Source organism: Oryctolagus cuniculus, chromosome 11 (assembly GCF_051225735.1).
Source record: "Oryctolagus cuniculus isolate XC-2025 breed Fujian yellow rabbit chromosome 11, ASM5122573v1, whole genome shotgun sequence".
NCBI classification, from domain to species: Eukaryota; Metazoa; Chordata; class Mammalia; order Lagomorpha; family Leporidae; genus Oryctolagus; species Oryctolagus cuniculus.
Genome location: NC_142877.1, coordinates 11,402,214 through 11,616,850, shown reverse-complemented (window position 1 = coordinate 11,616,850; position 214,637 = coordinate 11,402,214). Strand labels below are relative to the sequence as shown.

The 214,637-nt window shown below is 51.5% G+C and overlaps 2 protein-coding genes, 1 long non-coding RNA gene and 1 other non-coding gene across 11 annotated transcripts; 2 read left to right on the top strand and 2 right to left on the bottom strand.

Moving 5' to 3' along the window:
* Positions 1-40,580: 40,580 nt before the first annotated feature.
* On the bottom strand, positions 40,581-44,474 carry LOC127490935 (uncharacterized). 2 transcript variants are annotated; one of them, XR_011379846.2, is made up of 2 exons: positions 44,224-44,474; positions 40,581-41,157 (listed from the first exon to the last, which is right to left on the bottom strand). It is a non-coding gene; the product is annotated as an uncharacterized LOC127490935 (long non-coding RNA). The 2 variants fall into 2 exon arrangements; XR_011379847.2 differs by lacking the exon at positions 44,224-44,474 and adding an exon at positions 43,396-43,490.
* On the top strand, positions 43,607-159,917 carry ARFGEF2 (ARF guanine nucleotide exchange factor 2). Of its 6 annotated transcripts, XM_051844941.3 has the most exons (40): positions 43,607-43,914; positions 63,690-63,720; positions 65,040-65,163; positions 73,720-73,866; positions 75,909-76,088; positions 76,445-76,679; positions 86,954-87,022; positions 89,904-90,055; positions 92,315-92,445; positions 93,571-93,805; positions 94,353-94,452; positions 95,684-95,823; positions 96,978-97,086; positions 98,103-98,286; positions 99,718-99,829; positions 100,293-100,498; positions 102,188-102,272; positions 102,373-102,544; positions 103,155-103,306; positions 104,452-104,580; positions 107,555-107,713; positions 112,747-112,894; positions 113,868-113,967; positions 118,123-118,163; positions 118,264-118,433; positions 122,902-123,053; positions 129,347-129,519; positions 131,677-131,837; positions 133,918-134,048; positions 134,192-134,321; positions 137,105-137,240; positions 140,118-140,256; positions 140,343-140,397; positions 143,971-144,085; positions 145,577-145,615; positions 148,026-148,156; positions 152,123-152,291; positions 153,734-153,872; positions 154,936-155,053; positions 156,578-159,917. In XM_051844941.3, the coding sequence occupies exons 1-40, from the start codon at positions 43,794-43,796 to the stop codon at positions 156,752-156,754; spliced, it is 5,397 nt and encodes a 1,798-aa protein (XP_051700901.2). In that variant the 5' UTR covers positions 43,607-43,793; the 3' UTR covers positions 156,755-159,917. The 6 variants fall into 6 exon arrangements, 4 of the variants coding, with proteins under 4 accessions (XP_051700901.2, XP_051700902.2, XP_089163191.1 ...); XM_051844942.3 differs by lacking the exon at positions 145,577-145,615; XM_051844943.3 differs by lacking the exon at positions 86,954-87,022 and having other exon boundaries at positions 43,623-43,914.
* Positions 106,155-106,257, bottom strand: LOC127491204 (U6 spliceosomal RNA). The gene has a single exon (XR_007919793.1). It is a non-coding gene; the product is annotated as a U6 spliceosomal RNA (small nuclear RNA).
* A 5,861-nt stretch (positions 159,918-165,778) lies between the features above and the next one.
* On the top strand, positions 165,779-208,358 carry CSE1L (chromosome segregation 1 like). Of its 2 annotated transcripts, XM_008274808.5 has the most exons (25): positions 165,779-165,893; positions 176,039-176,134; positions 180,526-180,668; positions 185,756-185,857; positions 185,929-186,074; positions 186,389-186,479; positions 189,138-189,245; positions 190,862-190,954; positions 192,807-192,974; positions 193,083-193,212; positions 194,162-194,227; positions 194,587-194,789; positions 195,762-195,846; positions 196,659-196,720; positions 200,140-200,276; positions 201,694-201,797; positions 203,108-203,205; positions 204,545-204,695; positions 204,798-205,006; positions 205,291-205,388; positions 205,477-205,562; positions 206,226-206,307; positions 207,067-207,213; positions 207,621-207,852; positions 208,167-208,358. In XM_008274808.5, the coding sequence occupies exons 2-25, from the start codon at positions 176,050-176,052 to the stop codon at positions 208,254-208,256; spliced, it is 2,916 nt and encodes a 971-aa protein (XP_008273030.1). In that variant the 5' UTR covers positions 165,779-165,893; positions 176,039-176,049; the 3' UTR covers positions 208,257-208,358. The 2 variants fall into 2 exon arrangements, with proteins under 2 accessions (XP_008273030.1, XP_008273031.1); XM_008274809.5 differs by lacking the exon at positions 176,039-176,134.
* The last annotated feature ends 6,279 nt before the right edge of the window (positions 208,359-214,637 follow it).

Sequence of the window (214,637 nt, the reverse complement as noted above, 5' to 3'; positions counted from 1 at the left end):
GACTCGTGCCCCTGCCGTTCTCGGGAACGTGCGTGCAAGGCAGGACTCGTGCCCCTGTCATTCTCGGGAACGTGCGTGCAAGGCGGGACTCGTGCCCCTGCCGTTCTGCACCGTCTCTCTTCTCTTTCACAAGCAGAACTCGCAGCCCGCTGCACAGCCAGCAGCCCCGACAGCTGCGCAGCCCCCGTATTCTGCGCCCTGGGTGCGTATCCTTGCTGTCGCTCCTCTGTCCGTGTGCGCTGTTTTTCCCTCTGGGCACTGCTGCTGCCAACGTCCCGGGTTTGCCTCCTTGGTTCCCTGGGGTAGCCCAGAGGGAAGCAGCTGGCTTAGAGTCTGAACGGCGGCTTTCATAAAATGGGAAAGCCATAATGGTGACCGGGACAGTCTGATTTGCTAACCCAGTCTGATTGGAGCCCAAAGCCCTGGATTCCAATCCTGACTGCCCCCCAACGAGCGATGTGGCCGCACAGGTGGGTTCCCTGACCTCCCAGGGCCTCCGTTCCCCGTCTGAGAAGCGTGGAACAGCCACAGTAGCACCTGCGGGGGTCATCGGGAGATTTGACATCCAGGCAAAGTGCTGGACAGTGTCAGCGTTTAACAACCTGAAGATGGGGCTCAGCTCGCTTCTTTACCTTCCTGGCCCTGGAGGCCCCGGCTTTTCTACCCTCTGACTTGTCGCGGCTCAGGCAGGGAGGAGAGCCCCCGGCGAGGCTGAGCGGGGAGGGGATGGGGAGAGGCAGCTCGGTGTTAAGGGAACCCAGTGAGGACGGACTTTCCAGAAGCGAGGGCCAGGAAGCAGCTACAAAAGCCCCGTGCTTGCCGGCGCCCAGCGGGGCCCTCAGAGAGCCTGCGGCCGCTCGGCTGCCAGGAAGTCCCCGTGACCTTTGGCAGGAGCCCGGGATCAAGGAGGCCTCCGGGAGCCACCCTTCAGAGACCTGGCCAGAGCGGGCTCTGTCTGGAAGGGGAGGAAACACGGGGGTTTTCTGTGTTGTGTTTTGTTTTTTGAGGATGAAAAGCTCTGAGCAGGTTCGAGGGGAAGCGGCTTCCCAGTGCTGTGACTGTGGGGTCCGAGGGGCACGGGGCTGGGCCAGAATGGGGGCCAAGAGCCCGGCCGCGACCCCAGCTCTCTTCCCCTGCACCTGCCAGAGACACCCCCTCCCAGGCTGCCTGGGAATCAGGGGTCGGCAGACTCCCGCCCCAGCCAAGTCCCGCCCCACCGCCGGCTTCTGGGCAGCCTGTGAGCTGAGAATGGTTTTCTCATCTTTAAATGCTGGAGGAAAAATCCAAAGAAGACTACTTTTGACACGTGCCCGTTATATGAAATTCAAATTCCAGAGTCCATAAATAGTTTTATTGGCACCGGCCTCACCTCTTTCTCTGCCTGTTGGCTCTGGCCGCCTTCGGGCTACAGGGGCGGAGCTGAGCCATCCCAGCTGGGTCTCAAAGATTTGCCATGTGGCTGCCGGACCAGCCCAGCCATTGAAGCCATCTGGGTGGTAGACCAGTGGATGGAAGGTTCTCTCTCTCTCCCTCTCCCTGCCTTTCAGATAAAACAAATCTTAAAAAAAAAACAAACAAACAAACAAAAACACACACACAAGTTTATTTTGGTGCGAAACAATTGAACTCCCTGTGGATTTTTCCCAGGGTGCACTTTCCTGCACCTTTTGCAGCCCCTCGTGTTAGGACGTGGTGCACACCTGTTGGCCATCACTCGTCTGTCACCGTCTGTCCCCGTCTTCCTCCGCGTCCCACACCTTGCCCCAGCATTGAGCGCCTTGCCTGAGAGGCAGCAAGTGTTCCTGTAAGTATTTTGGATATTTCAAGCTACCCATTCTCTGCTCTGGGCTCAGTTTTCTCACCTGTAAAATGGGAGCTCTGACTGCTAAGGTCTCTAACATTTAAAGAGGCAGCGTAGCCAAGGCCTCCCCGGCAGTCTGGGCTTTTTTGCCAAAACACAGAAAGTGGCATTTTGATGGGCAGTCATCTGGCCCGGTGGTGACACCACCAGCTGGACTCCCTCATCACACACCGCAGTGCTGGGTTCCACACCCAGCTCTGGCTCCTGACCCAGCCTCCTGTTACCTGGCTCCTGGGAGGCGGCAGTGGCGGCTCAAGAGCCGGATTCCTGCCATTCACTCAGGAGACCTGGACTGAGCTCCTGGCTCCAAGCTCTGGCCCTGGCCCAGTCCTAGCTGCTGTGGGTGTTTGGGAGGTGAACCAGTGGATGGAGGCTCACTCACTCGCTAGCGCTCTCGCTCTCTCTCTTCCTCTCAAATTAACTAATTAATTAGTAATGTTAATGGAATTTTAGGTTCACAATAAGTCACAAACACACAGATTATAGGCCTAATTTCAGCCCCCATTTCCTTAAAATATAAGCTGAGAGGGGCGGGCGCTGTGGCGTAGTGGGTAAAGCCACCGCCCACAGTCCCGGCATCCCATATGGGCACCGGTTTGAGTCCCGGCTGCTCCATTTCCGATCCAGTTCTCTGCTGTGGCCTGGGAAAGCAGTAGAAGATGACCCAAGTTCTTGGGCCCCTGCACCCACATGGGAGACCTGGAAGAAGCTCCTGGCTCCTGGCTTCAGATTGACCCAGATCTGGCTGTTATGGCGAACTTGGAGAGTGAGCCAGTGGATGGAAGACCTCTCTCTCTGTCTCTGTCTGTCTGTCTGTCTGCCTTCCTTCTCTCTGTATGTAACTCTGGCTTTCAAATAAATAAATAAATCATATATATATATGTGTGTGTGTGTATATATATATATATAGAGAGAGAGAGAGAGAGGGCATCTAAGCCCTACCAGCCCACTTGGCACACAAGGTCTATCTCTCTGGCCCTCGTGGCCACTGGGGGTTGCCATGCAGAGCCCTTGGAGAGTCACAGATCATCACGGCCAGGCCACTCAGGAGCCCAGATGAAGTCCCTGGAGTCAAAGGTCAAAGGCCAGGGCTGCCTGTGGGCCGATTGTCCCCAAACCTGGTTGACCACCATAATCACCCAGGGTGCATGCGTGTGTGCGTGCGTGTGTGCGTGTGCATGTGTAAAATGTAGATTCCGAGCCCCTGCTTCGCCCTGTGACTCCCACACTCCGTAAGATGCAGCTCCGAATGCGGGTTTGCTTTTTCAAGAGTCTCCCGAGTGCTTCCGCATGACAGGTGGGGAAATGCATTAGCTCAGGCTCTGCAAATGTCAGCTTGGCTGCACCTGTCAACATCACAGGCGCACCCGTCACATGACCCGGCAACTCCATTTCCAGGTCAGTGCGTCTTAAACTTTAATGAGTGCACAAATCCCTGGGCCAAAGTGCAGATCGCGGCACAGCCCGTCGGGAGTGGAGCCGGTAACGCTGCGGTTTCACCGCCTCCCTCACCCGGTGCCGCACCGCTGGTCCCGGACATGCGCAGGAGTAAGGCTCTCAGTCCTGCACGTACCTGCCTGGTGATGTGTGTATCAGATGGTTCATTGTATCACCGTCTGTGATCACAGGAATTGGAAATAACCTAAATGGCCATCAGTAGGGAGCCAATGAAACGCATTACAGTGCATCCCTGCAGCGGAGGGCATCACCCAGCCTCGCCAAGTGCCAGGGCAGCGCTCTGTGTGCTCGCAGGGAATAAGCTCCAGGACATAGTTCTTAACTTTTCACTTATTTATTTGAAAGGCAAAGAGAAAGACAGGGTTTTCATTTACTGGTTCATTCCCCCCAATGCCTGCAATGGGCAGGACTGAGCCTGGCCAAAACCAGGAGCTGGGAACTCAGTTCCGGTCTCCGACATGGGTGGCAGGGACCCAGAACCTGAGCCATCACTGGTGCCATCAGAGGTCTGTGTTAACAGGAAGTCACGGTCAGGAGCCAGGGGTGGGATTTGAACGCAGACACTGCAATGTGGCTGCCGTCGGCTAACCAGTGCTGGATTGGGGGAGGGGCATTCTTATCGGATTGATTTGACAAGACCATCGGAAAAGCCTAGCAGGTGCCGTGGGGCGGGTTGCCTCCCACCTCTGCACACCATGCCTGTGCACAGGCACACGTGTGCACACACACACATGCACACACTTGTGTCCAGCTTTGAGGACAGTCTGTGCAGAGCGCTGGCAAGCGTGCTCAGCTTAAACTCTGCAAACCTCAGCTGGAGGCCAGCTCCATCGGCCGAGGGACATTGGGCGAGACCCTTGGGGCCACTGCAGTACCTTCAGCTGCCCTGTGAACCTCGGGAGTAGGAAGCCTCTCAGGGACGCTGTCAAGGGCATGCGTGAACCCGGATGATGAGCAGGGCACGGGGCTGTCCCCGCCCGGCCTCCGTGGGGTGCTGCACCCGGGATAAGGATGCAAGGTGGAAACGCAATATCCTGACCTTCGCAGGCAGGCGGCGGCCCCGGGAGCCCCTGGCGGTGCTAATCTCCCACTCTCCTCCCCCCTCTTTCTGGCGCAGCTGCCAGGCTGAGTCACACGCACATGACCTGTGTGTGGGGCTGGGGTGAGTGTGGCTGGGGGAGGGCGGTGGAGGCCGCCCTGGCGGTCACTGCCCCTCGGTGCGCAGCTGCCCGCCAGAGGAGATCCAGGCCTGAGCCTGAGCCACAGATGGTGGCTGCTCGAGCTTTCTGAGAGAATTCCTCCTCCAGGAAGCCCACCAGAGTGTGTGAAAGGCAGAGTGACGGAAAGAGAGGTCTTCCATTGGCTGGTTTTCTCCCCAAATGGCTGCAATGTCTGGGGCTTGTCCAGGTTGAAGCCAGGAGTCTGGAGCTCCGTCAGGGTTTCCCATGTAGATGGCAGGGGCCCAACATCCACTGCTTTCCCAGGAACAACAGCAGGGAGCTGGATCTCTGTCTCTCTGTCTCTCTCACTCCCTCTTTCAAATAAATCAATCAGCCTCAAAAAACAAGAAAGCCCTCACAGGGCCTTGTTATTATCAGGACGATTACTCTCCAGTACTGTTGTACAAGGTATTAAAAAAAAAAAAAAAAAAAGCAGCTGGCGCTGCGGCTCACTAGGCTAATCCTCTACCTTGTGGCACCGGCACACCGGGTTCTAGTCACGGTCAGGGCGCCGGTTTTGTCCCAGTTGCTCCTCTTCCAGGCCAGCTCTCTGCTGTGGCCCGGGAGTACAGTGGAGGATGGCCCAGGTGCTTGGGCCCTGCACCCCATGGGAGACCAGGAGAAGCACCTGGCTCCTGCCATCGGATCAGCGCGGTGCGCCAGCCGCAGTGTGCCGGCCGCGGCAGCCATTGGAGGGTGAACCAACAGTAAAGGAAGACCTTTCTCTCTGTCTCTCTCTCTCACTGTCCACTCTGCCTGTCAAAAAAAAAAAAAAAAAAAAAAAAAAAAAAAAAAAGGCAGCAAGGGGGCCGGCGCTGTGGCGTAGCAGGTAATGCCGCTGCCAGCAGTGCCAGCATCCCATATGAATGCCAGTTTGAGTCCCGGCTGCTCCACTTCTGATCCAGCTCTCTGCTATGGCCTGGGAAAGCAGTAGAAGATGGCCCAAGTGCTTGGATCCCTACCCTCGCCTGGGAGACCTGGAAGAGGCTCCTGGCTCCTGGCTTCTAATCAGCGCAGCTCTGGCCATTGCAGCCATCTGGGGAGTGAACCAGCGGATGGAAAACTCTCTCTCTCTCTCTCTCTCTCTCTCTCTGCCTCTGCCTCTCTGTACTCTGCCTTTCAAATAAATAAATAAATAAATAAATCTAAAAAAAAAGCAGCGAGGAAAGCCATCGTTGTGGACAGCGAGGACTCAGATGCCTTGGTTTTAGGGGTTTGTCCGTCCCATTTCTCGAGGGCTCGCCCGCTTCCCTGTTTCTGTCAACCCCTCTAGGAAAGCGAGGCGGGGGAGGAAAGAGAGGGCGTGGATCTCGGTCGTGATTAAAACCCCTGTTGTCTGTTTGAGGTCTTGACTTCTGTAGAGACTGGCAGGGAAGAGACCCGGCGGCCATCAAGGCCAGCCTGGTGGCAGGGGGCAGCCGACACGCATCTCTCCAGGATGCTTCCTCCTTGGCCTCCCCAGACGGACTCAGCGGAGTTACCAGTTATTTAGTGAGCGTGCACGTGGTCCTGGGCATCTCGTGGGGACTGGGCAAGACAGGCGGCAGAGTGACGCTTCTGGGGAGGAGACGTGGCTCCACCACGCACAGAGACTGCCAACTGTCAAGTGCCAAGAAACGCTGCGGGGGCCGGCGCTGTGGCGCAGTGGGTTAACGCCCTGGCCTGGAGCACCGGCATCCCATATGGGCGCCTGTTCTAGTCCGGTTGCTCCACTTCCCATCTGGCTCTCTGCTATGGCCTGGGAAAGCAGTAGAAGATGGCCCAAGTGCTTGAGCCCCTGCACCCACGTGGGAGACCTGGAAGAAACTCCTGGCTCCTGGCTTTGGATCAGCACAGCTCCAGCTGTTGCGGCCAATTGGGGAGTGAACCAGCAGATGGAAGACCTCTCTCTCTCTCTCTCTCTCTCTGCCTCTCCTCTCTCTGTGTAACTCTTTCAAATAAATAAATAAATCTTTAAAAAAAAAAAAACACTGTGAAGGAAAGTCAACACAGAGAAGGAGAGTGATGAGGGGCAGTTATTTTAAATTAGGTGATCAAGCCCTGGGCTGTGGCGCAGCAGGTTGAGCCACTGCCCTTATCAGAGCACTGGTTCAAGTCTTGGCTGCTCTGCTTTCAATCCAGCTCCCTGCTAAGGCACCCGGGAAAGCAGTGGAGGACGGCCCAAGTGCTTGGGCTCCTGCCCCCCATGAGGGAGACCTGGATGGAGTTCCAGGCTCCTAGCTGCCGCCTGGTGCGGCCGTGGCCATTGCAACCATCTGAGGAGTGAACCAGTGGATGGATGGTCTCTCTCTCTCTCTCTGTCTCTCTCCCTCTCTCTGTAAGTCTGCCTTTCAGATAAATAAATCTTTAAAAACAAATAAGCAATCAGAAAAGGCCTTTGGAGACATTGGAGAGGAGAGCTGATGAGTGAGGGCTTCTGGGGAAGAATGCCAGGTTGAGGGGATGGAAGTCGTGTGCAAAGGCCCTGGGACAGAGCCACGGGAATGAAGGGACAATGATGATTTTGGAGCAGCAGGCACGGCCTTGCCTCTCTCCTCCCTTCTTCTCTGCCTGCTGCCCCGCCTCCCTCCCAGAGATGCAGGGAGCTAATGGATGGGCTGGTGGTTTGGGAGTCCGAGCAGGGGCCAGCAGGAGTATTACTAATGGACTCGCTGGACGAAGCCCATGCCCGGGGCACTCTGGGACAGCGTGCGGCTTCTCCCCTCTCCCGGGCAGTGCGTGCTCTCCTAAATGCCAGAGCAGAGAGAGCCCGAGCTTCAAACCTCCCCACACGCCCACCCTCTCGTCTAAGGCGTGGGAAGAGGGGAGGAGAACTGACTGCGGTCACGGTCACGGTCACGCAGCCCGTTCCTGACAGAGCCCCCGTGTGCAGGATCTGGCTCTGTACTGTGACAAACACTGGAGGCCTCCTGCCCGGCTGAGGGTGAGACAAACCAGCTCGGTGGCCCCTGCTTAAGCAGGGGGGAAGGGCGTGGCACGGGAGGTCTCTCCCTGTCTCTCTGCCTTTACTCTCAGCAGGCGACTCCTCGGCCTTTGTGCTTTTCGAAACACCTGCTAACGTCCTTGGAGAAGATGCCCCTGGCCCCTTCCCACAGATGGGGAAACTGAGGTCCGGGGCAGGAGAATTGCTCGTGTAAGGCCTACTGACCCCGCTCGGCAGAGCTGAGGCTCTCTCCAGGAGCAAAGACGATAAACACGTGATGAACAAGAGAATTGCAGGGGACACCCAGAGCTGCGGTGACAGGAGACAGATGGCTTGGCAGGACTGATTTAGTGGTGGGCCGAGAAGGGCCACAGGGAGGTGACCGGGGAGCAATCGGAGCCCAGGCAGAAGAGGGTTCAGGACGGGCAGATGCAAAGGGCCTGTGGCTGCGCGTGTCGGAGGGACAGATGCGAGGGAGGGTAGCAGAGAGGCAGGGGCCGCTGAGGGGGATGTGGACTCTGCCCAAGGGCTCTCCGGGTGGGGGCAGAGCTGAACTTCGCGTCCAGACCGCCTTTCCCGAAGCCAATGCGCGCTCTTCCTCAGCTCCCTTGGGGCTTCTGGGCACTTCTGTGGGCACCTGGAAGTTCCTGCTCTGGGTCCCCCCCGTGTCTCTGCCTTGCTTCCCTGGGCTGCCAGGTGACTGCCAGGGCCCTGCGTGCCTGCAGTGCTGGCAGCTCCCAACTGCAGGAGGCGGGGCTTCTTCAAGTTCACACCCCCTGGAGCCTCCCACCCACAGAGGAAGTAGAGCAAGCATCTCCCTCCCTGCTGTACGGCAGCTGGAATTGAGAATGGAGGAGAGACAGAGGAGGAGAGAGAGAGAGAGAGAGAGAGAGAGAGAGAGAGAGAGAGAGAGAGAGACCAGAGAAGTCCTCCATCCTTGACTCTATCTGCAAACTGGGTAGAAAGGCAGAGAGACGGCCAAGCAGGCCAGGCACGGGGACTGGCCCCGGCCTCGCCCTGGTGTGAGGAGGTGGCGGAGAGGACAAAGGGGTGGGGCCGGCCCCAAAGAGCCCAGCAGCAGCGCCTGCCTCTGGGGTGCTCCTGGGGGTCCAGCTCCCCCTACCAAGTTGCCATCAGAGCCACAAAGCCTCCTTGGGTGTCGTCCGCCGTAACGATGGCTCACGTGTACCAAGCGCTCACCGTGTGCTACGCGCTGGACTGACACACGCCCGTGTTAACTCACTTCAGCATGCATGTCATGTGGGGATAAAAGGAAACTTGGGGATTTTTAGCAATCCTGCTAAGTGGTGACAATGACAGAAACAAAACCAGCGAACTCATTCTGCCTCCGAGGCTTCCACGTGGGGCCAGTCCCACAGCCCCAGGCCCAGGTGAGGCCTTGCTGGGACTACCCTGGGGCCATCCTAGGGGAAGACCTTCCAGATACAAGTCAGGAGGCCTTGGCCCTGCCTCATACCCGTCAAGAAGACAGCTGTCAAAAACCTACCATAGGGGTGGCGCTGTGGTACAGCAGCTTAAGCCACTGCCCACATGCCTGCATCCCATATGGGCGCCGGTTCCAGTCCCAGCTTCTCCACTTATGATCCAGCTCCCTAGTAATACACCTGGGAAGGCAGCGAAGATGGCCCCGGTGCGTGGGCCCCTGCTGCCCACGTGGGAGACCTGGATGGAGTTCCTGGCTCCTGGCTTCTGCCTGGCGCAGCCCCAGCTGTTGTGGATTTTGAGGGAGTGAACCAGCGGATGGAAGAGCTCTCCCTCTCTCTCTTTCACTCTGCCTTTTAAATAAATAAAATAAATCTTAAAGAAAGAAAGAAAGAAAGATGGGGCCGGTGCTGTGGTGCAGTGGGTTAATGCCTGACCTGCAGTGCCAGCATCCCATATGGGCGCCAGTTCGAGACCTGGCTGCTCCACTTCCGATCCAGCTCTCTGCTATGGCCTGGGAAAGCAGTAAAAGATGGCCCAAGTGCTTGGGCCCCTGCACACGCATGGGAGACCAGGAGAAGCACCTGGCTCCTGCCTTCGGATTGGCGCAGCGTGTGAACCAGCTGGAGAGTGACCCAGTGATGGAAGACCTGTCTCTCTGTCTCTCTCTTTCTCACTGTCTGTAACTCTATCTGTCAAATAAATAAAATCTTTAAAAAAAAAAAAAAAAAAAAAGGAGGCGCCGCTGCTCACTAGGCTAATCCTCTGCCTGCGGCGCCGGCACACAGGGTTCTAGTCCCGGTCGGGGCGCCAGATTCTGTCCCGGTTGCCCCTCTTCCAGGCCAGCTCTCTGCTGCGGCCAGGGAAGGCAGTGGAGGATGGCCCAAGTGCTTGGGCCCTGCACCCCATGGGAGACCAGGAGAAGCACCTGGCTCCTGCCTTCAGATTGGCGCAGCGCCAGCCACAATGCGTCGGCCGTAGCGGCCATTTGGGGGGTGGGCCAATGGAAAAAGGAAGACTTTTCTCTCTATCTCTTTCTCTCACTGTCTAACTCTGCCTTTAAAAAAAAAAAAAAAAAAACTCTCTCTCTCTCTCTGCCTCTCCTCTCTCTGTGTAACTCTGACGTTCAAATAAATAAATAAATCTTAAAAAAAAAGAAAGAGCACAGGAATGGGTGGGGATATGGAGAAGGTGGCGCCACATGCATTGCTGGTGGGGGTGGAAGACGGTGCAGCCGCAGTGGCAAACGGTGTGCAGTTCCGCAAGAGTCCAGAACTAGCAGTCCCAGAGGGTCCAGCAGGTGCACTTCAGGGTGCATACCCAGAGGGATGCAAGCAGGGGCCTGAACAGATAGCTGTGCACACACATCTAATGCAGCGTTAGTCACAACAGCCAAAGCCGGGGCGAGCGCGCATCCAGAGATAGAGGAGCAGACAAAGTGTGGTCTGTCCACACACAAAATATTACTGACTGTTGAAAGTGAAGGGCATCCTGGAGTGGGCGTGTGGTCCAATGGTTAAGCCACTGGCTAGGATGCTCGTATCCCACATCAGAGAATCTGGATTCAACGCCAGCTCCGGTTAATGCCCGCCCTGGAAGGCAGCAGTGACGGCTCAAGTGTGTGGGTTCCTCACACCCATGCCAGAGACCCGGCTTGCGTTCCTGGCTCCCACCCCCACCGCCCACCAGCTGCTGAGGCAGGTGGGGAGTGAGCCAACAGGTGGGAGGTCTGTCTGCCTCTCAAATACATACTTACCTTTTTAAAAAAGAGGGAAATCCTGACCCATGCGACAGCACGGATGAACCTGGGGGACACTGTGCTGAGTGAAACGAGCCAGGCATGCAGAGGAGACTGCTGTAGGATTCCACCTGCCCTAGGTCCCTGGAGGACTCACATCCACAGAGACGGGCGCTACGGGATGCAGGAGCGGGTCTTCCATCCGCTGGTTCACTCCCCAGCTGACCGTAACAGCCGGAGCTGCGCTGATCCAAAGCCAGGAGCTTCTTCTGGGTCTCCCACATGCGTGCAGGAGCCCAAGCACTTGAGCCATCTTCTCCTGCTTTCCAGGCCATAGCAGAGAGCTGGATCCGAAGAGGAGCAGCCGGGACTCGAACCGGCGCCCATATGGGATGCCGGCGCTTCAGGCCAGGGCTTTAACCCCCTGTGCCACAGTGCTGGCCCCTGGAAACCCTTTTTTTAAATGCAGAAGAAAAGCAAAGCAGCCCTGCCTCCTCACTGGGGCCAGAGACACCGCATTTCTTCTGGGAAGGGCAGGGTTTGGCTGTGCCCCGGCCCCCGCGGTGTCCTCCCAGCCTCCAGAGCTGGCCTGTGGCTGAGAGACGCCGTCTCAGACTTCCAGTGACACCTGTGGCTCCAGAACAGCACCGCGGGGTGAGCAGGGTGGGGACCGTGGATCGGGAGCGCTGCCCTTGACCTCGGGGGAGTCCTGGGCTGTTCATGCAGCTCTGGGGCCTCAGTTTCCCCATCTCACCAAGTCAGGGCTTCAGAAGCTGCCGCAGAATCCTCTGCACTCCCAGATGTGTCCGTTTGGCTAGCGTGACATTTAGAGATTTGGAGGTGGCCCACTAGAAGGTCCAGCCCGCTGGGGTCTGTGTTCCTCCAGTGGCCCCTTGGGTGGGATCAGAGCTCCCCAGGCTCCTCCAAAGGGTCCCCCTGCCCACCAGAGCTCCCCCCCCCAGACCCGGGGTCCTACGGTGGCCGAGAATGCAAACCCTGAACGGAAGGACACGGAGGGGGAGCCCACATCTGCGACAGCTGCGTTGGGGTTTCGTGCGCAACAGTTTCTTTGAAAACAGCTCTGGGGGATTTTTGCTCATGGGTGGACTGTCCCGAGACTGCACCTTTATCAACCCCCACCCTCAGGTTGGACACCTGTTTTCCGAATAGAGGGCCTCCCTGAAGAGGGTCTGAAGACCCCACTCTCACGCCACGCTCGACACCGGCTGGCTGGGATTCCCAGCAGGAAGGAAGAGGCCTCAGGGCACCCTGGAACCTTGCTTGAGGGGCCTTCACACAACAGGCCCCCCCCACTCCCCCAAAGCGTGCAGTAAAGGAAGAAGCAAAACCAACACCCGGCCTCAGTGGAGGTTGGCGACTCCTGCGACCACAGACAGCAGAGTGGGCGACGGCGCCCCTCCTCCGTGTGACTTGATGACGGAATGAGGGGTAACGTTTACTGAGGGTTTGCTACACACCGGCCTTCGCCTGAGTGCTGGGCATATGATTTCATTTCACTCCCACCACAGTCCGAGGAGGTAGACGCCGTTAGAACCCCACGTAATAGAGGAGGAGACCGCGGCAGGCCCTGACCGTGGCCATGAGACGGCCTTGGGCGGACTGCAGCTCACTCACCTCTGACCAGGTGGCCCTGGACAGGTCACTGTCCCTCTCTGGGCCTCCATTTTCTGGGAAATCTCCAAATTATATGAGCTTATTGTTGGGATCTGAGCATTCATTCCTCTGAACACGTCTCCTAAAAATCCAAGCACCCATAAAAATAAATTGAAAGCCACACTCCCTGTGTAGGGAATACGTGTGTGTGTTTCAAAAGCCAGTTAATGAAACTTTTGAGTGGACTTGTGAGTGGACTTTTTTGGTAACATTGATTTTATTTTGCACATGGGAACACTGAGGTTCAGCCAGGTCAAAGCACCAAACTGGCCGGTGCCGCGGCTCACTAGGCTAATCCTCTGCCTGTGGTGTCAGCATCCTTGGTTCTAGTCCCGGTCGGGGCACTGGATTCTGTCCCGGTTGCTCCTCTTCCAGTCCAAGGCCCAGGAGGGGAGTGGAGGATGGTCCAAGTCCTTGGGCCCTGCACCCGCATGGGAGACCAGGAGGAAGTACCTGGCTCCTGGCTTCGGATCAGTGCAGCGCACTGGCCATAGAGCCATTTGGGAGGTGAACCAACAGAAAAAGGAAGACCTTTCTCTCTGTCTCTCTGTCTCTCTCACTGTCTAACTCTGCTTGTCAAAAAAAAAAAAAAAAAAAACCAACCAAACAAACAAACAAAAAAACACCAAACTAAAGTCACAGCTTGAAAGGGGAGGAAGTAGGACTTGAACCCAGGTCATGGGGCTTCCGAGTCCATGCACTTAACCACTGCTCTAAGATAAATGGAGAGGGGCTGGTACTGTGGTGTAGCAGGTTAAGCCTCTGCCTGAGACACTGGCATCTCATCTGGGCGCCAGTTTCAAATGGTTTCCAGTCCCGGCTGCTCCACTTCCAATCCAGCTCTCTGCTGTGACCTGGGAAAGCAGTGGAGGAAGGCCCAAGTGCTTGGGCCCCTGCACCCACATGGGAGACCCGGAGGAAGCTCCTGGCTGTTGCAGTCATTTGGGGAATGAACCAGCAGATGGAGGATCTCTCCCTCTCTCTGTCTGGGGAGAGGGGCAGGTGTCATGGTGCTGTGGATCACACTGCATCTCTGGGCATATCAGAGCATCTGGGTTCGAGTGCCACCTCTTCTTGTGATCCAGGAGCTACTAACGCATCCTGGGAGAAGCAGGTGATGGCTCAAGTGCGGGGGCCCCTGCCACCCACATGGGACACCTGGATGGAGCTATGGTCTCCAGGCCCAGTGCTGGCTCTTGTGGGCATTCAGGGAGTAAGATGATGAGTGAAAGATCTCTCTAAGCGCTCTTTCTCTCTCTCTCTCTCTCTCATACGGGATGTTGGTGCCACAGGCGGCTCCCAGCCACTGGTTCACTCCCCAGATGCCCTCCATCAGGCCTGGGCCCGACCGAAGCCAGAAGCCCAGGACTCAGTCTGGTCACAGGGAGCCGTCACCCGCCGCCTCCCAGGGTGCACGTTAGCAGGAGGCCAGAAGCAAGAACTCTCAACAGCAAGGGTGAGGGAAATCAGAGGATACAAAACCAGGAATAGCCGTAAGATCGAGCCAGTTAGAGGCCCTGTGGACAAGAACCCATGGCGGTGGATTGATGTGCTGGCTGGCTGTTGTAGTCCTTTGTGTAAGAATTCGGGTGTCTTTGCACTTGCGCTGTGGCCTGGGGAGAATGGGAGTGGTAGCCAGGGGTTTCTGTGAGAGACCTTTCACGTGCGAACCCCACCTGCATTCTCATTGCTCCCTCAAGAACTGCTCATCATAAGACTCGCAAAAACCCTTTTAAGGGGATGCTTGTAGCGCCGTAAAACACGGTGATTCAGTAGCAATGCCTGGGTGTAGCTCTCGGTAGGGGCAGGCGGGAGGCGCTAAATGGTATTGCACTGAATCTAAAAGCCGACCACCTGGCGGCTATTTGGCGAAGTAGTTAAGCTGCTGCTTGGGACACCCGCGTCCTATATTGCAGTGCCTGGTTCAGGTTCTGCCCCGCTCCCAACTCCAGCTTCCTGTTAGCGCACACCGCGGGAAGCAGCAGATGATGGCTCCAGTACCTGGCTTCCTGCCACCCACGGGAGAGATCCAGATCCGTTCCCGGCTCCTGTCTTCAGCCTTGCACAGCCCCGGCCCTTGCAGGCATTTGGGGGAGTGAATCAATGGACAGATCTCTCTCTCTCTCTCTCTCTCTCTCTCTCTCTCTCTCCATTTTTAATAAGTAAAATAAATAAATAAAAATTAGCAATAGAAATGAAAGCTGAGTGCTGAACGAGCGCTCCCCAGGGGCTGGCGTCTCTGCTCAGGCTCTGGAGAGAACACAGATCTTAGACATGCACGGGGTGTCAGGACGGGAGAGAGAGGGAGTCTGGGCTTGATGCACACGGGGAGGCACTCAGCATGGGCACCGTGTGTGTGTGTGTGTGTGTGTGAGAGAGAGAGAGAGAGAGAGAGAGAGAGAGAGAGAGAGAGAGAGAGAGAGAACTGTTACCGGAGAATGGCAGGGTTCTTGTCTTCGAGCAAGAAAGAATTCAGGCATGAGAAAGAAAGTAGTGGGAGGTAAAATAGCAAGGTTTATTAAGGCAGGGACATCCGCAGGAATGGATGGGCACCTCTCCAGACAGGACCTGAGAGAGAGTGTGCAGTCGCTCAGACTGGGGGAAGGAGCAAAGTTACATGGTTGAGTGGAGAGAGTACACCTGGGCAGGCCCGGCGGGCGGCTCAGCAGAGAGGCAGAGGGCTGAGCGCGCAGTCCGGTTGAGGCCAGGGGTTTTTAAGGAGATGGGTCTTTGTCTTCACACATCTCCTCCTGAAACAAAGGATTTTATGGCTGTAAATATTAAGAAGCTCCTGTCTGAGCTTTCCCCTGAAGGTATCAGACAAGAGGAAGCCTAGCTGGCGCAGCCGTCCTAACCCAGGATCCGGAGCAGGTCCCAAGCAGGGTATTTGAAATGCGGATACTGGGCTGCATCTGGAAGGTTGTCAGGCAGAAGGGGCGGGGACCCCCACCTGGCAGGTTATCGGGTAGGAGGGGGCAGGGCAGGATGCGAATACCGGGCTGCCCCTGAAACGTTATTGGGATGACTTTGAGATGCAGACGCAGATGCTGGACATAGACGTCTTCTCTTTAGGCCTTTGTCACACACACATAAGCTCATATCTGACTTCCTACCTAACAAGATCACGGGGTGTTGATTTAGGGAGGAATCAGGGAGGGCTTCTCGAGGAAGAGGCATTCCAGCTGAAGAAGCGGGGAGGAGATGCTGGCTGGGAGCAGAGTACAGAGTACGAGGAGTCAGAGAGGGCTGGGCATTGCGGCAAGAGAGGGGCTGGAGGTGGGGGTGCGGAGGAGGGGGCTGGGGGTGGCAGGGGCTGCAGCTGGGGGCCGGGTGAGGGCACAGCGGCCTCCTGAGTGCGTAAGAGGCCAGACCAGAGCAGCCGCCGGTCCTCGGGCAGGGCTGAGCGGTGCTGGGCTGATCCAGGCATGACTCGGTGTGATCGCGCCTGCTCGGGTCTGTGGGATTCAAAGGTGCCTCCAAGTAGCAAAACCCGAGAGGCCTTTTCTTTCTGCGGAGTCTGAGCAGAGAGCAGGAGGGAAGTTAGATGGGCTCAGGGTGAGGGGAGGGGCAGGAGGGGGGAGGGGTTGGTCTGCAAGGATCATAGGTGACAGATGCATCTTCAGGAGCCAACAGGACAGGAGGAGGGGCACGACCCGCAGGGGGCCCAGCAATGGCCCCGGAAGGGGGTTGAGAAGTGCCTGGCAGGGGCAGGGAGCCGGCTCCAGCCTTGGTCCCTGGAGCGCAGGTCCCAGGGAAAGCTGACGGTTCATCTGGGGACAGAGCCTTGATGCCAGACGTGGGACCTGGGCAGCAGCAGGTGCAGATGGTTCATAATAAGATGGCGGCCTCCCCTCCCGTGCCCTCTCACCCCAGGGACCAGGGCCAGTCACCTGGGCCCTTCCCCCCTCTACCTCCATACAAAGAGGCACCTTTTGGGGAGGTCCCCATGGCAGATGGGGGTGACAGATCCTGTAACCCTATCCCAATCCCGGAGTCAGAAAGCCTCCTTCCCCGCGGGCACCAGCCCAGGCCTGCTATGAAGACGGAGGTTGGAAAACTGTTTTTCTCACCCACTGGTCTCAGGTGAGCGGGAGGGCAGCCAGCCGCGGGGAGCCCTTGAGAGGGTTCGAGTGAAGGCCGATGCAGCAGGAGAGGTAGCAGGAGGCAGCGAGCGCCTATCTCCCCAACCAGCTCCCGCCTGGCATCAGAGGGAGGGAACACAGCTTCCCTGGTTTCTCTCCTTTCACTTCCTGAGTGATCCCGGGCCAGGGGCCGCGGTGGGTGCCGCCCGGGCTGGGCGGTCCCGCCTGGGAAGCAGGCAGCTTTCCCAGTCGCCCTGGACTTAGAACATTTTCTTGTTGGAAGTCACATCACTCGAGCAAGCTGTGGAGCACTGTGTGGGGAGAGTGAGAGCGCGCCACGGCGTATTTTACGCCCCAAGGACAGCGCAGCTAGAGGGGGGCTTTCCAGAAGCTACATCGGAGCAGCCACTCCCCTGCCGTCCGAGCAGAAGCCCAGGTCCTTACAGTGGCCCACAGCGCCATCCCCCCTCGCCCACTCAGCCCCAGCCACAGGTGACACTGAGAAGGACACTCGCGGCAGGCGCCTGACGCCCTGACTGCCCAGTGTCCCCCTTTTCCTGAAGCTCAGGGACATCCTCCCGGTCCCACCCCCTCCGTGCATGGTAGGAAGTGTTGACCCCCCCCAGACCCAGAGACGGACACTGGGGGCATCCAGAACTTTCCCGGTCTTAGGTCCAGGGACAGGCGTGCAACTCAGTCCTAACTTTCATTGGAATGGCTGTAAGTCAAAAGCTCTCTTTTTGTTGATATTATTAGAAAGGTAAGGTAAGCCTTGGGCTGCCAGAGAAAGCCGAGCCGTGAGGCAGGAGGGGGACGGTGGGTTCTGGGGTGGCTGTCGCCCTTCTGGGTTCAGCCATGCCTGAATCCCACGGGACTGTTCAGGTGCCTATCTTGGTTGGGCCCCTTCCTTGCTCAAGCCAGTTTGAGCTGGATTTCAGCCACTTGAAATCAAAGAAGCCACGCTGAGAGCTGCCGGGTTGTAGGAATGAGCTGAGACGGTGGGTTATAGAGCACTCGCCCAGAAAGTGCTTCCTCCCGGAAAGGAGTCGTCGTCATTGTTACTGCTTTAGGATTTCATCTTCCACACGACTAGGTTTAAATCCTTTCCTGCTTTAAGAAATTCTGCATATAAAACACGTTTCGACTTCTGTGTAACTGGGCTGATCTGCACTGGGGACCAGTTGGTAAAAACCTGCGTTCCTCTCCTGGGCTCCCTGACTCTCCGCACCCGCCCCCTCCCTCCCTGGGGAGCTTCCTGCCTGTCCTGCAGTCCAGCACCTACAAGGTTAACCCGGGGCCCAGCAAGGGCCTTGGGGACCCTGTCTATGATGACAGCCTCATCCGTGCTGTGTGTTTTTAATGTCACCTCTGGGTGCCTCTATCAACTCTTCAGTACGCATGCATTAAATGGAAACACTAAATTATCAACAGCTCCGTGAAATCACCACCTCACCTCTGCCAAGTCGTCCATTACTGTGCCTTTTCTGACCTTAGAAATACCAGAGCCGGAATCCGGCACAGTGGTGACTCAGCAGGTGTGGCGCACAGCCAAGTCCCGTCTTCCTCCCTGTGGGTTACCCGGCAGCGCCCCTGCCTCATTTCTACCTCCTGGTCATCGTCATCATCCCCAGTGGCCATCCCATAGTCCTTTGTGGTAACGTGCTGAGGCTGGCCCGCCCTTCCTCCGCGCTGGGACATATGTTCCGTTTTTGTTCAGCTTTTCAAATCTTAAAAACTCGCTGTGTTGGAAATTGCATTTCCATGTGGTACCCATCTTTCTGGTAATAAGCAACGGATTTCCTTCCTGATGCAAACTTCAGTTTTGCAAATCACAAGACACAGATCAACTTAGCGTCTGCAAATGTTTTCATTGCTCTTTGAAATAGGAATCCACGGGCTTGATTGTGTAATGCTGTCGTTTGATAAATAATTTATTTTGACTCTAAGTCCATAAAGGATTTAAAGTGGTTTATAAAAATATATACAAAAATGAATCAATGCATGAGGGGCCCAGAGGGAAAGAAAAATAAGGTGTCTATCTGGTCGGTACTATTTTCAACCAGTGGTGAGAGAGACCAGGAATACCGATGGCCTAAACCCCATCGATGTTTATTTGTCTGTTGCCTAAGTGAAATCTGGAAGGAGGAAGTCCGCGGGTGTTGCGGAACCGCCACCAAATCAAGGGCTCGGGTTCCTTCCGGTGCCCGCAAGACTTCTCCCATCTGCCCGTTCACTCTCCAAATGCCTGCCCGAGCTGGGGCTGGGCCAGGCTGAAGCCGGAAGTGAGGAACTCAATCCGAGGTCCCCGCTACCTGAGCCGTCCCTGCTGCCTCCCAGGGTGCACATTCACAGGAAGCTGGAATCGGAAGTGGAGCAGGGACCCAAACCCAGGCACTCCAAAGTGGGATGCAGGCATCTTGATCGCTGAGCCAAACTCCTGCCCCTTAATGTTATTTTATGTGTGTGTGTGTGTGTGTGTATATATATATATACACTATTATACTTATATATACTTATGTATTTATTTATTATACTTATATATACTTATTTATTTATTATTATACTTATATATATACTTTTTTAATTTATTTGAAAGACAGAGTTACAGAGAGGCAGGGGCAGAAAGACAGTGAGGTCTTCTATCTACCAGTTCACTCCTCAATTGGCTGCAACGGCCGGAGCTGCGCCAATCTGGAGCCAGGAGCCAGGAGCTTCTTCTGGGTCTCCCACGTGGGTGCAGGGGCCCAAGCACTTGAGCCATCTTCCACTGCTTTCCCAGGCCACAGCAGAGAGCTGGATCGGAAGAGGAGCAGCCGGGAGAATGGGTGTCCATATGAGATCCCAGCGCTGTATGCTGGGTCTTTAACCTGCTGCAGCACAGCACCAGCCCCCATATCAATTTTTAAAAATAGTGTGAGGGGCCAGCGCTGTGGCATAATGGGTAAAGCCACTGGCATCCCATATGGGTGCTGGTTTGAGTCCTGGCTACTCCACCTTCTGGAGTGGAGACCCAGAAGAAGCTCCTGGCTCCTGGCTTCGGATCAGCGCAGCTCTGGCTGTTGCAGCCACCTGGAGAGTGAACCAGCGGATGGAAGACCTCTCTCTCTCTCTCTCTCTCTCTGCCTCTGCTTTCTGTACCTCTGCCTTTCAAATAAATAAATAAATCTTAAAAAAAAATACTGGTATGGGGGAGGGCATTTGGCCCAGAAGTTAAGATGCCCACATACCATATCAAGAGAAAAAAAATTAAAAAATAAATAAAATTAGTATGAGGCCAAACAGCCACCCTGTAAGGGCCTCTAAAGGGCCCAGCCACCAGCTTGTCCCTGGGTTTCCGAGTGAAACGGTTGGAAGGGAACCCATGACTGAACATGAGTGCATCTCCCAAGCAGACGGTGAACCCTGGGCGGGTGTCTGGGTGGTGGTTAGGACGCCATTTGGGGGGCCCACAGCCGGTACTGACGCGTCTGGGTTCAAGTCTCCTCTATGCTTCAATACCAGCTAACGCACGTCCTGGGATGCAGCCGATGACGGACCCTGCACCCTCATGGGAGACCCCGATGGAGTTCTGGGCTCCTGCCTTCCTCCCGGCCACCCTTCCCTGGCTGTCGTGGGCCTTTGGGGAGAGAGCCAGCAGATGAAAGAACTCTCTCTCTCTCTCTCTCTCTCTTTCTTTACCTTTCAAATAAAAATAAGCAAATAAATAAAACTTAAAAAAGAGAGATAGCAAACCCATGGCTCATGGGGAGAAAAAAATCAACTTTGTCTTTTCCCAGCGCAGTTATTACAAAAGCAAGCGTGCCCACAGGTCTGGATGAGGAAGACCCGGGGCGTGGCTGACAGCATCCTCCCCACGTTTTTGGGATAGTGAATGACGTGATTCTGGGATGAGCTTCAAAAATTCCACGCGGGGGAATGGGTGGGCGTGACAATGAAGCCAGATGGGCCGGGAGGTGGTCACTGCTGGGCTGGGTGTTGAAAACGAGGAGGTTTGGTTTCCTTTGGTGCACATTTCAGTTTTTTCTAGAATAAAAGAAGAATTTAAACTCCATAATAAATCCTTTCCTGCAATTGCCTTTTTGAATGTTCCTTTCATACATTTGCTCTTGATGGGTGGTTTCTATCATAGCCTCCCATACTTTGGAGCCTGTTAATCCTCTGTGCTTACTTATTGAAGTCAGCGTAACGGTTGTGTGGGATGATAACGCATGTATCACGCAGTTCACCCTGGGAACGTGTGCCGTGCAAGATTCCTCGGTGGTGCGACCATCACTGAATAATTTAGAACCCTTTGCTCAGGCCCAAAAGCAACGTCATACCTGTTAGCAGTCACCCCCACTTGCAGCCCAGCCAGCAATTTCAGCCATTCATCTGCTGTGTGTCTCCAGGCGTTTGCGTAGGCTGAGGACGCCCTATAACTGGAATCGCACAGCACGTCTCTTGTGACTGGCTTCTTCCGTAAGCACAATGTCTTCCAGGTTCTTCCTTGTTGTCCCATGTTAGCAGCACCCCGTACCTTTGTACAGCCAAGACAAGTCCACTTTGCTGATGTGCACTCTGGCCCACCATCCACCATGGGCGGCAGTGTTGGTGGCTGTGAGTACCACCTCAGTGAGCCTCCAGGCACAAGTTCCTTTGTGGATGCATCTTGTTCCTTCCTCTGGAGTAGCTCTACCTAGGAGTGGAGTTTCTGCTTACTCCATCTTCAATATTTTGAGGGTTGCCACACTGTTTTCCAAAGTTGCTGCACCATTTTGCTTTTCAATGCAACGTGTAAGGTTCCAACTTCTGCCTAGCCTCGTCAACACTTGTTATTATCTCTGTTTTGTTTTAGCCAGTGGGCGTGAAGAGCTATCTCCTTGTGATTTTGATTTGCTTTTCCCCAGTGACTAAAACTGATGACTTCTGCCATCTTGGAATATGCTTACTGGCCATTTGGGTATCATCTCTAGAGAAATATCTATTCAAAACTTCCACCCACTCTTCAGTTGGGTTGTCTTTTTATTTTTAATTTTTTTATTTTTATAATGATTTATTTATTTGAAAGGCAGAGTTAGAGAGAGAGAGAGAGAGAGAGATCTTCCATCTGCTGGTTCACTCCCCAAATGGCCACAATGGCCAGTGCTGGGCCAGGCTGAAACCAGGAGCCAGGAGCTTAATCCAGATCTCCCACGTGGGCAGAAGAGGCCAAGAACTTGGGCCATCTTCTTCTTCTGCCTTCCCAGGCAGCTGGATCAGAAGTGGAGCAGTCAGGACTCAAACCAGAGACCATATGGGTTGCTGGCATTGCAGGCAGCGGCTTAACCAGTCACACGACAATGCCGGCCCTTTGGTTGCCTTTTTATTATTGGATTGTACATGGTTGTAATATATTCTGGACACAATTCTCTTATCATGTATATGATTTATAAATGCTTTCTCCCATTCTGTAGCTTCTCTTTTTTATTTTTATTTATTTATTTTTTTTATTTTTGACAGGCAGAGTGGACAGTGAGAGAGAGAGAGACAGAGAGAAAGGTCTTCCTTTCTGCCGTTGGTTCACCCTCCAGTGGCTGCCACGGCCGGCGCATCGCGCTGATCCAAAGCCAGGAGCCAGGTGCTTCTCCTGGTCTCCCATGGGGTGCAGGGCCCAAGCACTTGGGCCATCCTCCACTGCCCTCCCGGGCCACAGCAGAGAGCTGGCCTGGAAGAGGAGCAACCGGGACAGAATCTGGCACCCTGACCGGAACTAGAACCCGGTGTGCCGGCGCCGCTAGGTGGAGGATTAGCCTATTGAGTCGCGGCGCTGGCCTGTAGCTTCTCTTTTAACTCTCTTGTTGGTATCCTTTGGAACACAAAACATTTTAATTTTCATGAAATCCAGTTTATCTGTTTTTCCCCTTTATCACTTGTGCTTTTCAGAGTCACAGCTAAGAAAGCTTTGCTTTACCCAAAGTAACAAAGATTTGCTACAGTGTTTTCTTCTAAGAAATCATTCAGTCCTTTAACTGGGATCCATGTTCTTTGCGTATGGTGTGATGAAGAACCCCAAATTCATTCTTTTGCCTGTGAATTCATTTGTCCCAGCACTATTTGTTGATGACATTATATTTCCTTTTTTAAAAAATATTTATTTATTTGAGAGGTAGAGTTATAGACAGTGAGAGGGAGAGACAGAGAGAAAGGTCTTCCATCTGCAGGTTCACTCCCCAAATGGCTGCAATGGCCGGCGCTGTGTAATCCGAAGCCAGGAGCTTGACCCACTGCGCCACAATCCCAGCCCCAGCACAGAGGATTTTTAAATCAGCGAAACCATTCTGTGCGAGGCTGCCGTGGTGGATGTGAGTCCCTGTACAGCTGTCCAGGCCCACAGAGTGAACAGCAAGAGTGACGCTGAACGCGAGCCATGGCCTTTGGTTGCCACTGGTGTGTCAAGGCAGGGCACCCAGATCCAGCACACACGGCACCGTGGTACAAGATGGGCATGGGGAGCAGACTGTGGGTGCAGGGACAGCAGTGTGTGTGAACTCTCTGTCCTTACTCCTCGACTTTGCTGTGACCCTAAGAAGCCTCTCAAAAATAAAGTTTATTAATTAAAAAGTACGCATTGTGGGGTGGGCATTTGGAGAGGCTGTTCAGACATTGCATGGGATGCCCACATCCTGTATCAGAGGGCCTGGGTTCAAGTCCCCACTCTGCTTCCAATTCCAGCTTCCTGCTGATGCCCAACTTGGGAGGCAGTGGTGATTGTTCAGGTCCTTGGGTCCTGGCCACCCAGGTGGGAGACCCGCATTCAGTTCCAGGTTCCTGGCTTTGAGGTAGCCCAGCTTCAGCTATTGCAGGCATCTGAGGAGTGAACCAGCAGGTGGAAGGTCTCTTGTTTCTTTCTCTATCTGCAAATAAAAGTGAATGAATGAGTGAATGAATGAATGAATAAAAACTTATATATATATATATATAGAGAGAGAGAGAGGCAGACATCCCAGAAGCTGCCATGGTCCTGGCTGATGTCCCCAGAGCCTGGTCATCCCGAGACTGGGCCTCTCACTTCCTTCCGCCTCCCAGGAGGCCACTCGCACAACCCAAGTGAGGAACAGCAGCCTGGTGTGGTTCCTGCACCAACCCGGCTGCATGCGCTCAGGACCCACCATGGGAGCACCCGTGCCACCCTTCCCCAAGCCACCGCTCGGCTGGCGCTGGTCCCCAGCAGTGCTCCCCGAACTCTGTGTGTGAGCAGAACCCCAGTTCTCCAGGCCTCGCTGTGGCGCTTGCTAGGGAAGTCCCAGGAGCTAGGCCCTGACCAAATCAGTGCCCAGAAGGCCAGGGTCTGGCACTGAGCTGCACCCTGCACCCAGCTGCCCTGCCCCCGGTTCAGCGCAGCCCCCTGATCATCTACGGGGACCCAGGTAATGAGAGGGCAGAAACAGGAGAGGTTCACACAGCACGGAGCCAGCGCCCGGGGCCCTGCAGAGTTTTATAAACCAAAACTCATTTGCTTCTCACCACAGTCCCATGAGGTTGGTCCTATTTATAGATGAGAGAATTTTTTATGTCTATTTATTTTCATCACTTGAAAGACAAAGTGACAGAGAAGGACAGAGGGAGGGAAGGAGATATCCCTCTTAGTAGTTTTTTTTGTCTATTCTACTTAATATGACTGGTTTAATTCTGTAATTAATACACAGTTATTCTTAAGTGTTGAAATTTAACTGAAATGTGATCCCTGTTAAACATAAGAGTGGGAATAAGAGAGGGAAGAGATGTACAATTTGGGACATGCTCAAGCTGACTTGCCCCAAATGGTAGAGTTAGAAACATACCAGGGGACTCCAGTTTAATCCCATCAAGGTGGCATGTACCAATGCCATCTCACTAGTCCAAGTGATCAATTTCAGTTCACAATTGATCATAATGAAAGGACTAAGAGTCAAAGGGAGCACATAAACAAGTCTAGTACCTGCTAATACTAACCAATAGAATAAATAAAGGGGAGAGTGATCCAACATGGGAAGCGAGATACTCAGCAGACTCATAGAATGGCAGATGTCCTAAACAGCACTCTGGCCTCAGAATCAGCCCTAAAGGCATTCGGATCTGGCTGAAAAGCCCATGAGAGTATTTCAGGCATGGAAAGCCAAGACACTCTGGCAAAAAACAAAAACAAAAACAAACAAAAAACAAACAAACAAAAAAACAAAAAACCTAAATGAAAGATCTCTGTGAGTGAGATCTCAGTGGAAAGAACAGGTCTTCAAAGAAGGAGGTACCTTTCTCTGAAGGGAGGAGAGAACCTCCACTTTGACTATGACCTTGTCTAAACAAGATAAGAGTCAGAGAACTCAAGGAGCTTCCATAGCCTTGAAAACTCATGACTGGAGCATAGGGAGATTACTGATGCCATAAACAGGGGTGTCAATTTGTAAAGTCAACAACAGGAGTCACTGTGCACTTACTCCTCATGTAGGATCTCTGTCCTTAATGTGCTGTACATTGAGACTTAATGCTGTAACGAGTACTGAAACAGTATATTTCACTTTGTGTTTCTATGTGGGTGCAAACTGTTGAAATCTTTACTTAATGTATACTAAACTGATCTTCTGTAAAAAAAAAAAAAAAGAAGAAGAAGAAGAAATTATCAATTCCCAACTTGACTCTCACTGGGATTAAACATGACAATAGGTCTGATCTGATTTAATCATCATTTAAAAAATCATCTATTATTTTTCACTTTATGTTTCTGTGTGGGAGCAAACTGTTGAAATCTTTACTTAATGTATGCTAAACTGATCTTCTGTATATAAAGAGAATCGAAAATGTATCCTCATGTGAATGGAAGGGGAGAGGGATTGGGAAAGAGGAGGGTTGCGGGTGGGAGGGACATTATAGGGGGGAAGCCATTGTAATCCATAAGCTGTACTTTGGAAATTTATACTCATTAAATAAAAGTTAAAAAAAAAAAGACATTATAATATAGCTGTGCTCTTGATCATGCAAGAAAATAAAAATTGCTAAAGAAAAAAAAAAAAAATCCCTGCAACAGCCACGGCTGGGTCAGCCAGAAGTCAGGAGCCAGGAACTCCATCCAGGCCTCCCACACTGGTGCAGGGGCCCAAGGACTTGGGCCATCTTCCACTGCTTTCCCAGGCCATAGTAGAGCGCTGGATCGGAAGTGGAGTAGCCAGGACTTGAACCGGTGTCCGTGTGGGATGCTGGCACTGCAGGTGGAGGCTTAGCCCGCTATGCCACAGTGCCGGCCCCCAAAGATGATCTTGATTACTGAGTTTTTTGGCATCTCCTTAAATCATGTCTTGCCTCACCCTCATCCTGAGCCTGCTTTGCAAACAGGAGGCGCCCAATCCATGTTAGCTATTATTGCTACTATTTATTGAACGCTAACTGCGTACCAGGAATTGCTGTTAAGAGTTTTATAAATACATACCACCTCAGTAATAACAAGAAGAGAAACCAGAAACTAATTTGAAAGGCAAGTGACAGGACTGGAGAAAATATTTGTAAGCTCATCCAGGCAAAAGATTAGTGCCCAAAATACATAAAGAACCCCGGAGCCGTTTTTCCGAAGACAAACCTCCCAATACAACAGCAGGCAAGTGATAAAATGGGCAGCTCCCCAAAGCGGAGAAGCAGATGGCGGGCAAACACGAGAACACATCCACCTCGCTGGTTATGAAATACGCATTTTGATGTCCAATATTGCGATATTGTTGAGTCCTGGCAAAGGCATAAGGAAACAGGATTAGAAACTGATGAGAAACTGATACAGCCTTTTGGAGGGAAACTTGGCGTATCTGCTAAATGCAAATCTCACACACCCTCCCGCCGAGCTGTTCCGCTTCCTGTCCACCCCCAGGGAAAAGTGCACTCGGACGCTTCTTGGTCCTTGCTCTAAAGGGCAGCACACATGGGAAACACGGGGAGTGCCCCCCAGCCCCCGCCGAGGGAACTGATGAACAAACCACGTGACACGTGTCAGCTGTGGGGTTGCAGCAGACACGGTGCTGGGTGCAGGGGGAGGGACGCTGGAGAGCCATGTGGATGCTGTGTGGCCTCTCGAAATGCAGGGGAGAACCCGGCACTGCGGGGGTCCCTGCGGGCTCACCCCCCAGCAGCCACTGCTCTCTTCTTCTTTTTTTTTTCTTCTATGATTTATCTAACAATTATTGATTGATTTGAAAGGCAGAGTGACACAGAGAGAAAGAGAAATCAAAAGAGATCCCGGGGGGCTGGTGCCGCGGCTCACTAGGCTAATCCTCCGCCTTGCGGCGCCGGCACACCGGGTTCTCGTCCCGGTCAGGGCGCTGGATTCTGTCCCGGTTGCCCTTCTTCCAGGCCAGCTCTCTGCTGTGGCCAGGGAGTGCAGTGGAGGATGGCCCAGGTGCTTGGGCCCTGCACCCCATGGGAGACCAGGAAAAGCACCTGGCTCCTGCCATCGGATCAGCGCGGTGCGGCGGCCATTGGAGGGTGACCCAACGGCAAAGGAAGACCTTTCTCTCTGTCTCTCTCTCACTGTCCACTCTGCCTGTCAATAAATAAATAAATAAAATAAAATAAAAAATAAAAAAGAGCCTGGTAGAGGCCAGAGTTGTGGCTGCAGTGCCGGCATCCCATATGAGTGCCAGTTTGAGTCCTGGCTGCTCCACTTCCAATCCAGCTCCCTCCTAATGCACCTGGGAATGCATGAGAATGGCCCAAGAATCTGGGCCCTGGTACCCACATGGGAGACTCAGAGGGAGTCCCAGGCCCCCAACTTTGGCCTGGCCCAGCCCTGGCAGTTGCGGCCATTTGGGGAGAGAACGAGCAGATGGAAGATCTCCCCTCCTGAGTCTCTCCCTCTCCCTCTGTAACTGTCTTTCAAATAAATGAATCTTAAAAAAAAAAAAAAAAAAAAAAAAAAAAAAAAGTTAGGTAAACGGTGTGTTGTGTGGCCTTTTTGGCAGCAGGGACCTGCTGGGCTGGGTGGATTTTCTGAGCTCACACCTGCACCCTCGAGTGCCCGCCCCTCTGGGTCTTGGCCCCCACCCCCGGGGCCATGCTGGGTCTGGGCCAGTGTCTTTCCAAGCTGCCCTCCGAGGAAGAGCACGGGCGCCTCATCTCCTGTGGAAATGTCAGGATGTTACGTGCCGTCTTCTGGGAATGTCCCCCCAAGTGACCCACTCTCCCTTATCCCTTATCCAATACCAGCTTCCTGCATGACCTTGAACCCCTTGATGCAGCACCCTCTGCACCGCCCCATTCCCCCCCCCCCCCGGCTCCTGTTGCACCTTTGGAACTGACTCTGCAGCCCCCGCCCCCTGAGCAGCCCCCGACATCCCCGCGTCGGGGCACTGGGATCTGACTCTTGTTATTAGTGGTCTGGTGCCCAGTTCGGGACGTGGGGGTAGGTCCCCTCCGCGGGTCCCCATTTTCTGCAAGGCTTCGGAGAGGTTGGGAGGGTGCTTGACAAGCTGAGTTTTGACCCTGGAGTCAGGCCCTGGGTTTGCGTCCCTACGGAAGCCAGCAGGTGCAGCTCTCTGCTGGACCGTGGAGATTTGCTTGTCCTCCATGATGCCTGCAGTGGCCAGACAAGGAGGGAGGGGAGGGAGGAAGAGCCCACCAGGGCGTTGCAAGGACAAGTGACAGTGCACCCTAAAAGCTCCGCACAGAGGGCCTGGCTGGCCGGGCTAAGCCACCTGGAGAGGTCTTGCCCAACCTGGGGCTTTATAAATGGGAAGAAAGCCTTCTCAGAAACCAGAGGGGAACTGAAAGCAGCGCTCGGAGTTGGGTGAGGGAAGCACAGCGCTGTAGGGGAAAAGGAGACGCCAAGGGCCTGCAGCTGGGCAGGGTGCACGGGGCCCTCCCCAGGGAGGGCGCCCGCCTGCTGGGAACCAAGCGCCTCCACGGGGACACACGGTCCTGCCACTGCCGAGTGCCGCAGTGCGGGGCCGTGGGAAGGGCATGGGCTGCAGTGCAGGCAGAGCTGGGTCAGCTTAAGTCCCTTATGAACGTGAATGTGGGGCTTGGGGCAAGTCCAAGGAGAGCTTCTCAGACATGGCATGCTCTTTTCTTTTTAAAGACTTATTGGCCGGCGCCATGGCTCACTTGGCTAATCCTCCGCCTGCGGCACCGGCACCCCAGGTTCTAGTCCCGGTTGGGGCGCTGGTCCTGCCCTTGTTTCTCCTCTTCCAGTCCAGCTCTCTGCTGTGGCCCGGGAGTACAGTGGAGGATGGCCCAAGTGCTTGGGCCCTGCACCCCATGGGAGACCATGGGGAAGCACCTGGCTCCTGGCTTCGGATTGGCGCAGCGCACTGGTCGTTGCGGCCATTTGGGGGGTGAACCAATGGAAAAGGAAGACCTTTCTCTCTGTCTCTCTCTCACTGTCTAATTCTGCCTGTCAAAAAAAAAAAAAAAGACTTATTTATTTGAAAGGCAGAGTGACAGAGAGAGAATGGAAAGAGAGAGAGAGAGAGAGAGAGAGAGAGAGAGAGAGAGAGAGAGAATCGATCTTCCATTCTCTGGTTCACTCCCCAAATGGCTGCAAGAGCTAGGCTGGGCCAGGCTGAAGCCAGGAGCCTGGCACTCCATCCGGGTCTCCTACGTAGGTGGCAGGAACTCAGAGACATGAGCCCTGTTCCGCTGTTTTCCCAGGCGCATTAGCAGGGAGCTGGGTGGGAAGCAGAGCAGATGTCACTACCACTGTGGGATGCTGGCGTCACAGATGGCGGCTTAACCTGCGCTGCTCCACAGCGCCGGCCCTGTGCCACGTCGCCCTCGACGTGCAGAGCCAGAGACGGCTTTGCTCCTGGGCTTCGGATTAGCAGATCCTGACCTCTGCCCCCTGGGTGCCGGGAGCAGCCCAACCCCTGGTTCTGACAGCCCAAAGCGTCCCCAGACGCTGTCCCCTGGAGGACAGAATTTTCCCCAGCTGAGAATCATTGCTGTGAAACCCACGGAGCTTCGCGGTAGAACTGGGATGGTGACGGTCGCAGCCCCGCCTTGTCTGGCCGCTGCGGGCACTGTGGTTTTTAGCACCCGTACCGAGCAGTCACGGTGTGCCACGGCTGAGCCGGTCCTGGCGTGCGTCAGCTCGTGTGGCCCATAGCCCACCCGGCGCTGCTGTCTTTATCCTCGCCACACAGCTGGAGAAATTAGAAACACCTCTCTGCTCTTCAAGTTCAAACTCAAACACCTCCCAGGAGTGACGCGCCGAGCCTCGGGGAGGGACGGTTCTTACACAAACTCCCTGCGTCCCAGGTGGCTTTGGGAGAGGAAGGAAGAACCGGGGACGTTTTCCTCCTCTCCTCGTTCGTACCATGGCATCTTTAACGACCGCCGTGTCTGATCCGTGGCCCCGGATTCCACGTGCAGCCCCAATCTGCGGTCCTGGCTCCAGCGGGCAGACCTCCAAAGGCTCTGGCTTCCACCAAGCAGCCCTTGGCTTTGAACACGGTGGTACCAACTTCTGCCTTTGCTGCCCGCACCCCTAAGGGGGCAACATTTCCCTTGCCTCACCCGTGCAACCAGTTCCCCGCGGTACGTTGCCAGGTTTGAACACCTTGTGTAGCTTCTGCGTCCCTGGTTGGAAGAGCTTCCTGAACCTGGGCCTTCCGTCGAGTAGCCTCACACCTGAAACAGATGCCAGGCACACATCTCATCTGTCAGCTGAATTAGGGACAGCACTTTCAATCCCAAATGGCCAAAGAGCCAAATGGTTAATAGATCTGAAAGAGGCTGGGGCCGGGATAGCTTCAGGCAAGGCTGGATCCAGGAGCTCGATAGCACTAGGGCTCACTCTTGGCATCTCTTGGCTCAGCTCTCCTCTGGGTTAAGGCACTCACAGGCAGCTCCCGGCTAATTCTCCAGGTGCGGCAGCTGCAGGTTCTCTTCCCTGGGGTTCCTCCTGGACTTGAGTCTCATTGGACATTCCTGGGTCATGTGATCACTCCTCCTCTGTGCCCCTACACCAGCAAGCACTGAAGGATGGAGTGACAGAGTGGCAGCCAGCACAGTGTGAACTTTCTAGAAGCTTCTCTGTGGGGCCCGCCCAGCGACTCTGCCTCCAGCTCACTGGCCAGGACTGGGCCAGGCAGGCATTCCCAGGCTGTAGCCTGGCAGCCATAAGGAGAAAGAGCGTCCTGCGCAGAGTGGCTGTGAGCGGCCAGTGGGCAAGTGGTGCCCGCACAGTCCCCTGCACCCTCACAGACGAGGGGAAGGGGAGGAGAGGGCAGGGACCCGCGTCGTGCCCCAGCTGCAGCTTCAGGTCCGTGGAATCTCCAGCTCCTCGCGGGGGTTCCCTGCGGGTCCCTCCACCAAGGCCCTGCGCACCAGGTTGTCCGGCAACATCCCTGCAGGCTGCTCAGCCCCGCTGGCCGTGCTCACTGAGCCACGGCCTCTGTGGCCCAAAAGCCCCCCATAGAGGACCAGGCGTGGCTGGAACACGAGGTCCCCGAGAGCAGAGTTCGTCTGTCGTCATCACTGCTGAGTCCCCGGCACGTCCTCTGTGCTCAATAAAAGTTCCTGGGCCGGCGCCGCAGCTCACTTGGCTAATCCTCCGCCTGCGGCGCCGGCACCCCGGGTTCTAGTCCTGGTCGGGACGCCGGATTCTGTCCCGGTTGCCCCTCTTCCAGGCCAGCTCTCTGCTGTGGCCCGGGAGTGCAGTGGAGGATGGCCCAAGTGCTTGGGCCCTGCACCCCATGGGAGACCAGGAGAAGCACCTGGCTCCTGGCTTCGGATTGGCGCAGCGCCGGCCGTGGCAGCCATTTGGGGGGTGAACCAGCGGAAGGGAAGAAAGACCTTCCTCTCTGTCTCTCTGTCTATAACTGTACCTGTCAAATAAATTTTTAAAAAGTTTAAAAAAAAAAGGTTTAATGGAAGCTCCTGAGTCTTTCAAAAAAAAAAAAAAAAAAAACTAGAAACAGGAACCTCCTGCTCCCCCTGCTCCCCCTCAGCAGCAAGTACCAGGGACTCACAAGTCGGCACGCGGGAGGTCACGCCACCGAGCCACAGCGTGGCCTCAGAGAGACCGGCCACGGCGCAGGGCGACAGTCACCAAGTGGACGGGGCGCGAGGCCAGCCTGACGGCGAGACCGCTGGGCAACCTTATGTAAATAATTCAAAGGCTGCAGAAACCTGTGAGTAACAATGCAATGTTTGTGGAATTTTTTTTCAGATGTAACTCAAAGGTTAAAATTCACCTTTAAAAAAAAAAAAAAGAGTGAGAGATTTGTCATCCACTGGTTCACTCCCTTGATGGCCTCAACAGACGGGATGGGCCAGGCTCAAACCAGAAGTCTGGAACTCCAATCGGGCCTCCCACGCTTTCCCAGGCACATGAGCAGGGAGCTGGGTGGGAAGTGGAGCAGCCAGGACTTGAACGGGTGTGCCTACGGGATTCCAGCGTTGCCATGGCAGTTTAAACCACTCTACATGTACTACACGGGTCCCCAAAAGTCACCTTTTAAAACGTACATTTGAGTGGTTTCTAGCATATTCACAGAAGTACGGCAGCATCGCCGCATGGGGACCTTCTCACCACCCCACAAAGACACTGTGCCATGAGCAGTCACCTCCAGTTCCCTGCGTCCCCCCTCTGCCCCGCCCAGCCCCTGGCAGCCTCTCTGCTCTCCGTCGGGGCAGATTTGCTGAGGCTGGGCATGTCCCACGAAGGGACTCTCATCGTGGGGCCGCTGGTGTGTGGCTGCTTTCACCCAGCACAGCGCCCCGAGGCTGACCCACACTACCGCAGGGTGGGTGCTCCCTGCCTTTCCACGCCGAGTGCTGGCGCACTGTACGCTGGGCCACGCTTTGTTTCCCTTTGCCTGATCCCTGGCACCTGGGCTGGGGCTGGCATTTGCTGCCATGAACACTCATCTGCGAGGTTTGACTACCTTGGTTTCACTTCTCTTGGGTGCGGTCCTGGGAGTGGAGTTGCTGTGTCGGACGGGAATTCGGAGTTTTCTCGTGTCTGTTCTGCTTTGGGGGTGGTGCTGGGCGTGGCGGGATGACGGTTTCCAGCCTTTTGAACTTTTCAGGGCCAGAAAAATTATTAAAAACAAAACAGGGGCCAGCAATTGGGTTCTGGTTCGAGTCCCAGCTGCTCCACTTCTGCTCCAGCTCCCTGCTAATGGTCCAGGAAAGCAGCAGAAGATGGCCCGAGTGTTGGGGCTCTGCCACGCCCATGGGGGCCTGGGTGATGCCCCTGGCTCCTGGCTCCTGGCTCCTGGCTTTGGCCAGGCCCAACCCTGGCTGTTGCGGCCATCTGGGGAGTAAACCAGCAGATGGAAGATCTCTCTGTCTCTCTGAAACTCAAATAAATAAATAAATCTTAAAAAAACAAAAAAAACAAAACAAATGATTGGACAATCAGCATAAAATTACTTTTTCTATTGCCAAGGGAAGACTTCAGGCTAAAATAAAGTTAAAGAAGTATTTCTACTATTACTCCACAAAGAACATCTTAACCCACACCTCTGCCTCGCCCCCTGCAAAAGAAGGGCAGGGGACTAGAACACTGGAATACACAGCAGTGAAGTGTCATTTTATGAAAATGTGAGTGCATTGCTGTGTTCCCCAGTGTTCCTCAAGTTGAGGGGAAAAAAGGCAAAAACAAAACACATAACCTCTCCTCGCACAGTCTGGCCAAGCCCTGTGTGTGTGTGTGTGTGTATGTATATGTATCTGTGTATATTTGTGTGTTGTGTATATGTGTGTACCTGTGTGTATGTGTTCATATGTATACACGCATATGTGTATATGTGCTGTGTGCATGTGTGTTGTGTGTATTGTGTATATGTTTATTGTGCTATGTGTTTGTGTGTGTATATGTGTGTGCATGTATGTACATCTGTGTGTATGTGCATGTGTGTATATGTGTGTATGTGTGTTGCATGCATGTATATATGTGTGCTGTGTGTATTGTGTGCCTGTGTGTTCATGTGTATATATGTGTATGTGTATATGTGCTGTGTGCATGTGTGTTGTGCTATGTGTACATATATGTGTGCATGTATGTACGTGTGTGTTGTATGTATACGTGTGTTGTATATGTGTTGTGTTTGTGTGTGTATATGTGTGTGCATGTATGTACATCTGTCTGTATGTGCATGTATGTGTGTTGTATGTATACGTGTATTGTATATATGTGTTGTGTTTGTGTGTGCGTATATGTGTGTGCATGTATGTACATATGTCTGTATGTGCGTGTGTGTACACGTGTGTTGTATGTATATGTGTATTATGTGTATGTGTTGTGTTTGTGTGTGCATACATGTGCGCATCTGTGTGTATGTGTTGTGTGTATGTGTGTTGTATGTATATGTGAATTGTGTATATGTGTGTTGCATTGCGTTTGTGTGTGCATATATGTGTGTGCATGTGTGTAAATGTGTGTTGTGTGTACGTGTGTGTTGTGGATATGTGCATCGTGTGTGTGTTGTGTGGGATGCACCGCTCACACAGCTCTAAGGAACACCGGGCTCTGTAAAGAATGCTCTTGCCCTCCGGAGCCTGGCCGGATCTGAGAATAAAAGGCCGGGGTAACGGCTTTAATCAAGGCGCAAACAACAAGAGAACTCGGAGACAGAAATTAGGTCCCGACCGTGGGAAAGCCGGGGGGGGGCTAAGATGGGGCAGGCTGGGACGACTTCTCCGCGCCCCCCAGTCTGGGAAATAATTCTTACCAGACCAGACAGCATCTGCGATTGCTGGAGTCCCGGCGCCTCCAGGAGCAGAGAGACTCCTGTCCAGTAATCTCTTCCAGTTGGGGCATTCAGGAAAGCAGGGGGCGTTTGGACACCTCCCCTCCCGGCCCTTGGAGCTCTGGGCTTAGGAGCAGCCGTGGTTGGGGCAGGTGGAGGAGGGGCGCAGCAGCCCCCAGGAGGTCAGGAGATGAGGGGGTCCTGGAGTCGTGGTCTTGGAGAACAAAGGGAGACAGCAGGCTGGGGGTCTGGGGGACCCTGAGACCCACCGCCCCCCACCCCCCGCTGCTCGGATCCCCTGGGGGGTGCGGTGGGTGGCACCCGGGAAGGAATGGCCAGGCATGGCCTTCCTTGGTCTGCAGCTGGGCAGCCCGCTCATGCCCATCCCCACCCTGCTACAGGAACGGGCAGAGGGAAGAGAGAGAGCACGGACGATGGAGAGCACTAACAGGCCTGTGGGCGCACCCGACAGAGCTGCCTGGGTTTTCCCTAGGGCTGGCACCGCAGAATCGGAAAGGAAGGCCCTGGACGGGGTCAGGGGGGCTCCATCCAGCACCCATGGGCCATCATTTCTGATCAGCCCAGGGGGATTCCATACGCCATGATCAAACCTGCGCTCACACAGTCACCGCTGTCAGGTGTCACTCTGGGGCCAGGGTAGCTGGGGAGAAGGATCCTGGGCCAAGCTGAGGGAGCGAACCTCCCTTCTCCCGGCTTACTATTGTTATTTAACAGAATGAAACAAGACACCCGGGGCCAGTTTGTGGAACCGGCCTGACCATTGGCGCCCTCTGCTGACTACGATGGAACAGCATTAAGGTTGAGGGACCAAGTGCCGGGGCAAAATCTTTCCATTTGGGGAAAAGAGAAAAGTCACACGCACTGAAGAGTCTCAGAGCTCGGCCTTGACTAACAGGAAAGTCCAAGGGGGCCGGGGGCTGGGGCTCAGCGACTTAAGCTCCTGCCTTCAGCGCCAGCATCCCATATTGGCGCCAGTTTAAGTCCCAGCTGCTCCGTTTCCGCTCCAGCTCCCTGCTAATGCTCCTAGGAAAGCAGAAGAAGATGGCCCAAGTGTGTGTGCCCCGGCTCCCACATGGGAGATGCCGGTAGAGTGCCAGGCTCCCGACTTCAGCCTGGCCCAGTCCTGACCATTTGGGGAGTGAACCAGCGGATGGAAGACCTCTCTCTCCCCTCTCTCTCTCTCTCTCTCTCTGCCTCTGCCTCTGCCTCTCTGTAACTCTGCCTTTCAAATAATTAAATAAATCTTAAAAAAAAAAAAGTACCCAACCAGTGTGTGGCAAACACTGCCAGTGCCCCCCAGACCCCTGCCCGTGGCACTCAGCTCTACTCTCTGGAGGAGTGTTAAGGCCGGGGTGGGGGTGGGGGGAGGCAGCCTGTGCGCGGGGCAGTGTCAGGATCTATGTCCCCAGAAGCAGCCCCAAGGCAGCAACAGAAGGGAACTCAGAGAAAAGACGCCTGCCTCCCTTACCCTCCCCAGTCCAGTCCACACCGGCTCCCAGTGTTCCGCCCTGGGGTAACCGGCTGGCTCCCCTGACCCTGATGGCCTTTGCTGCCAGGCCTTCACCCCTACCCATGCCGAGGAGTCCTGGGGTCACCTTCCCACGACACAAAACCTTGTCACTGGATCATCTGCAGGAGCCCAAACCAAGACACAGAAACAAAACTAAACGCAAAGGCACAGCAGTGGAGTCTTTTTTTTTTTCCAAAGAAACCTTTTCTTTTTCTTTTTTTCTTTTCTTTTTTTTTTTTTTTTTTTTTGACAGGCAGAGTGGACAGTGAGAGAGAGAGAGACAGAAAGGTCTTCCTTTGCCATTGGTTCACCCTCCAATGGCCGCGCTGATCCGATGTCAGGAGCCAGGTGCTTATCCTGGTCTCCCATGGGGTGCAGGGCCCAAGTACTTGGGCCATCTTCCCCTGTACTCCCTGGCTACAGCAGAGAGCTGGCCTGGAAGAGGGGCAACCGGGACAGAATCCGGCACCCCGACCGGGACTAGAACCCGGTGTGCCGGCGCCGCAAGGCGGAGGATTAGCCTAGTTAGCCGCGGCGCCGGCCAGAAACCTTTTATTTCATGAGTACAAATTTCATAAGTACAACTTTAGGAATATCGTGATTCTCCCCACCATACCCGCCCTCCCACCCCACCTCCTCCTCCCTCTCCCATCCCCAGTCCCATTCTCCCTTAAGATTCATTTCAATTATGTTTATACACAGAAGACAACTCTATACTAAGTAAAGATTTCAACAATTTGCACAAACATGCACAAAAAACTGTTTGAGAACAAGTTTTATAGCTAATTCTCATAATACAATTCATTGAGGACAGAGATCCTACATGGGGAGTAAGTGCACAGTGTCTCCTGTTGTTAATTTAACAATTAACACACTTCTGGATGATGTCAGTGATCCCCTGAGGCTCTTGACATGAGCTGCCACGGCTATGGAAGTCTTTTGAAATCACAAACTCCATCAGTTTTTGACAAGGCCATAAGCCAAGTGGAAGTTCTCTCCTCCCTTCCGAGAAAAGTACCTCCTTCTTTGATGGCCTCTTCTTTCCAACAGTGGAGTCTTAAGCGAGAGGCATCTTTGAAAAGTTTATGGAAAACCTGTATTGTGAAAAAACCATGCATGCACTCCCAAAATGGGCTTTCTTTTCAAAAATATTTATTTCCACCCTTTTAAACTGTTTATTTGATAAGAAGAGAGAAAGAGAGAGAGAGAGAGAGAGCACGCACCCCATCCACTGGTTCATCCCCCAAATGCCTGCAACAAAGCTGGGAGCTGAGAACTCCATCCAGGTCTCCCACATGGGTGGCAGGGACCCAACCCCTGAGCCATCCCTGCTGCCTCCCAGGGTCCGCATTAGCAGGAAGCTGGAATGGGAAGTTGGAGGCAGGGGTCAGACGCAGGTACTCTGACAGGGTCATGAGTATCTTAACTGGTAGGCCCCTAAACTTATCTTTCACTTCTGTTTTTCCACGGAGGCAGCAGTGCAGCTGGACACACACAGACACAACTGAGGTGCACCTGCTGTGGCTCGCCGACACAGTCCGTCCTTCCTGCTTACCTGCAGGCTTGGCGTCCCGAAGTCAACTGATTCCAGATGGAAAATATTGAGGAAGAATCACCCCTGTACGGAATATGCAGACACACCCCCTTCTCATGACTCCAACAGCTGTTGGCGCAGCATTGGCACTGTACTGGGCGTGGTGAGCGATCCAGAGACAGACACAGGAAGCTGCACACAGGCTCTGCGCCAGGGACGTGAGCATCCACGGGTTTTGGCATCCTGGGAGGGGAGGGTCCTGGATATGAGGCACGCTCTGCACATCCTCCTCTGGAGAGAACCTCAAATGCCTACGACTGAAGTCCCGCTTAACATGAGGCCCAGCCAGCTGCTGCTGCTTCCTCACCGCCCCCCCTCCCCTGGCCCTGACTTGAGGACTGGAGCTGCTGCATTTGCGATTGCCCTTAAACGTGGAAAATGCAGGTGTCCACGGGCTGGGACCAGACTGGCAGCTGGGCAGCTGGACCATGCGGTCGCCACGGTGAGACAGCACTGGGGGAAAGCAGGGAGTTGGAACAGACACCACTGGCTGCCGACTTGGTTAGGACTAGGGTCAGCTGTGCAAGGTGGAAAACCAGCAATAAAAGGTTATTTTGACATTCTGTAGAAGTCACCAGGTAAATGTCCGAGGATGGGCATGGCTCTCCAGAATGCCAGGGACCCAGGCGCCTCCTCTGGTGTCACTCTGGTGACAGCAACTTGTGTTTTGTATTTTTTTTTTTTTTTGACAGGCAGAGTTAGACAGAGAGAGAGAGAAAGGTCTTCCTTCCATTGGTTTACCCCCCAAATGGCCACTATAGCTGGTGCTGCGCCAATCTGAAGCCAGGAGCCAGATGCTTCCTCCTGGTCTCCCATGCAGGTGCAGGGCCCAAGCACTTGGGCCATTCTCCACTGCCCTCCTGGCCCACAGCAGAGAGCTGGACTGGAAGAGGAGCAACCGGGACAAAACCAGCACCCCAACCGGGACTAGAACCCACAGTGCCGGCGCCACAGGCAGAGGATTAGCCTAGTGAGCCGAGGCACTGGCCAGCAACTTGTATTTTGAAGATTTCTTCAGGGGACCCACATGGCTGCTGGACAAGAGTGGCTGGGAATTGGACTGCCAGGTAAACACACGTATCCTGTGATACCTGATGCAGGTAAATGTCGCTCCCCCTCTTCGTGGAGGAACGACACAGGACCCTGCGCTGTTCTTTCGTCTGCTCGGCCCTCCCCGGGTTTGCTGCTGGTTCTTCCCGGGTTGGCTACCGACCCTTCCACCTCCGTGGAAGGGCGGTTCCCCCTGCCACATTCCCCACTTCCGCGGGGGAGCGGCACACCGCCGGCCGGCCGGCTCTCTCGGGGGCTGCACAGGTGTTCCCCTTAGATGTTCCTGGTGCATGCCGTCTCTCTCCTCCTTTATAGTCCTCTTCCACCAATCCCAACTCTGCTACCCACACGCCGAGTACGCTGCTCTCCTCCAATCAGGAGCAGGTCCCACAGTTTATTGGTTGAACTGGAGGCAGCTGTGTAGAAGCTGTTTCCCTTCTCAGCGCCATATTGTGGGAAAGCAGGTGCATAGAATAAGTCTTAGTTCCAGTAACAGTATAGTCCCAGTTGCTCCCAGTTGCTCCCCACAGGTAAACAACAAGTCGTTCTTTGGAATAACCATGTCCCAGTTATTGGATGGGACTTACTTATATTAAAAAAAAAAAAAAACACTGGTTGTTTACCTAAAATTCAGATTTAACTGGCATCTTTTATCTTCTACATCTGACCTCTGTAACTGGGTGAGAAACAGACGAGTTACAGACATGGAGACACAGGACCACGGAGGAGAGAGAACACGGACCAACAGGCACACCAAAGGAGAGAGGGACAGATACAGAGATGTGGTCATGGGGTAGATATGGAAGGGACAGAGAAGAGGCAAAGGGGGCAGCAGGACCAGAGGCCACCCCCTAGACGGGGGACAGCGCCAGGAAAAGAGCAGCCGCTGTTTGGGAGCCTGCAGCCCACAGTAGCGCCTGGTTCTAGGCTGCGCCAGTCCAGCTTCCTGCTAAGGCACTGGAGAAGCAGCAAGTGATGGTCCAGTCCCTGCATCCCTGCCCCCGCGTGGGAGACCCAGATGCGGTCCAGGCTCCTGGCTTCAGCCTGGCCCAGCCCTGGCTGTTGTGAGGATTTGGGGCAGTGAACCAGTGGATGGAAGATCTCTCTCAGTCTGTCTCTCTCTGCCTCTCAAATGAAATAAAAATAAAGAAAAGAAAATATCAAAGGAGATCAGTCTAGCCAGGACAGAGACTCAGGAAACCCAGTCGTAGTTCCAGCCCCAGGGCAGACAGGAGCAGGCCACCTGAAGCAGAGGTCATTTTATCTACGCACAGTCCGAAGTCCAGCCCAAGCTGGCAAGGGGAGGACTGACCGGAGGGCAGAGTAGGAAAACACACACACACACACACACACACATACACACAAAACAACAACAAAACAACGGTGCTGGAGCACCAGCCATCAAGTCTGCGTTCCAGGCAGCAGAAGCAAGAAGAGTGTGAGAAAGGCACTTGCTGAGAGTTACCTCCAGTCAGTCAGACGTCCTCTTTCACCCGGCTCCGGGGTCTGTGTGGTGCCTCCGTGTCTCTTGCCCCACCACGCTCCTCCTCTCAGAACGAATCCACAGCAACAGTAGGAAGCCAAACATGCAAGAGAAGCTGAGAAGTGTGGTTCTTTTTTTTTTTTTTTTTTTTTTTTGTGACAGGCAGAGTGGACAGTGAGATAGAGAGACAGAGAGAAAGGTCTTCCTTTGCCGTTGGTTCACCCTCCAATGGCCACCGCGGCTGGCGCGCTGCGGCCGGCGCACCGCGCTGATCCGATGGCAGGAGCCAGGAGCCAGGTGCTTCTCCTGGTCTCCCATGGGGTGCAGGGCCCAAGCACCTGGGCCATCCTCCACTGCACTCCCTGGCCACAGCAGAGGGCTGGCCTGGAAGAGGGGCAACCGGGACAGAATCCGGCGCCCCGACCGGGACTAGAACCCGGTGTGCCGGCGCCGCAAGGCGGAGGATTAGCCTAGTGAGCCGCGGCGCCGGCCAGAAGTGTGGTTCTTATTCCAAGCGATAGTGGATGGTCAGAATCCGCATTGCCGTCATTCAGAAAGAGAACGGATACGGGCCCCGTCTCCATCTTGCTTGTTGATGGGGCTACATTGCCTGGACAGTGACATGCCTGGGGACCGTATTGTGCCTTTCATGGAAACACAGAGGTTCCCTCCTGCCACTGCTGGTAGAAGGACCCCAGTTGAGCCCCCTCCTTCTGTCCTAGAGGGCTGTGCAACCCCAGTAGACACCACATGTTAAGGGTTCTGAAAGGAAATTCATAGAAGATAAAATCTTCCTACACACAGTTTTGATAAAAGAATGACCTGAAAAGGTGAAACAAAGGGACTGAAATGTATAATTTTTCAGGTTTTATTTCAATACATAAATGCTCAGGTGCAATTACATGAGAAGATGTGAAGAAGTGAGTAGAAGCCAGGAGGCAGAGAGAAAGAGAGAGAGGTCTTCCATCCGCTGGTTCACTCCCCAGATGGCCACAACGGCCGGAGCTTCGCCGATCCAAAGCTAGGAGCCAGGAGCTTCCTCTGGGTCTCCCACATGGGTGCAGGGGTCCAAGCACTTGGGCCATCTTCCACTGCTTTCCCAGGCCATAGCAGAGAGCTGGATCGGAAGTGGAGCAGCCGGGACTCTAATCGGTGCCCATATGGGATGCCGACACTGCAGGCAGCGGCTTTACCCGCTACGCGACAGCACCGGTCCCAGACAAACATGGTTTTAAAGCTGTGCAAAGAACACCGAGTTTATGTGTAAGGCAGAGCGGGGTCCTGAGTGCAAAGTGTTGTTGTCCCCAGGAACGCCGACTTCCGGGTGTCAGCGTGGGTTCCTTGGGCTTCTCTGGCTCTCTGCAGGGCCTTGTCCAACCTCCCTGACCTCTTCTCTTCTGAGAATGAAGACGCCCCTGGGGGTGGCACTGCCTTCGGGTAGAAGCAGACAGGGACGGACGTGAATGGACCAAACCCTGGTGAGACCAGGAGGAATCCCAAGTAGCTGGAGGACAATGAGGGCAGAGAAGTCGGCAGGGCCCCGTCACCCTTGGTCACAGGGCGACACGCAGAGCATCCTCCTGGGTGGACGAGGTCCGCTGGCGAGTTTTCAGCAGGGCGGGGACCTGGTCTGGCCTCGCTGCCGGGCGTGAAACTCGTTCATTCCCTGTCCCCCAGAAAACAGCTGGGGGGTGGAGGGTGGGAGCAGGCATTCGGCCAAGTGGTTAGGACACCCATGGCAGCACCTGTGCCCCACGTCAGACTGCCCCGGTTCCACTTCCTCTCCTGGCTCCTGACTCCAGCTTCCTGCCGCTGCAGGCCCTGGGTGGCTGGGTTCTGAATCCAGTTCCTGGCTCAAAGGAGCGCTTCCGCCCAGCCCCTGCCATTGTGGGCCGTCGAGGAGTGAGCCAGCCAGCGGGAGTTCTCCCTATCCATCCTCTCCCTATCCATCTCTCTCTCTCGCTCGCTCGCTCGCTCTCGCTCTAACAGAAACTTACTACTCAGCAGACTGCACCTTTGCACTTTTCTGGGAATTTCACACATTTGTTCATTCGCTCCTTTGCTCGTTCATCACACAAGGGTCGAAGGTGTCCCAGGGCCCTATTACCCCCCGCTGCACTGGTTCAAAATAATGATTCATTCCTCCCCCTCTCCCGGGGGCTGGCCGAGCAGCTCTTCTGGGGGCTGGCCCAGTTCACTCCAGCTGGTGAGCTGCTGGGGACCGCGCACTCTCCCCTGCTCTTTCCTGCGAGGCAGCTTCTGAGGACTGCACAGCACCCAGGGAGCACAGGGAGCGCTGGGCCGGGCCTCTTGACGCCGAGGCTCTGGGACTTGTGCAGCTTCAGGGCCGTCACATTCTGTGGGCAAGGTGAGGCCAGGGCCAGCCCAGATTCAAGGGGGTGAAGTGGACGCCGCCTCTTGCTGGGAGGAGCTACAAAGTCACCTTCGGAGTCGTGGAACTTCTGGGATTCATGGCCATGAACCAGTCTGCCTGGCTCTGGACAGGGCCCTGGGGGTGCAGCCTGCCCCTCCAAGACCTCACTCTAGTGAAGCCACAACATGCCAGGAAGTGCTGTGGACAAGGTGGTCAGGCAGGGCCTCCCTGGCACGTTGGGCTGGACCGGAGCAAGTCAGCATGGATCACGGACGCTCCTGAGGCTGCCAGGAAAGACAGCCGTCCTGGAGCGAGCCCCGGGCCCCATGGCTCCCGGGAGGAGGCGGCAGCATGGGAGGAGGTGGGCCCGGGGACATCAGTAATGGCTGTTGCATCGTCATCTTCTTACGTGGGGTGGAATGTTAGCCCACCTGGGGCCGGAGGGTCTGACTTCTCGCCTCCGGCACAGACCGAGTGACACTGGCCATCTCCGACTCCTCCCCTGTCCGACAGCCCCTTAACCCGCCTGGCCCGGTGCACTGCACTGTGGGGAAGCCCAGGGTTATGAAGCGGAGTGGGTTAAGTTCCAGAGCAAGGCAGCACTGGCACAGCCGTGGCTCTGCACAGGCAGGGGTCAGGGACGGGGCAGCCCGTGCCATCGGCTGCACTGCGGTGCAGGAGGGCGGTGTGGGTGGGGCTGGGCGTGGAAAGTGCTGCCACCTCCATCTCCCCTCCTCCTCCTCCCCATCCTCTTTCTCCACTCCTGAACTCCCCACCCCCTGCCCTCTCTTCCTCCCCACCTCCTGACTCCTCCCCCTTCACCTGTCCTAAGTCTTCACTCACTTCCTCCCTAACTACCTCACCCGCTCCGTAAGAAAAGGAGAGGCAGAGAGGCACAGACCTTCCCTCTGCGGGTGCACTCCCCAGATTCCCGCCGCAGCCTGCGCTGGGCCAGGCCGGAGCCAGGAGCCAGGAACCGCATCCTGGTCTCCCATGGGGGTGGCAGGGCCCCCAAGTGTTTCACCGCCGGCTGCCCCCGAGGCGCAGGAGCGGGAAGCTGGCTCCGAAGCGGAGCCAGGACTCCACGCCAGGCACTCCGATGTGGGGTGTGGGCGTCCCACGCAGCCGCTTAGCCACTGCCCTAAAGCACGGGCCCTAACATCTTCTAAGCCGCTCGCTTCCCCTTTCCCCACACCTGCTCTCACGCCCCAGCTCGCTTCCACCCTCCGCTCTCGCCCTCACCCCTCCTCTGGCTGCTCTGCCATCTCGCACCAACTCTTCCCCTTCCTCCTTACCTCTGACCCCACCACCTCCACGCTCAGGTGCCTGCCAGCCCCTTCCGACCTCACCTCTCACCCGCATCTCCGCCTCCCTTTCTCTCCGGCTCCCCTCCCGCCCTCGCCCCGCCCCTGGTCGCCCACCTGGCCCCGCCCAAGGCCCCGCCCAGCCCCCCGCCCCTGCGGGTCACGGGGTCGACGGACGTGCGGCGGCCGTAGCGGCCCTGCCAGTCACGTGGTCACGTGACGCGCTCCAACATGGCGGCGCCGTGGAGCCGCGGCGTCGCTTCCTGACGGGGCGGCGCGCACGGACGCGGCCAGTGCCGGCTGGGACGCCGGGCCCGTAGCTTCGCTTGCCCGTCCTCTCGCTCGTGCCGCGCGCCCGCGGGGCTGCCAGCCCCCGCCGGGCCGGGGCCATGCAGGAGAGCCAGACCAAGAGCATGTTCGTGTCCCGGGCCCTGGAGAAGATCCTAGCCGACAAGGAGGTGAAGCGGCCCCAGCACTCCCAGCTGCGCAGGGCCTGCCAGGTGGCGCTCGGTGGGTGAGCCGCCCCGCGCCGGCCTCCCTACGCCGGCCGTTACCCTGCCCGGCCTCCCGGCCTCCGCGTCCCCTGACCCCGAATCCCACCCTCCCGGCCTGCTCCTGGGGATCCCCCCGGGGGAGCTGACGCCGGGCTGCTCGGGACTGGCCCAAGGTCACCTAGCAAGTTGGTGACAGCCGAGCCTGTTTCTCCAGCCTCCCCGCTCAGGGCTCTTGCCACGACTCCGCGTCCTGCTTCCTGGTTCCTCCCCGCGCCACCTCCAAGCCCTCAGAGCCGGTGGCCCCTGCCCTAAGAGCTTGCTTTACCTGGGCTCTGCTGGTTGGGGTGCCCCCAGGTGAGCAGGGCAGGTGTCGGGAGACCCCTGAGGCTGGCTTTGGGAGAGGCTGCCGGAGGACGTCTGCTTTTCCTTGGGGGCGTCCCGTCGCGCTCTCCAGCAAGGAAGGAATGCAGACGGTGACCCGGCTGTCCCGGGCGTCCTAATGCCTTGTGGTGGACGAGACCTCTGCTTTTTCCGGGCTGTCCCGTGGGCTACGGGGGCTACAGAGCAAACGTACTCGTCTGATTCATCCCCTGTTGTCCCTTGTAGCTGCAGCAGTGCCTGGCGCATAGCAGATGTTCAGTAAATATTTGCTGGTTGAACAGGACCCACGATGACAGGAAGAGACGCCTGGCTTATAGGTCGCCAAAGGCTTTGGTAGTTGATGCCAGCAGCAGTGCCCTGGCTTTCAGTTTTAACCATTCAACAAATATGTATCGAATGGCTGCTGTGTCTGGCAGTGGGTTGTGAATAGGACGGACAAAACTCTGCCAGAGCAGACAGCATAGGTAGATAAGAGAATAAGCGAACACCAGTAAATCCTGGTGCGAAAACAGAAGGGCCGGAGCTGGCAGAGGTGCTTTAGGGGGGTGGTCAGGACAGTGACCCCCTTCTGCGGAGGTGGCATTTGAGCTGAGTACTGAGAGGAGGAGGTGTCTACCGTGGAAGTCCAGCAGGAGCTGGGCGGAGAGGGTCAGTACCCTGGACCAGAGCTGGCCCCAGGGCCTTTGCTGTGGAGTCAGTAAGAAGGCCCGTTTCCCCTGACAGCCGAGCCGTGGGAAGTTTTTGGGATTGCCATTCCCTTTCTCCCTGCTCTGGGGACCCAGCTGTGTGCTTGTGCGCCTTGCACTGCCTTTCATCAGGTTGAGGCTCGGCCGAGGGTCCGAGCTCATGATAAGAACGGAGTTGTTGCCTAGATAATCCGGAAACTGCTGCTAGTTCTGTGAAACTCAGGATTACTGGAAGGAATTTACTGAGATTTGGATGTTTAAGGCTTTCCAGTGCAGATACCCAGGGCGGACTGTCGCGTGTTGTTTTCTCAGGAATGTAGGCTGAGCAGTGCAGAGCTGTTTGTTAGCTACGCAAAATCCGGCCACTTGCACGTCCACGCTCAAATCCGCCTAGATTCTGTCCTCTCGACGTCACTTTAAGGCTCCTTATGGAAGTTTGAAAATAGTTATTTGCCAAAAAAGTTGTCGCTCTGCCCTTGAGGAAACTTCTTGACATAAAATGTTCCCTGGATTGTATGAGGGTTCTTCACATAGTTGATGGGGAATGCGTATTATGAAAAGAGTATACATACTTTTCAAAAAATGTTTTGCACCCAAATCAACCTTTAATTTCATTTTCTGTGGGCTTTTTGAAGTGCCTTCACATTGTTGGAACCTGCTTATAAAGTTGTCACATAGGTCATAAAGAACCATCACGTCGAGAGCTTATTCGATGATACTTTTGGATCATCTCTTTATTGAGTTCAGATTTGTCCGTCCCAGGTTGTGGCATGCACGTTTTAAGTGTGTAAGCGATGAAGGCTAAGAAATGGCCTATATGGGAGGAGCTTGACAGCAGCTGTATGTAAGATAGACTTATCATTGATTGTGAGTCACCACTGCTGTGGTGTAATAGGAACTGGCATAAGGACCCTGTTAATGTGGCCATCGTTTTAGGAGAGCAATTGTGTGTCACTTGTGTTTCACAGAAATGACTGCTTTGCTTGTGAACTGCAGGAAACCATGAAGTACCTGGTGACATTCACTCCACACTTCCAGGGCCAGTTTGTGTCCAGTCGCTCCATTTAAGGAGAGAATTTTAACCAGCCAGTATAGGTGAAGTGTTGCAATGTGTTCGGTATTTTGGAGATTACTGTGTGTTGATTTCCATTAATTCTGATAAGAGAAACCATAAATGTCCGCTCGAAGTTGAAATGCTTGCATGACAGTGAGCGCTTAGAGGCCAGAGCTTCCGTGATAGGATTCTACCAGCGGCAGCAGTTGGGGGTTGGGGGTGGGGATCGGGGCTGCAAGGCTATCCCTGGGTCCCCCGGATGTTAGAGGGTGGGAGCGCGACCCCAGCGACCTCGCGCTCCCTGTGTTCAAGTCCCCTGCCTCCCACCTGCTGCCTTTGTCCTCATGGGCGGGTGCTGGATCTTGCAGCTCCTCTTCGGTTCTTGGGAAGATGGAGTTGACATGTTCTGGTTCTCATTAAGCTGCAACAACCAAATGACGTTGCTTCCTCCTTCCGGAGTGGCTTACTGCTCTGTTTGGTCTGTAGAAGCAGTGAACACAGCTCTAACTGCATAGCTGAAAGACTGCGGAGTGTTAACTTGCTAAGCCCTGTGAGGGCAGGACTTGTCTCTCATAAAGGCAGTGAGGACCAGAGTGGAACGGGCTTGGAGTAATCTGGTGATCAGCCTGCGCCGAATACCTGGTGCATGGACGGGGGTTGCCCAGTCATGGGATGGTGTCATTCCGGCCTCATTGTGGAGAAATCGGCAGAGCCTGCTGTCCGTTGCTCCATGGACGTTGTTGTGTTAACTTGTCAGTGAAGCTTTGACCTGTATTAATGATTGTCAACCCTTTAGCCCACTCTGAGGGACTATTACTATGTTCTTAAAACCTGCCTTTTTATTAAGATTTATTTTATTTATTTGAAAGAGTTACAGAGAGAAGTAGAGACAGAGATCTTCTATCCACTGGTTCTCTCCCAAATGGCCTTAATGGCCAGGGCTGTGCCAGGCACAAGCCAGGAGCTTCTTCGGGGTCTCCCACGTGGGTGCAGGGGCCCAGGTACTTGGGCCATCTTCTACTGCTTTCCCAGGTGCATCAGCAGGTAGCTGGTTAGGAAGTGGAGCAGCTGGGACTTGGACTGGCGCCCATATGGGATGCCAGAGCTGCAGGCCAGGGCTTTAACCCACTACACCACAGCGCCAGCCTCCTCCCTTTTTTTTTTTTTTTTTTAAAGATTTATTTATTTGAAAGGCAGACTTATGGCAGGGAGGTAGGGGGAGGTAGGGGGGGAGAGAGAGAGAGAGAGAGAGAGAGATTGCGATTGCGATTGCAACCGTTGGTTTACTCCCCAAATGGCCACAATGACTGGGACTAGGCCAGGCCAAAGCCAGGAGCCTGGAGCCTCATCCGGGTTTCTCATGTGGGTGCAGGGGCCCAAGGACTTGGGCCATCTTCTGCTGCTTTCCCAGGTACATTAGCAGGGAGCTAGATCGGTAGCAGAGCAGTAGGGGCTTGAAGCAGCACCCATGTGGGATGCTGGCATTGCAGGCAGCGGCTCAACTGATGATGCCACAACACTGGCCCCAAACCTCCTTTTTATAATTGTCTTAAGAGCATATGTTGCTTTAAATTATACTTCAACTTTTAAACTACATAGGGTTTAGAGACTTGACAAGATAATCTAAATGTTTTAAATTGGATATGCAGGAATTTGGCTCTGGTATTCACTGACCTGCTCTAATAATCCTCTTAAAAAATAAAGAAATTTATCTTTTTATTTGAAAGGCAGAGTTACAGAGAGGCAGAGAGAGAGAGAGAGAGAGAGAGAGAGAGAGAGAGAGATGTCTTCTATCTGCTGGTTCAGTTCCCAAATGGCTGCAGTGGCCGGAGTTGGGCTGATCTGGAGCCAGGAGCCTGGAGCTTCTTCCTGGCCTCCCACACAGGTACCTGGGCCATCTTCTACTGCTTTTCCAGGCCATAACAGAGAGCTAGATCAGAAGTTTAGCAGCTGGGATTTGAACCAACACCCATATGGGATGCCGGCACTTCAGACCAGGGCTTTAACCCACTGCGCCACAGCGCTGGCCCCTAAAAATCCTCTTTTCACATATATGTGAGATGTGGTATCGTATTTAAGAATGTGCACAGAGTGCTAAGTGTGCTTTAATTGCTAGCTGTCATTCTCATGAAAATCCAAAAAGAACAGGAAACATGTATGTTTTTCATATGAAATAGAGAGGCTTCTAAGAATCGCGTGCTGTGTGGTTTCCGCCATGTACTGTGCCTTTCTGAGTTGCACGCTCAGCTCTTGCTATCGTCATCCCCACATCCCCAGTGAAGTCGCTGGGCTGGGGTCGCTCAGCCAGGCCTTCTGAAGGAACCAGGGTGTGAGCACAGGCCCTGTGGCCGCACAGCCAGTCCAGCGCCCTCATCGCGCTTGGTGATGAGGTCAGTGAAAACCTCGCTGTGCTTGCTGGTGTCCCCACGTGGAGGCTCTCACACGTGAACTACTCTGTGAAGCCTTGAAAAATGACCGTCCACTGCCGTTTCAGTGCGGAGACCGCCTTCGCTGTCACGAGTCGGGAGATGTGTTCGGGAGCCTCTGTTCTGCAGCTCTGTGGCGCGTGTCCTCGGTTTACTTTAGGGATGAGCAGAAAGAACCGGTGAAGAGCGAGCTTGGCGTAAGCGCTGTTGGAGTTCCGTTTTCCTGATTTGTGCGTCTCCTCAGCCACAGTGACTCCCTCTGAGCTGGAATGGTGTCTGTTGAGGGTACAGCAGGCAGTGGGAGACCAAGGCTCTGGGAACAGATTCGCCCACGGCCACCTGGCCTGGAGGGGAAGCAGTGGCAGCACACGCTCCGCCTACTGTAAAGGCTGGAAAATCCGTGCTCGGATCTGCCGCTCTGGCTCTTACATTTGTGGGATTTGGAGACATGCGGGTCATTGGTGACCTTAGCTTGAGCACTTTGGGTGGCATGCGGCAGGCGAAAGCAAGACCAGAGGGGCTTGGAGCAAGAGTGGGAGGTGAGGAACTGACCGTGAGCATAGACAGTGCTTTCCCTGGATTTGGCTGCGCTGGGAACAGGCGGGAGATGCGCTCATGGGAGGCGCTTGCTTGCTTTCTTGTTTGTTTTTCTAAGAAACAACTTTGACTTGTTTAACTGACATTGGGAAGGGAGCCAGTGAAGGGAGTGTGTTCGTAAATCTTAGTTGTACATTAAACTGCATGAAACAGTCAGCGTTTAAGTGTCTGTATGATATATGGCAAATCGTTTTTTCTTCCATATTATATTGTTCTTGTTCTACTAGTTTTGTTGTGTTCGGAAAACAGTCTCTTTATGAAGAACCTTACAGGCAAAAATTAAGAAGTATTTTAAACATTTCTAACTTGATATAGCAAATAGAATAAGGCTTTCAGTTGACGTATGAAACAACAATTTTAGAAAATTCTGGGGCTAGCGCTGCGGCTTACTAGGCTAATCCTCCGCCTGCGGTGCCAGCACCCCAGGTTCTAGTCCCGGTTGGGGCACTGGATTCTGTCCCGTTGCTCCTCTTCCAGTCCAACTCTCTGCTGTGGCCCGGGAAGGCAGTGGAGGATGGCCCAGGTCTTTGAGCCCTGCACCTGCATGGGAGACCAGGAGAAGCACCTGGCTCCTGGCTTCAGATGGGCACAGCGCGCCGGCCGTAGTGGCCATTTGGGGGGTGAACCAACGGAAGGAAGACCTTTCTCTCTGTCTCTGTCTCTCTCACTGTCCAACCCTGCTTGTCAAAAAAATAAAATAAAATAAAATAAAATAAAATAAAATAAAATAAAATAAAAGGAAAATTCTGGTGTTGGGGTGAGACATTTGTTTACAAGTGTTCTGCATCAGAGTAGCCTTGAAGGTCATGGCAGGTGACTCTTTGTTGAAAAGTTTCAGGGTGATTCCTTAGGTGGAGGTCTTCATCATAGAAGCAGTGTCTGAAGACTGGTTTGGCATCAGTAATTGAAAAGCACTTATGGGGGCTGCCACTGTCACGCAGCGGGTCAAGCTGCTGTGTGCAACATCGGCATCCCATATTAGCCACACAGAGGAGCAGGCACCGGCTGTTGTGCTTAGGATCCAGCTTCCTGCTGATGCACCTTGGAAATCCAAGTGCTTGGGCCCCTGCACCCACTTGGGAGACCCAGATGGCTCCTGGCTTCCGCCTTGCCCACACCTGGCTGTTGTGGCCATTTGAGAGGTGAACCAGAGGCTGGGAGAGTCATTCTCTCTCTCTCTCTCTCTCTGTAACTGCCTTTAGAATAAACAAACAAGTAAATCTTTAAAAAAAAAAAAAAAAACTTTTAAAATAACAAAAGCATTTGTTTATCAGATAGGTGAGAAGTTTGTTGAAAGCTGAATTTGAAATTTTGCTTTTTGCTAGTCCTGTGATTCCCGGCTGACAGTGGAGAGGTGATGGAGGCGCCCCCCCCCCCCCCATGTCACAGGGTCATGGTGAGGGTTCAGTGAGCTAAGGCAGTGAATAACTGGCACCTACCCGCGTCCGTGTATTCACAGGAAGGCACTGAGGCACTGAGGGCCCCTCCCTGCCCCCCGGGGCTCGTTTATGGACCTTTTTGCAAGCCTGTGGTGAAGCCAGTGGTCGGATGAGTGAGTTTAGAGCTGGCGAGTCTGAGGGGTGACTGCCAGCGGCGCGAGGGACAACAGTGAGCCCATTCTTTGTGGGAAGGAGCGAACTTGTAAAAATGTGTCCTCCATCAGCAGGAACATGGCGTCTCCTGTAAAAATAGCGCGGCTCTGTTTGGTTCTCACTGTGTTCACCAGGCTTAGGGGGCCTGCCAGGAAAATACTTGACTTTCTTTCCAGTGAGGTTATCTTAGCGAACAGTCTCACATTTGCTGATTCATTCCTGGAATCTTCCTGCAAGAAGCCTGTTTTGGTTTACTGTCCTAGCTGAGTAAGTCTTTGAGCTTGGTAGTTTGTTAGGCTTTGTAGATTTCCGAGGGAGAAGGGCCTTCGGGTGCTAGGATGTAAAGCTCAGAAAGTCTCCCTCAGTCCTGGGAGTGGTCTGCCGGGCTTGCTGGGCCGCGTGGAGCCCTTTTGCTGGCCGCCGTGCAGATGTTTATGTGGCTGTCACTCTGGTGTCACAGTGCAGGGGGCAGAGTGCACTGGACCCTGTTCTGACAGGGAGAGGGGTGTGGCTCAGAGAGTGACACCTCTGGGTTAACCTCCCCCCCCCCTTTTAAGATTGATTTATTTATTTCTGAAAGGCATAGTGACGAGAGAGAGAGAGGTCTTTTATCTGCTGGTTCACTCCCCAAATGCCCACAACAACCAGGGCTGGGCCATGCTGAAGCTGGGAGCCCGGAACTCCATCCAGGTCTCTGACATGGTTGGCAGGGCCTCAAGCCCTCGGCCATCACCGCTTGCCTTCCCAGGCTCATTAGCAGGGAGCTAGATTAGACGTTGGGTAGCTGGGACTCAGACCTGCATACTGCATCACAAGTGGAGGCTTAACCCACAGTGCCAAAATGCCATCTCCCCCTGCCCCCAAGGAAATGTTGACATCTGATTGGAGAATAAGAATTAAGTAGGTTGGAATGGGAGGTGGAGAGAACAGCCTGAGCAAAGGACCTGTGGCAGAGAGGAGCATGACTGTTAGGGGAACTGGAAGAGGCTAGTGTGTGTGTGGAATGTGGTACATGAGGGGAGAGAGGTGGGCCAGACCCCCCACATGCAGGAGCGTGGAAGTCACGATGGAGAGTGATTGTTTTAGGTCAAAAGCAGTGGGATGACGTTGGAGGGTTTGAACAGGGAAGCTGAGAGGATGGCCCAGTTTTTATTCTGGTAAGGTTTTGGGCTGCCATGTTCAGAGTATTTTAGAGGAAGACCAAGGAGAGTGCTGGGGCTTGGGAAGAGGCAGTTGCTGTCACACAGGGAAGAATTCTCCAGCCTGGGCTGGAGTGGTGACAGTAGAAGTAGAGCAAGGTTGGGGGCCAGCGCTGTGGCACAGCAAGTAAAGCCCTGGCCTGAAGCGCCAGCATCCCATATGGGTGCCGGTTTGAGTCCCAGCTGCTCCTCTTCTGGTCCAGCTCTCTGCTATGGCCTGGGAAAGCAGTGGAAGATGTGGGAGACCCAGAGGAAGCTCCTGGCTCCGGATCGGCACATTTCCAGCCGTTGTGACCATCTAGGGAGTGAACCAGTGGAAGGAAGACCTCTCTCTCTGTAACTCTTTCAAATAAATAAAATAAATCTTTAAAAAAAAAAAAAAGAAAAGAAAAAAATAGAGCAAGGTGAGTAAATGCCCAACCTGGTTGGAAGGTAAAGCTAAGGAAACTTGGCAGTGGATTGAGTTAGAGTGTGAGAAAGAATTGTTAAGGCTGACTTTTAGGTTTCTTTCTTTCCTTTCTTTCTTGCTTTCTGTCTGTCTTTCTTTCTGTCTGTCTGTCTTTCTTTCTGTCCTTCCTTTCTCTCTCTTTCTTTCTTTCTTTCCTTCCTTCCTCCTCTCCTTTCCTTTCCTTTCCTTTCCTTTCCTTTCCTTTCCTTTCCTTTCCCTTCCTCCCTCCCTTCCTTCCTTCCTTCCTTCCTTCCTTCCTTCCTTCCTTCCTTCTTTCCTCCTTTCCTCCTTTCCTCCTTTCCTCCTTTCCTCCTTCCTTCCTTTTATTTATTTATTTATTTGAAAGGGTTACAGAGAGGGCCTGGAGAGAGAGAGCAAGCGAGCAAGCTCCCATCCATTGGTTCACTCCCCAGATGGCCACAATGACTAGAGCTGGGCCAGGCTGAAAGCAGGAGACCGGAGCTACTTCTGGTCTCCTTGTGGGTGCCAGTACTTGGGCCATCTTCCTCTGCTTTTTGCACGCCATCAGCAGGAAGCTGGATCAGAAGTGGAGCAGCCGGGACACTTAGTGGCACCCATATGGGATGCTGGCACTGCAGGTGGCAGCTTTCCCTGCTACACCACGGCACCAGTCCCCCACTTTCAGATTTCTTCCCACTGGGTAGGCCTGTGGGAAGATCAGATGATCGGAATGGGGTTTGGATCTGCCTTTCAGCACCCAGAGGACACAGGAAATAGGTAGTGGCTGCATTTGTAAGCCCGATGTTCCTAAGAGAGACGTAAACTGAAAATAGAAAGGGGCCAGCAGGATTTCCATGGGAATTGCAGGCCTTGGAAGAGAGAATTCAGTTACTGGGGCCGGCGCTGTGGCGTAGCGGGTAAAGCCACTGCCTGCAGTGCCGGCACCCCATGTGGGCACTGGTTCAAGTCCTGGCTGCTCCACTTCCAATCCAGCTCTCTGCTGTGGCCTGGGAAAACAGTAGAGGATGGCCCAAGTCCTTGGGCCCCTGCGCCAGCGTGGGAGACCCAGAGGAAGCTCCTGGCTCCTGGCTTCGGATCAGCGCAGCTCCGGCCATTGGAGCCAGTTGGGGAGTGAACCAGCAGATGGAAGACCTCTCTCTCTCTCTCTCTCTCTTTCTCTCTCTGCCTCTCCTTCTCTCTCTGTGTAACTCTGACTTTCAAATAAATAAATAAATCTTTAAGAGAGAGAGAGAGAGAAAGAAAGGCTGGACCTGGACCTGAGGCCGCCACCTTCCCTGGCTGACCAGAGAAGACCAAGTCTGCTGCGGAAACAGCAGAGATGGGCACAAAGCGGAGGGTGAAGAGGAAGCCAAAGGCAGAGAGAACTTCAAGGCGGGGAGCTCACACCAGCGGAAGGCTGGAAACAGGCCCACCAGGTTTGGAGGCAGTGGATCGTTGGTGGCACTAGCTTGGGGGCTGTGGGGACATGCTGCAGGTGAGAGGCAGACTGGGACGGCAGGAGCGGGAGGAAGGGAACTGCAAGCGAGGACGCCCTCCCGTCTCGGTGTGCTGTGAGGAGCAGCGGGACCTGTGGCTTGTGCAAGTTTTGCACTGTGCCTTTTCTTTTTTTCAAGTTAGAAGTTGAGCTGCTTAAATACCGTTGGGAAGGGAGCCAGTTGAGGGAGAAGTCAAATAATTCAGGAAAGACAAAGGGCAGAGCATTCATTCATTCGGCAGATTCATTCAGTAACGCCAGTGCCCTGGGCCAAAGGATCCCAGGTGCCTGGGAATTCAGCGGGAGCAGACGGAGTCTTTTCCTGGGGTTGATAGTCTGCGGAGGAAGGCAGATAATGGAGGCGCTGGTGTAAAGTGTGTCAAGGGTGATGAACACCGCGAGGAAAGATCAGAAAGGAGGTGAGCGTAAGATGAGAACATGGAGCAGGAGAGCACGACAGAGCACGCGGAGGTGTGGGGATGGCAGTTTTGCTGTAAGGGACAGCCCGACTCTGAAGGGGATGCCAGCAGAGGGGGAGCAGGCAGTGCCGATGCAGAGGTCCTGAGACAGGAGCACGCTTGCTGTGTGTGAGCACCCGGTGAGTGGGCTGAGGTGCGGGGGGAGGCCAGAGGGAGAGCCAAGGCCACCGTTTCTAATTGTACTCCCCCACTGGGGATTTTGGAGCAAAGGAGTAATGTGATCTGGTTTATATGTGTGTGTCTGTATGTATATATATAAACCATATACATAAATATGTACATATTTTAAGATTTATTTATTTGAAAGGCATAGAGACAGAGAAAAAGAGTTTCCATTTGCTGGATCACTGCTGAAATGCACATTATGGCTGGGGCTAGGCCTGGGCCAGACTGAAGCCAGGAGTCAGGAGCTCCATCCAGGTCTTCCTTGCAGTTGGCAGGGGTCCATGCACTTGGGCCATCTTCTGCTGCTTTCACAGGCCCATCAGTAGGGAGCTGGATCTGAAGTGGAGCAGCTGGGACTCAAACCGGCGCTCCGATATGGGATGTTGGTGTCCCAGGTGGTGACGTAACCCACTGTGCCACCACATGCTGGCTCCGGATTTACATGTTAAGGGGAGCCCTCTGACTGCTGTGTGGGGAAGCTATGGTGGGAGGGAAGCTGAGAGCGGAAGCAGTGAGGCCAGTTAAGAGGCTCAGGGGGTGCAGGTGGGATGGTGGTGGTGGCTAGTGTGTGAGGTTCCAGTGCCGGTGGCGTGAAGCTTCTGTGAAGCCGGAGGGGTGGGAGGCTCCAGAGGTGGAGGCGTGGACACAGCTCTCTCGTAGCAGGAGGGGTGGAGGCTGGGGACGAGGCTGTGGGTAACAGGAGCTGAGCATCTCCTTGCGGCAGCTTCTGAGTTCTGGGTGCAGTAGGAGGCCACAGCCTCCTTGGTGGGGGGTTAGAGGAAGGTGATGCAGGGTGATGCAGGGAGGGAAGAGGTGTCTAGGGCGCGGGGTGATGGGGGAGGGAACAGGTGTCTAGGGTGCAGGGTGATAAGGGGAGGAAGTGTCTAGGGTGCAAGGTGATGGGGGGAGGGAACAGGTGTCTAAGGTGCAGGGTGATGCGGGGAGGGAAGAGGTGTCTAGGGTGCAGGGTGATAGGGGAGGGAAGAGGTGTCTAGGGTGCAGGGTGATGGGGGAGGGAACAGGTGTCTAGGGCGCAGGGTGATGAGGGGAGGAAGAGGTGTCTAGGGTGCAGGGTGATGCGGGGAGGGAAGAGGTGTCTAGGGCGCAGGGTGATGGGGGAGGGAAGAGGTGTCTAGGGCGCAGGGTGATGGGGGAGGGAAGAGGTGTCTAGGGCGCAGGGTGATGAGGGGAGGGAAGAGGTGTCTAGGGTGCAGGGTGATGAGGGGAGGAAGAGGTGTCTAGGGCGCAGGGTGATGAGGGGAGGGAAGAGGTGTCTAGGGTGCAGGGTGATGGGGGAGGGAAGAGGTGTCTAGGGCGCAGGGTGATGAGGGGAGGAAGAGGTGTCTAGGGTGCAGGGTGATGAGGGGAGGAAGAGGTGTCTAGGGCGCAGGGTGATGCGGGGAGGAAGAGGTGTCTAGGGCGCAGGGTGGTTGGGGAGGGAAGAGGTGTCTAGGGCGCAGGGTGATGAGGGGAGGGAAGAGGTGTCTAGGGCGCAGGGTGATGGGGGAGGGAAGAGGTGTCTAGGGTGCAGGGTGATGAGGGGAGGGAAGAGGTGTCTAGGGTGCAGGGTGATGAGGGGAGGGAAGAGGTGTCTAGGGTGCAGGGTGATGAGGGGAGGAAGAGGTGTCTAGGGTGCAGGGTGATGAGGAGAGGAAGAGGTGTCTAGGGTGATGAGGGGAGGAAGAGGTGTCTAGGGCGCAGGGTGATGAGGGAAGGGAAGAGGTGTCTAGGGTGCAGGGTGATGAGGGGAGGAAGAGGTGTCTAGGGTGATGAGGGGAGGGAAGAGGTGTCTAGGGTGCTGGGTGATGAGGGAAGGGAAGAGGTGTCTAGGGTGATGAGGGGAGGAAGAGGTGTCTAGGGTGATGAGGGGAGGGAAGAGGTGTCTAGGGCACAGGGTGATGAGGGGAGGGAAGAGGTGTCTAGGGTGCAGGGTGATGGGGGAGGGAAGAGGTGTCTAGGGCGCAGGGTGATGAGGGGAGGAAGAGGTGTCTAGGGTGCAGGGTGATTGGGGAGGGAAGAGGTGTCTAGGGCGCAGGGTGATGAGGGGAGGAAGAGGTGTCTAGGGTGCAGGGTGATGGGGGAGGGAAGAGGTGTCTAGGGCGCAGGGTGATGAGGGGAGGAAGAGGTGTCTAGGGTGCAGGGTGATTGGGGAGGGAAGAGGTGTCTAGGGCGCAGGGTGATGAGGGGAGGAAGAGGTGTCTAGGGCGCAGGGTGATGAGGGGAGGAAGAGGTATCTAGGGTGATGAGGGGAGGGAAGAGGTGTCTAGGGTGATGAGGGGAGGAAGAGGTGTCTAGGGTGATGAGGGGAGGAAGAGGTGTCTAGGGTGCAGGGTGATGAGGGGAGGAAGAGGTGTCTAGGGTGATGAGGGGAGGGAAGAGGTGTCTAGGGTGATGAGGGGAGGGAAGAGGTGTCTAGGGTGCAGGGTGATGCGGGGAGGAAGAGGTGTCTAGGGCACAGGGTGATGGGGGAGGGAAGAGGTGTCTAGGGCACAGGGTGATGGGGGAGGGAAGAGGTGTCTAGGGTGCAGGGTGATGAGGGAAGGGAAGAGGTGTCTAGGGTGCAGGGTGATGGGGGAGGGAAGAGGTGTCTAGGGCGCAGGGTGATGAGGGGAGGAAGAGGTGTCTAGGGCGCAGGGTGATGAGGGAGGGAAGAGGTGTCTAGGGCGCAGGGTGATTGGGGAGGAAGAGGTGTCTAGGGTGCTGGGTGATTGGGGAGGAAGAGGTGTCTAGGGTGCAGGGTGATGGGGGAGGGAAGAGGTGTCTAGGGCGCAGGGTGATTGGGGAGGAAGAGGTGTCTAGGGCGCAGGGTGATGAGGGAAGGGAAGAGGTGTCTAGGGCGCAGGGTGATGAGGGAAGGGAAGAGGTGTCTAGGGCGCAGGGTGATGAGGGAAGGGAAGAGGTGTCTAGGGCGCAGGGTGATGAGGGGAGGGAAGAGGTGTCTAGGGCGCAGGGTGATGGGGGGAGGGAAGAGGTGTCTAGGGCGCAGGGTGATGCGGGGAGGAAGAGGTGTCTAGGGTGCAGGGTGATGAGGGGAGGAAGAGGTGTCTAGAGTGCTGGGTGATGAGGGGAGGGAAGAGGTGTCTAGGGCGCTGGGTGATGAGGGGAGGGAAGAGGTGTCTAGGGCGCAGGGTGATGGGGGGAGGGAAGAGGTGTCTAGGGCGCAGGGTGATTGGGGAGGAAGAGGTGTCTAGGGTGCAGGGTGATGCGGGGAGGAAGAGGTGTCTAGGGCACAGGGTGATGCGGGGAGGAAGAGGTGTCTAGGGTGCTGGGTGATGAGGGAAGGGAAGAGGTGTCTAGGGCGCAGGGTGATGAGGGGAGGGAAGAGGTGTCTAGGGTGCAGGGTGATGAGGGGAGGGAAGAGGTGTCTAGGGTGCAGGGTGATGAGGGGAGGAAGAGGTGTCTAGAGTGCTGGGTGATGAGGGGAGGGAAGAGGTGTCTAGGGTGCAGGGTGGTTGGGGAGGAAGAGGTGTCTAGGGCACATTAGGACAGTGCAGCTGTCCCGTGCAGACGTGAGAAGCAGGCTTCGCTGGCCGTGTCAGGGTTCCTTCTGGTTGGTGACGATGGCTTTCTGGGCAGAGGTCCACCTGGACAGGTGAGATGAGGATGGTGCTCTAATCTCCAGGAGGTTAAGACTAAAGGGCAAAGGTGAGGCTGTTGACTGCCTGATAAGAGTCTGCCAAGGGGCTGGTCCTGGGGTGTGAATAGAGGAAAGCTGGCGTGTTGGCCACGTCGCGGGCTGGCAGAGGAGGGTCCCATGGGGACAGTCAGGGCGGGCAGCAGAGAACAGGAAGGAGCTTGAGGTGCTAGCTCCCCAGGGACAAGATTCTGAGTGTGACCAGCACCCCCAGGCTGGCCCGGACTGGGGGAGGAGGAGTTGGGGGACAGTGTGGTCTGCAGCATGGGGCTGGGCGTGGCGGATGAAGTGTGTGCAGGGTCCAGAGGTGGAAGGGAGACTGGGCTTTGGCGAGCCCTGGTCACTGCTGGACTTGCTGGGGCAAGGCTAGGCGCGAGCTTTGGTGGTCGACTTCGTTTGGGAGTGGAAGGGAGAAAGTGATCTGGTACCCAAGATGCTGATCACTGCAGGCCCCGCCCCCTCCAGTCCCTCCTTTGCAGGAGGCTGTGGACGGCCCCATTGGCGGGGAGGGAGTGGGGAGCAGGGCCTGTTGGAATCTGGAGCGGGGTGCCCCACAAGCACTCCTCTTTCCACACAGCCTCCTCTCATCCTGTAGCAGTTCAGAAGTCTGGCTCCAGAGAGGCAGGGCAGCCTGCATGTGACTCCTGACCACAGTCGCCACCTCCTCGCTGTGTGACCCTGGGCAGGAGGCTTGACCTCTCTGGGCTCCGATTCACCTGTGTGATGGTTAAAGATGAGTACGGTGTTCTTGCCTCTCTGGTTGTGAGGACTGGGGAAGAGGTGTCTAGGGTGCAGGGTTGTGAGCAGTGAGTGCACCGCTTGTGAGCAGTGAGTGTCCGCCGCAGCTTCTGCCTGTGTCAAGGCTCCTCTCGGTTTCTTTCTCCCCTTGGCTTTACTTGGTTCCTCCGGTGGCACCAGAGGCTCTGCACTATGACTCATTCCTGCTGAAAGATCAGAGCAAGAGGACTGGCGTCTACTGAGCGCCTGCTGTGTGCCAGCCAGTGCCTTTGTCATGACTGTCGAGCTGCCTTCGTAGGGTGGTCGTGGAGAATAGTGTTCCCCAAGCACGAGTTCTGGGGAGGAGGGGCTGCTTTCTCTCCACGCCTTCTGTAGGCCTCAGGGAGGGATGGTAGCCCCGGCACCCCGCCTGGACTCGAACCAGCGCGGTGTGAATCTCCAGGTGCCTCTCTGCACCATGCTGGGCTGTGCCACGCTGTCTGTGACACACTCTGCCACACACTTTCCTTGTTCCTTTTTCTTCCTCTTTTTAGTAGAGAAAAAAATATTATCCAGATATATCCAGAACTCAGCCATAGGCTGGACCACATGACGCTGGTACCGCTGACTTAACACTTCCCGCCTGTAACAATGGCGCCCTCACCCGCCTGTGTACCTCCTCGGTGTCCTCCCTGCCCCACGCCCCCCTGCTGGCAGCCTCCTGATTGGCATCCCTGCTTCTCCCCTGGCCACCAACGCCTCAGACTCCCAGCAGCAGTGGAGTGCTCCATCTGGGCGTTGGGTCCTCCGTCTCCCGGCCCCTGCTGTGCTCAGTGAAGAGAAGAGAGATTTTTTTTCTTCGACAAAGGGTACTTAGTATCCCTGCCGCTTGTGGGAATACTGAGGGGTAAATTAGGCAAAACTGCAGGAAATCTGACTGCAGGAGTTGTAACAGGTTCTTGGACTTGGGCAGCTGCTCTCCCCAGGGCGGAAGCGTGCTTCCTCCTCCCCACTTGGGACAGTGCTGCTGTCCACTGTCACTGTGCCCTGTGCCGCTGCTGCCGTAGCTGCACCAGCCCTTGCTCATTTCCCATTTTTTTAAAAAGGTTTATAGTTATTCACCTGAAAGTCGGAAAGAGAAACACAGATCTCCCATCTGCTGGTTCACTCCCCAGATGGCCGCAACAGCCAAGGCTGGGCCAGGCCAAAGCTAGGAGGTTCATCCCATATGGGAGGCAGAGGCCCAAACATTCGAGCCCTCTTCCACGGCTTTTCCCAGGCCATTAGCAAGGAGCTGGATTAGAAGTAGAGCAGCTGGGGGCCAGCGCCGGCATCCCATGTGGGCACCGGATTCTAGCCCTGGTTGCTCCTCTTCCAGTCCAGCTCTCTGCTGTGGCCCGGGAGGGCAGTGGAGGATGGCCCAAGTGCTTGGGCCCCCTGCACCTGGCTCCTGGCTTCGGATCAGCGCAGCGCTGGCCATGGAGGCCATTTGGGGAGTGAACCAATGGAAGGAGGACCTTTCTCTCTGTCCCTCTCTCTCACCGTCTATAACTCTGCCTGCCAAAAAAAAAAAAAAAAAAAGTAGAGCAGCCGGGACATGGACCAGTGCCCACATGGAAAGCCTGCGTTGTAGGCAGCAGCTTTACCCACCACGCCAGGATGCCAGCCCCCTTCATTCCCTTTTGAAAATCAGCGTGCACCTTCACTGTGGTCAGGATGCAGCAGGCCATGCAAGGGCCGGGAGATTCCAGAGCTGTCCCAGCTGGGTGGGGCTCATAGGGTAGTAAAACACCTGGGTTTTAACCTGTGGTTGTGGCATTCCTGGTTTGTATTAGTGATAGCAAAACCATATGTTTATATTGTTCTGCATTTGGAGTTTACAGAGTGAGTCTGTGTGTTTGAGAGTCAGAAATGCAGAAGTTACGAGCACAGGGCACAGAGCCTGATTTTCCTAGCTGGGAACCTCTGTGGGTCTTGTCTCTTCATCTGTAAAAGTCACAGCAGAATGTGGCCCTGAACTCTGGGCCTCTGGCTTCCGAGCTGCTCTTTAGCTGAGCAGTGTTCAGCTTTTGTCTGTGTCGTGCTGATCATAGCCTTCGGGAGCCACCTGCCTGCAGCCCTGGAAGCTCTTGCGCCTGGTTCTTCTCCGTCCCTTAAAACAAAGGTTGCCAGGGCAGCCTTTACGTCAGTCTTCTTGAACCGTGGTATTTTTAAATAGTTAGAGCTGCTTTGAATTGCAATCTGAGCTTTTACTTAAAGTCTGGATTTTTGATCTCTAGAAAAATCCGAACCACCGGGCTCAGGGTCTCTAGAGGTGCCAGTCAGTGGGGGCTGAGAGGCTGCTGCCCCTCCTGCCCTGTCTATTGGGTGGGGAGGGGGCTGCCCTGCCACTAATACCTCACACCTACCATGTTTCTCCTTGAGGCTGCCTGCCTTTTTTAAAGTTTTATTTTTTATTTTCATCTACTTGAAAGGCAGAGCAAGAGAGAGAGACTGACACACACATGTACACAGGCACACAATGCAGGGGTGAGAGGAGAGGGGGAGACAGAGAGAGCGAGAGATTGGGATTGAGATTTTCCATCTGTCTGTTTACTCCCCAAATGCCTGCAACAGCTAGAGTTGGGACCAGGCTGAAGCCTGCAGCTGAGAACTCCACCCAAGTCTCCCCTGGGGGTGGCAGGGGTCCCGGCGTTTGAACCATCATCTGCTGTCTCCCAGGATGCATTAGCAGGGAGCTGGATCTGAGGTGGAAGTGCCAGAAGCCTAACTGGCATTGCCAGATGGAACATGGGCATCCCAAGTGGCACCACAGCACCTGCCCCTCCGTGGGCCTTTGGGTGTGTAACCTCTGCCTTTGGTTTTGCTACCCACCGTGCTTCTGTGAGTAGCCGTCCTGGTGACTGGTTGGCTGATTGTGGTCGGTGGCATTCCAGATAGAGATGATGTTAGAGCTCAGAGGCTAGCAGGGACGCCCACAAAAGCTCACTGCTTCGGGTGCGTTAACACTTAAGCTGGTCCCCAGCACTGTGACCGTGATTGGAAGGAAAGTACGTCGTGGGGGCAGCACTGGCCAGTGTGGCGTGTCACAGGGGAACAAGTGATCTTGTCAGCCTGGCAGGTGTAGGCTTCTAGGGCTTGGTCATCAGCCTCGTGGGCTGAGGCTCCTTGGCGTTCCCCAGCTTTGTGGGCCTCTGCCAGGGAAGGGGAAGCCGCTGCTTGTCCCTGGAGGGCAGCATCTCTGCCACACAGTCCCCCGGACAGACCGGCTGTACTGCAGGCCTCTGGTCCAGGAGCGAGATGCGTGTGGGCACTTCTCTCCTGTTTGCTTATGCCTGTAATAAGACAGTGACACACCAGTGGGAAGTTAGACACTGCCACTGTTTACTTGACTTTCACATCCTCAAGTTCAGTCTAGAATAGAGTTGCCTCTCTTGAACCGTGTCCTGGGCTTGCCAGGGTAGCCTCTGGTTCTCAAGAGGCTGTCCTGAGGGAGGTGAGCTGCGTGCGTGGTGGTCAGGGCCCGCGTCCCTCCCCTGCCTGCTCTGGTAGCACCGGCACATTCAGCAGAGTGGGTGTGAGGGTTCTGTGTACAGACAGTGAGACCTGGTGTTCACCCACAAAGCCGTGTTCCTCTGGAAGGAAGGCTGTCTCTGAGATGGCAGTTTCCGAATAGTGACACTTGATTTGCAGAGCTTTGCCTCTGTAGTTACTGTAACCTCCATGGTACAGATTTTTAAATTAATTGTAGCTCATCAGGATTACACATGCCTAACACCACTGAACTATACACATGTTTTATGATTAAGGTGGTAAATTTTATTACGTATACTTTACCACAGTAGGCTTGAAAAGTGCTGTATAAAGTCTACACGTTTATCATAGAGAATGTGAAAAAAATCAAAAAGTCATCATCCCAGCACTTAGTTTTCTTCACTGTTTTGTTCTGTTCATTCCCAGTCTTCTATGCACATTTTTGCACAGTGGAGGTGTCACCATTTCACAGGTTGAGTATCCCTTACCCGAGATGCTTGGAAACAAAAGTGTTTTGAATTTTGCATTTTTCCAGGTTTTGGAATACCTGCATATACATAATGAGATATCTTGGGTATGGGACCCAAGTCTAAGCATGAAATTGATTTGTGTTTCGTATATGCCTTACACTCGTAGGCTGATGATGGTTTTATACAGTAATAGCGTTTTCTGTTTGTAGCACACCTGTGTCAGGACAGCGCTTTGAAGTCACTTGTGGCATTTGTCCCTTGCAGCATCATGCCAGCACTTTGAAAGTGTCGGGTTTCGGAGCATTTCAGAGTTTGGATTTTTGAATTGGGTTGCTCAGCCTGTGCCATGAGATTGTGGGACAGGGGCTGCAGAACCCAGGCGCCCAGGTTTGGTTCTGTGCCCTGGTTCCTGCCGTGGAACAGTGGGAAGGCTGCCTGACCTTCTGTGCCTTGGGTTCCCTGTGGAAATTACTGGTTCTCATCAAGGGCAGTTTTGCTCCAGGGACGCCTGGCAGTGTCTGGAGACACTGTTTGGTTTCTGAGACTTTGGGAGGGTGAGGGAATCTACTGACATCCAGCGGGTAGAGGCCAGGGGTGCTGCTGAACCCCCACAACGCACAGAACAGCCTCACGACGAGGTCGCCCACCCCTCACGTCACTCAGCCGAAGCCAGGCAGCCCTGCTCGGTATGAGATGGAGATGGCAGCAGTGCCTCCCTGGTACGGCTGTTGTGTAGAGTGAATGAGAAAACATGTTTGCAGAGTAATGCCCCGCACGTGGCAGTTCCCAGTGCTAGGTGATGCTGCTGCTCTTACCATTTCTTTCGCGTCATGTCAGTATTTCTGTATTTAAATTTCTCGTCAACATTCTTTTTAATGACTTCCAAGTATCTTGTAGCAAAGTTTTAGTAAATGCTGCCTGCTCCTAACACGCTTTTCCTTCTTCCCTACCAGATGAAATTAAAGCGGAAATAGAGAAGCAGAGGTAAGCTACAGCGCTGTGTCCTTAAAGAAAGACTGCACCGGGAGTGGTGTCAGGGGACCCCTTTCTCTGGGCGTGTCCTGCTGTTCTGTTTCGTTTCTTTTTTTTTAAAGATTAATTTATTTGAGAGGCAGAGTTAGAAGCAGACACACACACACACACACACACACACACACACAGAGAGACATAGGAAGAGAGAGAGAGAGAGAGAGAGAGAGAGAGAGAGAGAGAGAGGTTTTCCATCCACTGGTTTACTCCCCAAATGGCCACAATGGCCTGAGTTGAACCAATCTAAGCCAGGAGCTGGGAACTTCTTTCTGGTTCCCCCACATGGGTGCAGGGGCCCAAGCACTTAGACCATCTTCTGCTGCTTTCCCTGGCCATAATAGAGAGCTGGTTCGGAAATGGAGCAGCCAGGACACGAACCAGTGCCTGTATGGGATGCTGGCGCCATAGGCAGAGGCGTAACTTACTATGCCACAGCGCCGTCCCCATCTGCTGTTTCTAACCCTGGGGCAGCGCATGCTCTCCTAACGCCGTACTGGGCACAGAGCAGGGTACAGTGTGTTTGAACCAGTGCTAGGTTAGCACTTTACTGCCGTAGCACTTGAAGGAGTGTTAGCCAGCTTTTCTTAGATAGAATACTTGAGAGGAGCTGCCTGGTAAAGAATCAGGTTTGTTTTGGCTCATAGTTGTGGGGGTTCACAGTCTAAGATCTGGTGGCCTCATTGGTCTGGCCTCTGACAGAGGTGGTGGGAGGCAGAACGCGTGTGGGGTGAGGGTCGCATGGAGAGACAGGAGCACTCTCTCCTCATGTACCCAGCCCTTTCATGAGAGCTGCCTTCAAGGATGCACCCCAGGGACCTAAAGACCTGTCTCTGGGCCTGTCTCCCAAATGCCATAACCATGTCAATCTCTACCCTCCATCTTTCAACCATTAACTAAAACGTTAACTGTGAATGTGAGACTTTGGGGTTTAAATGTCTGTGTGTTTGGCTCTCCAGGAGCCAAATCCTGGGTCAAGGTGAAGTAGAAGGGGTTGTCCCATCTCACTTGAGAGCTGTGCCGTCAGGAAGGGGTCATGACGTTTTAGAACTGAAGCTGTGGCACGGCTGGCGCCAGCCTTCAGCCCACTGAGCAGGGAACTCTCTGTGTGGCGCCCTCACGGCTTTCTCCAGCTTGGAGCCGTCTGGCCGGGAGGTGCGGTTTGCCTGCTGTTTAATTAAATGGTTGCCATTGGGAAGGTGAGTTAGAGTCGGGTGTAGGAAAAGCAGCCTCTTTTTTTCCTTTCCCTCCCTCAGCCCTCTCCTGCTTTTTCCTAGGCTCGGCGCTGCTGCACCACCAAAGGCTAACTTCATTGAAGCTGACAAGTATTTCCTTCCGTTCGAGCTGGCTTGCCAGTCCAAGTCCCCCCGGGTGGTCAGCACATCCCTCGACTGCTTGCAGGTACTGCGTTCAAACTTGGCGTAAAGGATTCTGTCCCAGTCCCAGGTGGCCTTCACGCAGAGCCATGCTGGTGACTGCCTGGCACTCAGAATGCACGCGGCGGCCATGGTGAGAGGAGCAGTTCAGCCAGCCCTTGGCTTGGTCTCCTGAGGCAGGGCGGAGCAGGGGCTAAGCTCCTTACTGAAACAAGAATTTGTTTCCCTGGTAATATCTTACTCATTGATCCACATATACGTGTTTTTCTAAATGAAACTTTCAGCGTTAATTGGAGTATTTGGTTTACATGGGCACAAAAAGCATTTGCTTTGTCTTTTAGAGATTGATTTATTTGAAAGGGAGAGCATCAGAGGGACAGGGAGAGACAGAGAAAGATCCTCCGTCTACTGCTTCATTCACCAAGGGACTATAACAGCCAGGTCCGGGCCAGATCAAAGGCAGTCGCCTGCAACTCCACCCAGGGCTCCCACAATGGTGTCAGGGGCCCAAATACTGGGGCAATAGATTTTTAATTAATTAATCAAAATTAAACAAAAAAAGCCTAGAGACAGAGCTCCCATCTGCTGGTTCACTCCCCAAATGGCCACAACAGCCTGGGCTAGGCTGGGGCTGCAGCCAGGAGCTGGGAACATAATCTAGGTTTCCCACATGGGTGGCAGGCACCCGGTTACTTGAGCCATCATCACTGCCTCCAAGGATTTCCATGAGTAGGAAGCTGGAGTGAGGAACCAGAGCCAGGAATTGAACCCAGATTCCCTGATGTGGGACATAGGCACCCTAATTGCTAGGCTGAATGCCTGCTCTTATGACTTGGGTCTCTTCATTCCTGGTCCAATATTTTTTTTCTCAAGACCTATTCCTGACATTTCTGCCCTTCCCTTCCCTTCCCTTCCCCTCCCCTCCCCTCCCCTCCTCTCCCCTCCCCTCCCCTCCCCTCCCCTTCCCTTCCCTTCTTTCAAGATTTATTTATTTATTTGAAAGAGTTAGAGAGAGGAGAGGCAGAGAGAAAGAGAAGTCTTCCATCTGCTGGTTCACTCCCCAGTTGGTGGTAACGGCTGGAGCTGTGCTGATCTGGAGCCAGGAGCCAGGAGCTACTTCCAGTTCTCTCATGTGGGTGCAGGGGCCCAAGGACTTGGGCCATCCTCTACTGCTTTCCCAGGCCACAGCAGAGAGCTGTATCGGAATTGGAGCAGCCGGGACTCAAACCGGCACCCATATGGATGCCAGCACTGCAGGCGGCAACTTTACCCGCTACACCACGGCTCCGGTCCCGCTGAGATGTCTGATTACCTTAAAGGACCTTATTCTTGACCTCAGTGGGGAACTCATAACAGTGAGAAGAGTTCAGTAAATGTTAAAAATGTGTTGAAGAGAAGCACAGTTTGCCAGTGTTCTGCAGACCTGGCGTGGTGACTAGATTCTCCATGACAGCGCTTAGGGGGCTCTGCTGGAAACATGTCTGAACCCCTGTGGTCTTCAGAAGGAGCCTGGTGGCTGATGGGTGTGCCTGCCGAGGCACGCCTGTGAGGCGGCCGTCCCATCTAGCACTGACTCTCCCCTCTCTTCTTTGATACGTGTATCTGACAGTTGAGGAGTTTTTTCACAGGAGCAGCTCTTCTAATTGAAAACCCATTTTCTCATTCAAGATAATTCCCTGCAGATTGTCCCACGTGAAACATGCAGTGTGCCACGTTCTTGAATGCTAGGAGCAAATCCTCCTCTCCTGAAATAGTTGTCACTGTGAATGTCTTCCGAGGAAGTCTGGCCCAAGCTGAATTTGAGTTGTTTCCTCCCGTGTTGGGGTTGGTTTGGGAGCTGGGGCTGGGAACGCTGGCTGACTGTTAGCCTGGGGTGAACCCTGTCCGGGTGTTTCCTCCACGTAACAGAGAGCTGCTTGCTTTCCTCCTCATTTTAGAGTTGAGGGAACTAAGCATAGACACTGGTCCAAAGTCCCACCGCCAAGAAGCATTGAAACGGGGTGGGGCTCAAGGACTTTCTCACCCCACATCTATATTCTTACTCAGTTCTAAATAGAGTTTGATTGGGACACAGCTGTCTTAGTCTGCTTGCGCTGCTAATGTAGAATACTGTGGACTGGGGGCTTAAACAGCAGACATTTATTTCTCACTTCTGCAGGCTGGGGAGTCCAGGAACAGAGTCCTCTTTGTGGCTTACTGACGGCTGCATTCCGCTGTGTCCTCACTTACCAGAGAGAGTGAGCGAGCGAGCGAGCGAGCTCTGGTCTCCCTTTATGGGGCACTGATCCCATCCTGAGGACCCTGCCCTCATGACTTCATCTAGGCCTGATTGTCTCCCAGAGCCCTGATGTCATCACCTTGGGGCTAGAGCTTCAGCGTATGCATCCGGGGACACGTAGTCACCGAGTCTATGGCAGCAAATGGGCCGTTCACTTATGTGGTACCTGTGGCTGCTTCCTGCAGCCGCAGTGGAGTTGAGGAGTTGTGGTAGAGACCATGTCACTCCCAGCGCCCAAGTGTTAAGTCCCTGCTGTTATGGAAGGAAGTCAGTGGCCCCTGCTCTCAGCCGTGACCCGGCAGTTCAGGCCCCTTGCCTCACGAACCAGTCCTTAGCTGGAGCTGTGTGTGTGAGTGGGCTTCAGATGGAAACACTGGCGTCCTGCTTTTATGACAGCCTGCGGCGAGTCTTGGCTAATGGCCCAAGTTCTTATCTTTTTTAGAAGAAGTTCTGTGGAATTTAATAGGCACTCCAGGACTTCTTCATTGAGCATACAAAATACAAAGTATGTCCTTACGACATTAGGAAGTGATTCGGTGCTCCCTGGACTGTTGGAAAAGCTGCCCCTTGGTTGCTGCCCGGCTAAGCCTGATGGACTGGCTTTCCCAGAGCTGGTGAGGAAGCTTCTGTCTTGGAAATAGAGGGCCCGCATCTAGGGATAGAGCCCAGTTTTGCAAGAATTGAAGCCAGCCGCAGACTGTGATGGTGCTCTGTCATTGCTTGAGCTTGGGGAAGAGATGCGGGCACAGTGCTTCAGTGGGGCTTGGTTTGCCCTGAACACCGTTGGCTCCGCTTCCTTTTCCCCACTGAGAGAAGCTGCAGCTCCCCTTGATCAGGGGAGCACAGGGCTGGCTCTGGCGTGAGGGTTCACATCTCCTTCTCTGAGCTAATAAGTGGTTTTCTTTTCTTTGTTTTTTTTTTTTTTCTTAACGATTTAGTTAATTGAACGGTAGAGTGACAGAGAGAAAGGGAGAGAAAGATCTTCCATCTGCTGATTCACTCCCCAAATGGACACAACAACCAAGGCTGGGCCAGGCCAGAGCCTGGAGCCTGGAGCTCCATCTGGGTCTCCCACGTGAGTGGCAGGGGCCCAAGCACTTGGGACATCCTCCACCGCCTTCCCAGCTAACGCTGCTTGCATTAGCAGAGAGCTAGATTGGAAGTGGAGCAGCCAGGATTCAAACCAGTGCTCCAATATGGGAAGCCGGCATTGCAGGCTGTGGCTTTACCCACTGTGTCACAACACTGGCTCCTAGTGAGTGGTTTTCAGATTTTTCAACACAGAATCAGTGATTTTAAAAAATTTCTTTGAGTATATCCTCCCAATATATTAATAATTTTCATTTAAAATTATATATATGTACCAGTGTTATTAAAGTACATACATTATAAAACACAAAAATAGAACTTTAAAAGAGCAAGATAGAAGATAGAAGTAACTCCAGTGTGTTCTTCCTGCTTCCCAGTGAAGGCTGGGGGAAGCCATTTGTCTGACCAGCCCTGTCCATACCACAGGCATCCACTGTAGTTATTACTAGGAAACTGGATTTTTAGCACACATTTAAAAGTTAATTTGTAATTATATGAGTTGTACATGACTGTGAGGGTTTTTTTGGTTTATCTGAAAGGCAGAGTTAAAAGAGAGAGAGATCGTCCATCTGTTGGTTCGTTCCCCAAATGGCCACAACGGCCGGGGCTGGGCCAGCGAAGCCAGGAGCCAGAAACTCCATCTGGGTCTCCCACGTGGGTGACTGGGGCCCAAATACTTGGGCTATCTTCTGTTGATGCCCCAGGTGCATTAGCAGGAAGCTGGTTTGAAAACGGGGCAGCTGGTACCTGAACCAGCTCTCATCGAGATGCCCGCGTCACGAGCTGTGGCTTAATCTGCGGTGCTGTAATGACAGGCCCTGGTAAAACTTTCTTTTTAGAGATTTATTTATTTATTTGAAAAGCAGAGCTACAGAGAGAAAGAGTTCTTCCATCTGCTGGCTCACTCCCCAAGTGGCCGCAGTGGCCAGAGCTAGGCCAACCCAAAGCCAGGAGCCCGGAGCTGCTTCCGGTCTCCCATGTGAGTGCAGGGGCCCATGCTTGGGCCCTCTTCTGCTGCTTTTCCCAGGTACATTAGCAGGGAGTTGGATTGGAAGTGGAGCAGCTGGGCCTTGAACCGGCGCCCATACAGGATGCCGGCGCTGCAGGCGGTAGCTTTACCTGCTGTCACAGCACTGGCCCCGTTAAAATGTTTTTAAAACTGCAAAGAACTACTTGAGCTACTGGCCCCAGACCCAGTCGCTGGTTTAGGTGTGTAATTTTATCTTTTCCCTTTTTAAAGACATAGTATCTCTGTGCAGCTTCCTTCTGACATTCAGCAGTGTTTCTAAGGTCGGCTGGATTGCCACGTGCAGACCCGGTACGTCCCTCTTGACTGGTGCGCCCTGGTCTACGTGACGGTGTCTTTTCCCTAGCCCTCTGAGAGGCACGTACACACGGAGTGCAGTGAGCAGGGCTGTACAACAGAGCTAGGAAGGCCTGTTGGAGTGCTGTGTTTCCTCATCTTCCTCTCCGTGCCAGAACACTCCTGCGTAATCCCCTGGGGTCACGCGTTAGTGGGCCAGCTGCCCACAGGCTCTGCCCTGTCCCCCACCCTCTCATTGCATCAGCAAAAAGACAGGCGGGAACGGGAAGCTGTGGGAGATGGGGATTGGAAGAGAGCCTGCAAACCTTACAAGTCCCTCAAGGATCCCTTAGGGGTTTCTGGCTTTATTGTGGCCTCCCACTCCCCACTCCTACCCCCACCCCCCACCCTGAGAAGAGAAACTATGAGAAGCAGAATCGTGTCCATGTCACTTGCCATTTTATCGCCAGCACCCAGGACGGTGCCTGGCACAGGGAAGGGTGAGCAAGCAGAGCCAGGAAGCCCCCCAGGGCACGGAGCTCTGCTGTCTTCCTGGCCCCCTCACCTCGGGTGGGAGGGAGATAGCCTGGGAGCCTGCTGCTCACGGAGCGGGTGTGCCCTTCATGGGCCCTGCAGAGGAGCCGTCCTTTCTCATGCTTCACTTAAACTCCCAGCTGTTCGTCTCTGTCTTGGCCTTGTAGCTTCAATGTTGGAGCTTGCTTTTATTTTTCTTATGTTGTTTGTTTGAAAGGCAGAGAGACAGAGTGCTCCCCTCCTCTGGTTCACCCCCAAAATGTCCCAGCCACTAGAACTGGGCTGGGCCAAAGTCAGGAGCTGGAAACTTCTCCGGGTCTCCCATGGGGGTGATAGGGACCCAGTTACTGCCACCTTCCAGCATCTGCATTGGCAGCAAGCTGGGGTCAGGGGCCGGAAATGGGCTTTGAGGCCAGGCGCTCTGATGTGGGAGGCCCGCACCTCGCGCACAGTCTTAGTGCCCCCAGGAGCTTGCTTTCAGCATTCACGTCTTAGAAGTTGGTTGAGCGTCCCTTGTAACCCAGCCTGAGTCCGTCAGGAGTGAGGGGAAGCAAGCAGCCGGGCTGCCTCTCTGAGAGCTGCATCCGCAGCAGCTGGGGGAGGGGTGGGGGAGGCACCTGGACTTGCTCCCCGTCTGGAGGTCCCCGGAGCTGGACGTGAGCTGCACGGTGTGCACACCTCGCTTCTGCTCTCAAGCGCTTGGTCAGCAGTATCATGTTTCTGCTCTCAGCCTCTCTGTCTTGATCTGTTTTTCTTTCTGCTTACTGAATGGCTGTGCTTTTGTAGCTAAGGATGGGGAAGAGTGTTGAGAAACTGCAGTGCCGGGCCTCTGCGGGGTGGCCGGTCGTCTTCCCACCGCAGCAGGAAGCCTCAGGAGCTCCGGTGTGCTGCTTACAGGCAGAGGCGAGAACGTCGCAGTCCGAGCTTCCCGAGATAGAGCACTGCCTGGCGCTTTGCTGGTGCTTGCCAGCCCGCCTGAAGCAGAGTGCCTTAAGCTCACGTGGCTTTCGGGCTGCCATCCACATGGCCCGGAGAGCCGGGAGCCAAACCCTGACTCCTGGGCTCTGCTGCTGGCGCTCTGCTTCAGCGGGTCTGGGTGGTGGTGCAGGAGTCTGTAATTGTGATGAACTCTCAGGTACTTCTGGAGCTGAGCTGCGCTTGGAAAACATCTTGACCTTTGAGGCTCCTTCCGCTCTCCTTTCTCCACGCTGAAATCCAGGTCGCAGGTGAGGTGGTGCAAGCAGCCACCTGACAGGTCACGGCTAAGCAGCCCTCCAGCCATGTGGGTGACGCAGTTTGAAACAGGGGTATGGAATGCAGTTATTATTTTTGGAATAGAAAATATACTGATATGACTCAACACTGAAAAAGAATGGAAAAAAAAAAAAAAAGAAAAAGAATGAAGGGGCCAGTGCTATGGCATAGTGGGTAAAGCTGCTGCCTGCAGTGCCAGCATCCCATATGGGTGTGGGCACTGGTTCAAGACCTGGCTGCTTCTCTTCCAGTCCAGCTCTGCTACGGCCTGGGAAAGCAGTGGAGGATGGCCCAAGTCCTTGGTACCCTACACCCATGAGGGAGGCCTGAAAGAAGCTGGCTTCTGGCTTCAGATTGGCCCAGCTCCAGCCATTGCAGCCATCTGGGGAGTGGACCAGAGGATGGAAGACCTCTCTCTCCCTGCCTCTGCCTCTGCCTCTGCCTCTCTATAGCTCTGCCTTTCAAATAAATAAATATTTAAGAAAGAAAGAATGAAGGATGTGTATTGGCCCAGTGGTTAAGATGCTGATTGAGACCCCAGCATCCCATGTCGCAGTGCCTGGGTTCAGTTCCTGGGTCCAGCTGTCAATTTCAGCTTCTTGACTGACACACACCCTAGGAGGCAGCACGTGATCCTCGGGTGATGGGGTCTCCCGTGTGGGAGACCTGGATTGAGTTCCAGCTCCTGGTTTCAGCCAGATTCAGTCTTGACCTTTACTGGCATTTGGGGAGTGAACCAACAGATGGGAACATATCCCCCCCCCCCCCCCCCCCGAACAAATTTTTTTTTTTAAAGTTTTTAAAACAGAATGAAGGCCGGCACCGCGGCTCACTAGGCTAATCCTCCGCCTTGCGGTGCCAGCACACCGGGTTCTAGTCCTGGTTGGGGCGCCGGATTCTGTCCCGGCTGCCCCTCTTCCAGGCCAGCTCTCTGCTATGGCCAGGAGGTGCAGTGGGGGATGGCCCAAGTGCTTGGGCCCTGCACCCCATGGGAGACTAGGATAAGTACCTGGCTCCTGCCAACGGATCAGCGCGGTACGCCAGCTGCAGCGTGCAGGCCGCAGCGGCCATTGGAGGGTGAACCAACGGCAAAGGAAGACCTTTCTCTCTGTCTCTCTCTCTCACTGTCCACTCTGCCTGTCAAAAAAAAAAAAAAACAAAAAAACAAAAAAACAAAAAAAACACAACAGAATGAAGACATGAACTTGCCATAAAGTTCCTGCCCACGCTGCTCAGTTCTCTCCTCGAGTAAAGCATGTTGTCATTAGTTTAAGTATTTGAATATTTACATTTAAAAAGTATACTTATGATATTTTCAAATTAGCATACATGTATTTTACTTTTAAAATTTACTTGAGAGGTGCGCAGTGTTTTTACCCACTCTGCTCCCGGGTACCGTTGCAGAACGGCCAGGACTGGCCACGCCAGAGTCCGAAGCTGGGACCTCAGTCCAGGTCTCTTGTGTGGGTTGGTGGCAGGAGCCCACTCAGCTGAGCTGTCACCATTGTGTCCCAGGGTGTGCACTAGCAAGAAGCTAGAGTTAGGAATTGGAGCCAGGGTTTGAACCTAGGTACTGTGGTGTGGGATGTGGACATGTAACCTGGGTCTTAATCGCTGGGCTCACTACTTGCCCAGTTCACCAGTACCTTAAGTAGATTCCATGATTTGTACAATAGTGACACTTGTGCAGCCATCGCTACAATCTAATTTTAGAGTAGTTTGTAATCACCGTGGAATGAAGCACTGAACACATTTCTGGTCACCATCCTTGTCCCTCTAACTACCTCCCCCTGGGCTCTGGACAATCCCTGGTCACTTTCTGTCTGGCATGGATGGTTTTTAATCCCTCATGCTTTTGCACAAACCATTGTCTACTGGCAGTGTTCTGGACCCTGCTTTTTTTTTATCAGACATTGCATTAGCATCACAGGGAGCTTTTGCCATCAGGAGACCGGACGGAAGGCGCTCCCACGGGCTGGCTGTGCCTGCCTGGCTCCCGAGAGCAGGGGCAGCTGTAGGAGCAGGAAGTTAAAGGCTGTGCTAACTGCCTTTCTGTTGCTTCTGTGGGCGGCCTCCACCCTGGCCAGGCAGAAACATCTCATCTGTGTTCTCTCTGTGTCTAGAAACTCATCGCATATGGGCACATCACCGGCAATGCCCCCGACAGCGGAGCCCCAGGGAAGCGGCTGATCGACAGGATCGTTGAAACCATTTGCAATTGTTTCCAGGGCCCTCAGACTGACGAAGGGGTTCAGTTACAAATAATTAAGGTATTTCTGCTTGTTCCCTTGGTCTGGCTTTTAAATTAGAAAGTCGGCCCCCTTTGGGAATGTAGAGTTCTGATTTACCATGTGTGCGTGTCCCAGGTGGCGCTGGGCTGGGACAGGACAAGTGAAGCCTCACTTAGATCTTTGGTTAAGTGTCAGAATTTATTAGTGTAGACGGAGACAAGAAGAATAGAACCAGGTGTGTTTTCAGAGTCAACAGTTCCACTAATAACAATGTCAATTGCCTGTGAATTAAATGGACTTGAAACCCTCTGGTTTCCCCCCTTGGAATTCTGGGTTCCCGGCCTGTCACTCACCAGGAGGTCTTCATGGATGCCCCCCATTCCACTTCCTTGTGCCCTGTTGCTGCAGGAATGGCTTGGCAAAGGATGGGACCATCTGCTTGTCAGCAGCAACAGGATGGGTGTGGCCTTGTTCTGAATATGTTAGCTCTATGAGGGATGACTCCATGTGTTAGCTGCACCTGTCTTTTTCCTTTGTTAAAATTTTTTATATTTTTTTATTTGAGAGAGAGAAATAAGCACAGAGAGATCTCATCTATTAGTTTCACCCCCCAAATGCCTTCAACAGAGGGGCCCGAGTCAGGAGTCAGGGAGCTCAGTCCAGGTCCCCCACGTGGGTGGCAGGGACCCAAGTACTTGAGCTGTCACCTGTGTCTCCCAGGGTGTGCATTAGCAGGAAGCTGCAGTCAGGAGCCAGACCTGAGGACCAGATTCAGAGGTTTTGATGTGTGTCAGCAGCTGCTGTTGTTACTTTGTTGCTGTTGTTGGGGGATGGTATTTATTTTTTAATTTTTCATGTCCTTGACAGGCAAAGTGATAGTGAAATAGAAAACAAGTGCACTCGTTAGAACTGGTCCACTTGCCCAGTGCACAGAAGGCCAATCGCGGGATGGTGGAAGAAAGCAGGCGTTTATTGCCATGCGCAGAGCAAGGAGCTGGGCAGCTGTTGCCTAATTCCCGGGCTCCCTGGGAGGTGGGGTGAAGCTTAGAGGCTGGAATTGGGATGAGAGGCCAGGTTCTTTTTTCTTTTTCTTTTTTTTTTTTAAGGAATTTTCATGGTGAACAGTGGGTTTTTGTCAGTCTGGGGTTTACATGAAGAGGGTTGGTACCTTCTGCCTGGACCTAGAATTTCCCCCGAGAAGAAAGCCCTGGAGACACCAGGTGTGGAAGCAAATAACCTCAGGGTCCAGGGACTGGGACCTGGTAGGGCCCATGTGCACTCCCTCAGTTTAGTGAGTTAGTCAAGTGGTTGATTTGCTATCAAAAAAGCAGAGCAAGGACATTTCCAGCTCAGGGAGGGAGGCTGGGAGACTGGGCCTGATGACGTTTAGTATCTATGTTCAAGGCACTATACGGGGCTCAGTTTCCAGAGAGAGAGAGTTCTCCCATCCACTGGTTCATCTGGGCTGGGTCAAACTGAAGCTAGGAGCCACAGACTCCCTCTGGGTCTCTCGCGTAGCGGCAGGGGCCCAAGCCCTGGAACCATCGTCTGCTGTGGGATGCGAAGCTCTAACTGGCGTTCCTGCAGGGGATTCAGGCGCGGCAGGTGGTGGCCACAAGTCCTGACCCATGGCTGCCGACTCCTTAACCAGGAGCCCAAATGCCTGCCACAGCTGCGCCTTTCCTAAGCGCTCCCGAAGCCCCGCCAGGGCACTGGAAGGAGCAGCCGTAGCATGTGCGTTCTCTGGTCGCTGTGGAAGCGATCGAGCTGCAGCCCGCTCCCTCCTGAGAGAAGCGTTCTTTCGTTGTAGGGTTTTCAGTAGTGTTAATATTTGGAAGCTTGGCTTTTTACAAAACGAGCCAGCGGGAAGCCTAATTCAACATCACTTACTTCAAATGATTTGGGTTTTGTGGAGTTTAGTAATTGTTTTTAAACACGGAGCGATAGGAAGTTGGCTGTTGGGACCAGTCCTCCAGTTTGGTTTGCAGGACAAAACCAAACCCCCCAGGAGAGTCTGGCTAGGGGAGGGGCGGAGGGAGGAGGGTGTTTATGGAGGTGAAGGTTTCTGGTTTCTGTTTTAGGCCCTTCTGACGGCAGTGACTTCCCCACACATCGAAATTCATGAGGGCACCATTCTGCAAACGGTGCGGACGTGCTACAATATCTATCTGGCCAGCAAAAATCTCATCAATCAAACCACCGCCAAGGCCACCCTTACCCAGATGCTGAACGTCATCTTCACCCGCATGGAAAACCAAGTGGTGAGTGGCGGCACTTCCGGCCGCCGGGGTCAGGACGCCGTCTCGGCCCTGAGCTCTGTGATGTGTGGCCCTGGTGCCCTGAGAAGATTTGCTAGCACTTCCGAGTTAACCCTTCTGCCTGCGCATTCTCGGTGCTGTGCTTTGTTCTTACTTTAAAAGCAGAGGCAGCATCAGGCATGTGTTTTAAGCATTTGTGTTTGGAATTTTCTTTGAGTTTCTCAAAGAAATTGCCTTCCTTTTTAAAATTTTATCCTTTGGTTGGAATTTTTTTAAACAATAGGCTGGCATGTTTTTTTTTTTTCTTTGCCAAAGTGCTGGGACTATTTAGGTTGAATCCCTTCCTTGTTGCCTTTTAGTTGCAGGAGGCTAGAGAATTGGAAAAACCGATCCAGTCGAAACCCCAGTCCCCCGTGATCCAGGCTGCAGCAGGGTCCCCAAAGTTCAGTCGTTGGAAGCAGAATCAGGCACAAAGCAAACCAACTACTCCTGAAAGAGCAGACTTAACCAACGGTGAACACGCCAGGGGCGGTCCTGGGAGAGTGAGCTCGGAAAACGGAGACGCACCCAGAGACAGAGGCTTGTCACTCTCAGGTACTGGAGTCCGCGGTGAGAGCCACTGGGCCTATGGCTTGGGGACAAGTGAAGGAGGTGTCTGGTAACGTCTCAGGGAGGCCCGGGGGTGCTTGGCTGCTCCTGGGCTTTCCCCTTGTCCTCCCTTCTGCTTTTCTTACGGAGCACCAGCAGCAAGGCACGGCATCTGCTGTCCTGGGCTCTGCCCTGGGCGTCCACTAAGTGGTGCCTGGCGTGTATCTAGCCCTGTAATCTGTGGCGTGTAATCTGTGCCCTCAGGTTGGCCTCAGTGTCAGGGGCTCAGCTTGGGGCACTCGCTTTGGTCATCGGCCACACAGTGTCAGTCTTACCTGTGCACAGGAGGACGGGGTCTCGTCTATCAATTTTTTGTCCAGTACCTGACAGCTGGGAGCCACTCAGACATCTGTGGGGGAATCAGAAGGTGGGTGGGTAGGTAGACAGATGGCAGACAGATGGTTTTGTTTTCTTCTTCTGGTGACCAAGTATATCACTATTTTTAAAGCAAAGAATGTCCCACACCCGATTATAGTTTTGAAGTACAAAGAAATTGTCTGAGATCGTGGGTGCTTTCATGACAGTGAGATTATTTCTGAATGTTTGCCCCTCTTCCTGAGCAATCTGTATAAACCAGATCTTAAATTCTTATTTTTCTGGAATTTGCACTTCCCGAGGTTCAATAATTAATTTAATTCTTTTAAAAAAAATAGGTTTATTTATTTATTTAAAGGCAGAGTCAGAGGGCCAGATTGTAAGGGTGATAGGTAACCCTTCACTCACGCTGGTTGTCCGAGCTGCCATCATGGTTGTCCTCGTCGCTGCCTCGCTCACGTTCCTGCCGGCGACTCCTGTTCAGAGTCAGTTCTGTGTGCGAGTGCACGCATCGGAGCAGCTTTTGCCCTGTTTGGCGTGCCTTGGAACAGACCGAGTGTAGTTAGAGGGAATGCTGTCTATATCTGTTTACTCCAGGACAGGACATAGAGAAAGCTGCCACCCAGGGACGCGTGTGTCTCTGAGCGGGCACAGGTGGCCCTGTGCTCACTCACCTGAATCACATGTGCCTTGGCGAGAGCAAGAGAGGCAATGTGCTCACCCCACCAAGACGTGCCTGTGTCACAGGTGCAGGCGTTGTGGCCATGTGCTTGGTCCCATGAGAGTCGGGGCAAGTGGGTGGCGTGTCCTTGCTCCTGCTGGCTGCGTCCTCAGGAGGGTGTGCAGAAACTGCTGACCTGCTTGCTCATCTGCCCTCATCTTTGCCTGCGTGACTCCAGGGCAAGGACCAGGTTTTCACTGCAACCCTTATCAAGCTGTGGGCACCAATAAACATTAATATTTAAGCACACGGTAGTGGGCAAAGCTGTGCAGTTAGGAAAGCAAGTCTCTCTGAACTGCACGTAAGCGCTTCTGTTCTAGCCCATTTCCTGTACAGCAGCCAAAGTGATCTCTTAAAAGCATGAATTATGTCATGCTCCTCCCCTGCTCAAACCACTCTGGTGTTTCCCCATTCTGCCCCATTCAGAGTGAAACCCATAGCTTTCGAGACTCCTTTTTAAAGATTTATTTATTTGAGAGGCTGAGTTACAGAAAGAAAGGGAGAGACACAGAGAAAAGTCTTCCATGCACTGGTTCATCCCCCAAGTGGCCACAATGGCCTGAGCTGGGCCAATCTGAAGCCAGGAGCCAGGAGCTTCTTCCGGGTCTCCCAACAGGGTGCAGGGACCCAAGCACTTGGGCCATGCTCCTCTGCTTTGCCAGGCCATTAGTAGGGAGCTGCGTTGTATGTGAAGCAGCTGGGACTCAAACCGGTGCTCATATTGGGATGCCAGCGTTGCAGGCGGTGGCTTAACCTGCTGCACCACGATGCCGGCCCCACCTGTCGGTTATCAGTGCCCAGAATTACACAGGTAGTTTTGGTCCTGGTCTGAGCCCTGGGTTTTCCGGTTCATCCTGTATTCCTAGCACCTGGAAGTGCATTTCCAGCAAGCAACACATTTTTTGAACAAATAGAGGGAAAAAACATGATCTCTAAGTATAGTTTTTTAGAAGCACTGTAACTTGAAGTTCCACACTAATAAAAGAATGATTTATAGTTGGTATATTGCTGTGAATTTTATTTCCAACACTTGATGCACCTCTGGAGGCTTATCCCTGACCATGCAAGAATCAAACTGCAAACCTGCCAACAGTGACTCTGAACGGCATGCCATTCCCTTTAGAGAAGAGTGGGTGGGACAGTGTCTGGCCTGACGGTTGTGTCCCGTGTGGGAGTGCCGGCGTCCCTGCCTGCCTCTGGCTCCCTGCTGTGGTGGGCCCAGGGAAGACAGTGGCGATGGCTTCAGTAGTTGGGGCCCTGCCACCAGGTGGAAGATGGCACTGAGTTCCTGGTTCTGGCTCCTGGCTTCGGCCTGGCCCTGCCCAGCTGTTGTGGGCATTTGGATAGTGAACCAGCAGACAGGAGCTCTCTGTCTCTCAGCCTCTCAAATATATAAATACAAAATAGATGGGGTGGTGCGGGCATCCCATGCGACTGCTGGTTCATTTCCTGGCTGCTCCACTTCCGATCCAGCTCTCTACTATGGCCTGGGAAAGCAGTAGAAGATGGCCCGGCCGGCGCCGCAGCTCACTTGGCTAATCCTCTGCCTGCGGTGCCGGCACACCAGGTTCTAGTCCCAGTTGGGGCGCCGGATTCTGTCCCGGTTGCCCCTCTTCCAGGCCAACTCTCTGCTGTGGCCCGGGAGTGCAGTGGAGGATGGCCCAAGTGCTTGGACCCTGCACCCGCATGGGAGACCAGGAGAAGCACCTGGCTCCTGCCTTCGGATCAGCGCGGTGCACCGGCCACGACGGCCATTGGGGGGTGAACCAACGGCAAAGGAAGACCTTTCTTTTTTTTTTTTTTTTTTTTTTTTGACAGGCAGAGTGGACAGTGAGAGAGAGAGAGACAGAGAGAGAAAGGTCTTCCTTTGCCGTTGGTTCACCCTCCAATGGCCGCCGCTGCAGCCGGCGCACCGCGCTGATCCGATGGCAGGAGCCAGGATCCAGGTGCTTTTCCTGGTCTCCCATGGGGTGCAGGGCCCAAGCACCTGGGCCATCCTCCACTGCACTCCCTGGCCATAGCAGAGAGCTGGCCTGGAAGAGGGGCAACCGGGACAGAATCCGGCGCCCTGACCAGGACTAGAACCCAGTGTGCCGGCGCCGCAAGGTGGAGGATTAGCCTATTGAGCCACGGCGCCGGCCCAAGAAGACCTTTCTCTCTGTCTCTCTCTCTCTCACTGTCCACTCTGCCTGTCCAAAAAAAAAAAAAAAAAAAAGGAAGATGGCCCAAGTGCTTGGGCCCCTGCACCTGTGAGGGAGACCTGAGGAAGCGCATGGCTCCTGGCTTCGGATTGGCCCAGCAGTGGCCATTGTGGCCATTTGGGGAGTGAACCAGTGGATGAAAGACCTTTCTTTCTGTCTCTCCCTCTCGGTCTGTAGTTCTGCCTCTCAAATAAATAACTAGAATCTTAAAAAAAAAAAGGCTGGCGCCACGGCTCACTAGGCTAATCCTCCGCCTGCGGCACCAGCACCCTGGGTTCTAGTCCTGGTTGGGGCACCGGATTCTGTCCCAGTGTCCCAGTTGCTCCTCTTCCAGTCCAGCTCTCTGCTGTGGCCCGGTATGGCCGTGGAGGATGGCCCAGGTCCTTGGGCCCTGCACCCGCGTGGGAGACCAGGAGGAAGGACCTGGCTCCTGGCTCTGGATCAGTGCAGTGCGCCAGCCGCAACGCACCAGCCATAGTGGCCACTTGGGGGGTGAACCAACGGAAAAAGGAAGACTTTTCTCTCTGTCTCTCTCTCACTGTCTAACTCTGCCTGTCCAAAAAATAAAATAAAATAAAATAAAATAAAATAAAATAAAATGACAAGGAGCCACCGAGGCTTGGCTGTAACGGAAGAATGTATCCTTCAGAAGAGAGAGCAGCCCCGGAAGCCAAAGAGGAAGACAACCCAAGAGGCAGATGAGCGGTGCTGCCGGGGGCAGCCGTGCTCCAGCGCCTCTGTGCCCACACGTGCAGACTGCGTCCTGGAGAGAGCACCCTGTGGAGCCACCTGAGCTCACCAGACGCCCGCTGGGCCAGGTGCTCTGCTTGCTGACGCAGCACTTGACATCTGTTTTCCTGCTCAATTAAGTAGGCACCTCCCACAGCCTCCCTTGGCAGTTTGTCGGTGGAAAGGACTCAGGACAGACAGGAGGGGCGTTTCTCTCCCTAGCGGGTTTTTAATCCCGGTTTGATGAATTCACAGTCACTGAGTGAGTCTTATCAGCCTGAGAAGTAGATGGGCTCGCTCTTTGTGAGCTAAGGAGATGAGGTGTTTGAGCCTGAAGCATACTAGCTTGTGTCAACTTCGGGCACAGCCAGGCAGCCGTCGCTAGAGGACCCCACACGGTTAGCCCTTTGCACTCCCCTGGTCTCCCTGCTTCCTTATCTGTTTTTTGAAAAGCAGCTTTGCTGGGGTCTGGTTCCCTGCGCATGCTCCGCTGTCCCAGAGGTACAGTGCGCTGTGGCTGCACGCACGGGGTCAGCAGCACTCGCGTTTTGTCCCCCTCCAAACAAACTGCACCTCTGAGCAGTTACTTCCTCGTTTTCTTAAGAGTGACGTTTTGACTCCCAACGTTAGCCACTAGCATGTTTATGTGTATACAGGTAATATGGGGTATTGCCTGTGTTAATGGGTTTCTTAGCATAATTTTCCTTTTTGCATCTCATTCTTGAAAAGGAAACAACCCAATCCTTTAAGTTCTGTAAAACAGAATTTGTCTTCTCAGCCATTTCAGAACTTCTGACCACACAGCCTGCGTTCAGATCGTGACGAGATCTTTTAGCAGCTGTGTGATCTTAAGCAAAATGTTGGATGACGCTGAGTCTCAGTTTCCTTGTCTGTAAGAGAGGCACACAGCTAGTACTTACAGGCTTCTGAGAGTTACAGGACAGTGGCTGCTGCATAGGGCTGTATGTGTCCTTGTTTTTGTTTTTGTTTTAGGTTTATTTTATTTATTTGAAAGGCAGGGTTACAGAGAGATCTTCTATCTACTGGTTCATTCCCCAGATGGCTGCAATATCTGAGACTGGGCCAGGTCAAAGCTAACAGCCAAGAGCTTTTTCTGGGTCTCCCACATGGGCGGCAGGGGCCCAAGCACTTGGGCCATCCTCCGCTGCTTTTCCAGGCAGGATTGGAAGTAGAACAGCTGGGACTTGAACTGGTGCCCGTATGGGATTCCAGCACTACAGGTGGTGGCTTTACACGCTATACCACAATGCCAGCCCCGTGTTGTTATTATTTTAAAAGTTAATTTCAGCTTGAAAATGAGTTGGTTCTTTACAAAATAGGATATGTTTCAGATGATAATCCGATGTGAATGCGGTAGAACTATATGGTAGGCTGAAGTGAGCCTGGCTGTTTTCCATGTTAGCGACACCAAATCCTCTGCTTCAGGAGTTTGATTATTTTGTTAACAGAAAGAGGAAGGAGAAGTTTCAGATTGAGACTTGTTAAAAATAACAAAATGCACTCCTCCTCCTGACTTGCTCCTGACAGTCTGCCTCGCAGGGAGTAAGGCGCAGTGGCTTTTCAGCTCATTGGTTCTCAGTGTTTTGATTCGCTGTGTAATGGATTGCATTTGGGGATAGCCTAATGTGTTTCTTCTCGACAGGGCAATGTTTTCTTGTCAAAGAGCCGTGTCAGTTCATGGCTTATATGTGACTACAAAAAGCTTCGCTCTCTTGTTTTTCCCTTTAGCATTCTTGTGTGTGACTGAGTGCTTTGGGCTTTGGACACAAGTAAACCTTTTACTGGGAGACAAGCATGTCACACCTTTTTGTCACCACCACGTGTTTACATCCGCCCCCTCTGCTCCAGATCTCTCTTCCCTCACTGTTAGTCCCTGGCCCTGTAGTGTATAGTAGGATTAACTCACTTATCATCCCAGCCAGGGTATTAGCACCATGAAGATAAGGGTCTTTGTTTTAGACAGCCACGTGTTCCAAATCCTGGACAGTGCCAGACGCCCAGGCACTCAGTGTGTTGATTGGATTATGGGGGAGTGCTTCTCGCCCCTCATCTGCCCCATCTCCTGTGGTCCCTGCTCCACTGGACAGGCACCTGGGAAGCCTTGTCTCAGGCTCCTGTTTTTCCAAATTACTCTTAGTTGTGTGACTTCCGTCCCAGGGCCACCTTTGCTTGTGTTCCAGACAGGAAGGAGGAAGAGGGTGGGGTCCAAAGGAGTCCTGACAGCTCAGTCACTCCCTTTCCTAACGAGGCTTCTTCCTGGAAGCTGCAGCCATGCCAGGAGCTTACCTTATCCCTGATTAGCTGGAACTTGATCGTGTGACCCCTCTTTCTGCAAGGAGGGCTGGGAACTGTAGGCGCTGTACCTTCCAACAGGAAGTTAGTGACCCTCAAGCAGGGAGGAAAGCCCTGAGTTAGGTAACCGGGCAGCAGGGGCTTCTCTCTGGACCTGTTCTAGGTGACTGTCTTATGTTGCATGGAGACAGAATCCATGAAACTGGTTGGGTCTGGGGACCCTGCAGCAGGACCAGAGTTTTCTAAACGTGCTTGGCTGCGCCTTTCAAGTGTGTGCTGCGACCCGGCTGGCACTTGCACAGCTGCGTGGCACTCCGGCACAGCAGACGTGTCAGTGGTTCTGCAGCCTCTCCTGAGCCCTGCTCTGGCTGTAGTCTCAGGAGCAGCTGTCCAGGCTGTGGGCGGAGTCGGCTTCTGCCCCACTGGGATTTTTGGGGGCTGCAGCAGCTCCCTCCACAGGAGCCTTCCGTGAGAATCCAGGCTTTCTGGCCTGCCCCATCTCTTCCTGAGAATGTTTTGGTTGTGCACAGGTGCTGTTGTGGTTGCAGCCTGTGTCCTGAGAGCCTGTTAAGGAAAGTGAGGTGTACCTTGTGCTCCCTGCAGGAAACAGCGTCCTGATGCTGCGACGAGGGAAACCCCTGCTGAAGAAATTTTCTTATTCTCAGGATCAACAGAGAGTGGCAGTTTTGACTAACTGAAACTACTTTGTGTTGCTAGTTGGGAGATTTCATTATGGGCTTAGTAACCAGGGCCAGGCCATGACAGAAGTGAGCAGGCTTCTCTTAGGACCACCGCGCAGATGTCTTCACACAGGTGCGCACTGCACCACAGCCCCAGGAACCTCGGCCTGTAACGACTTACTCTTTCCAGGCACTGGCTTAAGTGTTTTCTCTGTGTGAGAGGACTTAAGAAAGCTATGGAAATGGAATATAAGCTTATTTGAGGGCCAGTGTTGTGGCATCATGGGTAAAGCTGCAGCCTACGATGCCAGCATCCCATTTGGGTACCGACTTTTCTCTCAGGTGCTCCACTTCCCATCCAGCTCCCTACTAATGGCCTGGGGAAAGTGACAGAGGATGGCCCAAGTGCTTGGGCCCCTGCCACCCACATGGGGAGCCTGGAAGAAGCTCTGGGATCCTGGCTCCTGGCTTCGGCCTGGTCCAGTCGCAGCCATAGCAGCCATCTGGGGAGAGAACCAGCAGATGCAAGTTCCATCTCCCTCTCCAACTGTGACTTCTGAAATAGTAGATAAATAATCTTAAAAAAAAAACAAAAAACAAAAAACAAAAAACAAAAAAAAACAAACTTGTTTTGTCGCAGAAATTTTTGCAAGAGATCTTTGAAAAGGTCATGGAAGATGTGCTATGATAAAACTGCACAGATTTCAAAACTTCGTTAAAATAAGCATCTTTGGATTTCATCTTTCCAGTTTTAAAGGACCCTTGCACAAGAGCCTCGTGTGCCAGTGAGGGGCCTGAGGGCTGGGGAGGCAGAATCGCTCGGATCCCACACCAGGCAGTGGAGGCAGAATCACTCAGATCCCACACCAGGCAGTGGAGGCAGGGCCTGGAGACTCGGCCAGCGTGCTGATGACTGTGATGAGTTCACTTCCACAGGGAATGTTTCACTCTGAATTTTTTTTTTTTTTTTTTTTTTTTTTTTAAATTTAGGGCTGTCGCTGAGGTGTAGAGAGTAAAGCCACCTCCTGCAGTGCCGGCATCCCATATGGGCACCGGTCAAATCCCCGCTTCTCCACTTCCGATCCAGCTCTCTGCTATGGCCTGGGAAAGCCTCAGAAGATGGCCCAAGTCCTTGGGCTCCTGCCCCCAATGTGGGAGACCCAGAAGAAGCTCCTGGCTCCTGGCTTCAGATAGGTGTAGTTCCAACCATTGTGGCCATCTGGGGAGTGAACCAGCAGATGGAAGACCGACCTCTCTCTCTCTCTCTCTCTCTCTGCCTCTGCTTTTCAAATAAAATAAAGAAATATTCTTTTTTTTAAAAAAAGATTTATTTAATTTGAAAGACAGTTATAGGGAGAGGTGGAGAAAGGAGAGGTCTTCCATTGTTGGTTTGCTTCCCAAATGGCCACAAAAGCTGAGCTGAGCTGATCTGAAGCCAGGAGCTTCTTCTGGGTCTCCCATGCGGATGTAGGGGCCCAAGGACTTGGGCCATCCTCCACTGCTTTCCTAGACACATTAACAGGGAGCTGGATCAGAAGTGGAGCAGCCAGGACTTGAATCAGTGCCCATATGGGATGCCGGCCTTACAGGCTGGGGCTATAACCTGTTATGCCACAATACCAGCCCCTGATTTCTCTCTCTCTTTCTTTCTTTCTTTCTTTCTTTCTTTCTTTCTTTCTTTCTTTCTTTCTTTCTTTCTTTTTTTTTTTTTTTTAAAGATTTATTTTTGTTTACTTGAAAAGCAGAGTAAGAGAGAGATTGATTTTTCATCTGCTGGCTCACTCCCCAAATGGCTGGAGCAGCCAGGACTGGGCCAGACCAAAGCCAGGAGTCCAGAGCTTCCTCCGGGTCTCCCATGTCTGTGCGGGAACCCCAAGCGCCTGGGCCATCTTCCACTGCTTTCCCAGGAGCATTAGCAGGGAGCTGGATGGCAAGTAGAGCAGCCTGATCTCGAACCAGCTCCCAAATGGGATGCTGACACTGCAGGCAGCGGCTTACCCTGCAGCCATAGTGGCGGCCCCCTAAATCACCCTTTTAGATGAAGAAACGCGCTTAGGAGACTGTGACGGTAGCTGAGGTGTTTTCCATTTTCCGTTCAAATCCGTTTGGCCTGTGAGAAAAGCACACGGCAGGGTGATCTCCGCATAGTTTGCTTAGCCCTCGAGATCATTGCACTGTGCTAAGTGCTCACTGGAGACAAAGAATCCTAGAGCCCCTCCAAGACATTGTAGACGAGCGCTGCAGGACTGTGGCTTTAATGTTCTATTTAAGGCAGAGTTACAGGGCTGTGTTGCTTTATTTAAGGTGATCACTGTGATGTTTCATAAGTAGTTTTGCATCCAAAAGCCTAGTCAAGAGCTGTTTATACTGTTTTCCAGAACTGGTGTTACTACTGTTACTTTTTTAAAAGGATGTATTTATTTATTTGAAACGCAGGGTTACATAGAAAGAAGGAGAGACAGAGAGCGAGCCTCCATCCTTTGGTTCACTCCTCAAATGGCCACAATGGCCAGATCTGGGCTGGACCAAAGCCAGGAGCTTCTTCAGGATTACCCACATGAGTGACAGGGGCCCAAGTACTTGGGCCATCCCTTCATTGCTTTCCCAGGCCATCAGCAGGGAGCTGAATTGGAAGTGGAGCAACTGGGATGCAAACCCATGTCCATACGGGATGCTGGTGTTACAGTCAATGGTTAACCTGCTGAACCACAAAGCCGGCCCCCCAGAACCAGTAGTCCTCCAAAAAATAATGATAAGTGCTAGACTTCTTCTACTTCAGCAGTTAGCGTTTTAGAGAGTAATCTCATTGAAAATTTAGCACATCCCCAAATATCCTACGAGACACCCTGGGCTGAGTTCTGGGCTCACCCTGTGGGGAGTGAGGCAGTAGAGAGCACATTGCTTACCGTGGCGCCGTGGCTCCCAGGGCGAAGGCGCTTGAGGAGGCGCCATCTTCTGTTGGTGCCAGAAACCACAGCAGGAGAAAGAATATCCTGCTCCTCCCCCCAAGTTACGAATCGCGGGGCGGCCCTGGGCCAAGCAACTTGGGGAGAAAGCGAGTACAAATCAGAGGGCTCTCGTGGGCCCCCAAGGGCCCTTGAAAGCAGGGCAGGCGCTGCCTGAGGTTTTGCAGATGGTGAGGGTGTCGTCCACTGGCCGCCCGGGAGCAGGACCCCAGGGAACACTGCTGTAATCTCCTGCTTCCTTTCCTTGTCTTCCCTGGAAACGCCCCGTGTGTCCGCTACCGGCCTGTGTGTTCAGGGACTGACAGCGGAGCCCAGGAGGTGGTGAAAGACATCTTAGAAGACGTGGTCGCCTCAGCTGTCAAAGGTAAGAGCTGAGGACAGCCCAGCTGCTCCTCCTGCCTCATTCCTCAGAGCGGTCTTCAGCCAAATACGTCCCCTCTTCACTGCCCAGCAAACTTGGGGAAACTGAGGCTGCTCAGTCTGCCCGTCTTTCTCGAGGAGTTCAAAAGGAACTTGTGTTTTCTTGTCATCTGGGTTGAGTTTTGGGGATCATGGTCTGGGTGGTCCAAAGGAACAGAGGGCCACTTGTATGCCCATCCAGATTTTTCCCGGGCCCTGAGGTCCAGTCCACAGCTGGTGAATTTTTTTTTTTTTTTAATTTGAGAGTTAGAGACAGAGGGAGAAACAGAGAGAAAGGTCTTCCATCTGCAAGTTCACTCCAAATGGCCGCAACAGCTGGAGCTGAGTTGATCTGAAGCCAGGAGTCAGCAGCTTCTTCCAGATCTCCCACGCGAGTACAGGGGCCCAAACACTTGGGCCATCTGCTACTGTTTTCCCAGGCCACAGTAGAGAGCTGGACTGGAAGAGGAGCAACCGGGACAGAATCTGGCACCCCAACCAGGACTAGAACACGGGGTGCCGGCGCCGCAGGCAGAGGATTAGCCTATTGAGCCGCGGCGCCAGCCTTGGGCCTTCTTTTACTGCTTTCCCAGGCCATAGCAGAGAGCTGGATCGGAAGTGGAGCAATCACTTGAACCGGCACCCATATGCGATGCCAACACCGCTACGCCACAGTGCCGGCCCCAAGAAATTAATTTTAAAACTGTGCCCCACTACAGATGTGTGCGCTAAAAAACTGAAACACATTTTATATTAACATTCTGAACCTTACTTACATTAGTAATTAGCAGTTATGTACTTAATGTTACTGTATGTGATGCAGTCAGATCATGCACTGCCTTTATACTCTTGTTTTATTCTTTCATTTTAAAAAGATGTTGGCTGCAGCTCACAAAACTTTCTTTTTTTCATCCAATTAATGGTTTCTTGGCACTGGAACTAAGTGTTCAATACACAATGACTAGTCTAGTTGTGGGCCGCAAATAAGTCAACAAACATCTAATAGTCACTCTGAACCATCCAATTTTAATTCCACTGAAACCATAACATGAAACTGAGAGATTTGTGCAGGATGTCTGACAGAATGAACAGCTTCCCTGTGCACCTGACACCTGCTGCTGTGTGCACTACCCCCTCAACACATCAAGGGCTGGCCCTAAAAATTCATCAGCCAGGGCTGGTATTGTGGCACAGTAAGTTAATCCTCTGTCTGCAGCGCTGGCATCCCATATGGGCGCTGGTTCTAGTCCTGTACCCACATGGGAGACCAGGAGGAAGCACCTGGCTCCTGGCTTCGGATCAGCGTGCTGCGCCAGCCGCAGTGCACCAGCCGCAGCAGCCATTGGGGAGTGATCCAACGGCAAAGGAAGACCTATCTCTCTGTCTCTCTCACTGTCCACTCTGCCTGTCCAAAAAAAAAAAAAAAAGAAGAAGAAGGAGATGGCCCAAGTCCTTGGACCCCTGCACCCACGTGGGAGACCTGGAGGAAGTGACTGGCTTCAGATTGGCACAGCTTCAGCCACTGCGGCCAATTAAGGAGTGAACCAGCAGATGGAAGACTTATCTCTGCTTTTCTTCTCTCTCTGTAACTCTGACTTTCAAATAAATAAATAAATCTTTAAAAAAATAATTTCTTACTGAAGTGATTCAAAAACCACTTGTCTAAGCCCTATTGCTTCATCAAGTTCGGGTACCACAAACTGTAGATTTTTATTTTTTTTATTCCCTGTAGAAATATGTGTAAAATGGAATAATTCTATTTCATAGCTTTAGATTTGTTTCTAGAGTCTGTACAAGTCGTTATCCCCTAGTGAAAGTTTGTCTTGTTCACCATCATAGAGCCTAGTACATAGTAGGCACTTGATGCATATTTGTTGAATGAACAATGCTCTATAAAACTTAACAGAGAAGCCAGCACCATGGCTCAATAGGCTAATCCTCTGCCTGCGGCGCTGGCACACTGGGTTCTAGTCCCGGTCGGGGCGCCGGATTCTGTCCCAGTTGCCCCTCTTCCAGGCCAGCTCTCTGCTGAGGCCCGGGAGTGCAGTGGAGGATGGCCCAGGTGCTTGGGCCCTGCACCCCATGGGAGACCAGGAGAAGCACCTGGCTCCTGACTTCAGATCGGCATGGTGCGCCGGCCACAGCACGCCGGCCGCGGCGGCCATTGGAGGGTGAACCAACGGCAAAGGAAGACCTTTCTCTCTGTCTCTCTCTCTCACTGTCCACTCTGTCAAAAAAAAAAAAAAAAAAAAAAAAATTACCAGAGAGATTGTGCTCATTAAAATTTTTGAAGCTCTTTATGTCTATAAAGATCCACATAATAATTGCCACTTCGTTTCATTGTTCTGCTAACCAGCAAATATATTTCCTTTATTAAATGATGAAATCTAAGTAATTCTTTTTAGAATTCTTTACCATTTTCATGTGGCTGCCAGGAAACTCAGGTTGACATATTTCTCTGTGACTGAGGTTTTTCATCATAACTGGCTCTTCTTTAATTCCTATAATAATGATCCTTTTTAAAAACATCTATACATGTTTAGTGATTTCTAATCTTTTTCAAAACTGGACAGAGTGCGTAGGGCTGGAGCAGCGCACAGTTCTGGGGGCACCGTTGACATGGATTGCAATCAGAATGAAGGCCCTGGAGCAGGTTGTGCGTTGCTGTGGCCCCAGGAGACACAGAACACTTAAGCACCCCTTTGGCCATGCCTTTCCCGGTGTTGTTCAGTCGTGGGCTGACGGTGGCAGCAGCTGGGGGGTCGTGTGAGCGCTTTCTTTCTGGCGTCAGGCCGCCCCCAGGGCATGCGCACACTGGGTGATGGCTTTTGCACTTACATTTTCAGAAGCATCAGAAAAGCGCGGTGTGACAGAACACGAGAGGAGCTTGGGCGAACTGGAGTGCCAGGACAGTGCCGGTCCCCCTGGAGCTGATGAGGACTCACAGACCAACGGCATAGCAGATGACAGGCAGTCCTTGTCCTCGGCAGACAACCTGGTACGTTGGTAGTGATCCTGTCCAGACTCATTTCCGTTTTAACCTTTTTAGAAGTGCGGAACTGAATCCCTGTGAAAAGAAGTGACTGAAAGGAGAAAGCCCTGTTCAGTCCTTGGGCGTGCAGTCCTGGCCTGGCGGTCTGTCTCAGCAGGTCACTTTTGGAATACACTGATGGGGGCCGTGGATCACACTGTTATTAAATGCTGTTTACCCAGACTTGGTTAAACATAAATTTCCGTCCATTTTCTTCTCTCAAAACAACATGCATTCGTAATTGGAAAACAGGAGAATCCAGAGAGGGAAAGAGAGCTGTCTGTGTTCCTCCTCTGTATTGAGAAGTCAGTGTCTGGGAAAAGGTCCTCCATGATCGCAAAACCCAGGGATCACCCGTGGCAACGTTTACTTACATCCTTCTAGATGTTTCTGCCTCTGACATTTTTCTGCACTTAAATGGAATAACAGTATACATACTGTGTTGTAACCTGCTATTGAAGTTTGATGTATACTGTGAACATCCTTTCAGACCCATGGGTATGTCTGCCACATTATGTTTGTAAAATAGCTTTATTCTACTCTTGAAAATTGTATATATTAACATTTAGAACATGGACTAGTGTGACTTGAATATCCACCCAGGTCCTGCTTTCTCCGTCTCCGACCCAGTGTTTCTCAACCTTTTCTTTGCCTTTTTTTTTTTTTTTTAAAGATTTATTTATTTATTTGAAAAAGAGGCCAGTGTTGTGGCATAGCAAGTAAAGCAGCTGCCTGTGATGCCGGCATCCCATATAGGCGCCAGTTCATGTCCTGGCTGCTCCATTTCCCATCCAGCTCCCTGCTAATGGCCTGGGAAAGCAACAGAAAATGGCCTAAATGCTCAAGCCCCTGCCACCCATGTAGGAAACCTGGATTGAGTTCCATGCTCCTGGCTGCAGGCTGGCCCAACCCCAGTCACTGGAAGTATTTGGCGAGTCAAGAAATGCATGGAAAAGCTCTCTCTGTCCATCTGTCTCTGTCTCCATCCTCTGTTTGCTTTTCAAATAAAATGGAAATAAATGAAAGTTGAAAAAAAAAAAAAGATGCACTTTGAGAGTTGTATTTAATTCATACAAGGAACTTGTGTCTGTGCAGTGGCTGGGACTTGCCTTGTTCCTCAACACCACGTCACAGACTTGCTTCCAGTCAGAACATGGAGAACTAACTGAACTCTGCATGACGGCCCTGTAAAATTGTCTGTGGATTACCAAAATCTGTTTAACCAGTTGCCTAATAGGTTCTCAGATTCTTTCCCTTTTATCATTGTGAACAGTCTATGGATAACATAAATCCTTTATTCATTTATTTATTTATTTGAGACACAGAGTTAGAAAGGGAGAGACAAAGGTCTTCCATCCACTGGTTCACTCCCCAATTGGCCGCAGCAGCAGAGGGGGGCTGATCCGAAGCCAGGAGCCAGGACCTTCTTCCGGGTCTCCCACATGAGTGCAGGGTCCCAACTGCTTGGGCTGTCTTCCACTGGTTTCCCAGGCCATTAGCAGGGAGCTCGATCAGAAGTGGAACAGCCAGGACTAAAACTGGCGCCTCTGTGGGATGCCGGCGCCACAGGAGAGGTTTAACCTACTCCACCACAGCACCGGCCCCACGTCCTTCCTTCTTTCCTCAGAGTGAATCCCGCAGGTGGTGCAGCAGGGTCAGGAGGCAGAAGCGTTGTGTTCTTCCTGCTTGACCCTGAGTCAGCCGTCAGGAGCCTGGGGTGGCAGCTCCAGCCTGCCTTTACGGATATCTGTGCCTGCTTCCCTGTTGCCCGCGTGCAGCGGGACAGGAGCATCGCCCAGGCTTTTGCTGGGCTGAGAGGACAAAAATCCTGCCTTAAGTAATTGGTAGTAAAGGCATTTAGAAATAAGTCTCCAGAAAGTCCATGGAAAATATGTATTGTGAAAAAACTATCCATGGATTTCAAAAATTCTTTGTATGAAAATAGGTTTAGTTGAATTTTCCACAGCCTTTTTGAAGTCCCCTCCTATTTGTTTCCTTTTGAGTTTTGCCGTTTACCCTGGGTCATTTGTCGTTTTAAACCATCCATGCCAGCTTCTTCAGGGACAAGGACCAGGGCTCGGGAACTGCGGCAGTGGCTCCCCCAGAGCTCCTGCTTCAGCGACCCTCCCCCACACCCCCCGCCTCCCTGTGGGTGACTTTCCGTGAGATCTTTCTGTTGCCCGTTTTTGAGGCGTTCTCTTTTGTGTTGTGCCTCTGCTCTCTCAGGAATCGGACGTGCAAGGACATCAGGTGGCTGCCAGGTTCTCGCACATTCTGCAGAAGGATGCCTTCCTCGTGTTCCGCTCCCTGTGCAAACTGTCCATGAAGCCCCTCGGGGAAGGCCCCCCAGACCCCAAGTAAGCAGACCGCATAGCCCCGTGATCCCGAAGCACGTGGTACTGTGCCCCCCTCTCCCCTCACTGCAAGAAGTCCCGCGCCTTGGCCCCTTGGTAGTGCGGACAGGTGGCCGCTTTCCCATCCCGTGTGGTCCCCACAGCCCTCTCAGGCTCCGTTGTCTCTACCCCCACTCAGCGAGATCTTACCCCGTGTTGCTTTTATGCTAGAAATAATCAGTGTATTCAGCAAGCACGGTCTTTAATCTCCTGAGTGGGGATGGAAGGCGCTGGATGCCTGCAGGCTCAGTTCCCTGCCCTGCTTCGTGGGTACAGATTTAAGGCGGAACTCAACCCAGGGAACCCGAGTGATTCTTTGTAGCAGACGTGGTACTGCAAGGATGAGGGCGCCGTGGAGTGAAGAAGGCAGAGGCTTGGTGGGAAGAGCTGCGTTCAGACCCTGGCTCCTCCACTTGGCTCTGTGGCTGTCTGAGTTGCTGAACTGCATCTGCAGAATGGGAATATGAAAATCACCATACAGGAAGGAGTACTGAGATGGAGTACGGAGCACAGGGCCTTGTACTTTGTAAATAGCTGCGTTGCTCCTGTAATTATTATTAGTTATTCATAAGTACCTTCAAGTCTGCTGTTGAAAAGGCTGCAAACAGTTTCTTTGGGGGAAAAAAAAAGACTACATAAGAAATCTTTATCCAATAAATAAAAGTGTTTTCTGCTATAATTTTCAAAAGAGAAAAGAAGATGCTGCCATTTGGAAAATGGTTGACGAGAGCTTTCCGTGTCTTACCATCCCTGAAGGGGGGGTGGGGCAGAGAGTCAAGGGCACCATCTTCCCAGCGTGTACAGGTAGGGCAAGCAGCAGTCAGCCTCACCCGGGGAACACCTTTGCTCCTGCCACGTTCTCTGCTTGTGATGGGCAGGGCTAAATGAAGTAGAAGCCAGTAGTGCTTGTTCTCGAAGGGTCTGCAGATTCTAGGAGGGCCTGTCTCATTCCTAGAGCCCTTACTGCGAACTCTCAGCTCACGGGCTCTTCAGAAAGCCGTGTGCTGGCAGAGGAACGAGGCCGTCTCCACACTGTCCCACTGGAGTGCTTCTCACCCAGCGCTTCTGCTGTTTTCTGCTCCTCGCCAGGTCCCATGAGCTGCGCTCCAAGGTGGTCTCACTGCAGCTGCTCCTCTCTGTGTTGCAAAATGCCGGCCCCGTCTTCAGGACTCACGAGATGTTCATCAATGCGATCAAGCAATATCTCTGCGTGGCCTTGTCCAAAAATGGCGTCTCTTCAGTGCCTGATGTCTTCGAGCTCTCTCTTGCCATTTTTCTTACTCTTCTTTCAAACTTTAAAATGCACTTGAAAATGCAGATAGAGGTATAAACTCCTTTTTCTTTAAACTTTCATACCAGATGAGTTCACTGTTGGTGGCACGGTCGCCAGGGCTAGTATTGCACCGTTTAGTGATCCTGATGAGTGATGGGAGACTGCCTTTTCATGAAAAGTTCCTGCCCCGAAATCTTCTCACTGTCATAGTTCATGCAAAGCTTTAAACGTGTGTTCTGTACAGCAGACATACTTGTTTGTGAATTGTTTGAAATCATTTAGATTAGTTGCCAAATCTGGAAATAATATTTCAGCTGAAAAGCCAGATTTGCCATTCCTTTTGAAAAATGGTGACGTACATCCTGTCACCATGTGGCTGGGCTAGTTGGGAGCCAGAGGCCGCTGCCTGCCTAGTGGCCATGCACAACCATCCCCTCCCTGAGGACAGCTTCGATGCTCCCCGGCTGACCTGGGTGCTACTCTTTTCCTTCTGCCCCGGCCACTTTGCTTACTGTAGGTGCGGGCTGCCTGGCTTCTAAGGGCTGTGGAGTGTCTGAGCCCTGATTGACACTCGAGTTGTCCTCTTCCTGTCGTACAGGTCTTCTTCAAAGAGATTTTCCTGAACATTTTAGAAACATCAACGAGTTCTTTCGAGCACAGGTGGATGGTCATTCAGACTCTGACGAGGATCTGTGCAGGTAGGTGCCCCTGCAGGCGCCCCTCCGCTGGACTCACTCAGCACGGGTCTGTCATTTGTCAGGGCCCAGATTAAGACCTTCTGCTTCCTTGTAGAGTTTTAATGAAGTGTTGGGAAAAATCGCCTCCCAAAAGGCTCATTCTAACCAGTTCAGGCTAGTTTGCCCCGGACTTTCTGGGTTTTGGACTAAAAACCCTGCATCTCAGAAACCCCCTGTTTCTGGCAAACTGGGACACTTGGTCACCCTAGCTGCAAGCCACATGCTGGAGGGGTTATTTTTTATTTTTATTTTTATTTATTTTTAAATTTTATTTATTTGAAAGACAGAGTTACAGAGAGAGGTCTTCCATCCAATGGTTCACTCCCCAGATGGCTGCAATGCCGGAGATGTGCCCATCCAAAGCCAGGAGCCAGGAGCTTCTTCCAGGTCTCCCACGTGGGCACAGGGGCCCAAGCATCTTCTACTGCTTTCCAAGGCCACAGCAGAGAACTGGATTGGAAGAGGAGCAGCCGGGACTAGAAGTGGCGCCCATGTGGGATGCCAGGGCTTTAACCCACTGCGCCACAGCGCCGGCCCCACTTTGTTTTTTATAGATTTATTTATTTATTTTTGAAAGAGTTACAGAGAGGAGAGACACAGAGAGAGATCTTCCATCCACTGGTGGCAGGGGCCCAAACACTTGGGCCATCCTCCACTGCTTTCTCAGGCCATCAGCAGGGAGCTAGTTTGGAGGTGGAGCAGCCGGGCCATGAACCAGCGTCCATACAGGATGCTGGTATTGCAGGCAGCAGCCTTACCCACTACACCACAGTGCCAGCCCCAGGCACCGTTTATTAATTACAGGACCCACGGCATTGGTGCCGCCCACCTTTGACTGGGTGCTGATCTCAATCTGCATTTACCTTATACCATGCAGTCGTAGGCTTCAAACGAAGCACCCACTTGTCTGTCTGCCAGAGTGATTTCACAAGAGTGACACAACTCTAAGAGGTGGGTTGGGTATCACCAGCCCCCCTCTTGATGAGGAAAGTAAGCTGTGCAGAGGTGGAGTGAACGGCCTGAGCTTACAGTTAGTGCAGAGGCAGGCCTGGAAGCAGGGCTTCCGACATACATTCCTGAATGGGTGTGGCCACCTGATTTTTTGGGGCAGAGAAGTCTCATTTAATGAGAAAATATAATTGCTATTTGTCTTGGATCATCGCTTCTAACCCATGCTGTATCGTTTTCCCAGATGCCCAGTGTGTTGTGGATATTTATGTCAACTATGACTGCGATTTAAATGCTGCTAACATTTTCGAGCGTCTTGTAAATGATTTGTCCAAAATCGCTCAGGGAAGAAGTGGCCATGAGCTGGGAATGACACCACTACAGGTAAAACACTGAGGACGTTGGTTTATATTTAAAGTTCATTCATCCCGGTGAGCATGGATTGAGTGCCAGGGTGTGCCAGGCACCGTGCTCCGTGCTGCAGACACGGCAGTGCACACGAGTATGCACAAAGCAGCAGCAAAGAACTGAGCTGTCAGGACAGTAGGGCTGCGGAGGGGACTAGGACAGGGACGACAGAAGAAGAGTGCTGGCGCTGGGGACTTACCATCCTTACAGGAGTCATCAGGGTAGTTCCCTGAGAAGGTGACACTTGAGCCAGGACCATCCTTACAGGAGTCATCAGGGTAGTTCCCTGAGAAGGTGACACTTGAGCCAGGACCGCCATAGGAAGCAAGTTCATTCCATCACCTTTCCAAAGCTAGTGTGGAAAACAGGATCCCACCTCCGGGACAGGCAGAGGTGGCAGCCTGTTAGAGTGCTGACAAAGAAAATAGGACCTTAAACCAAAGATCTCTGCATGAGTTGGTCAGACTGAGGAGCCCCCTGGAGTTCATTGTGGGGTTTTGGTGCATGGACATTTTTCTTAGAAGAAGTTCGTAGTTCTCAGAGATTCACACAGGGATCTGTGCTGCCTGAGATGCTGTTTTTAGATTATCTGCAACTCAATCTCTTATTTAAAAAATGCCACTTTTCAAAGGAAGACCTTTCTCTCTGTCTCTCTCTCTCACTGTCCACTCTGCCTGTCAAAAATAAAATTAAAAAAAAATGCCACTTTTTAAAATTAATTGTTATTTTTATTATAGAGTAAGCCTTAAAATGCAATGCATTGTATTTGTGGGTGTTTAGGGGATAAACTGTATCCAAAATCATTCATTTGCTGCATAAATCAAGGTGTTTTTTTTCAGTCACTGTTTAAGACCCTGTTTGAAAAAAATTTGGTTTTTTTATTATTATTACACAAGCCATGATGGGAACGCTTTTTAAAAACTCCCTCCTCCAGACTGTAGGCAGCAATCCTCTTCAGCAACACCCTTGCCCTTGATCCCTTGGTCGTTATGTCACCCATGACGCCTCCTTGGGGTCATCCCTGGTACCACTGAGTGTCAGCGGTGGTCTCACATCCTCCTGGTGCTCAGGAGCCCTCTGGCTGTGTGCTCTTGACTTTTCAACTTTCCGTGCCTGTTGTGTCCCAATAGGAGCTCAGTCTGAGGAAGAAAGGCCTGGAGTGCCTCGTGTCCATCCTCAAGTGCATGGTGGAGTGGAGCAAAGACCTGTATGTGAATCCCAACCACCAGACCAGCCTGGGTGAGAGAGCAGCATCGCGCCGTTCACGAGGGGCCACTGCTGGGCAGAGCCATCTAGCTTTAGTTATCTCGGAATTGAGCGAAACCTCGCTTGCTAACCTAGTCTTGAAGCTTCTGTGTTTTGATCTGTTTGTTCATCTTAGAGGAATAGTGGGAAGTGCTGCTGTCACTGCTTTTTTCCAGTGGAAGGCCAGGCATGGGTGATTCAGTGGTAGAATTCTCGTCTGCAAGTGGAAGGCCAGGCATGGGTGATTCAGTGGTAGAATTCTCGTCTGCAAATGGAAGGCCAGTCGTTCCAGCATTTTCCTAGTGGTCTCTTCCCTTACTAGTTTGAAGCGTCACTTTATGACGTAGTGAATTCTCCTGTGTCCATATGTCGGCTTCTGGAGTTCTGCCCTGCTCTCTTGAACACTTTTCAAATTATTAAAGTTGTATCAAGAGTGTATTTATGTTTTCCCAGAAAGACAGGGGAGCGACTGGCATTGTGGTGCAGTGGGTCAAGCTGCCACCAACGTCTCTGTCCCATATAGGAGTGCCAGTGTGAGTCCCAGCTCTTCACTTCGAATTCAGCTTCCTACTAATACCTGGGAAATCAGTGGATGATGACCCAAGTGCTTGTGGGAGACCTGGATAGAATTCCTGGCTCCCAGCTTCAGCCTGGCCCAGCTCTGAATGTTGCGGGCATTTGGAGAATGAACCAGCAGATGGAAGATCAGTCTCTCTCTGTCACTACCTCTCTGTTACTCTGCCTTTCAAGTAAATAAATAACTATTTAAAAGAAAAAGAGCACTCCCATCAACTCAGTTTGAGTCTCCCACGCGGGTGGCAGGGACCCAGCACTTGAGCCATCTGTCTCCCAGGGTGCACATAAGGAGGGAGCTAGAACTGAGAGTGCCGCTGGGACTCAACCCGCCTCTGCTGTGGGAGGTCTGGCAGAGAGGCCTGCGGAGCCAGACCCAGCTGCCCCAAGCCTGTGTCTCCACATCTTTGATGGCCTTTGCTTTTGTGTCCCTGCAGGCCAGGAGAGACTCCCGGATCAGGATATGGGGGATGGGAAAGGCCTGGACTTGGCCAGGCGGAGCAGCGTGACATCCATGGAGTCCACAGTCTCCTCCGGGACCCAGACAGCCGTTCAGGATGACCCGGAGCAGTTTGAGGTCATCAAGCAGCAAAAGGAAATCATCGAACACGGCATCGAGCTGTGAGTGTGGCTGCTGGTGCAGCGCGGTCTCCTGGGGCCTCTGGTAAAACCGCGTCTCTGGGATCTCAGGGCCGGTTCCAGCAGGGGAGCGAGCGCCTGGCACAGCGGGCCTGCAGGAGCCAGGCCGAGTGAGAGAATGGGCGTGTGGATTCGAGCACGGAAACTGAAGTGCCTTGTGTGGTTGTGGGACCTTTTTCCCTTTCTGATGAAAAAGAGTAGACCAGTTTAGAAAGAAAAGGATGAAGCAAGAATGTCAAAGGCACTCCTGAAATTATAACCTGGAGGAGATTGTCAATGATGACATTGTTTTCAATAATATCTTATGAAAAACTGCAACATACAGAAGTTAGTATTTGTCATTTTTTAAAACATTTGAAAGTGATTTGTAGCCATCATGAGATTTTTAACTGGACATCTTCGAAAAGTAAGAACATTGTCCCATATAACCATAGAATCATCATCGCAATTATTGGTCAGTCTTTGCATGTTTCTTTCTAGTCTTTTCCACACGAGAGCGCACGTGTGTGTGCACGCACGCACGCACACACAGTCTGACATCCTGCCTGACCTTCAAGTCCTTGGGCAGCTTAGTGAGCTCAGTTTGTGTGAAGCTTGGTCACCGTACCCGCTTGTCCACTGCAGTGCCGAGCTCCTCATTTCTGCTTTCACCATCCCTACTCCCCCACAGCAGCTGAAGTCATTTTTTTCCCCAATAAACTGGATTTTTAAAAAGCTGTCTTCATGTATTACTTGAAAATCCAGAATAACAGAGAGAGGTAAGATATCCCTTCCTCTGAAGAGGCGTTCTGTAACTGTGGTCTAAACAGGTCCCGCATAACTGTGTTATAGCCTGTTATCTAAACAGGACAGCTCTTGTCCCAGCAGTGCATAAACTACACAGTTCTCTCCTCGAGTAAAGGCAGTCTAGGTGTGGACAGTCTGAGGCTGGCACAGTGACGCTCATGCATGTCAGGGAGCCGGGCTTCTTGGATCTGTCCGCTCCACCATCCTTAGCACGTAACTTTCATCTTCAGGGTTGTTATGGTTTCAGATGACAGGGAGCACCGGGCAGCACACAGCTGTTCTGGAGAAGGAGGAACCAGCTTTGTTTAAAGGTCCTTCCTAGAAGCAAAGCCAGAACTTTGCATGACCCAGGGGAGGCAGGGAAGTGTAGTTTTTGTTCCAGGCGGTTATGTGCCAGCTTCTCATCAGCTCGGCTTCTGTTAGTGGTGGTAAGGGGGAGCTTGGGTGACACCCGGCACTCTGCTGTAGCTGGCTCGGAAACTGAGGGCGGCATTCAGAAAAGCGAGCAGGACCCATAGAACCTTTCTGGTTTACATGTCAGGGCTTGTTCATGGGGCTCAATACCAGCTTTTCCTGCCTTCTGGATTTTGAAATCCGCAACCTGTGTCCCATCTCTTCTTGAAACAGATTCAACAAGAAACCTAAGAGGGGAATCCAGTTTCTCCAGGAGCAGGGCATGCTGGGAACATCCGCTGATGACATTGCCCAGTTCCTACACCAGGAGGAGCGCCTTGATTCTGTAAGGCTGGGCTTCAGTGTTCACCATGGGTTCTGGCGGGCGTCCGAGCTGTCACCTTGAGATTGGGGGCTCTGCGTGCAGTGTCTGCTGTCCGTCCCTGGCTCCATCAGTCCTGCTTAGCCCTCTGGCCGATGCAGCAAGAAGTTCCTTGAGGGGAATAAGCAAGGCTGCTGACAGGGAGCTGCGTGCTCTTCTTTGGTGAGACGCTGTCAGAGCTGGAGGTGTCGCCTGACTGCTAGACACTGGTCTGCTGGCGCCCTCCTTAGCATGCCCGCTCTACCCTCCGTGTTTAAGTCTCTCACACTGCCACCTCTTCCTGTGTCTGAGGCAGGACAGCCTGAATCTGGAGGCGTGGGGGCGGCTCAGGGGACCCTGTGGTTTTCCAGCTGTCCAGTCTGTTGGCATCTGGAGTTGGTCTGGGTCGGAGTGTGGCAGTTTCTGGATGGGAGTGTGTGTGTTTCAGACCCAGGTGGGTGATTTTCTGGGAGAAAGCACAAGGTTCAACAAGGAAGTGATGTATGCCTACGTGGACCAGCTCGACTTCTGCGAGAAGGAATTTGTCTCAGCTCTGCGGACGTTCCTGGAAGGTTTCCGTCTGCCTGGGGAAGCCCAGAAGATTGACCGGTTGATGGAGAAGTTTGCCGCAAGATACATAGAGTGCAACCAAGGGTGAGCACCTCATGGAAGTCCTCTCCGTGGCATTGTCGGTCGCGGTGTTTGCCGGTTGGGTGGAGATTTGAGTTTGTTCTTCCTCCATCTGAAAGCTTCTGTTCATGTGTGCCTGAGGCCGTGCTAAGGGACTGTCGCACAGAAGACGTCACAGCAACCCTGTTTGTGTGCCGTCTGCAGACAGGAGATTGAGCATTAGAAGGGTTAATTACCCAGGATCACACAACTGAAAGCCGTGTGGTTAACTTCTGTGAAGCAGTAGTCTTCGGAGTTGAGAGGAGGCATTAGGGCCCTTCTTCCCTAATCAAGGAGAATGCCTTGGGTTAATCTATGGGGTGGATCTCAAGAATTTTGATTTTTCTCTGGTTGTGTACTGCTGAGCAGGTTACAGAAGTGGCTGTGTCACTAATAAAACCACGCAAGGGCGTGGTAGTTTGTATTTTTGTGGAGTTGGAAAGAGAGAAGGGAACTAACGATTGTTAGACCACTGCTGTGTGTCCGCTGTGCCATGGGTGCTGCATGCATTTCATTTCATTAATGGTAAGCCTGGGAGCAGTGCCCCTGGTTTGCTTTAAAAAAAACAGACTCTGGAAGATTGAGCATGCTGACCAAAATCCACGAGCTAGTAAGTAGCAGAGCCAGGCTCGAATGTGAATTTATCTTCGCCCAAAAGCTCCTGCCTTTTCCACTGAACCAGAAATGAAGTGTGTGAAACTCGGTGAGCATAAGGTGGAAAGTATCTAGTGGAAACATTGTCACCATAGTTTGGCCTCATGCACTTTGGTTTTCTTATTAATTGGTCCCTGTCCTCCAAGTGTGTGGCAAGCTGTCCCCAGAGCCTGGCCTGGTCTGCATAGACAGCCCCGGTTATTAGAACCGCATGGACATTAGAGCTCTCTCTGAAGACAAAATTAGGTGTTGCTTATTTTAAACATGTCTGCTGTGTGGGCCTGGAGGCCTTGGCCTGCTGTCTTACTCAGTCCATGACCCAGTTAAATCTCCCAGCAGAACGGGGACCTTTCCCTGTAATTTTTCACAGTTTCCCCGTTGCTTGTTAAGGCCAACTGAGACACACCCTACAGCTGCTGGCTTCAGGCTCACGCACTTCAGGGCTGTCATGCACGTGCCTCTGTCTCTCTCTCCTGGCCTACAGCAGCAGAAGTCACACTCCACCGGTGTGTCTACAACACATTTGTTTTCCCTTGCCTTTCTGCAAATCGGGATTAAAAAGGCTGCTATGAACTGTCGGTAGCCAGTGCCAGCAGGTCCAGCCATCTCTGCATCTGGTGTGGGACACGTAGGTGGCACGGGGTGGGTGCCGTCAGGAACAGGCCATTGCAGCAGTGCAGGAGTGCTCGCCATGGGGCCAGCACCAAGAGGGAGCGTGCTGACACCCTGTGCTCACTTGCCTCACTCTGCCTCACTCTGCCTCACTCTGCCTCAAGGGTCTTTTTAAAAAATTGACTTGAAATTGCTTTATTCAGAGATACCAAGGACCCAACACGTGCTTCAGTTAGCTGCTTCTAAACCGTGGTTCATTTCTGTCACTCAGTGATGGGGAAAGGATGCGGACTGCGCCCCTGGGCCCTGCGTGGAGCACGTGCTGCTTTGAGTGCAGGTGCCCCTGCCAGCGTCGTCCTCCAGCCGCAGCACCGTGCCTGCTGATTACGTGTGGCTCTTCTCTTGCAGGCAGACGCTCTTTGCCAGTGCCGACACTGCCTATGTGCTAGCATATTCCATTATTATGCTGACGACAGACTTGCACAGTCCTCAGGTAAAATGTCTTCGTGATTTATACACTGTCATAGTTAAGTAAGTAGCTTTATTTGGGCACTTAGATGTCTTAAATGGATCTTAATTTTTTAAACTTCCAGGTAAAAAACAAAATGACAAAAGAGCAATATATTAAGATGAATCGAGGTATCAATGACAGTAAAGATCTACCGGAAGAATATCTCTCCAGCATCTATGAAGAGATAGAAGGCAAGAAAATCGCAATGAAAGAAACAAAGGAGCACACAATTGCATCCAAATCTACTAAGCAGAGTAAGGTTTAATGGCAAATTATTTCTATTAACTCTAGGTTTTGAGTGTCAGAATGCATGATTAAGTACTCTGGTGATGAATTTCATTTGCATGTCTGATAACCCAAATAGGATACATGATTAAGTTAATCATTATGATTATGTTGGTGTTCTCTTGATATCACTGTCTTGCTAGATTTGTGATTAGGAGCTGAAGGGAATTTAAGATAATTTATCTGAGAGCTAACTTACCCAAAAAAGAATGCCCCTTAAAACTTGGTTTTAATCCCAGCGTGCCTGTGCTTACCTTGATTAGGGCTCTGTACTGAAGGCCCCGTGGAGCTGTCAGTTTCTGTGTTTGAGATGAGGCGGAGTATAGTGGGGTAGAACCCAGGCTCTGGAGGGTGCTGCCTTGGATTCAGTCCCAGCTCTGCCACTTACTAACTGTGTGACTGTAGGCAAGTTCTTAGCCTCTGCCTCATTTTCCCCATCTGCAAAATGGTAATAGTATTTGTAGTAGACTCGTGAGAGGGTTGGGAGGCTTTCTCAGTTGATCACTGTAAGTCTCTCTGTGCCTGGCATATAGCGAGCACTCAGTGAGAGTCCCTGCTGTGTCCTCCTCTTCCTGGCAGGTGTAGCTAGTGAAAAGCAGCGACGGCTGCTGTACAACCTGGAGATGGAGCAAATGGCTAAAACGGCCAAGGCGCTGATGGAGGCTGTGAGCCACGCCAAAGCCCCATTTACAAGTGCCACTCATCTGGACCACGTCCGGCCGATGTTCAAGGTGAGTATCGTGGGAAGGGGGAGAGCAAGTGGCTGAACCTGGTTCGGAGGTGGCCGGCTGATGGCTGTGGTGATGAGACTGAGAAGAGGAAGGGTGAGGTCTGGTGTTTCTGGGCAGGCAGTGGCTAAGCAAGCCCTTCCTCACGACCTTTGCAGCTGCTGGGAGGCACCGGCCCGGCCCGGCCCGGGAATCTGCCGTCAGTGCGTGTTGGTCTGAATCCTGGCTTTGCCGCTCTGTTCATCCCTGTAAAATGAGGACAAATGCAGGGCTGCAGAGCACACTGAATGGGTCATGTATTCAGAGGTGCAGGGACATGGCGGCTGGGACACCCTGCGGCAGTGGCCACAGGGTTACCTCGTCAGGTGAGACTGGGTGGAAGAAAAAGACAAGTTCCTGCGGTCTCTGGGTTTAAAATGCTAAGAAACAGTCCATGAGCTACATCTGTAGCACTTCACTGTTCTCTGAGAAGTCTTCATAGTAACTTAATATGCCATTAGGTGGTCGTGACTAGATTTTATTTCCCAGGAAGTCAGAGAGATTGGAAGAAAAGTAAATGCAACTGATGAGGATCAGGAGCCTTTCCGTGTAGAGCCAAAGGCGCTCATGGCTTTTGCTTTACAGGCTGGCCTCTGATTGATGGTGGCTGTCTTGCGCTCTGCACAGGGTGCCCGTGCCCCCTTGTAGCTTCAGCAGGGGTGGGCGGATGCAGTGGGGCACAGTAGCCATGTACTGACCAGTCTGTCTTTTGAACTGTGTGTAGTAAGCAGCATGTCTGGAATGATGGTTTTAGCCATAGTTGCAGGGGTGGGGGGGCCTGCCCCGGGGGCTGTATAAGGCCAGTGAAATCCTTTGGTCTGGCGCTACCAAGGCAATTGCAGGAAGGACTCAAAATTCAGTATATCCGTGGTGGGCTATTTTTTAAGTTAATTTTGTGTGGCCTGTAAGTGATGTTATAAATACCTAACTGGCCCTTGGCAGAAATTGATACCCAATGCCTAGTATAGGGGAACTGCTTTATGTTGTGAGTGGAACAGATTAAAATCAGTAACACTGCACTGGGATCCTGGCCATTCTCTGACAGCGTGGCCTCCCCTCGCCCTCCCACACTGAGGCTCTAGGGTCACTGAAATGTTCTTCCTCGATAGCTGGTGTGGACCCCACTGTTGGCGGCCTACAGCATTGGACTGCAGAACTGTGACGACACGGAAGTGGCCTCGCTGTGCCTGGAGGGCATCCGATGTGCAATCCGAATTGCCTGCATCTTCGGAATGCAGGTGGGTGGACGTCAGCAAAGTGGCCGCGATGCTGTGTCTTTTAGACTTGGCAGAACTCAGGGGCTAGCGGAAAGTGCTGGTTAATGGTTAACCAAGTGCCTCAGCAGATTACTCATGCCCGCTGAGCAGAGCCAGTAACTTTGTGCTGGGACTACTGGCCTTGCTGGGGGAAAAATGCTGATTTAGATTGAAACTCTCTGTAAAGATGGGTAGGGTCCAAGCCACTTCACTGAATTTCACTGAACACTCCAACTGTTCGTTGCCTACCTTGCCTGCCTGCCTGCTTAGAATTGTTCTCTCTTGAATCAGCTTCTTCTTTTTTTATTTTTTATATATATTATTGAGTTATTATTAATTTAATTATATTAATTTATTATTAATGTGCCAGGGAAAGGCAGAGTAAGAGTGAGAGAGAGGCCTTCTATCCACTGGTTTACATTCTAAATGGTTACAACTGTCAGGACTGGGCCAGGCTGAAGCCAGGAGCCTAGAACTCCATCTGGGTCTCCCACGGAGCCCAAGCACTTGGACCATCTTCCCCTACCTTTTCCTGGCACATTATCAGGGAGCTGGATCAGAAGTGGAGCAGCCAGGACTCAAACTGGCACCTGTATGGCATGCTGGTGTTAATAGGTGGTATCGTAACCCGCTGGCCCCCTCAAGTCAGTTTTTATTATTATTTCTCTTATTCCCCATTCTTGTCTGGGGAAACAAATAGTTGCATGTAGCCATGCATGTGAAATCGTGAAAAATTCAAACCAATAAATGAAATACATTTCCTAAACTCACAAGAACGGAAGGTTGTTACCAATCCTGTGCATTGCTTTTTTTAAGTCAAAATTTGCCTGCATTCATTTTGAAAAATTCAGCCTTTGTTCCTTACCCAGACCACCACAGGCTTTTATTTATTTTTTTTTTTTTTATTTTTTTTGAGAGACTTATTTATTTATTTGAGAGGCAGAGTTACAAAGAGAGGTAGAGAGAGGTAAAGGGGTTTTCCATCTGCTGGTTCACTCCCCAAATGGCCGCAAAGGCAGAGCTGGGCCAGTCCGATACTGGTGCAGGGACCCAAGTGTTTGGACCATTGTCGCTGCTTTCCCAGGCCATGAGCAGGGGGCTGGATCAGGATTGGAGCAGCTGGGACCTGAACCAGTGCCGACATGGGATCCAGCATTGCAGGTGGAGGCTCAGCCCACTACACGACAGCACTGGCCCATCTTTGTTTTGTTTTGTTTTGTTTTGTTTTAAAGAAATTTTATTTTACTTGAAAGGCAGAGTTATAGATAGAGGGAGAGTCAGAGAGAAAGGGGTCCTCCATCCACTGGTTCACTCCGCAGATGACTGCAATGGCCAGAGCTGAGCTGATCTGAAGCCAGGAGCTTCTTCCGGATCTCCCACGCGGGTGCAGGGCCCCACGCACTTGGGCCATCTTCTACTGCTTTCCCAGGCCATAAACAGGGAGCTGGATCGGAAGTGGAGCAGCCAGGACTCAAATTGGCGCCCATATGGGATGCCGGTGCCATGTGTGGAGGCTTAGACCACTATGCCACAGTGTCAACCCCATTTTTGTTTATTTAAACATGGAACACTCGGTGAACGTTCGTGTCATTCTTGTGCAGGTGCCGTGGTAGTCTTTTCTGTATTCAGTTTTAGTGTATGTGCTGCTGGCGCAAGAACAGCCATGCACTTTGATTTCAGATCCCAGCTCTGCTCCCTCTTCAGCCACATGACTTTCACCCAGCTTGCCTGTCCAAAACCCCTTTCACTTCCTTGCTGGTGAACTTGAGAGCATGACCCACCTTGCAGGACCGCACGAGCAGGTTGAGCAGTTTAGAAAGTCCCAGAACCAGAATGCTGCCAAATCCAAACCAGTCTAAGCACGCAGCTCATGCCACGATATCTGAGATGTGGCGTCAGCCAGGTGTCCATCAGCTGAATGAAGCCTGGATGCAGAAATGATCATATGTGTGCACCGTGGAATACCACGCAGCAATTAGAAAAACGAAATCCTGTCATTTGCAACAAAATAGGTGCAACTGGAAACCGTGGTCCTTAGTGAAATAAGGCAGTCCCAAAGGACAAATACTGTATGCTCTCCCTGATCTGTGGTAACTAATGGAGCCCCTAAAAGGTCAGTTATACCAGGGAAATTGACACTGTGAGATGCAGTGACTTTGAACAGCCCTTATCTCTACCGTTGAGGAACAGCTTATTTGTTTTTTCATACTATTTGTTGAACTCTTTACTTAGTGTATGGTTAATCTTACGAGTATAAAGACCTTTGTAAAAAATAAGGGAAAGAGGGAGGACGAAGAAGGGTGGGAGTGCAGATCGGGGGAAGGTAGGCTGGGAGGAATCACCGTATTCCTAAATTTGTCTTTATGAAATACATGAAGTTTTTATATCTTAAAAAAAGTTTCTAGGAAAAAAAATTCAGCAGACATGATACCTCAAATGGAAAATTCCACACTTGACCTCATGTGACAGGTCACAGTCAAAATGCAAGCACGCTTAAAACATGGTGTAAAATTGCCTACAGGCTATGTGTATAAGACATATGTAAAACATAAATAGATTTCATGTTTATACTTGATTCTCATTTCCAACATAACTCATGTATATGTAAATATTCAGATATATGAAAAGAATCCAAAACAATAGCTTTTTGGTTAAGGGATATTCAACCTTTGTTAGAATTTATGCCATGGTCCTACTGTTCTGCAGGGAGAGGAACACAAGACAAATAAATGTGCTTCAGGCTGCTTGGAAAGGAAAGGGCTAGGGGCCTAGGGGCCTCCGCGGGGTGGTCCACGAGTGAGACGACCCCAGCCGGGGGAGGCTGGCGCGTGGATGTGCAGAAAGCCAGCCTGTGCCTTTGGGGGAAAGTGTCGGAGAAGCCCAGGGCTCACCGCCACAGGTGTGCAAATGGCCGTGCTGAGGGAGGAGTCAGCGTGCTCTCGCTCTTGTGTTGCAGCTGGAACGGGATGCCTACGTTCAGGCTCTTGCACGCTTCTCCCTGCTGACAGCCAGCTCCAGCATCACCGAGATGAAGCAGAAGAACATCGACACCATAAAGACGCTCATCACAGTAGCTCACACTGACGGCAACTACCTGGGCAATTCCTGGCACGAGGTGTGTATCTGAACCGTCTTTTCTCAGGGTGACTTCTGGCATCCCCTCCCCCCACCCATTTTTTTAGATTTGCTTTTATTTATTTGAAAGACTAAGTTACAGAGAGAGGGAGAGACAGAAAAAGAGAGATCTTCCACCCACTGGTGCACACTCAAATGGCTGCCACAGCTGCGGCTGGGCCAAGCCGAAGCCAGGAACCAGGAGCTTCTTCCAGGTCTCCCACACAGGTGCGGGGGCCCAAAGACTTGGGCCATCTTCCACTGCTTTCCCAGGCCACAGCAGAGAGCTGGATTGGAAGTGGGCATCTGGGACTTGAACTGGCGCCCATGTGGGATGCCGGTGCTGCAGGCTGAAACTTAACCCACGACACCACAGTGTCAGTCAGTCTCTCAGTCGCTTCCATTTTTCTTAAAGGCTGACTTGATTTCTGGGCTGCAAAGGGTAAGACAGGTTCAGATGCACTTCAACTTGTGAGCCCCATACCCAGTGGCCAGCGTCCCCACAGGAGTGCACTTCTGTTGTGGTTTCTTCCCATGTTACTGCCTTGTTCCCCGAGCCCTTGCACAGTCCCTGGGGCTCTCACAGTTACTGCATACGTGCACAACGTGAGGAGCTCGGGTTCTAACTATATCTTCAAAGAAGTGGTCAGTTTTCACAAAGAGCTGTCTGTTAGGGAGAGTGCCAGTGAATATTTTAAGATTCTCACATGAGGCAGTAGGTAATTAACTGTACAAAGATGTGCTTAACAGGATGTTCATTAGGGCTGGCATTGTGGTGTAGTGGATAAAGCCACCATCTGCCACCCTGGCGCCCTCTATGGCCCTGGTTTGAGTCCCAACTGCCCCACTTATGGTCCGACTCACTGCTGATGGCCTGGGAAAAGCAGTGGAAAGTGGACCAAGTCCTGGGCCCCTGCCACCCACGTTGTAGGGGTGGCAGCCATCTGGGGAGTGAACCAGCAGATGGGTCTCTCTCCCTCCCTCCCTCTCTCTGTAACTCTGACTTTTAAATAAATAAATCTTTAAGAAAAAGGAGTGATGGGGGAGGGATATCATCAGTTTTAGTTGTTCCAGGGGAAAGATTGGATTTACAAAAGCTTAATACACCAAGAGATTCTTTCTAAAAACAATTATAGTGCAGCATTCCATAGACCGTTTTAGGGCTATTTTAAATAATGTTGACAAGGGCTTGTGCTGTGGTTTAGCGGGTAAAGCTGCCACCTGCAGTGCAGCACCCTTTGTGGTCACCGGTTCAAGTCCCAGCTGCTCTACTTCTGATCCAGCTCTCTGCTATGGCCTGGGAAAGCAGTAGAAGATGGTCCAAGTCCTTGGGCTCCTGCGCTCTCATGGGAGATCCGGAAGAAGCTCCTGGCTCCTGGCTTTGGATCAGCCCAGCTTGGGCCATTGCAGCCATCTGGGGAGTGAACCAGCAATGAAAGACTTTCTGTCTCTGCCTCTCTGTAACTCTCTGCCTTTCAAATAAAAATAAATAAAAAACAAACAAGAGACTAGAATTTGATGAAGTTAGAGATAAAAACAAAAAACCTAGTTTTAAAAAAAATGGAAGGGGAATGGATACTTCAGAAAATGATTATGTTGACAAGAGGCAGGCAGGCATTGGGCACTCCCAAATGGACGTGTAAAGCCAGCTGAGAGACCCTTGTCCCGGGGCCAACCTGAGTCAGTCCACGCCTTGCTGCGAGTTTTCAGGAAATGGAAGGGACACGGGAGCATGGTGGTGGGAGTCTGAGAATGCAGCCTCAAACTCTAGGATGTAAGAGGCCCGGGAGCTGGTGACCAGGCCTTCAACAAGTAAACTGCAGAAAAGTAGCATAAGCATACCTCAACAGCTTCGGGGAAAGTAGAACTAAAAGATAATTTTGGAGGAAAAAATTGTGAAATCCATGCATACAAGGACACTTGAGAAAGTTCATGGACAATGCGTATGGTGAAGAAACTGTATGGATTTCCAGAGTGTTTGCCCCAAAATAAATCTGCCTTCCTTCTACTCTACTGTCTGTGACTTTCTGACAAGGGGCCTGTGGATGAAGGGAGAGCACGGGAGGGGCGGACAGGCCTCTGGCCAGCGGGGAGACCCTGTATCTCCTTTCAGCGTTCCTGGGTCTACTCCTAATTCCAGCTGCCCTCCAGTGTAGACCCTAGAAGGCAGCAGGTGATGGCTCAAGTGGTTGGGTCCCTGCCACCCACGGGAGACCGGATTGAGCTCCTGCTCCAGCTCCAGCCACTGTGGGCTTCGAGGAGTAAGTCAGCAGAGAGAGCATTCTCGTCTCTCTCCCTCTCTCTATGCCTCTCACACGTATAAATAAATAACAGAAACGGAAGAAGAAGGATGTTGTGGAAGGCTCTGTTGTGGGAAGATGGTCACGGCACAGGAAGTAAAAAGTAAAAGTACTGCGGCATTGTGAACCATCATCCCTCGTGGCACACACACAGAGCGAGGGTTTGAAAGGATGTTTGTGTCCTGTCTGCATGGTGGCATTGTGGAGACTATTTTCTTCTTCTTTTCCCTTAATTTCTACTTTTTCTCCTATCTGCTGAGAGAGAAGACTGTGAAAGAGTAGAGATGAGCCATGGACCGTGGCGGGGACGTGTGACCCAGACTGAACCCTGCTGTTGGCTTCCTGACTGCTCGTGGATCCAGTGGTCCAGGATACAGGCTTGGGAGCCAGGCTGCCGGGGGCCAGTGCAGGGCCTCAGCTCTTCCTGCCTGTGTGATGTGGGCAGGTCACATTCGTCTGTACAACCTTTGTAGGTGGTTGCGAGGGTAAAGGGGCTTAGGACCGTATTTGACATGGCGCAAGAATTCAGCAGTGTTGGTGTTATCATTGTCATCAAGGCACAAATCTCTGTCCCTCTTTTTTTTTTTTTTTTTTTTTTTATTTTATTTATTTATTTGAAAGGCAGTCTGGCGGGGGAAAGCCAATGTAATCCATAAACTATACTTTGGAAATTTATATTTACTAAATAAAAAAAAGAAAAAAAATTTTAAAAAGGCAGTTACAGAGAGGGAGAGACAGAAGGAGAGAGAGATCTTCCATCTGCTGGTACACTCCCCAATGGCTGCATCAGCCAGGGCTGGGCCAGGCAAAAGCCAAGAGCCTGGAACTCCAGCCGGGTCTCCCACGTTGGTGTCAGAGTACTCGGGCTATCTTCTACTGCTTTCGCAGGCGTGTTAGCAGAGTGGAGCAGAAGTGGAGCAGCCGAGACTTGAACTGGTACTCATATGGGAGGCTGGTACTGCAGGCGGTGGCTGAGGCCGCTGAGCCCTGCGCCAGCCCCCATCTCTGCCCTCTTAGCCCTGCCTTTCCTTTCTCTGTGTCAGCTCTGGAGAATCTCTTGACTTGCGTGCTTTTTGAAGAGAGTAATTTCTCCTGAAGAGTCGAATGCCTAGAGAATCAGTGAACAGTGGCTTTTTCTTCAAGAACTTTTTGTCCTGCCTGGGAGGTGTGGGCCTGTGGGGCTTCTGCTGATTTTCCCAAATATGCCACCACCTGGCAGCCTTAACACATGAGTTAGCCATGTGGGCGGCCGGAAATGTTGAGACATCAGCTTCGAACCGCCAAGTCCTTGATCTTGCAGTGCTGTTGACATGCCTGAGATTCTGGCTCTCGCAGGCGTCCGGAAAAGGGAGTACACTGATGGTGATAACTGAAGACCATAACCAGAGCAGAGCAGTCAGGAGAGTCCCCCTGCTGGAATTAAATACATTTCTCAGTCAAAAAGAGGTGATTTACAGCTAAGACTACTTGGCCACTACCCAGTGGTGTCCTGGAAGCTGGGACGTGGGATGGACTAAGGGCAGCACAGAGTCGCAGTTGGTGGGGGAAGGGTTTTCCCGAGAGCCCCGTGCTGCCAGCGTTTCCGCGGTAGAAGCTGGGGTGGGTTTCTGTTAAGCCGTCACGCCTCAGGTGAGACAGGGCATGTGTGCAGGTGCGCCAGAGCCCCCAGGGCTGGGAGATTGCCTGGCTCCCAGCACACACCTGCTCCGGGGCGCGGGCCCATTCACTCAGTGAACCATGCCGTAACTGCCAAGCGTTCAAGGGCTGGAGATTCAGCTTGAGCAAGAGAGAACAAACCAATAAACCTGCGGTAATGAGGCCAGGGTAAGTGCTGAGGAAGGAAGCCTGACAGCAGGTGGTGCTGGGGGTGCCATTATCTCAGAATGGCAAGGAAGAGCTCTCTGAGGGAGCACGTGTGTCTGCGCTCGGAACTGAGGGAGTCTCGGGGAAGCAGCAACCAGAACAGCGAGTGCAAAGGCCCTGGGGTGGGACCAGTGGTGGCAGCAGTGCCACTGCTGTGTTACTTCTGAGGGGAGAGTGACAGGGGCTGGGAGAAGCTAGATCAGACTGGATGGTGCACTACCGGGTGGCGTGGTGGGTAGAGTCCCCTGCTCCAGTCACGGACTTTTTACTCTATACTTGCATGAGCATTGTTATGGCTTGACTCCTTTGTACCAGCTTTTCCTGTGCTCGTTTGCTCTTTGCCTTTTTTGTTTCTTTAAATTTCCATTGATCTTATTTGGGAGACAGACACATGGAGAGAAGGCTCCAATCCACTGGTTCCCTCCCCAAATGCCATAGTGGCCAGGATTGGGCAGGGCCAAAGCCGCTGGCCAGGATCTCAATCCAGGTCTCCCTTGGAGGTGGCAGGAACCTCATTACTTGAGCCATCACCCCTGCTTCCCAGGGTCTGCATTAGGGGGAAGCTAGAGCAGGGTATTGTACCCAGGGAACGTAGATGTTTTAGCCGCTAGGCCCAACATCTGCCCTTTTCCCTTTTTAATAGTTACAAATCATAAATGATGGAATCTGTCTTCAAGACCCACACTTGAAGGTCTGTGTCACCAGGACTCTGGGTACCGCCTGCTGAGTGCTGTAAGGAAGCCGTCCTAAGACCCCCGATGCTGTGTCCCCGTTGAGACGCTGCTGGCCTGGAAGAACAGCTGTGTGGCTGACTTAGGGTGGCAGCGACCTGTACAGGCGTAAAGTGGAGACACAATTCTTTTTTCCTTAGATCCTGAAATGCATCAGCCAGCTCGAGCTCGCTCAGCTGATAGGAACCGGCGTGAAGACTCGCTACCTGTCCGGGTCCGGCCGAGAGAGAGAAGGGAGCCTGAAGGGCCACACGCTGGCGGGAGAAGAGTTCATGGGCCTTGGCCTGGGTAAGTCAGCTGGCCCCAGAGCTGGCCATTGTGGATTCCCGGATTAGCCAGGATAAAACTCCTCTCAGCAGGACTGGCATGTAAACCACTTGGTGGCCGGCCGGCAGGGCCTTCATTTATGCAAGTGAACACGCTGCCTCAGCTCTCTGAATTGTGTTTCCACTGCTGAGTAAACTCTGTGTGTTCCCCAGATCAGCAGAATGCCTTACTTTTCTTTCTGTCCTTAGAACTGTACCAGAGCAGGGAGAGCCGTTTGCTTTAAAAAGGCTACAGCTTTAGTGCCTGAGAGTAGAGGGTGTGTGTGTGTGTGTGTGTGTGTGTGTGTCTGGAATCAAAGGGTAGATGCAGCACCTCCTGTGTTCACCTGGGGAGCTTTCAGGAAGTGGGGCGAGCGAGTGTGCAAGGCCACATTCTGGGCACTGTGAACTCACTTCATCATCCTCAACAGTTCAGTGTTACTGTTCTTCCCACTTTGCGATGGAGAGCACTGAGGCATGGGGTGAAGTGCATTGAGCAAGGCCACACCGCAAGAAGCAGGATTCAAACCCAGACCATCTGCTTGCAGAGAAGGCTGCTGGGTCCCGTGCCCAGGGACTGGAATTTACGGTGGGAAGATGAAAGGCGGGGACTCCGGCAGCAAAGGGAGGCTCCTAGGACAACCCAGATGAGACTGTGAAGTCCGCCAGGCGTCTGGCGGTGTGAGCCGCGACATGGTTTTCTAAAGACAGGCTCCTCGTGGTATAAAACCTAGAGACTAGGGAGAGGGAGCCGGCAGGACAGGAGCGTCTGAATACAGATGCAGTTAAATGCCAGCACGGACATTGGACCTTGTGTCGCCAGTGGGGTCTGCTGCTTCACCTGTGCACCGTTCCCACGTACATCCCTGTCTTCTCTGACGGTGACGCAGTGGGACGCTTGGTTCTGAGTGCGTGACCGTTTTCAAGTGCAGCTGATTTTGTGCATCCTGTTTCAGGTAACTTGGTGAGTGGTGGCGTGGATAAAAGACAGATGGCCAGCTTCCAGGAATCGGTCGGGGAGACCAGCTCTCAGAGTGTGGTTGTAGCTGTGGACAGGTAATGGCTTCATCCTGCAGTGAGGCTAGACTGTCCATCCAGTGGCTTGACATCCTCTGCATCGCATGAGGCATGAACCATTCCTAATTTCACTGCTGTGGTGTTGTCAGCTCCAGATTACTCAAGCTAAGAAAGATTAAAGATAGGGGACAGTGCTGCGGTGTGGCAGGTAAAACTGCTGGCTTCAGCACCGGCATCCCGTATGGTTCAAGTCCTGGCTGCTCCACTTATGATCCAGCTCTCTGCTATGGCCTGGAAAAGCAGCGAAAGATGGCCCAAGTCCTTGGGCCCCTGCACCCACAATGGGGACCCAGAAGAGGCTCTTGGCTTCAGATGGGCCCAGGTCCGGCCGTTGCGGGCATCTGGGGAGTGAACCAGCAGATGGAAAACCTTTCTGCCTCTGCCTCTCTCTCTGTAACTCTGCCTCTCAAGTAAATAAATAAATCCTTAAAAAAGAAAAAAAAAAAGGTGAAATATAGTGTGCATGATCTACAACAACTAACTTTCACATTCCTTTGAATTTCAACGTTTAAAAAAATGTGACTTTATATAAACAACATGGTGACAAAGTATGTCAAAAGGAAGAGGTTTTGCTTGTGCTGATTTTTTTTTTTTATATTTATTTTATTTGAAAGACAGAGTTACAGAGAGAGGCAGAGGCAGAGAGGTCTTCCATCCACTGGTTCACTCCCCAGATGGTCGCAATGGCCGGAGCTGTGCTGATCTGAAGCCAGGAGCCAGGAGCTTCTTCCGGGTCTCCCACATGTGTGCAGGGACCCAAGGACTTGGGCCATCTGCTGCTGCTTTCCCAGGCCATAGCAGAGAGCTGGATCGGAAGCCGTGCAGCCCATATGGGATGCCAGCACTGCAGGTGGTGGCTTTACCCGCTACGCCACAGCGCCGGCCCCAGCAGTATCTTAATTGTTAACATTCTAGTTGCGCTAATTTCAATAGAATAGAAAACTTTGCCTTTCGTGTCACTGCATTTCCTCCCTGATTTGTGCTGTCACATTATATTTATAAATATATGCCCACCAATACATCTTTGAAATCTCTACATTTCCCATCAAATGGACTTTAAAGAGAGTTGCAAGCAAAGTATATAACCACACCTTTTGTTTTTCCCTCTGTAGTCACCCTCATTAGTCTTCTTTATTTCTTTGTGTTGTTCTGAGTGACTGTTAAGTTTCCTTTCATTTCAACCTGAGGGACTTCCTTTAGTATGTTTTTATAGGCCCGATCTACCAGTGGTGAATTCTGTCAATTCTTGCTTACCTACGGATGTCTTAGTTTCTCCTTCCTTTTTGAAAGATAGTTTTACTGGGTATAGAATTTTTGGTTGCTAATCTGTGAGTGCCCCAGTGCCTCCCAGATTCTGTGATTTCATTAACCTCTCGTCTTTGGCTTTCAGCAGTTTAACTGTGGAATGTCTTGGTATGGTCCTCTTTGACTCCCATCCACTAGGAGTTTGTTGAGATCCTTGGATGTGTTGTCTTCCATCAGCTTGAGAGATTTTCAGCCACTGTTTCTTCAAGTGTTTGTTCAGCCTCATTCTTTCCCTCTCCGTCAGGGGCTTTCTTGATGGTGTCCCACAGGTCTGCAAGGCTCTGCTCATTTTTTTAAATTCTTTTTGATTTTTTAAAAAATATAGATCAGACAGATAACTTTAAGTTCACGTGTCTATTTTTTTTTTAATTTATTTGAAAAGCAGAGTGATAAACAGATATTTTCCATTTGCTGGTTCATTCTCCCAAATGCTTGCAACAACCTGGGCTGGGCTAGGCCAAAGCCAGGAGCCCCAAACTCAGAATTTCCCTTACGGATGGCAGGGACCAACTATTTCAGCTGACACCTGCTGCTTCCCAGGGTGCGCGTTTAGCAGGAAGCTGGATTGGAAGCAGAGTGGGGACTCAGACTATAACTCCAACATGGGATGCAAGCATCCTGAGTGGACTTAACCACTGTGCCAACGCCCATCTCTCTCTCATTTTTGTTCAGCACATTAGACCAGCTCATTCAACTTACCTTCAAGTCCACTGGTTTTTTTCCTTCTGCCAGCTCAAAACTTGCTGTGAAGCCCTCCAGTGAATTTTTCATTTCAGCTTTATAAATCATTTCAACTCAGAATTTCCATTTGATTTTTAAAAATTATTTCTTTCTATTAAAATTCTCTATTTGGTAACACATTGTGCTCATGCTTTTCTTTAGTTGTTTAAACATGATTTCCTTTAGTTTTTGAGCGTATTTTAAGTAACTTAAATCGTTGGTACACTCAAGCACCCAGGCTTTCTTGGCAACAGTCTGTGTTGACTGGTTCTTTTGTTTATAAATCATCTCTTTTTGTTTCCTTGCTTGGTTCCAATTTTTTTTTTAATTCATAACTGGACATTTAAAACAACATAAGGGAGCAGGTGTTTGGCCTAGCTCCTGCATCCTGCATCAGAGTGCCTGGATTGGACACCTGGCTCCAGCTCCTGCTGGGTTCCTGCTAATGCAGACCAGGAGGCAGCACTGATGGCTCCAGTGCTCGGGTTCCTGACACCCGTGTGGGAGGCCTGGGTTATAGTTTCCCCAGCTTTGACCCCTAGACCAACCCAGAGCCATTGCAGCCTGTGGGGAGTGAACCAGCAGATGGGATCACCCTGTGTCTCTGCTGCTCAAATAAGTAAATTTTAAGATGTTTTTAAAATAATAATATGGTGAAGCAGCATTGGGTGGCCAGCTCCCCCTCCTAGGCCATTTGTTGTCATTCTCGCTGTTTCTCTCCTGGCTTTCCTGAACTAACTGTGTCAAGTCTGTGTGCTTTCTGGCATGTGGCCATTCAAGTCTGCTTTGTTGGTCGCTGTGGTCAGAGATTTCCTTAAGTGCCTGGGGCCTTTGCTAAGTGTCCAGCCTTGCTTGCTGAGGGACCTTGCAGGAGTGAGCAGGGCTCCTTCAGCACCCAGCAGGCAGCTCACAACGCGGCCTCGCCCTTCCCTCTCGTTCAGACAGAGGGACCTTGCAGGAGTGAGCAGGGCTCCTTCAGCACCCAGCAGGCAGCTCACAACGCGGCCTCGCCCCTCCCTCTCGTTCAGACAGAGCCCCAAGGGCAGCCAGAGGTGAGAGCTTGTCCTCCAGTCTGCCTGCTGGGCACATAGCCTGCGTGTGGGCAGCTGTCCAGATTCCCGGAACCCCTGGAGCTTCTCAAAGCCTCCTGCATTCTCAGATTTTCCTGGTGATTATTTTTGATAAAAATTTCTGTGGGAAAGGCCATTGGTGCTGAGTGAGTTCTGAGTTGGGTCAAATAATGTCAGCTCTGAGAATGGTGGTTTTGGGGAATGTAAAACCATCCTTCCCCTCGGTGGCTGCTGGTTGGCCGGTTTCACAGTAACCATTTTGTGTTGATGCTGTTTTTTGTTTGTTTGTTTTTTTGTTTTTGTTTTTGTTTTTTTTTTTTGACAGGGAGAGTGGACAGTGAGAGAGAGACAGAGAGAAAGGTCTTCCTTTGCCGTTGGTTCACCCTCCAATGGCCGCCGCGACCGGCGCGCAGCGGCTGGCGCACCACACTGATCTGATGGCAGGAGCCAGGTACTTATCCTGGTCTCCCATGGGGTGCAGGGCCCAAGCACTTAGGCCATCCTCCACTGCACACCCTGGCCACAGCAGAGAGCTGGCCTGGAAGAGGGGCAACCAGGACAGAATCTGGCGCCCCGACTGGGACTAGAACCTGGTGTGCCGGCGCCGCAAGGCAGAGGATTAGCCTAGTGAGCCGCGGCGCCAGCCACTCCTTGGATTTTTGTATGCCTTTGGTTAATTTCCAGAGTTCTGTTCTAAGAAAGAAGATTTTGGTCATTTTTTGCCAGCATTCTTGTTCTTATGGAAGAGCAGCCTTGTTTTTTAAGTGGAGCAGTTCTCACTCCACGCTCCCATCAACCGCGTGTCCTGTGCCTTTTCTCTCTCCTCTGCCCCACTCTGGATGCACCACTTCCTCTTTCTCTCCGTGTAGGTTTTCCTGCTCTCAGTTCATTGACCAGTGTGTCTTTGTGGTGCCTCATCATTTATCACTGTGGAGATGCCAGACCTAAACGTTTCGTGCTCTGCCTTTTCTGAGTGCTTCAAGAACTTCAGCTGCTAGAATCTAATTTTTATTCTGTATGTCTGAAATTGTCTTCCTAGAATCTTTACGGGCTCTACCAGACTGGATGGGAATGCAATAGGTACGTATCTGCCCCGCCTGTGACACCTGCAGAAGCCTCCTGCTGTGGCTGTCTGACTTACTAACGAGGCCTCACGTGTGTTGTTGGGTCTGGCCTGTAGTTGACTTTGTCCGCTGGCTGTGTGCTGTGTCCATGGATGAACTGGCTTCCCCCCACCACCCTCGCATGTTCAGCTTGCAGAAGATCGTGGAGATCTCGTACTACAACATGAACCGCATCCGGCTGCAGTGGTCCCGCATATGGCACGTGGTCGGAGATCACTTCAATAAGGTAACCTGGCACCGGGGAAAATGGGAAAAAATGCAGGCAACTAAATCCAAAACAGAGAGAAGCGAGAAAGAACTGGCCCTGTTTTTAGTGCCTAGCGTTAATTTTCCCTGTGGAGCTAGGACACTTGACAGGAGGATGGATAAAACTCACACGGAATGAACTTTTTTCTCTTCTAGAGGTTTCATTTTTGTAGAGTCAGCTATCTACTCACATATGTTGAATATATTAAAAATGAGGCATGCATTCTACCACAACTTTATGAATTTGAAGAAAAAGCAGTCAGAATATACGTGTGTATGTGTGTATGTATCTGTGATGTCATCTGCTGCTTGAGGGAAATTCATTAGCGTGATGACACTGTTGCCTACCAAAACACATTGCACGATCTTAAGGAAATCCCCCAGACCTGGAGATGACAAGTTATAATACAGACATTTAAAAATAGTGTTAGTGAGGGGCCAGTATTGTGGCGTAGTGGGTTAAGGCACCACCTGGTGATGCTGGTGCCCCATATCAGAGTGCCAGTTCAAGACCCGGCTGCTCTGTTTCCAGTCCAGCTCCCTACTAATGTGCCTGGGAAAGCAGCAGATGATGGCCAAAGTCCTTGAGCCCTGGCCATCCACATGGGAGACCTAGGTGTTCCCAACTCCTGGCTTCAGCTTGGACCAACCTTGGCCATTGCTGCCATGTTGGGAGTTATCTAGCAGCTGAAAGTTATCTCTCTCTTGCTCTCTTTGTATCTCCCTCCCTTTCTCTCTCTATCACTTGCCTTTCAAATTAATAAATGCATATTTTTTAAAAATACAGTGCTAGTATAAAGCAGTTCATCCCAAAGAGAACAGATCTTTTACACTGAAGAGAAGGAGAGAGGTAGCCCGCCCTTTGTGTGCTCTTAGAATAATCAGTGGGGTGCTGGTCACTGGCTTTGTGGCATCTGCCAGTTTCTGTGGGGAAATACCCCTCCATGGCCAATTTCAGGCTGGCTTTATGATGTCACCAGATATGGAGTAGGGAAGTTGGGTCCCGTTGGCTCTCACAGGCAGGTGCTAGCACCGTGAAATGGAGCACCCACTGAGAAGGGCCGTTGTCGGAACGTGGTCTTATCCACTCATTGAGGTACACCGTCTGTTGGACCAAGCCCCTGAGCACCTGTGTCAGGCGGTGGATGGATGAGGCCCCCATCTGTGGGGGTTTCACCCACATGTTCTGATCAAGTAACTGCCGGGAAGGGGTGCAGCCATGGAGTGTGTGAGATCCTTGAGATGCACGGTCAGGGAGGCTTCCCTCGGGTGGGAGCCGTCCGAGAGGAGCGAGAGCCGCAGGGCCCGAGCTGTCTGTTGAGCGAATGGTAACGCTCTGCCTTGCAGTCAGCAGGCGACTTGGCATCGTGTTCCCCAGTTCTAGCCACGTGGAGTCTTAGTGGACAGTTGGAATTACTGAGGTGAATTTGCCCAAGAAAACGTGAACCCTTCCTGTTACCAAAGCTTGTTTTCTTGTCCACACCTCTGACAGCTGAGCTAGAGCAGATATTACGCATCTGTTCCTCAAAGATTCTTTCAGGAATAACAATCCAAACGTGCTTTTCCAAATTTTGTATCAACTCTTCCAAATCCAGCTCCCGGGTTCGGCGGGACTGCTGTCTTGGGAGGGGACTCATCAGTTTGTACAAATTGCTTTTCTCACTGGCAGTCGTCTTGTCCAGAGCCACTTACGGGCCAGCTTGGGCCAGAGCCTGGCTGGCAGTGATTAGGCAATTTGAGGTTGTCAGCCTGTGCTACTAACGTCCATTCCATCTAATGAGGGCAGTTAAAATCTAGTTGCTCGCTCTGGGACTCTCCCGTCTTTCCATCATTGTGGGTGATCTTCTACTTCCCCTTGTAAACTGGTGCACGTGAGATTCCCATGGGTTTGGAGTGCAGCTGTAAGTTTGTGCCCGTTTGCAGGCTGGGTCATGTGACCACCCCCAGGATGCTCTTCTGAACCAGAGCACAGGTGCTGTGGCCTGGGTTGAGCAGAGCGGCAGTCCGTGGGTGCATGTGCCTGAAGCATCTGCTTCACCGGAGTGTTGGGAGGGGAAACTCTCCTTATTAATGTCTAGTTACATGAGTATTACATGGACACCCTCCCTTTTAAAGAAATTGTAGCTAAAAGGCCCTTGAGCACCTCCCTGCACACAGCTGGCCCTGCCCAAAGCTGTGTTCCCATCCGTTTGGTGCACATCCTCCCATGCATTTTTTCTGTACCTACGTACATATCTACTCACAGAAATACAGATAATAATGTCTTGGTTTGTTTCACAGATTATTAATTATGATAGATACACACAGCGTGAAGTTTACCAGCATGGCCATTATTTTTAAAGATTTTATTTATTTATTTGAAAGTCAGAGTTACACAGAGAGGAGAGGCAGAGAGAGAGAGAGAGAGAGAGAGAGGTCTTCCATCCGATGGTTCACTCCCCAGTTGGCTGCAATGGCCGGAGCTGCGCTGATCTGAAGCCAGGAGTCAGGAGCTTCCTCCAGGTCTCCCACACGGGTGCAGGGGCACAAGGACTTGGGCCATCTTCCACTGCTTTCCCAGGCCACAGCAGAGAGCTGGATCAGAAGAGGAGCAGCCGGGACTAGAACCAGCGCCTATATGAGATGCTGGCGCTTCAGGCCGGGGCATTAACCAACTGTGCCACAGTGCCAGCCCCCAGCATGGCCATTTTTAAGTGTGTGGTCCAGTAGTGTTAAGTACATTCACGTTGCTAGGCAGCAGATCTGTGGGACTGTTTGGTTTTGTGAGGGTTTTTTTCTTTCTTTCTTTTTTTTTTTTTTTAAAGATTTATTTATTGTTTTATTTGAAAGGCAGAAACCAGCATCTCATATGGGCGCCAGTTCAAGTCCTGGCTGCTCTACTTCTGATCCAGTTCCCTGCTCACGTGCCTAGGAAAACAGCAAAAGATGGCCCAAGTGCTTGGGGCCCTGCACCCACATGGGAGACCTAGAAGAAGCTCCTGGCTCCTGGCTTTGGCCTGGCCCAGCCTCAGCCATTGTGGCCATTTGAGAAGTGAACCAGCAGATGGAGAATCTCTCTCTTTGCCTCTCCTTCTCTCTATCTCTGCCTTTCAAATAGATAAAAAACAAATCTTTTTTTTTTTAAGGGAAAGACAAAAAGGTAGAGTTACAGAGCGAGCTTCCATCCACTGGTTCGTTCCCCAAATGGTCATGGTGGCTGGAGCTGGGCTGATGTGAAGCCAGGAGCTGGGAGCTTTTCCCAGGTCTCCCACATGGGTGCAGAGGCCCAAGCACTGCGGCCATCTTCCACTGCTTTCCCAGGGGCTAATGCAAGGAGCTGGATCAGAAGTGGGCAGCCAACTAAGCCAGCACTCACATGGGATGTTGACACATGGCCTTACCCAGTACACCACAGTGCTGGCCCGAGACCATTTTCATCGTGCAAAACCGTAACTCCCCACCCCTGGCAGCCAGTCCCTGTGACCTGAACTACAGTATGTCATGATCGCTTCACTCAGCAACAGCTGGGACTGAGCCAGGCTGAAACCAAGAGCCAGACACTCCACCCAGGTCTCCCCTGAGGCTGGTAGGGGCCCACGCACTTGGGCTGTCCTCCACTGCTTTCCCGGGCTCATTAGCAGGGAGCTGGATCAGAAGTGAAGCATCTGGGACTTGAACTTTACCCCATTTTAGGACTCTGTTTTCACTGGAGGCTGTTTAAGCCACTGTGCCACAACACTGTGTCTCCCACGTGGGCAGACCCAAGCACCTGCGCCATTATGCACTGCCTCCCAGGGTGCACATTAACAGGAAGCTGGACTGGAAGCGGAGCAGCCAGGACTTGAACCAGGTACTCTGATGTTGGATGTGGCCTCCTGAGCAGCAGCTTAACCTGCTGTGCCACAGCGCTTAGCCCAGAAAGGAGACCGAGGAGCCCCAGTGCTTCTCCGGAATCTTCAAGGCTGACGATACCTCATTTGTAACGAGGGGCAGGCGTTGGGAAAGGCTGGAAGGGCTCTCTGTGGACTGGAGGCTTTTGACCCTCCTGTGCAGTTGGGTCGTATTCAGTAGCACCCGGAGTGGGAGTGGGAGTTGAATGGGTATAGACTTTGAGTTCTGCAAGATGAGAAGAGTTCTGACGATGGGTTGCACAGCCGTGTGAATATGCTTAACACCACTAAACTGTGTACTTAAAAATGACGGAGGTAGTAAGTTTTGTGTTGTGTTTTATAATTTTTTGAAAACTAAATATCACATTTTGTGAAAGTATTTCTCCGTAAATGTATAATCCTGACCTTTCATCATTACCCTTAAGTGAAACCGGGCAGATCATCACCAAGAACCGACATTTCCTCTCCCCCGGGTGTGTTCCCCAGGCCGCCTGTTTCAGCCGCGGGCTGTCCACCCTGCTGTGGAGTGGCTGTGCTTGTCACCTGTGCCTGTCTCACCTCACGTCTGTTCTTGCTCAGGTTGGCTGTAACCCCAATGAAGATGTGGCTATTTTTGCTGTGGACTCGTTAAGGCAGCTCTCCATGAAGTTCCTTGAAAAGGGCGAATTAGCCAACTTCCGTTTCCAGAAAGACTTCCTGAGGCCCTTTGAGCACATCATGAAGAAGAACAGGTATGTGCGCATCTCTGGAAGACCCTTGGTCAGGTTCCCCTTGGGGGCCTCAGAGGCCCTGTGGCTGCTGACCCCGCTGCGCTGTGGTGGAAACCAGCAGCAAGAGCAGACTGCGATGCCCCTCGGCCTCCTTACGAGGGTGTGTGTGTAAGCCTTCCCAGAGGACAGGTGACGCTGCTGTGACCCACAGCCGTCTGCCAGGGCCCTCACTGGGGCTGGTGCCGGGGGAGCTTGGAGAGAGAACTGCTGCGGCAGCTTCCTCCAGCAAGACAGGAGTGACGCCGCCCGCGTTAACTGCCTGGGGAGGCGACAAGAGGTCCCGTCTCTGAAGCAGGCAGCCTGACCGTGTTCACCTGCCTGTGTTTCTGGAGGCCTTGTTCCGCTAGGTTCTGTTGTAAGTGTAGACAACTTAAAAATCCCTGTTCTTGTTGGGCCTTGAGTTGATCCTGGTTGCAGCTGGGTCTGGGTGTGCGGAGTTCCTCACACTGTCTTCAGACACTGTGGCGCTGTGTCACTCCGTGTGTTTGAATTTCTCTCCATGATAAAATGAGACGTGCGCCCTGTGGTGCTCTGGTGGAACGGGCAGGGTAGCGGTGACAGGTGCTCTGAAGAGTGTCGCACTGCAGGGGAGGGGCAGCAACGGGAGCTGTGCTTCATGCAGAGTAGTCAGCCACAGTGGGTCTGGTCGGGTGACCCCTAGGTGAGACCTGAGCCACGTATGGAGCAACCCCAGAGTGGCCGGCCATTTGCTGTCTTGGCAGGAGTGTGATGATAGGGGGACAAGCGAGAACAAAAGTCCTGTGATAGCAGGTGAGTGGCTTGGTTAAGGGGCCTGAGGAGGCCAGTCTAGCAGGGGTGGTATGAACAAGTCTGGATGTCCAAGATGAAGTCCCTCCCACTGGTAGGAGACTCCCAGTCCACTGTGGAACCATCAGCTATTGTGAGCGAGCACCTTGGTTTGCCCTCTGTGGGATGCGAGCTGTTGGAAGAATTTTTTATTTTTTTATTTTTATTTTTTTTTGCACAGGCAGAGTGGACAGTGAGAGAGAGAGACAGAGAGAAAGGTCTTCCTTTTGCCATTGGTTCACCCTCCAGTGGCCGCCACGGCCGGCGCACCGCGCTGATCCGATGGCAGGAGCCAGGTGCTTCTCCTCTTCTCCTGGTCTCCCATGGGGTGCAGGGCCCAAGGACTTGGGCCATCCTCCACTGCTCTCCCGGGCCACAGCAGAGAGCTGGACTGGAAGAGGGGCAACCGGGACTAGAACCTGGTGTGCTGGCGCCGCAGGCAGAGGATTAGCCTATTGAGCCGCGGCACTGGCCGGAAGGGTTGTTTTTTTTTTTAATATTTATTTATTTATTTGAAAGTCTGAGCTACTGGCGCCAGCACTGTGGTGCACTGCATTAAGCCGCCGCCTGCAGTGCCAGCATCCCACAGGGGCACTGGTCGGAGTCCCAGCTGCTGTACTTCTGACCCATCTCCCTGCTAATGCACCTGTGAAAGCAGCAGAGGATGGCTCCAGTACTTGGGCCCCTGCACCCACGTGGAAGACCTGGATGAAGCTCCTGGCTTCAGCCTGGCCCTGCCCTGGCTGTTATGGCTATCTGGGGCGTGAACCAGCAGATGGAAGAGTAATGTCTATCTGTCTCTTTCTTTCTTCTCTCTTTCTCTGTCTCTCTGCCTTTCCCTCTCTAACTCTGCCTTTGAAATAAATAAATAAGTCTTTAAAAAAAAAAAAAAGCTACAGATGGAGAGACCTTCCATCTCTAGTTCATTCCCTAGATGGCCACAACAGCCTGGGCTGGGCCAGGCTGAAGCCAGGAGCCAGGAGCTTCTTCTGGGTCTCCCATGTGAGTTGCAGGGGTCCAAGTATTTGGGCCATTAGCTGGGAGCTAGATCAGAAGTGGAACAGCCAGAGCATGGATTGGCGCCCATAGGGGATGCTGGCATAGCAGGTGGTGTGGCTTTACCCACTAAGCCAGCCTCCTGTTGGAAGATTTTAAGCTGAGACATGAAATGGGCTGACATATTTTCAACGCTCATCTGCATTAAGCCGTGGGAAATGAGAAGTACCTGATGAGGTGGGGCCGTTGTCGTTGTCCAGATTTTGGCGTGAGTGGCAGTGGTGGCTTGGATTCTGTGCACGCTTGAAGAAGCCAGCAGCATCTGCCAGTGAGTTGGCAGGGTAAGGGGGGACTCTCGGGCTTGACCCTCAGTGTCTGCTCCGCCCCTGAAAGGGGTGCCCCTGATGGCAAAGAAAAGGAAAGCCCACGAGCTGGAAGGCCCTGGGCTGCAGTGCACCATTGGAACAGCGAATAGAAAGGCAACAGGGGCTGGCCATGGCTCACTAGGTTAATCCTCCCCCTGCGGCGCCAGCATGCCATATGGGTGCCAGGTTCTAGTCCCAGCTGCTCCTCTTCCAATCCAGCTCTCTGCTGTGGCCTGGGAAGACAGTGGAGGATGGCCCAAGTGCTTGGGCCCCTGCACCCACATGGGAGACCAGGAGGAAGCACCTGGCTTCAGATTGGCGTAGTTCCAGCCATAGTGGCCATTTGGGGGGTGAACCAATGGAAGGAACACCTTTCTGTCTGTCTCTCTCACTGTCTAACTCTGTTGCCTTTTTTTTTTGACAGATAGAGAAGTCTGTGTGACATTGTCACTCTTTCTCTTGGAGTCTGTATTCTTTGCCTTCTTGCTTATTTTAAGAGAGCCAAGATAAGCCTATTCTAGTCTGCGTCACCCCTGATTTTAGCAAATGCACCTTTGGGAGCACCCTGCAGAGTGCCGGAGGAGGCCAAGGCCCCCTGTGGCTAAGCAGTTGCCCACAGCTAATGAAGGCTGCAGACCCTCAGCCCCTGGCCCCAAGCCCTTCCCTGTCTGTCCTGCTGCCGCCCACCTGGCATTTGGATTGAATTTCCAGTCATGTGCTGCCACCCTCTCAGACTCGGTCAGCAGAACTGTGTTTCAGTGATATTCTTTCCAAAAGAACCTTTTGTGTCCTTTGTTTAGTAATTCCACACTCATATAAACTTTCCAAATAGGTTACTTTGAAATAGAACAAAATGATGTGAGTGCCACAAAATAGCTTTTACAAAAACTTCACCCACCTACATTTCCAAATGTTTAAATGTTGGTACAGCCACAAAGGGAATGTCGTATGACTGTTGAAAGTGTTCTCGAAGTTCACACCATGGGTAATGCTTAATAATGAAGTAAAAAGGGCAGATGATAGAATTGGACAGTGTAACACAGTGATACACATTCCACACCATCAGGCCTGAGCCACCTCTGCACAGGACGTCCTGTCCTGTCAGGCCTGCGAGGACCTGTGCACAGGACACCCATCAGACTCGTGATGCACCTCTGCACATGACGTGTTGGGTCTTCAGGCCCCTGACGCACCTCTGCATGGGACGCACTGTGTCCTCAGGCCCCTGACACACCTCTGCATGGAACGCACTATGTCTTCAGGCCCCTGGCACACCTCTGCACAGGACATGCATACCGTCAGGCAAAGGAAAACTTTTATTATGTCTCCTCTGCATTTTCCCAAACTTTTACTGTCATCGTATATACTTTTAACAGTCAGGCAACACCCACTTTGTAGAGTTGTGCAAAAGTGTTGCGCATTCCCCGTGGGGAGGGGACTGTACAGTCCGTCATTCCGTATATTGAGATAACCTCGGTCTGTTGTCAGTCCTGTGTTATCTGCAGGTGGCGTATTCGCGTCATGGACTTTAGCTGATTTTTAACCCTGTGTTTGACTTTTTCCTTGCCTTCTCTGAGTGGCCTTCCTTCCTGTTTTCCGTTAGTTTGGGCCCAGCAGACAGACACGCATGCTGTGCTAAGCCAGATGAAATTGGAAAGTCACGTGTGCAAAGCCAGGAGCACTCAGATGACTTCCACAGTAGTGCTATAGAAGCAGTAGGTGATTCACACACACATTTATTGCTGTTTGTGAGATGGTAATTCCCCTGTAATCATGTATGTCTTAAAAGGTTGCCAAAGGCTGGCGCCGCGGCTCAATAGGCTAATCCTCCACCTGGGACACCAGATTCTGTCTCGGTCGCTCCTCTTCCTGTCCAGCTCTTTGCTGTGGCCTGGGAGTGCAGTGGAAGATGGCCCAAGTGCTTGGGCCCTGCACCCGCATGGGAGACCAGGAGAAGCACCTGGCTCCTGCCTTCGGATCAGCACAGTGTGCTGGCCACAGCGCACCGGCCGCAACAGCCATTGGAGGGTGAAGCAATGGAAAAAAGGAAGACCTTTCTCTCTGTCTCTGTCTCTCACTGTCCACTCTACCTGTCAAAAAAGAAGGTTACCAACATGTATGCTAATCTGTTGCATATATTCAAGTGATAACTGTGTTCCACCTCGCAGCTCTTTCAGAAAATAGGGCATTCTTTGTATCGTCAGGCTTTGTGTTGTAATAATTAAATTTAAAATATTACATCTTTTTTTTTTTTTTTTTTTTTTTTTTTGACAGGCAGAGTTAGACAGTGAGAGAGAAACAGAGAGAAAGGTCTTCCTTTCCATCGGTTCACCCTCCAAATGGCCGCTGCGGCCGGCGCGCTATGCCGATCTGAAGCCAGGAGCCAGGTGCTTCCTCCTGGTCTCCCATGCGGAGGCAGGGCCCAAGCACTTGGGCTATCCTACACTGCCTTCCCGGGCCACAGCAGAGAGTTGGCCTGGAAGAGGAGCAACTGGGACTAGAACCCGGGGTGCTGGCACCACAGGCAGAGGATTAGCCTAGTGAGCCACGGTGTCGGCCCATATTACATCTTTTTTTAAGATTTATTTCTTGTTTACTTGAAAGGCAGAGTAACAGAGAGAGAGAGAGATCTGTCAACCACTGGTTCATTCCCAAATGGCTGCAATGGTTGTGGGGGGCCAGGCTGAAGCTAGGAGCCGAGAGCTGCTTCTGGGTCTCCCACGTGGGTGCAGGGGCCCAAGCACTTGAGCATCTTCCACTGCTTTCCCAGGTGCATCAGCAGGGAGCTGGAGCAGAAGCAGAACAACCAGGTCTTGAATTGGTGTCCATATGGGATTCTGGCATTGTAAGCAAAGGTTTAACCTGCTATTCTACAACACCTGTCCCAAAATATCATATCTTAAGTTATGTATGTATTCTCCAGTCCATGTGTATATATTTATCATGAATTCCTGCTCAAAAAATCTAAAAGGATACATGCTAAGAATTTAATAACAGTTATCTCTGGATGTTAGAATTATGAGTGTGTTAGTCAAAATGTTTTGGCCCGGAAAAACTGACCAATGACTTAAATCAAAAGGCTACTGTGCCTTTTTTTTGTTTTCTTTTCTTTTTGAAGATTTATTTTATTGGAGCCGACTTTGTGACACAGTGGGCTGAGCTGCTGCCTGCAGTGCGAGCATTCCATAAAAGCACCTGTTTTGAGTCCTGAATGTTCCACTTCCGATCCAACTTCCTGCTTATGTTCCTGGAACAGCAGTGGAAGATAGAAGAGCAGTGGAAGATGGCCCAAGCGGCAGAGCTGCAGAGAGAGAGAGTCTTCCCTCCACTGGTTCACTCCCCGAGATGGTCACAGTGTCCATTGCTGAGCTAAGCCGTACTAGGGATTTGGATCTCCATCCGGTCTCCCACATGGTGACAGGGTCCCAAGTACCTAGGCCACCTTCTGTTGCTTCCCACGCATGTTAATAGGGAACTGGATTGGAAATGGAGCAGTCAGGACACAAACTGGCACTCACATGGGGTTTTGGCTTAACCCACCACACCACAGTGCCAGCCCCTACTGTGCCAAAGCCAGATGTGGACAGGCCCACCTTTGGCCCTGGGGTCCACATTGTGACAGCAGATGCAGGCTCTTTCCAGCCTTCTGGTCCACGGGGCCAGATTTTTTTTTTTTTAAAGATTTATTTATTTATTTGAAAGGCAGAGTTACAGAGAGGCAGAGACAGAGAGAGAGAGAGGTCTTCCATCCTCTGGTTCACTCCCGAGATGGCCACAACGGCTGGAGCTGTGCCAATGCGTAGCCAGGACCCAGGAGCTTCTTCCAGGTTTCCCAACCAGGCAGACTTGGCCCATCTTCCACTGCTTTCTCAGGCCATAGCAGAGAGCTGAATGGGAAGCGGGGCATCCGGAACTCAAAGCAGTGCCCATGTGGGATGCCGGCGCTGCAGGCCAGGGCGTTAACCCGCTGTGCCGCAGTGCCAGCCGCATGCTTTTCTTCTTGCAGCACTCTTCGAGGGGATGAGCTGTGTCCGTTTCTCCCCACCCGCTGGCACAGATGACCCAGCTGTCCCATTCCCCCCTCAGGTCCCCGACCATCCGGGACATGGTGATCCGCTGCATCGCCCAGATGGTGAACTCGCAGGCTGCCAACATCCGCTCTGGCTGGAAAAACATCTTCGCCGTGTTCCACCAGGCAGCCTCCGATCACGACGGGAACATCGTGGAGCTGGCCTTCCAGACCACGGGCCACATCGTCAGTAAGTGCCTCTGTTGTGCCGGGCCTGGTGTCCCACAGGCAGGTCTGCAAGAGCGACGGCGCCTCTGCTAGGTGCGTTTCACCGCCTCCAGGGTCTCCCTTGCTGCAGCTCTGCTGTCACGGAGCCAGCCGCGTCCTAATCATGTCCCGCAAAAGCCCACAAAGGAACCGCAGTCCGCCTCATTGATGAATCCTGTGTTTGCAAGGTCACTGCCCGACTAGACTGCTGTTACCCAAGCCGGTACTCGTGTTTTCACGATTATTTGCCAACACATGCACGCACAAAGCAGCAACAAACTGGAACCCCGCGAGGCGCATGTTCCCAGCCGAGGCGGAGCCTGTCAGGTGCTGGGCTGCCGTTTCTGCTGTTTGACGTTGCTCTGTGATTGGTGGAGACTTTGCTGTGCTGTCACGGCCCCTGAGCCCAGTGCGTGTGCTAGCAGGGCTGTGATGGGTGTCACGGAGGAGGTGCCTGTGCTCAATGCACTTCCTGCAGCAGCAGCCAGAGTGCTGTTGGCGTGACTTCTGTGGTGGTGCCTTAGCCAAGTAGATTAAACTCGGTGTCTTTTTTTTTTTTTTTTTTTTTTAAGAATTTGTGTATTTTGAAAGAGTTAGAGACAGAAAGAGAGAGATCCTCCATCTGCTGGCTGCAGTGGCCAGGGCTGAGCCGGGCTGAAGCCCAGGAGCTTCCTCGGGGTCTCCCACATGGGTGACAAGGACCCCAACACTTGGGCCATATTCTGGTGCTCTTCCCGGTTCAGAGTCTTTAAAGAGAAACACGTGCACTACAAGGTTATTTGTTGATTTAGTGGTGAAAGTTATGACTAGAGTTTCTCAGAAGCCTAATCCTACGTGGCCAGCAGTGGTTTAGTTTTCTCTGAATCACTGTTCACAGCAACTTTGTAGAACATGAGTGCCCTGAATAACGAGAACTGACTGCCACCCTCCCCCGTTTCACCAAAGAGGAAGCTGAGGCGCAGAAAGGTAAAGTAGAACAGCTTGCCTGGCTCACACAGCTAGAAGTGGTAGAGCCAGAACATGTTCCAGGCAGCCTAGTCCAGAGAGTGCGGAGTGCCCTGGCCTGAGCAGGAGAGCCTGGGCCCACCTGTGGTTGTGTGGTCTCCGGGAGATCCTGTGAGCCCTCCATAGATGTTGAGTGGGTGGAGACCTGGGTCTTCACATCATTCCTTTAGCTCAGGAAAGCAGCTTGACCCAAAGTGTAATCACTGTTTCCCTCCTGGAATAATTTAACGAGAGGAGCTGTCTTCTACACATGCTAACATGCTTACATTTCCACAAAGATAATCGTTTCTTTGGGGGGGGATGTAGCCCCATTCTGAATCTGTTATCAGACGTGTGCCCTGTGCGTTTCTCAGACCCCTTACTGAATATCAGATATGTGCCATGTCTCTGTGTGTGCATGTGTCTCATTCCCCCATTCCGAATCTAAGTGTTAATCAAACATGTACTCTGTGTATGTGTATCTGTCTCTCAATCCCCATTGTGAATCGAGGTCTTTCCAAACATGTGCCATGTATGTTTGTGTGTGTGTGTGTGTGTCTTAATCCCCATTCGGAAGCCAGGTCTTTCCAAACATGTGCAATGTATGTGTGTACGTGTGTCTCAATTCCCATTTGAATCCTGGTCTTTGCAAACATGTGCCATGTATGTGTGTGCGTGTGTCTCAGTTCCCATTTGAATCCGGGTCTCACCAAACATGCACCATGTATGTGTGTGTGTGTGTGTGTGTCTCAATCCCCATTTGAATCCGGGTCTCACCAAACATGCACCATGCATGTGTATGTGGTTGTCTCCCTATTTGAATCCAGGTCTCACCAAACATGCACCGTGTGTGTGTGTGTGTGTGTGTGTGTGTGTGTCAATCTCCATTTGAATCCGGGTCTCACCAAACATGCGCCGTGTGTGTGTGTGTGTGTGCGCGTGTGTCTCAATCCGCATTTGAATCCGGGTCTCACCAAACATGCGCCATGTATATGTGTGTGTGTGTGTGTGTGTGTGTGCGCCCGTGCGCGTGTGTGTCTCAATCCGCATTTGAATCCGGGTCTCACCAGACACGCGTGCCATGTATGTGTGTGTGTGTGTCTCAGTTCCCATTTGAATCCGGGTCTCACCAGACATGCGCCATGTGTTCCCGCAGCAAACATCTTCCAGCACCACTTCCCTGCAGCCATCGACTCCTTCCAGGACGCTGTGAAGTGCTTGTCGGAGTTTGCCTGCAACGCTGCTTTCCCCGACACCAGCATGGAAGCCATCCGGCTCATCCGCTTCTGTGGCAAATACGTCTCCGAGAGGCCTCGGGTGCGTTTTTCATCTCTTGTCCATGTGAACAGTGAACAGAAAATGAGTCGTGGGGCAGAAAACCCTAACCACAAGCTTTCCAGCTACACTTTGAGAAATGTGTGTCTGCCCCGAACCAGGTGTTTACCTCAGAACGCTGCCTTTAAAAAAAAAAGAGAAGGCTATTTCTTCCTGTTTATTTCTCTTTTTTTAAGATTTTATTTATTTTTTTGAGAGGTAAAGTTACAGACAGAGAGAGGGAGAGACAGTGAAAAAGGTCTTTCACCTACTGATTCACTCCCCAAATGGTCACAATGGCCAGAGCTGTGCCCATCTGAAGCTAGGAACCAGCAGCTTCTTCCAGGTCTCCCACGTGGATGCAGGGGCCCAAGCACCTGGGCCAGATTCCACTGCATTCCCCGGCCATAGCAGAGAGCTGGATTGGAAGTGGAGCAGCCGGGACATGAACTGGCACCCACATGGGATGCCGGTGCCACAGGTGGAGGCTTAGCCCACTACACCACAGCACTGGCCAGAATGCTACCTTTGCAGGGATTGTACCTCTTCATTTTGTTGTGTGTAAGAAATTACTGATTTTATACATACTGAACTTTTTTTATATAAAGATTTATTTATTTATTTGAAAGAGTTACAGAGAGAGAGGGAGAGACACAGAGGGAGATCTTGCATCCACTGATTTCATTCTCCAGATGGTCACAAAGGCCAGGCTGGGCCAGGCCAAAGCGAGGTGCTTCATCTAGGTCTCCCATGTGGGTCTCAGGGGCCCAAACACTTGGGCCATCTGCCTCTGCTTCCCCCAGGCCATTAGCAGGGAGCTGGATCAGAAGTGGAGCAGCTGGGACTTGAACCAGAAGCTTTACCTGCTGTGCCGCGATGCCAGCCCCATACTGAACTTTGTCTGAATGTTCCACAGATTGTTTTTGTGGACGGTAATCACACTTTAGATCTTGTATTTTGGCAGAGTTCAGAGAGCTAAACGTTTCAATTTGAAAGAAAACAATCCTCCCTCTTAGGAACTCACGTTCTGCCATTGTCATGCACCTACGAACTCATATTTAGAAATTACCTCTAGTTTCTTCTGCAAATGCCTGGGCTTCTTCTGTTGTGTCTCCTCTTTCTAAAGACATACTGTTGGCCCAGATGACAGAGTTGCACAGCGGTCACGTTGGGTTGGGTGCAGGTGTGTATGCTGCAGCCACGCAGATCCCAGCTGTGTATGCTGCAGCCACGCAGATCCTTCCCGAGATGCTTGTTGGAGAACCAACCGTGCACCTCTGAGATGACAGTGCAGTCCCTGCGCTGGCCGCTGGGCCGGGTGCTGACAGCCGGCGCTGACCGAGTACGTAGAGCTCGCCCGGCACCACTCGCTGCAGGTGTTTCCCTGTGTTCGTGTGCTTACTCCCGAGTCAGACCTGCGGCATGGGTAATTGCATCCAGTTGTGCAGGGGAGGTAACTGGACCAGAGAGGTTGCCTAATGTCTGCTAACCTGAGATAAAGAAACTTCAGTACCACTTCAAGTGAGGCTACCGACCAGGCAGGTGGAAATCCTAGAGATAAGGCAGAGAGAAGAGCTTCGCGTCCATACTGAAAAGCCTGCTCCTCCCTGGCTGCATGGCCTTGGGCAGCTTACTGTAGCTCTTAGTTACCTCAGTTTACTCATCTGTAAAATGGGATCGTGTCTGGCTGCCACTGGAGACTGCTGTGAGAACTTTTAACGGTTCCTGGCCTGTCACAGGCACCCAGTAAGTAGTGACTGCTGCTGTTCCTGGTGTTTGAGTAACGTGTACTGTAGTAACGTCCAGAAATACCTAAGATGCTGAGTCACCCTGGGTATTTGACCTTCCTTGCCTTTCTCAGTTTGTGATCTGCCTAACAACTTGTTCTAAAGCTCACATCCTCAGGCTCTGGCAGGGAGACTGCCCTGTGCCCTTGGCCAGGGGACTGTCTGTCCCGTTGGCACTCTCTGTTGTTCCCTTGCTAACCGGAGATCTTTGAGAGGAAGTGTGTGGGGCCTTAATCCCTGTACAGTTCCTGCCTCCTGCTTGCTTGGTCGACATCCGAGATGTGACTGTCTTCTAGGTGCTACAAGAATACACGAGTGACGACATGAACGTGGCCCCTGGCGACCGAGTCTGGGTTCGAGGCTGGTTCCCCATCTTGTTTGAGCTCTCCTGCATCATTAATAGGTGCAAGCTGGATGTGCGGACAAGGTAACATGGCCCTGGCTGGTGGCCTCTTCCCCACAGACGCCCGGCACCTGCTCACCGCCCTGCCGTTCTCTCCACCCTCTTCTCTGTTGTCTCCCCCACACACCCCCCACTCTCTGTACCGTGTCTGCCCATGTTTCTTGCAGGGGACTCACGGTCATGTTCGAGATCATGAAGAGCTACGGCCACACGTTTGAGAAGCACTGGTGGCAGGACCTGTTCAGAATCGTGTTTCGGATTTTTGACAACATGAAACTCCCTGAGCAGCAGTCGGAGGTGAGCGATGCCTGCGGCACCTCCTGGACACCACCGCGGAGGAGCGCCCGGGTGCCTGCGTCTGCCTCTAGGGGTTGTGTCATCAGCTACCCAGAGAATTAAATAGTGAGCACACAAGATATGTTTTAATCACAGGGACAGGCGTTTGGCCCAGTGGTGGTATTAGAGGGCCTGGGTTCAGTGCCTACCTTTGGCTCCTGACTGTAGCTTTCTGCTCATGCAGCCCCAGGAGGCAGCTGAGGTTCCTGTGTCCTGCGGGAGATCCGGATTGAGTTCCGGGTTCCTGTTTTGGGCCTCAGCTTAAGCCTCATTGTTGCTGATATTTGAGGAGTGAACCAGTGGATGGCAGCTCTCTGTCTCTCTGCCTTTCAATTAATTTAAATTAATTTATAATTTGAAATTAATTGACTAATTTAAAAAATAGAAGCATCCTTTCCCTCTTCCACTGGTACCAGCTGGTGCTAAGAAACCCCCTGCCAGGGAAAGAGTGAGACCCGGTGCCACCACGGCCTGCCCCTGGCTCCGGGCATTGTGCTGCCAGTTCGGGAAGGCTGGGGTGGTCACCCTAGCTGCTCTGTTCACACTGCATGTTGTCAGCCACCAGGAAGTGAGCTGTCTGCCCCACTAGGGTTTTTAGTGAGGTCGACCTTGGAGACAATGCTAGCAAATATTAGTCCCCACACACACACTTTTTTTTTTTTTAGAGATTTATTATTTGAAAGGCAGAGAGCTCATGTCTGCTAATTCACTCCCCAAATGCCCAAAACAGCCGAGGCTGGCCCAGGCCAAAGCTAGGATCCAGAACTCCCTCCAAGTGTTCTAGATGGGCAGCAAGGACCTAAGCACTCTGTCATCCTCTGCTGCCTTCCCAGGCACAATAGCAGGGAACTGGAGCAGAGGTGGAGCTGCCGGACATGAACCAGCGCACATACAGGAGGCCAGTCTTGCAGGCGGCTCTCTGAACCCCCTTCCACCAACAACTGTGCCTTCCATGTAAATAAATACATAACTCATTTTTTTGTTTTTAGTAGGGCTTAATGTTTGCCAGCATCGTCTCCATTCACCAGATGAAAGACTTCGGTCTGTATCACTCTACCTGTCAAGTAGATGCAATAAAAAAAGAAGCATTTAAAATAAAATGTGCTAGCGATGTTGCAGATTTTACTCCTGGTGTCAGTCACTTTGTTTCTCATCTGTGCGTTGACCTGAGCCTACCTATTGAGTTTTTCATCTTTTTGGTATTGATTTATGAGTTTTTAAGTATAGAAAGAATGTGGCATATCCTTACATAAATTACAGATTATTTTACCCACTTTGTTATTTTTCTTCCATTTTTTGGGAAATTTTTAGCTTGTTTTTTTTTTCAAGGATTTATTTATTTGAAAAGCAGAGTTATATATATAGAGAGAGACACGGAAAGAAAGGTTGAGAGAGAGGTCTTCCATCTGCTGGTTTGTTCCCTAAATGGCTGCAATGGCTGGAGCTGAGCCCAGCTGAAGGCAGGAGCCCAGAGCTCCACCTGCGTCTCCCACGTGGGTGGCCGGGGCCCAGGTACTTAAGCCATCTTCCACTGCTTTGCAGGCGCATTAGCAGGGAGCTGGATCAGAAACAGAGCAGCCCGTACTCAAACCTGTGTTCCAATATGGAAATTTTTAGCTTTTAAGTAACTGAGCCTATTACTTTTTTCCTTTCTGGTTTCCACTTCTGGCATATGCCTGGCAGTCCTTTCCTTTCCCCTGGTTTTACAAGTATCTTTATGCATGTTTTCTCTGGTGACTTCAGAGCGTGTTTAATATTGAGCTCTTAGTGTAAGGTGTATTTAGCGTCATCTCGTGTTCATTTTTTCCAGATCAGTAAAACATAAGCATCATTTTCAGTGGCTCTTTCATATTTTTTATCATATGGATATACTTAATTTAATTTTATTTACTTACTTTATTTGAGAGAGAGAAGTCTCCCATCTGCTGGTTCATTCCCCAAATGCCCATAACAGCCAGGGCTGAACAGACCAAAGTCAGGAGGCAGGAACTCAATTTGGGTCTCATGTGGATGGCAGGGACCCAAATACTTGCGCCATCACATGGTTCCTCCTGGTACCGCATCAGCAGGAAGCTGGAATCTGGAACAGAGCCAGGATTTGGACCCAGGTACTCGAGCGTGGGATGCCGGAACCCCGAGTGGCCTCTCAATGGCTGAGTGCTCGCCCTGGATGTACTTAATTTAATGTACACGTTGGTTGGCGTTAAGTTGTATCTGTTTTCAGTGTTTAAATGCCATTGTGGTAAACATCTTTATTCATACATTCTATTTTAATTTTTTTTGTTCGAGAGGTGGAGAGACAGAGACAGAGCTCCCATCTGTTGGTTCACTCCTTAAATGGCCACAAGAGCTGGAGCTGGGCTCGGAGGAAGCTGGGAGATGGGGACATCATCCACATCTCCCACGTGAGTGGCAGGGACTCTGCTGCTCCCAGAGTCCTCATTAGCAGGAGGCAGGAGCAGAGACAGGCGTCAACCCAGGTGCTCAAATATGAGAAAGCGGCATCTTACTTGGTAGACTAGACGCCACCCTGTTCGTAAACCTGTGCCCACAAATCTTTGGGTATTTTAGGATCGATTCTTTGAAGTGGTACTGCACAGTCAGTGGGTGTGGAATTTTAAAGACTACTGATGTGGATCACCAGGTTGCCTGCCAGAACAGTTTGCCAGAAGTGTACACAGCAGTCTGTTTCCCTGTGGGGAGAGTGGCTAACTTTGAACATTATCTTTTTACTGTTTCTCCAGAAATCTGAGTGGATGACAACAACCTGCAATCACGCACTTTATGCTATTTGTGACGTCTTTACGCAGTTTTATGAAGCTTTGAATGAAGTCCTTCTTTCTGATGTCTTTGCACAATTGCAGTGGTGTGTAAAGCAAGGTATTCTTTCAGTCTCCAGGTGTCATTGTTCCTACCCAGTCTTAGCAGAAGGCTGATTTCTTCAACGTGAAAAAGCATTCATATGATGCCAGGGAGTACAGTGGATGATGTAACTGGTGAAGATGTGTGTTTTTAATTTTATGTTTTATTTTTTTTGTAAGGGAAAGAGTTTATTGGGGGAAACCCAACAGACCGGAGGGAAAAGGCAAAGAAAGAAAAAGAGAAGGAGAATGTAAGAGAGAGCTCAAGAGACAGAGATCAGGAGATGGAGAAAAAGAGAGCGTATTTTAAAATTTAATTAGAACATAGGAACAGTTGTCTCAAGTCAGCTTATAAAGCATTTCTTTTCTTTTTTATTTATTTATTTATTTGTTTGATTGAAAGGCAGAGTTACTGAGAGGCAGAGGCGGGGAGAGAGAGAGAGAAGTCTTTCATCCACTGGTTCACTCCTCAAATGGCCACAACGGCTGGCCGATCTGAAGCCAGGAGCCAGGAGCTTCTTCCAGGTCTCCCATGAGGATGTAGGGGCCCAAGGCCCAGGCCATCTTCTAGTGCTTTCCCAGGTCATAGCATAGAACTGCTATGTTGGATCAGCGCTACACTGATCCAAAGCCAGGAGCCAGGTGCTTCCTCCCTGTCTCCCATGCAGGCGCAGGGACCCAAGTACTTGGGCCATCCTCGCTGCCCTCCTGGGCCACAGCAGAGAGCTGGACTAGAAGAGGAGCAGCCAGGACAGGCACCCTGCAGTACCAGCTCTTCCCACTATGGCACCATGCCAGCTCCATCTTTTTATTTTTTTTTTAAGATTGATTTATTTATTTGAAAGTCAAAAGTTACACAGAGGGCCGGCGCCGCGGATCAACAGGCTAATCCTCCGCCTGCGGCGCTGGTACCCCGGGTTCTAGTCCCGGTCAGGGTGCTGGATTCTGTCCCGGTTGCCCCTCTTCCAGGCCAGCTCTCTGCTATAGCCCAGGAGTGCAGTGGAGGATGGCCCAAGTGCTTGGGCCCTGCACCCCATGGGAGACCAGGAGAAGCACCTGGCTCCTGGCTTCAGATCAGCGCGATGCGCTGGCTGCAGCGCGCCAGCCGCGGCGGCCATTGGAGGGTGAACCAATGGCAAAAGGAAGACCTTTCTCTCTGTCTCTCACTGTCCACTCTGCCTGTCAAAGAAAAAAAAGTTACACAGAGAGGAGAGACACAGTGAGATCTATCTTCCATCCGCTGGTTCACTTCCCAGATGGCCAAAACAGCCAGAGATGAGCCGGTCTGAAGCCAGGAGCTTCTTCCTGGTCTCCCCCGTGGGTAGCAGGGACCCAAGCACTTGGGCCATCTTCTCCTTTTGAGGCCATTAGCAGGGAACAGGATCAGAAGTAAAGTAGCAGCTCCGGTCGTTGTGGCCATCTGGGGAGTGAATGGTGGACCTCTCTCTCTCAATGCCTCTGCCTGTCTATAACTCTGCCTTTCAAATAAATAAATCTTTAAAAAAAAAAAAAAAGTGAAGCAGCTAGGACTCGAGCAGTCGCCCATATGGATTGCTATGTTTTTAAAGGCGGTGGCAGCACCTACTGCTCCACAGTGCAGCCTCTGTAAAGTGTTTCTGTAAGGTAGAACCTAAGTTTTTTTGTGTGAATTTTAAAAGATGTGCCTTTTCGTATTATACTGTTCTTTTAAATTTTTATAGCAAAATTTTTATTTGTTTGTTTTTAAAGATTTTATTTATTTATTTCAGAGGCAGAGTTACAGACAGTGGGAGGGAGAGACAGAGAGGTCTTCCATCTGCTGGTTTACTCCCCAAATGGCCGCAAAGGCCAGAGTTGGCTGATCCAAAGTAAGGAGCCAGGCATTTCTTCCGTGTCTCCCACGTGGGTGCAGAAGCCCAAGTGCTTGGGCCATCTGCTTTCCCAGGCCATTAGCGGAGAGCTAGATTGGAAATGGAGCAGCCAGGACTAGAACCGGTGCCCATATGGTATGCCAGTGCCACAGCATAGCCCCTAGTAAAAATTTTTTTTTTTTAATTTTTTTTATTTGACAAGTAGAGTTATAGACAGAGAGAGACAGAGAAAGGTCTTCTTTCCATTAGTTTACTCCCCTAATGGTCGCTACGGCCGGTGCTACGCTGATCCAAAGCCAGGAGCCAGGTGCTTCCTCCCTGTCTCCCATGCAGGCGCAGGGACCCAAGTACTTGGGCCATCCTTGCTGCCCTCCTGGGCCACAGCAGAGAGCTGGACTAGAAGAGGAGCAACAAGGGCTAGTACCCAGCGCCCCAACCGGGACTAGAACCCGGGGTGCCAGCGCTGCAGGTGGAGGATTAGCCTAGTGAGCCACGGCACTGGCCATAGTAAAATGTTTTTAAAATGTACTGTTGGAGTCAAAATCAACAGCTGCTGTAAAGGACTTTTTTTTTTTTTTTTTTTTTTTGAATAGATACATATTTATTTTACTGTGTCAGGAAATCAGACTGGATTCCGTGAATAATGTTGGCTTGGGGCTAGGCTAAGTTTAATTAAGTTTGTCAAAAAATTACGCAGTTTAAAAATGACTACAGTCACTACTGTTTGGATGCAAAAATTCGAAACGTAGTCTTTGACTAAACTGTTCTAGTATTTTCCCTGTCCTTTTACGGTTTCTCATGTATGAGCCACTTGATTAAAGTAGCGAAACACTGACCTCCTTCCATTCCTGGCAATAGAACTGTGAACAGTAATTCTTCAGCTGTAAAGGTTTTAGCACTGTTTTTGTAGCATTGTCCCCTTAACTAGAAGTCTGCAAACCCACGGTGTGTGGGGGCGGGGGAGGCCTCACAGCATAAAGCTTCTGGGACCTGTTAGCATCCAGCAGCCCTGGAGGCTTCCTGATGGGCACTGCCTGATTTCGCAGATAATGAACAGTTGGCTCGGTCTGGTACAAATTGCTTAGAAAACTTGGTGATCTCCAACGGAGAGAAGTTCAGCCCCGCCGTGTGGGATGAGACCTGCAGCTGCATGCTGGACATCTTCCAGACAACCATCCCACACGTGTAAGTGTCTGAGCCGCGCAGCTCGCTCCACACCCAGCAGGCTGCCCTCGACACTGACGCTTGTCCCTTCTCTCCGTTCCCTTCAGTTTGCTGACCTGGAGGCCTGCGGGAATGGAGGACGACTCATCAGAGAGACACTGGGTAGGGCTGGCTTTTCTGTTGTCTTTCCTCTCTCCTCGTATCTGCGTGAAAGACGAATCAGTCTGTACTGCTTGTCCTTATTTGGTGGGAAGTGAGTGAAAAAGGTGTAGATCTAAAGTAATCTGTGTTCATTAATGTAGGTTTTGTAAAGCACGAGGAACGATTAAGAAAAATAAGTCACCTCACCGGTAAAGCGTCGTTTGCATTTCTAGGTTTTGCTGTGTGACTGCACTCCCCTAGTGGATCCACACACACATGAATGAGGGCTCACTTGGCACATACTGTGTTAGCAACACTCTGAGTGTTGTTCCAAGGCTTTGACCAGTCATTGAGACAGCCTTTTCAGTGGCTACACAGTATTGTACTTTTTTTTTAATTATTTTTAAAATATGTTTTTAAAGTCACAAAGGGACAGAGAGAGAGAGATCTTCCTTCCACTGGTTCATTCTCCAGATGGCTAAAACAGCCAGGCCTGGGCAGGCCAAAACTAGAAGCCAGGAGCTTCATCCAGGTCTCCCGAGTGAGTGACGGGGGCCTGAACACTTGCTGCTTTCCCCAGGCCGTTGGCTGGGAGCTGGATCCGAAATGGTGCAGCCAGGACACTATCAGCACCTACTGCCACCATTCCAGTGGCAGCTTTACCTGCTGCACCACCACACCTGCCCCTGCAATCTTTTTTAATTAATTAATTAATTTGAAAGGCAGAGCCAGAGAGAGAGAGACAGTGAGAGAGAGAGACAGTTTGATTGAGATTGAGAGAGGATGTATCTCCCATTTGCTGGTTCACTCTCCAAATGACCACAAGAGCCAGGGCTGGGCCAGGCTGAAGCCAGGAAACTGGAAATCCGTCTGGGTCTCCCATATAGGTGGCAGGGACCCAAGCACTTGAGCCATCATCTGCTGCTTTCTCAGGCACCTTAGCAGGAAGCTGGATCAGAAAGGTAATAGCCGGGACTCGAACTGGTGCTCTGATGTGGGATACAGGCTTAACAATGCCTATAGTTTCTTTTGCTTTTCTTTTTTTTAAAGACTTTATTTATTTATTTATTTGAGAGGTCAGGTTACAGACAAAGAGAGCAAGAGACAGAAAGGTCTTCCATTCGCTAGTTCATTCCCCAAATGGCTGCAACAGATGGAGCTGGGCTGATCCGAAGCCAGGTGCCAGGAGCTTCTTTTAGGTCTCCCATGCGGGTGCAGGGGCCCAAGCACCTGGGCCATCTTCTGCTTTCCCAGGCCTTTAGCATAGCAGAAACCTGGACCGAAAGAGCAGCCGGGACATGAACCGGTGCCCTTATGGGATGCCAGTGCCACAGGTAGAGGCCAAGCCTACCATGCCACAGTGCCGGCCCCCACCCCATAGTTTCTTGAACTGATTGTCTCTAGTGAGGCTCTCAGGACAGTTCCAGGGTGGCATTGCTATAACTACTGCTTGGGTGTGACTTCCTGTGTGTTGCTTTCCAGAGCAAATAGTGCTGTCCTCTTCTCCAGAGAAGGGGAAGTCCTTATGTTATGTATACAAACATTCGAATTCAGGTCTCACGGGTACCATGTGTGCCGTATACAACATTCGAATTCAGGTCTCACGGGTACCATGTGTGCCGTGTACAACATTCGAATTCAGGTCTCACGGGTACCATGTGTGCCGTATACAACATTCGAATTCAGGTCTCACGGGTACCATGTGTGCCGTATACAACATTCTTTTTTTTTTTTTTTTTTTTTTTTTTGACAGGCACAGTGGACAGTGAGAGAGAGAGACAGAGAGAAAGGTCTTCCTTTGCCGTTGGTTCACCCTCCAATGGCCGCCGCGGCCGGCGCGCTGCAGCCGGCACACCGCGCTGATCCGATGGCAGGAGCCAGGAGCCAGGTGCTTTTCCTGGTCTCCCATGGGGTGCAGGGCCCAAGCACCTGGGCCATCCTCCACTGCACTCCCTGGCCACAGCAGAGGGCTGGCCTGGAAGAGGGGCAACCGGGACAGAATCCGGCGCCCCGACCGGGACTAGAACCTGGTGTGCCAGTGCCGCTAGGCGGAGGATTAGCCTAGTGAGCCGCGGCGCCGGCCCGCTGTATACAACATTCTAATTCAGGTCTCACGGGTACCATGTGTGCCGTATACAACATTCGAATTCAGGTCTCACGGGTACCATGTGTGCCGTGTACAACATTCTAATTCAGGTCTCACGGGTACCATGTGTGCTGTATACAACATTCTAATTCAGGTCTCACGGGTACCATGTGTGCCGTATACAACATTCTAATTCAGGTCTCACGGGTGCCATGTGTGCTGTATACAACATTCTAATTCAGGTCTCACGGGTACCATGTGTGCCGTGTACAACATTCTAATTCAGGTCTCACAGGTACCATGTGGACTGTATACAAATATTCTAATTCAGGTCTCACAGATACTTTGGTTTAATTGGTGAGAGGAGGGTGAATTATTAATTTCTATTTCCAAGTAATTCTGAGGCCGTTAGATTTTAAAAGGTAATGGAGGCACAGCAACTTAAACTGAAGCGCTGAGGTCGGATTTTGGCCTAGCAGTTATGATTCCCAGGCCTCTATCAGAGTGCCTGGGCTTGGTACTGTTGGGCACCAAAAAATATGTTGTGCCCAGATCGTTAGATCCCTACAGAGACCCCCAGAAATTCAATCACACCGAACTGCAAAAACAAGGTTTATTCAGGAGTACAAGCTGCCACAGGGACCCCATCCAATCAACTGGCACAGCGGAGGAAGGAGTGAGGCCCTGGTCTTTGTTTGGGAGAGTTTTTAAAGGAAAGAAAGGGCTACATCAGCAGGAAAAAAGAGTTACATACAGCACGGGAGCTCTGGGTGCAGGGAGTTACTTTGTTTAGCAATCTCTACTGTGCTGTCCCTGGTAAGCTTTGACATCTCCGGAATGCCTGAATGCCTGCTTTTACAAGGACCCGGGTCTGCTATGGGAAACGGAGGCTGCTTTTTTTAATTGTTTTAAAATGGAGTCACTTTGGTTCTTCAGTACCCCGTTCCGCTCCTGTCTCCAGCTTCTTGCTGAGGCAGATCGGGGAGGCAGTGGCTCGGGAGAGTGGGGCCCTGCCACCCTCGTGGGAGAGCAGAGTCGCAGGCATTTGTGGAGTGAGCCAGCGGAGGAGAGCTTCCTTCCTCTTTGTCTCTGTGTGTCTCTCAAATAAGTTCTAAAAATTTTAACAAAAATGAAGCATATTATTTAAACATTTTGATTTTTAGCCCTGTCTTCTACTGTCACAACAAAAACTAGCTACTATACTACTGATTTATTTTTTAACTTGATTTCATGAAAAATTTGTCATATTCATTTATAAATCATAATATGTAAAGAAATGTTGCCTGAGTTGGAATAGAAAATTGTAAAACTTTAGTGGGGGGTGGGACATATTGAAATTCCCCAGCTCTCCAGGGCTATATAAAGTGTGCAGTGTGATTTTACTTTAGACTGAACAAGGCACTTACATTCAAGCTGAGCCAGCAGTGTTAAACAGGCACGTCTCTGCCCAGGTACAGAGTCCTGATGAGGACAAGTGAGCTCTGTGTTTTTCTCTGGTTTATTCTCAGGATGTGGATCTGGACCACCAGTCTGTAAGCAGTGTAGACAAAAATGCCTCCGAGAGAGGCCAGAGCCAGCTCTCCAACCCCACCGACGACAGCTGGAAGGGTAGACCATATGCAAGTAAGGCCACGTGTCTTTTTTAATTTTTCTTTTTTAAGATGATTTATTTGAAGGTCAAAATTACAGAGAGAGAGAGAGAGAGAGAAAGAGATCTTCCATCCACTGGTTCCCTCCCCAAATGGCTGCAATAGCCAGGGCTGGGTCAGGCCAGAGTCAGGAGCCCAGAGCTTCTTCCAGGTCTCCCACGTGGGTGCAGGGGCCCAGGACTTGGGCCGTCTTGCAGTGCTTTCCCAGGCCTCAGCAGGGAGCTGGATCATACTTGAACGGCCAGGACTCAAACCAGCACCCACATGGGAAGCTGGCACTACAGGCCGGCTTTGCCTGCTGCACCACCATGCCAGCCCCAGTAAGGCAACTTTGTTTGTTTTTGTTTTGTTTTGTTTACATTTGTTTTTTATTTATTCATTTTGAACAGGGAGCACACGTGTATGTCATTCACGTGTTCAGAAAGCACAAACCAGTAACCAGAGTGAACTTTCTTCCGCCCCAGGCCTCAGTTCCCTCTGGCAACAGAAGGGACTGGTTTCTCGTGTGCCTTTCCACGGATTTAATCCACGTGCCAGCAGATCCAAGCGGAAATGCCTTTGCAGACGTTCACATACGTGCACCTACACCTGGGAACTCTCCTCTCCTATTTATACAGTCACTACTTATGCATAAGCTATGCATTATTCTTTTCTCATTTAACGCATATTAGAGGTCACTCAGCATCAATTCATAAAGTACTTTCACATTGTTTGATACTATAATCTCTTGTTCCAGTATGTAGATGTACTTACTACTGTTTAATCGGTCCCCTACTGTATGACTTCTAATCTTAGTATGTGCCATTTGTGAGTCTGTGTATTAAATTCCTAGAAATAGCACGTAGGGTCCATGGATAGATACACTTGCCAGTTGGACATATTTGCAGGGGCCAGCACTGTGGCGTAGCAGGTTAAGCTGCTGCCAGCAGTGCCAGCATCCCATATGGATGCTGGTTTGAGTCCCAGCTGCTCCACTTCTGACCCAGCTCCCTGCCAATACTCCTAGGAAAGCAGCGGGACATGGCCCAAGGGCCTGGGCCTCTGCACTCATGTGGGAGACTCAGATGAACCTCCTAGCTCCTGGCTTCAGCCTGGCCTGGCCCTGGCCATTGTGGCCATTTGGGGAGTGAACCAGCTGATGGATTATCTCCCTCTTTTTTCTCTCTCTCTCTCTGTGTATTTGTGCCTTTCAAATAAATAAATAAATTTTAAAGAAGGGGGGAAAAAAAGAACGTATTTGCAGATTGCCATCTGTTGAGGTTGTGCCTGTTTACATGTTCTTTGGCAGCACCTAAATGGAATTTGATGTCTTTAAAGGAACTGCGATTTGTGCTTTGCTGTGAGTGAAACGGAGCTGTTTTTCATATGTTTAAGAAGCACTTCTGTGTTCTTTTCCATGAACTCCCTGTTGGTAATCCTCGCTCATGCTGTGCTGTCTCTGGGTGCTTTGTCTTGCTGATTGGAGGAGCTGCTGAAGGATTAGAAATCCTTTCACTAGATACAGGTTTCAAATTACTTTCACCAGTTTGTCTGTTAATGTCGCTTTCCGTGTGTTTGAGTGCCTGTCAATCATTTGTGCCAGGCACCGCACTGTGTTTCATGGGTGTGAGCTTACTGAACCCCAGCACGAGCCTGTGAAGAGTGTTGTTGTACATGTGACCAACCCGGGGCTTGGATAAATGAAGGGACTTGCTAGTGGGTAGTGGAGTTGGGGTTCAGGCACATTTTTGGCAGACTGAGGAATGGGCACGTTTAAAGCATTATTCTGGTCTTTTTAAAGTTGTGTGTCTTCATAGCAGTCCCACCCTGTCTTCAAGATGCCATGCTGCAGGTGTCAACATTGAACTTCTTAGGGCCAGGGTTGTGGCATAGTGGCCCAAAGTGGCCACCTGTGACACTGGCATCCTATATGGGTGCCAGTTCACGTCCTGGCTGCTCCACTTCTGATTCAGCTCCCTGCTAATGGTCTAGAAAAAGCAGTAGATGATGGGTCAAGTGCTGGGGCCCCTGCCACCCACATGGGGGACCTGAATGAAGCTCCTGGCTTCAGCCTGGCCCAGCTTTGGCTGTTGCAGGCATCTGGGGAGTAAGCCAGCAGATGAAAGATCTCTGTCTCTCCTTTTTCTCTCTGTAACTCTTATAAATAAATCTTTTATTTAAATAAATTGAACTTCTTAAGCAGCACATTGAATAAAAGCAATATATGTGACCATTATCTTTTATTCACTATTTAAAGATTTATTTATTTGAGAGGAAGAATCACAGACAGAGGGAGAGACAGAGAGGTCTTTCATCCGCTGGTTCACGTCCCAAAGGGCTGCAATGGCCAGAGCTGGGCTGATCCAAAGCCAGGAGCCAGGAGCTTCTTCCGGGTCTCTCACACAGGTGCAGGGGCCCAATTCACAATTATAAAATCAGGAAGTCTTAAATGCCAGTTTTTAAAAAGTTTTATTTTCCATTTTACGTGAAAGGCAGAGACACAGTGTGGAGCTGTGGCCCAGAAAGTTAAGCCACCACCCATGATGCAGTCATCGCGTATGAGCGCCAGTTCATATGTCCTGGCTTCTACGCTTCCGAGCCAGCTGCCTGTTAATGTAACTGGGAAAGCAGTGGAAGATGGCCCAAGTATCTGGGCCCCTGACACCCATATGGAAGATTCAGTAGAGTCCTAGCTCCTGGCTTTGGCCTGGCTAAGCCTTGGCCACTGGGGCCATTTGGGGAGTGAAACAGTAGATGGAAGACCTTTCTCTGTCTCTCTCCTCTCTTTGTAACTCAGCCTTTCAAATAAACAATTTTTTTTTTTTTTAAAGAGAGATGGAGACAGCTCTCCAATCCACTAATTCAGTTCCCAAATGTTTGTAATGGTTGGAACTTAGCCAGGCCAAACCCAGGAGTCTGGAACTCCATCTGGGTCTCCCATGAGTAGCAGGGGCCCAAGTACTTAAACCTTCATCTGCTGCCTCCCATGCCATGCTGAGCATTAGCAGGGAGCTGGAATCAGAAGTGGCACAGGGACTCTACTTTTTTTTTTTTTTTTTTTTAATGTATTTGAAGGAACGGTAGATGGGGATCTCCATCCACTGGTTCATTCCTCTAAATACCCGCAACAGCTGGGACTGGGCCAGGCCAGAGCCTGGACCTGGGAACTTCATTCCAGTTTCTCGTGTGGGTGGCGGGGACACAGCACTGGAGCCGTCACCTGCTGCCTCTGCAGGTGCACATCAGCGGGAAGCCAGGGCAGGAGTCTGTGCTTTGGCTGCAGTCATATTAACCAGCAGTGTTACCAAGTGCTTGACCAGGGCCACCTCTGAGCCCGCGGGGATGGAGACGGAGTCAGCCACAGAGAAGCTCAGAACTGGGAACGCGCCCGAGGTTACTCAGCCCTAAAGGGGAAACATTTACTCTTACGAGCTGCAAAGTAGGAAATGCAGAAGGCAGCGGCTGCCTCTGGGGATGATGGAAAGTGGTCCATAAACTAAGAACCACGAAGAGCCGCTCCCCCCACCCCCACACTGAGATGCTAGCCTCTTCAGGGGCTGCTGCCCCGAGGACCTGCCTGCTCCTGGGGGTAGGGGGTGCAGAGCTGACCTGTAGGAGCAGCCCACAGGTGGCAGAGAAACCCGCTGGAGGACACAGGACCTGCGTGGGAGATTCCTTCGTCTTTTTTGACGTCTTTGCTTAGCACATCTGCAGAGACCTTCCCTGACCTGCATACTTAAACTCAGCTTCCCCCCAGTCTCTCCTGGTCCTCGCCTGACTGTCTCTGTTCATGCCTGGAGCAGGGGTGTGAGTCCAGTCCGCTCATGGCTGTGCCACGGTGTCAGGCCTGCCTGGCACGTAGTAGAGTGGGTGACTGTTTACTCGGCAGCATCAGCTGAGTCATCGTCAGGGTTCATCTCTGTCGTCTAATGCAGATCAGAAGCTGTTTGCCAGCCTCCTCATCAAGTGTGTGGTCCAGCTGGAGCTGATCCAGACCATCGACAACATCGTGTTCTACCCTGCCACGAGCAAAAAGGAAGACGCCGAGCACATGGTTGCTGCCCAGGTACGACAAGGCCTCACCGTGGGCACCCTTGCCCGCAGGGAGTGGCTCCGCGTCAGTGGCCTGCTGGAGCCGGCTGGGACTGGCTTTCCCAGGCCTGTCGTGTCCGTGACTTCCCAGACCTGCAGACAGGGATGCTGAATCGGTGGCCACAGTGGGAGTTAGCCCTCGGAAACAGGCAGAGCAGACAGGAGAGTCGGGCTTCTGTCCTTGTTCCCGCATTTCAGACTCCGCCCCCACCAGGGTGCTTCCTGAAATGTGCTGCCGTTCCCACAGCTGGCGTGTGTTGTAACACAAACAACTGAGAGGGGAAATCTCTCTAAAGATCCTAGTTTTTCCTTCAGAAAATTCACTTTTGTGTTTGTGTATAATAAAGATTCTTGAAAACAGACACCTGAGTGTCCAGAACTTGGACAGTTGGCTTACACCATGGGTTACAAACTGAAGGCCTCGGGGGCCTAGCAGACCCACTGGAATGAGGGCGGCCGACGGGTGGGGCCTGCAGCCAGTCGGAGCTCTCGGGCCCAGCGCTGGTGGTGGTTCCAGTTTCTCAAGGAGAGCCAGAACCAGAGTTTTCTTCATGTAGGAAATTGCCCATTTTTTTAAATACTAGCTGCTACTGTCAGTCGTCTCATCACTGCTGAACAGCAGGGGCCAGATCCCGCTCGAAGGCGGCCACTTCTCTGTGTGTGCACTCAGTGGTTTCACAGATTGTGGGCTTGTGCCTGCGTCGCCCCTGTCTGATTGGGGAATATCTTTATCACTGTAGAGGACATGCAGGAAACCATGAGCTGGGCGTGCCCACTCCCCCGCCTTCTGGCCCAGGCGGCCACTAATCTGCTTTTTGTCCCTGTGGATTTGCCTGTTCTCGGTATTTCGTATAAATGGACTCACAAAATGTGTGACCTTGTGTGTCCGCTTTCCAGACTCCCCCAGGTTAGTGCATGTGGCAGCACTTCCTTCTTTTTATGTGTAGCCAACTAACCTTCCACTGTATGGGTGGAGGTGTGGAGCAGACCTAGTCCGGAAAGTCTGAATCTGGGCTCTGAAACCTAAAATGTCCTGAGCACTGACGAGACGCCACAGTGGAACGTTCCTCTCGACCTCACGTGATAGTTATGGGCAGGGTGTGGGTACACTCTGCTGCACGCTGTGTACTTCACCTGCAGGTTGTGAGTGTAAGGCATAGATGAAACACAGGGGGATCGCTTGTGTAGACCTGGGCCCCATCCCCAACGGATCTCATTGTATGTATGCAAACGTTCGAAAATCCAAAACACGTGTGGTCCCAAGCATTTTGGATAAGGGATGCTCAGCTTGTACTACACTTTGTACCCAGTCATCTGTTGGTGGAGGTTTAGATTAGTTCCGTCGTGATGAGTAATGCTGCTGTGAACACTTGGATATAACTCCTTATGTGGCCGTATGTCTCCTGGGTGTGTACAGGGAGTAACTGGACATTCCCCTTCCTGAGAGGTTGCCAGCCTGATTCCCACAGTGGTGGCACAGCCGTGTATTCCAGCAGCAGTGTGTGAAGTGTCACATCTCACCAGCGGCCAGCACTGTCCTTTTTAAATTACAGCCATCATCATGGATGTGAAGTGGCATCTCATTGTGGTTTTCATTTGCATGTCTCTAGTGACTAATGATATTAAGCATCTTTTGTATATATTGGTCATTTGTGTGTCTTTGGAAATGACTACTCAAATCCTTTGCCTGTTTTTAAATTGTGGATTTTTTTATTGTTTAACCTTTTTATTTATTCTACATATATAATTTCATATCCGATATATGACTTTGGACCTGTTATCTCTCATTTTGTGTGTTGCCTTTTGGGATTATTGGTGCTGTCTTTTGAAGCCCAAAAGTTCTAATTTTTTTTTTTAAGATTTATTTTATTTATTTGAAAGTCTGAGTTAGAGTCCTTCAGTCCAGTGGTTCACTTTCCAGATGACCGTAACAGCCAGGGCTGGGGCAGGCGGGAGCCAGGAGCTTCATTCAGGTTTCCCACATGGGTGGCAGGGGCCCAAACACTTGGGCCGTCTTCCATTGCTTTTCCTACATCATTAGCAGGAAGCTGGATTGCAAAATGGACCAGCCAAAGCACAAACTAACACCCATGTGGGATGCTGGCATTGCAAGTGGTAGCTTTACCCACTATGCCAAAGCACTGGCCCATTAAAGATTTATTTTGTTTACTTGGAAGGCAGAGTTACAGAGAGAAAGAGAAAGCTATCTTCTGTCAGCTGGTTTACATTCCAGATGGCTGCAGCAGCTGGGGCGGGGCTGGGCCAGGCCAAAGCCAGCAGCCAGGAATGCCATCCAGATCTCCCATGTGGGTGGCAAGGACCCGAGCACTTGGGCCATCTTCTGCCTTCCCAGGTGGATTAGCTGGAACTGGAACCAGTGCTCATAGGGGATGCTGGTATCAAAGGCAGCAGCTAAACCCACTACACTACAGCACCTGCCCCAAAAGTTCTAAATTTTGATGAAGTCCAAGTTACCTATGTTCTTTTTGTTTTGTTATGTTTTGTTTTTAAGATTTATTTGTTTGTTTGAAGGTCAGAGTTACAGAGAGGGAGAGACGGAAGAGAAATCTTCCACCCTCTGGTTCCCTCCCCAAATAGTCGCAACAACCAAGTGACCAGGGATGGACCAGGCTAAAGCCAGGAGCCAGGAGCTTCTTCCGGGGCTTCTACATGGGTGCAGGGGCCCAAGCACTTGGGCCATTCTCCAATGCTTTCCTAGGTGCATTAGCAGGGAGCTGGATCAGAAGCGGAGCAGCCGGGACTAGTACCCGTGCCCAGCTGTGTCACAGCACCGGCCCCCACCTGTTGTTCTGTAGTCATTTGTACTTGAGTGTCAAGTCTAAGAAAACATTGCCTGATTCAGAGTCACGTAGATTTAGGCCTGGCTTTTTGTTTGATAATTGTGGCTCTTACTTTTAGGTGTTTGATCCATTCTTTTGCCCGCCCCTTAGTCTGTTCCTGTCTAAGGCGGGGGTGGGGAACCCGGTGTCTTTCCCGTGCGTGTGATGCCATCTTCCCAGCACACTTGCTGTGAAGTCCGTTTCCCCCGTGAGTTTTGCTGAGCCTGTGTTGGAAATCCCTTGACCGCGAATCTAAGGGCTCTTTCCAGACTCTCCATGAGTACACAAGGGGCCTTCAGGGACGTCATGGACCCTGCGGACCATGAAAAACCTAGCTGTGGGTTTCAGATACTTTGTACCAGATTAAGCTCCTGTCTTCCTGCGAATGCTTTGAAGCCCCTGGGTGCCTGTCCTGATGGCTGCAGCTGTCTAGGGAGAGCCTGAGTCCCCGCCTCTGTGTCATGCGTGCTTCTGCGTGGGTTTTAGGGTTAGCCTGTCGGTTTGTGCCAGGAAGTGAGCAGGGGTTTTGGGAAGGCCGCAGTGACTGTAGAATCACAGGGAAAGCACTGGGCGCTGTGGCCTGTTGCGGCCTCCGGCTCTGATGTGGATGGGCCACCCCTGAAAGTCTCAAGGAATACAAGGTCCCTAAGCAGGTCCCAGACGTGGGGCAGTGCGTGCAGTAGCGTTTCCCAGCATTCCACAGGTGCTACAGGTTTGTTTTCAGTCGTTGAGCTTCAGCTCAGTAATTACCTGACTGAGGTCCATGACGCACGCAGGCCTTGCTGCCGGTTTGCACCTTCCAGTTAACGTGCTCACACCTTTGTCACATACATTGCATTGTGGTTTTTTTCTCCTTTTTCAATCCTGGACAAAATGAATGCAGCCCTTTAGTGAAATGAGTGGAGACGCATAACTCGCATTCACACAACACAGCCGAGTTGGCTAGCGTACCCAGCTGGAGAGCAGGCCCTGGGTGGGTGTAGTTGAAGACGGCGAGTAGTGCGCTGTGTTTCGTGGGGACAGGTCTGCCTTTGCCTGCTATCAGGGTGCCCAAAACCAGTCCATCCTCTCCACTCTGTGCTCTGTGCTCTGTCCTCTAGCAAGACACGCTGGACGCTGACATCCACATAGAGACGGAGGACCAGGGCATGTACAAGTACATGTCCTCCCAGCACCTCTTCAAGCTGCTGGACTGCTTGCAGGAGTCCCATTCCTTCTCGAAGGCTTTCAACTCCAATTACGAGCAGCGGACCGTCCTGTGGCGAGCAGGTATGGCCACCCAGCGGGTAGACCAGGTGGCCACGTGGTCACCGACTTGAAACGTGAAGGCCTTTGGAAACTCCTGATGTTCTAAATGTGTCTGGAATAACTTCCCTGGTATTTTCCTGCCTGATGCTGGTACATTTCATCCTCGTACCAGATATACTGCCTGACACTTGGTAGCTTCTCAGAGCAAGTCAGGAAATTCGGCAGTAAAATATCTAAAAAGGCGTGATAGTCTAGGAGGAACAGAAAGTATTCGTTTCCTGAGATTTAAGGGGTTTTCTCTCCTGCCTCCAAAAATAAATACCTAAATTGCAGCAGTAAATATATTTTATCTGGGGTGGGGTGGAGATTTTTTGTTATTTTGGATGATGCACAAAAGGTGTACTTTTCTCTAACTTTTTAAGAAAGATTTATTTATGTATTTAACAGGGTGACAGAGAAAGACATCTTCCATCCACTGATTCACTCTCCAAATGGCCACAGCAGCCAGGTCTGGGCCGTGCTGAAGCCAGGAGCGCCATCTGGGTCTCCCACTTGGGTGCAGGGGCCCAAGCACTTGGCCCCATACACTTGGGCTATCATCTGCCGCCTTCCAAGGCACATTAGCAGGGAGCTGGATCAGAAGCGGAGCAGCCAGGACTTGGACTGGCTCTCTAGGATGGGTTGGCCACTTAATGTGCTGCACAACACCAGCCCCTTTTTATATAACTATTGTGTTGATATCATTGCTTTAACTTTTCTCCCAAAATGCCCATTTTTACCCCCAAAGCATCATTTTTCTCCATTGCTTTAAAATATTCAGATGTTTTATATCCTTTGCCTATAATAAGATTTAGCTTGAGAATGATTTGCATCCTGTGTGGCTGAATGGTACTCCTTTGTTTTTCGAAACTGTGTTCTTACATGAGCTTTATGGGGAAAAAATATCTTGCCACTTAGAGAAGTGCTTGTGGGCCAGGTGTTGCGGCCCAGCGGCTGGGCCACCATTTGGTTTTGCCCATACCCAAAATCAGAGTGCTAGTTTGAGTCCCAGCAACTCTGCTTCTGAGCCAGCTTCCTGCTGATGTGCCTGGGAAGGCAGCAGGGAATAGCCCAAGTGTTTGGGTACCTGCCGCCCCGGCCCAGTCCTAGCTGTTGTGGGCATTTGGGAAGTGAACCAGTAGATAGGAGATCTCTCCCTGTCTTTCCCTCTCTCTGTCACTCTGCCTATTTTAAAAAAATAAATAAATCTTGCAAAGAAAAGTGCTAGAATTCAAGAGCTGTTAATTTGAGAAGACGGAAGTAATGGCTCCCCAGCCAATGAGCAAATTCCAGAGGTGGCGTGAACGTCTCCAGTGCAGAGGATGATGGAGACTGCCTCTGTCTGACGCTCAGCTGAGCCATGTTTCAGGATTTCCTAAAGCAGCCAGAGCTCTGCACTGTTCGTATGACTGTCTGATCTCTAGGTTTTAAGGGCAAGTCTAAACCCAATCTTCTAAAACAAGAAACCAGCAGCCTGGCCTGTTGTTTGAGGATCCTGTTTCGGATGTATGTGGATGAGAACCGCCGGGATTCCTGGGAAGAAATACAGCAACGACTTCTAACGTAAGAAGGCTTAAGGTCGATTAATGAGAACTGCTCGAACGGGGACGCAGGGACAGCAGGGAGCAGCCCCAGACAGAGAAGCAGGGCACTCTCACCCAGCTTCCCAACTTGCTGGACATCGGCACGATGCCGGGTCTGAGCCACCTTCTACTCCAAAGACTTAAAAACTGTAACACACGGCGCTGGTCAGACACCAGACACACGCCCTCCTGCAGGGCTGGTGGGGGGTGTACAGCGACCGGTCTGTAGCACACACCATGAGCCCTAACATGTTCCTTGTGTTTGACAGCAGTTCCACTCTTACAGAATCAGCTTCAGAAAACGTAGAAATAGCAGGATTTCTAGTGAAATATTCAGTGCAAACTTGCAATAGAAAAGTTTATAAACAGCTCAACTGTGGAATGAGTAAATTGTGGTCCAGCCTATGCTGGTATAGCTATAGCCATTAAAAATGAAGTTGAAAAATTAATTTTCCTAAGACTAAGTTTTACCCCCATTTAAAAAAAGCAAAATTATATTTTCTGGCCAATTTCAGCAATAGTTTTTAAGAATAGAAAAAAGACCTAGAAGGAAATAAGCCAAAGTATTGTCGTATATTCTTTAGGGTGATGGGATTATGCTTTTCTCCTTTATAATTTTTTGTGTGTCTGGTTGTCATATTACAATGAGAATATATGACAAACAAGTCAAAAGAGAGTTCATCAAAGGGGATAGCTCAGTGGCACATTTCTAAAGGAGATGCCCAGCTGTCAGAATTTTAGCATAGCATGTTAAAAGCCATTGGATTTTGAGAGGTGAGAAAGGAGTTACATGAGTGTGGACAGTAGTTCTTGGTGTGCTGCGAGCGGGGCCTGGCCAGGCCAGAGCGAATCTGTCCATCAGCATCCTCACTTCGTTTCGCCTTCCGCACAGCCCCTTAAGTTTGGTACGATTGTGCGTCCCTTTTATGGCTGGAGGAGCTGAGGCGCGGTGACGTGCCCAGGCGGTGCTGAGTGGACACTCGCTGAGGGGCTGGGTGGCGCCCTGACCGTGGGTGCTAACGCACCTGCTCTCGGCCCTTCAGGGTGTGCGGTGACGCTCTCGCCTATTTCATCACCGTGAATTCTGAAAGTCATCGGGAGGCCTGGACAAGTCTCCTGTTGCTGCTTCTAACCAAAACCCTCAAGATAAATGACGAAAAGGTAGGATCGGCTTTCCACCTTCCCCTTGGTTCTCCAAGGTGGTTGCCTAACAGGCCCATCCGGGTTCTTTGGAGAGAAGCTCATTCACTCGAGCCGCGGGTGCCTTTTTCTGTGGAGGAACCTCAGCTGAGGAAGGCTGGCGTTTAAACACGCGTGCTGCTGCTGGGAACGGGGCGGTGGCTCAGTGCAGGAGGAGAGGGCTGGGAACCACCGGCGTAGACCTGGGAACTTAGGAAATGCAAGGGCTGGGTGGGCATCTGGCCGAGCAGTGAAGATGTCCAAGTCGCACATCAGAGTACTTGGATTTGAGTCCCATCTCTGGCTCCTGAATCCAGCGTCCTGCAGACCGTGAGACGCAGCTGTGCTGCCTCAAGTAGTGGGTTCCCGCCCCCGACGTGGGAGCTCCTGGTTCCAGCCCCAGCCCCAGCCCGGCTGTTGCAGCATCTCGGGAATGAACTCCCTGAGTGGGAGTTTGCTCACTGCCTGTCTCTGCCTCTCAGATCTTTAAGAGGAAGGAGCAGTTACTTTTGGTAGAAATGCTCTCCTAATATCTCTTTTTAAATATATTTTATTTAAGAAAACTTTTTTTAAGATTTATTTAGCTGAAAGGCAGAGATACAGAGAGACAGAGACATCTTCTACCTGCTGGTTCACTCCCCAAATGGCCGCCAACGGCTGGGGCTGAGACTGGGCCAGGCTGAAGCCAGGAGCCAGGAGTCATCTGGGTCTTCCAGTTGAGTGCAGGGGCCCAAGGACTTCGGCCACCTTCCGCTGCTTTCCCAGGAGCGTTAGCAGGGAGCCGGATCAGAACTGGAACAGCTGGGACTTAAACTGGCGCCCATATGGGATGCCAGCACTGCAGGTGGAGGCTTAACCTTCTGTGCCACAGCGCCAGCCCCTATCCTAATATACTTTTTTTTATAATATTTATTTACTTGAAAATAAATGAATGCGCATATAGGATACTGGCACTGCAGGTGCTGGCCCCAAGTGCCTTTTCTTGTGATTAGAAAGTCGCTGCAAAAATCTTGCAAAGTGAAGTGTCTTTTAATTAGATTTAACTTATTTTGTTAAAAATAGATTAGGGGGCCAGTGCTGTGGTGTAGCAGGTAAAATTGCCACCAGTAGTGCCGGCATCCCATATGGGCACCAGTTCAAGTCCCAGCTGCTCCACTTCCAATCCAGCTCTCTGCTGTGGCCTGGGAAAGCAGTGGAGGATGGCCCAAGTCTTCGGGCCCCTGCACCCACCTGGAGACCTGGAAGAAGCTTACCTGGATCCTAGCTTTGGGTTGGCCCAGGTCCAGCTGTTGCGGCCATTTGGGGAGTGAACCAGCGGATGGAAGATCCTCAGATCCTCTCTGCATTTGCCTCTCTCTTACTCTGCCTTTCAGATAAATAAATGAATCTTAAAGGGGGGGGGGGCATTTTAAGAAGTTCCAGGGTGAGATGAGTACTTTTGAAAAACTGCTGTAAAAAGAGGCTGTCGCATGACTGACTTTGTCTCTCTTTCTTTCCCGTCTCAAGTTCAAAGCACACGCTTCGAGGTACTATCCCTACTTGTGTGAAATTATGCAGTTTGACCTGATCCCCGAGCTGCGAGCAGTGCTGCGGAAGTTCTTCCTACGGATAGGTGTTGTGTATAAGATATGGATTCCAGAAGAGCCACCACGGGTGCCAGCCACACTGTCCCCAGCGTGGTAGCCCTGGCCCCCGCGGTCCACTGCCGCAGCTCGGCGGAACACTCATCAGGCCGTGTCAGACGGGCGCATCGTGTGAAAGGTCCCACGGAACCCAGGAGGCAGCATCTCCTCGGCTCTCAGGACGGCCTGGATAAGGATGACCTCTGCGCTGGCCTCGTCCACGTCCCCGGCTCTCAGGTGGGGAGCCGCACTCCGCTCTGCCGCCCCACGTCACCGACGGATCTGTCAGATCTGTGCCCGCACAGGCCGCCATTTCCTAGCAGGCTCCCGTCCTCGGCCGCCAGTGTTTGTTGGAGGAAGTCACTCTCCTGGAAAACAGTGACCATAGCTGTACAGTTCGTGACTGTTAGAGAGTGTTAATAAAGTTTCTTGTCACGGCTATCCGCCGCCTCCCATGGGCTGGGCTGTTTGTGTCTGAGTGTGTAAGAGAAGTCTGAGTGTCTGTCAGGAGTCAGCCCGAGTTAGTCTGGGGGAGGGAGCAAAAAGAAGGGTCGTTTTTGTGCTTTGTTCCCGTCTGAGTGATTTTTACAAAGTGTTTGACAAAGACATTACTGAAGATTTGATTGAAGACAGAATTTAGAATTTAGTCATTAACTTAGTGCAATTAAAGAGCTTGCAAGGTTAAAAAATAATGTAGTGCCTCACGGCTCTCGCTGTCTTAGTGACTTGAGGAGAAAAAGTCCGTAGGAGAAGCCGGCAGTGGAAGGAAGGTGGTGAGCCTTCCTCCGAGTGAGTACCTGTGGATGGGGGTTCGAATCCCGAGCAGTGTCCTTGAGCACGCTCCAAGGGCGAGTAGATGCAACAGGAATGAAAGTGAAGTAGTGACTCACCCAGACTTGACGTGTCTTTGAGTAAACCTTTTTATTTTTACCTCTGCAGAGTGCGTGTACTGACGGTTAGCGTCACTGTGCGTGAACCCCCTCAGCCAGGAGGCGTGGGTGGAGCCAGGGCTGTCCTGGGGCAGCAGTGGGGAGGGCCCACGCTCAGCACTCGCGTTCATTTGCACCTAGGAGCTGAATTTTTGGGCAAGGTTGGATTCTCGGGTCTTTCTTACGTTCATGTTGGAGCAATACCCTGAGCTGCAGCAGAACCGGGTGCCAGTGCAGCTCGCATACATGCGGGCAAGACGCACGCGCGGCCCAAGCCTGCGCATTTGATTCAGTCCACATCTAGGAGAAAGAGAACACTCACCTCACCGTCTGCCCTCATCCACTGCTCACCTAGAGCACACGTGAGCGCTGGGGAAGTGTTCCCAGCACGATCGATGTCCAGTCTGCTGCCCACGCCCTCCCATAGCCTTGGAAACCGGGCTGTTTGCTGTCGACGCTGGTGCTTGGACGTTCGTCATCTGGGAGCCTGGCTGTCCGATCAGATCTCTCTTGCGTTCTGGAGGAGGCTTTCCGGTGCTTTTGCTCACCAAGAGACCCATTTCCCAAGTTCTTGTCTCATTTTATTTTGAGCAGCCTCGAGAAGTGGCTGGATGTAGCCGGCAGTATTCTTGTCTACTCGGTTCTTTCCCAAAAAGTGTTTTCATTTTTTTACCAAAGAGAAACAAGAGCAGGTTTCAGGTTTTCCGTCCTTGACCTACAGTGGAGAAAGGGAGCCGTGTGGGTTCGCAGGAGGGGACGCTGGGGGATGTGACTGAGCGAGGCTGGCACCACGTGTCCCAGGGCCCCTGGTGGCTTTCACAGCTTGCCGCAGCCTCCCCAGGCCAGACGCCTGCACCGACACCTGGACTGGAGGCATGAACGGTCTGCGCTGACGTCCGCCCTGCCCACGCCGCGTCCCTGCGCCCTCCTCCCCAGGTTTCAGCTGGAATTCTCCTGACCCGCGTTTTCCCAGCGTCTCTGACGCCTCCGGCAGGGTGAGATACGCATCGGTGCATTTTGTCACTTCCCGAAACATTCAGGCTTGGATTTCTTTCTGTCGTTCAGAAGATTTCATTTTCTGAGTGAGGCATGCGAATTGTACCAGCAGTGGACTCTGTAAAAACTGGACGTAAACTCATTTTTCTCGCCAGTGGCCAGCGGGGGACGTCGCCTCCCGTAATAAGCCAAGCAGCTGTGACTCTTTTGTCGGTGTGATTCTGTCCTGCTTCGTCACGGCGAGCACGTGTGATGCGGACGCATTGGCTGCACAGCGAGCGTGGGCCTGGATGCCGCTCGCCTGGCTCATGAAGGGCAGCGCGGCGTTTACCAAGGTCTGATCTCTGCCTCGGAAAGCTCTTGGTGTTGGTTCTGCGCTCCAGGTGTCTAAGGGTTTTCGTTGCAATCCTGCTGCTTCAAGTCTGCGTCCTCACTGTTAGGAAACCACCAGCTTCGCCATCTTAACCCACAGTGCGCGGGAAAGCTCATTCCTAACATGCGCCTTTCCCCTGCTCTCCCCACGTACAACCAAAGAACGCAGGCGTTATGAAAATCGTATGATAGGATCTGGAAACACAGCACTTTCCTCTGACATGTGACTTTTGTACAAAATAAAAAAAAATTAAAACTTCTTTTGTTCTTTTATGGAGATGGCGAAACGTTTAGTAGTCTTTCCGGTGGTTAAAGGAGTCTGCTACAAATGCAAGCGCGACCGTCTCATTCAGAAGTCTCCTCTTGGTTTGCAGACAGACACCTGTTTCAGCAGGAGCTGGGCCCGCATCCTGCAGCTCTCGGGTGTGTTAGGGTCTGTGTTAAGGGAGACAACGACCTCGCACAAAGTCCTGGGGTTTTGCTGTCAGCAGTTTGCAATTCGGGGAACAAAGAAACCAAAGCTGAATGTATAAAAGGATGCATCTACCTGGGAATCCTTGCTCTTCAAGAAGGACACTCGTCGAAGGTGTAGTTCTTCTCAGTGTTCTAATTTTTACAAAATTTTATGTGCATATTTGCATCAAATATTTCTTTATGTGCAAAATGTATGTTTTACCTCCTTCAAATGCCTAAAAGTTAGTAGTTACTTTGATTAAATCTACACACAATGATTAAGTGCATTTAATATTGGTAATTTAATGAAAAGCATCCCCTGCCCAACGGATGTAAACATTTTTGAAAGAATAAGCAGAATTATATAATATGAAATGCTATGTAAAGTTTTCTATGTAAAAAATTATGTATAATACTGTTAAAATATCCCATGCTTTGATCAGGTGGTAAATCAATAAAGTTTTAAAAAGTAAATGTGTTTCTTTATTTTAAAACCCTTGTTTTTTTAAGATTTATTTATTTATTTGAAAGGCAGAGCAACAGAGAGATCTTGCATCTGCTAGTTCACTCCCCAAATGCCTGCAACAGCCAGGGCTGGGCCAGGCTGAAGCCAGGAGCCAGGAATTCCATTCTGGTCACCCACATGTGTGGCAGGAACCCAAGTCCCGGGGCCATTTTCTGGTGCCTTCTAGGTGCATTAGCAGGAAACTGCCACTTAACCTGCTGCACCACACCAGCCCCTAAAACATTTTTTAAGCGATCTGTTTGTTTATTTGAAAGCCATAGTTGCAGAAAGAGCAGGAGAGACAGAGGCAGATCTTCTATCCAGTGGTTCACTCCCCAAGTGTCTGCAAGAGCCAGGGCTGTGCAAGGCTGGCGCTCTGTCTGGGTCTCCCATGTAGGTGGCAGTCACTCAAGTAGTTGAGGCATCACCTGCTACCTCCCAGGATGCATTAGTAGGAAGCTGGAGTTGGAAGCAAAGGCAAGACTTAAACCCAAGAGCTCTAGTATGAGATGCAAGGCATCCCAAGAGGAATTGTTGATGTGGAGAATAATTTGTGAGTAAATATTTTTCAGTAAAGCTCCCTCACACACACAGTGAAAGAGGAGAAAAGTCCAGGTGTGAGAAGATTCTGTATATCTTTTGAACACATTTTAACTTATTAATTTTTTTTCTATTTTTATTTACTTTTTTTTTTTTTTTTTTGACAGGCAGAGTGGACAGTGAGAGAGACAGAGAGAAAGGTCTTCCTTTGCCGTTGGTTCACCCTACAATGGCCACCGCGGCCAGTGTGCTGCAGCCGGCGCACCGCGCTGATCCGATGGCAGGAGCCAGGAGCCAGGTGCTTCTCCTGGTCTCCCATGGGGTGCAGGGCCCAAGCACTTGGGCCATCCTCCACTGCATTCCCTGGCCACAGCAGAGAGCTGGCCTGGAAGAGGGGCAACCGGGACAGAATCCGGAGCCCCGACCGGGACTAGAACCCGGTGTGCCAGCGCCGCAAGGTGGAGGATTAGCCTAGTGAGCCGCGGCGCCAGCCAACTTACTAATTTGAGCAATGGTCAGTTCCCAAGAGGAGAAAACTGGACTGGCATTGACAGCAGGATTACGGAGAAGACTGGGGGGCACCCAACTGGGCATTGAGTAAGTGGAGGTGACCTTGGGGTTCACACAGGTGGTCACATAAGGCAGCAATAAAATCTAGGGTGGGGGTGGTGTGGGTTTTGTGGAGCAGCTGTGGCTTGGGACACCGCGTCTCCTCTTAGAATGCCCGGGAGGAACTCTTCTGCCTCCTTCCACTCCCGCTCCCTGCTGATGCACCTGGGAAGGCAGCAGGTGACGGCCCACGTGCTTGGGCCCTGCCAGCTATGTGGGAGACTTGGCTGGAGTTCCTGGTTCTTGGCTTCAGCTGACCCAGCCTTGCTGTTGCCGGCATCTGGGGAGCGCCCTGAGGGTAGAAGACCTCTCGCTCTCCCCTTGTCACGTTGTCTTTCAAGTACATCGAAGTGTTAAAACTTCAAACCAAGACTTGCTCTTTCAGAATCCATTCTTCACTGTGAAGTCCGGCTTGGCTTTTGCAGTGATTATGCAGCTTCACCTGTCCTCTCTGTCGATCCACTGGAGTGCAAGTGCTGATCTCAGGGGTGCTACATTTCATGGGCTTCCGTGCAGAGCAGACTCCCTCCCTTGGGGAAGAGCCTCTCTAAGGAGACCTCCTCTCAGAGCATGTGGTGGATACCCAGGACAGTGGTTTTCAACCTGGGACAGATGGGACAGTTGGCGGTGTCTAGAGACACTTGCGGTTGTCACAGCAAGGAGGGAGAGTGGCCATGGGTATCCAGTGGGTAGAGGCCAGGGATGCTCCTCCTACAGCCGCACAAGGAATTAGCCCCAGGTGTCAGCGGTGCCAGGGTTGAAGACCAACAGAAGTGACTTTGTCCCTCCAGCAGCAGGACCCCAAAGCCACACTGTGGCAGGTACAGCCTTCTTTGACCTTCTGGTGAAAAAAAGAAAATGAAAACCGAAAACAGATCTGCTTACCCAACCTTTTCCGAAGGAGAGCATGCGGGGAACGCTGGTTCAGTTCGGGCCGCCTCAGCTGTGTGCGGGACGCCACTTGTCTGGCACTTGGGAAGGGAGCTGCAGGGTCACAGTACACTTGTGCCGTCCCTGCAGACGGAGATACCACTCGGGCAAAGTGCACTTCCTGAGGACGAGCGCGAGCCTGGGTGGTGTGCCTGTTTCCCGAGACGTCCACATGGGCAGCGGTAGGTGCAGCAATTAAGATGCTCCTTGCAGCGCCGCGGCTCACTAGGCTAATCCTCCGCCTTGCGGCGCCGGCACACCGGGTTCTAGTCCCGGTTGGGGCGCCGGATTCTGTCCCGGTTGCCCCTCTTCCAGGCCAGCTCTCTGCTGTGGCCAGGGAGTGCAGTGGAGGATGGCCCAAGTGCTTGGGCCCTGCACCCCATGGGAGACCAGGAGAAGCACCTGGCTCCTGCCATCAGATCAGCGTGGTGTGCCGGCCGCGGCGGCCATTGGAGGGTGAACCAACGGCAAAGGAAGACCTTTCTCTCTGTCTCTCTCTCTCACTGTCCACTCTGCCTGTCAAAAATAAAAATAAAAAAAATTAAAAAAAAAAGATGCTCCTTGGGACACCCACACTCCATCCCAGAGCGCCTGACTCCAAACTGGGGATTCCAGCTCCCGCTAACGCACGCACACCTTGGGAGGCACCAGTCGCGGCCCCTGCCCCCGGGAGACCCAGAGTTCCAGGCTCCTGGCTTCAGGCCTGGCCCAGCCCTGGCTGTTGCAGGCGTTTAGGGAGTGAACCAATGGATGGGAGCTCCCTCCCTGCCTCTCAAGTGTTTTTTTTGTTTTTTGAAGAGGCGATTTTGTCTTTCTGAGAAAATGCCAAACCTTGCATAAATCTGCAGACTTCATTAACCTAAATCATGTTTGCTTAAAGGATTTCTTTTCATTAATGTTCAAGGAACCCATGTGTTCTAGGAAACTTCTTAGCTTGAGTGAATTTGAGCTGTGAGTGAGAAACAGGAAAAAGCAGCTCCCCGTCCATGGGAGAGGTCAGAGGGCAGATCGTGGGAGCTGGAGAAAACTGTGCAGAAAACCGTACTAACCAGACATTGGCTATAAGCAAACTGGCCTTAAAATTTATTTACTGGAGAGGCAGAGAGAGAGAACTCCAATCCACTGTTTTGCTCCCCAAATGCCCAGGACCTGGTTGGAGCCAGGGGTCAGCAAAGCAATCCCAGGACATTCGTGTGTGTCGTAGGAGCCCAGTTACCTGGGCTGTCACTGCTGCCTCCCGTGGTCTGCATTAACAGGAAACCACAGTCAGAAGCCGGAAGTAGGAGTTGAACCCAGGCACTCTGATGTGTTCCATGGTCGTCTTAACCACGAGGCTAAATGCCCACTTCAATAAGCAAACTACTGATACCGCTTTTCAAAATGTATCGTTCACTTATTTTCACTTTACTTGACAGATCTCGCATCTGTGATTTCACTCGAAATGCCCACGACAGCTGGGTGACAGGGATCCAGGCGCTCGGGCCATCGCCTGCTGCCTTTGCAGAATGCATTAGCAGGGAGCTCAAAGCAGGAAGCAGAGCTGGGACCCAAACCCAGGCTCTCCTTGAAATTACTGCCTTAAAAACCATTTTATGGGGCTGGCGCTGTGGCATGGCGGGTAAAGCTGCTGCCTTCTGCAGTGCCGGCTTCCCATATGGGCGCCGGTTCTGGTCCCTGTTGCTCCTCTTCCAGTCCAGCTCTCTGCTGTGGCCTGGGAAAGCAGCAGAAGATGGCCCAAGTCCTTGGGCTCCTGCACCCACGTGGGAAATCCGGAAGAGGCTCCTGGCTTCAGATTGGTGCAGCTCCGGCCATTGCGGCTATTTGGGGAGTGAACCAGCAACAGCAGACTTTCTCTCTCTCACTGTAATTCTACCTGTCAAATAAATAAATAAAATATATTTTTTAAAAAGATGTATTTATTGATTTGAAAGGCAGAGAGGCAGAGGCAGAAGCAGAGAGAAAGAGACAGAGAGAGAGGTCTCCCATCTGCTGGTTCACTCCCCAGATGGCCACAATGGCTGGAGCTGTGCTGATCCGAAGCCAGGAGCCAGGAGCTTCTTCCAGGTCTCCCACGTGGGTGCAGGGGCCCAACCACTTGGGCCATCTTCTACTGCTTTCCCAGGCCACAGCAGAGAGCTGGATCGGAAGTGGAGCAGCCAGGACAAGAACCAGCGCCCATATGGCATGCAGCACTGCAGAAGGCAGCGGCTTTACCAGCTACGCCAGCACGCTGGGCCCACAAATAAAATCTAAATCAATCAATCAATCAATCAACCAATCTCCTGGTCTGGCCCAGCCCTGGATTATGGGGCATTTGGGAAGTGAACTGGCAGATGTTCGGGGGTTCTCTCTGTGTGTCTCTCTGCCTTTCAAATAAACAAATAAAAAATTAAAGAATAAAATACAGGTCGGCCGTCACCATGGCTCACCAGGCTAATCCTCCGCCTGCGGCGCCAGCACCCGGGTTCTAGTCCCGGTCAGGGCGCCGGATTCTGTCCCAGTTGCTCCTCTTCCAGGCCAGCTCTCTGCTGTGGCCAGGGAGTGCAGTGGAGGATGGCCCAAGTGCTTGGGCCCTGCACCCCATGGGAGACCAGGAGAAGCACCTGGCTCCTGGCTTCGGATTTGCGCAGTGTGCCAGCCGCAACACGCCAGCCATAGTGGCCACTTGGGGGGTGAACCAATGGAAAAAAGGAAGACCTTTCTCTCTGTCTCTCTCTCACTGTCTAACTCTGCCTGTCAAAAAATAAAAAAATAAAAAAGAGTAAAATACAGGGACTGGCGCCCTGGTGCAAAGCCTCCACTTGCAGCGCCGGCATCCCGCGTGGGCACCAGTTTGAGCCTTGGTTGCCCTGGTTCCGATCCAGCTCCCTGGTGGTGCACGTGGGAAGGCTGCGGAGGATGGCCCAGGTCCTTGGGCCCGTGCACCTGCGTGGGAGACCTGGAGGAAGCTCCTGGCTCCTGGCTTCAGCTTGGCCCAGCCCTGGTTGTTGCCATCTGGGGAGTGAACCAGCGGATGGAAGACCTCTCTCTTTCCTTCTCTGTATAAAAAAAGAAGAAAAACCGGAACGTTCTGTTAAAAAATAAAAAGGATAAAAATATAACTTTGGTGGCACTTCTGTAATGGGTTGCTGGCTTCCGAGGCCCACATCCTCTGGCCCCTGCTTTTTTTTTTTTTTTTTTTTTTTTAAGATTTATTTAATTGTTTGAAAGTTGGAGTTACAGACACTCTTCCTCGCTGGCTCACTCCACAGACGGAGGCAACGAGCCCGGAGCCCGAGCCCCTCTGGGTCTCGCCCCGGGTCCCGAGGGCGCCTCTATGATGCTCCCCCGTGGCTCTGCACCCCGGGGAGCCCCGAGCAGCTCCTCCGGGAGCCACCACCCCTCCGTCACCCCGGTCTTCATTTTCGTCCACAGCGCTGACCAAGAACTGACTTTTCTGTTTATTCTGTCTCTCCGGCGAGGGGCGGGAAGTTCTCCGCCGAGCTGCTCCGCCCACGCCTCTGTCACTCAGCAGCTATTTCAGACCCACCGTGCGCCAGGCCCGGACACCAAGTAGGCCACCCCCACCCCGCGCCGGCCGCACGAACCCCGGGACTGTGACGCCCACCCACGGCCGCAGCCCAAGGGCATTGTCGTCTGTGACGTCAGCGCAGAACAGAGCGGGGGCGCCATTGGCCGTTCCGGCCCGGAGCCTTCGTGGCCCCGCCTCCCGCCGCGGCTCCGCTCGCGCATGCGCTCCGCCCCCGGCTTCACAGCCGCGCCATTTTGCCGGGGTTTGAATGTGAGGCGGAGTGGCGGCAGGAGCGCGTAGTGCTGGCCACGGCCCGCGGCTGGGATTCCCTCCTCCGAACCCGTCTCCCCACGAGGTGAGGCGCAGGCCGTGCACGGCCCAGCAGGGTGGCTCGGGGGGCCCCGCCGAGAGAGGGATGTGGCGCTGCCGGCACTGCCGAGCGCGGGGAACCCTGCACCGCGCTGCGGGGCGAGGGCAGAAGGTGGGCCTTTGCCTCGGGCAGTGCGCCCAGGGGGGGCCCTCGCCGCCCCGGACACGCCTCGCCGCGCCCCGCGGGGGCCTCCGGCCCAGGCCCCGCGGCCCGAGACGGGTGAGGGCCGCCGAGGCGCGGCCTAACACGAGCCTCCCCGGCGCCCGCCCCTTCCCCTCCAGCGCCGCTCTGATTGGCTGCGCCGGCGCCTCGCCGCTCGCCGAGGCCGCTGCTCATTGGCCGCGCCGGCGCGTCCGTCCTCGGGCCGCCGCAGCGTGCGCGGGGCGCGAGGCCCGCTGGGCCCGGGGTGCGGGGCCGGGCGCGCGGTCGCGGCTGCCGCGGGGCCGGAGCGCCCCTGAGCTGCGCCTCCTCCGTTCGCCTGGCCCGTGCGGCTGGGACACAGTAGATGCCCCGAGATGCGGTGGGGGGGCCCTGTTGGGGGCGGAGGCCTTGGTATCCGGTCGCCCGGCGTTAACCCACGCTTAGCCCCTCCTGGGGATGCGATTCGGGGCCAGGCACCTCCGTCTCGCCAGGCCTCCGTTTCCTTATCTGCGGAATGCGACTAGCGTCGTCTCGGGCCTCGAGAAGTGGCTTTGAGGACCCGCTGAGCTGCCGCGGCCTGGGCTGACCTGGCCTCTCCCGAGCTCCCTGAGGGCGTTCGCGGGTGCCTGCCAGCGTCAGCAGCCGTTGCCAGGCTCGGATGCCGTGGGCTCTGCCGTCCCTGCAGGCCCTGGCTGCTCCGTTACCCTCTCACTGCTGGAAGCCGCGCCCCCCGGCTTGTCCCAGCTGGGGCGCAGAACGGGCTCCCGGCTGCGGCCCCACCAGCGCTTTTTCCAGCCTCGGCCCCGGCCCGGTCTCTGGCCCTGCTTTCCGTGTGTGCCCGGCTCTTGGTCTCTCTGGCTCCGGATGAACCCAGCCTCGCTCCAGCCCTTTCTCGCCTGCCTCGCGCTCGGTGCCAGGGGTTCTCTCCCTGCTGAATGAGGGCTGGCACAGGGAGAAGCCCTTTCCTGTGCAGGGCTGGGTGGGTGTGAGAATTGCTCTCGTTTTGCACATTTCTTTTTCTATCTAATGACTTTATTGAACACAGTGAAAAAGCAAGGATGGACAAGTCCCTTCCCTTGAGGAGCTTTTATTTCAGTGGTGAAAGAGAGGAGAACACAGATGAGTGACACGACAGAATGAAGGTTTTCAAGGTTTTATTTACTTATTTGACAGCTAGAGTTATAGTGAGAGGGAGAGACAGAGCAAGGTCCTCCTTCCACAGGTTCACTCCCCAAATGGCTGCAGTGGCCAGAGCGAGGCCGATCCAGGAGCTTCTTCCGGGTCTCCCACGCTGGCGCAGGGGCCCAAGGACTCGGGCCATCCTCCACTGCTTTCCCAGGCCACAGCAGAGAGCTGGACTGGAAGAGGAGCAACGGGACTAGAACTGGTGTCCATATGGGATGCTGGCGCTACAGGTGGAGGATTAATCTGTGCCACAGCGCTGGCCCCAAGAGGGTGACTTTAAGTTTTTTGTTTTTTGGTTTTTTAATTTGAAAGGCAAAAGAGACAGATCTTCCATCCGCTGGCTTACTCCCCTGATAGATACAACAGCTGAGGTGAGGAGCCTGGAATTTTTAAAAACAATTTTATTCGAAATGCACAATTAGAGATATCTAGCATCCATTGGCTCACTCCCCAAATGGCTACAACCACCAGGACTGGGCCAGACCAAAGCCAGGAACTTTTTCCATTTTCCCAAGTGGATGCAGGGGCCCAAGGATTTGGACCATCCTCTGCTGTTCTAGGCACATTAGCAGGGAACTGGATCTGGACTGGAGCAGCCAGGGTTTGAACCTGAGTCTATATGGGATGCTGGCGTCACAGGCAGTGGCCTTTACCTACCGTCTGTGTTACAGCACTGGCCCCAGAGCCTGGAACTCAATCCAGGTCTCCCTATTTGGGCCATCACTTGCGTTCTGCCAGGGTGCTCATTCGCAGAAACTGGAATAGAAAATGGAGCCAGGACTCAATCTGAGGCACTCCGATATGGACCAGAGGTGACAGACATTAGAGCGGAGATCATACAGAGGAGGTGGGAGCAGAGAGAATAAGAAGTGCAAAGGCTTGAGGACTGGAACAGATTCGGAAAATAGAGGGACATCCAGTTGCCGGAGTGCTGTGTGGTGAGGGAGAAGTACCCAGGGGCCAGGTCACACAGGACTTGGTGGGCTACGTGTGGAGCTTGGCTTTTATTCTAAGTGGTGGAGATCTCTGGACAGCAGACCGTGCGTTGAGGTGTTGGACTGTGTTCTGATGTTTGTGCATGCCAGATAGTTTCCATTCGTTGGAACGCTTACCCTCTCCCCAGATGTAAGCCCCAGGAGTGGTTCTATAACATGGAATAATATCTAAAGGAAAAGGCTCACACCTTGGATCATCTTAAGTCACAGATGGCTGTGAGATGGCCTTGGAAAGCAAAGCTTTTTTTCTCAAAAATCTTTGTCTATAACAAGGCCAATGGGAGAAGGCTAGACTTAGATCCAGCAAGAACTTGGAATTTAGTTAATTCTGTTATAATTGATTTACTGTGGTATGTGAATTTTTTTTAATTTATTTACTTGAGAGGCAGAGTTACAGACAGCGGGAGAGGGGAGAGAGAGAGAGATCGAGAGAGATCGTCCATTCTCAAACGGCCGCAGCAGCAGAGCTGGGCTGATTCAAAGCCAGGAGCTGCTTCCAGGTCCCCCACATGGGTGCAGGGGCCCAAGGACTTAGGCCATCTTCTGCTGCTCTCCCAGGCCAAAGCAGAGCTGGATCGGAAGTGGAGCAGTCAGGTCTCGAACCAGCGCCCATATGGGATGCCAGTGCTTCAGGCTAGGGCATTAATCCACTGCGACAAAGCGCCGGCCCCATCCCACGTGTTATTTTTTAATTGTCTGTTGGTGGAGATTCCAAAGATAGTTCTGTGAAGGAACTGAAATATCCTCTTATTTAAAGGCGATAAGATTTTTCATTTCTAGTTTTGAGTCTTTTATATCACTAACACTTTTTACAGTTATATAAAAATGTCAAAGTACTTTCATCTGTGGTCAAATAGATAATTTAAACTTCGATCTTGCCAGCGCCGCGGCTCAATAGGCTAATCCTCTACCTGCGGCGCCGGCACCCCGGGTTCTAGTCCTGGTCGGGGCGCCGGATTCTGTCCCGGTTGCCCCTCTTCCAGGCCAGCTCTCTGCTGTGGCCAGGGAGTGCAGTGGAGGATGGCCCAAGTGCTTGGACCATCTGAAGTGCTTGCAACCAGGGTTTGGAGTTTCTAGGGTTTTAGAATATTTGCATAGACTTCAGCAGCTGAACATTACTTAATCCGAAAATCTGAACGGCTGAGACTTTAAAGAGAGTTTTATTTATTTACTTGCATTTTATCCGAAAAGCAGACACACAGAGATTTTCCCTCTTCTGATTCACTCCCTAAATTCCTGCAAAAGCCAGGCCAAAACCAGGAACCTGAGCCTTGACTGCTGCATCGAACAGCTGCCCCCCCAAATCTGAAACTCCTTGAGTAACAGAATGGCCCTGAAGAGTTTCAAATATTGGAGCATTTTGGATTTTAGGTTAAGGATTCTCAACTGGTGTTTGGTTTTTCTGTCATGGTTTTAAAATTAGTGTCTCCACCTCTTTCTGCATGTCATATTAATCGACCAGAATATGAAGAATGATAACGCTTTTTGATGGAAGAATGGAGGATATCCAGCTTCTTAAAACAGCCCAACAAAAGTAGTAGGTGCCCATTGCTGTGGTGAGGCTCTGGGGGAGGCAGCAGTCTGGACTCTGAGTTGATATCACAGTACGTAAGACAAGGGGCACGCCGTGGTGCAGGATGTTGGGCTGCCACCTGCAACTGGGCATCCAGTGTGAGTGCTGGTTCGGGTCCCAGCTGGTTCACTTCCGACCCAGCTCCATGTTGGTGCACCTGGGAAAGCAACAGAAGATGGCCCCGAGTGCTTGGGCCCCTGCCACCCATGTGGGAGACCTAACGGACTGGCCAGGCCCAGCCTGTGTGTAACTCTGCCTCTCAAATAAAATAAACAAACAAATTAAAAAAAAAAGATTTGTTTGACAGGCAGAGTGACAGGGAGAGAGCGTCCATCAACTGGTTCAGTCCCCAGATGGCTACAACTGCTGGGGCTGGTCCAGGGTGAAGCCAGGAACCTGGAACACCCATCAGGGTTTCCCATATGTGTGGCAGGTGCCCAAGTACTTAGGTCATCATTCCCTACCTTCCCAGACATACGTAGCAGGGAGCTGGATCTGAAGTGGAACAGCTGGGACTTGAATTGGCACTTTGATAGAACCTGCTGTCCCACAATGCTAGCTCCCAGGCAGTGTTCAGATCCTAGGCATAGAGACAGAGGGCCTGCCTTCAGTAGCTTCTAGTCTAGTGTGTGTAAAACACAACAATAAATCAAAGGATTTCAAGTGAGAATGGTTTCTTAACAGTAGTAAAACAGATCTGAAGTGGATATAGTCACGGAAGCTCTGAGATTTTCACTGTGAGCCGAAAGCTGACTGGTGCCCATGGCTAAATTAGAGGAAGTGCCTTGGCACAGTAACGGAGAGCTGTCCTACTGGTTTGAGGAACAAAGACGTCTATGTTTAGAAGATAGAGCCAGGAAGGAGAGAGACCCTTGCCATTCATTGTAAGGAGGTGTGGTTTTGTTTTTTTTTTTTTTTTTTTTTTTTTTTAAGATTTATTTACTTGAAAGGCAAAATTAGAGAGGTGAGACACAGAGATCAATCTTCTATCCACTGACTCACCCCCTAAATGGCTGCAATGGCCAGAGCTGGGCCAGGTGGAAGCCAGGAGCTTCTTCAGGGTCTCCAAGCGGGTGCAACGACCCAAGGACTTGGGCCATCCTCCGCTGCTTTCGTAGGTACCTTAGCAGTGAGCTGGATTGGAAATGGAGCAGCTGGAACTCAAACCCGTGACTATATGGGATGCCAGCACTGCAGATAACTGCTTAACCGTCTGCGCCGCAGTACTGGTGCCCGAGTGGGCTTTTGATAAAAGTAATTATGAGAGGTCTGAGAAATTTTGATTGAACATTATATAAGTACTGGAGCACCATAATTAAGAAAGAAAGTGAAAGGGCCAGCATCCTATATAGGTTCAAGTCCCTGCTGTTCCACTTCTGATCCAGCTCCCTGCTATGGCCTAGGAAAGCAGTACAAGATGGCTCAAGTGCTTAGGCCATTGCACCCATGTGGGAGACCTGGAAGAAGCACCTGGCTCCTAGCTTTGGATCTGCTCAGCTCCAGCCGTTGCAGCAATTTGGGGAGTGAACCAGCAGATGGAAGACCTCTCTCTCTCTCTCTCTCTGCCTCTGCCTCTCTGTAACTCTGACTTTCAAATGAATAAGTAAATCTTAAAAATGTTAGTGAAATGCCGATTTATTGAAGGATGTATTTAAACACTGAAAGTAGACCCAGTCCTCTTCTCGTAATATACAGTTTCCAACGTGCCACCTTGGATAGGAACCAGCAGGGTAGCACCTGTCTGTAAATGGTATGGAATCGAGAGGGTCTTGATGTTCGTTCCCATAGAATGGTCTACTTCAGGTCAGAGGGGGTGAGCATATTGGTAAAATGTGTGGAATCAGTCAGAATTTCAGTTTTCTGGTTAGGGGACAGAGCTGCATTGTAAAGATAAAATAGCCAAGTTCAAGCATGTCGAAGGGCATGATTTGTGGCTGCTGAGAAGTAGCCTGCATAAGCACAGCATTAGATAGGACTCTTTTTTTTGGGGGGGGGGAGGCAGAGTTAGAGACAGAGAGAAAGGTCTTCCTTCCGTTGGTTCACCCCCCCCATGGCCACTACGGCTGGCGCACTGTGCCGATCCGAAGCCAGGAGCCAGGTGCTTCCTCCTGGTCTCCCATGCAGGTGCAGGGTCCAAGGATCTCAGCCATCCTCCACTGCACTCCCGGGCCACAGCAGAGAGCTGGACTGGAAGAGGAGCAACCAGGACAGAATCCGGTGCCCTGACTGGGACTAGAACCTGGGGTGCCGGCGCCACAGGCGGAGGATTAGCCAAGTGAGCCACAGTGCTGACCCCGACATACTGTAAATTTCATCCAGGGGCTGGCGCAGCAGCATAGTGTATAAAGCCGTCACCTACAGTGCTGGCATCCCATGTAGGCTCTGGTTCAAGTCTCGGCTGCTCCATTTCCGATTAATCTCCCTGCCTTGGCTGGAAAGCAGTAGAAGATGCCCCAAGCATTTGGGCCCCTGAACCTGCATGGGAGACCCAGAAGAAGCTCCTGGCTCCTGGCTTCAGATTGGCCCAGCTCTGGCCATTGCAGCCATTTGAGGAGTGAACCAGTATATGGAAGACTTTCTCTCTCTCTCTCTCTCTCTCTCTCTCTGACTCTTTGCCTTTCAAATAAATAAACCCTTTAAAAAATTCATCCATTTTGATGTACTGTGATGAGGCTTACTAAATTTTTTTTTTTTTTTTTTTTTTTTTTTTTTTTGACAGGCAGAGTGGACAGTGAGAGAGAGAGACAGAGAGAGAAAGGTCTTCCTTTGCCGTTGGTTCACCCTCCAATGGCCGCCGCTGCAGCCGGCGCACCGTGCTGATCCGATGGCAGGAGCCAGGATCCAGGTGCTTTTCCTGGTCTCCCATGGGGTGCAGGGCCCAAGCACCTGGGCCATCCTCCACTGCACTCCCTGGCCATAGCAGAGAGCTGGCCTGGAAGAGGGGCAACTGGGACAGAATCCGGCGCCCCGACCGGGACTAGAACCCGGTGTGCCGGCGCCGCAAGGTGGAGGATTAGCCTATTGGAGGCTTACTAAATTTAACCTATTCTTCACCCATCAACACAGTTCAGTTTTTTTTTTTTAATTTATTCATTTATTTGAAAGAGTTACACAGAGAGAGAAGGAGAGGCAGAGAGAGAAAGGTCTTCCATCCGCTGGTTCACTCCCCAATTGCGTGCAACAGCTGGACCTGCGCCGATCCAAAGCCAGGAGCCAGGTGCTTCCTCCTGGTCTCCCATGCAGGTGCAGGGCCCAAGGATCTCAGCCATCCTCCACTGCCTTCCCGGGCCACAACAGAGAGCTGGACTGGAAGAGGAGCGACCAGGACAGAATCCGGTGCCCCAACCGGAACTAGAACCCGGGGTGCTGGTGCTGCAGGCGGAGGATTAGCCAAGTGAGCCGTGGCACTGGCCAACAGTTTAGCTCTTAAACTGCATATTTCCTAGCCTGTGCTGCCAGGTATAGACCTTTTATTTATCTTAAATCTTGTAGTGTTATATGTGAATGGTTTTGGACAGTCAAGCATATTCTGTGATTCTGTGTTATGATTTAGGCCTTTTTTTTTTTTAAGATTTTATTTATTTGAAAGGCGGAGTTAGGCCGGCGCTGCGGCTCACTAGGCTAATCCTCCGCCTTGCGGCGCCGGCACACCGGGTTCTAGTCCCGGTCGGGGCGCCGGATTCTGTCCCGGTTGCCCCTCTTCCAGGCCAGCCCTCTGCTGTGACCAGGGAGTGCAGTGGAGGATGGCCCAAGTGCTTGGGCCCTGCACCCCATGGGAGACCAGGAAAAGCACCTGGCTCCTGGCTCCTGCCATCGGATCAGCGCGGTGCGCCGGCCGCGGCGGCCATTGGAGGGTGAACCAATGGCAAAGGAAGACCTTTCTCTCTGTCTCTCTCTCTCTCACTGTCCACTCTGCCTGTCCAAAAAAAAAAAAAAAAAAAAAAAAGGCGGAGTTAAAAACAGAGACAGAGACAAAGTTCTTCCATCTGCTGATTGACTCCCCAAATGGCCGCATCGGCCAGAGCTGGGTAAATCCAAAGCCAGGAGCTGCTTCTGGTTCTCCCAGGTGGCTGCAGGGGCCCAAGCACTTGAGCCATCTTCTCTTGCTTCCCCAGGCCATAGCAAAGAGCTGGGTTGGAAAAGGAGCAGCCAGGACACAAACTGGCACCTATATGGGATGCTGGTGCTGTAGGTGGCAGCTTAGTCCACTGCACCACAGTGCTGGCCCCTACTTAGGCCTTTTAAAAATGTTAGCTGTTGGCCGGCACCGCAGCTCAATAGGCTAATCCTCCGCCTGTGGCGCCGGCACACCGGGTTCTGTCCTGGTTGCCCCTCTTCCAGGCCAGCTCTCTGCTGTGGCCTGGGAGTGCAGTGAAGGATGGCCCGTTTTCTTGGGCTCTGCACCCGCCTGGGAGACCAGGAGAAGCACCTGGCTCCTGGCTTTGGATAGGCGTGGCGCGGCGGCCGTTGGAGGGTGAACCAACGGCAAAGGAAGACCTTTCTCTCTCTCTCTCACTCTCCACTCTGCCTGTCCAAAAAAAAAAAAAAAAGAAGAAGAAGAAGAAGCTGTAGTATTTTGTAGATGTTCCTTTATTTTGTTTTTTTTGTTTTTATTTTGGAAAAGCAGAGTTAGAGATCTTCTATCCACTGATTCACTCCCCAAATGGCTGCACTGGCTGGCCTGGGCCATCCTGGAGCCAGAAGTCTGGAATTCCGTCTGGGTCTCCCACATGAGTGGTAGGGGCCCAAGCACTTGAGCCATCCTTTGCTGCTTTCCCAGGAGTGTAAGCAGGGAGCTGGATCAGAAGTGGAGCAACTGGGATTTGAACCAGTGGCCATATGGGATATCATTGTTGCAGGCAGGGACTTAATCCACTGCGCCAAAACACTAGCCTCTAAATAAAAGTTATTTAAAAAAAATAGCTGTTTAATTTGGAAGGCAGAGTGAGAAAGAGAGTGATCGTATCTGCTGATTCACTCCCCAGATTCCTGCACAGCCAGGCCTAAGTCACTTGGTCTCATGTCGGTGGCAGAAACCCAAGTCCTTGGGCCATCATACACTGCCTCTCGGGCGCGTTAACAGGAAGCTGGATTGGAAGCACAGAGTAGTTGGTGTTTAACCACATCCTCTGATAGGGTATGTGAGTGTCCCACGCGACACCGTGCTACGCTGCCTGCTCCGGAAAACTGAGAGGAAGGTGATCTCCCTTCTGTTACTCCAGATGCCCTGAAGGGCCAAAGCTGGGCGCTCTTAATGCAGTCCAGGAAACCAGTCGTCTGTCATCACAGCTGCCCAGGGTCTGCATTAGCAGGAAGCTGGAGTCAGGAACCAGGGGCTTTGATATGGGACACAGGCATTTTTTTTTTTTAAGTTTTATTTATTTATTTTGGAAGAGTTATAAAAGAAAAAGGGGGGGAGAGCTTCCATCCACTAGTTCACTCCCCAGATGGCTGCAGTGGCCAGCTGGGCCAGGCTGAAGCCACAGCTTCATCCAGGTCTCCCATGTGCATGGCGGGGGCCCAAACACTTGGCCATCTTCTGCTGCTTTCCCCAGGCTGTTAGGGAGCTGGATTGGAAGGGAGTAGCTGGGACTTGAACCAGCACTGATGTAGGATGCAAGCCTTGCAGACAGTGGCTTTACCTGCTATACCAAAACGTTGGCTCCGCAGGCATTTTAACTGGCATCTCAACCACAAAGCCAAACACTGGCCCAGAAAACTGCTTTCTAATCATAATCACGGATGTCGTCTGTGGAACTCCAGAGTGACGTCCCTGGGTACAGATGCTCAGCATGTAGTTTGTGGTGAGGACTGTCACTTCGTGCTTCGTGTGCACAAAGAAATTTACTCTGCTTCCTTTAATCTCAGTTTCTTATGGAGTCCGTCTGTTCTCACTATGGAATTTTTAATAAAGTTCTTCTAGTGGATAACTTTTCCACCTTATCCAGAGGATTAAATCAGTTAAACATGTTGATGTCTTTGAACAAGTTCTTCAGCTTTAGCTTTCTGTGCCTCTTCTTGAAATTGTGGGGTTTTCTCCTTTATCTCGAAGTTACCTGTTTGAAAAACAGACCATCTTGTGGACTCACTTCGGTTGAGAGTCAAGCTTAGATAGCCCCTATCGAAAATATCAAATGGATGACTGTCGAGGTGGGACCCCTCATGTGAAATGATTCGTATTGTGAATCACTGTGTCCCCCAGTGACCAATTACCCAAAATTCATTTTTTGTTTTAGATTCTATAGCTATGGAGCTCAGTGATGCAAATTTACAAACTCTGACAGAATATTTAAAGAAAACCCTTGATCCCGATCCAGCCATCAGACGTCCAGGTAAAAGAATAAATGTTGGTTTTGGTTGGTTCATTCTTTAAGGACAGATGAGAGAAATCCTTGTGTAGTCTGTCTGCTTGTAAATTCAGAAAAAGGAAAAAAGGGGTTGTACTTGGATCCTCAAGCACAGCTTGTAGTGTTAGTTTGACTACTTTATAGTCATGAATTTTACATGCTTTTGTTTGATAAAAATGGTTTTTATTTGGTGTCTTCTGGCATAAAAAAATACTAGTTTAGGAATAAAAAGTACTGATACATTGAGAGTTCTTTCTGAGTCTTCCCAAACTTAAAGCCTGAAATTGGTCATTTGGTCATAGAGAGGAAAGTAATTGCGTACAGGGTGATTCAGAGCATGGAATCAAATAATCAGGTGTCTCTTAACCTTCCGGTTGGGTTTGGTTTAATTAATAGATTTTAAAACCTAGAATGAGTTCCTTCTTCCTCTCCTGGGTTTTACCAGTTACATTGGTTTTTCTTTTTTAAGATTTATTTATTAGAAAGGCAGAGATAGAGAAGGAGAGAGAGATCTTCCATTTGCTGGTTTACTTCCCAAAAGGTCACAAAGGCTGGGGCTGGGCCAGGCTGAAATGAGGAGCCAGGTGGTTCATCCAGGTCTCCCAGGTGGGTGCAAAGGCCCAAGGACTTGGGCTGCCTTCCACTATTTTCCCCAGGCATATTAGAGGGGAACTGGATCAAAGTGGAGTTGCCAGGGCTCAAACTGGTGCCCATATGGGATGCCAGCATCTTAACCCTTTATACCACAATGCTGGCCCCTGCCAGTTACCTTTAGAAAACTTAAGTATAACCTTAGAATTTAAAACTCAGGATTCACAGGAGTTGGTGTGAAGGTAAGTGGTGTGAGGCAGGCCAAGTCGGAACTGGTAATACATGCATGAATGCCCTGGTTAAGGGGCAAATGCTGTTTGAAGCCACCTAAATTTAGGCATTTAGATCAGTTTTGCAAGAACAGATTTCTAACTTTGAAAAATACAAGATATATCCTCATTTTTTAAATAACAACCACAAAAATTTTTGAAACAAATAAAACCAAACAACTTACAGGGAGTGGAGGTCTTGAGCACTCAGTTAATCCCTGATGTAAGTCATGTTAACTCACTAGTGTGCATCTCGCCTAGAGAACTGTGGAAATGTCTCCTGGCAACATTGAGTGCATGTGCCCATAAAGTTGTGTGTGCTGTAGTAAATAGACTCACAGACATGTTCATGTATACATCTCTATTCTGAAACAAAAACTGATTTTCTCGTTAGTGCTTGATGGTAGTGTTCATGGATAAAGGAAATTAAGTGCTCTAATCTTTGAATTTCCCAGGAAGCCTTTGCCACCCCATTAAAAATTATTTTTAATAGAATGTTTTTGTAAGATGATAATGATATTTCTATATGAATCTAGGACATTGTAGAAATAAACTGGTTTTCTGGAGAAAGTTATGGATACAGCATTTCTCAGGATCGCTTAATATCTGTAAAATGATGTGGAGATGGAAATGTGTAGTGGATCCCAACTTACAGATCCCACTGTGCTCCCTTGATCGTTGAGCTACAGCAGTGTTAAGAATGAACTGGGGGGCTGGTGTTGTAGCGTAGTGGGTAAAGGCACTGCCTGCAGTGCCAACATCCCATTTGGGCCCCAGTTTGAGACACGGTTGCTCCACTTCCGATCCAGCTCCCTGCTGATGGCCTGGGAAAGCAGTGGAAGATGGCCCAAATCCTTGGGCCCCTGCGCCCTCATGGGAGACCTGGAAGAAGTTCCTGGTTCCTGGCTTCAGATTGGCTCAGCTTCAGCTGTTGCAGCCATTTGGGGAGTGAACCAGCTGATGGAAGACTCGCTCTCTCTCTCTCTCTCTCTCCTTCCTCTCTGTAGCTCTGCTTTTCAAATAAATAAATATTAAAAAAAAAGAATGAACTGGAAGACCTTTGAGTGTGTACGGTCACTGTGAATTTTGTGTGTATAAGTTGGAGGAAATGAATACAGAAAGGAATAGACTTCAACTCCTGAGAAGATACTGGTTATGATTAATGAAAGACTTGCCAGTTTATATGGGTTTTCCACATGGATGCAGTGTGTTGCCCTATCTGAAATGCTGACCACCATCTAGGGTTGAAACAGCCTCCTGTACTCATGGAAAACCATGGTATGTCCCCTCCTAAAAAACATTTACAGGGGCCGATGCTGTGGCGTAGCGGATAAAGCTGCTGCCTGCAGTGCCGGCATCCCATATGGGTGCTGGTTGGAGTCCCAGCTGCTCCACTTCCGATCCAGCTCTCTGCTGTGGCCTGGGAAAGCAGTGGAGGATGGCCCAGTTCTTCTGCGTGGGATACCTGGAAGAAGCTCTTGGCTCCTGCCTTTGGATCGGCGCAGCTCCAGCTGTTGCGGTCATCTGGGGAGTGAACCAGCGGATGAAAAACTCATTCATTCATTCCTCTCTCTCTCTCTCTTTCTCTCTCTCCCTCTCTCCCTCTCTCCCTCTCTCCCTCTCTCCCTCTCTCCCTCTCCCCCTCTCCCTCTCTCTCTCTCTCTCTCTGCCTCTCTGTAACTCTGCCTTTCAAATAAATAAATAAATCTGAAAAAAAATTTTACAATTCACTAGTCCTACACTTAAGGCTTAGATTTAGCCTATTCGTTAAGATGCTGTGACCCACATCAGAATACCTGGATTCAATTCCTGATTCCAGCTCCCTGCTAATAGGCACCCTGAAAGGCAGCATTGATGGCTCAAGTAATTGGGTTCCTGCCACCCACGTGGGAATCTGGGATTGATTTCCCAGCTCCTGTCTTTGTTTAGGCCAATACTGATATTTGCAAGCATTTGGAAAATGAGCCAGCAGATTGGAGTTCTCTCTGTGTGCCTCTTCATGCCTCTGCCTCTTCCTGTCAGGTATTTTTTAAAAGATTGGTTTATTTCAAAAAGTTATAGAGAGAGGGAGAGACAGAGAGGTCTTCCCTCTGCTGATTCACTCCCCAAATGTCTGCTGCCAGCCAGGGCTGAGCCGGAGCCAAGAGTCAACAGCTGCTTCTGGATCTCCCACATGGGTGCAAGGGCCCAAACACTTAGGCCATCGGCTGCTGCTTTTCCCAGGCCACTAGCATGGAGCTGGATCAGAGGTGGAGCAGCCAGGACACAAACTGTTGCACATAGGGGATGCAGGTGTCGTAGGTGGTGGATTTACCTGCTGTGCCACCAGCCAGCCCCTCAAATAGATATTTTTTGCATTTTCATCAACTTTTAACTTTTTAATGGTTTATTTTTTTGCTTGAAATAATTATGGAGAGAGCGAGCGAGCGAGTGAGATAGAGAACTTCCATCTGCTGGTTCACTCTCCAATGATGTTAATGGCTGGGGCTGGGTCAGGCCAAAGCCAGGAGCCAGGAGCTTCCTCTGGGTCTTGTATGTGAGTGTAGGGGCGGGGACCTACGCCATCTTCCACTGCTTTCCCAGGCACATTAGCAGGGAGGGAGGGAGGTGAAGGGGATCAGGGCAGCAGGACACGGTCGTGGCAGCACCGTTCATGTACTGGAACCCAGAACTGCAGGAAGTGAGTTTGCTGTGGGACCGCTTACTGCACAGTAGAGCTGGTGATCTTCACCAAGGGTTCTGCTTTCACCATTTTTGTTCTCATCCTGTTTCAGATTGACCTCACACATCTTCCTCTGGGAGGCCCTGCTCTCAGCTGCCACAGGAGGAAGAAAAGAAATGGGCTCAAATAGATTTTTTAAAAATTCACAGAAAATGCATATTAAGGAAAGGCATGGATTTCAAAATTTTTTCCAGCAAAATAAGCTTTTTAATTGTATTTTTTAATGAACTTAAAAATTATGTTTTATTTTTTGGAGACACAGAGCTCCCATCCCCCCAAATGCCCAGGTGCCGGCCAGGGTTGGGCTAAAGCCGGGAGCCAGGAACGCAAATCTAAGTCTCCCATGTGGATGGCAGGAGCTCATTTACTTGAGCCATCACTGCTGCCTCCCAGGGTCTGCATTAGCAGGAAGCTGGAGTTTTGGAGCCCAGGGCGGGCAATCTAACCAAAGTGCTCCCCTATAGGACACGTTCGTTGTAAACAGTAGGACAAACCCCCATCATGAACTCTTTGAAATATGTCTTTATGTATTACCATGAACTAACTAATTTGGTCTTCACCATAGTCCTATAAAAGAAGTATTGCTGTATATAGTACCAGTAACATTTGGAATAAGCTACAGGTGTATGACTTTTACCCTGAAGTTATTTATCTCTGAGTATTAAAGTGAAATCCTATAGACCCACATAGGTTTCCTAAGGAAAAATAGCCTAATGTTTTAATTCTCTGATCCTTCAGATACACATACTTTGGTTGTAAGAACAAGTCTTCTAACATTAAAATTCTTTTTATAGCTGAGAAATTTCTTGAGTCTGTAGAAGGAAATCAGAATTACCCATTGTTGCTATTAACATTACTGGAGAAGTCCCAGGATAATGTCATCAAAGTGTGTGCTTCAGTAACGTTCAAGAACTACATTAAAAGGAACTGGAGAATTGTGAGTATTTTGCAAATATTTGTATATAATTTAATGTCCTGCATAAGATTTAAAAGTTTCAGACATGATTTAAAGAAAAAAGCTCCTGTTCTTTTTATTTGAATTCATATAAATTCCTTCATGTTTGTAACTTAAGTTGCTTTAGAGGGTGTGATTTGGTTTTAAACTCTATTATGGTTGAAATGTAACTTGAGTTCCCTGTCTAACGAAGAAACATTTTGTGAGAAGGCAGTCTAAATGAGTAACTGAAGTACTTCTGTTGTGGACTAGGAAAATTAGGGCTGAAAAAAATCATATTTAAAATGTAGAATGCCAGGGTTGGCGCTGTGGCTTAGTGGGCTGAGCCTCTGCCTGCAGCTTGGGTACTGGGTTTGAGTTCTGGCTCCTCCTCTTCTAATCCAGCTCTCTGCTAATGACCTAGAAAGCAGTGGAGGATGTCTCGAGTGCTTGGTTTGCTGCACCCACGTAGGAGACCTGGAAGAAGCTCCTAGCTCCTGGCTTTGGATTTGTTGAAGCCATTTAGGGAGTGAACCAGCAGATGGAAGACCTCTCTCTGTCTATCCCTCTCTCTCTCTGTAACTCTACCTCTAAATAAATAAATAAAACATTTTATTTATTTATCTATTTTTTAAAAGATTTATTTATTTATCTGAAAGAGTTACACAGGAAGAGAAGAGGCAAAGAGAGAGGTCCTCCATCTGCTGGTTCACTCCCCAGTTGGCTGCAATGGCCGGAGCTGCGCCAATCCGAAGCCAGGAGCCAGGAGCCTCCTCTGGTTCTCCTACATGGGTGCAGGGACCCAAGTACCTGGGCCATCCTCCGCTGCCTTCCCAGGCCATAGCAGAGAGCTGGATCAGAACTGGAGTGGCTGGGACGAGAACTGGCACCCATATGGGATGTCGGCACTGCAGGCAGTGGCCTCACCCACTACGCCACAGTGCCGTCCCAAAATTTTTTTTTTTTTTTTTTTTTTTAAGATTTATCAACAGGTAGAGTTAGAGAGAGAGAGAAAGGTCTTCCTTCCCTTCATTCACCCCCCAAATGGCCACCACAGACAGAGCTCTGCCGATCCAAAGCCAGGAGCCAGGTACCTCCTCCTGTCAAAAAAAGTTTTTTTAAAATGTAGAATGCCAAATAATTTAGAATTTAAATATTTGGTTAGGGATTTTGGCCTGTGTCTTGTGGGTTATGGAAATACAAGGGTACTTCAAGGAGTTCATGGAAAAATAAAATTAAAAGGTAAATAAATTTTTGAAATTCATAGCTTTTTCATAATGCACATTTTTCCATGAACTTTTTTTTTTTTTTTTTTAAACAGGCAGAGTGGATAGTGAGAGAGAGAGACAGAGAGAAAGGTCTTCCTTTTGCCGTTGGTTCACCCTCCAATGGCTGCCGCGGCCAGCGCATCGCGCTGATCCGAAGCGGGGAGCCAGGTGCTTCTCCTGGTCTCCCATGCGGGTACAGGGCCCAAGTACTTGGGCCATCCTCCACTGTACTCCCGGGCCATAGCAGAGAGCTGGCCGGGAAGAGGGGCAACCGGGACAGAATCTGGCGCCCCGACCGGGACTAGAACCCGGTGTGCCGGTGCCGCAAGGTGGAGGATTAGCCTAGTGAGCCACGGCGCCGGCTTCCATGAACTTAAAAATTATTTGAGAACAATAAAGAAAAAGGGAACTCCCATCCACAAGTTTTTTTTCTCCAAATGCCCAGGTAGGGCTGGGTTAGGCTGAGGTTAGGGATCTGGGAACTCAATCCAGGTCTCTTACATGGGGGACTCAATATATGTCTACCATGTGTGTGGCAGGGACCCAAGTACTTTAGCCATCATCTACTACCTCTCAATGTGCATAGTAGCAGGAAGATGGAATTGGCAATAGAAAGTACTCAGATCCAGGTACTCTGATTTGGGGTGTGGGTATCCCAATAGGTGGCTTGATAAACTTTCTGAAGTACTCTTGTATATTCTGATTTCTCAAAAACTACCTTAAATTTTTTTTTTTTTTTTTAATTTCATTTGAAAAGCAGAGGGGCAGACTGAAATCTTCTATCCACTAATTTACCCCCTAAGTGCCTGCACCAGCCAGGACTGGGCTGGGTTGACACCAGGAGCCTAGAACTCAATCCAAGTCTCCTGCATGGGTGGCAGGGACCAAATTGTTGCCATTCTCTGCTGCCTCCCGTGATGTGCATTAAGAGTAAGCTGGATGGGAAGCAAGGAGCCCCGAGGAGCCAGCACTCAAACCAGGGGTTCCCATGTAGGGTGGGAGTGTCCAAAGCAGCAGTTTGACTGCTCTGCCAATTGCCCACCCCTGTGTGTGCTAATTTTAAGATGTGTCTTAAAATCATAAGTTAGGAAACAGGCATTCTCCGTACATTTATAGGGGTGGGGTCATCCTGCGGGTGGATCTTTATAAGGCCCACAAAATCATTTGGCCTGGCCCTACCAAGATAACTGTGGAACTCAAATCTATAGCAGGCTAGTTTGTGTGTGTGTGTGTGTGTGTGTGTGTGTGTGTGTGTTTAATGATTTATTTCATTTATTTGAAAGGCAGAGTTACAGAAAGTGATATCTTTCATCTGCTGGTTAACTCCCCATAAGGCTGCAGTGACTGGGGCTGGGCCAGTCTGAAGCCAGGAGCCAGGAGCTTCTTGTGGGTCTCCAATGTGGTTCAGGGGCCCAAACACTTGGGCCATCCTCTGTTGCTTTCCTGGGTGCATTAGCAGGGAGCTGGATTGAAAGTGGAGCAGCCAGGACTTAACTGGCGACCATGGGGAATGCTGGCATTGTAGGCAGCAGCTTAACCCCTTAGATACCACAACACTGGCCCCATCAGGCTAGTTTTTAAGTTGATAATTTTGCATCGCCCATGAATTGTGTTATAAATATCCAAAGCCCTTAGCAGAAAAAAAGGTTCCTCACCCCTGATGGAAAGTGGTTCTCAACTGGGGACCAGGTGATGTTGGCAATATTTGGAGACTTCACAGCTTGGAGGATTGCTACTGGCATCTAGTGGGTGGAGGCCAGGGGTTCTGCTGTTCATCCCACAATCTACAAGGTAGGTCCTTTCAACAGCTCCTGATCCAGAATGGCAGCAGTACTAAAGCTGAGAAACTCTGGCTCATGATAAAGGAAAAAAAAGTTACTGATAAGTGGTAATAATGTAGAAAATACTAAGATTAACAGAAATGGTCATGTTTTCTAAAAAGTCAACTTGAAGCCGCTCAAGTATTTATTTAGAATCTTGCATTCCATGAGTTTGAAAACTGTAAATACTGTTTTTAAGCTTGTATAATTGGTCAAATATTACCACATGTGGTGAAGAAATGACTTGGGAAGTCTTAGAAATGGTGTTTACACATCCATCCCTCCAAGCAGGCCTTGTGGCTGCTGTTTGGGATGCCTGCATTCCATATTCTGCTTCCGGTCCAGCTTCTTGCTGGTGTGTCCTGGGAGGCAGCAGGTGATGTTTCAAGTGCTTGGGCTCCTGTCTTTGGCCTGGCCTAGCCCTGTCTGTTGTGGCCATTTGAGAAATGAACCGAAATCATGTTGAATGGGAAATCAATCAATCAATCAGTCTCTGTCTGTCTGTCTGTGTGTGTCTCTCTCTCTCTCTGTTGTTCTGCCTTTTAAATAGAATAAAATAAATAAACATTAAAAAAAAATCCATCCTCCACTTGAAAGCTTGCTAGGCCTCTATCCTGATTTGTAAAGCCAGAGTGACTTCTAGAACCCCCTTGGGTGGTGGCATCCAGGATGCATTCTCATCAGTAACAGTCAAAGTAAGAGGGAGACTTTTTGGGGGGAAGCTTTTATTTATTTATTTGAAAGGCAGGGTTACAGAGAGAGATTCCCAAATGGCTGCAGTGGCCAGCGCTGGGCCAGACTAAAGCCAGGAGCTTCATCTGGGTCTCCAGCATGGATGCAGGGCCCGAGTAGTTGGGCTTTCTTTGGCTGCTTTCCCACGTGCATTGTCAGGAAGATGGATTGGAAGTAGCAGAGGCAGGACTTGAACTGGTGCCCATATGGGATGCCAGCACTTTAGGCGGGAACTCTGCTGCACCAGAGCTCTGGCCTCAGAAGGCTTTAGATGAGAGTTAAATTGAAGCTTTTAAAGATGAATATATAGATTATATAGTATATATCAAAATATTTTATTATTATACATTCCTTTTAGCTTACATAAAGAACTGATATTCTTAATTGGCATTAGGAATTCAGAACTCCATTGACTAGCATGTGAAATATTTGCAATTGCGAGAGAGAAGTACATCTGGGGGAAAGGGCTCATGCTTTCATAACATTATTAAAAGAGTCTGTGACCCATGGAAACAGGGAAGGTTCCACCTTCTATTCATGTTAGATAACTAAGAAATAGGAGAGGTAGTTATGACACTGCTTTGGGCACTCTGGAGTTAGTGGGTTCAAGTGCCAACTTTTTGGTAATGGTCTTCTTGGGAAGCAGCAGGTCAAGTGCTTGGGTCCCTGCCACCCGTGTGAGAGACCTGGATTGAGGTCTTTGATCCTGACGTCAGCCTGGTCCAGCCTTGGCTGTTGTGGGCATTTAGGGAGTGAACCTGCAGATGGAAAAAATCTCTCTGCCTTTCAAATAAAATAAATTACTAAAAATGGGAAAAATATCCAGGAAATAAAAAAAAAATAGTTTTGTGGTAGAGGCCTTTGTCTTTATTTAATTAAACTTATTTCTAACTAACATGATTGAAGTGTTGGTCCTTCCTAACGTCAGAAGGAAAGCAAAAAAAGAAGAAAGGGGGGTCCTGTCCTGGGAATGAAATGGTTATCTGCTTGGGTTCCTGCTTGTTGGCACCAGCCGATGGTGTTAACTGACTAAGCAGCCTACAGCTCAGAATGTGTGCGGGGGAACGTCTGCCTGCACATGTGCAGTGTTGTATCAAGTCCTGTGACCGCCATGGGACATAATAACCAATCAGATCATGCAAGTAGTCATATAAGGAAGCTAGAACCATATATAGAAAATACTCCTCTTTGTTTGAGGCTCAGTCTTTTTGGATAGGACATGAAGACTGATTAAGTTGCTAATTCACTGATGTTTGGCTCTTGCTCTTAGGTTGAAGATGAACCAAGCAAAATTTGTGAAGCGGATCGAGTGGCCATTAAAGCCAACATTGTGCACTTGATGCTTAGCAGCCCAGAGCAAATCCAGAAGCAGGTGATGTAGCCTTGCTCTTCAGGCAGGTCCCTTCGCGAGGCTCTCCTCTGATTTCTCTTCTCCTCTCCCAGTTAAGTGATGCTATCAGCATCATTGGCAGAGAAGATTTCCCTCAGAAGTGGCCTGACTTGTTGACGGAAATGGTGAATCGCTTTCAGAGTGGAGATTTCCATGTTATTAATGGAGTCCTGCGTACAGCACACTCGTTGTTTAAGAGGTACTGATGTACTGACACCTGGTCTCTCTTGTGTTTGCTCTATGACCAGTTACATTTTTGTGACTGGTGTTACGCCTGTGAATATGGTAATCTAGGAGCACACGCCTCTCAGTTCATTGTTCCTTTTCAACTTAGGATGTTTATTTCACACTGCCTTCTCACCTGTGAAGTATGTAGATTTGATAGCTTAATTTCTTTAAAAAAATTCCTTCCATTTTAAGTTTACAAAAGCCATTTAGTCACTATTCAGCGTCTAATCTTAATGACCTGAAGTGACCCAGTAAACGTAATCTGTTTTGCCTTTAATTTTCTAGATACCGCCATGAATTTAAGTCAAACGAGTTATGGACGGAAATTAAACTTGTTCTGGATGCTTTTGCTTTGCCGTTGACAAATCTGTTTAAGGTATGAAATGACATCGTGGCACAGGGCCTGTTTGTATGAATTTTAAGAGCACTGTCTGAAAACTGCTTTGATGGGTGGTGTGGAGAGCAGCAGTCTGCCTGGCTAGATCGTGACCTCCCGTCCATCACGGCATTCTGACCTGCTGCCCTGCTTCTGTAGGAATATCACCTCTGGGCTGGCGCCGCGGCTCAATAGGCTAATCCTCCGCCTGCAACGCTGGCACACCGGGTTCTAGTCCCGGTCGGGGCGCCAGATTCTGTCCCAGTTGCTCCTCTTCCAGGCCAGCTCTCTGCTATGGCCCGGGAGTGCAGTGGAGGATGGCCCAAGTGCTTGGGCCCTGCACCCCATGGGAGACCAGGAGAAGCACCTGGCTCCTGCCTTCGGATCAGCGCAGTGCACTAGCTGCAGCGTGCCGGTCATGGCAGCCATTGGAGGGTGAACCAACAGCAAAGGAGGACCTTTCTCTCTCTCTCTCTCTCTCACTGTCCACTCTGCCTTGTCAAAAAAAAGAAAAAAGAAAAAAAGGGGATATCACCTCTCTCACCCAGGTATCTGAGTATGTGTCTACAGCTGTGTTTTGGATTTCATTTATTAATTTATACATTCAGTATCATTTTACAGTGCACAGGCTGCTTTCCTAGACATGCTTTTGGTCTTTGTGAGAATCCATAAGATTGAAAGAAATCTGCCATTAGCCCTTTTCCCCAGGTCAGAAGAGAAGGCCAGTGTAAAAGAGCCAGCCTCCAGCTTAGTTGTACCAATTCCAGAAAAGTCGTTTATTTTTTAAGAAGGAAAGTAGCATCATATCCAACAGTAAAGTGTACAGGGTTTTTCATGGTGAGGATACCTTAGCACATTTTATTTTGAAAGATAAAATTGTACAAACTAAGATCACTTTAAAATACAGTGAAAAAATGCTTTGGTGTTATGCCCATTGGATTCTAATGGAAGCAGTTCTATAGATTTGGGCATGTTACTGAGAAAACCTAAATAGTCCCTAACTCCAGGAGACAGGAAGTAACGTCTGCTGGGGGTCTTTTATGTAACAGGTAGACATAGTACTAGGACATTTTATGTGTTTTCTCATCTAATACTCTGTATGATGTAGGGATTACTCCCATATATCAGTAAGGGTATTGTGACTTAGTAAAATCATTTACCTTTCTCAAAGACTCTTATGCATAAGAGTCTGGGTTGTAAACAGATTTATCTGGCATTTAGAACATGCCTCACTGTGCTGCCTTGCGTTACTTTTTTTTTTTTTTTTTTTTTTTTTTTTGACAGGCAGTTAGACAGTGAGAGAGACAGAGAGAAAGGTCTTCCTTCCTTTGGTTCACTCCCCAGATGGCTGCTACGGCCAGTGTGCTGCGCCGATCTGAAGCCAGGAGCCAGGTGCTTCCTCCTGGTCTCCCGTGTGAGTGCAGGGCCCAAGCACTTGGGCAATCCTCCACTGCCTTCTTGGGCAACAGCGGAGAACTGGACTGGAAGAGGAGCAACTGGGACAGAATCCGGTGCCCCAACCGGGACATGAGCTGCGGCACTGGCCCTTGTAGTACTTTTTAAAATTTTTATTTTATTTATTTGAAAGGCAGAGTTACAGGTAGGGAGGGAATGTGTGAGAGAGCAAGCGTGCACTGCCATTGCTGGTTCACTCCCCAAGTGGCCGCAATGGCTGGGGGCTGGGCCAGGCCAAAGCCAGGAGCCAAGAGCTTCATCTGGGTCTCCCACATGAGTGCAGGGGCCTAAGGACTTGAGCTGTCTTCCATTGCTTTCCCAGGTGCATTAGCAGGGAGCTGGATTGGAAGTGGAGCAGCCAAGACTAGAACTGGTGCCTGCCTATCTGGGATGCTAGTGTTGCAGGTGGTGGCTTAACCTTCTATGTCACGGTGCCGCCCCTGCCCCCCCCCCTTTTCAAGATTTATTTTTGTTAATATATTTCTAGAGTGTCAGATCAAAGATAGGAGATGTGCACAGTTTTATAGATAAACCTAGTTCTTGCAGTTAGAATAAACAGTCAGCAACAACATAATGCCTGGTGGCAGAGGAATTAATGAGGGTATCTAGAGACCGTTTTGTATCATGTGACTGCAAATAATCACATAGATGATTGGAAAGATAAAGCTCAGAGTGTTTATATTGGAATATAGTGCTATGATGAGTAATATAAAGATAGTTTTGGGGCCTGTGCTGTGGCATAGCATGTAAGGCTGCTGCCTGTGGTGCTGATAGCCCACATGGGCACTGGTTCAAGTCCCTGCTGCTCCACTTCAGATCCAGCTCTCTGCTGTGTCCTGGGGAAGCATCAGAAGATGGCCCAAGTCCTTGGGCCCCTGCACCTGTGTGGGAGACCCCGAAGAAGCTCCGGGCTCCTGGCTTTGGGTTGGTCCAGCTCCAGCTGTTGCAGCCGTTTGAGAAGTGAACCAGCAGATGGAGGCGCTCTCTGTCTCTCCCCACCCCTGTCACTCTGCCTTTCAAACGAATAAATCTTTTTAAAAACAATTTTTTTTCCAGAATTTCTTAAATGACTTTATGTTATCAATTAAAAGTCCAATTTCTGAGCAGAAATAGAAGTGGTCTTCATGTAGTACTAGTCTTTTTCCCCCGGTCAGCATGTTGGTTACCCTACACTAAAGTCCTGTTCCTGTATTCCTTTCCAAGGCCACTATTGAGCTCTGCAGCACCCATGCAAATGACGCCTCTGCCCTGAGGATTCTTTTTTCTTCCTTGATTCTGATCTCAAAGTTGTTTTACAGTTTAAACTTTCAGGTAAGTTTCATTTGATTTTTTTGCTTCTTTGAAGTTCAGTAGACAGTTTTGCATTTGATAGAGACTTCCGTGTCTGCACGGATTTTCTGAAAGAAAAGGTTTTGTCTGACTCCCTCTATTATTTGTTCATTTTATCTACAATGTTCTCACAGTGGTTACTAGATAAACTGATGGATATTGCATAGGGAAACATTGTGTTTCTTAAATCCAGAAGTTAGGAAAACCCCTTCTCCTAACTCCTTAGGAGAGTCCCCTGTACACTGTTTTCCTGAGGGCATTGAGACCTTCCTTTGTTTGCCTGGGTTTTGACATGGGGAGCTGTATTTTGATTGGGAGATCCTGACTAGCTTACACAAAAAGGCCCTTAATGGAAGTCTGTGGTGGAGACAGAAGGTTGAAGTACTGGACCAAAAGCAATTTAGAATCCATGGTGATTTGGAGGAAACACAGCTACGTGTTAGAGCAGGAGACGCCTGGACACCCTCTCCACTAATGCTTTCTACATTCACTCCAAATGCCCACAGTGGCCAGAGCCACGCCAAGGCCAAAGGTAGGAGTCAGGAACTCAGTCTGGATCTCCCGTAGCAGTAGCAAGAACCCATTACCTGGCCTATGACTGCTGCCTGCAAGGGTCTGCATTAGGAGGAAGCTGGAGTCAGGAGCCAGAGGCAGATGTCAGACCCAGCCGATGCCATCCGGGACACGGGTGTCTTAACTGCACACCATCCTTTTGTCTGTCAGGAGAACATTCCTCAAAGGGAAGCTGGAATGCATTAGCTCAAAACGACAAGCCCCACATCAGTGTTAAGCTGGAGGACAGTTTGAGAAATTCTTCGCTAAATAAATCACTACTGTTTTTGCTTATTGCTTCTTTTGGATTTTTTGGGGAAGTCAGATGAAGCTGTTGATAACTTGTCAGGCATTGCTAGGGAAGGGAGCATAACTTCATGGTAGGATGGCTTTCTCCTTGTTGAGATCAGTAACTAGGAAGATGGTAAGTTTGAGCTTGATCATGTTAAAATAAATGCAGTAGTCCAGAAAGGAAAGGAAAGGGCGTTTAAGCTAAACTTTGTGAGGAAAAGGTTCACACAGTCTTAGCTGGACCTTGAAGGAATGAATAGATTCAGGCTCGGGGGGAAATTCAGGCAGCATCATTGATGCTGAAGGCAGATAGAGCCAGAAGCCAGAACGACTTGTTCAGCTGCCACCAAGCAGGCAGAGACTTCGTGTCAGACTAGATATGCTGTGATTGGGGTCGTGGACCTGAACCTGTGGGCATGTGTTAAATGTTCAGTTGCTAGGTAAACTTATTAAATAGCTGGCTTTTTTATTTATTTATTTGAAAGGCAGAGCAAGCGGCAGGGTTGGGGGTAGATCTTCCTTCTGCTGGCTCGTTTCCCAGCCAATTCTGGGCCAGACTGAAGCCAGAAACTCCATCCCGGTCTCCCACGTGGATGGCAGAGGCCCAGATCCTTTGTCAAAAGCTGCATTGGGAAGTGGAGCAGCTGGGACTCCAGCCAGAGCCCTAGTACTGGATGCCAGTGTTGCAGGCCGTGGTCCTATGCCACAGCCATGGTACCACACTTTAAAGTCTGAAGTCAGTATTTATTCTTTAGGATCTCCCAGAATTTTTTGAAGATAATATGGAAACTTGGATGAATAATTTTCATACCCTCTTGACATTGGATAACAAACTTCTACAAACTGATGTAAGTATTTAAAATGTTACAGTAGCCCTTTTTGTCCATTAGAAATTAGTTGGTTGCTGTTTGGGAACCTACTAGTCTTACATTATTAAAGATAAAATTCCATTAATGCAAATAGTATTTATTGTATATTCCACATTTGATTGTGTCTAGGTTATAGAAGGTTACAGAATTTTTAAAAAAAAATTATTTATTTCCTTCTACTTGAAAGGCAGAGTGACAGAGAAAGAAATAGAGTTCCTTCTGATGGTTCACTCCCCAGGTTCCTGCGATAGCCATGGCTGCACCAGGCTGAAGTTGGGAGCCTTGAACTGCATCTGGTCTCCCCACATCGGAAGCAGTGGCCTCATCACTGGGACCATCATCTGCTTTCCTTTTTTTTTTAAAGATTTATTTGAAAGATAGAGTTACAGACAGAGGTGGAGAGCGAGCAAGTGAGCATGCGAGCAAGCGAGGTCTTCTATCTGCTGGTTCACTCCCCGAATGGCCGCAACGACTGGAGCTGAGCCAGTTTGAAGCCAGGAGCTTCTTCTGAGTCTCCCACATGGTGCAGGAGTCCAAGGGCTTGGCCTTCCTCCACAGCTTTCCCAGGTGCATTAGCAGGGAACTGGATAGGAAGTGGAGCAGCCAGGACATGAACCGGTGCCCATATGGGATGCTGGTGCTGCAGACTAGGGCTTTAACCTGTTGCGCCACAGCACTGGCCCCACCACCATCTGCTCTCCGCCAGTATGTATTAACAGGAACCTGGATCAGAAGCAAAATAACCAGGCACTCTGGTATACTATATAGGCCTGCCAAGTGGCGGCTTAATGTGCCGTACCACACCACCTGCCCTTGTAAACTTTTCTAGGAAAGGCCAGGCATTAATATTTTTAGTGTTATGGACTGTGTGGTCTGTGTTATAGTTACCAACAGCAGCCAAAGATAGTATTATAAATTGTATACATGGAAAACACATGCAAATAGCTGGCTATGTTTCAGTAACATTTATTTATTTATTTGTTTGTTTGTTTGTTTGTTTTTAATTTGAAAGGCAGAGTTATAGAGAAAGAGGGAGAAACAGAGAGCAAGCTTCCATCCACTGGTTTACTACCCAAATGGCTGCAACGGCCAGGACTGGGCCAGATTGAAATCAGGAACCAGGTCGTTCTTCTAGGTCTCCCATGTGGATACAGGGGCCAAGCACTTGGGCCATCCTCTGCTGCTTTCCCAGTTCCATTAGAAGGGAGCTGGATCAGAATTGGAGCAGCCAGGGGTCAAACCCTGGTGCCCATATGGGATTCTGACACTGTAGGCAGCAACTTAGCCCACTGTATGCCAGCACCAGCCCCAGTAAGCTTTTCTTCTAAAAGTAGGCAGAAGATTGAATTTGATTTGCAGACCAAAGCTGACCTGCTGTTTTGGGTTGTTTAATGTCTTACAACTGAATTATTTGTGAGAATCCTATAGCATAACCTTAGTTGGGTATTAATGGATTTGAAAAAGATAACCCTGTTGGCACACAGCAAGATGATCCAGCTAATCATACTACGGAGAGGAACATGTGATATGGTCATTTAGGTTTCTGTAGGCATGTACTGTCTTCCAGTCTAAACCAGAAGTATCTTCTCCTTTGTCAATGAGACAAAAGGCTTTATTTAACTTGAAAACAGATGCCAAGAGCTGTACATAGAAAGTATTTTGTCTTATTTACCTGGAAGACCTTGTCACTAGATTGATGGTGGCATAGTGTAGCTTACAGTAATTGATTTGGGTTTAAATTTGAGAATCTCGTTTGGAAACAGTAGCTGCTACTCTTACTTATGGTAGCATTAAGTTCATATGTTTGAGTTTTTCTGTTTTCTTTACTGAGGATGAAGAGGAAGCAGGCTTATTGGAACTCTTAAAATCCCAGATTTGTGATAATGCTGCACTCTATGCCCAAAAATATGATGAAGAATTTCAGAGATACCTGCCTCGTTTTGTCACGGCCATCTGGAATTTGCTAGTTACAACAGGCCAGGAGGTTAAATATGACTTGGTAAGATGAGGTTGTGCCAAGTGGTTAAAAGACCTTCTGTCCCTTTCGCGAGAAATACAGCTGTTCAGTTTTGCTTCTAAAAATATTCTTCTGTGTGTTTTATTCCAGTTGGTAAGTAACGCAATTCAGTTTCTGGCTTCAGTTTGTGAGAGACCTCATTATAAGAATCTCTTTGAGGACCAGAACACGCTGACAAGTATCTGTGAGAAGGTCATTGTGCCTAACATGGAATTTAGAGGTAATTATGGCAAAGTATACAAGGTTTTCAGGCGAGTAGGGCTCAGGCTTTTTTTTTTTTTTTTTTTTTTTTTAAGTACATTAGTATAAATTTGATAAGTATTGTGTTGCTTTTTGTAACATACTCAGGTTTTTTTATTGCTAAATGAAACAGCATGTAGGCCTTTACTGCCTGTTCTCTAAACCAACACAGAGAATGTGGCATCTGTGAGAGTTGCTGAAATGAGCTTCATTGTGTACTGAGGGATTTTGTTTCTTTTTAAATAAAGATATTGAATAAAGACTTTAAAAATCCCATTATATTAAAAAGAAAGTGTCTAGGTTCTCAATTTCAGTAAAGAACTTGGTTTTCTTTGATTTAGTATTGGACCAAGGCAAATTTAAAAGTAGAAGTGAGTGATAACTTTTAAACACAAGCTTGAAGCCCACTTAGTTTGTGTTTAAGGTTAAAACTGTCCTGAGAGCCTGTATTTGTGTATAGACGACTGTCCCTCCGTGAAGAGCAAGTGGTGAATGGGAGAATTGTGCTTTCTGTCGAGGCAGCCATTAGATCAGACTCTCTGATGATCAGTCTGGAACCAGATGAGGAAATTAGGGACAGCACAGGGTGAGGGTCTGTTCCATGTTTTCATCAAACCACATTCAAAGGATAGATCTTTGTCACAATATTTTCCTTCCCAGTTTTCTGTTGTTGACATACTTCTATGAAATAATAGTGATTATAGTTAGATTGTTGGTTTTTAAAATGTTCTTTTACCTATCAAAAAGTGAATAGTCCTACATTGGTCCCCAACGTTTCCTTTTGAATGTTGGAGGTGAAATGCGGTTCCGTCACCTCTCACAGCCCTGCACGTCAGCCCCTGGTGTGCACTTGCTGCTGTCAGACAAAGCAGCTGTGACGAGTGACTTGGCGTCTTTGGGGTGATTTGACATGTCGACTGTCTTTGCAGCTGCTGATGAAGAAGCATTTGAAGATAATTCCGAGGAGTACATAAGAAGAGATTTGGAAGGATCGGGTGTGTGTTTTGGTTTTTTGATTATTGGTCTCTTAGCCAGTCTTTTTTAAGGTGGTTCTCTCTGTAATAAATATAGGGAGGAGTGGGAGTTAATAAAGGGAATCATTCAGTTGGCTTTCATGAAATATTTTTGTTATTTTACATGTTAAAAAGCTATGCTTACATAAAGCGTAGAAGTTGAATCATTTATCTTGTATACTTTATCATCATCCTGTCATTTTGTATTTGTGGTGGGGGTGAAAGTTTTCATGATTTATGTTGCTGATAAGTGTCGGGGGACAGTCTGTGCTCTTGTAGACTGCCTGGGTGGGTTGGCTGGTGGAGGTTGCTCCTGTAATGCATTTCCTTCTGGTTTGCAGATATTGACACCAGACGCAGAGCTGCTTGTGACCTCGTACGAGGGTTATGCAAGTTTTTTGAGGGACCCGTGACAGGAATATTCTCTGGTTATGTTAATTCTATGCTTCAGGAATATGCAAAAAATCCATCTGTTAACTGGAAACACAAAGATGCAGCTATTTACCTGGTCACATCTTTGGCATCAAAAGCCCAAACACAGAAGGTAAATCTTTTCAATGTGGTTTTGTTTGTAAAACAGATATTGGTAACCACAGAAATCAAAAAGAAATACATAATCTCCAAAAACAGCTTTATGTTGGTAGTTAAACATGTGAGTTTTTTCAGGTTTTATTTTTTTGAAAGCCAGAGTGACAGAGGAAGAAACAGAGACATCTTCTGTCCACTGATTCACTCCTCAAAAGGCTGCAACAGCTGGGGCCAGGCCAGGAGACAGAAGGTCCATCTGATCTCCCCCGTGGGTGGTGGGGCCCAAGCACTCGCACCATTACCCACCCTTCTCTAGGCACCTTAGCAGAGAGGCAGATGGAAGCAGAGTGGCTAGGACTGGAACTGGCTTCATAAGAGGTGCAGTTGTCTCAAGTAGCAACTTAGCCCTCTGTGCCATGATCGCTCCCCCAAACTTTTAAGCTTAAGAAGAAACTGAAGACTAAGATACTGGACAGATGGTGCTCTTGTTACACCTTAGCTACACTGCGTTTAGAAAACATGATAAATTTAGCTGTTTTAAATTTAGAGGTGTTTCATTACTATCTTGTAGCATAGCAGGTAAGGCCACACTTACAGTACCAACGTCCCGTATGGGCTCTGGTTTGAGGCGCAGCTGCTCCACCCCAGTCCAGCTCCCTGCTAATACACCTGAGAAAGCAGCGGAAGATGACCCAAATCCTTGGGTCCCTGTACCCACACAGGACACTTGGATGAAGCTCCTGGCTCCTGGCTTTGCTCTGGCCCAGTCCTGGCCATTTGGTTAGTGAACCAGTAGAAGGAAGATCTCTGTCTCTCCTCTTTAACTCTGAATTTCAATTAAAATAAATGAATATTTTTTTAAGAAACCTTATACTTTACACAGTTTGTGTTTGGAAATGTTCATCCTTATCTTTAGTGTGGTTCCTAAATTGGCTTAAATTTCTAATGTCACATTATTATTTTACACTGTTACAAATTTGCTTTTCAGCATGGAATTACGCAAGCAAATGAACTTGTAAACTTGACTGAGTTCTTTGTAAATCACATCCTCCCTGATTTAAAATCGGCTAATGGTGAGTTTTGTGAAATTTGTTTCTTATGCAACTCATTTGTATTGTTACACTGTGAAGTAATAATACAGCAGAAATCATGAGAGCTCTGTGTCATCATCAAACCCAAAAACTGGCTCCTGTCCATGTGAAATGGCTTTTAATAAAACAGTGTTACTTATTAGCAGAAAAATAGGAGTGAGTGAGATGGACTGTAACTGGGCTTTGCTATCCTGTTGCATGAACAGGAATTCTATGTGGATTTCCTTTCCCATCTGAAAATTGAGCTCTTAAAAGTATATTTCAAAGTATTAGAAGCTGTTAAATATTACAGATAGTTATGAGAATGTGTTGACCTAGATTCAGATATATTTTCAGGAAATAGGAAATTTTACATGGACTCACAGGTAGAAGGGATATTGTAATGAGCTTCCCAGTGGCCATCAGTCAGCGTCAAGGATTCCTGACAGTTGGCTGGTGCTGTGTCCCTTCCACAGGTTTATTTCCCACTCCCAGAGTGAGGAAGCCAATCCCAGCTAGAAAGACATGGTCTCCGTTCACAGCAGCTTCTGGGGATGCAGATGACAGGGTCATTGGTTGGTGATCCAAATATTTTTCAGTTATGTGAGGAAAGCGTGCTGATTTGTCACAACACTTTTAAAGGGGAAAAATTAAAGTCCTGCAAGAATTAGTGGCTATGTAGTAGATCGCTAGATAATTAACTGCTTTCATTGCTTCCCATTTTTGTTACCATTTAATTGGTAATATTATCACTAATTTGGGGTTAACTCTTCTTAGCACTTAAGTAACTGTAACTTTTTAATTTTTTTTAATAGTGAATGAGTTTCCTGTCCTTAAAGCTGATGGTATCAAATACATTATGATTTTTAGGAATCAAGTAAGTAGCTTTTTTATGTGTTGTGTTGCTTCAGGAATTTATTACGTATCGGCTTCTTTCTATGCCATTGCATTGGTCATTCTTTCCTAACAAAACTAGCACTCTTTAATTTATGATTTCTTACTAGACGTAATTTTCCTCAGTTACCTTAAAAGGTTTTTTTTTTTTTTTTTCTTTTTAGGAGAACCAAAGCATTGTACAAATGTCCGTGTGTTGTTTATCACTGGTTATGTCACGACTCATTTATGGCAGAGGTCTTTCTCATACCTCCTACCTTTTTTTTTTTTTAAAGGATTTATTTATTTATTTGAAAGAGTTACAGAGAGAGGTGGAGACAGAGAGAGGTCTTCCATCCATTGGTTCAATCCCCAGATGGCCACAATGGCCTGAGCTGCACCGATCCGAAGCCAGGAGCCTCCTCCAGGTCTCCCACATGGGTGCAGGGCTCCAAAGACTTAGCCCATCTACTGCTTTCCCAGGCCGTAGCAGAGAGCTAGATCAGAAGAGGAGCAGCCGGGACACGAACCGGCGCCCATATGGGATGCCAGCGCTTCAGGCCAGGACTTTAACCCGTTCTGCCACAGTGCTGGCCCCTCATACCTTTCTTTTTAAAAATTTATTTATTTTTTAAGACTTACTTATTTGACAGGCAGAGTTACACAGAGAGATCTCTTCCATCTGCTGGTTCACTCACCAAATGGCCACAATGGCAAAAAGCTGGGCCAGGCTGAAGCCAGGAGCTTCTTGCAAGTGTCCCACGTGGGTGGTGGGGTCTCAAGCACTTGGGCCATCTGCTGCTGCTTTCCCAGGTGCATTAGCAAGGTGCTGGATTGGAAGTAGAGCAGCTGGGACTTGAACCAGTACCCATACTGGATTCCACAACTCTGGCCTCCTTCATACCTTTCTCTCTCTCTTTTTTTTTTTTTTTTTTATTTAATTAATTAGTTGATTTTTTTTTTTTTTTTTGACAGGCAGAGTGGACAGTGAGAGAGAGACAGACAGAGAGAAAGGTCTTCCTTTGCCGTTGGTTCACCCTCCAATGGCCGCCGCGGCCTGCACTCTGTGGCCGGCACACCGCGCTGATCCAATGGCAGGAGCCAGGTGCTTCTCCTGGTCTCCCATGGGGTGCAGGGCCCAAGTACTTGGGCCATCCTCCACTGCACTCCCTGGCCACAGCAGAGAGCTGGCCTGGAAGAGGGGCAACCGGGACAGAATACGGCGCCCCAAACTGGGACTAGAACCCGGTGTGCCAGCACCGCTAGGTGGAGGATTAGCCTACTGAGCCGCGGCGCCGGCCATCCTTCATACCATTCTTAAGCCTGATATTTAGGCCAGAGAAACCAACCAAACTATCTTGGACAATTCCCTGTATTGTGGGGCTGACGCAGTGGCATAGCGGGTAAAGCCACCGCCTGCAGTGCTGGCATCCCTTATGGGCACTGGTTCAAGACCTGGCTGCTTCACTTCCGATCCAGCTCTCTGCTATGGCCTGGGAAAGCAGTGGAAGATGGCCCAAGTCCTTAGGCCTCTGCACCCGTGTGGGAGACCCGGAGGAGCCTCCTGGCTCCTGGCTTTGGATTGGTGCAGCTCTGGCCGTGTCAGCCAATTTGGAGAGTAAACCAGTGAATGGAAGACTCACTCTCACTCTCTCTCTCTCTCTCTCTCTCTCTCTCTCTCTCTCTGCCTTTCCTTCTCTCTGTGTAACTTTAAATAAATCTATAAAAAAAAGAAAAATTCCCTGCATTGTAATATGGAGTGATTGTATGTTCCTGGTGTAAACTACTTAATTCTCTGATCTCACGTTTCTGTATTGGGGGGTTTGGGGTTTGATGAGGTTAAGATTCTGTGGGGTGTGTGGGGGAGCTAGGGGAATGAGAGTGGTCAATGTCTGGTTGCCACTTGATAGTGATCAATGGATTCAAGCGAAGAACTTTCTTTCATTGATAATTTTTATTAGCGTTTTTTAATTTGAAGTCTGGTTCACATGACACAGAATCCACCATTTCCAGTATGTGCCTCAGTGGTTTTTAGTACATCCATTCTGTTGTAACCACTACTATCGTACTTTTTTTTCTTTAATTTTTATTATTTTCATTTTCATTTGAAAGGCAGAGAGGGAGAGACAGAGACCTTCTACCCACTGGCTCACTCCCCAAATGCCTGCAACAGCCAGGAATGGGCCCAGGCTTAAGCCAGGAGCCAGGAACTCCATCTGGGCCTCCCACATGAGTGGCAGGAACTCAGGTACTTGAGCCATCGTGTGCTTCTTTCCAGATGCCTTACCAGGGAGCTGGATTGGAAGCAGAGCAGCTGGGGTGCAGCCAGCACTCGGAGGTGGGATGCAGGCAACTTAACCTGCTGTGCCATAGAACCCACACTGGGAGATGTTATTTAAAGATACCTGCATATCATAGACACTGCAAATGACTTGTCATTGGTTTTAGGCTATTTCACAGGGGAGAACGAGGAAGTAGATTTAGAGGAAAATACTATAGAAATCGTTCCCAATTCAAAAAAAAAAAAAAAGGATTACATTTTAACTTTTACATAAAGGGTTTTTAAAAATGTATATTTGATGGGGCTGATGTGGTGGGGTAACAAGTTAAGCAGGCATCCCATACTGCTCAGCTGCTCCAATTTTGATCCAGCTCCCTGCTAATGCACCTGGGAAAGCAGCAGAAGTTGGCTGAAGCCTCTGGGCCCCTGCACCCACGTGGGAGACCAGGATTAAGCTCCTGGCTCCAGCCTGGCCCAGCCCCAGCTGTTGCAACCATTTGGGGAGTCAACCAGCAGATAGATCTCTCTCTCAATCTTTCCCTTTCAAGTAATAAATAAAATAAATCTTTTTTAAAAAAAGTATTCATTTCAAAGATAGGAGGTTCCCTTCCAGCAGTTCACTTCCTCCATGCCCAAGACTGGGTTTGATACAGTGAGTCAGGAATGCAGGTGAGGGAGGGCTCCCTTGTGGATGGCAGGAACCCATTTATTTGGGTTCCTCCCAGGAACTGAATTCATAGGAAGCTCAAGTCAAGAGCCATAACCAAATAAAATACGTTAAAGATTTTTTTATTTATATGAAAGTGTTATAGGGGTATCTTCCATCCATTGGTTCACTCCCTAAATGGCCACAATAGTGAGGGCTGGGCCAAGCTGGTGCCAGGAGGCGGGAGCTTCTTCTGCATCCCTCAAGTGGGTGCAGGAACCCAAGAGTTTGGGCCATCTTCTACTGCTTTCCCAGGTGCATCAGCAGGGAGTTGGATCAGAAGTGAAGCAGCCAGGATTTGAACTGGTGCCCATGTGGAAGGCTGGAGTTGCAGCCTACAGCTTAACCTGCTGCACCAGACACTGGCCCCCTTCAGTTGTGTTTGACTGAAGTATCACCATTGGATTTAGATTGGGCATATAATTCTGTTTTTCAGGTGCCAAAAGAACATCTTTTAGTCTCTATTCCTCTCTTGATTAATCACCTTCAAGCTGAAAGTATTGTTGTGCACACTTACGCAGCACATGCTCTTGAAAGGCTGTTCACGATGAGAGGCCCTAACAGTGCCACGCTGTGAGTATTTGGCTCTCTGCGGCTGGTGTTCTTTTAGCTGGGGGTTGAGGCTGTTACTGTGTGGTCAGAGATACCTCTGAATGTAGTTCAGAAAATCAAGGTCGTACTTCTGTTCATTTGTATTCATTCCTGAAGGATTTGAGGCAGCTTCCCAAAATAGATTAAGAAAATAAATTTCTTTTAAAGATTTTATTTATTTATTTGAGAGGTAGAGTTACAGAGAGGGAGAGACAGAGAAAGGTCTTCTATCCACTTGTTCACTCCCCAAATGGCCGCAATGGCCAGAGCTGGGCCGATCTGAAGCCAGGAGCCACAACCTTCTTCCGGGTCTCCCAGGTGGGTGCAGGGGCCCAAGCACTTAGGCTGTCTTCTACTGCTTTCCCAGGCCATAGCAGAGAGCAGGATTGGAAGAGGAGCAGCTGGGACTAGAACCAGTGACCATATGGGATGCCAGCACTGCAGATGGAGGCTTAGCCCACTACACCACAGCACTGTCCCCCAGGACAATAAAACTAAAAGAGAATAAATTGGAGCAGGGGACATAATTTGGATAAGGTTAATAAACTATGTGTGTCAGAGAATCCCATGTAGTTGTTAGGAGAAACTCCAGATTGTATTTGTGGTACTAGCAGCCAACGTAAAAAGGAAATTTGGGAGTTAAAATATTCAGAGTGTCAATTGGGTTAAAATGGAAACCGTCAGTGTGGAGGCATCAGCGTGGTTTTCCCTGGGAACACAGTGCCGTTGCAGGTACTTGGGCACCAGGTAGCCACGAGTCTCACGTGGCTGTGTCTGTGACCTCACGTAGGTCTGAGTGAGAGCAACTTTGCAGGCCCGAGAAAGTAGCTGCCGGCCGGCCTGATCTCGGTATCCGGGTAGAAGGATGGGTGGTCCGTGTGTCTTTCAGGCCATCCTTCAGCAGTGTTGTTTCTTGAAACTGAGCTTTGGGTAAGAGATGGAAAACAGTTCTAGGTTCTGTTCTTCATCAAGAACTTGAAGTACACATACTCTGTGGCCAATTAAGGGTTGAAAGGACATCCTTTGAGGTGAGTCAAGCCAGTACCTGTTTTCTGGCCCAGAATTTATGCAGAAACATTTGTGACTCTGCCCCTTCTCCAGGGAAGAGATGGTGAAGACCTTGCAATCCAGGCTGTTTTCATGGTGACAGACAGGCAGCGAGGGTAATGACCAGGCAGCCTTAGAGGATGCGTCTGCCTGGCTTTTGGTTATTTGTGTCCCAGATTACCTCGGGAGCTTAATGTGAGCACATGTGAGTGGTCTACCAGTGGCCGGCCCGTGGTGGGAGATGCACTTCTCAGTTTCACACTGAGCAGCGTGACCGAGTGGCGGCCCAGGGTACCCCACCGTGACAGGCACAAGGCTTGGCAGTGACTGAAAGCTGTTTTCTCATCTATAGTTTTACAGCCGCAGAAATCGCACCGTTTGTTGAGGTTCTGCTAACAAACCTTTTCAAAGCGCTCACTCTTCCCGGCTCTTCAGAAAATGAATATATTATGAAAGGTAGGCCATTTCTGTGGTGTTCAGCCTCTGTAACTTAAGTACCTTAGCTTCAGAGGGTAAACCCGGAATTCTACCTTGCGACATTGTGAAGAAATAGCGTTAGAGGTTTCATCGTGAAAAATCCTGTTTTGTTAACTGTTTGCAGAAAAAAAAAGTACTCTAGCTGAAGTAGACAGCCTCATTGTGGAACGTGGCACGCTCCCTCTCCTTCCATGTGCCGGCGTTTACTGACCTAGTGCTTTGGGAGGCGTGGCTGTACACGGTGGGTGCCACGCAGATACCGCCACGGATGTGGGCAGCTGGCCCTTCTGCCCGTGCTGCCTTAGGGGCCTGTCCTGGTGCCTGCTCCAACTTCAGGGACATTCTTGGTCCTTTTTTCACTGTTGGATCCCAAAAGCTGAGCACAGAGCCAGGGTCCTAGAACACACTGCTCAGAGAAGCTGATACTGGTCATACAGTTTGAGTCAGGACTCTGGGGGATGTGTGTGTACCCGGCACTCATGAAGTGCGCTCTGGGTGGTGTGAGAGTGTGCAGTGGGTACTACTGTGGGGGTGAATGAAAGACCGACTCACCCAGAGCAAGGGCCCTAACGCACCCTGTAGCCCTCTCCAAGGCGGGGAAAAGCTTTCTCCAGGAAACGATGCTGGCTAAGCCGGGGACAGGTGGCAGTTTGCTAACGGCGAGTTAGTCTTTGGCTCGTGTAAAGGAAACACATGAAGTACAGGATGCGAGAGAAAAATCGCTTTCTGTCCCTTGGTCCTGTGTACATCTGCTCAGTGAGGCTTCCTTCTGGGAACGTTATCTGCAGGTTTCACGCTGAGAAGTGGCTCTCCCCTGCCGACTGGGGTCGGGCACGTGATAATGAGCAGTGTCCGCAGTGTGGACTCTCTGCCTTGACGTGCATTTTTAGTTTTCTTGGGCTGCCAATCTCTTGTTGAGGGAGAGGGGTAGGCGGCCTTTCTTTCACTGTCCTGTGAGCTGGGATCGTGTTTCCTTTAGGCCAGAGATACACACTTCTGCCGCTTATTCCTGAATGAGTGCTCACAGGGCTGTTCTGCCCTCGTCAAGCCATTGTTTCCTCCTCCTCCTCCTCCTCCTGCTCCTCCTCCCCCTCCCCCTCTTTGCCTCTTTATTCACCCTGCTCTTCTCTGTAAAAGGAAATGAGATCTCGGTTTTAAACGGGGCACACTCAGAGGGTTGAGCGTCTTAGATGGGTGTCTGTGTGTAGGTGGGTGGTGACTCTGGCCAGTCTCTGACTGTTTCATGCTGAGGTTTAACCAAGCTGTCCTGCTGTTTTCCTGTGTTGCAGCGATCATGAGGAGCTTTTCCCTCCTCCAAGAAGCCATAATCCCCTACATCCCCACTCTGATCACTCAGCTCACACAGAAGCTCTTAGCTGTCAGTAAGGTAACAGCCACTGGGGAACGTGCGGTTGCTTTTTAACTTACTCCCAACTGTTTGGGCCTCAGAATTCTTTGGCACTAGGTGAGGCTGTGGAGAAGGTTGTGGATTCTTCTGACCAGCAGTTAACATACTCGCTTTCTAAAGTGTGGGGATAACAGTAGGTTGGAGACATTAAATAATGGGAGTCCCCTTGAAGTGCAGACACAGAAACTTTTTTTTTTTTTTTAGATATTTATTTATTTTAAAGGCAGAGTTACGCAGAGGCAGAGGCAGAGGGGTCTTCCATCCGCTGGTGCACTCCCCAATTGGCCGCAACAGCCAGAGCTGCGCCGATCCGAAGCCAGGAGCTTCTTCTGGGTCTCCCACGTGGGTGCAGGGGCCCAAGGACTTGGGCCATCTTCCACTGCTTTCCCAGGCCAAAACAGAGAGCTAATTGGAAGTGGAACAGCTGGGACTCGAACCGGTGCCCATATGGGATGCCGGCACAGCAGGTAGCGGCTTTAACCCGCTGCGCCACAGCGCTGGCCCCGACACACAGCTTGATGTGCAGTTTTATTTTCAGTACAAAAGTCACTGCTCGTACTAGGACGCTGAAGTGCGGCTGAATCCAGAGTAACTGGTGACGCAGACTTCGCAGTCGGTGCCTGCGAGGCCGCGTGCGCATCTCCGCCCTTCTTGTTTCCCAAATCTCTGTGACCCTAAGTTCTACAGATTTTTTTTTTTTCATATTTAAGCAGTAATACTAAGTTTTAGAAAATAGCAACTGAGTTTAAGCCTAACAGATCCTTTGTGTGTTCCTAATCATTAAGACCATGGAGATCAGTTCACAGGAAGCAAGAGAGGGACGTCAGACACAGGACGAGGGGATGGAGGGGGAATGGGGAGTGATTGAATCAGCTGTGTGGCCGGCCTTCCACACGGACTACTGGACAGAAAATAGAGATTGCGTGGCTTAAAAAGGAAATTTCAGACTGCTGATACTTGAAGGATCTTCATGTGAGACAGACTCAGACCTGTGGACGTTAAGGCAGGTGGCAGAGCTGGGACCTGCTGTTGACCATGATGGCCCTACATGGGCGGGGGGCTTTCAGAGAAGTCCCTTACAGCTCTGGGGCTGAGGCCCGTGTGATCACCTCCCCGTGACTCCAAAGTGGGCAGTGTTTTCATAGCAGACTTTGGCCAATTGAAAAAAAATCTCAAACAAGCTCTAGTTTAGTGCAAGTTATTTCTTAATGCTGATTACTAAGAGTAGATGGTATCTACTTTAAATGTTTTGGAAAGGTCAGTGTGTTCTCCTTTAGATGATATTTAACATAGTTAATAATTAGCATTTCTATTTCAGAATCCAAGCAAACCTCACTTTAATCACTACATGTTTGAAGCAATCTGCTTATCCATAAGAATAACTTGCAAAGCTAACCCTGCTGCTGTGGTAAACTTTGAGGAAGCTTTGTTTCTGGTGTTCACAGAAATTCTACAAAATGATGTGCAAGGTAAGTTAGCGTGGTTTTCCTTGAGAGGGGACCAGGTTCTCGGGTGCTGCGGGATGCCGTTCGTTCGGACGCTGACAGCTCCGCTTCTACTTTCCTGAGCAGAATTCATTCCCTACGTCTTTCAAGTGATGTCTCTGCTTTTGGAAACACACAAGCATGACATCCCGTCGTCCTACATGGCCTTGTTCCCTCACCTCCTGCAGCCAGTGCTGTGGGAGAGGACAGGGAACATTCCCGCTCTGGTGAGGCTCCTCCAGGCTTTCCTCGAACGTGGTTCAAATACAATCGCAAGTGCCGCCGCGGACAAGATCGTGAGTCGGGTTTCTAGGGGAAGCTGGGGTGGCAGGTTCTAAATTTTATTGAAAATGAGTTTAATAGAAGTAGTAGAAAACGTTAATGTGTTTCAGTAGAACCGTATATCCTTTAGTTATGTCCATGGTGGTAGAAAATAAAAATTAGAGGCAGAGGAGCCCATTCAGGAACTTGGCGTCTTGCAGTGGCGGCTTCCCCGCCCTGTGTCTGAGGGAGGGCGCTGGGGCTGTTGGAGCGTGAGCAGGCGCAGCCTGTCTGTGACGACGGCATCTGGTTCCTGCAGCCTGGGCTGCTCGGCGTCTTCCAGAAGCTGATCGCGTCCAAAGCCAACGACCACCAAGGCTTCTACCTTCTGAACAGCATCATAGAGCACATGCCCCCGTGAGTAGGCGCGCCCGTCTCCTCGGGGTCTTGCCAGGTGCGCAGGGCACTCCTGGGCTCAGGCGGCTGCTTCTGTTCATTTCTGCAGTGCGTCAGTCGACCAGTACAGGAAGCAGATCTTCATCCTGCTGTTTCAGAGACTTCAGAACTCCAAAACAACTAAGTTCATCAAGAGTGAGTGAAGTCTGGTATTCTGCAGAAGGAGAGAAAGTACCAGAGTTCCTGCTCTTTGTGGTGACAGACCAGCTGTGGCCAGTCACATCTGGAGAACCCTGGTTTCCCATGCATTGTGTTCCGATATCACAGCTTTCTTTTTAGTAGAAATGTAAATAGGTCGGAGATGGCATTTCTAAAGACAGAAATTCTGTTAAATTGCTTGCACGGCAGATAACGGGCTGGGTGATGGGGCACGGGGGGTTAGGCTGTACTTTGGAGATGCACATCCGTCATTGGAGTGCCAGTTCCAGTCCTGACTGCTCCATCCTGGGAGGTAGCCTGTGCTCGGGTCACTGCCACCCACATGATGGAGTTTGGACTCCTGACTGTTGTGGGCCCAGAACCAGCAGATGGAGACAGATACCTCTCTTTCTCTTTTCCTTTCAAGTAAATGAAAATAAACATTTTTAACAGATTTATTTGACCTGCAGAATGACAAAGTGGCAGACAGAGCTCTTCTTTCTGTAGGCTTACTCCCAAATTGCTGCGACCGCAAGGGCCTGGGCCAGGCCAAAGCCAGGAACCAACTTAGTCAGTGGCTTTTAGTGATCATGCATAGATTTTGACTAAATCCCCTAGTACAGTGATCCTCTCTTCTGACATTGTGTCTTCTTTCAACAGGTTTCTTAGTCTTTATTAATCTGTATTGCATAAAATATGGGGCACTGGCACTGCAAGAAATATTTGATGGTATACAACCAAAGTAAGTTTTGCTTTATCGTTTTATTGTCAGCTGTTACTATCATAGGTGGTGGTATGGGAATAGTATCTCCCGGTTTCCAGAATATTCTTGGGTGTTGAGTAGCTCATTCACCTGATTCCCAGAGCCCCCCACCCCCCACTGCCAGGGGTAGGTGCTGTCGCCAAGAGCCTGCGGACCAGTACAGCTCTGCTTAGACCCACCTGGTGTAGATACTAAGAGGATGCAGGCCACACCTCCCGTTCTGGGATGAAGGACTTGGACAGCCCTGGGCCTGAGTTACATCTGAAAAGGTGTGCCTGGCTGGCGGGAGTGCACCTGCTGTCCACAGCATTAACGTGGCCATGATCCACCGTGTCCACTTGCAGGAGTTCTGGAAGGATTTTGTGTCGTTTAGAATTTGAGAAGTGTTGTTCTTTGTATGTTAGCAGCAGTGATCGCTGGCCAAAACCTTTCCTTGAACAGTCATTAATGCTTAAAGGTAAATAAGCACAGGACGTTGGGAAGTTTATGGATAATCTAGAAATTAAAGTATCAGTGGTTGTTGGAGGGTGGAAGATTCGTTGTTTCCTAGTTTTTCTTAAAAAGCGTATTCACCCTCGTCCCTCAGCAGCTGTGAGGAGTAGGAGATGTTGCTTCTTGAAAAGTAATGATTCGCCCGGGGGGGGGGGGGGGTCTCTTCAGCCGCCCAGAACCTGCAGCCTTTCTGTTCAGCCCTTTATTCTACTCCTTAGTCTGACACTGTGTATTTTGCTTTAATAGGATGTTTGGAATGGTTTTGGAAAAAATCATTATTCCTGAAATCCAGAAGGTCTCTGGGAACGTGGAGAAGAAGATCTGTGCGGTCGGCATCACCAAGCTGCTGACGGAATGCCCGCCCATGATGGACACGGAGTACACCAAGCTGTGGTGAGCGCCCCGCCGCCGCGTCTTTGCGAATTCACCACGTCGGATCCGAGACGGGGTCGTGGTTCTTCCTGGGCCTAGAAGGATCTTGTTTCCAGGTTCTGGATGAACTCACGAGCCTTTTTTTTTTGACAGAAGCCCAAGTGAGCCAGGGGCTGAGAGAGGCTCTTCCAAGCCCTCACTCGGGGCCCGAAGGGCCCAGCTCCTCGTGTGCTGCTTCCGGCCTGTCCGTTCCTCCTGGTTCTGGGGGGTCTGGCAACTCAGTTCCTTGGTAGACACGGCCACTCGGCAGCTTGGGAGTGGTGGTCTCTGGAAGACACCCTGGGTAGTCACGGAACCGAGCAGGAGGGCGAGAGGCGCCTCCCCCAGGCTCCTCTCGAGCGTTTCTCCTGCCCCCTCCCTCCGTGCAGGACTCCTCTCCTGCAGTCCCTGATTGGCCTTTTTGAGCTGCCCGAGGACGACACCATTCCCGACGAAGAGCACTTCATTGACATCGAGGACACGCCGGGCTACCAGACGGCCTTCTCCCAGCTGGCCTTCGCCGGCAGGAAGGAGCACGACCCCGTGGGGCAGATGGTGAACAACCCCAAGATTCACCTGGCGCAGTCGCTCCACAAACTGTCCACCGCCTGTCCCGGCCGGGTGAGCATCTGTCGTCAGAGGACGGCCCTGTTTCTTTCCTGTTAGGTGCTTTGAGTGCTTTTAGGAAAAAAGAGGGAAAACCCTTCACCTGCATAGAATGACATCACTTACTAAAGTGTGAGTTGAACATAACTCAAATCGTGGCCGCCCTTCAGCTAGTACAGCTTACAGACTCGGGTGCACAGAACCAGCACCCAAGCCTTTCCCACTGTGTTCTGTCCCGGGTGGGAGACCCCCCCACCCCCACCCCTCAGCATGCTGCGGGGCGCATCGGCTCGGGGGCCGCAGCAGTCAGTGTCCGCCATCTCCCGTAGGTCCCGTCCATGGTGAGCACCAGCCTCAACGCAGAAGCGCTCCAGTACCTCCAGGGCTACCTGCAGGCCGCCAGCGTGACGCTGCTCTGAGCCGGAGGGGTCCTCAGACACAGCCGTGTCTAAGCGGATTTTCCTCTTGAACTTGTCAAATCCCATCTTGTAAAGGATATTAAATGTTGCTTTAAAGCTGAACCTTGAGCAAGTCAGCTGGCTCGTGTGGTCAGACAAAACCGGATTCCCTGGTCTGCAGCGCCTAAGGACGGGCGCCCGCGGTGCAGTGGGTGGGCCGAGCCGTGCACTTTGGATCATTCGGAGTCCCGAGACTTCTCACAACTCGTGGCTGTCCTGTCCTCTGTGGAGCAGGCCCCCGGTGCCAACACTGTCTATAAAACACATTTTAAGTTTCTCCCTTTCCCTCTCTTGGACTTTCATTTTGCCTTTGTTGTTTTTGCAAGAAGAAAGGAGACATCGGTGCAGATTTGGGCTTACCTGCTAGAAGTTTCCACAGACACTGGCAGCCCAGAGGTCGCCAGAGTTCCAACAGCGGGGCCCTGGGAGCCGGGAGGCGGCAGGTGCAGCCCAGCCAGGCCTGTGGGCTTCTCCCGCTGTCTGAGAACGGGAGGCTGAGGATGCCACGTTTCAGGGCACTTTGTGCTCAGGTTAAACGACTTCTCCCAGAAAATCTTAAACATTTTATTTGAAAGGCCAAGGAGGGCTGTTTCATTCCCCAGTGGCCACAACAGCTGAAGCCAAGAGCCGCTTCCTGGTCTCCCGTGGGTGCAGGGCCCCAGCGCATCAGCAGGGAGCGGATTGGATGTGGAGAGGCCGGAGCATTCTGCATTTCCTACTTGCCTGTGTGGTCACTGGCAACCCTGCTGGTTGGGCTCAGTTCTTGGGCTGCCCGTGCCCTTGTCTCGCAGCAGCCGTCGGGCAGTTAAGGACAGGCTTGCCACCTGGTGGACGTCAGCGCAGACAAGAGATGGCTGGTGGTGGTGCGTGCCGGGCCAGGGTGCCCCCAGGGCTGGCCCAGCAGGACCACGCCCCACACAGTTCAGTGTCCCTAAAGAGTTACACAGAGAATGAGAGGCAGAGAGAGAGGTCTTCCATCTGCTGGGTCACTCCCTGATTGGCCACATGGCCAGAGCCGTGATCAGGAGCCAGGAGCCTCTTCTGGGTCTCCCACGTGAGTGCAGGGTCTGAGGACCTGGGCCGTTTTCCACTGCTTTCCCAGGATTGCGAAGTGGAGCCGCCAGGACTCGAACCGGCACCAGCCACCCCAGTTAGTCTTTAAAACCACTTCCTTCCTGAGGTTTCTCTCCATCACCTGAGACGTGGTAGACGGGGGAGTGAGTTTGCGTGCAGTGGGCAGCATGGGGTTTGACAACTCTGCTGCTGATGTGACTCGGAGAAGTGGGCGTGCTCACCGCCAGGGAGGCTGCAGGACAGCAAGAGCACACGTGGAGGTCCGTGCAGAGCGTGCACTGCCCAACAGGACCCGCTGGGGGCTGCCACGGCGGGGCTGGGCGGGGCTGAGCGCGGCCCAGGCTGTCCGGAGAAGCGTGCTCCTCCAAGCCTCCTGCCAAGGGCGCCCGCTCAGCCATACCTCATCATCTCAACTGCAGTCTTTTTAAAATGTGTTTTCTTTGAGGGAAACTTGAAATACAGCAAAATATTTAAAAATTAAAAACGGGCCGGCGCTGTGGCGCAGCGGGTTAATGCCCTGGCCTGAAGCACCGGCATCCCATATGGGCGCCAGTTCTAGTCCCAGCTGCTCCTCTTCGATCCAGCTCCCTGCTGTGGCCTGGGAAAGCAGTGGAAGATGGCCCAAGTCCTTGGGCCCCTGCACACGCGTGGGAGACCCGGAGGAAGCTCCTGGCTTTGGAGCGGTGTAGCTCTGGCCGTTGCGGCCATCTGGGGAGTGAGCCAGCGGGTGGAAGACCCCTCCCTCTTTCTCTACCTAACTCTTTCAAATAAAAACCTAAAAAGCCCCCCCCCCCCAAGCTAACACCCCTTTGATTCATTTTCTTTATCCCTTCCCAACAACCTGGGGTTGCACACATTGACTCACTGGAGCACCTCGGACGGTTCATCCCTGGGTAGCTCCCTGCCGAATCCGAGGCTCTAAGTGCCAGTGTGGACGTACTGGGAGGCGGCAGCAGCTTGCGAGGTGAGCGTCTGTCCCCGAGCCCCGTGCGAGTCCCACAGGCCAGCGGTTCACCCACCTCTCGGGCTCCTCCAGCACTGCCCCTCCCTCCCGGTCAGCCCCGCCAGCCGGGAAGGGCTCGTGCCGCTCTTCCTCTTGCTGTTTTCACAGCCACGTTTTTGGTTCCTTTTTCCGTTGCAGTATAAACTTCTCCCCTCAACATGGTGAGTCCTCGGTCTTGAGAGGGAGGCGAGGCGCCAGGGTTCCCCTCTGAAGCGGAGACCGGCGAGCACCGTGCTCCACGCCGGCCCAGCAGCGCCGGTGACTTCTCAGGTGCACTGGGCCTTCCCGTGGAGCCGTCAGTTGTGCGGGCGCAGGCACTGGGTACAGTGTCAGTATGTACAGGCAGAGAACACGGACCCCCTCTTCACGCGCGATGGCTGCAGCAGGCTGGGCCGGGCCGGAGTCAGGCGCCAGGAATCCTGTCCTGCTCCGTCACAGCAGGCTGGGCCGGGCCAGGCGCAGAGCCCGGATGCCGGCATTGCAAGGGGCCGCACAACCAGCCCTGGAGCTGCTGTGCCGGTTCTAAGGGGGTTAAGCTTGTTTTTCCGTACTGTTGGGGTGCAAGCCTCCCCCTCGCCTCTGGTCTCATTTCCTGGCAGTCCTGGAAGCTGCCGGGGCCCCCGTGCCCTGCGGGGTGCAGCCTGCTGTCACTGACAAGCCCGGGGTGGCCAGACCTCCCACCACACCTTTCGTCCCAAGGTCCCCTTAGCTTCTTCCCCGGAGCCAAACCTGTCCCACTCTGTCTCCACGTGGGGAAGGCCTGGGAGGCTGCGGAGGAGCGGACAGGTCCACGGTGCGTGTTCTGAGGGGTGGGACCCACGGAGCGGGGTTTCTGGGGCACACCGCAGCGCTGTGGCTTGGCAGCACGCAGACTGCATGGTCGGCTAATGTGAGCACGGCCATGAGGCGCGCTGCCCGTCAGGGTTAAACTGCTTTCTGCCCACGCCCTTGGGCGGTCACGGGCTCTCCCTGCACCCGGCCTGTTGGATACGAGCCACTGGTTCCACTTCACAGGAGCTGAGAGCCCTGCCCGCGGCCTGCTCTGTTCCCAGGAGCTGGGGAACGATGGTGGGCAGCAGGCGGGCAGCAGACTGAAGGCTCCGCAGCCACCATGACCGTCGTTACTGGGTCTAGAGTTTGAAAGAGGCCTCCATCTGCTGGTCCATCCCCAGGGGCTGCGTGGCTGCAGCTGGACTGATCCAAAGCCAGGAGCTCCATCCGGGTCTTCCACGTGGGTGCAGGGGCCCGAGCACTTGGGTCATCCTCCGCTGCTTTCCCAGGCCACTAGCTGGACTGGCAGTGTGGCAGCCGGGCCCCAAAGGCGCTATGGGATGCTGGAGCCACTACGGCACGGCGCCGGCCTCAAGTCTCCTCCTCACAAACTGGATGGCGACAGCCTCTTGCTGGGGCGGGGGCTCCCAGGCTTCTGGGGAGTGGGAGACCATGGAGCAGTCAGCGCTTTGTCTACCTGGCACTAGCAAAAGGGCCACGTCTGTCCATCGGAGGCCCCCTCGCTGGGTCTGGAGGGGAAGATGAGCTGGCTGCACCTGACCTCAGTGAGCCCCGCAGGAGCCCGGTGCCTGCCGGGGAGGCAGGGGCTGGGCATCCCGCACGCCTCCGGCCCTCCTGCCAGGTCCCAACAGTGCTTCAAGGCGGCGAAGGGGAAACTGCCCAGGCCAGCCGAGGCGTGTCCTCACCAGGACCACGGGATGCGTGGTGCCAAGGGAACTTCAGTTACTGTGGCTGTTACACTAGAAGTTCATGGGTGCTCCTGCCCAGGACCTGGTCCTTGGCCCCAGCCCCATCACCCAGGACTGGGGAGCCGGGCCCGCGGCGGGACCCTGGAGTGCAGGTGCGAGCCGGTGAGCAGTGACTGAATCAATTTTAGACAAGGGCAACGTCGTGGAGAGCTGTGAGGGTGGGGTCGGAGGCCACGGCCGCTCTAAGGAGGGGTCATCCGGAAGGACGTCCGGGCAGTAGCACCTGCACCCAGGGAGCGGGGACAGACCGGGGCTGCAGCGGCCGAATCGGCCCTGAGCTGGGCACGGTTCCTCGGCTCAGGTGCAGTCCACCTCCGACCGCCTTCATGCTGTTCTGTCCCGGAGTCTTCAGATCAGCCGCACACATCCACGTGCGGTCCCGGGCCTGAGGGGCAGGCGCTCAAGACACACCGGGTGCATGCTGGGAAGAGTCCCAAGGAACCTGCAAACCGCGGCCGGCCGCTAACAGTGGGAGGTCCTCTGGGAGCCACGGCGCTCGGCAATCCGAAGGCAGACGCCCAAGGAACCGTCTCACGGGCTGCCGGCTGCCGTCTGGATGCAGGGTTTCTGCCGACGTCCACGCTGACGGTGGAATTAGGAATTCTTACAGCTGCCGCCACACAGACCTGCAGGGCTCCGGCAAGGACTGCGATGGGTGGAGGGAGGAGATGCTGTCTCCACTCCACGCCCAAGCTGTCGGCGCGCCGCCTCAGGAACGGCACACGTGGAGTCGGGCGTTCCCACGGTCGCCATTGCACGTGGTAGCCTCCTCGTTTACGCACGTGCTGCGCACCCCTTCAACTCGCGTTCCAGCACACACACCCTGCCCCGCACACGCCTGCTGCAGGCCACGCCGTGTTTGACAGAACCATCGCCAGGAGTTTGGAAACCAAGTGTTTCTGGCCTCACTCAAGCCTCTCACTCAGAGGCTGCGAGCAGTTTCCAGCCACGAGCTGCACACCCGGCCACCCCGGCGGTCAGCACCGGCGACCCCAGCCCAGAGCCCCTCCCGGCGGGTCCAGACCCGGCGGCTGCCACCGAGCTTGCGCGCGCCCCGCGGCCTCCAGTGTCACCGGCTTCTAAGCGACTGGAGCCTGCTCCCCGCTCGGCTGCGCCCGTCTCCCCGCAGAACACGTCTGGAGCTCGCGTGAACACACGTGACAGCAACCCCGAGACGCCGGGAGCTGTGCGGAGACCTCCCCAGCCTGAGGTCTGCCTGTGACACTGTGAGGCCAACCCGTGCCAACGCCACGCACCACTGTGAGGTGACCGCGTGCCACGCCTGCCAGTCCCCAGGCCCAGTCCCGCCCCAGTGTCACACCTACGCCCGCTGCACGGCCTGGGAGGCGGGGCCGGGGCTGCAGCTCCCGTCCTGACCGGGCAGACGGCACCCACCTCGGGCCCTGCTGTGCTCGCGGCTGCTGCGAGCAGGTTCCCCGCGACCGGCAGTGCCGGCCAGCAGGCCTTCCCAGGGGCAGGGCTGGGCGCGAACTTCACATCAGAGGACATCCCAAGACATCGCACGGGCCCGCGTCCCAGAGCAGCCAGAAAAAACCCACTGTAACGCCGGGGATCCCGACCCAGAGCCCTGACGCTGCAGAAGTTCTTCCTGGAGCGCTGCCGAGCGGGCAGAGAGCCGACCGGAAGCTGGGGCTCGCCCTCAGGCTCCTGGCCTGTTTCCCATCTTCCCCTGACCTTGGTGGGCCTACCACGAGGCGGGGGGACGGGGGCCTCTGTGAGCAGCGCCGGTACACCCCCGAAGACACCCAGGAAACCGGCAGGTGGCGAGCTGGCCGACGGCGACACCCCCAGTGCTGGAGCAGCGGCCTGGCGCTGCGCCGCAGCAGGGGTACCGCTGCACCCGTGGGGCTCAAACAGTGGGCGGGAGCTCCGTCACTCAAATAATTAAACACAGAAACAAAAGGGGGGGGCACTGTGACCTGCACACACAGGTGACCCTGACCGCGGCAGCGACAGGCAACGCCAGGGCCGCAGGGAAGAAGGGGACACACGGGCGCCGTTCCGCCGTCAACGGAGGCTGTGGACGCACGGCGGCAGCACCAGCGACCGCGGCCAGGGACCTCTGGGGACTCGCAGTCGCCCGAGCCCGCGGCGGAGCACGCTGCCTGCGGAGCGGGTGCCTGGCGTAGAGCCGGGCTGGGGGTCTCTGGGAGGCGTGCGCTCTCCCACCTCGCCAGGAAGTCAAGGGGAGGAGACGGCGAGGCAGCAGGGCTCCTCCCGGGGACGCCGCGGCGCGATGTGGCGACGCTGGGCCAGGACTAGACGGCAGCAGCGTGTCCACTCCAGCCGGCGGAGCGTCCACCCTAGAGGGTACAGTGCGTGGCGGGGAGGGAGGGGGACAGGGAATGTACACGCGATTCTAACTGGGGCTTTTCTGTTTGAAATTATTTCAAGGCCGGTGCCGCGGCTCACTAGGCTAATCCTCCGCCTGCGGCGCCGGCACACCGGGTTCTAGTCCCGGTCAGGGTGCCGGATTCTGTCCCG

Coding starts and splice junctions, on each gene's coding strand:
- ARFGEF2 (XM_051844941.3), top strand. CDS start 43,794: ATGCAGGAGAGCCAGACCAAGAGCATGTTCGTGTCCCGGGCCCTGGAG. Junction 107,714..112,746: donor TGGGCAATTCCTGGCACGAG/GTGTGTATCTGA, acceptor TTTTTTCCTTAG/ATCCTGAAATGCATCAGCCA. Junction 131,838..133,917: donor ACGTCTCCGAGAGGCCTCGG/GTGCGTTTTTCA, acceptor ACTGTCTTCTAG/GTGCTACAAGAATACACGAG.
- CSE1L (XM_008274808.5), top strand. CDS start 176,050: ATGGAGCTCAGTGATGCAAATTTACAAACTCTGACAGAATATTTAAAG. Junction 190,955..192,806: donor ACAAACTTCTACAAACTGAT/GTAAGTATTTAA, acceptor TTCTTTACTGAG/GATGAAGAGGAAGCAGGCTT. Junction 194,790..195,761: donor CAAAAGCCCAAACACAGAAG/GTAAATCTTTTC, acceptor TTTGCTTTTCAG/CATGGAATTACGCAAGCAAA.